Consider the following 288,358-nt stretch of genomic DNA (forward strand, 5'->3'; position numbering starts at 1 on the left):
TCAGATGTGTTTCATTGATTTTGTTTTCCTCACATGTAAGATTGGCTGGTTCTCTTAGCTCCAGTTTAAAAGTGATCAATTCCTTTGAAAATTTGGACTCTGTTGGCATAGATTTTAAGAAAAAGTTTATTTAATAGGGGTCCCACCCAGAAGTGTTCTGGCCTCACAGTGCTTGGAGGAGCTACCAGGCTACATCACGTGATGACCTGGTGGGTTCTGGGGTGGAGTGAGCATGCAGTACTAAGTATCAAACGTAAAAGCTCCTACATGTTATACTACTTGATCTATCTCCCTAGCCCAGATAACTTTTATTTTTCTAATTAACATTACCCATGCCTTTGTAAGGTGTTACTCTGTATGGCATAACTTGGTGGGGGGAGCCGTCACAAAAGATTGGATTTGTTCGGTCATATTCAAATATCTGTTCTCACTATATTTATACCTACTGAGATTCTTGGGAAAGAGAATGGACCAAATTTTTGTATAAAGTTGATGCCAAGGGAATAGGGGCAAAAGGAGGTTAGTACTGATTCATTATCACTCAAAACAAAACATCAGTGGTGCAAGAAAGATTAAGAGCTATAGCTCCACAAGTGAAAATGAACACTTTTAATTAGGGGGAGAAATGTGATTAAGGAAGGTAACAGGAAAAACAAAGAAAACTGAAATTTGAGAAAGGAGAGGAAAAGAAGCAGAGACCCAATCATTGATAAATAATCTGCTTTATAAGTGAATCAAATGCACTAATGAATTTTTAAAAAGCGTTAATCGACTGTAAGTGAACATTGCCCTTTACAGCAATAATTTTACAACTAAATCAGGTCATCCATAAAGATTTAATTTTTTTTTAACCACACTGTAAGCATATGTCACGAGAAAATCTCCAGAGAAACCTGACCTGATACTCCATATAATTCAGACATCCCTACTTCCTTCAGGGAGCAAATCCGTTGATTTTCAGCCCTTTTATTCACCTCTAATTTAAGTGTCCTCTTTCTAAATAGCAATTTGACCCAGTACATCTATGAAATGTCTGAGACATTTAGCATTCCTCCAGAGGCTGTTACACCTATGAGTCATGATGAATTCAGAAGGTAGAACAAGTTAATGATTTTTAGGGGGAAAAATGTATTTGATGTGGTAGAATTCACTTGCAGGAAATCACTTAGCATAAAATCTTAAGGTCAGGAGAATGGAAAGTAGCAACAGGATTTTATTTAGTGTAGAATAAAATTTTATTGTAAGAAATGTTTTTACAAAACTTTTAATAAGATATTTTTACAAAATAATAACAGAGAGGCACCTTAAGAGATAACTGGGATGGAAATCAAAGAACTAGAAATCATCTCTGGTTTTGACACAGATTTTCAGTATGACCCCGATTTGACTTCTTTTACTGGGTTTCTACGTCCTCTTGCATATATCCTCAAGTAGGATTAGAAAAGATCAATATTAAGGTCATTTTTATTTCTGACAGTATTATCAAGAATTTGATCTTTTCATGTTTTTTTTAAAGTGATGAATAGAGAGATGAGGTTCCTACGAATAAATCATAAAGATCCAGGTCATAATTAATTATACTAAAAATTAAGTTGAAAAGATAAGAATAGAGAATTTGGCACAAAACATTGTGTAAAACTCTATTGTTAAAAGAAACTGAATATTTCATTAAGAGACAGTTTATTTTAAAAGGGTTTTACATAAAATATGAGGTTTTGACAGATAGTCACGTAAAGTAATGAGTCATGTTTACATACCACAGGCTTAGAAATGAATTCTGAGAAATTAACTAGACAAAACTCTAGAAAGCTTAAAATAATAGATTACTAATTGTTTTTACTCTAATGATAAAAATTAAGTTGATTATATCTGAATTACAGTCTAGAAAACTGATACAAAAATTGAAAATACCATTGTTATACAAATATATTATACAAATATATATAATCTATTATACAAGTATATATAATATACACAAAGATATATAAATATATCTACACAAATTTTATTTTTCTAAATTTTTGCAAATAATAAATTAGATATTGTATTTTGTGACTTAAGTCACACAGCATAGCTATCACAGAGAATTACAATAGCATTGTTTATGACAGAGTACCTTCTCTAATAATTTCTTGAGCAGGTATCAGAACCTATGTGGCTTTCTACTTAAAAGAGCTGACCTTTGCCCTTTGCAATGTCACATTATGCTAGTTCTCTGTATTGGTATATTGATGGCTTTGGGCTCAAGGATCACTCCTGGTAGGACCTAGGGAACCAGAAGGGGGATGGAGAGAGAATCCACCTGTTCTGTTGTTGCTCCGACCCAGAGATTTATTAAGTACTCTTAAATTAATTTCGCTAAAATTTTATTGAAAGTCCTTTGATCTGTGTTCACTAAGGTATTCATCTATAGCTTTCTGTGTTTGCAATTTGTGTGTGTGTGTGTGTTGTTGTCAATGTAACATTAGTCTCAGACAGACTGTTCAGAAAAATTCTTATTTAAAAAATGTTGAAGACTTGGAGGATAGCAAATCATCATTGAAAGTTTGGCAACATAAGTAAAACTATACAGACCTGGGCTTTTGTTTTGAGAGAAATTGTTGATATATTTTAATTTTCCCTATTCTGATTGGTATGGTCACATTTTCTATTTTCTCTTGATTCATAATCTTGTGTGATACTGATATTTGTCCTCTCCCCTGTATTTTCCAATATAATGACATTGACTTGTTCATCGTAGTCTCCTATGATGCATTGTACTTTCTCGGTATACATTAAGCCTTTCTGCATTTCACTTATAACCCTATTTGTTAGGGTTTCTCTTATTCTTTTTGTGAACCTAGCTAAGATTTGTCCATCTTGTTTAACTCATACCCAAAGTTGGGTTTAGTTTCATTGATCTGTTATACTGTCTTTAAAACTTCCATTGGATTTTATATATGCTATAATTCTTATCATTTTCTTTTACAGATTTTGGATTTTATTTGTTTTTTTCTAGTTCCTTGGGGTGTGAGGTTACATTGTCCATCTGAACTCTCATTTCATAACACAGGGCTTTATTGCCATGAGCGCCACTCCTAGACCAGCTTCATCCGTGTCTCATATCTTCTGGTAGCTTTTGCCTCCATTCTCATATGTTTCCAGAAACTTTTGTATTTCTCTTTGATTTCCTCATTGACCCAATTCAACAGCAGGTTGTTACATCTTGAGATGTTTAAGTTTTTTCTCCGCTTTTTAAAAAGTTGATTTCTAGTGTTAACTATGTTGTTATCTAAAGTGATACTTGTTATAACTTCAATACTTATGACTTTATTGACATAAATTTTGTATCCTGGAATGTGCTATATTCTTGATATTGGACTTGATTGTATTCCATGTGCATTAAAGAAAAATGTGCAATCAGCTTTTATTATTTTTTTATTGGTGGAGAGTTGTCTAAATATCTGTTAATCCCAGTTCTATCAACTCCACATTCAATTGCAGTTATTTCCTTGTTGATTTTCTTCTCATTGATCTGTCCAGTGGTGAGAATGGGTGTTAAAATATACTATTATGTTGTTATCAGTGTCTCTCTTCAGGCCAGTTAGTAGTTGTTTACATAGTTTGATGCTTTTTTATTTGCTGCACATATATTGAGGGTAAATTCTCTTGAAGTATTTATACTTTAAGCACCAGACAACATATAGTCTTTTACTTACTCCTTTTCTGAAATTTAGAGTCAATTTTTATGTAAGTATAGCTATTTCTGGGTTTTCAAGGCTACATTTCTCTGTATGATTGTTTTCCAGACTTACTTCGAGTCTCTGTTTTTCATCAAAGTTCAAGTGGGTCTCCAGTAAACACTTGAAGTTTGGGCTTTATTTCCTAATCCACCTTGCCATTCTCTTTTGAGTGGTTGTTTCAGAACATTGACATTTATTTTAATATTAAAGAATGTATTTGCATTTCTCTCTATATGCATGTATATATATACTCTGGGTTTCTGATTGTTTTGTAGTTTGTCTTTATTCCTTTGCTCTGATTTCCTCCCTCATCCTTCATATGCAATGATCAGGCACCACTTGCCTTTAGTTTTTCTTTAACTGTATTATTATTATTTGGTAATGTTGGCTGCTATGTGTTTAAACTTAAGCTTAAATAGCATGTTAAATTTAAAGCAAGTTGTGAGTTCATTCTAAGAGACCCAATATAACTCTTTTTAATCCCTCCACATTTTACTTGTTTAAAATATCTCGCTTAAAAGTGTTTTGTAAAGTATTTTCCTGTAAATGAGGTTTATTTTCCTTTTAACTTGTTTCTTGTGGAGCTATTAATTCTTTAACCATTATTTGTTTGAAGATGCTTGTGTTGTCAAGAAAACTAATTTACTCTGCTAGTACTCTAGTTAATCTGAAGTCCCAGCTAGGCGAAGATTCTGTTCCTGTCACCATTTCTCATCCCAGTTAAAATCCCTCCACTTTCTCAAACACATACTCTTGAGTAACCAAATATCAGCTGCTGTTTCCTGTCTCTCCTTCAGGGGTAAGATGAAAATAATTGGAGACTTAATTATCTCTAGCACTCCTAAATGTTTTCACATGATTTGCTCCTCAAGGGTCTAAAATAAAGTCATGTCTCAATTATGAAGGTCGGTCATGAAAAAGAGACTGTTAAATCTTTGGGCTGTGATACCTGCTTTCCGAGGAACTCAGACAAAGAAGGGATGTATGTACATTCTCTTAGACTGTACATATTTAACAAACATTGAATTGGAACATTGTAGGGTTGTGAAAATAATATTCCAAAATTTCTATGACTCAATTCTAATTTTTTAAACAAAACAGATTTTTCTAAGCTGCTACTGAAAATCCTGTAAAACTACTTTAGACTTTTGACCCAAGCAACAATTAGAAACCATGTATGTTCTGGGTTAGATTCTACTTTTAAAAATATTCTCTTTTTGAAACTAAAACAGATTCATTTCTAGCAAGACTAAATCTTCCTCCTATTAGATTCCTGAATTTCTTCCCTTCTCCCAATTTATTTGGTATATTTTGTTTGGTGTTGCCTTGATATCACCTGCATGAATTAGTGACTGTTCTATTCTACACAAAATATCCTAAAAAATACGTAAGTAAAATAATCTTTAATTATGTGATAAGCCAAACACTTAGGAAAAGAAAAACACTTTCATAGGATAAATTATTTTAATGGATCATTTCTCTTGAAATAGGATGACAGCATTATCATAATTACTACAATATGTAATATGAGTAGTAACAATTCTAACTATATTATTTTTTTCACAAAATGAATACTTTTTGTTCAGGTGAATAATTCCTTCTTGCTAAGGCAAACCTTGGTTAAAGCTTCAACCTTAAAGAAAACTTCTTTAAATTTTGAAGCCATCATAACTCAGAAATGCTGCCATTTTATTCATAAAACTGGATCACATATTTAAAAGAGCTAAAGGATTGTTGTATCTTTCTCAGGAAGGTCAGTATTCTGCAGCAAAAGCATCTCCTGAATTTGAATATATATGGTGTGTATAGTATATCTTTTTGATAAATTTTCATTTAACATTTCGGAGAATTCTGGACAGATGCTATTATCTTTATTTTACAGATGGGAAACTAATGCTCAAAGATAACGTGTAGGCTTTCCAATGTAGCAGGGTAATGGACACTGGAAGCAGGACTCATACATTTAATATCTGATTTTATTGAAATTATTAGGAAGAATTTATTCAAAGAAAATAAGATTGTACAGTGGGGGGAAAAGGTAAATAATATCAGACAAAAATCACTCACTTGACCTACTTAAGTATCTCACACCTAAGCTGCCAACACCATTTATTGCAATGTCACTATATACCTCTTGAGTCTCTCCTGCTCTTTATACCACAAAAGGCTATTTCAACTGTAGATTGTTTCCTTGATGAACTTAGAGTTTTCATTCCAGTGTGAGGAACTCTTAGAGAGCTATGTAATAGCCAAGGGTGAAAAAAGAAATAGCAGGCTTGGGACTGAAGGTGGAAGAAAGAACACAAAATGTTTTCTGGAGGAATCACAATATGTTATTTTTGGAAGAGATTGTTATACACATATAATTTACCCAAGGTCACAAAGAAATCTGCCAAGTGTGTCAGGATTTCTAATCATATATCTAGATTAAGTATGGTGTTTTTTTACTGTGTGTATGTGTATATATAGTGTATATATATAGAGAGAGAGAGAAAGAGATTAAGTATATTGCTTTTTACTATAGATATGTATATATGTGTGTTTACTGTATATATGTATATATATACATATATATGACCAACTCTTTATACTAATTTATAAACCTCCAAGATTGTAGGTTAGATTCCTTCATTCAGGCATTTGACTCAGTAGGGACCATATCCTTCACCTACATTAGTCCCTTATTTCAATTTCTGCCACTGCATATTTTTAAAATGAAATTCTCCTGCATCATCACAATGAAAAACATCCTTGCTTGGTTCAAGCCAAAAATTTTGAAATTATAATTATAATTCATATGAATTTAGAGTGGAAATTTTTTAGAATCTATTTTGATGGAAAGACAGCCCAAACATTAGTTCCTCACCATATGATCTTTTTAAATGTAAAAACATCTTGTATTGAAAATTCCAAAGTTCAACACTGTTTTTAAGAGAAAGGACTACTTGTGATCTTGCAAAGAGTATGCTTGCGCTAGCTGGCAATCATTTCAGTAATTGTATCCCCCATCATATTTACACTTCTATAATTAGTTGAAGCTATTTGTGTGAAGTTAAGCTTCTAGTTTAATGCAGTTATTATAAGTCAGTAAATAATCAGCTTGAATTCCACTGATATGCCTCAGAAACATCAATTTTAAAAGAATACCTTTATAATGGACCCCTAATCTCAATCTATCAACGATTTTTCAACACTTTTGGCAAGGAAATGGGACAGTGAAGAGGAGAAATTCATTGGCCTCACCCTTAACTACTTACAATGAAGTTAAATAAAGTGACAGATGACATAGAGTCTAGTGCATAATAGTGCATGACAATATATGACAGTTCAGGTGAGAAGTATGAACTAAAGACATTTAGCAAATGAAAGAGTTATTGTTAACCAAAAACAGAAAAATTAAACATAAAACTGTATTTAATAAAAATAAAATTTATAATAGAGTAATATTTTATCTATAAAACTTTATAAGAATTTATCTATAAATTTTAAAATGTTAGTTAAGAGGAACTTAGGCACCTAATTAAGTTTCTCTAATTTTCCATCATATTTTGTAGCCATAAATTTAGCAAAACTTTTAATTATTTTGTCAAAACTCTTTCTATCTGCTTTTCTCTCAATATTACTTTAAGTATCTAAAAAGAAATCATATTTCCTCCAGTATGTTGCATTTGGTTAGCAAAGAACATTTTAAGACCACTAAATATTAAAGTTTGGATCTACTATTCATAATTCCATCATCTTTTTTCATCATCATTTTATTACTTTGTAAAACAAAGACCCACATACATTATAGCTGTTATTATTAAATTCCCATAGGAGGATTTTTGTTTCTCTTCGGTTCAACACACAGCTCTCTGTCATACCTCTTCTTAATGAAACCAGGAAATATTAAGAAGTAGTTCATATCTAATGTATGATATAAATTCTATTGGGAAAGAAATTTGTCACAAATTATAAAGGAGAACAGTTGACATATTCACTAGTCAAAACTGCTAGAGTCCTAATGCAGGGAATTTTGATGATCTTAAAATTGTGCTTAGTGGAAGTTTCTGATGGTGGTTGGATATGTAAGTCTTTTAAGAATAAGCAGATTCACTATTGAATAAGTAGAAATGTTATAGGCAAAGATAATATTTGTACCATTCTTTCATCAATACATGCAACAAAAGTCACAAGTCTTGGTACTAAGCACAACACCATGTTGTGCTTAATACTTGAGAAATAGAGTAACAATAAAAAGGAAATTAACAGTACAAAATTAAAATACACTGCCACTAACCAGCCCAAAATCACTGGTAACTAACTGCAGAGATGGGCAGTCCATAAAAAATGTTATCAAATTTCAGGCCCAATTCTGTCTCTTACTAGCTGAGACTTTCAGAAGTTACTTAACATCTTGTGCCTGTGCCTCTACATGTCTAAGAATAGGGCCTAATTAATTGGGTTTTATAATGGATAAATTGTTAATATGATTTGACTTTTTAATTACCTGACAAGTAAATAAACATTGGGGAGGTATTCATTATTACTACTTGATTTAACCAAAATCTCATATGTAAAGTAGAAATTAATAGAAAATAGATTATAAAATATAGAATACCATAAAGCTGGTGTTCTAATTAAATAAAATTATAAAATAGGATTCATAATACACTGCTAGTGTTTAGTGTTTCCACATGTTTTTATAGGGTCCACACGTAGCAGTAGCAGGTGCTCAGGATCAACTGGGGGTCACACCCAGCAATGCTCAGGAGTTACTCCTGGCTCTTCACTCAGGAATTACTCCTGGCGGTGCTGGGGGACTATGTGGGATGCTGGAGATCAATCCTGGGTTGGCTGCTTGCAAGGCAAACGCCCTACCTGCTGTGCTATCCCTCTGGCCCCAAGGGGCCATTCTTTTTCATACTCAGCCTAGTATCATTTCATCTAGCATCAGTGAGGCTAGACAGTTTAATGCTTGCTTGGTATTGCAACACTCAGAACTTGGTGGTGCTTGGGCCCTAGTGATAGTACAGTGGGCTAGAGCAATAGCACAGCGGGTAGGGCGTTTGCCTTGCACAAGGCCAACCTGAGTTTGATTCCTCTGCCCCTCTGGGAGAGCCCAGAAAGCTACCGAGAGTATCCTTCCCACATGGAAGTGCCAGTTAAGTTACCCATGGAGTATTTGATATGCCAAAAACAGTAACAAGTCTCACATGGAGACATTACTGGTGCCCACTTGAGCAAATCAGTGAGCAACGGGATGACAGTGACAGTGACAGTGATAGTATAGTGAGTAGAGTGTTTTCTTGGCAGGTGGCTGTCTTGGTTCCATCCTTAGCACTTCATATGGTCCTCCCAACCATGACAGGAATTATACCTAAGAGCAGAGTGCAGAGTAAGCCTTGAACACTGCCAAGTGTGTTGGAAAATTTAAAAAGGAAAAGAAGATCTTGGCAATACTGGGCATTATCAGAGCCACCACAGTAGTTTTAGGGCCACAAGAAATTCTGAGATGGGATATGAGATGTCAGGGATCATGGAGAATCTTAGAGTCTTAAATATGACAGGTATGCACTCTACCCCTTGGAGACAAAATGCCCTAAATTCAATATCTATAATATTAGATGTTAACTTTATTATAATATAATATTTTAAAATATGACTGATTTCCTGATGCATTTACCTGTCCCATTAGATAATGTGCATACTAGTGAGCTAATGATTTTCTAAAAATCCACTCTTTCTACAATTAATTTGGATTCTGCTTGTCAGAGCTACTTCTGGTTGTTCTCTTTTCTGACTAGCAAAGTAGGTTGAAGTGTTATTCATGAGAGTAAGTGTTCTTTAACAGTATACTTGAGTACAAAATTAGATGTTTATTAGTCTCAAAAGATTATTCTTATATATAAGAATATATATGTTACCTTTCTTTTTGAAAGAATGATGTTCTGCATGAAAAGGTACCAAGTGTAAAAGAAATTAATTATTTTGTATTGCAATTAGGTACAGGAAGTAGTCTAGTAAGAAGAAAAATGTACAACTTCTTTCATAAAAATACTGTTTGGATAAATTCTTGGAGAAAACCTTTTTCCTAAAAAAGTCTTTTGTTCTGGTAAAAGAAATATTTTAGAAGTAGTCTTGTTGAACTACTCCCTCCAACCCCTCATCCCCTGTCATTCTCAAATAATAGTCTTGATCTATACAGAAACAAATTGGATGGGAAGCAGAAAAACAGAATGGTATCCTGGATTTCTGCTAAAAAATGATCATATAAAATATGAATATGTCACGTTAGCTATAAAAGAATAAAATTGGCTTCAAAGAATAAGATACTACAAATGTGACTATCTTGTCCAAAGACATGACTCATGCATGAAACAGTAGATCAGATAAGAATAAATGGTTCCATATGTACTATTTTTTTTGGGGGGTGGCACCCAGAAATGCACAGGGGTTACCTCCTGGCTCTGTACTCAGGAATTACTCCTGGTGGTGCTCAGGGGACCATATGGGATGCTGGGAATCGAACCCGGGTCGGCTGCGTGCAAGGCAAACGCCCTACCCGCTGTGCTACTGCTCTAACCCCTAATTTTTTTTTATCACTTTCATTGCAATCGATATATTTGAAATCAGAGAGACACTAAAAGTCTATGACAAATGATGTCAGATAGACAAAAAAAAAGTGGTTTTAGATGTTCTAATAGGTCTTCCTCAACTCTTTCCCCTTCCCTTCCCTTCCCTTCCCTTCCCTTCCCTTCCCTGTGATTTTCCCCTTTTTTAATGGTTAAGTACCTTATTTAGTCCTAAAGTAGTAATCATCACAGATCTTTTTATTTTTATGGCAATATAAATGCACAATTCTAAATGAACAAATGCAATGTGGTTTCACAATCAGACGATTGATAAGACATTTTATTGGGAAAATGAGTCAGACTGAAGCTTCATAGAAACACATTCTCATATCTATTCCACCAGTGAGTAAAGTGACAAACTCTTGAGAAAGAGTAAATGTTCTCCAAATGAAGAGAAATTAGCTGATATCATTAGTGCAGCCGTCTGGTTTTAACTTATAAAAAGACATTTTCATGGGGCTGGAGCGATAGCACAGAGGTTAGGGCGTTTGCTTTGCACATGGCTGACCCAGGTTCGATTCCCAGCATCCCATATGGTCCCCCAAGCACTGCCAGGGGTAATTCCTGAGTGCAAAGCTAGGAGTAACCCCTGTGCACCCAAAAAAAGCAAAAAAAAGACATTTTCATGCATTAAATATTAAATGTGTCTATTCCAAGTTATATTTTAAAACCAGTGGACTGTTGATCTGCCATGCTACTGCAGAGCAGTAATAGAAGTAAAACTGGTGACCAGGGACATACATGTGTTAGAGTCTTAGTTTGAACCCTTGAAAATCATGGTAACACCAGGATAGTCCTTGGGGCCACCAAACACCTCTGGACTAGAACAGTAATCTCTCAGGTCGACCCACTAGGTCCTCAGATTAATAAGAGTGACCACAAACCACCTGAGTAACACTGGGTGTTGCTCCTTTAATCATAATATTAAAAACAATTATAAAATAGTTTAAATGCGCTGGAGAGAAAATATAGGAGTTAAGGCACTGGCCTTGGTTGACGCTGACCCTGGTTTGATTCCCAGCATTGCATTTGGTTCCACATGCACCACCGGGAGAAATTCCTAAGCACAGGGTAGCAATAAGCGCTGAGCACCTCCAGGTGTAGTGCAAAATAATAATTTTAATGATAATTGAAATAAATTAAATGCTGCAAATGTTAAATTTCATTTAATATAATCCATCAGTTTGGACAGAACAGATGTGTTAATCTTTCCACTTAATTTAACTGAGTCTATGAATGCAGTAGTTAATAAAACATAATGCAATCCAATTTCCTTTCTATTTCATAGTAAAGATCGGTAGGAGATAGGATTTTGTTTGCTGTTTGTTTTGGGGCTAAGCAGGGCAATGCTCAGACTTAATCCTGGCTCTGCACTCAGAAATCACACCCAGCATGCTTAGGAGACTATAAAGAGTGTCAGGGATTGAACCTGGGTGGGTAGCTTTTAAGACAAGCACCCTATCTGCTGTACTATCTCTAAATCCCCAGGATATATTATTAAATGAAGGATAGCATTCATTCAAAGGAGACTGAGTATTGAATACCTTTAGAGAAGAAAACATAGTTGCTATCATTTGGCAGTATAATCAATTGATACCTCAAAGAGAAAATGTGAAAAGGCATGCTTCAGATCACCGAGTCTTCTTACATAAAATACATCATGTAGATCTGAAGCCTGTTGTAAGTCTAAAATAACAAAAATATTACTAGAGTGAGTTAGTCATTGTTGTTTAGTAAACTACATTCCCTATGGTATTTCTTTATTATGAAAATAGAGAGAAATAAGTAGTCATACTAGAATTCACACAACCTTATTTGTAGAGAAACTGGAATGCCATTAGTGGTAGTCAATCTCTTCAATTAAATAATATTATTTATCTTGATATTCTTTCCCTTAATGTCCTTATGGTTCTATGTCAGATGCCTTATTGGTCGGCTTTTGGAGTGAAATTAAAAATTATTTTCAGTTTTATTTGTATACATTGCATAGTCTGTGATCAACACTATGATGATTTTTAAATATTAAGAGGCCAAATTAGCTGACCCTTCCAAGTAGAAAAAAAATTTCCTTGGCTGTCAAAGCTTGCTATGTAACTTGTTTCAATATGGGGCTTTTCCAGTCTTACATTTTTCCCCTCATTGACATATGACAGCAGAAGTACTTAGTGTCCATCATGAGCCTCAGTTATCAATGCCAACAATGCAGTATGTAATGGAAAGTAGTTCTACCATTCCATCTAAAGAAGTTTGGGTTTAAAAAGTTTAAAAACCCCATAAAGGGAGGATCAAGCATAAACATACTCTCTAAAGAAACATCACTCTTGACTCAAACTGGGAGGAGAACAAATACCAGAGGCTCATGCTTGGCTTCTCAAGCATAACGGAGTTTGCTTTCACTGCTTTGTTGCAAAAGTATAGTGCAAAAGAGCAGAAACTCCAGCGGATGACGTGACCTTTTTGCTCTAGGCCCCCTTTGGCAGAAGATTCTTCGCAAAAGGAAGCTCAGAGGCAGCTTTGGGAAAGACAGTTGCAGGCTTAACTTTTCCTCTTTATATAATAATGTCAGCTATGAGAATGTTTCATGAAGAAAAGAAATTGAGAATAATAGAAATAATTGCCTTTGCATATGAGAAACACTACATAGTTAATACATGTTTGGCAAGTATTATAATTGTCTTATAATTGTACCTAAAATCTTTCTCCTAATCTTAGCAGCAATTTTACAGGATATAGAAAACAACTTTGAAAGAAGGACCTTGTATCCAAGAAACAGTAGATAAGCTTTTCTTCTTAATTACCCTACTCTTCACTTCTAATTTAGTTCTTTCTTCCAACTCCTACCTTGGAGGAGTATTTTCCTGTATACTTTTGTTTTCATTACTGCCATAGCAATAGTAATAAAACAAAAATCTGTGTATGCCCTTCATCACAAAAAAAAAAAAAGAAGCCAGACTATGTTTAGAGTCCTACATAGCCACTTCACTGAGCATAAGAAGTACTCTATATAGCATACGAGACTCTTCAGAACTAGGCCCCAATCTTTATCACATATGAAATATTTGTTAGGGGAATAGGTTGGACTAATAGTCTTGACTAATATGTATCTTCCACACTTTATCTAATTTAACAGTTTATGTAATTCAACAGTCTAACAGTTTGACGAATAGTCTTGACTAATCTATATCTTCAATAGTTTATCATCGGAGCACTTTGCATAACTCAGTTTGGCTACTCCTTTACCTTTAGCCATTAACATCCAGAGTTAGTATTTATTAGTTATAGAAAACCCCACAGAGGACCTCAGCAGGATTAATGTCAAAGCCTCCTATTTTCTTGTCCCCCTGCATTGTCATTTAGGCTAAGACCTTGTGGGACACTGATTAGAGTTAATACTTTTTACAACTTAGATTAGACTTGTGTAGTTCCTCTCATCTAGCCCCTCAGGACTTTTTTTTCCTCTAAATTTTTTTTCTTATTCTAATGTATACTTCTTAGTAATTCTTTCTATGTGTGACTTTGATAACTCTTTTTGACTTTCATGATTTTATAAAATCACATATGTAGATAAATGGCATATTGTGATTGTCCATGTCAGAAAAACTCTCTAAATCCTTACTCTTTTCATTCGTTCTTTTCTTTGTCTCTTTTTTTAAGTTTTAAATTATTCATTGATTTATTTAGGTAAATAAGCATTTATTTACTTGTCATCCATACGTATACAGAAACTACTTCCTTATTTTCTCACCCAAAGATTATTTGATTAACTGTGAATGTTTTTCACATTTCTAGACATATTGGTTTCTTATAGCTAATTTATCATTACCACAAATTGGCACCTTAATTTAACTCAAATTTATTACCTGGCATTCTGTAGGTCAGAAGTCAAAATCCAAAAAAAAAAAAAAAAAAAAGAAGTCAAAATCCACCTCTCTTGGTCCGTCAAAATGTAAGCCAATCATGTTTCTTCCTATGGTTCTGAGACAGAATCTGTGTCCTTGAATTGGCAGATTTGGAGACACACCAGATTTCTCTTCTGGCATTTCTTTCCAGAATCAGCATTACAGGGACCATGAATAGCAGAGTGCTAGGCCACGTGCTCAAGGTAGGTTCTCAGCACTACAGGGTTCTCCGAGCATCATCTGGTACAGCCTTAGAGGCTCCCCAGTACTTCTGGTGTGTCTTAGGGAATGCCAAGCTCTGTAGGAATCAAGCAGCACAGCTTGATTGAACTCCTGAACCCATTGGCCAAGAACCATTCATAGGAGTATTGCCTAGAAGGTCCCTCTAAAAGAGCCAAAAAGTGCCCCCTTTCCTATATAGTCATGAGTTTAATGATGTTTTCTGACTATCCTGCCATTTGACTCCACGCAAATACTCCACACAAATACTCCACGCAAAAAGTAGGTATTTAGAAACTATTTTTTCTCTTCTAAGTTTTCAGATATGTTTATTGTTTTTTTTTTTAATTTGTTTTTGTTTGCCTGTTTTGGAGCCACACCTAGCAGTGTTCAGGCTTACTCCTAGCTCTGTGCTCAGGGATCACTCCTGCTGGGACCTGAGGGTTCCAACAGTCAAACTACAGTCAGCAGTGTGCAAGGAAATTGCCTTACATTCACAGTAGCTATTATGTGGCTTATAAATTTTATAAATTAACATTTAATTTTATAGTTTTAATTTATTTTCCTATTTGTTTTATATTTTATTTATTTATTTATTTATTTATTTATTTATTTATTTATTTGCTGTGGGACATGCATGACAGCATTCAGGGTTTACCACTGGCTCTGAGTTTGGGAATCATTCTTTATGGGGCTCAGAAGACCATATGTGGTGCCAGGCATTGAACCCAGATCAGCCACATGTGCGGCAAGCACCCTACCTGCTGTATTATTTCACCAGCCTCCTGTGGTGCGTTAAGATGATTACATCTATCATGGAAACTACTACGCATTCAGTTTAATTTTAGTTTGGGTTTAAATTAAAACAAAATATATCTGATGAGAGAAAGTCAAGCTTTCTCAAGAAAGTTTATCTTATCCAAAGTAAAAATCTAAAATCATATGTTACCATTTTACTTTAAATTATTTTTTTCTTGTTTTGAGCTATACTCCACTGTTTTCAGGGTGTACTCCTGGATCTGCATTCAGGAATCACTCTGGCAGTGCTCAAAGGACCATATAGGGTGCTGGGGATTCAACCCGGGTCCCCAGAATGCAACACAAGACCCCTACCACTGTACTTTCACTCCAGTGCCATCCTTTAAATTTTTGAGAAAAATTTAGCTCTGTAGCACTGTAGTCCCATTGTTCATTGATTTACTCGAGCGAGTACCAGTAACGTTTCCTTTGTGAGACTTGTTGTTACTGTTTTTGGCATACCAAGTACACCACAGGTAGCTTGCTAGGCTCTGCGTGCAGGCCGTGCAGTAGCTTGCCGGGCTCTCTGAGAGGAACGGAGGAATCAAACCTGAGTCTGCTGGGTGCAAGGCAAATGCCCTATCTGCTGTGCTATTGCTCCAGTCCAGAAAAATGTAAAGCTTTTGAAAATTATTTGAAATCACATTTTAGAGAATAGAATAGGAGCGTAGGATTTTTCTATTCTAATATCTCACCTCTAAGATACATAAAGACCACGGAAGCAATTTGATTTGACTATACAAACATATCATCTACAGTGTATCACATCACCTGGATTCTTAAAATTTTTGTCTGTGAGTTTTAAGAGCATGTTTTGATTTATAACTTCTAACAGTTGTGGTTTGAATAAGATGCAAATACAAGTGAAATGGAAAGATTACTTTGGATTTGATAGGTCCCTTCTCTTCTGACCTAGATACGCTTATGGAATATTTGAAACAGTATAGGAACAGAAAGGAACTAATTGGCATGTCAAATATATTAGTATTTTCTTAAGAAAATGATTCATAATAAATTCTGCTTAATATGAAGTAGCCAGATATTGGTGGTGAAGTGAAGGGCACTTTAGGCAGAGGGAATAGCATAAAAATAATTTACATTGTATTTTACAGTACTTAAAAAATAATACATTTAAAGTTTAATTTCTGTAGAGTTAAAGGATTTAGAATACATTTGAAAGCATAGGAAAATGTTCTGTTAATATTATGCAAGCATGTGATGTTTCTAATTTTGACGCATTTTTCTTATCAATTCCTTCTTCAACCACTTTGTAGGAAACAGAACCTTATAAACTACTAGAGAAGTATTCTAGACTTTTCCCAATCCTATGGCACACAAGTTATTTAAATGGATAGTTTGTGTACTCACTTTCCTCTGTGCTCCAGTCTTCATCTATGACCTATGAATTATTAAAATGGAGTACATACAAAACTCACTTTTAACATTAACTCTCCCCAATCACTAAGTCCTATTGTACTTTACTGTGAATCTTAATAAGATAATATATATGTCTTATATGTCTATCTTTTTTTTTGCTTTTTGGGTCATACGCGGCGATGCACAGGGGTTTACTCATGGCTCTGTGCTCAGGAATTACTACTGGCGGTGCTCAGGGGGCCATATGGGATGCTGGGAATCAAACCTGCATCAGCCGCGTGCAAGGCAAATGCCCTACCCAAGGAGTTATAACTCCAGCCCCTAGATGTTTATGTTTAAAAATAAAATTGATCTTTTAAAATTTTATATTTCGGGTTCAATTCCTCTGTCCCTCTCGGAGAGCCCAGCAAGCTACCGAGAGTATCCTGCCCGCACGGCAGAGCCTGGCAAGTTACCTGTAGCATATTTGATATGCCAAAAAACAGTAACAACAAGTCTCACAATGGAGATGTTACTGGTTCTTGCTAGAGGAAATGGATGAACAACGGGATGACAGTGCTACAAGTGCAGTCTTCCTCTTTCACCCCTGAGACAACTAAAACATGTTCAGGTTAAATAAGGCATTCAATACATAATGACAATATTTGAAGTGTTAAAATGACAATATTGAAAGAATCTTTCTACCGGCACACCGGTCTAGATAAATCCGGAGCTGCAGCGAGCGAAACGGACCCTCTGCTCCTAAAGACTTTGATTCCAGAGGCCTTCTAACCCATTTTGGCACCCAGAGCAGCTTCTTACAGCAATACACTGGGACTATGAGCTGGGCTATGCAATTTCTGGCAGAATTTTCCCTGAACTTTATATAGAAATCCAAAACTGCGCAGCCACGGCAGCGGCCACTCGACTTAACATCTCTTAATTGTCAGCAATGTGAAACGGTTCCGTTTTAGCAGGTCTGACTTTGGGGGGGAAACTCCAAATAATAACAGTGAGTTTTTTTGTTGAAATATTGAAGGTAATCAAAGTAGCAGCCATTTCTCTAGACTGTGAACTAAGCAATAGCCCCACACCGGCCGAGAAGAGGAAATATTCCTCTTTCCCGGTTGTTTCCCATTTTTGGGGAGAAACGCAGTGGGCGTCCACCATACTATGAGGTGCGAGAAGGGGGATGAGAAAAAAAAGGAAAAGGAAAAAGAAAAAAAAAGGATTTATGTACTTGGAGCAGTGGGGCTACATATCTCTTCATTCTAAGCAATGGAAAACTAATTATCAAATGCTTCCTTGGTAGTAGGGCTGTCTTTCTTGGGGGGAACTCCAACAACAATAGTGATTTTGTGTTGAAATATGGAATGTAATGAAGGTAAAGAGAAAATGAAGTGAAATTCATCAGTTATGCAGTTGGGGGTGGGGGGGGCGGGGGCGGGAGGTATACTGGGGTTTTTGACGGTAGAATATGGGCACTGGTGAAGGGATGGGTGTTTGAATATTGTATAACTGAGACATAAGCCTGAGAACTTTGTAACTTTCCACATGGTGATTCAATAAGAAAAATGGAAAAAAAAAAAAGAATATTTCTTTCTAATGTGAAAATCCTAATGACAACGTTAACTTCATGCCAAGAGTCCAAGGAAATCACTTTATAGGTAACAAATACTACCTAAGTCCCAAAAGAACCCAATCCACTATGAGATCCCTGACATCAAATATGGGCCACTGAGGAAAAATAAGTAACCTAAAAAAGTCTCGAGTACAAAGTTACAGAAACCAAACAAATGGAAGTTAAAACTCAGTGAATAGAGCCTATAAAGTGATAACTTGCTAAAGAGATGAGGGGAAAAAAACTTGAATTGGGTAGAATGACACCCAAGCAATGCATGGAGTATTTTTGGCCCATTCCCAGTGTATTAAGTTAACTAGTTGAGCCTGTTGTGAGAATCTAGAGATGTGGTGCTATTAGGGCCCTATAGTACTAGGAGACTTTACAGTAATAGGCAGATTGGCTTAAGGATAAACAGCACTAGACCTAGAGGCTCAAATGGGGACTGGGGAGAATTCATTGATAATGAATTCAAACTTTGGGGTCAAACTTTATTCCTTGTCTATGAAAGACATAGATATCTAACTCCTGAGCTATCTCCCTGATCTCCCAAATCATAATTTTAATATTTGGAGTTAAAATAATTATTTCAACCTTGAATCAAGAATAAGGTAGATAAAGCTTTAGAGAACCAATAATCAGAAACTTAGAAAAATATGAAATAGCAAAAGTGAAGGGTTGAAAAAGAAATTTGAAAAAATAGGTTTAGAAAATGGCTTGCAGAGGTAAACAAAGAGAGATAGAAATGGAAAATAAAAATAAGTAGTATTTAAAACTGAAAAGTGAGTTTAAGGATACCTGACATGCAAGTAGGAAGAGTTCAAAAAAAAAAAAGTAGGCAAAATAAATTAATAAATAAATAAGAAGATAGTATTTAGAAAATGTTAGTAAATAGTTCCAAAAATACTCATAAAGTTAAAAGATATAAGAAAATAAATCCAGGTTGAAAAAAGAGCTTACTATATTAAAAGCAAATTTTACAAAATTGTAGATGGAGGAAAAATAAAACTAGGTATTATGCAAACAAATAGGATTCAGAAATGACTTGGACTGCTTGACAAATGACTAGCAACACGTAGATTACTGAACAACTTTAAAATTCTTGGTTAAATAATGAAAAAGTGTAAGCTTTCCATATATCCCAACTAAAAATTAAATCTGAAGTAAAACATTTCAGTATAACAAGTATTTCCAAAAACTATTCTCAAAAAGCACAAGATTCTTCTTTTTCATTTCATTACAGGATTTAGGCTATCGAATACAGGAAGAAGATAAATACAATTCCGGGATGTCAGTTGTGCAAAAAAACATAAAAAATAAACAGGTTTAAGGCAATACAGGAAGAAGATAAATACAATTCCGGGATGTCAATTGTGCAAAAAAACATAAAAAATAAACAGGTTTAAGGCAATGTGACCCCAGAGACAGACATACTAACAGTCGTCATTGTTCAGATACATTTTGTACTGGTGAGCCTCGTTCATATTCTCCTCAACCTGATTTTTATGCTGTTGAAGTTTCACTTTATCTTTTGGGCACTGCTGTCAGTTGAGACATCCACCTCCATTGCACAGAAATGTGTTATTGTCTAAGTATTAGCTATCATGAGCAAGTGAAAAATCAAAGTATCAAATCAGCTCACTTCCTCAATATATCCAGCATTTTGCTGATTTTACAGAGATAACAGGTACCTTACTGTGGATCATGTTTACTGTCTTTCTCACTGAATTTCTCTAAAGGGAATGTTTGAAATTTCAAAAGCAAACTAGAAGCTAAACAATGACTCAGACTTCACCTAAATTACATTCTACTGGGGCCCTTGTTCATAAGACACTGTAGCTCTTATGAGTTGTGTGTCCATAAGTCAATTTCTTAGTCAATTTCTATACATATTAGTTTGTTTATGTATCTATATTTACTTCCACATGTGAACATATGAATAATTTTAAATGAATAAAAATAAGGACAATAAAAGGATATGAAGTACTTAGCATAGTGACTGTTACATATTATTAAGTTATTGATAGATTTGCATAATTTTAAATGTGTTACAGTATATATAATTATTTTTATTTATAATATATAAAATATAATCATAATTTTATATGGTCCTTTCATTTCCTGTTTTTTTCCAGGTTCTCTTTCAAAGTTTGAGTAAAAATCTTTGAAATAGTCATTTAATGACTTTTTTATTAACATATGTACACAAATGTCTTTCTATACAATTGAGGAACAAAAGCAAATTTAAAGTTCCTTTAATAAAAATATTTTAAGTTATGTTCATCCATTAATAGTTTATATATTAAGATATATATTGTATATTCTGATTAAATTTTTTTTCATCATTTTTATAAACATTTGAATCCATAAGTAATTGTATGCATGTGGCACTTGAGACTGCAGATATGAACTAAGCAAAAAAAAAATTACTAAGGAATAAAAGCTATGTTCGCAGTCAATTGTCGTTGAATCTAGTTCCAAATATGTCACTACATTACTGAACTTGGTGGTATCCCTTCCTTTACAGAAGCAGTTTCCCTCACATGCAAAATTAGAACTATTGGCTGGGGGCTGGAGCAATAGCACAGCGGGTAGGGCGATTGCCTTGCACGCAGCCGACTTGCACGCGGGCGACCCGGGTTTGATATCCAGCATCCCATATGGTCCCCTGAGCACCGCCAGGAGTGATCTCTGAGTGCAGAGCCAAGAGTAACCCCTGAGCATTGCCGGGTGTGACCCAAAAAGAAAAAAAAAATAGAACTATTGGATGCTGTTGGATTGTGAGTCATCAGAATGCTTTTGCCCAGAATGCTTTTCTCTGCAAGGATTTAGCATTCTGAAAAGTGGAACTTGCCTGATAATTGTCAAATAAAGAAACAATCTTTTTTTTTTTCTTTTTGGGTCACACTTGACGATAGACAGGGGTTACTCCTGGCTAAGAATTCAGGAATTACCCCTCGCGGGGCTCAGGGGACCATATGGGATCCTGGGAATCAAACCCGGGTCTGCCGCATGCAAGGCAAACGCCCTACCTGCTGTGCTATCGCTCCAGCCCCAAATAAAGAAAGAATCTTACTTAAAGACATTTATTTCAGTTAGGACTTCCCTGGAACAGATGCAGTTGATGTCCATGAGACACCAGCATGTAGATTTTTGTTCATACAAAACTGTAAGCTTGCACCTTAGTTCCCAAGTGCCATCTCTAATTCCCAAATCCACCAAAAGCTGCTTATTTAGACAGCAACCACTCTGAGCAATGGCTTTCCAGAGATGGAGATCTCCAGTGATCTACCCCGCCCTTCCTGCCATCCTAACTTACTGAGTAAACCTGTTTCATTTCCTGGGCTTTCCATGAAAGTTTCTGTTTATTCATTCAAAGCGGTGTTTTATATGGATTAGTCAGTGACTTTTTCTCATTTCTCCTTAGTTCTTCCCATATTTGTGTAGGGTCCAATTCTTATAATAATCTTGTATTCCCATAGTGTTTAGAGTGACCCAGTTTCCTGACTTGTAAATTATGTAATGTATTCAGAGGTCTCTTCGAAGCATGGTGTCCTAGAATTATCTGTGTGGTATGTGCAGCCTATGAATATTCAGTAAATACCAGGAGCATATTCAAGCCCACTTATCCATTTCTAGTAGATGAAAAGGAAGTTAAGCCATTATCTAAGTTTTTTATATGACTTCCCAGAACACCAACAAAGTATTGCATTCTCAGATTTCAAGACATAACCAAGAAAAGGATTTACAATGGCTGCATATGGATTAAGTAGGCACACAAGTTCACCTGCATAATCGTATATATTTAGAGCACAAGTCCTTAAAAAAGAAATTAAACAAGAAATAACAATACTTCTATTCATGTTTCTTAAGTATACAAAGATAAAATGGGGACTAAAGATTTGTTCAATGGCCAGGCCACAGCTTAACCACCACCCGCAGCTCCTTCCCATTAGTCCTCAATTGTTGCAAAAGTATTTTGCTTGTACCTAAAGGAGAACAATATCTCCGAAACTATTCCAAGACGATAAATCAAGAAAGCTGGTTTGTTCACATTTTTTTTCTTTTCTTTCTTGAGGTAAACCTCCCACAGAGAAAGTTATACCATGCAAGAGATTCAGTAAAATGAATGAAAATATATTTATGTCACTCATGGATTACTGTTCTGTGGCACAGTTCCAATCAACAACCTTGGAGGAAAAAAAAACAGAGAGAGAGAGAGAAAGAGAGAGAGAGAGAGCATATGTGTGAGCGCGTGCGTGCGCATTTTGTACTGCGTTATACAGTTCCTTAGCTTGATAATTGCAGCTGTACAAATACTTATCATTTCATGGTACAAAATAAAGAATTCGTAGAAGCACAGAGAAGTAGCATATTCTTCAATCAGCTTAGCATTTGTTCTGGTATTTAAACAAAATATATTCAGAATGCATGTGGTTTTCACATAAATTAGTTTGGTTCCTTCAAATCAATTCTAAAATTATTCTTTCTTTATAGTAGTTTTTTGTTGAAAGCGAATTCATTACATTTCAAATTCATCTTTGCATGTCACATTATTTATAAAAGTTAACATCATTCTATTGTATGGATTATAAAATATTTTCATGTGCATAAAATAGATCAGGAAGTCAAAGTAGGTAGACACTGGTTTTGGAACCCTAGGATCCTATTTGTGCCAGAGAATGAATTGGGCAGTGGGAGAGGATCACCACTATTCTGAATCATAAACACTCTGTAAAACTTTGATGAAATCATGCATGTGAAAGCAAGTTGTGAAAGGTCTGGAAAGGAATGAATAAAGGTCAGTGGATCAGTTGGTGTCTTTCAGCTGAAAAATGGCCAATTGACTATCCCCAAATTAGAAGTTTTGTAAATCCTAAAATTCACAGGCTTGACTACCTTTACAGCTACCTGTGTCTACTTCTTACTGCTCCTCATTTATTAATTTTGTTTGTATGGTTTTTGGGTGGGATGGGTTTTTTGTCTTGGCTTTCTGCATGACTACAGCAGCTCATATTAGAGATTAAGATCAGGTTTGGACTGAAACTCATTGAAATGTGACCTGTCTTTCCATATATATTTTGTGAGCACGTTCATTAACAACTTTGTGATTGATCATAAAAATGAAAAAAAAATTAGCATGAAAATTACAGGGCTGCTTTGAAGATTAGTTTAGCCAACACAAGTAAAAATTTGAGAATAGTGAATGGTACATGAGAAGCATTATAAAAATGTTAGTAATTATTATCCAAACAATTCTACAAATGAGTTGACCCCACATGATCTCTGCTGACCCCCAAGATATCCTAGAATGAACACAGGTAAAAATTTTATCAGGGGGTATGGCGCCGCCAACAGGTCAACCTGTACCTGTGGGACGAGTGCATCAGCAGCCTGATGGTGACTTCACGCTTCCTGATACCCCCAAATTTTTGCTGTGCCCTTGGTCAGACCTCAACAACTTGGGATCAAGTTTACCAAAAAATTAAATGGCCAAAAGTTAGGTATGTGTGAGCCACACCCACAAACCATCTCCGACTCAGCTATACAAGCTCATTTATTGGCCTTGTTTCAGAGACCCATAGATAAATCTCGAAAGAGATTAAAAACCACAGTTAATCTCAGACCCACGCATTGCTGAACAGACTGGGGTCAGTGAGAGAGGGACGAGTTGGCCTGCTGGTACGTTCAAGCAGAGCCCCGAGCAGCCACTTGCTTCCATAAACCAAAATCACTGCCATACCCCCGGCCATACCCCACCGTCTCAGGACAGACCTCATCAAGATATAATCTGCTAAAAATTTCGTAGTGTGGATTTTAGTACACCAACAGCCCTGGCCCAGAGACACAGCAGCAAATCCCGGAAGACACCACAGCACCAGAGATCTCTCTGGGCCCCATACTGAGCCAAGTGCACCAGGGCATCCCAGATGGAGTAGGTGCAGTCTCCCCACCTACTCCAGATGGAATCCCAGTGAGCAAGAGCTTCCACAAACAAGGCCCTCGGTATGCGGGTCCTAGGACTACATCTCCATGGTCACATGGCGGCAGAGGACACCCACAATTTGCCTCCAGGCACCGTCTTAGCACACCAACAGCCCTGGCCCAGAGACTCTTAATTGAATCCCAAAATGGATTAATGCCATGCATAGATGTCTCTGGAACCCAACCATTTACAATCTAGAAATTTACATTTACAATTGTGACTACATGAGCTCTCATGATATCCGAAATGAGCAATGGAAATGAAAATAACTAACATCTGCACCTGGCAGGTAGGCTTGAATGATGATGGGAAAATTTGAGCAAAACATAATGCCACAAGGGGCTGAAGCGATAGTACAGTGGGTAGGTCATTTACCTTGCACTTGAATGACCAGGGTTCGATTCTCAGCATCCCATATGGTCCCCTGAGCACCACAAGGAGTAATTCCTGGGTACAGAGCCAGGAGTAATCCCTGTGCATAGGCAGATATGATCCCAAAAGAAAAAAAAAAGCATAATGACCCAAAATAAAGAGAGAGTATTGGAGAAATTGTCTGTCATAGAGGGAGGGTAAGGACTGAGATGTGGCAGGGAGGGGATACTTGGGACATCGGTGGTGGAAAATGTGCATTAGTGGAGAGATAAGTGTTCCATCCTTGTATGGCTGAATCTCAAATGTGAAAGCTTTGTAACTATCTCATGGTGATACAATAAAATAAAAAAGTAATGTGGAGTTCACGCCCAATTCAATCAGCCTAATCAATGACTGAACAAATAGCAGTACTCCTACATTATTTAAAATTTTTTTATATCAATTATATCATTGCACAAGATTTAGGGGACAATCAGTTGAACAAGGGTTCACAGGGGAGAAAATGAGATTAAAAAGGGTAAAAATTTGAAAGTTTTTGAGAAATACTTCTCTTGAGTAAATCTGTTAAACTGATGCTTTTAACAGATTCAACTTCAATAGTCATAGCAAACTGGTACCCTTAAGAGAAAGCTGAGTTCCGAAAGTAGACTATAGACTGAACATGATGGCCACTCAATACCTCTATTGCAAACTACAACATCCAACAGGGGAGAGAACAAAATGCAGGGTGGGGTGGTGGGGGTTGGGGTGGGGGTGGTGGGAGGGATATTGGGAGCATTGGTGGAGGAGAATGGGCACTGGTGGAGGGATGTAAACGAAATGCAAACATGAAAGTTTATAAGTTTGTAACTGTACCTCACAAAGTACTGATGACTTTATCAACAAAGAATCATCAAACCTATAAGCAGCTCCTGTTTAAAATGAGTGATGTGTATGATTGCAGATAGTTACAAGCCAAAGGAACTCTTTATTTAAATAAATTATTGTAGCATTTTATACCATTTCCAGTAAAAATGCAGGATCCTTGAAAGTCTTAGCAAGAATTAAAAAATATGAAAATGTTAAAATCTGCTTTTTTTATACTCAGTTATTTAAAGTTTGATTAATAGAAAACCACCTTGATACAATGCATCCACAATAAATATACAAAAAGCAGACATTATAGAATGTTAGGTTGGGAAGGAAATTTGTACCCAGATAATAATACTCATGCCTATTCTATCCAAGCACTGTAGCACTGTCTTCCCGTTGTTCATCGATTTGCTCAAGCAGGCACCAGTAATGTCTCCATCGTGAGACTTATTGTTACTATTTTTGGTATATCAAATACATCATGGGTAGTTTTCGAGGCTCTGCCTTGCGGGCAGAATACTCTCGGTAGCTTGCCGGGCTCTCTGAGAGGGATGAAGAAATTGAACCCGTCAGCCTCATGCACGGCAAATACCCTACCTGCTGTGCTATCGCTCCAGCACATTCTATCCAATAAATACACTTTTCTCCAGAACCTTCTATAAGCACTATTTTGGACTCTATATATTATTTTGAAAGACTGGAAAATTTTTACTTCCTAAGAAGGATCTCCAACAATCCGATGTAATAGATTTTTTTCAGAAAAGTTTTTACTTTGAATAATCATTGTTTTGTTTGCTTCTTTTCAAAGTTTTGTTTGTTTGGGGACCAAGCTTGGCAGGGTCTAGGGGCTATTCCCTGATCCCTGGGGGTCACACCTGGAGACACTTGAGGGACCGTGCAGAGATAGGGATTAACTCTGGGGTTCCCCTGTATTCCCCCACTGGGATCTCTCTCCAGCTCTTGAGCACACCTTTGTTTCACACTAATAGTAATTTATAAACAATAATAAGTACATAAAAATACTATGAAATATTTAATAGTAAGCATTTAGAAATACTATTCAGTCAAGTTACCAAAATATAATTAAAAATAAATATTTAAAATATTTTAACTAAATATGGGAAGAAATAAATTTTATTTAGACTTTAGAGATGGTAAGTAGGTTAAAATGCTTGTCTTCTATGAAGCTGACTCTGTTTCAGTTCCCAGCAATGCATGGTCCCTCATGAGACCCTCAATTCGTGAGTACTCCCAGCTACCACTAGGGATGGCCCAAACATGCCCTCTGTCAACTAGCTGTGTTTCAGAGTCATCAGATGGTTCCGAGTAGGTTCTGAAAATCCAGAGCTTCATGTCATTTTCTTTTACTTTTAAAACTGAAGATGACTCATATATGTTCATATTTTTCACCAGATACCACATGAGCAATTTCATCTTTCATAAAGAAACATACAGTATACTCTGAGAAGACATTTATTTAACGCTACTTAATGCCTTTTGGATGATATATTTATTTATTTTTTATACCTGTCCCTGTTTATATTTCTGAATAGTACTAGTTGTCATTTTCAAAAATATATCTTCTATGATTTGGGCAGGCCTTTATACTGAGAGAAAGCTGGCTATAAGCTATTTTGTCTCTTACACATTGGTCCCATAACAGTTTTCCCACATAATTTAGTCAGCAACATTTCTTCTCTCTTTAAGTATTATATCTTCCTAGTCTTATGAATTTTAAAGTAGACATAATTCATATTTGATCATCTTTCTTTTCTCGGTAAAATACCAGGAAAAATACCTAGAAATAATCCTTTGACCTCATTCTTAATATATCACACTATCCTATGTTTAATTTTAAAAAGGGAAAGCAGATTTCAGAGAGGTGACTAGCCGAGGCATTTTTCCTGCCATTGCTTGCAATTTTAGTTGTGAATTACTTTTGAATTACTTCTGCTTTCTAATGGACTAATGGACTTTTTTTTTTTTACTTTCCAACAGGATAGTCTAACTATTCCTTTGCTTTAAAATAATGCCATCATCATATTGTGGTGAAAACATCTGGTCTATATTATTTTTCACTTTTTGAAATTTTACAAATGCTTTCTGGAGTTGAAAAAAATATTCACTCTTTTTTTGCAGAGCTCTATCCTAATTTTGAAATTCAGCCCTCAGTTGTATTCATTATGCTGTCTTAGCTCATCAATTTATTGTTTCTGCAATCATATTTTTATTTTTTAAGTCTGATTTTTCTTTTCAAAATGGCTTATTAATTTTTCAAATACAGAATCCTCCATTTTTATTCTGTATGACATTGATCTACCTCATTGATTCTGGTTTCTAAATTAAGGCTTTGGGTTTTGTTATTTCACTTTTGATCATCTTACTTATGATTGACAAATACTAGGAGAAGATGAATGCTTTTCCACTTCATTAGAAATATTCATTACCATGAAAGTGAAATGAGATTTTAGAGAAGGTCTACATGACGGATCATTCCTCTAGATTTAAGACCTAGAACCAGTGAAACAGTCTTGCAAACATGGGGAAAGAAGCTAAGGACACAGACCAACAAATCTGTGATGCCAGAACAAAGGAATTAAAGTCTCTAGTTCTTGATATCGTTGATGAATCACTAAAGAAACAATGCCAGATATATGTCTATGGGCTTTAAACTGCATGAGTAAATGTATTTTAAACATTTATATTAACTATGAGTTACAGCTTCTACAGTTAGCCTAAACTATCTAAATCAATGTCATCTCTTAACGTCCACTTTCCACAAATTAATTAGAGAAATTTTCTACAATTACACATGACATCATGTTACTCTCCTGTCTGTAACTCTCCAATAGCTTCCCAAGTGATTGAAAATAAAATTCCAGCTCCTATTTGTTTTTAAAAATTTACATAATCTGGTTTCAGCCTCCTATGGTGTACTCACTTATCAACACACCACATGTCTTAAAAAATTTCGAAACACATAAAGATCATTTGTTCTTAAAGTCCTTTGTACTAGCTCTTCTTTTCCCAGAATATTTTAGCCCACTTCTTTATGCAGTCTTTTTCTTTTATGTTCAATTATCAATGAAAATATCAACTTCTCAAGGATCTTTGCCATAGCAATCTAACTTAGAATAGGCACACATTAATTTTTCTATCAATTTGTTTTATCTGCATTGTATCTATCATTATCAAATATGTTTATTTTAAAAATATTGATTATACTATACATAAGGTAATATCATGAGGACAAAGATATGTAACATTTGTTCCCTGCAGCATTTGCATTAACTATAAGACTACCTGGTATATACTACATCCTTATTAAAGAGTTGTTTAAAAAAAAACTCAATGAATCTACTTTTTATTTTCCAAAAATTCTTTATTGCTCTGATTATTATATGTTACTTTCCGCAATCAGTCATCTATAATACATTTATTTTTACATGTTATGTCATTTCAATGCACTTTGATATGTGTTATGTGATTTAAGTAGATTTGGGGATGGCAAAGTAGATCAAGTTATGTATTCAGCAGCATTTTCAAAGGTATCAGAGACATTTTTCTTGGATGCAATCATTCTTGTCTTTGAAAATGTTAGTTATGACAATATCACAGTTCACTGTAGCAAAGTAATTTGAATTTTTCATATTTTCAGAATCTATTTCTAAATAGAAACAGTGAGCCCCCAAAAGCATCGTCATAAGCTTACACCAGAAAGAAGCCCATTTAATAGATACTACGTTGTATCATTAACTTGCTTCATATGAATATAAAATAGTCTCAAAATCCTAAAAAAATATTAAAAGAGAGTAATAAGTGAGAATGTCAAACTGAGGTCTCAGCATTCCCACGACTGTAGCAAGAGGGTAGAACTGAAACTGAACAGGTGCAATATATCATAAAGACACAGTTTCAATGCGTTCAAAGAAAGCATACATGGTTCATGAGTAAATATACTAAATGATTGATTTGAATTTTCAGGAATCAAAGTCTTGCTTTGGCAGTGTTCTTGCTGGGTAGCCTATCAGTCTAGTGAATAATATCTCAAGAAGCTTAATTTTGAATCAACATAATAAAGAATCTGCAGATGTGTTCAAATGCTAAAGCAATATTTTGTTCCCCAAAAGGTATACTTTCCTTCTAAAATACCTGTTTATGCCATCCTTTAATGGCGATATCACTCAACATCATCAAAATACGTTTTGTGTTTTCAGAAACGCAATTTGGATCCAACCGCTGAGTAATTGAGTAACATACTGATGACCCCCACACAGGCACTCAGACACACAGAGCCTTAAGCCTATTACAATATCTATGTTGACAGTATGGACTGGAGTGATAGCACAGCAAGTAGGCTGTTTCCTTCGCATGCAGCCAACCAGGATTCGATTCTACTCTCCCTCTCGGAGAGACTGAAAAGCTACCGAGAGTATCCTACCCGCACAGCAGAGCCTGGCAAGCTACCCGTGGCGTATTCGATATGCCAAAAAACAGTAACTACAAGTTTCACAATGGAGACATTACTGGTGCCCACTGAAGCAATGGATGAACAACATGAACAAGGTTACAACAGTGCTACAGTGCTATGTTGACAGTGAGAAGATGAAAAAAATAAGACATCTAGTTCAAAAAGTCCATCGCATTTGAACAACTCATTCTTAAACTTCAATCCTATTTTTTAATAACACCTAGCTTTGAGAAACTTAGCTATGTGTCAGTTTCCCCGGGTGCTATCTGACCTTCTTGCTGTAGGTCACCTTTAGTTCCAAACTTTCCTCAAGGTCCAGTTGCTCCCTGGCTCCCTCAACGCTGACAGGCTATGCCCTCCAGTGGCGGTTGGGGAAAAAGTGCCTGAAAATAATGGCCCAATTATCCCCAACCAATTGTGGGAGCTTCTGGCGCTCAATGGTACTGAGAAACTGTTGTTAGGCTATTTCTGCTGATACTAGTTCTCTTCTCTTCCTTTTCTCTCTCTTCTTTTTTTTTTTTAGTATTTTCTTTTTGTTCTGATAATATATCTTTCTTGTTACCAATTCCAAATATACTTCCTTTCTTGGCATTATATTGAAGCACATAAATCTGTAGCATATTAATGTGCCTTTGATAATAATGTATTACTTAGAAATAATTTATGGCCTAACAGACAGGCAACGGCAGATACTATGAATGTTATTTTAAATTTGCATGCAGCCTAGAGCGAAACAGAAGATTATAAGAGCAAATTTTTCTCCTGGAAAAGACATTCAAAAACTGTATTCACAACATTCTTTTCCTAAAATATGTTGCCTAGTGACCAACTTGAATCAATTGTCAATTGATCTGGTGGGAATCTCAATAGTTGGTCTGTTTGACTACTCTTTATGAGGAAGAATAAGGATGCGCTTGTGAAGCTCAATCCACCCAGGGGAAAGAATCCGTGGCAGGAAGAAATGAAAGAAAAAGGAAAATGTGGACCCGAAAGAGATATGTTATAATAAGAGAGAAACCTGAAGGTTTAATTTGATCCATTAAAAATGCAAGCATTCTAATTTAAAATATATGATGTGTGAATTTTTTAAAATGCGTAATAAAATGGCATATATATTTGCCAGATTTTGTATACACATTAATGAGTTTTATCTTCCTACTATCCCCTGAGTAAACAGCTATTAATATTTTCCTACATTTGAAAAACAGGAAAGCAAAAGTTATTAAGGGGTTAGACCAAAATAAAAGGTAGTCTGGGTGCAGAATTCACTCTACTAAGAAAGAAGGGTGTGAAACAAAGGAAAATAAATGAAGAAAAAAAGAATATGTCCATTTGGAAATAAACAGTAAGGCCATTTTAAGAAAAGATTTAATCATTTTATATGTATTAGTAGCCTCTGGCTGGTAAGATAAAATGCAATAAACTGGGCAGCTTAAAAAAAATTAAATGAATTTTCTCACAGTTCTGGATAGTACCAGTGTCAGGTCTATGTGGCCAAGCACGTGATTTCTAGTGAGATCCCTCTTCCTTGGTTACTGAATGCTATTTTCCATCTGTGCTCGCATGACTTTTGTCCTGTCACATCGGAGAAAGGGAGAAGCAATAGACAGGAGAGAGAGACAGAGACAGAGACAGACAGAGAAAAAGAAGCTGTGAGGGGCAGAGAAAAACACAGACAAGAAACAGAGGATAGAAACAGGGAGAGAGAGAGAAAGAAAGAGAGAGAGAAAGTGTGTGTGTGTGTGTGAGAGAGAGAGAGAGAGAGAGAGAGAGAGAGAGAGAGAGAGAGAGAGAGAGAGAGAGATCCAGTGCCTCTTTCTCATCTTCTAAGAATGCCAGTTCTACGGGATTAGAGTACTAGCCTCTGGCAGCATTTAGTCTTAATTATCTCTCCCTGAAGGTCCTAGCTCCAGACCCAGATGCAGTGGGCTTTTAGACTTTAGTGTATGAACTTGGGAGATTCAATGAAGTTCATAGAATCACATTTCATGCAAAGTGAAATGAAGTGTAAACAAGATGCAAAAATAATTCTTATAGGTTAGAGTTATCCAAATAAGTCAAGTAATTATTTCAGTATATTCAAATAATATTTGTCATTGTTAGTTATAGATATAGGCAAAGCAAGACAAAATTTGAAAAAAACAAGGAGGTTTTCTTAATGGCACAATGATGAAAAATTGGTGGTATATTTATGGTATAGCATATTATAAAATAATCTGAATTTATTAATCAAAACTAGATTATGTGATGGTTAAATTAAATAAGAGGAAGTATATATTAGGGTTAAATTTCTATATATAAAACAGTTATTACAGTTTTCCTATATATGTCACATTGTTTTGGTTATAATTGACATATAATATGTTGGGCATAAAAGTATGGATATACACAGCAATATGATTACATTAAGTCTAGTTAACACCCATTCACTAAAGAGAATAGTAAAACTTGTTCTTTGTATTTAAACTTATTCATTGTACATGACATAATTCAGAACATAGTCCACCTTTCAATGGAGAGAAGATTAGATTTAGAGAGAGAACAATTAATAAAGAAATGATGATCAGACTTTAGATCAAAGACCCAGAAACTGGGCTTCTCGAAGTAGGCTAGAATATGACCTAAGGAGGTCATAAGATTTAAAATTTAAAATTTAACTGGTATAGAATGACTTATATTTACAACTCCTCAATTGACATTCATCATTTCTCCATCAACGTCCATAACTTATTAACAAAAGAAGTTGTTTCATTTGTTTTTCCCACAGTAGAAGAGACAAATATTTAAGCAACTGGGAATAAAAGAAAGGTTTGAGAAGTAAAATATTAAAGAGAAGAATATCTACTGAGGACAAATGACAAACCACTTGTCAACTGGGGGAACACTAGAACACTAAGAAGAGTATAGATAAATTAATTCCTCCTTATCTGAGTGCTGCTTTGTGGAAAATTACTAGTATTTTCATTTTCTCTGAGCGTAGATCCAGTACAATCACAAAACAAGGAAAGAAAAATTTCTCAGGTCACCTGTAACTTAAGTGTGTTAGGGCGCGGCTCGAGATCTCCCTATAACAACAAAGAGACTCCAGAGACTGCAAACAGCAAGCAGGATTTATTGTAAGTCTGGCTAGCCAGGGTCCAGCCACCTATGAGGATACACAGGTCCAGCAGGTTGGGCAAAGACCCCGAGCTTCTCCAAAGGAGACCTTATATAGGCCTTCCCTGGCCATTACAGCAGAGCCCGGGCATTTCATAGCCAATAGATTTGTAATATTACAAACTTTCTTAACCAATCCATTTAAAAAGACATCACTCCTTAGCCTATGGTTTTAGAGATCAGTATTCACGACAATATTCAGGAATGTCCCGGTTGTGGGGGCAGTCCTGGGTCTTGTGATATGGGTCTTTTGATATGGGTCTTGTGATATGGGTCTGGTTATCTGGTTTGACCACCACCCTTCTTGCGACCCGGGGTGCCTGTATCCGAATTCCTTGCTCAGGGGCAGAAAATCAAGTTATTCTGCCATGCGGGCTCCTGTAAAAAGAGTATTGAGAAAGCTAAATTGATTCCTGTGGTATGTTCTGGGCCAGTTCCTTGTGCTTTTATGCATTTTGCATGTTGTTATTGTTCTCTGGACCCAGGGATCACTTCTGCAACTGCTCGGGGCACTATATGCTGTGTGTGGGATAAAACACAGGTCTGCTGCATCCAACGCAGATGAGTTAACTGCTTTATCATCTCTCTGGCCCAACATAGACTATTTTATGCAATTCCAACAGGACCTCTTCCCTTCCATATGCATTCCTCCAGCTTATTCTGCATATGGAAATTTGACTGGTATTTATGCAATATAAATATTGCCAACCCATCTCTTTACTTAAAATAATGTAAATTCACCTCAATGACATCGGAATCAATTCTGTAATGCTTCCATACTATGGATTTCTTATCATGATATAAAAGTGGTATTTAAAATACCTCCTCCCCAAACATGGCATCCTCTCCCAATTCTGCCAAAAAGTCCACCAAAAACTTGCTTTTGACCTAAGAAGTAAATCTCTCTACCCTTTCTTTTTCTTTCAGTTTCTCAGAAAAACAATCTAAAAAGAGAGAGGATGTACAGTTGCATTATTCTTGGAATAAAATAAATAACCTCAGCAAACAATCTCAGCCACAAGATCCCTTTGTATGAAATCAGTGTCATATTATTTCTTAGATCGTATATATGCTACTTATGTATTGCTGCTTAAATCTTAGATATGTTCATTATAGTGAGCTATCCCAATGATGTAGGCAGGCAGGCAGGCAGATGGGGAAGTCTCCTTCCAAGGCAATGCCATTAAGTTTCCTGGGAAGTAGTAGCCCTGACCTCACGGAGAATGGTCTGGAACAGACCCTGAGGAGGCTGACCAACCCCCTCCAACAGAAGCTCCTACAGAAACACAAGCCCAGGAAAGGAGTTTCAAAGAAGACCATCTACTACTCTCCACCCCCTTGGTAACTCCCCTAGCAACGACTGTTACCTAGGTGGAAGCCCCACATGCGGGCACGTTGGAGAAGTCCTATAAAGGCCACCTTGAACAAAGGAAGTACATGCATATGTTCCCCTAGCCCATGTGCTGCTTCTGCCTACGTGACCGAGCACCTGCAGTGGCTGAGCACATGTGTCGCCCGAATCTCCCCCTCTTGAGATGTGGACTTTCATGCTTTCATGCCTACTGCTAGGATGTGTATAGGGGCTCTCCCCGCCCTTGGAGAAGCTCTCGATCTCTCTTGAGCATGTTGTTCTTCACTCTCTCCCACTTTCTCTCTTTTCTTTCCTTCAAAACCTCTAAATAAAAGCTGTCTAACTTCACTTCTTGTCTACTCCTAAAATTCTTTTCTGCAAGGCAAGACCAGAACCCCGTAACCCTCGGTCCCAGGTGGCAGAGGTGGGTTGGGAAAAAGTGACCGTCTTTCTCCTCCACACTTCACTTGAGCCAACCCGTGCGGCCCACCGACATCAACACTATTTCTTTTCTCATTGAACTCCTGTTAAAAAATGATATTTTACTGTATCTCTATTAATCTGAGAGAAATTTCTGGCAGTTCCTTACCAGACAGCAAAATAAATAATTTGAGGAGTATATCTGATTTGCAAAAATATTTTAAATTAAATTATAGAGGACAAGTGAGTTTCAGTTGAGAAGGATGGGAAGGACTGTTCTTCCAAACCAAATATTCAAAATTCTTATTATCTTTTCCTATTGGACACTGGGACTTCTATAATTCCCTGAAGACTGAATATTGTAAAGGTAAGTATGTGGTTGACGCATTATGGTGCTGTTATAATCAAAATTATCCTCCTCAATGAGAGACAAATTTCTGAGCTTGAAGTGCTTGGTTTAAGAAATTCCAAAAGAAGAGCATTTACTCACATATGAAAATTTTTTAAAAATCACATTTTTAAGTGAAGACACCATATGCAATACTTAATGATCAGGCAGGATTTAGAAAGAGAGTAGTAATACATTTCATTTTTTATGAATTTTGACTTTTGAATTTTGAATTTATGAAATAGACCCTGTTTGTTTCTAAAATTTCATCTCTGACTATGCCCCTACTTCCCAATCTACTTTTTTCTCTCTTTCATTAATGTTTCAGGCTTATTGAGCTACTTGTATGTCTCTATTCTTTATTCTCTGCTACGAAGAACGATTACGACTCCCTGCTTCCACTACTGTGCTTTTCCATCTTTAATGTTTTACATTAACCAATGCTTACCGCACCTATCTCATTATAATAGAAATTCGATTCAATTTTAGTGTTCATCTTTATAATGCAAGGAGGTCCACAGTAATATGGGGAGTGGGGGGCAGAGATGTTTTCAAACTAGTAAGTGGTCTTATGTTTCAGTCACCTACCACCAGATGGCGCTAGATAAAACTTTTTTTCAAAGTTCTTTTCCACAATAGCCAGTATTTTTTTAAAAAAGTGGTAACATATATACAGTGCTACACTCATTCTTGGGTTATTTTCTTTGCTTGTTAATTTTGGGGGGGTCCTTGGAAATTTAAGCAACTCAATGTCCTTTAAAATGATAAGCTGACATATTTCTACGTTTACTTCAGTATTGTTTCCCTGAAAAAACTGTTACAATTCTGGAAAGTTAGAACTTTAGACTGTCTTTATAAGAAATTAAGCTAAGATTTTCTCGAAGTTGTCATGATTTTAAAAATCAGCACTTCTGAGAGAATTTAACTATTTTTGCATTATTTTACTCTATTCCTGCCCCCTCCCCCAACCCTCTTTCCCACCCCTGACAGGAAAGGTAGGGCAACTGGCATTCATTAATAATAGGCAGTTCACATTAGGGAATGAAATTGGGTCTCCAGAAAAAATTAATTAAAAGTAATAATAATATATTTTTTAAAGCTGGCAGTTTCCTAAACTTGCCTAGTATCCAGATTCAGAGGAACTAAAGGAAAGTTCTAAACCCAAGTCAAAGAAGAACTCTGTGCTCCAAGTTTATATGATGAAGACAAATTCTGCATGAGACAAGTGTACAGTTCACATACTTCAACAGAGGAAACTGGGGAATAATTAAAAAGGGTAGGACAGTGCACAGACAAAATTCTGGTGGATGAGAAAATGTGCCAGTAGATGGGTTATACCAAAGATTGTAAACCTAACTAAATAATAGTTGAGAAAGGCAGAGATAAGTATTAGTCTGAGACTCATGAATGCCAAACCTTGAGTGACCTAGAAATTCATATATAGTGATTTCAAATTACTTTTATATTTTGATTTACTATGAGATTATGACTTCATAGGGTTTACACAAAGAAGTAATAGCAGTGGAGTAAAAGTTGAGTGACAGGGTATATATACATAGCAGAGCCTGAATTGACTTCACTTGGTTCAATGTCCTTTTATTGTAACATTATGGGGAAAAAAATCAATTCAAGCCAAAGTTGAAGAGAATAATATAAGAGGATTTTTATATGGTATAGTTCTCAAGAACTTATAAGAAAAGTTCAAGTTCTCACTTACCCCTTTCTCTATGCATGTGTACATATGTATGTGTATATACTTTAAGTATATACTTAAAGAGATAGATACATAATGACAAACCCATTTCCAGAAGGATTGAGGATTTTGAAATTCAGCTTGTTAACTGGCCAAACTACTTCCTGAAATAGAGATTGATTTCCCCCAAGCCAAACAATTAGGCCACAGAAGTGAAGTGGACTTTGATAGTTCTTGGCAAAGTATTGCTTTTTCATTTTGAGGGCTCATTTTCTCTGTTAAAACTCTAGAGTTAAATGTAGTCACTTGCTTCTTTGTGTGTGTGCATTTATTTTTCAAAAGTATCATCACCAATATCAATAAACTTACTCCAGTTTTCTAGTAGAAATATTGTGATCTCAGGATTGTCATTTAAATTTTAATCAATTTTAAATTTGGTTTGTGTATGGTATAAGGCAAGGACCCAGTTTTACTTTCTCACATGTGTATATCCAATTTTTATAACCATTTACACATCCTTTTGATATACATATCCTTTCTCCATTGTATATTCTTGCTTCATTGTCAAATATCAATCAATCATATATCAAACAAAGACTTATCATTATGTGATCCCATTTTATTCTTTTGGTTTATGTAGCTTTGGGGGGGCAGAAAAATACTATTTTGCTTACTATAGTTTTGTACATAATTTAAAATCACAAAGCATAATGTTTTTGATATGACTGTAAATTTTTCAGATTTACTACAAAACTTTTGTGGCTTCATCTACCTTTCAGAAATGGCGGTAGCTCTAGAATTCAAGGTGGAGGCAGAGGAACTGTGAATTCAAGGTCTGGAACACAAGTTTGTATGGAGTGAACATGATTTCTAGAAAAAGGGTTTTGAGTGTGAGTATGCATGATGTGTCCTTGTCTCTTTTATCTGGAATCTGGGGTGTTAGGCTTACGGAAGCCCTGTCCAATGGCAGGCAACAGTGACTCCTGCACAGGACTCCTGTGTCAGTAATGTACTTTTTTTTTAACTCAATGGCTAAAATGTCTGGATATCTTAACAGAACAGATCACTGATGTCTATACAGATAACTGTGAAATGAGCAGGAAGTCAGTGAATGTCAATGGAGCTCTATATTCAGAAAGTGTGGATAGAGCAGGAAAATAAAATAAAATTTGAGGCAAAGACTCTTAGAGTCCTATGTTGAGAAGATCACTGGGGAGCTTGGTGGCAGCCACTGCGATCGATGACATCCTTCTTTGTCCTAACCATCTCCAGCTTGGCTGTGCTGGTTTGTCCAACATTTGTGTGTGTGTGTGTGTGTGTGTGTGTGTGTGTGTGTGTGTGATTCTTCTTTTCTTAACCACTTTGTTCTCTGATTTTGTTGTTTTATTTAAAGGACCAAAAACATGTTTATACACTTTGAAAGCACAATTGCGATTTACATATTACTTTCCAGTATAAGTTTTAGGTGTATGAATTCCCCAGTCACTATTCATCACTGAACAATTAATCCTCTTTTATATGTTCCACCGTCTTATTTTCTTTTTGGTAATCATCAATTTTTTTAATTGAAGATTTTGTTTGTTTGTTCATTTTCTTTGTTTCTTTATATTTCACAAATGAGAGAAATGAAACAGTAATTGTCTTTCTCTTTCTGACTTAATCTCATCATGATTCATCCATGTTTCTGAAAATGGCAAGCTTTCAGCTTTACTTTATTTGCATATTACATTGTCTATGTGTTTCACCTCTTTATATAATCATCTGACATCTAGCTCTTGGGCTTAATCCATAACCTGGATACTGAGGTGGATACATGATATACTGTAGCACTGTAGCACTGTCGTCCAGTTGCTCATCGATTTGCTCAAGCGGGCACCAGTAATGTCTTCATTGTGAGACTTGTTTTTACTGTTTTTGGCATATTGAATATGCCACGGGTAGCTTGCCAGGCTCTGCCGTTTGGTCAGGATATTCTTGGTAGCTTGCTAGGCTCTCTGAAAGGGACTGAAGATTCGAACCTGGGTCGGCTGTATGCAAAGCAAATGCCCTATCTGCTGTGCTATCACTCCAATGCATATTTTTAAATTTATGTTTCCTAATCGCCCGCTCGAGCAAATCAAAGATCAATGGGATGAAAAGTGATACAAGTGACAAGTGACTAACGAGCCTGGCAAGCTACCCGTGGCATATTCAATACGCCAAAAACAGTAACAAGTCTCACAATGGAGACGTTACTGGTGCCTGCTCAAGCAAATCAATGAACAATGGATTGACAGTGTTACAGTGCCTATTAGTTGGGTAAATATCCAAAAGTAACTTTAGTTGATCAGATGCTAGTTTTTTTTTTTGAGGAATATTCGTGCTGTTTTCTATAATGGTTGTATAATTTAGTCTTCTACCAAGTATTTGTATTTGTTTTTCTCTACATTATTTTCTACGCTCATATTTCCTTGTTTTATAATAGCTGTTCTAAACTATATTTTTTAAAAAGACAGTTTTGATTCACATTTCGCTAATGATAAACAATATAAAACATAATTTTATGTCTGTTGATCATTTGCAGCTTTGCTGCAGTTTCAATTATATTTTTTATTATTTACTTACTTGACTGGTTGGTTGTGGTGGGGGTTTGATCACCTGGCTAACTACTGGCTCTGTCCTCAGGGATCACTGCAGGCAACCCTGAGGGGACATGGAAAGGTAAAGACCCTATCTACTGTACTATCTCTCTGAACCCTAATTTTTTTTTTGTTTTTGGGTCACACCCGGCCATGCACAGGGGTTACTCCTGGCTCTTCACTCAGGAATTACTCCTGGCGGTGCTCAGGGGACCATATGTGATGCTGGGATTTGAACCCGGGTCGGCCGCATGCAAGGCAAACGCCCTACCTGCTGTGCTATTGCTCCAGCCTCTGAACCCTCAATTTTTAATTCTTAAAATATATTCTAAATTATTTTAATATCTCATTCCAAAGAACTTAGCAGGTGACACAAAAGACTTGAATTGTTCCATTAGAATTATCAAGCCAATATTTTAAGCTATTGGTCATCCTGGATTTAATTTTTGCTATAGTTCTTAGTTGGGCTCTTAAGCTTTCATGACTATTTTCTGTTGTCGATAGATGCATATTTTTTTGTGGGGAGCAAAGGTTGGCATCTCTAACTTTGTCACCCTATTCAGGTCAGGACTCCTTATTCTCTCTCAAGTTACTGAGATTATTGGCATTAGAATAACACTCTTATGAATTTACATGTTACTTTAAAAATGTCCTTGTGTTGGCTTCCTACTAGTCCCTGACTCACAGTAAATCTCATGATATTTGTAAATAAAAACAGAAGTTGGAAATTTCGGATATCAAACATACAGTAACACTCAAAATTTATTTACATATCAGTGGTCTCATTAAACACTATAATATAATAGCACAGTAAGTGTTCTAGCCTTCTGCAGAAAGAGGCAATTTTTTGTTTAATCTTCTAAAGCTGGTTTAGCTAATATACCTGCTCCAAATGTGCACTTGCATATAAGACTAAGGAATCTATTCCTGGAACAAACTAAATTCATAGTCTCTGTGAAGGCAATAGCTTTGCCTAGAGCACCTCACTGACATTTGTTCACTGAAGGAAACCACCCCAGCATCAGAATGAGCTGAGCAAGCTGTAGGTGTTGTAAATTAGGACTTCAGTTGGGAAACCCACACAGTACACACCACCCAAAAAATCCCACATCTACTCCGAAACTAAATGCACAGATGTGTGTGGGGGAATTCTTGAAATAGCAGGGTGGGTAATAATTTAGACTGTGATATCTCAGCCGTGTGCGCTGGGGTTGTGGAGAGAGAATGGGAAAATAAAGCAGAAGTGCAGGAGATTTAAGTTGGAGTATGATAGGAGGAGGAACTGGGTATACATCATTTTGAGAGTTACATACCTTTTGATGTAATAGTTCTGTGAAAAGACATATGTGAATGTTCATATATACAGTATCTATTTTATCATGTACTTCTATTTTCAGACAGAATTATTTAATGGGATTCTCATTTGAAGGAAAAATAAGAGAGCCATAAAAGTGCATGCAACTGATGGTCAAAATAATGTGTTTCTTTACTGAGGGAAAAATTTTATGCTCTGTCTAAAACTAAGAGAACATGAATCTGTAGTATTTATATGGAAAGACGTGTGAACGTACACATATGTATTATCTATTTAATCATACTCTTGCATTATCAGGCATAACCAATATTTTATTGGGTTCTCAGTTGAAGGAAAAATAGCCATAAAAGTACATATAATTGAATGTCAAAATAATGTGTGTTTTTTTAAATAAAAGCATAATGCTCATATCTAAATTAAGATTAATATGGATCTGGAACCATGCAAAAGAAAGAACATTCTTCTCTTTAGCACTATCTTGCCTTCACTTTTAAGTATCACTTGTATCACTTGTCATCCTGTTGCTCATTGATTTGCTCAAGAGGGCCCGGTAACATCTCCATTCATCCCTGTCATGTGCTAGTGTAGCCCAATGGCATCAGCTAGTTCCAGGAACATGAAGAACATCAAACCACATTTAAGTAACATAAAGAAACCACCATATAGGGGACTCATTACTTAAATAAAAAACTAAAAGTTAAGGCATATGAATTTTATAAAAATAACTGTCAATTGTCACTGTCATCCCATTGCTCATCGATTTGCTTAAGTGGGCACCAGTAACATCTCCATTGTGAGACTTATTGTTACTGTTTTTGGTGTATTGAATACACCACGGGTAGCTTGCCAGGCTCTGCTGTGCGGGCGAGATACGCTCGGCAGCTTGCTGGGCTCTCCGAGAGGGAGGTAGGAATTGAACCTGGGTCAACCCCATGCAAGGCACCCGCCCTCCCCGCTGCACTATTGCTCCAGCCCTTTTATAAAAATAGACTCAATATTTGGATGTGAGTCAGATATATTGCATTATGTGCAAGATCTCTATGCTTGTGTTTGTATAAAGGAGTTTCCATCTAATCTTATTTATGTACCACTTCAGAGTCTCTTCACCTCACTAATCTTTTGGCTCTAAATATTTACATATAAAAGATGACGCTAATTTGCTTAATATCCTCTCTAGACACTTTGTGATTTCACCTTGTATCACTCCTCTCTCCCTATCTAAGCCAATTTTTTTCAGCAGTCTCCACTGAAACTAGCTGGAAAATTTTTTCCTCTTACCCCATAGGCTTAGTAGAAAATCCTTCAAAAGTAAGTCTTTATGTTTTTTATAAAATATCTGGGCTAGAATCCAAAATCATTAAACAAAATAAGAATTAAGGTAATATTATCTTCTTGCAAAGGAAAATAAAATCAGTTTAGAACACTGATTTGAGCCAAATGTTTATCTGAGCAAAATAATGCCAAAATATATTATCATAATCAGTTTCATGAAGAAATGAAAATAGCCAATAAGTTAGAGCTTATTCATAAAGAATATATGAGCTATCAACAGAGAAATAAAATTTATTTTAAAAGAACCCATACTAGATATATATAAATTTACAAACTGAAAAATATAAAATTTAAAACTAATAAAACACATAAAGGTAACAGAATGGATATAAAAAATCAATTTAAAAAATCAATAAACCTGAACATAGACTATTATTACTTTTGTCTCATAAATTTGTGTATCTTTTCTTTTTATGAAGGTCCTTAAGTATTACTTGGAGTGATATTTAATGACAACGAAATCCTTTAACTGATATTTTTATTAAAATATACTTTAAAGATACACTTTGTTTTTCTATTATAATTTAGGAAATATAGTTACAACAGGGTTACCACTTGCAATTTTGGTATACAAATTTACCGAGCCACACCACCACAAAATTGTACAAGACTTCAGCACTATCCCAGGTCATCTCTGATCTACTTCTTTAGTCCCTTTCACTTATCCTCTTGCTGTCTGGAAGTCTGTTTTGTAACCCAGGGCCCAGGGTTTATTATCATTTGTCAAAATGTGTTTTTGTTGTGGTTGTTTTTTAAGTAAAAGCATAATGCTGCCGTATATGCCACTTATGAATCTGAAAAATCTCACAATCTTCCAAATCTGAGTGATAACCAAGATTCTCCGGGTATTTTTGGTCGGATGTCTTCTGTTTTACAATTTCTTGTACTATTTCATTTCCATCTAAAGCCTACAATATTGCTATTGATAACTTTGGCTTTTTTCTTTGTTTTGTTTTGTTTTGTTTTGTTTTTTTTGCTTTTGTGGGTTACACCCAGCAATGCACAGGAGTTACTCCTGGCTTTGCACTCAGGAATTGGTCCTGGCAGTGCTTGGGGGATCATATGGGATGCCGGGGATTGAACCCGGATCGGCCACATGCAAGGCAGATGCCCTATCTGCTTGCTATTGCTCTGGTCCCAAAACATTGATAACATATGGACTCCCTTACCAGTGACTCTTAGCTTATTTTTTGTAGTTTTTAAAAATATTTTCTAGTTTTATCATTTTAATTATGATGTATATTGGTGCACCTTATTTGGATTTATTTTGGTTTGGAACCTGTTAACCTTCCTAGATCTGAGTTTCTCAATTCCTTCCCAGATAGGAAAATTCTAGACTATTATTTCTTGAGGTAAGAATGCATTCTCATTATTTCTCTTCTGCTAGTAAGACTGTTGTAATATGAAAATTGTTCTTACCGCAGAGTCCAAGAATAGATGATTGAATACAGAAACTATGGTATATATGCAAATTATGGTATATATGTAGCACTGTCGTCCCATTGTCCATCAATTTGCTTGAGTGGACACCAGTAACGTCTCCACTGTGAGACTTGTTACTGTTTTCAGCATATCGAATATGCCACAGGTAGCTTGCCAGGTTCTGCCGTGCAGGCGGGATAATCTTGGTAGCTTGCCGGGCTCTCCAAGAGGGGCTGTGTGGTATATATGTATAATGGTATATTACTTAGCTATAAGAAAAGACAAAAGGCATACAATTTTCTACATGTAGATGGATCTGTAGAGTATCATGCTGAGATAAATTAGTCAGAAGTAGAGGAACATATGTATAATCTCACATATCTCTCTCTTAAGTGGGATATAAAGAATCATACTAAAGAAAATAACAAATGCCCCAAGATACCTGAGTACTGGTCTACAGAATGGAGCTTGTGGGTGGGAGAGCTTGGGTGATGATGGAGGAAGGAAGTAGAAATTCATGTAGATGGGATGGTGTTGTTAGTTGTACCCATGAAACCCTACATTTAATGGTAGGGTTTCAAGCATATTTGTATTCAAAATTGTCATGCTTAAAATAAAGTTTAAAGAATAAATGTTTTTCTTGAGTCTGTTTTATGCTATTCCTTTGTTATCCTTTTTATTGTTTATTTATTCATTTATTTATCCTCAGGTTTCCTTTGTACAGTTTCTATCTTGAAGTCACTAATTCCATTTTTACCTTATTGCATTTTATGTGTAGATTCTCTATGGCAGTGTTTCTTGATCTTTTTCAGCCTGTGTTCCCTCTCCAACTTTTTTCCCTATGGCCCATTGCCCCCTACCCATTGCTCCCCATTCTCATGTGTGACTCTCTTATTTATAAGATTTGAACCTACGGCCTTCTGTCCTGTGGTCCCACAGAAGTCATTTACTCCTGACTGCTCTATTCATATTTTTCAGCTCAGTTACTATATGTTTCAGCAGTATTATTTCTGCTTGGACTGGAGCAATAGCACAGCAGGTAGGGCATTTGCCTTGTATGCAGCCAACCTGGGTTCCATTCCTCTGTCCCTCTTGGAGAGCCAGCAAGCTACCAAGAGTATCTTGACTGCACAGTATATCCTGGCAAGCTACCCGTGGCATATTTAATATGCCCTAAACAGCAACAAGTCTCACAATGGAGACATTACTGGTGCCCGCTTGAGCAAATCGATGGTGAACAATGGGACAACAGTGCTACATTGCAATGTTATTTCTGCTTAAACTCATCTCACGCTTTCCTCTGTCTTTATTTTATGCTTTTCTATTTATCTTATTTTACTGACTATCTTTAGGATCGTCATTTTCAAGTTTTCATCAATTAGCTGACATCGCTCTGTTTTATTAGTTCTTCCAGACTATTGTCTATATTAACTAGTATGGTTGAGTGTATTTTTGTAGTTTTGGACTGAATGAGAGCACAGTATACAGTGGGTTCCCCTTATTAACTGATAAGACTTTGAGAGATTCACGTGGCCCTTTTGGCACAAAAATATGGGAGGAATTTAATTCTCAGGTCAACAATATTGTGTTTCTCAGGCCCACTAGTTTTGGGTGCTGCCAAGGCTATCCCAGTAGTGCTCGGGGTCCACGGGGTGCTGAGTGCACAGCTCAGAATCTTGCCCTTACAAGGCCTCTTCGTGCTGTCCCCCAAGAGCAACTCTGATCCTTTTAATCCCCTAAGGTTTTTTACCTTCTATTATAGTATTGAAAATATGAGAGCTTAGATTTATTGGGCTGTTCAGTGTTTGAAACATTAACTCACTTGTTTTCCAGACTAAAGCTTTGAGCCTCAGAAATCTCTTCTGATTATACTTTATGACTTATACTAGGGTGTGTCTCTGTATCCCATCGGCCTAAATGTGGAAATAGATCCTTGCTGTGGAAACGCTTTTGGGGGCTTGGGGTCAGTTTCACTGCAGATGAATCCCTGTTTGTGAGTAGCTCTGTCATGATCATGGGTGGAGTTCAACACGAGTTTCTCCTATTTGGCCCGCTGAGTCCTGCCATATGGGTCATTCTTTCTAAACTTTTCACACTGGGGTCTCTAACATCTACAACCACACTAACAATCGGAAAGATCCATTTTCAAGTCACTTAAGAAAAATTTCATTAAAATTGCACCTGATGGGGCTGAACTGATAGCACAGCGGGTAGGGTGATTGCCTTGCACGCAGTCAATCCAGGTTTGATTCCCAGCATCCCATATGGTCCTCCAAGCACCACCAGGAGTGATTCTTGAGTGCATGAGCCAGGAGTAACCCCTGTGCATCGCGGGTGAGAACCGAAAAGAAAAAAAATTGTACCTGCTGTGGTACCAAAAGGTGTTTTGTTAATCTGGCTATGCCATGTGTCCTCGTATTAAGCCTAGTTTGCCTTCTGTGTTGAAGAGAAAACGAGAGAGGAGCAAAAGTTTTAGAAGAAATAATCCAAGCAACAGTATGTATGCAGTACATTTTAAGAAGGGTTATTTCTTTCCACCAAGAGAGCACTTTAGATAACACATTTTCATCCTCACCACCACCACTACCCCGGTCATCATTATCGTCATCGATACAGTCAGAGCAACAATAAAAATCCAGCAGTTTAATGCAGGAAACACAGAGTCTATGAGGGAAGTAGCTTTACTTAATTTATTTATTTTTTGGCTTTTTGGGTAACACCTGGTGATGCTCAGGAATAACACCCTTGGCTCTGCACTCAGGAATCACTCCTGGCGGTGCTTGGGGGACCATATGAGATGCTGGGAATCGAACTCGGGTTGGCTGTGTGCAAGGCGAACACACTACCCACTGTGCTATCTCTCAAGCCCCGAGAAATATCTTTATAAGATATTTATAGCTCTACGCAGATAAAACTAAAATTATCCTAAGTCAAAAAGGCAATATGAGATTATTGAGTGGGCATAGGCTTGGGAGTAGTATGACTATCCTACCTCCACTGCTTTTTAATTTGTCTATACGCATGGTCTTTTATTCCTCAGAGGCTCAGAATCCTCATGAGTGAAAGGAAGATAATAATAAAGATTCCTGTAACATTCCCCACAGAGTCGGTGTGAAGATCAGTAAAACAATGTTTCTGAAAGCACTCTATTAGCTGCAAAGAGAAGAATAAATATTAGTTGCTATTAATATTCTTCCCCATCACTCTATTAATTCTCCTCCTTGGTTGAAGAAGTGATTTTTTTTCACATTATACTTGGCCAAGCAAATTAAAAATATATAATTGCCTCCATGAGCTATCAATAATTAGCTTAAAGTAAAAAAAACGTTCATCTTTTGCATGTTGGCAAACTAAATATTTGTCTGCATTACTTACTACTATGAAATCTTCAAGCAGAAAGATAATACAGGGATTAAGGCACTGACTGTTTTAACACACAGGTGACCCAGGTAGGTTTCTAAGTCTTGCCAAATATCCCTTAGCACAGAAATCAAAGTAAGCCCTGAGCACCATCAGGTGTGCCTCTAAAACAAAAGAAAACAAAATTTATCTCACACACACACACACACACACACACACACTTACACACACACACATACACACACACTTGCAGGCTATATAAACTGCAACATAGCATTAATTTGATTTTTTTTGCCCTCAAATAGTTCAGAATTTATGGAGATCTCTGACCCTTTAAAAAATAATAAGATCTATTGTGTTTTCAATTTGTTAAGATTTTCACTAAGATAAAATTGGTGTCTTCTAATTCCATGCATGTGACTCTATAAACTAATCATCATATGCTAAGATTTTGAGAAGTTGCTTAAACAAACAATTTAGATAAACATAAAGTTTTGCATATTTACCTGAGGAATGGTAGTTATTTAAAGTTTACTAAGGCATTGTCTTTCTGGGTTGATAAGGGCATGTATCACTGAGAGATTAACAATTTTTCTCCATTTATTTCACTCAGTTCCAACACAGTGTATTTCTTTCAATCCCCAACAAATAATTCCCTTCTGTATATTTCAAATTAATCAAGACTAAAACACAAAGCCTAAGACTATTCCTAAAATGTTACTCTCTGCAAATTTCTCAGCTGAACACTAACTATACAAGAACTAAGTTGGACTTTCTATTATGAATGTTTGAAGAAGTAATCCATATTAACTATGTCTATTCTCAGTGTACTCAGATATCCCACAGATATTGATAAACTTGACGTGGGACCACACCTGATGGTTGTCAGAGCTGACTTCTGGCTCTGTGCTAAGGGGTGTTTGGTAGGACTCAGAGACCTAACCTAACCAGGTCAGCTGCATGCAAGACCTTAATCCCTGTATTTCTCTCTGTCCCCCCAATAGATGTTCTTTTAAAGATATATTATAAGAGCTTTTCAGTACATTTATAAATTAAATTGTATAGGCTGGAGCGATAACACAGCAGGTAGAGTGTTTGGCTTGCACGTGACCGACCAGGGTTTGATTCCTCCACCCCTCTCGAGAGTCCGGCATGCTACCAAGAGTATCTTGCCCACATGGCAGAGCTTGGTAAGCTACCAGTGGTGTATTCTATATGCCAAAAACAGAAACAACAAGTCTCACAACAAAGAGGTTACCGGTGCCCACTCGAGCACATCGACGAGTATCGGGATGATGGTGATACAGTGATATTAGACTGAGGAAATTATTTTAAAATTTTATTGAGTTAACATTAGTTTGCACGGCAGAGCCTGGCAAACTCCCAGTGGCATATTCGATATGCCAAATACAGTAACAATAACGGGTCTTTTTCCCCTGACCCTGAAAGAGCCTCCAATATGGCATTGTTTGGAAGAACGAGTAAGGAGAGGGTGCTAAAATCTCAGGGCTGGGACGAATGGAGACGTTACATGCACCCACTCACACAAATTGATGAACAACAGGGATGACAGTAATGCAGTGAACATTAGTTTATGAGTTTAAATGTTTCTATGTTTCAGGGTTGCAATAATATCAAAACACACCTACGAACAAAGAAAGTTCTAATATCCCTCCACCACAGTTTATTAGTCAGTTTTAACCCATTTCCCATAACCCTTTGGTAACTTCAATTCTGTGTTCAGAATCTTAGAGTTTATTATTGAACATTTTCTATTCTCTTAATATTTTTATATACTGCATATGAGAAAGATGCTCCAGTATTTAAGACTAATAAACTTTAAGCAGACCTAAATAAAAAGAAAGATTTACCATAATGACAAACAAAAAGACTCAAGTTTATTTAAATATTGTCATAAACTTGTTTCTACTTTTAGACAGCCATCAAAACAGCAGTCTTTCTAACTTGAAATAACAAAGGATTCTAAAACTGTATATAAATCTCAAAGTTTTAAAATGACAAAATAACTGAAAAAAAGACCAAAACATATCTCTAACATACAAGCCTGATATCAACATTACCGTAAAGGTAGAGTAATTATGGAAAAAAAAATACAAATGGATCTGAAACAGGAGAGTAAGCAAGGAAATAGATCTGCAACTTCCCAATTGATTTTCAGTTAAAAAATTCTATAGAGAAAGATGGGCCTTTAAAGTATTTGGTATTGGAACTAGCAGAGAGTCCAAGAAGAAAAAAATGAACCGCAACCTCTACCTAGAACCCACAGAAGGGTCAAAAGGCTGACATGCAGGCCCTGAGTTTGATCCACAGCACTGCTTGCTTATCTTCACCCCATTCGAGCACGACTCACACTATGCTGTTATCTCTAGTACCTCTGACCAAAACTGCTTGCAGCTCAATAATTAAAATATAGAAAAAAATGCAAACAAGTGAATAGGAATCTGGATACTTGTACATAGATGCAATAAAGAGCTTATTAAAAATTCTCAAAAATGTTACTCATGAAAGAAACACAAATTAAATCATCAAATTGATAGTACTAGATACCCATTAGATTGGCTACAATTTAAACCCTGAGCATATCAATATAGTCAAGAATATGAAGAAATATAAACTCATTCATTGCTTGTGAAGATATAAATTACCACCGCCATTTTTGGAAAAACTTAGTCATTTCTTTAATGATTGCAAATATTTACTTACCTTCTTACCGAATAATTACATCAACTGGTAATTATGTAGTAGAAATAAAATAATATTTTATAAAAGAGTCTAATTTAGAATATTCATAAACAATTAACTACTAAATAGCAAAGTGTAAATAACCCAAAATTTCATGAAGACAACAGTTTGTTACAGTAATGTTTAAATTATGGTATAAACTCATATTTGGTTATAATTAAATTATTTTAAAGAAAAAAGAAACCTAAAAATGATTGTCACAGTATGAATGACTCTCCTGATTACTAGGTTAGGTGAACCAAAGATTCTGTGTGTTTCTGTTCACTTTCTAAACAAAAGTCCTATAGAAAGAAAATCATGTGTTGTAGTTTAAAAAAATGAATAAAAGGAAAGAAGTGGCCTATGTTGGCTGGGCATGTTCAAAATTAATTGAGTAGCACAGGAAATCGTTCTGAAATGACAGAAATATGCTATATTTTTATATATATATATTATATAAAATTTATCACTGTATACATATAATGTCTTTATTTTAATTTATGTAAATTTATGAGCACAATGTATTTAATACATACTGAGAGAAAAGACATTGATTGCATAGCAAAGGATACAAGCTATACAAAGGACTGCTGACTTATCATCAGAACTCTTTACCTTAAAATATTTATATCACTATATCACTGTATCACTGTCAACCCGTTGCTCATCTATTTGCTCAAGTGGGCACCAGGAATGTCTATACCAGAGGAATTGCACAGCATGTAGAATGCTTGTTATGCAACCAACCAACTCAAGTTCATTTCCCACATCATAGGTGGTCCCCCAAGCCCACCAGAAGGTATCTCTAAGTGGAGAGTTGAAGTAAGATCTGAGCACTTTCTGGTATGGTCCAAAAACAAAAATCAAAAACAAACAAACAAAAACAATTAAAAAATTGTATTCAAACAAAGAAATCTACACTGACTGTTAGACTCGGTAAAACATATTTCAAAATAAAAACATTTTCACACAGGCAAAATCGAAGCGTGTTTCTAAATGACTTCCATGTACCACTGAGACTTTTCAAATGATAACTGAGATTATTCAAATGCTGAGATCCTCAGACTAATGATACCAGATGGAACTCTGGATCAGAAGGAAGAAATGCAAACCATCATAATAGATGGCCATCTGGGTAAATATTAAGGTGGCTTATTTTAATAGGCAGCTTAAATTTAAAATGCTTTTAGCTAATGAAAACAAAACAACAATGACACAGTAAGAGGAAGAAAATATATTATAGTTCAATCATGGTGGGCAAGAGTATCTCGCCCCCCCTGGCAAGCTACCCGTGATGTATTCGATATGCCAAAAACAATAACAACAAGTCTCACAATGGAGACGTTACCAGTGCCTGCTTGAACAAATCGATGAGCAACGGGATGACAGTGATGACAGTGATGGTGGGCAAAAATGGAAAGATTCTGAGGCTGGAGAAATTGTCTAGCAGGTAAGGCTCTTGCCTTTGCTCAATGTTCAATGTAGTTCTTGCCCACCAATGTCGAGGAACAGTTTTCCCCCAATGGAAAATGTGTCCAGTTTTCCCGGACACGTTGCATACCAGGTCTAGGCAGACATGGGGCAAAGGGGAACAGGCCCACGGAGAAACACCTGCCAGTAGCAGCTGATGGCTGTTCACTTTATTGCCTAATACACATATATTTTATAGAGGGTCTTGGCTTACAAGGAAATCCAATCACATGAAGTTCAGCATTATTGGCTGTCACCACTTCTCTGCTATGCCCCTGTCAAATCCCAGTCAATGCTGAGATGCTGCAGTTAGGATAACTTTCTAAGCATAAGCAACAGTTTCGGTGTGTAGGGTTCTTGTGACTAGGAGGTCAAGTGAGGCTCAAGGCCAAACACCCAGTTTTGGCTGACACCCTGTTCTTGCCAACTTTGTGAGGCTTTGCTTCTGAGCTGCTTTGCAAGGTCATCTGCACCAGTGTCTGTCACCCTGCTCCACACACCAACATACGTTTCTTGAAGTCCACTGCAGTGATTCCTGAGTGCAGAGCCAGCAGTGAGTCCTGAGCACAGCCGCATGTGGTCCAAAACTACATTTATTTAATATAAATAGGGAATCATTGTAATATTTTATATGATCCTAGCAAAATTTGTAGTATTTAAAAATAAACTGAGTACTCTAAGTTGTTAGTTTCAGGACCTGAGAGATAGTATCATGTAGGATAACATAGCCTCAGGTAGTTTAGGTTTATTGGGTTACTCCTGTTACAGTGCTCCTATTCCTCTTTGTTTATTTGTAGCTTCTTTCTTAGTGTTCTGTTGACTTGTAAATAATGTTTTTCTCTTCTCCTTGAGTCTTTTGCATAGTTTATTCAGAGCAAGTCCTTTTTGTATGGACACAGGAAGACTTAACAAATGTTTTGCTTTTGTAACCTGGGAGACATTTGACTCTACATGATATTTTCCTCCAGGGCATCTGTTCTCTTGACCTAAGCCTCAGCTGCCCTTACTTCCTAGCATCCCCAAAGCAGGGTCCCTACGTGGGATGAGAAGGACCCAGAGCAAGTGGTGAGTTGTGTGCTACCCTGGCATCGAGATGGGCCTGGCCAAAGTGCCTAATGCTTAACTATAAGTTAAGAGCTTGATCATGGACAAATGCTGTCATGATCCAAACAGTGATGACTAGATTCGGACCCTGCTAGGGTGAGGAATGATTAATCTGGCCTGAGTGCTGTGGGCTGAGCCTGTGGCAAGATGTTGCCAGGAGAGCTACCTTGCAAACCTCAATGTATCTCTTGCTATGTCCATACAAAAATAACTAGTATTAAGATGTTAATAAGTGTCTGGACTAAGGAAAAGAAAAAACCTTAAGAGTCAGGAAGGGCTTTCTAAACCTTTAGAAAGCCCTTCCTGACTCTTTGGAATGAATGCCCTGCCCTCAGGAAGGGCTTTTTTATGTTGATTTTGCTACCTGGCTGGGTGTAGCCTAGAGGGCAAGGTGGGAGAGACAAGTAGGAGGAGAGATGAGAGAAGCCAGAAAGAGGCAGCAGTTGATCCAGAGAGAGGCCGGAGGTGGGAGTGCGGGAGATGAGAAAGATGGAAGATTGAATAAACAGTAACTAATCAGCAACCAGCTTGGTCCTCCTTCTTCCTTCGCCTGTCCTTGACCACCAGCTGTCCCGGTTGAACCACTCACTGCGGTTCCAGGGCCCAGAATGCGGGCGGTGAGACAGAGCCTCCCAGAGAGCCCAAGAGTGCACTCGCCCCTCCGCGAGCCTTAGTTTTTTACAGTATCAGAGCTAAGATACTTGCATTGCATGTGGCCTAACTCAGTTCAGGAGGTACTGTGTATGGTTGCCACAGCACCACCACGTGTGACCTAAAACCTTCCCCAAAGTGTTTATATTAATATCTAAAGCAGCAGCTGAAACAACATAAAATGCTTTTATTAATATTTTTTAATGCAGAGATGAAAAGAAATACTACAATATGTGACTCACACCTTCTTCCCCAAAAAGAAGACAGAAATGTATGGCTAAAGGAACAAGGAACAAATAGGTAGTGGGAGACTTTAATATTAGAATTAATTATATATAATAAAACTGATGAACTTCAATTGCAAAACAAATATTGTTAAAAACTTGATCGGAAGAACCAATTATAAGCTGTTTATAACAAGCATATTTTAAAAATAGAACACATCATACAGTTTTAAAAAATAATAGTTTAAAATTTATGTACATCATGCAGCACTAAACAAATATGAAATAACTCTATTAATATTAAGGTGTACTTGAAAGTGCAAGTTATTCCTAAGTATAATAAACAAAGGTATTTTAAAATAAGAAAGAACATCAGTTAAGAAGGCATAATGATGTCCAATATCTATACATCTAAGAAAAAAATAGGCAAAACCTTATTTTTTCTGGATTTTCTCCATTTGTGTTAAACTAATGTAACTAAAGATGATGTGTCCAGCAATAAATATTGAATTTTGTTAATCAAGGATTTTTTCTTTAACTGGAGCCAATATTTACGATGGTAGAGTGAAATGATGCTAAGAATACAAGTACCTGCCAACTTATTTGCACTAATTTAACAATTATTATCTCATAATATTCTGTCACACATCTGAACTTCCAGCTATAAGTACATCAATTTCTTTATTGTTTAAGCCAATTTTTTTTAAAAGTCTAGTATTTGTGTGGCAGGCAGGTAGGAGAGAGCTTATGGCAATGGAATTTCTGAGAAGCAATAAATCCAATAACACTGAAGGTGCAAGAATGAAGCTCTGGGCCTGATAAGATCTTCTCCACACCAGTGACAAACCTGAGGAAGTGGACAGCACAGAGACACAGGTTTCAGCAGAGACAGAGACTGCAATTAAGGACCTGAAGGAGATGCACACCTGAATGACCCCCCACCTCTGCCAGAGAGACTCCAGATCAAGGCAGCCTGAGAAATATCCATACAAAACCCCATCTGAACGGCCATTCAAAGCTCTCTCTGCTTTTGGAGAAGTCTGAGTTTTCTCTTGGATGTGTTACTCTCTCGTCTTTCTCTCCCTCCTCTTCTTCCTCAAAAACCCTCCAAATGAAGTCTGTTTTCACTTCACTGCTTCTCCACTCCTGAAATTCCTTTCTGAGAGCCAGGACAAGAACCTCAAAATCCTGGGTCAGGTCTAGGAGGGACTGATTTTTCTTTCCTGCAAAGATCACTTCCTTGCTCCAGCCTAAATTTGAGGCTCCCTGAGAGAAATCTCAGGGTGGTGGGAGATTAACTTCCATGCTGAAAAGACCGAACAGACATCATGTGGCTTGACGGTCACCTGGTGGAGCTGGTAGGGCTCTGACCTGTGCCTTGCAGGGGCTCATCCACAGACTCTGGGGTGGCAGAGGCTGATCCCTCCTCCTCGCCTCACACAAGCCATCCATGAAGTCCCACAGACTTCATTTGTATTCAGAAACATATTATATGAAACAATAAAAATGAACATAAAAGACTAAGTATAATAAATAAAATGAACAAACCTTGTAAACAGAATAAATTCCCCATCAACTGATTCTGAGGCATCTGAGTTTCTGAATCATTTACTATGACAAAGCAATTACTGGAAAAGCATTTAACTTTTCTAACATCCTCCGCATCACGCAGTACCACTGGGAAGAATACTGATTTCATGTTCATCAAGGTTCCCCTTTTAGATGTTTTCATTTGGATATTTAAAACACAGCTATGTAGAATATCAGGAACTTGAACAAGGTGAGTTTGTTAGAGACCCCTTCAGATGCACTTTCAAACAATATCTAGCAGAAGCAGAAGTTCATTGCTTCTCTTAAACCACCAGCCTGACCTGAAGAGTTTCCTATTCTGATTGAATAGAAACATTTGCTACAAGTTAGAGTCACTCATCTCTCAAAGCTGACAATGCATGACACTGTTATATTGGCTTCAAGTCTCTCTTACCCCTAAAAAAAATATTATAATGCCCTTCTATTCCTTCTCAATCTCCTCTTCTCCAGAAACAACCTCAATTTAGAAGTTCACTCAGTTACAACTACATATAACTGTGCTGTGATGTTACCTGTTTATAAATGTTATTTTCATTTCAGACATTCTGAACTCATTTTAAACCCCTAATAAGCTATCGTTCTCTTTGCCATCGTCCATACTATTTTGCATTTGCTAAATCTGTTGCCTTCCTTTCTACTTTTCATGTCTATTAGTGGATCTTTAGTGGTCAGCTTCCTAGGGAGTCTCATGAATTTGCTAAGTATTGAAATGTTCACTGTGGGGCAGTTTATAACAGGGAATTCTTCCCAATAATGCAGGCAGTCCAAACTGGGATTTAAACAGCAATAGAACTTAGCTCTTGATCACCTGTGTACCTTGGTTTTTTGCCTATGCCATTGTAATGGGAAGAGATATAAGAAATTTTAGCATTGCACATGTACATAAAAGCGTTAATTTGGCTTCTGGTTTATACTGAGTTCAGCTTCAGTCCTTGCTATATTTGGTAACTGAAGCACTGAGAAATGTTTGCAACTATCTCAGAGGACTGACACGTGGATGGCACTGAAAAGCATTGCTCTGAGAGAAGTCAGCCAGAATGTGGGGACAGATTCAGAATGAGCCTGGGGGAGTGGGGTGAGAAGAGGAAATATGATACAGAAGGAAAGTGGATTTTGGTGGAGGGTTTGGTACTTAGGACGTTGTGTCTGTAAATCTCTCCTAGTAGCGGTATTGTAAATATCAGAGTTTCGTTATTTTTTCTTAAAGGGCAGTGGGATTCGCATGTAGCATTAAAAAGTCGAGTGTCTTAGAGTGAATAAGACTTCAATGCCTGCTTCTTGCCATGACTCTGGAATAAATTTACACATATGATTTCTTTTTTTTTCTTTCTTTATTTTTTAATAAGTGAGTCACCATGAGGGTACAGTTAAAAATTTACCCATCTTCGTGCTTGTGTTTCCCTCATACAATGTTCGAGAGCCCATCCCTCCACCAGTGTCCATTCTCCACCACCAATGAACCCAGTATCCCTCCCACCCTCCAATCCCGTCCCCACCCCACCCCACCCCGCCTCTGTGGCAGGGCATTCCATTTTGTTCTTTCTCCTTTTTGGTGTTGTGGTTTGCAATAGGGGTATTGAGTGGCCATTGTGTTCAGTCTCTAGTCTACTTTCAGCACGCATCTCCATTCCCGCGCAGGATCCCCAACCACATTTTACTAGGTGTTCCCTTCTCTATCCGGGCTGTCTTTCCCCCAGCATGTGAGGTGACCTTCCAAGCCATGGAGCCAATCTCCTTGTATTATATACTACTATTCTTGGGTGTTACTCTCCTACTCTGTTATTTTATATTCCACAGATGAGTGCAATCTTTCTATGTCTGTCCCTCTCTTTCTGACTCATTTCACTTAGTATAATACTTTCCATTTTGATCCACTTATGTGAAAAGTTCATGACTTCATCTTTTCTAACAGCTGCATAGTATTCCATTGTATAGATGTACCAAAGTTTCTTTAACCAGTCATCTGTTCTTAGGCACTCGGGTTTTTTCCAGATTCTGCCTATTGTAAACAGTGCCGCGATGAACATATAAGTGCAGATGTCATTTCGACTATACCTTTATGTTTCTCTGGGATATATTCCCAGAAGTGGTATTGCTGGATCAAATGGAAGCTCAATTTCTAATTTTTTGAGAAGCATCCATATTGTTTTCCAAAAGAGCTGAACCAGTCAGCATTCCCACTAGCAATGTAGAAGGGTCCCTTTCTCCCCACATCCTCTCCAACAGCGGTTGCTTTTGTTCTTTTGGATGTGTGCCATTCTCTGTGGTGTGAGGTGGTATCTCATGTTTGTTTTGATCTGCATCTCCCTGATGATTAGTGATCCAGAGCATTTTTTCATGTGCCTTTCGGCCATTGTATCTCTTCCTTAGAAAAATTTCTGTTCATTTCTTCACCCCATTTTCTGATGGGGTTGGATGTTTTCTTCCTGTAGAGTTCAGCCAATGCTTTATATACCCTTGATATCAACCCCTTATCGGATGGGTATTGGGTGAATATCATTTCCCATTCTGTATATTGCCTTTGTATTTTGGTCACTGTATCTTTTGTGGTGCAGAAGCTTCTTAGTTTAATATAGTCCCATTTGTTTATCTCTGTTTCCACTTGGTTGGTCAGTTGCATGTCATCTTTGAAGATACCTGTAGCTTCAATATCATGGAGGGTTTTGCTGACCTTGTCTTCGATGTACCTTATGGATTGTGGTCTGATGTTGAGGTCTTTAATCCATTTTGATCTGATTTTTTTGCATGGTGTCAGGTCAAGGTCTAAGCCCATTCATTTGCATGTGGTTGTCCAGTTATGCCAGCACCATTTGTTAAAGGGACTTTCCTTGTTCCACTTCACATTTCGTGCCCCCTTATCAAAGATTAGATGATCATACATTTGAGGTTGTATGTATGGATATTCCACCTTGTTCCACTGGTCTGCAGGTCTATCTTTGTTTGCTTTTGGTATTAGGGATATACGTGCCTCATAGAAACTGTTTTGGGAGGGTTCCTGTTTTTTCAATTTCCTGGAAAAGCTTGAGGAGAACTGGCAACAGGTCCTCTCTAAATGTTTGGGAGAATTCGCCAGTGAATCTGTCTGGACCTGGGCTTTTGTGTTTGGGGAGACTTTTGATTACAGTTTCGATTTACTTGATATTAATGGGTCTATTCAGCTATTCCAGGTCTTCTTGGTTCAGTCTTGGGAGATTTTAGGAATCAAGGAATTCATCCATTTCTTTTAGGTTCTCTTGTTTTGTGGCATACAGACTTTCAAAGTAGTCTCTGATGATGTTTTGAATCTCCTTGGCTTCTGTCGTGATGTCCCCCCTTTTCATTTCTGATTCGGTTTATTAGGGTTCTCTCTCTCTTTCTTTGTGAGTCTTGCTAGTGGTTTATCAATCTTGTTTATTTTCTCAAAGAACCAGCTCTTGGTTTCATTGACCTTTCGGATTGTTTTCTGGGTTTCCATGTCATTAATTTCTGTTATAATTTTTATTTTTTCTTTCCTTCTGTCAGGTTTGGGCTCCTTTTTTTTGGTCCTTTTCTAAGATCTTGAGCTGTGAAGTGAAACTATTTACATAGGCCCTTTTCTTCCTTCCTAAGGAATGCTTGCAGAGCTATAAATTTTTCCCTTAACACAGCTTTAGCTGCGTCCCATAAGTGTTGTAGCTCGTGTCTTCATTCTCGTTTGTTTCGAGGTATCTCTTGATTTCTTCCTTGATTTCCTTCCTGACCCACTCTGTTTGCTTTGGTTCTCCGTGTCTGTGTGTGGTTAGCTTCTATCTTCAGCGCATCATGGTCTGAAAAGATAGTTGATACAATTTCTATTTTTCCAATACTATTGAGGTATGTTTTGTGGCCCAGTACATGGTCTATTTTGGAAAATGTTCCACGTGCACTGGAGAAGAATTACACATATCATTTCTATCATCTGATACTTTCCTTTCTTTCTAGACCACCATTTGTCGGGCGGGGGGTGGAGGGCGGTTCTTTTTAATTTGGTTTGTTTTTAGACTACACCCAGTTGTGCTCAGGACTTACTCCTTCTGAGGGTCCAGGATGATACATGGTGATGGGGTTCAAACCAGGTTGTCTGTGTGCAAGACAAATGTTCTAGCCACAGTACTATAGCTCCACCTCCTAGACTGTCATTTTTAACTTATTTAGAATATGTTTTCAATATTGCCATGTATCCAAATTAAGGAAGCGTATTTGTTCCATAAATTGACTCTTTAACTGAGTTTACTCTCCTATTTATTCAATAGCCTGTACTTCAAGTGGCTTCCTACTCAACACTGAGTACCCCTGAGAACAGGTATTTCACACTGGACTACATCACCTATTAGAGCTCAGGTTATGGGTTTGCTGCTATTGCATCAGCATAAATTAGTAAACTCACTCAAAGAACTTAGAGAGCTTGTGAACTGGGAGTTTAAACTGAAAGGAAAGTTAGCATTTAATATATTCGGTGATCTAAGCTTCAGATTTCATAAATGAATCATAACCAGCACTTTAAGAGTAAGTGTCAGATAAAATGCATGCAAAATTACTTCTTGAAAAGGTAAATGCATCTAGAAATAAATGTTCTCTATTTTCATATAAGGTCTTTCTTCATTTTATTTGAGTGAATCTTTTCTTCTCCGTTTATTCAGCTTTGAACTCTATACTCAGGTATCACTCTTGTGAGGATGGGGACCGTGTGATCAATGGGGGACCACTTGATCAATGATGATGATCAAATCCGATCACTCTGCTGCAAGGCAAATGCCCTACCCATTCACTATATTACCTTCCCGTATTTCCTCAAATTTAAAACAGTGAGAATAACATTGTCACTGTCACATTGTCACTGTCATCCCATTGTTCATCGACTTGTTCAAGCGGGCACCAGTAATGTCTCTCATTGAGAGACTTATTGTTACTCTTTTTGGCATATCCAATACCCACAGGTACCTTGCCAGGCTCTGCTGCGCGGGCTCGATACTCTTGGTAGCTTGCTGGGCTCTCCGAGAAGGGTGAAGGAATCAAACTCGGGCCAGCCGCCTGAAAGGCGAACACCCAACCGCTGTGCTATCACTCCCGTTATTCAGAGAATAACATTGAATCTAGCTATTTCATCTTTATTATAAAAAAAATAAGAGTATGAAAATTACCTGGAAACTGTAACATTTTTTATCAATATAATTAATTTTATTGATGTTGTTATGCAACAGAAATTAATATTTTGATACATAAAATCACCTTATGGTTATGGTATTTTATGTGATACAGAATGCCAAAATAATATAGTTCTTTAGTAATAAAATGATTTCTGATAAATTTTCATTGCATACTACATCAAGGGTCCCAAAATATAAAACTATTTAAGAATTACATTGATTCGATTTTTTTGTTTTTTGTTTTTTTTGTTTTGTTTTCGGGTCACATCTGGCATTACACAGGGGTTACTCCTGGCTCATGAGCTCAGAAATCACTCCTGGCGGTTCTTGGGAGACCATATGGGATGCTGGAAATCAAACCCAGGTCGGCCGCATGCAAGGCAAACACCCTACCTGCTGTGCTATTGCTCCAGCCCCAGAAATATCATAAGGCAGCCTGGTTTTTGAAGAAAGTCCATTAGGCACTAGATTTCCAAATGTTAGTTCTGCCACTTAATAGTCATTTAATTAAGTCATCTTTTCTGAATTCTGGTTTTCTCTGTTTTTAAATAAGGATGATTATACTGGGTTATAATCCTTAGGAAAATTGAATATCATCGGTGCAGGTGATGGCAGGAAAACCCTACTACCCTTTCCTCTTACCAATCAGCCAGCTACTGCCTCATAATATAATTCTAATGACAGATTTCAAAGTCATAGATTGACCTTGAAAATACTGTATAGTGGGAAGGATACTATATAAAAATACTACATAGTGGGAAGGATACATTTTACACTTTGGGAGAATATGGGACCCCACTTGTCAATGCTCAGGGGCTACTTCCAGCTCTCCTCTCCCGGATCATTCCCCGAGCTCCTGAGTATCAAACTTCAGTCTCCTGCATGCAACGTATATGATACATGTAGTGTACTGTCTCTCTGGCTCAATATTTTATACTTTTAGAGAAAAATATTATCCATGCTATACTCTTTTCTTTGGGTAGTATAAACACAAACCACCTGAAATGTGCTAAATGGGACAGTTTCTATCTATGGTTAATTAATTTGATTTCTAATTAGTGTGGCCTGTTTCATTATTAATTTCCCTTGATAATTTTGGGGTGTTTATATCAATCATAGGAAATTCCAGTGGTATGTTTTGTACTAAAAACTGCAGATTATAATTGTTACAGACAAGAGAAACGGTTTGCTTTATCTTCATTTTATTTCTTAGAACTTTCAAAAGACAATGAATTTTACACAGCAACTAATAAAGTGGAGGCACAGCTTGATGGAGGGTGTGGAGTTGGGACGTTGTATGCATAAAGTCCTATCATTAATACTGTTGTAAGTCAGGATGCCTCAAATAAAATTTAAGAACACTAATATTCTTTAAATCTACTTTTCAAAACTGAAAAGTAATTATACCATGTTATTTCTTTATTTTTTAGAATCTCTTTGCGTCTTTTGTGTAAAACATTTATCTTCTCTATCTAGATTGCGGCTAAGTTAGCAGTACTTGATTTATAGTTCTGAACAAAAATTTGAAATCTCTGAATAAACACATTGAAAGCTTTCCCTGAGAGTTAGCAGTTTGACAAAATATAACAGGAACCATATTTTCTTTGAAATAATTTGATTTAAAACATTTCTTAACTTCTTTCAAGGGCAGGTTTTGTTTTCAGACTGTGACTTATGTTGAATTGGGCACTGTCATAATTGAATGAACCTTTTAATGGTACATTTTGGGTGATTCTAAGAAGGAAGAAAAATTTCCCTTTAATTATCTTTGCCTAATTATTTCCACATTAATGGTCTAACTGCTATTATTCATCACATGGAAATCATATATAGATGCTTAGAGTTGAGAACAATATTAAACAAGATCTTTTTTTCCCTGTAGTCCATGAAAAGTAGTTATGGTTGCTTTATTGTAAATAAAATTTTCCCACTATAACTGTCTTAAGGTGAAAATTGAAAATGCATTGGTTCAAGTGATTGAGAAGTACAAAGAATGAAAAAGTTTTAAATTTATTTTTCTCAAACTTTGACGCCCCTCCCTAACTTAGATCTCTTTTCTTTCATGTGAACCCTGAATCTTGTGTTGCACCTCTCCATGATTTACGCAATTTTCACCTTTGGCCACCTTGGAATATCTGGGATTTTATAATCTTGTGATCATTTTCCACAAAGTAAGTGTGTTAGTACATCTAGTTCTTTCAGTAATCATCAAAAGATCACTTTCTTTTATGAAAGTTTCAATGGGAGCCTTAGTTCAATTTCTTTCTTTCTTTGTCTTTATTATTCTTATTTTGTTGTTTGGATGTTTGAGCTTCACCCAGCTGTGTTCAGGGTTTAATCCAGGATTTGAGCTCAGGGATCACTTTTGGCAGGACTTGAGAAACCATATGTGGTACCAGGAATCAAATCAGGGTAAGTCATATGCAAGATAGGTGCCCTACCTACCATACTATCACTCTGAACCTAGTTTAATTTCTTAAGACTAATTTGGAACATATTACTTATGTAAATAAAATAGGAATGTCAGGAAAATATTACTGATTGGGTGGACTTGAATCTTATACTCTGTTCTGGGTGTAATTCTATCTGTAGCACTGTAGCACTGTAGCAATGTCATCCCTTTGTTCATCAATTTGCTTGAGCAGTCACTAGTAACATCTCCATTGTGAGACTTGCTGTTACTGTTTTTGGCATATCGAATACGCCATGGGTAGCTGGCTAGGCTCTGTATTGCGGGTGGGATATTCTCGGTATCGAATACGCCATGGGTAGCTGGCCAGGCTCTGTATTGCGGGTGGGATATTCTCGGTATCTTGCCGGGCTCCCCAAGAGGAACAAAGGAATTGAACCTGGGTCAGCCGCGTGCAAAGCAAATGCCCTACCCGCTGTGCTATCACTCCAGTCTGTAATTCTATCTATGAAACAAAAATGGAGAATGGATGAGTTGTATAATCTAAAAATTTTTAAAAAACACTATTACTGTGAGAAGCAAAAATGGATATTATACTGCAAAAAATATGAAAATGTCTTGATCATATTCTTTTCAATCATATGTATTTGTATTGAGTCAAAGTAATGACCACAGGCCAGAAAGGTAGTACAGCAGGTAAGGCATTTGCTTTGTACACAGACAGCCCTATTTCAATCCCCTAGCATCTCATACGCTGCTCTAAACTCGCTGGGAGTGGTTTCTGAGTGCAGAGAAAGTAGTAATCCCTGAACACTGCCAGGTACGGTCCCAAAATCAAAATAAATAAATACTGACCATAAGTCCATTAGTACACAGTGACTGTAGGAAGTAGTGTAGTTTTTAAGCAAAATGATCAGCAAAGATACACAAATAAATATAATTGTTTGGAGAAATAGGAATGATTGATAATTATAGTGCTAATGTCCATGCAACATCACTGTGTCAGGGATAAGCACACTTAGCACAACAATAATTTCAAGGCCAAAAGGATCTGAGAGACAATACAGTGGGTAAGGAGCTTGCATTGTATTTGGGCCAGCCTACCTTAGGTTTCTATCACTAGCTATAATCCCCCATGCCTTGCCAGAAGTGATCTGTGAGCAGAGAGCCACAAGTAATCCAGCTGTGCCTCAAAAAACAAGCCTAGACAGGAGTGATCTCCAGAAATAGGACGAGGAGTAATCCAAGTGTGGCTCAAACACCAAGCAAATACAATATAAAAATGTAATGGGGGCAGAAATATAGTATAGCTGGTAAAGCCTTGCTAGATGCTGACCCAGGTTTGATATACATATGGTCACCTGCACTGTCAGGCATGATCCCTGAGCACAGAGCCAGAAGTCAACCCTGAGCTCAACTATATGTGTCCCTTTCCACCCCCGACACCAACTAAATTAAACACAATGTATTGTGCACATAAATTTAATGTGGCATAGGAATGAGAGGATGACTAGATCATTACTTCAAAATTGATTAGAAACTCTTTATGACGTGTGAGAATTGGTGAGTATGAGCTAAGCAAGTAGCACAATCATGTTTTGAAGGAATTCTTAGTGTCCTACAAAACTACTAAGCAGATCATCAAACAGGTGACACACACAAAAAAAATCTCTAATTTTTTTATTTCTCACACTCTCAATATTGGATAAGGGATTGACCCAGAAATGTTGGAAGTCCTGGAGAGATCTCGGAATGTTTTTCATGCCCAAAGTCAAAGCCACATCAATCATTTTTCCCTACAGAATTTGGAACCAGTCCCATTCTTTTAGGTTCTGTTTGAATTGTCTGTGACCACATGAAAATTAAGACTCTGGTCACTCTTAAACTATATAACTCCCAATAGGTCTCTTTTAATCCCCTGCCCCCTCAATCTGATCTAATACCCTACTTTCCCTTCACTGAGATTTTTTAGACTCTTGTACTTATTGGTTACACATGACTTCATGCCTTCCAGAACACTTCCCACCCTACATTATAATCACATTCTGCTCTTTCCCAGGTCTTTCTTTCTGTTTGTTTACTTTCTTTCTTATTTTCTTGCATCACACCTGCCTGTGTTCAGGGTCTACTCCTGGCTCTGAGCTCAGGATCACTCCTGTCAAGGCTCAGGGTACCATATGGGGTGCTTGGCACCTAATCAGGACCAGGTACCTCCATGGCAAGTGCCATACACACTGTTTTCTAATTTCTGACTGCATCTCCTTTTTTATCCAAGCATGAATCACTTTGACCAAGGGCTCTTCTGAAAGTCACGATCATCCTTTGGCGGGATTTGTTACCTAGGAATCAAATTATTCCCTCTCTTTTTTTAAACTATGAAAATTACCATCACTTCTTACTCAAGAGGAAGCTAGTTTGTCCTTGAAGATGTTTTGGCCTGGCAATAAAATAAGTGCTTCTTTGTAGTTTTCTGTTGCTTTTGGACCATTGCCTCTTCCTCTTTCTCTACCTTTAATTTTTGTACATCCTAGTTATATTATATTATATTATATTATGTTATTATATATATTGTGATATACTAAATTCTAATCCCTGTCATCACATTTTATGATTTTAACACCTTATAGTTACTTAATAATATTGCATTAATTCTTGATGATCAAACTGCCCTCGTGAAACTATCAGGACTCTAGTCCCTCAATATTTTTTGCTTTCCCTCACCTATAGTACTGTTATCATCATTCTATTTTACTGCCTCACTGCTACTGACTCACCTTTAATATTGTAAAGTAATATAATTTCAATTTTCCACAACTTAGTTTCAAGCATATACTTTGTCTGTTACTACCACTTTCCAGTTTATTACTTAATATAGTATTCTTTGTTTTCATCATAAGTATGGGCTGGAGCAATAGCACAGTGGGTAAGGGCATTTGCCTTGCACGCGGCTGACCCGGGTTCAATTTCTCCGTCCCTCTCGGAAAGCCCAGCAAGCTACAGAGAGTATCTCACCTGCATGAAAGAGCCTGGCAAGCTACCCGTGGCGTATTCGATATGCCAAAAACAGTAACAACAAGTCTCATTCATTTGGAGACCTTAGTGGTGCCTGCTTGAGCAAATTGATGAGCAACGGGATGACAGTGATACAGTATTATTATTCATCGTAAGTAATTCCCCCCCCCCCTTTTCAGAGTTGGAGATTGAACTCAGAATCTCACCTAAGCAGGGAAAGTGCTTCACTGGTGAGCCAAACCCTTAGTCCTGCAGCAATGTTTGAGCTTACTAAGACTCATTTCACAGTTTATCTTATCACTTTGTGTTACTCTAAGCTCCTTCATACTCACATTGTTTTATTGATGTGGCTTCCATACCAATCAGCATTATATTTTTGCAGGTATTTTGTACCTCTATTTTGTTTAATTATCTTTCTATTTGTCACCAAGATATATGTAGTCAGTTGTGTGGCATATAAAAATGTACAACACTGCTTACTGATCTATTACTAATTTTGTAACTGTGATCTTCAAGCTGACCATTTTTGACCTCTAGAAATAATGCCATGTTGGACTAGAGCAATAGCACAGAGGGTAGGGCATTTGCCTTGCATGCAGTCGGCCCGGATTCGATTCCCAGCATCCCATATTGTCCCCTGAGCCCTACCAGGAGTAATTCCTCAGTGCAGAGTCAGGAATAACCCGTGAGCATTGCTGGGTGTGACCCCAAAAAAGAAAAAAAAAGAAATATTGCCATATTTTCCAGGATTATTAAAGTTCCTAGGTTATTTTTTAATAACTTACACTTAGGTGACAGCCTAACACCTATCCTCCTAGTTTAAGGCAATACTAATGATAAAATTAGCATATCAATTATAAAACAACAAAAGTATAAAAAATACAATTATCAAATTTGAATCACTGTATCTCCTTGCCAAAATCATTCCAGTTGCTACCAGCACTGCATTATTGAAAAAATACCCTTCCACTTGTTACCTAGGTCACTTCACACAAGTCTATTACTCTTTCATCAACTTGTTGTTTCATTAATTGTGTCTAGAGAACAGACATGAAATGAATACAAAGAGTTTCATCACTGTATCACTGTCACTGTATCACTGTCATCCCATTGCTCATCGATTTGCTCGAGCGAGCACCAGTAACATCTTCATGTGAGACTTGTTGTTTCTGTTTTTGGCATATCGAATATGCCACAGGGAGTTTGCCAGGCTCTGCTGCGCAGGCGAGATACTCTCAGTAGCTTGCCAGGCTCTCTGAGAGGGGCAAAGGAATTGAACCCAGGTCCGACGCATGCAAGGCAAACGCCTTACCTGCTGTGCTATCGCTCCAGCCATAAGGAGTGTCATATACAAGACAATCAGAATCAAGACACGCTGATGGAAAAGTATTCAGGAATCAGTAAGTCTGAGTTGGATTCGAGTGCTAAGTGCTTATAGGAAATAGAATAAAGTGAGTTTCTGTAAATAGACTAAGAACATATAACAGAACAGTCCCCCAAACAGGATGAAACAAATACAAACATGTTATATCTTGTAGGAAATGAAGTACCACTAGACATTGAGACTCAAAGACTCAGAATCAAAGCTGTATCACTAAAAATTGAATTAGATGATTGTATTACTGTATCACTGTCATCCCATTGCTCAGTGATTTGCTGGAGCGGGCACCAATAACATTTCCATTGTTAGACTTCTTTTTACTATTTCTGGCATATTGAATATGCCATAGGTAGCTTGCCAGGCTTTGCTGTGCGGGTGGGTTACTCTCATTAGTTTGCTGGGCTCTCTGAGAGGGACGGAGGAATCGAACCCTGGTCGGCCGTGTTGCAAAGCAAACGCCCTACCCGCTGTAGAGAGATCAGAGTCATTAAGGATGTTATACAGCAATCATGAGAGGTGCTGAACCACCATAGTAGTAGTGAGAGCACAGAGAGAATAGCTGTAAAAGATATTGTGATATGTTTGTTAACTCCATCAGGGAAAAATATCATTCAGTGTATGTGAAAGTGTTACTGGTACAACTTAAAGAAAGAGTTGATCTTTTAATCATAACCTGACATTGACTCAACAGAGTACTTTATTCTATTTTTCTAATATCAAATAGATTTTAAAATCATGTGCAGATTTAGTATATTATTCTGCTTTTTAAAAATATGTGCTTGCCAGGAGCTGGAGAGATAATCACTGTGTCACTGTTATCCCGTTGCTCATCGATTTGTTCGAGCAGGCACCAGTAACATCTCTCATTGAGAGACTTATTGTTACTGTTTTTGGCATATCTAATACGTTCGGGTAGCTTGCCAGGCTCTGCCGTGCGGGCTCCATACTCTCGGTAGCTTGCCGGGCTCTCCAAGAGGGGTGGAGGAATCGAACATGGGTCGGCCTGTGAAAGGCGAACGCCCAACAGCTGTGCTATCGCTCCAGCCCGGAGAAATAGTACAGGTGGTAAAGAGCTGCCCTCCATGAGCCCAATCCTCAGCATCTTATATGGTCCCCAGAGCCCTGCCAAGAGTGATCCATGAGCATGGAGCCAGGAGTAAGCCCTGAGCACAGCGAGGTGTGGCCGCCAAACAACAACAAAACACATGCCAGAAGTTCTTTTTCTTTCTTCCCTGTCTCTCCTGTCTCTCCTTCCTTTGTTTCCATCTCTGTCTCTGAATCTTTCTCACTCAAGTTGGTTTTGGTCATACATGGCAGTTCTTGGGTGCTACTTCCTGCTCTGTGCTGATATTATTTGTGGTCTTTGGGTGATGTTCAAGGACCAGGCAGAACCTGAGCATTGAGCCCAGGCTTCCTGCATGCACAGCGTGTGCTCAGTCCTTTAAGCTCTCTCTCTGTCCTTTCTGTGATATTTCTGTACTGTATTCCTCACCATAGATAGGGAATATTTATCAGAGTTTAGTGCACTGTCATTTTGCGCCTGTTTAATAGCAAGTAACCAAACAGGACATCTGGCAGTGAACATGATGCTGATTTTAGTGAAACAGACTGGGAGTCCTTAATCTGAAGGCAGCAAGGTAGGCCCTACATAGCACAGCTGGGACACTTTCCATAGCTATTTGGTCATGGATCATTTGCCCTAGAGCAAAGTGAAAGGACAAATTTAATGGTGCTACCTATGGAGTTGGGAACCTAAGAATTCAACATTGGAATTCATTTTTCACAGTCACAAACAAAAGCCTAATAATAGTACCTTTTGTAAAATACTGCATCTACAATAAAGGAAAAATGACAGAAAAGACAAGACTATAGTACACTGTTCTCAGTGATAATGGTCAGAATAATTTATTTTCAAAAACATCCACGGAAAAACTGTTAACTGCTAGTCATCATGCTGAGTCCTCAAATTAGAGATTCACTATATATAGTGTCTTTCCTTGGGAGCTTACACCATAGCACATGAAACAGATACACAGAGATTTGTCATTCAATAACAGAAACAGTCTTTATAATACAAAGACAGAAAATAATCAACCGACTCTGCCTGAAAAAGTTTTGGAGGTTTAAGAACATTTGAATCTGAACATCAATAGATCTTTCCCACCACCAGGAAGGAGGCCTCAGGAAAATACTATTAGTGAAGGCACAGAGAACATAAAATTACATGGCATGTTCAAGAAGTTCAATGATTGGTTTACATATAGCCTAAACTTTTTTAAATATGAAAATGAAAGGAAGAGGTATTTTGAAATTTTTTTGAAACAGATGAACAAAATTGTCCAACTGGCTCAGGGTATGTAGAATATATTTCTGATATTAGTTTTAACTTTGTGCAAATCAGTGTTTTATGAGCATATGAAGATGTAAAATCCTTAGATTTTGGATTATTTGGAAGGAATCATTGACTGTACTTTGAAACTCACAGGAAAGTCTCATTTTACAACTTCAAAGGAATTCAAATAATATGAGAGGCTGGCAATGCATATATTGATCCTGGAATTGAACTAAAAGGGAAAATTGAGCATAGTAAATGATTTACTCAAGGCATCATAGAAAAATAATTTCAGTTTGTAGTAAAACTCAGATGGCTTAAGTATATTGCTGTTACACAATATGTAATTTCAAAGCCAAGTTCAATTTATTAAGCCACATAAATCTTAAGAAATCTTCCTATGTGATGTATTTCCATAAGTTTCATGATTCACGTGCCTTGTTTCTTTCGGAGCCACACCCTGTGTGCTCAGGGATCACTCCTAGTGGGGGTTGTGGATACCTGTAAGAGGTGGTGGCAAAAGATCCTGGGTTGGCTGCCTGTAAGGTAAGCACCCTTCTTACCTGCTGTAGTATCACTCCAATTCCAGGTATTCAATTCTTAAGAAGACAAAAGTAGTGCTGTTTTTTTTTCTAATTCAAAAAAGAAATGACCTTAGAATTTGAGGTTAAAATTGATTTCTAGAAATTGGATTCTAAAGCTGGGTTATAAACAGGCTCCATGTAAACTTAATATACTTTCTTATAGCCACTGGCTATAGAGAGTGACAGACAACAGATAAAGGAAGTGAATGAAAGCTAGTTTATGGGAAGAGAAGGGCTTTTGCAAAAGTTTTATTCTGCACATGAAAGATGTATGAAATTATAATATTCTGCAGAATAGATAGTCCAATTCCATTTATTTTATAGATCAAGCATGTGATGCAGAGAAGAAAATAGCGATTAATTTATGACTTGCTTTAAAGCTGATGACAATCTGAGATGTCCACAAAATTCCTATCTCATCCATTCTCTTGTAAGTTGTTGCTCTTTATAATCACTTTCAATCTCTTTACCGTTGGACACAAAATAAGTTATTTTTCAATATCAAAACCAAATCGAGAATATTCCATTCTTCTTATCTATCTACACTTTTCAGAGTCTGTGTCCTCTTTGCAGTAGACTAGAAAATGGGGATATGAAGGAGAGGAGAGAAATGGACTAGGAAATGAGAAAAAATAAGCAGAGAGGTTGAGAGCAGCAGGGAGGGAAGAGAGAAACAGGACTAAACAAAGATTTCCTCATCATTCTACACTCTTCCACCAGGCAGAATAAATATGCCAACTTAACTTAAAGAAGAGTGTTTACTGATTTTTTCACTTATTTTGTTTCTTTATTATTAATATTTTGGTGAGCTGTGGGACCACCACAGTTTACCAGATTAAGACTGAATTAAAGAAGACAGATGGCCTGTCATTTTTCCTTGTCTGGACTTAAAGTTATGTGACAAAAGAACAACATGTCTGTTTATGTTAGAGTGTGACTTTATCAAATAGAACCACACAGACTTTGATACGACCATGTCTAAGAGGTGGGATTGAGTCTCTCTAGAGTCAGACTATTCCAAAGAGCAAAGTATTTCAGAAATGTAATTTGAAGACAGGATCACACAGAGATTTCACCTTTCTTTCTAGCTCTCTTTCTCTCTCTCTCTTTCTCTCTTTCTCTCTTCCTCTCTCTCTTCCTCTTTTTCTCTCTCTTCTTCTTTCTCTGTCTCTCTTTCTCTCTCCCTCTCTCTCTGTATTACTTTGCTCAGAATACTTTTATTTATTTTGTGGATACTCAAGCAAGAACTACCTATATAAGCCCCATTCAAATATCTAAACTAATAAATGATAAAGTAATCAAAATGTATATTTGAAAACTGCATGAGATAAATTATTGTATGGCAATATAGAATATTTACTTTTGCAAATTTTTATAGACTGCTATTTCCTCCATAGTTCCCAATCTTTACATCATATGCAATTGTATTACCACATTTTAAATGATGAGCATGAAATTAGACCATGTGCTCTGGAATATATTCCAGTATTCAACAGGTTAAGAAATTTCTCTTGAGCCTCTTCTTACCCTAAATTATTTTTGTAAAATAATAATAATAGTAAAGTAACAATGACAATATCAGGCATGTAAATGTACATGTATTTTTGGTTTGCATTTTTTGTGTACTTTTATCTTTATAGCAATCCAGTGAGGTAGAGACTGTTTTATCCTATTATATAAATAAAACATATTTCAAGCAAAAGTGTACTACTGAAATTCATAGTTACTATAAGCATCGATGCTCCAATTCTGACTCCAATTTATTACTTGTCTTCTGTAGCAAGAACTCATATAATGTGAAAGGTTATTCACTTTATTCTCAAAACCCTGGTATCAACACCATACTTTAGTTGTGGCATATCTAAAGTTACAACTAAATTTTAGTGACAACAAAATTATTTGATAGTTTTTATCTATCTTTCTCTTGTTATTAATATTACTAAGGTTTGCAAGTCAGTGAGTCAATTTTTTTCTTGTTATTTTCTTGTGTTTCTAGCCTCCCAATAGGGATCAAGTCTTCTAAAGTCCTGATGTCCATAAATCCAAAGAAAACTTTTCCTCATGATCAATACTGAACAACATAAAGGTAGTAATATCTCAAATATTTAGTAGAAATAATTGAAATCACAGAGGAAACATATGTGTATATTGTCAAACTTTATAGTATTTAAATGAGCATTTGCCTTTTCTTTTATCTTAACATTAGCATGTTCAATTTAAATTCCCTACTTAGCTCCTCAAATAAATGGATCAAGTGATGCTTTCTAATGACCATGTTACATGGTCTGTTGTGTTCTAAATGTCTTCAATTCTTCAGAGGCTCCCTGGATATTTAAAAATGAAATGGCTCATTGGGAGACAGCTTGAGCATTACATTCTTGAAGAACTAACTAAAGCCACTGAATGGAAATTAACTAAATACTGAAACTTTCCCATTTTTAGGATGCTTCTTCTTAACCAGATGCTGTAATCAGTATTATGTATTTCTTCAATGGCTTTTCTTGGAGGAACTTTTATAAACATTGACTCTTTTATAAACATTTACTCTTTTCATTATTTTTTTAAGTGACTTAATACTTTGGCAAACTGAGATGGCAGCACAGATTCTCTATACCTTCATTGTTAAATTATGCAAGAAATTTGTTTCAAGGTTCTTGTTTCTTCAGGCAGTTTCAATACTTCATTCTTAAACCAAAAAAGAAATGTTCTAAGCTCACAAATTTTATTTCATTTTTTCCCCATCTGGGAACACAGAGAGATTGCTTTTCTAGCCTTCCCTATGACTACATATGTATTTATAGCTAGTTTGGTGTAGAAAATTGTAAATGAGAATAAGTGAAAGTGTCCAGTTTAGTAAAGTACAGAAACACAGAAAACCACTCATTTCAGAATGCAAAGATACAAGAAAAGTAAATTCCTGTGCTAGTTATGTGGTATCAACAAGAGCTAAATCTTGGTTTGTGAAATTATTGTAATTTGGGAGTGATCTGCTTGTACAGCATAGTTCTTATGATTCTGATTACCACATGTGTGGTCACTAAAGCCATACTACCAGGTGTATTTATTCCAAAGGTGGAGTTTGTTGGTTCACATATTGCAAGTGAACTCTAGTAATCACTCTTCTATTCAACTGTCTCCTTGTGCTGAGGCAACTCCAAGGGTTAAACACACCCTACACATTTATTTATTGTCTGTAAACACCGTGTAAAAGGATGATTCGTTGTCCTCCTTGGCTGAAGTAAATCAGAGCCTATAGGGGTAAAAGAGGAGTTAAAAGACAAATAAAAATTAATGTTTCTTCAACTTATCATGCTTCAGAATCACCTGGGGAATTGATTCCAATCATCCACAAACTAAAAGTTTTATCTAGCTAATCTTGCAGAGGGTCAAGAAATATCTTTGTTTGTTTGAATTTGGTTTTTTGGATAACACATGGCAGTACTCTGAGCTTACTTCAGGTTCCGTGCTCAAGGATCACTCCTGGTAGGGCTCAGGGGACTGTATAGGGTGTCAAGAAATCAAAACCAGACTTATCATGTGCAAGCAAAGCACCTTACCTACTGTGCATCTCTACAACTTCCAAGAAATATGAATTTTTATATGAACTTCAAATAGTTCTGATGTGGGTGCTTTAAGAAATACAGCTTAAGAATCCATGGACCAGACACTATTTTCAACTTTCTCCTTTTATAGAATATAAATACAAATGAAAGATCTGGAAAAGTGTTTGAATGAATTCTCATACATACTGGCTGGAACTATGGAAAACTTACCTGAACTATCAGGAACATGACTTTTAAATGCAGACTTATTTGGTACTGAGAGGTAGTACAATGAGTAAGGTGCTAGCCTTGCACACAGTCAACCTAAGTTTGATCCCCAGCATCTTATATGGTTCCTAAGCCCTGTCATGAGTGATCCTTGAGCACAGAGCCAGGAGTAAGCCCTAAGTACCACAGGTATGGGCCCCCCAAATGCAGATATCTATACAATGTATTGATGCCTAACAAGTAAAATTCTTTGAAGGGTGATATCTTCACTATAGGACATCAAAGAGATTTTAGACACACAAAAGTTTGAACCTTTCACCCCAGAATTGTTTGCCCTGTCCATATTTTTATGATTAGTTTATTTTTCATTATTTCCTAATAAATATTACTTCAGGAATATTTTATCAACACTTCAAATTTTCACATTAGAAATGAGTAAATTATTAATAGAACATAGACTAGTTATAATAGAAGGCAACTAAAACTTAACAGAGTGTGCTAAAAGCTACTGAAAGACTAAATTTGCTTTTCAAGGTTAATGGTGAATATATTTTTATTTTAGATTGATGCAAATAATTCATCTTTGGAGAAATTACAGTGATATCCTAAACTCTAGAGATACACAAAAATTATCCTGTTCTTTAAATTATTAAATGAATGTTATAATAGTTTGAAATAGGAGTGTAAAGTCATAACGTGACAATCATATGACACATAAGACATTTGACATGACATTTAATTGTGTGTGGGATTATATTAATTGTCTTCTTGATTTAAATGTATTACAACTCAGATCAAATCATTTCAGTTTAGGAGTTTATAATAAACATACTTCCACTTGAATTGTATAGGGAGAGGTCTAGATATTTTCACAGAGTCAGGTGTGAGAAGTATAGCTTAGAGGCTTAGAGGTCCAGTTGTATTTACTACATGGCTATCTTAATAGGAAAGCTGGGATATTAGGAAACGTGGGATAAGATGTTATCATTCTGCATTACTTTGTGCACTTCTTAGAGAAAAGAATGGTGGATATAGGGGCTGGAGCAATAGCACGGAGGGTAGGGCATTTGCCTTGCACGTGGCCAACTCGGGTTCGATTCCCAGCATCACATATGGTTCCCTGAGCACCACCAGGAGTAATTCCTGAGTGCATGAGCCAGGAGTAACCCCTGTGCATTGCTGGGTGTGACCCAAAAAAGAAAAAAAAGAATGGTGGATATAAAACCAGTTTTAAAGTCACCAGTTATGCAATTTTAAGTTTATTCTAACATGAGAATTATGAGTATAACAATGCCAATTTTATTGAATACTTACAAAGTTCCAGGTACTGTGCTACGCAATTACATAAATCATATTATTGAATAACCACAAAATCCAATTAATATAATCTCCATTATAGTTAGCAGGAGACTGAGGACCAGAGAGATCATAGTCAGATATTAAGGACTCATGTCTTTCGGTGATTTTCTCTACTTGAGTTAAAACTCAGGCTTTAAAATAGAATAGCATGTGTATTTAACCTAGAGGTATATAAATACACTTATGAGTAAGTGTGGATCATGAAGAAAATATTTTATTTCATATGCCTGACTGAAATACACACCACTGAATATTTTATTCTATTGTAGAATGCAGGGTCAGGAAAGAATAACATCCCAGTCTTTCTCAAATTCATGAAAGTATAATCCATCCATCATTTATCTGACCCCTCCACAGCTAATACCACAACTGTGATTTTATGTGACTTCTACTGTACTTATATTGTCATTGGAAATTGCGACTGACCAGAACTGGTTTTCAAGAACACATAATTATCCAGCTACTAGCTCATAGTAAGAAATCATGTTGTATTCCTTTGTCTGTCACAAGCCCTTTCAATTAATTTTCTACATTCAAGAACATACTTTGCAAATGAAAATAGTTTTTCCTAATTTTCCAAAATAATTTACCATGTTTATATATTTGAAACAAGTTTCTACTACTGAGAGATATGACTGATGAGGCTGGAGAGAAAGTGTGGAGGTAAGAGTCATGCCTCACAGTCAGCTGACCCTGATTTGATCCCTGTCATCATGTATTATCCTTCATACACTGCCAGTGTCAATCACTGTGCACCAAGTAAATAGTAATTGCTAAGTTGAGCTAGGTGTGGAGCCTGAAACTAAAAACAAAGAAACAAGAAGAAATACAACCAATGACAGGTGCAAGTATTCTTTCCCTTGGCAGTTGTTTTCCTGTATTTCTTGAACTTTGGGCCTATCTGCTTGTACTCAATACTTGCCCCTGTTTCCGCACTTAGGGAACCACTCCAGGCAGTGCTCAAGGGACTATATGGGGATCAAACCTGCATGCAGAGCAATCATCCTGCCCACTACACTGTCTTCCCAGCTCCACCTTCATATGATTTGAACTTACATTGCCCATGGCTACCAGATTTAGAAAGAAAATTTCTTACAAGTGAAGGTTCTTGAACATGCAGGGAGGATGTATTACTTTCAACCAGAAAAACATGTGTTGCGTTCAAAAACTTTCTGCTGGATATTCAGGGTAGAGAGTTTCTGGATATTCATGATACGTTCCATAATGAATTGCATTTCATTGGAAGGCCCTAATTTCTTTGCCACCTTATTATTTTTTATAAGAAAGACATAATAGTTTGTTTTCAACACAAATGGGCTTCCTGCTTGATTCTCCAAGGATAGCAGTGGGAGGAAACATCTGTCTCTGGTCTCCAGCTCTTATTCACTACAGAGCCTCAGAGGCTCATTAGTTCCCGGATCTGCTGCAAAAACAGTAACAATAGGTCTCATTCCCCTGACCCTGAAAGAGCCTCCAATTGTTGGGAAAGACGAGTAAGGAAAGTCTGCTAAAATCTCAGGGCTGAGAGGAACAGAGACATTACTGGTGCCCGCTCAAGTAAATCGACTAACAACGGGATGACAGTGATACAGTGATCTGCTGCACTGACAAACATGGCTATTTGCAATTCTTACTGTTCTGTTCAGGAGTACTTTCTTATAGTAAACGAATTAGGCCAGGAACCTCTACAGAACAGTTTGAGGGCACACTATTTAAAAAAATTATCTCTTCCATAGAATGTTAGGACACATCAGCCCAATTGTCAGAGTCCAAGATATCTTCAATTTGAAGAAGAAATAAATGTTTTCTGTTAAGTCTTTATGGTTATTCTATATTCTCCATTGATGGCAAGGACACTAGATTTCTCACTGAGTCTTATGTTTTTTTAAAGGGAATACTTTAGTTCTGAAATTACAAGCTCTTGTTTCAAGATCAAATGTGTATTCGTGTGTTTAGATTGATTCTTTTTGCCAGGCTCTCATTTTGTCAATTGTGAGCCATGCCACAATTGAGAGATAACAAAAAGTATGTGGACTTTGAGCTTCCCTTTTAATAATTATAGCAATAGCGGGGTTAAATTAGTCACAAAGATCAATATTCAGCTGAGGAGAATTTCCTTTTTTTCTACTAAAGAAATAATGCTTCTCAATGACCTTTAGGTCTGTCTTTATTTTTCTCCCTGCTTTTTTAGTGATAGTTTAAAAATATTTGGAGTAAAGACACACTTCTCCCTAGTATTCTCCCTGTACACACAGGTTGTAGGTAGAGAGCAGTCATATCAGGATCTTTCTTTGTTCTACCCTCTATTCTATATGGTGTATTGAGTGGGGCATCCCATTTCAAAATCCTGAATGGGAAGGAAGGATTCATGCAGGAAATTCTAACCTAGATCCCTAACAGTACAAAATTCTTTAAGCTCACAATTTTAAAATCAGTATGAGACTTCTGTGTCAATTCCATTTCACTTGAAACGTTTTACTCTCATCTGGTCTTTTCTCTGATCTCCCCTGATGCTCTTCACAAACAATTCAGAGAGATGCCTGGTATTGCTTATATCTAACCAAATCTTGAGTTCCTGAAATAGTATATTCCACATATGAATTCAAACTACATGAAAGGCAGAAAGGAAGAGGGAGATAAAAGTGTGTTAGCACAAATGAAATGACATAAAAATATAATTTTATTGATGCTGACAACTTTAGGCAGCTGAGAGAACACTAGTTACATTGCAACAAACAACACCTGTGTAGGCCTGTTGGTTTTTTCCCAGGGAAAATAAATGTGTGGTTGATTTTCTGTTCAGCTTAGTCCTACAACTTCCACCGGAATTAACTCCTTTCGATAATGCTCCGTTGGGAAATGCAGAATCTTAGATTGTCATAGCCCAAGTACACCTAGTTGACTTGGTTGACAAAAACTCCAAGGAAAACTCACATCTAAATTCTTTACTCAGATTTAAACCATTAGGCAAAAATAGAAGCTCAGACTTTAAGCAACTTTCACATACTGACCTTCTAGGGCCCGAGAAGAGAGTGCTCTTCTGAGGCCATTAGAGGCAATAATTCTGGATTCTGGTCCGCCTGGTCTTTGTCTCCTAGAAATAAATAGTTTTTAAAAAATATCAATAAAAGGGGACACATTCTCAAAGTCCATTAGGTGATAAAAATGTCAATTATTCCCACAAGAGGGCTTGGCAGAGTTAACAGACACCACCCACCACACAAAGTAATTAGAGGATATAAAAGTCATTGTTATTGGATAAATCCGTGAAATGGTGCAAAGCAAGGGCTGAGATTTGGGGAGCAGGGGTTTCAAATCTGGTGCCGTTTTGTCTCCACTGAGTTTCTGATTCTTGGGGTACAGGCTTACAGAGATGTGTCTCCCACTGGGGCTGGGTTTGCATCTCGGCCCGGTTCTTGCTCCTGAGCTGGCTCTCTCCTTCACAGTAGGTGACACAGCAGCGACAAGCTGCAGAGGGCTTGCCTCTGTGCTTGGACACCGTGCCCGGGGCTGGAGAGGCACCCGCGCCCCTTCCTGAGCTCTGCAGTTCAGTGGGCTCTTTCAAATGGCTTCTCCTCCTTTGCACATGGTCCAGGCTGATGTCAGACTGGGAAGAGCAGCTCTCGTTCCAGCCAGAGCTGGCACTCAGACTTCTCAGGGGAAGAGCCAGTCGCAACGCCTTCCAGAATTTAGAACCCGAGTGTTTGGACTTCTCTCCCTTCCAGCTCACAAACGACACCGACTCCTTTAGCTGCAAGATGCCGGGGTGTGGGTGCTCAAGGGGACGATACTCGACCACGATAAGTTTGGTAGCGATGGAGTTTTGGCACATGACACCCAGTTTAAACTCCAGCATGCTGATACTCTTTTCTGTCACATAGTCTGGGCTCAGGACAACAATCATCCGTCTGCTCCTCTGGATGAAGTCAAAAACTGCTTCCACTGTATCTATAGGAAAATGGAAAGATAGGACAATGCCTAGTGAAAACTTATAGAAGTTCTTGTCCATCTCGGTCCATTCTGCCAAGAATGGGCAATGGTGAAACGTCTGAGGATGTAGGATCTCAGTGTTACATAATATACCAAGTCAAGAAATCTCATTGCTACCACTTACCAATGATTGATAAGCACCGGCTACTTACAAAGGTGAGTTCACTACCACTGAAACTAGTTAATTTCAGCTTTGCTTGCAATTTTTTTGTTGCTTTTGTTTTGAAAGACTTTTTCCCATCGGAAGACTCAAAGTTGATATCTAGAAATATTTGTTATATTCCCTAACTACCATGATCTCACTGTATTTTTTTCTCAAAATGTACATTAAGTTACTGCTGTGTCTTATCCAATTCCTTGTATGGCATGCTATCACTTCTATTGTCCAATGTTACTCACTTTCTTTTGAATGCCATTCAGTTTATACATGTGTCTCCTATGAATATCATCCAGAACAAGACCAGACACGATGCTTCAGGAATAAACTCATCAGAAAAGAGCAGTAGAAATATACCACCGCCCAGTACCAAAATATAACTTGGTACTTAAAATTTTCAGATACATACCAATCATACCATTGATCTTCTCAATCAAAATTCCCTTTTATTGTTTTTGTGTTTGTGTGTGTGTTTGTGTGTGTGTTCATCAAGACCATGTCTAAAAAATCTGTTGTAGAAGCAACAGCAAAAACAATGACAAAGCACTCAATTTTAAGGCTTGGACTGATTCCAGGAAAAGTACTTAAGAAAAATGTGATACCTAACTCACTGTGAGATTGAAGAGTTTAAACAATAGGATTCCAGATACGTAGTTCACAGTCATTGACAAGTCTGAATACAAGTGCTGAGGGCAGACCATGAGGTCAAACTACCTAAACATTTTGAGCGGAGGTGTGACAGTGATGGAGACTCCTCAGTCTGTGAAAAAAATGGGAAGTTTGCAGGAGTTGGATTATTATAAAGTTGACATAAAATGAAGGTGCTCTGCTTCTCACAGGCTTTTTTCCAATTAGTGAATTTCACATGAATTTTAAGGGAATTGGAAGTGACATGTGCTCAATATTTTATGATCTTTTGACAGTTTTTAAAAAATGGTGTACTACAGAATTTTTTGTTTAAATGTTCAAAAATAAACTAAAATGTTCACCAATATGCAGAACACATGTGTATTTCACTTTAAAATAGTCACCTTAGGAAATATATGTTATGTCCAATGAGGATATCTCTGTTGAAAATACAACACCATCCCATATCCTTCGTAGAAAATTATTTTTAGGACCAGAGAAATAATATAGTGAGTAAGGAGCTTGCCTTGCATGTGACCTGCATGGGTTTGATCCTTGGCAATCACATATAGTTCCCAAAAAAATGAGTGTAGACAGAACAACAGGTAAGCCTGGAACACTGTCAGATATGGACTCACAACAAACAAACACAAATTAAAAGCCTTAGGGGATTTTTGCTTTTTAAAAATTACTACTACCCAGGCTAGAAGTGGAGATTTGGATTGAAAGAGGGTGATGTTAAAGAAATTGGGGTGAATTATGAAATTACAAACATTGGTAAATGAACGTGGGAAATGCTTCTTAGATGGAGATTGTGCTATATCTAAGAATCATCGTATAACCTTTTGAAGGAAACTGCTTCCTTTATTGAATACTTATTTTATCTTCTGTTCTCACAATTAATATTTGAGGGTATGAACTATTACCGTTCCTAATGTTGATTATTGTGTGGAAGGGGAATAGTAAATTAGGTTTGTCTGTCTCAAATATTGGAGCATGGTTCTGGTGATAAGTGTTCCTATGTATACAGAACAAATTTAACTTGAAGTCACAATTTCTGATATAGAATTTGTCAATACTATTCAGATTGGTCCTCCCTTGAATAGTCATAATCTCCCAAAAATTGGCTTAGAAAACTTGAATTGTAACTTCATTCTTCTCCTAGTTTACTGATATATGGAAGATCAGCAAGTATTTTTTCTTCTTTCTTTTCTCTCATTTTCTTAAAATTTGAAGTACCAATAAAAGAATTTGAGAGACGAGTTGCTGAATGTGGTTTTTCCAGTATGCTGTGAATTTGCTCTGTCAAAGGCCAGTGCGATTAATAGCTATTTGAAGAAAATGTCAAGTTTTAAGTAAGTTTAAATAATAAGAACCAGTAATAATCAGTTATCATATCAAACTACTTTTATTGAAATGGTTAATAATAAAACAAATAGTCACCTCTATGTATAAGAAACTCGTTTTGTTTTGTTGCTCAGAGTTCCAAGCAACTTCAGATTACTCACCACTAACTGATGCACAAAGTATAATTCAGAATCAGCAAGACTATCAAATTTCTGATTGCACATCTTTAGTAGTATGGGCCATTTAAGTTTCTTTCTTAAGAGATCTTTCTCATAGCTCTGACACACTAAGTCTACTCTAAGAAGACTGGTTTGAAAGAAAATTTCTGGGGCAGTGAGAGGGGCTGTGGAGGGATAGTGGATGGGGGAAACTTCTGGCTCTGTGCTTTGCAGTGACTCTCAGGGTGTTTGGGGAAACAGTAAACTGTGATAGGGATTTAAAAGGGGTCAGCCACATGCATAGTAAGTATCTTAAATTATGTAATCTGGTCTCTTTAATAAAATTCTTCAGTAGAAATTTTTTTAATTAACTAACCAGTTCTGTTATAGGGTTCTAATATATTTTCTTAGAATAAATAAATAAGGATTTTTTAAAAAACTAAGCTTCCCAGTTAAGATGGATTTGAAACAAACTCAAAAGCAAATGCATTTACAAATAATTGTCACTAACATATTTAAAACTTGTGGCAAAAATATTTTTTAATTGAAACTAACGCCTATCTAAAGGTGGAAAGTCTATAGAAAGGTGATTTCTAGAAGCAGTTCCAGTTCCCAGTTAAGTAAACAGGAGTTAGGTCTATGTGTTTGTTTTGAAATAATTTCTCTTTCACTCTCTCTTCCTCTTTCTTTTCACTATCTCTCCATTCACACACATACATCTATTACACTAAGTAAATGTACATTAATTAACTCTTTTACTCACATGGAAAAACATATTGATATGAAATCCCCATTTTTTGCAGATTTCTCACAAGAGAAATTAGTGTAACCTGTAACATTTCTTTCACAAGTGCGTAATTGTTTTTTATTCTCATTTCCTATACGCAAACATGACATAAAAGACAAAACACATGCACAAAATAAAATTCAAAGTTGAAAATAAATGGTTTATTTTTAAAATAAACAAATTTACAAATCAAATGCAAAATGAAAAATACAAAAGTTTATGAATAAAATAAAATCTTAAAATATTAGAACCAATGAAAAGAAAATGGAAAATTAACAAGTGGTGTGATGCTTTTGTTTTCAGTACAGTGAAGTGCTTGTTTATTAGACATCTTAGGAAATCATTTAAATTATAACACAGAAAATTAAATCAATCTTCTATGATCATTTAATTAGATACTATATATTATTTTTTGTTAAATTGGGTGCAAAGAGACTTTATATCATATATCTAAAATCTTTAAGGTTTTTTTTATAAACATTAGAGACTTTTAATATTAGAGAGCACTTTCTTCTTACTCAGGATATTGTGTTTTTATTCTCCCTCAATTATTCTTCTTCCTTAAATATTGGACATCTTTTTGGATATAAAAAATATCTTGACATAAAATTATAAGTTGAGGCATATCAGCTGGAGTTAAAATAAATTTTACTATTTTGAAAAGCTTACTACTAAAACAGAAACATGAAGAGTAAAAAAAAAATATCAAAAACACTTCTCGGGCCACCCAATAACATGTAGGAAAAATGTGGAATCCAAAAGTGGAAGAAGAATGAAGCATTGTATAGAGAATGTTTTTCCTGTGTTGCAATGGTCTCTATCTGAAACTCATTCAAAAATTGATATTCTAATTTAACTGGAGTCAACTCTCTTCTGATCTTGTCAGTGAAGGGTTAACAAATGAAGCAAACTATGACTTGTAATGAGAAAAAAAACATTCGGAAGGCTAGGAATAATAATTACATCCAAGAGTGACTCCATACCACAATTTTATAGTTAAGAATTCAAAAAGCTTTAATCAATAACTTCTCTATGGAAAAATGATACATTATCTAATACTGCTGAAGGTCACTTAAGTGTAGGAAATAATTTTAAAATTGGTTATCAACACTCATTCTGTTTAGATAAGGGTTTCTGAATTATGTCATAATTCATAATTAATGGATAATCACGGTCATTTTTCGGTACTTACTTTCATTACTCAACATTTTAAGTAAGATTCTCTCTCTCTAGTACCTGAGCATTGAGTTTAACTTAGCTTAGTTTTTAATTGTGTGTGCATGGCACATGTTAGATAATAAAGGCCAGAGAACTGGCTACAACTTAATGGCCATAGAGTTCTCTGCACACCAAATTCCACTGCAACCAGATCAACTGTAGCAGCAGTAAATAATGTATATGAATTTAAAAACAGTAACTAACAACTACCATTTTGTAGCTGTGAATTCAGAAGCATTACAGAAAACACACACAAGCATTATAGTGAAAACAGGACAAGAGTTACAGGCTCGTATGATATTGCAATTCTGTCATTCATAACATTGTGATAATGACCAAATTTAAATCATATGTATATATATATATGCATACACATATTTTATACTTGCATAACATGTGTACATACATATATAACATTGATAGCATATAATGCTTGAATTCTATATGTTTATGTATATATAAACACACACATATATATATTCACCTGTATATATGTATATGCTTACATATATAATTCATATATGAGCATATATATTAATATGCATGCAACATATATATTCACCAGTCTATAAATTCTGGGCGTTTCACTTTTCCAAGTCTTAAGAACAGTCAAATCTTTCTCATAACAAGTTTCTTTAAAAGTGACTCTTGAAAATGACTTGGAGTGAGTGTGTTACTTGTTCCAGTGAACAAAATATGAAAGAGACAGGTTTTCTAGCTAATTTTCACAGGATATTAATGCTGAAAGAAACTTGATGGTCATGTCTTTGTGGAAGAAGTTGAACTTCCATACATACAAGGGGGAACACAGAAACAGGTGAGGGGATACCACTTTCTTAAGAGCCACACAAGGAAGACTGATATTAAAACACGCATCGCCCAACCCTTCATTCTGTGCTCTTTTCACAAGCCAGAATTCAGAGGTCCTATTCTGTTAGCACCTTTAACAGAAGCTCCTGCTGGACTAAACTAAGTATGGAGCCACTTGCAAAATCTGAATAACTGTACAAGGTATATTATATAAAGAAATAGAATAAATATGAGCCAATATTCAGGAGTTTACTGTGATCAAAATTATGATCCAATTTTTTTTCAAGTTGACAAATATTGCATCAATTACCTGAGGTATAGGGCAGGAGAGATACAGTAGGAATGCACACAACCCCTTAAATCCATTAAAAGAAAAATTTTCGATATGTTACTGGTTGATGGAAATCTTAAGTAAATGTGAATCTTGCTGTGATCTTGGGCCATCAAACAGTAGGATGAGTAAAGGTTTCTTTCATATGCAGCTAAAAGAATTCTAGTCACTGGTTATGCTCATAACGGATGAGTAAAAATATAAGAAAAGAAACCCATACTTGAAAACATATAGTAACCTGTTAGCACACTGGTGGTTTTAAACACACAGTAAACTCTGTAACAATTCAATTTCTACCCCCATCCTGTCCCCCAAACAAAGAACAGAGGTGAACAAAGACACAGTGGCAATAGAAGATGCTTAAAAAAAAAATCACATTAACCAAGACTTTGCCTGCAAAGAAGCCAGTGACTTAAGAAATGGGTGCTAATTGTGGCACTACCCTTCTAAACCAGTTAGTATTGCCTGAAGAACAACTGGTTATACCACCACCCTGAATTTATCCCTACAAAGAGGCTTCACTGCCCACCCCCCCAAAATGAAGAAATTATTTGGGAATAAATAAGGGTGAATTCTTTCTTCCTGAAGTACCCCTGGTTGTTTTACTCCTTGCATTGTCCCTTTCATACATTTTTCAGGGATGAATACGACAGACCCTGCTCACCACCTCTAGACCACCTGGAACTTTTCTTCACTGGCATGGCCACCTGCAGCTGCTTCCAGAACCTGCCCTGTGGGTACTTGGATTTCTCCCCTCTCCATTTAATGACCGTGAGCACCTTCTTAGCCCTCTTCAGCTCTTTCACCTTCATTTCCTTCACAGCTTTGTACTGTACTAAAATGACGTTGATGTTGCCCCGAGAGGCCATGTTTTCTAGGCCGGCCTTGAGCTCCAGGAGGGCTTGGGTTCCCTGGAGCACGTAGTTGGGGCTTAGGACAACCAGGAGGCGTCTGCTTTTCTGAATGAAGCTCAAGGTCTCATCTGTGACAACTGGGAAAGAAAACACCAGGGGGGTTAGTGTTGGCTCAGACCTCCCCCAAAGCATGACGCCAAAGGACCCAGTGTATGCAACTTAGGGCTCCAGCCTGAAAATAGAGGTGACGCTTTACCAAGAATGTTTTGAACAATGTTTTCACCTTTAAACACAACCAGTCTGATGACTAAACTGCATTTCTTCAACAACAACAACAAAAAAGTTATCTGAGTTCACCCTAAAAATAACTCCAATGAGAAGGGGACAAATTCAATCTCTGGCACTGAGAAAAATTCCAAAGAAGCTTGAAGCTGAAACATACTTAAAAAAAATCTTTTTCTTTAAAAGCGTTATTGACAACATGAAGAAAGGTTGTGCTAAAGAGGTAGGCTGAGGGGTTAGGGGGTGGTGGGAGGGAAACTCGGGACTTGGTGGTGGAAAATATACACTGGTGGAGGGACAGGGGTTGGAACATTGTATGACTCAAATCAAAACATGAACAGCTTTGTAACTGTATCTCAGGGTGATTCAATAAAAAGAAATTAAAAAAAAAGAATTCTTTCAATAGTGTTGCATTTTGTAACCCAATCAAATCAGTGCCAGAGTTATTTCTTCCCAAATATACCTATACATCAATTCTCTAGTGCCAGTGGAAATTCAAAAAGATTCCTAAGTTTTAGAACACAGATTCACTATATCCTAGAGTCTTCTTGTGTGACCAGACATCTCCCAAACTCAGGCTATTATCACTATATCCTTGGAATAGGAACACAAAAACGCCAGTCAACTGATCAGAGTTTTGGCTGACATTATATTCTCCACTCAGCTCCTATTCTTCTTTCTGCTCTGGAGACTAAATTACTCTCCTTAAACTCCTATCATTCCTATGAAGCCATGTTTTTTGGCAGCTGCTAGCTAATATGTTTGCCTTCACTAACAGGAAAAGACTTTCTTCAGGTCACACTAGAAGAAAGGCAATGAAAATGGAAATAACAGTGTAATTTTATTCTGTCGTCAATTGTTCTGATTAGTTCCTGTCACTAAATTTTTGAGACTAATCCATCTCCAGCAGTTTGCTTCTGAGGACTGGATGATACTTTACCTGGGTTTCAGAAAGCAGCGAATTCTAGAAAAACATAATGTGAAAAGATTGTTCATGGTTTTCTATTCTTCTCAAGCAGCTTTTAATTGAGGGGGGGTGGAGGGAGAATTCTGGGATGGGTGGGTGGGCATTTTCTCCACAGGTACAGAGGGAGAGACAGTCGGGAGAGAAATACAAATCACATGTGAAATCCAGCTGGGAAAATAGCCTACTCCAAGCAGCAACCTATTTGGAAGCTGACTATACTTGAGCATAGAAAAAAAATCCAGAATGAAAGACCAGCAGGAAGAACTTCAGGGAGACACAAAGATCATAAGGACCAAACATCAAAATAATAATAGTAGTATCTACAACTTGGTTTTAAAAAAATGACTATTCACACCATTTGGAGGTTTTTATGTTGTTGTTGTTAGACTCTATACATGTATAATTTTCACGGAGGAGTAAATAGTTCTTGAATAAGTAAGTGAATAAATGATTTAGGATTTTAAGCTTTAAAAAGAGCTTTAAATTGATCTTCTTTCATGGTAAAATTATGTAATTTCTTCCTGGAAAAGCTATACTGAAGGAGCTATGTAGTGTAGAAGACCAGCATGAGGGGAAATGATGAAATGAAATGTACGCTAATTCAAAATGAGAATAAAATTTTCAGTTTAATTTTTATTTCAACTGCATGTGTTTTTAAAAGTGAGATAATTAGTGTAAAGGGAGTTCTACTTTATATTTTGTTAGTTCAGAGAGATTTTTAGATAAAAATGAGTTTGTCATGCTGAAAATTAGAGACATAACACGATTTGGGCAGATAAAGTTTAGCAGTAGGTTTAAGAATGCAATTATGTTTTAATTAAAATGAGTTCAAATGGTCAGTTACTTTTTGTGTTACTCTATGCACCTGAAAATTAGAGACTGAATTTTATTTTAAAGTATTAAAAATTATGTTTTTAAATATTCTATTATAAAATGCTACCCTCTATAAAAATTGTTTTTAATCTTAAATGCACTAAGTGGTGATAGAAAGAAACAGAAGCAAAGAAAGTGGTAGTTTGAGTATTAGTAGCTTGCTAGAAAACAAAAATAAAGAGAAAGAGAAATATTGTTTTGGTTGTGTGTGTGTGTATGTGTGTGTGTGTGTGTCTGTGTGTGTGTTGGGGACAAACATGGAACTGTTCAGAGTTCACTCCTGGCTCTGCCCTGAAGAGTCACTCTTGACAGTCTTTTAAAACCATACTGAGTGCTGGGAATTGAACTCCAGTTGGTCTCATGCAAGGTAATCGCCCTACTTATAATATCTTTCTCCCTCAGGGAAATATAATTTATTATCAGTGACTAAACACCCACTTTATGAGTCAACAAATGAGGTTTGGTAAAATCGAGTAAACCTTAGCCACTGTAAAACATTTTCTTTAAATTTAGTCTTTGTTAAACAATTTTAGGCAAATTAACTTTGAGTAAAACTAAAACACCTAAATTCAACAAGACATTTAAAGCTAAGCTATATCTAATACAGCATAATCCACTATGAATTGAAACTTTTCTGACATTCCGTTCTTAAGGCTTAAAGTGGAGAATATTTTAATATTACATACTGCAGTAGGATAGTAGATTTCTTAAAATGTTTTATTCCTAGAGAAGAGTCTGTCTACTGCATCAAACTGTTGGATAGTCAGTACCCAAAGATATCAACAGAAAGCAGTTCCATAATTCTCATACATGACACAAAGCTAAAGATCCCCCTGCCTTCAGCATAACATTATTTAGACTTAATTAAAATACCTACTTCCCCCAGGAAGACTGTCTCTGTCAAAGATGCACAATTTGTAGCCAAATTCATTCTCCAAAACTCCACGCAGAGTCAATAATACGAATTCTTCTTCTTCAGCATTTCTTGCATAGGATACATAAATATCGTATTCCTTTCCATCTAGCCAAAGAACACAGATTCAATATGAATTAGCAAAGTGTCTCAAAAGCATTATATATTTGTCCTTTAGTCAAGGCAAAAATCTTAAACCTAAAATTTGCATATTAGACTATTTCATTCTTTTATGTACATACTTTCTATAGGTAACTATGTGATTTGACACTTGTGCTCAGGCAAAATGGCTACTTTGAGGAGTAATTAAGATGTAATTGCAGGGGACTGGAGAGATGGTACAGCGGGTAGGGTGTTTGCCTTGCATGTGGCTTACATGGGATCTATCCCTGACATCCCACATAGTTTCATGAACCGCCAAAAGTAATTCTAAGTGTGCAAATAAACAGAAATAACTACAAGCATCATCAGGTGTGGCCCAAAAGCCAAAAAAAAAATAAAGAAACAAATAAAAAAGAGTATAATTGCAAATTTGACGTGTCTTCTACACATTTATTCAACATATATTTTTTAACGGAGATGAGTGAGCTTATTCAACTTTTAATGAACAATTCTAGAAGCAAAAAGTCAATCACAGCAGTTGACAACTAATACCATGCAAAGGGCCAGAGAAAGAGAGCTCAAGGGCCGAGTGTGTGTTTTGCGTGTTTTCATGTTTCATTTTTGTTACAAGGCAAATTCTCACTCGAGGAGCAGTGCTTCTTATACTTGATATGTATAAGAAATCACTAGAAAATATTGATAAAATATAGACTCTAGTACAGAGAAGCAGTGACTGACAGTACAGAGGATTTATGACTAAGATATTCTTTTCAAAGTTTCTAGATGATGCTAATGCTGATGGTATACAGATGACATTTGTATACACAAAATTTGCTGCTATACTGCAACTTGTACAGTGCAGTAAAGCAGTTTTAGTCACATACGACTATTGAATAACCAAACAGCACCAGGCCTGAGTTGAGGTGTACTCAAAACAAAAATAAAACACACCTGAATTTTGAAAGTTTTCATTAACAAAACAGCCAAAAACATTTCTACTAATTATTTCCTATGAATTACATGATCAAATAAAAATATGCAAATGTAACTAAATAAGATATTAAATTCTTTTCACTTTTTCCTTTTCTTAATATGACAACTCATAAATTTTAATTTGCATGGATAGGCCACCTTGCATTCATATTTTAGCATTCCTAATCTAAATTGCATATTGAATCATGAAATGGAATAATGCAAATTAAAAACGTTTTCTTTGTTCCCTGGAGGGGAGGGGCATAGCCCACACTATACAGTGCTCCATTTACTCCTGTCTGTGTTCTTCGAATGAGATGAGGTGTTGGGCATCAAATGCTCTCTGGGCACGAGCAAAGCAAGAGCCTTACCCCACTGTACTATTTATCTGGAGCCTAAAAAGATTCTTCAACAGTAAAGACTGAAATTAAAGTATTTGGATTGATCTTCTAACTAATCCAGGTTTGATCATATTTTCTAAAGATTGCAGAATATTACAGCATATTTCCACTACTCACCTAAAATAGTTTCATCTGTTCCAAAGTGAGCCCGATAAAATAGGACCATCTCCAGCCAATAAACATGGTAAATAACAATGAGAATCACTACCAGCAGGACTGTAGCCCCAAAACCACAGGCTAATTCCACTGTGTATCTTGGAGCTATGACTGGAATAAACAACAAAGAAACAAAATTGATTTCTACCACATGATCACAGTCAGTGATTAACTTGCATGTAGCTGGGTGAGTCAAGCAGATGAGCCACACATCTGACATTCATATGAACAAGCAAAGGTAACACGGTAAGGTATAAGTAAGTACTATATTTTACTGCCAATTGTGTCTCATTTACCTTGATATTTCTAGAAATGGCATTTTTAGATCTTTGATGATTAGAATATATTTTGTAAATCAAAAAAGAACCTTAGCTTTGGAAAAGATTTGGGTCACTTAATTCTATTCACAGTCTGATATTTGAACTGCCATAAAAGTACTTTTAAAAGTGTACATGGATTCTCAGTCAACTCTTGTGATTATTGGACTAGCAAAATAATAGAAATTTAATTGTTGGAATAATTAAATTTATCAAAAATTCCAATATATTTCTAGTAGCACCATAGCACTGTTGTTCCATTGTTCATCGATTTTGCTTGAGTGAGCGGGCATCAGTAATGTCTCCATTGTGAGAATTGTTACTGTTTTTGGCATATTGAATACACCATGGGTAGCTTGCCAGGCTCTGCTGTGCAGGCGGAATACTCTCGGTAGCTTGCCGGGCTCTCCGAGAGTGACGGAGGAATCAAACCCATTTGGATCGGTGGCATGCAAAGCAAACACCCTACCTGCTGTGCTATAGCTCTAGTCCATGTTAATTTTACCCTCTCATTTAATGACACATGTAAGAGACTTAATTCCTTTTCCTTTATATGTAGAAATGTATATTTATCTCGAAACTCAAACATCTTATTGTCTCTTGACAAAAACTCTTATTTTCACAAAACCTAGTCATCAAATGATGTGTGTGACTGAGCTCTGAAAGCATCTTCTAGGTTCAAAGGAGGAATCACGTTATAAAGACTGAATTGTATTATCCAGGTATGAATATTGTCTCACACTGTATATTTATTTTTATATGATAAGATCCTCTCCTGTGTTATAGGTGCTTAACTGTTAAAAGACATGGTCATGCATTTATAGATATGAAATAGAAGAAGGTTAAGCTATGTCTTCATTGATTTGCCAATTTCTTATATGGCCAGCAACATTCAGGGCACAGCATGAATAAGACAGAAGGGGTCTCTGCTCACTTAGTACACATATTCTAATGTGGGGAAATAAATAAAAGTAAAAGTCAATTTGTTTTGGATCTTGACAGTGTTATCAAGAATAGAAGCTTAAGAACTATGATGGCGGTTATAGGAAAATGTGTATTATGTGGAGAGAAAATATTTCTATGAATACTTAAACACTCTGTGCTAAGGGTTTCTGAAAAAAATGTATAGATGTATTGCCCGAAGACGGTGATCATCATTGAGGTGCTCAGACTTTGAATTGCACATCTTTCCACAATACTACATGAGGTTTAATTATTGATTGTGAACTCGAAAAAGACTCCCGAGTACCTATCCTAAAGGAGAAAAGGTAAGCAGCTTGGATCTGGGCCTGAAGTTCTCTAAAGTGCAAACTGAAAAGTTTTCATTTTATTACCCTAAATTGAAGATAACAGTCTGAGATAACTGATACAGATTTTGCAGCACATTATTAGTATCAGGTACCCTTGTATTTGTTCCACAAGCAACAATGCTTTAAAGTAGGAAAACTCAATCATACCAAGACAGAACCTATATCACCAGAAGTTACTGAGAGCAATTTAGGCAGCTGGTGTACAAATGGATGTGCCCATGGCTGGGAAAATACTACAGAAGGTAGGGAACTTGCCTTGTATGTGACTGACCTAGGTTCAATCCCAAGCCCTGCAAGGAGTGATCCCTGATTGTAGAGCTATGAGTAAGTCCTGAGCACCTCAAGGTGTGATCCGAACCCCAACAACAACAATGACAAAAATCTATGTGCCCTTATTTCTGTCATCATCATCACTGTCATTCCGTTGCTCATCGATTTGTTCGAGCGGACACCAGTAATGTCTCCATTGTGAGACTTGTTACTGTGCTTTGGCATATCGAATACACCACGGGTATCTTGCCAGGCTCATAAATACAGAATTTTCTTTCCCCACACAGCAAATTTGAGAGATGCCTGGGTTTGCACTGTCCCATCACCTTATTTCTGTATACATATTATATCAATATGCAAGTGCCCTTATTTCTATATACATATTATATCAATACACCAAGAAAATTCCCAGTAACATTCTTGTCATTTTTCTCAGTTATTTTGACATTCTCTAAGCAAACACAGGGACTTGGAGAAAAGTACTGACTCAACTAGTATGGGATTTTTTAAAAATATCAATACAGGTCTTTTTAATATTCATAATAATTCATCAACTCATCCTTAGTCCATTCACTGCATTATTATTTCTAGGGGGGGCTTTTAAAAATATTGTGTCACATAATTGCATGTATCATACTGACAAACTATATTTCCTGGAGCCAGGTTGATAAAAGTCTGTGATGATTCTTAATAACTGAATTCTTAAAAATCCCCTCCCTCCGTCTGAATTTTTAAATGGCCTGATTCCATATAGGTACTCTAAACATTTTTCACATAAAGTTTCACTGACTTGCAAGGAAAAATAACAGTTTAAGATCAGTACACATTTCAAATGTGCCAGCTGCAAGCTCTATAGTTTTGACACAAAATATTTACTCTAAAGCAATCCCAGGCCAAAGAGTTCCTAGTCAAGAAGTGGTTACAATTTGACCAAACTGGACTTCTGAACTTAGTTTTGCTTTGGTGATCTGATTTTGGATATAGAGTCATACACTCTGTTATTTCTTGAGTCAGAATTTCCTCTACACCTTGCATTTTTCAGGTGGAGGGAAATTACCAAGCAGTTCTCATAAGAGTTGGGGGCCACTCACTACAGTACTCAGCTGAGTCAAACATTCAAAGCTGAGCCAGCATTGCATTGCTTCTTGGACCTAGCAGTGCTGGGAGACAGGGAGACACAAGGGCTATCCACAGGGGTGATTTGTGGCTCAATGACTGCATACAAAGTCAAATTTTCAGCCAACCACCCATGGTTAAAAGAGAATAATATTTCATCTCTAGTCTCTTCCTCAGTATGAGCGCTTCTGCAATTTAGTTTCTCTGTGGAAACCTAAAGTCACTCTTTTCATTTTCATTATTGTAATAGGACCTTGGGGTTGTGGACATGACCAGTTTCCTGAGTGGCAAACAAAGAGAATACTTCGTCATAGTACCCCAGAGATATACGACTGAATTAACTGTGGAATTGGAATATATGGCTAGCACGTTGTGTTAAAACGTAAGCATTTTTTACTTCAGCTTCAGACCTTCTAAAAGCAATTGATACCGGAATGACCCTCTCTGATAATCTGAAACAGTTTTTCAAATTACGACAACTGATAGAATTGGAGTATGATCTTTGAGAGAAATGATACAATTGAGGTGGGTCACATGATCACTTTGATTTCTTCCTGAGGGCACTTTTGGGATGCCAGCACAGAGAGGACAAAACCCAAAGAAGTACAGTAGTTATATTGAGATTTGAAGAGAGAAAAACAGAGTTCAGACAGTTGGATTAAATCTACAGGCTTTAGTAATAGAATAAAAGAGCATAAGAAAAATTCAACTCTAGAAATCAGCAGTGGGTTCTATCATCTTGGGAAAATATGAAACCTTTATATATTTAGGGGGACGCTTCACAAGATGAGGCCACCTATAAAACTCTGTAAAAGAGAAGTTATCGGAGAATAAAGAACTGCTAGAGATCAGGCAAACACACAGTTCTAACGAGAACATACAGGGCTGAGAGACATGAGACTTGACTAGTCGGATGGGGGCTGGAAAGATGTCTCAGGGCTGCAGTTTGCTTCTCCAGCACCACCTGTGAGCCTCTGGACACTGCCAGAAGTGATCCCTGGGCACAGAGCCAGGAAAAAGCCCTCAGCACAGTCAAATATGACCCCCCCTCCCACCCACCTTCCAAAGTGATAAAACGTAGACAAAAGAGACTGGTTTAACTTCCGGTTATTAAATGGAAACCCCAAGTAGGCTATGTCCTAGAAATAATTCAACCTGGCTTCAGAAACACAATTCTACACCAAATCTAGGAATAGGAAATAGACATTTTTGTGTGTTTTGGAGCACACTTAGTGTTGCTCAGGTCTGGGCTCTGCACTCAAGCATCACTGCTGGCCGCACTTTGGGGACTATAAGGAGTGCCGGGGATTAACCCTGGGCCAGCCGTGTGTAAGGCAAGCAAGCATCTTACCTGCTCACCTCTCTCGCCCCAACAAAAATACACTTCAATGAAAACGGTTAATTTAGTAAAGTGATTGGAATAGCTTTAACTTTTGTGGTTTTGAGGAAAATGACTGCAACTTTACCACCAAACTGCCAAAGGCCTTTCACATTATTTCTGTCACCTCGAGTTTGCTGCTCCCTTCTTCCTTCCTTACACAGCTTAGACTTCAGTTTTGCAAAGGCTGAGTTGGTCCACATTCAATACTTTTTATGTCTTTCTTTCTCTGTCTAGCCCAGCTTAGTGAGATCATCCGGCCTGATCACCCAGTATCTGCTCTTCTTTGACTTTTAAACTTAACAACTCCAGGTCTCAGTTGCAGCAAAATAGCCAGATCTTATCTTTTCTTACAACTGCATACCATTTCATTGTGTGTATCTAGCACATTTTCTTTATATATTCACCTGTTATTATACATTTGTGTTGTTTCCCCATGCTGTCATGAATATAGGTATATATGTATGTATTATATATGTATATATATATTTTCTCAAATTATCAATTTTGTGCTCTTTGGATAGATGACAAGTGGTAGGATCACAGGGTCATAAGGAAGTTCTAATCTTAGCTGCTTTGTTTTGTTTTGGTTTTACCACACCTGGTGGTGCACAGGACACGTTCCTGGCACTGTGCTTAGGTACGACTCCTGGCAGGGCTCAGGAGAACATATATGAACTGCTGAAGACTGAACGCAGGCTGGTCACATGCAAGGCGAGCACCCTACCCTCTGTATTATTCCTCTCATCCATTCTTATTTTTCAAAGAAATACCCAAAATTTTATTAGAAAGGCTGAATCAGCAACACTCCCACTAATAGTGAAAAAAGGGTTCATTTTCATTCACACCCTTACCAACACTGTTCATCTTTTGGATACATGCCATCCTCATTGGTGTGAGCTGATAACAATATATACACATACCATACACACACATATATGTTTATGCATATATATAAAGCAGTTATGGAAGCATTTTAAATGTTAGAACAAAAATTGGTGCTCAAAAATTTATATACTCAATAATATAACTAACATACATAATGTCCAACATGATTAAAAATAAAACTGTAGCTATAGCACAGTGGATAGGGCATTTGCCTTGCAAGTGGCCGACCTGGGTTCAATTCCTTCATCCCTCTGGAGAGCCTGGCAAGCTACTGTGAGTATTATAATTATGCTCATAGCATTAAAAATAGAAAATAAATATTATGAAGAGCTAACAGGAAATCTTAATAGAGAGATTTTCATATAGGAATAGAAATTCAAAATACAAAAGTACAATTTTGAAATTAAATATCCTTTAAGTTTACATATCAGAAGAATAATGATTAGAAATGATCTAAAAAAGACAGGAAAAAAAATGTTTGAAATAATGAGACTCTCATGGATCTCTGACACATCAGGTATTTTCTCCTAAATTTGCCTGGAATTCTGAAAGAAAAAGAAAGCATAATAAACTAAAGAAAAGACAAGATATATCTGAAGAAAAGATGGTTGAATATTTTTCAATTAAATTAACATAATGTTCTCCCTCTTGGAGAACCTGGCAAGATACCGAGAGTTTACTGCCCACACAGGGGAGAGTCTGGCAAGCTCCCCGTTGCATATTCATATGCTAAATACAGTAACAATGATGGGTCTCCTTCTTCTGACCCTGAAGAGCCTCTAATGAGGCACCATTGGGAAGGATGAGTAAGGAGAGGCTGCTAAAATCTCAGGGCTAGGATGAATGGAGATATTACTGGGCCTGCTCAAGCAAATCAGTGATCAACAGGATGACAATGATACAGTGAATGTTATGTAACAAAGAAATTTATTCAGGTTTAAATAAAATACATACAAATCAAACTACACTGAAGGATATTCTAGTGCCAGTTTTTGAAAATAAAACAAAAAAATTGAGAGAAAAATTAGGAATACACATAAAAATTAGATTCATTAACAGCAGTAGCATTCATTTCTAATGAAGCACATTAGAAAAAGAATATGTCATAGAATAATGATATGATACTTTTAAGGACTGAAGAAAAAAAAAGGCCTAAACACAGTATAGCGAGTAGGGCATTTGCTTTGCACTTAGCCAACCTGGGGTTCAATCCCCAGCATCCCATATGGTTCCCTGACCACTGCCAGGAATAACTCTTGAGTGCAAAGCCAGGAGTATCCCCTAAGCATGGTCAGGTGTGGCCCAAACCTCACCCCCCAAAAAAAGTTTTTTATTCATTGAAAGAAAAGATTTAATATTTCACAAATTGAGAGAAAGTATCTCAAGACATAAATCAAAAAACTAAGATTCAGAAACTAAAATATAAAGAGTGTATCAATAAATGAACAAAAGATTTAAATACAGATCACAAAAAAAACAAAAAAGCACATTAAGTCATTCTCAACATTTTTTCAATCAGAAAAATAAAAAAATTAAACCCAATGAGGTATGACCATACATTCACCAACATGGCTAACACTATGAAGTCTAACGATAACAAATGGCAAAGATGTAGATATACTATTCGTTGAACTATACAGAATAATCATGCCACTTGGGACAAATATGGATAACACAGTCTGATAAAACTAGGCCAGTAATTCTCCCCCTACATATTCCTATAAGTAAAGCAAAACTCTGTAAGAAAGTTAAAGAAGAATGTTCAAAGAAACCTCATTAAGTGACTTCCAAACTGGAAACAAACCAATGTTTACTGCCAAATGAATAAGTGAACAAACACAAATGTCCTTTGCATCTCTACTACTTGGAAAATAAGAGAAGTAAACAATTTATACACATACTAACATGAATACACATCATGTGTTGAGCAAAGGAATCCCTATATAAGATGCATTCAGTATGAATATATGTATAAAATTTTGAAATGGGGAATATGTTTATTCTGCCAAGGAAAATCATTTAATTTGCCAGAGAAGGAAAAGACAAGGATTGACTGACAAGGATAAACATAAGGAAGTAATAGTAAAAAAAAAAAGCTAAAATGAAAAAGATTGGGTAGAATTGTTAGTCCAATGTGATATTGATATTCTATATATTCTATATCTCCTTATAGGTTATTATATTACAATTTACGTAAGTATCCACTTCTCAAAATAATTGAGTAATATGCTTGAGTTAAGCAACTTACCACTGTGTACGTTTTACCCCCCAAAAAAGAAAACTAACCACCCATTAAAATTTAGATCATATAGGGTGTTCCACATTTAGGCAAAAAATAATTTTGCAACTACATTAAAGACATCAAAAATAAGGTGGGCCCACTGCTGCCGAGATGTGACCCCAGGGGCCGCACACGTGTGCGGCTCCTCCGCAGCTGCACAGCGTGAATCCAGACCCAGCTGAACCAACTACAACATGGGCAGCTCCTTGCAGATTGTCTCCAGCCAGAGAACTAAGCCGCGACCCCATGCCCGCTGAGGAGGGGAAAGGTATTTCTCTCTCTTGCCTGTCCCTTCCCGGGGATGAAGGGCGTGGGGACCGCCATATTATGACGACCACAGATGGGGTTTACAAGCTAGCAATGATCGAATATCTGGAAGAAATCTCCCTGGACTTAGTTGTTAAAGTACAGAAATACAAAACCTCATTTCTCTTCACAACAGGTCTGACTCTAGTGGGGTGCTCCTAATAATAATGGTGAGGTTTGTGTTGAAATATTGAATGTAACCAAAGTAAATAGAAAGTAAAGTGAAATTTATCAGTTACAAGGCGGGGGGGGGGGTGCGTGGGTAGGCGGGATGGGAGGTGTACTGTGGTTTTTTTTTTTTTTTGTCTTCGGTGGTGGGATATGGGCACTGGTGGGGGGATGGTTGTTTCAGCATTGTATGACTAACAATTACCTGTGACAAGTGTGTAATGGAGTAGGAAAAATATGCATTTGGTTTCTAGACAAATCTGACTTCTAGTTCTATCTTTAGTACTCAGCATATTAACTGATCTATAATTTTTCCCCAATCCTTCTGAAACATAACTAAGAACTCAGAAAATAGGTATTATATTCTTAACATGACTCTACACAGCTGATTCTAATTTTAAATGATTTTCACTGGTGGCAAAAAATATATTTTGAATATTGAATCCATTTTAAGTTTATTGATTCCAATTTTTGAAGCGCACAGAATGTACATCTTGGTGAATGACTGAAGTACAGTTAAATTGTGGATTCTGCACTTTTGTTATTATATAAATGCTAATTAGTTTCACTTATTCCAGTAGCATGCAAATTTTCTATACCTTCACTGATTTTCATAATTTTCTCATTTTTGAGAAAGAAAAAGTGACTGAAGTCTTTACATATAACTGCATTTTTTCCTGATTTTCCTTCAGTTGTACCAGTAGTTTCTTTATCATTTTAAAAGCTGTGTTATTAGGTAAATGCATACTTGAGATTAATAGTATTTTAAATTATTATATGTTTTTCTTTTATACATCTGTGACTTATTTTAGCAATTTCAGGATATCTTTTCTTTTCCTTGTTTTTCTTTTTTTGGAAAGGAAGTGGGGTAAGCCAGTAGTACTTAGGGCTTACCCTGGCTCTGCACACAGGGATCCTTCTGGCAGTGCTCAGGGGAACATATGTGGTGCCAGAGATTGCCCATAGGTAAGGCCTGACCTGTTATACTGTCACTCGGCCCCAATTCCAATCCTGATTTTTAGACTTAATGTTTGCTTGTCATATCTCTCCCTTGTCATATCTCTCCCTCCCTCTGATTTTACTTATTCTGTCACTGTGTATATTTAATGTGCATGTATAACACAGCATATATAACATATATACACATATATAACACAGCATAAAATATGCCTTTATTTTTTATCTGATCTAATACTATCCATCTTTTCATTTGAATGTCTAATCCATTTAAGCTTAATTCAGTTATCACTTATTAGTTTTGTTGTCTATAAGTCTATTTCTGGCATTTGTGCCTACTAATTCTGTTCTTTATTTTTCTCTCCTGTCTTCTTTTGGAATAATTCCTAACTTACTATTTTTTTTATTTCATTACTCATTTTAGTGTTGATTTTACTTCTTTTTTTTCTTTTTCTCTTTGGGTCACACTCAATGCTGATGCACAGGGTTTAGTCCTGACTCTGCACTCAGGAATTACTCCTGGCGGTACTCAGGGGACCATATGGAATGCTGGGAATCAAACCCGGGTTGGCAAGGCAAACGTCCTACCTGCTATGCTATCGCTCCAGCCCCGATTTTACTTCTTTTTAAATAAAATTTTTCTAAAATTAAGAAATATTTTGAATTCCTCACAGCCTGTCTTGAATTAATCACTTTATATGTTTTGTGAAACACCTACAGTGGCATACTTTCATTTCTTTACTCCTATCTTTTGTCCTGTGGGTACAGTACAGTGTGGTGTTGTGCCTATGTGAGAAATGCAGATTTCACAATGCATTGTAATTATTTCTGTTTAAAATAATTATCATTTAAATAAATTTCTAAACATGGACAACTTTTTGTTTTCTATGCCGTGGATCAGTCCCAGGGCACACTCACACTAAAGAATGAGTTTTGCCACTGAGCACATCATGGCCAACAAAGGAAGTTTTAAAGCTTATTTGTATATTGTACATTTCTGGAGCTTTTTATTTCATATAGCACTAGTCTAAAGAATTGCTTAATATCTCTGGTAATGCTGGCGATGAATTTTCTCAGCAGTTTTAATCTAAACTGTATTATTTCATCTTAACTTTTGTACTTCAATCATTTATTAAAATCTTAGCAAACATATGGAGTGACTGTCACTGTCACTGTCATCCAGTTGCTCATCAATTTGCTCAAGCAGGCACCAGTAACGTCTCCATTGTGACATTTGTTAGTCATAAACCTTTCACTTAACTTTTAATCACTGCTGCTGTTGCTTAAAGATATCCACACCAAAATGACAATATGAAATAATAAAAAATTACTTAACAAGAAAAGATAAACTATGAATCAGTTCTAAATTTCAAATAGTTTTAAACACAATGTAATCTAGAAAATCTACCAATTATTAAATAGAAAGTAAAACTTTTCTAAATAAACCACAGAGTAAAAAAGAACAATAGAAAGTACCTTGAACTGAATAATAATGAAACAGCACCTTACATTTTAGCTAAAGAAGTTCTATGAGGAAAATGTATAGTTCTGTTTATATGAGGAAATAAAAATTGTTAAAAGTTAATGATGTGGGCCGGAGCAATGGCACAGAGGGTAGGGCGTTTGCCCTGCAACACAGTGCTGACCCGGGTTTGACCCCTGGCATCCCATATGGTCTCCCCAGCACTGTAAGGAGTAATTCTTGAGTGCCGAGCCAGGAGTAAACCCTGTGCATTGCTGGGTGTGACCCAAGAAGAAAAATAAAGTTAATGATGTAGGTTTCACATGAAATTGACATAACAAAAAAGTGCAAATTAAGTAAAAAAAAAAACCACCCCAAAATGAATGAGAACAACAACAACAACAAAAACTAATGGCTGTGGATATAACTCAGTGGTAGAATTTATGTTTTACTTGCATAAGACCTTGGGTTCAGTCCCCAACCATCCCATTCCCTCCTCCCCCAAGAGTTTAATGAGTGAAATATAAAGCAGATTTTTCATATACATAAAATTTAACAAAAATATTTCAGTAAGCTTGGGTAATGCCTATTTTTAATGACAAAGAAATTATCCTATAATGATAATGAGTAAATAATGTTTTTAAAAAATCCATAACAATGTTAAAACCTAGCTGAAGGTTTATTACTCAGCAAGAATAATAATCATTTTCATACAGAAATTTTCAGATAGAAAGAAGCGTAATCATCCATTGTACACGAGACCAGTGATAATAACCCATTGACACTAGTGAAAGGCAGCATAAAAATATTTCAGAAGATTTTCCTTATTAAAAACAACATGAATGGGGCCAGAGAGATAGTATAGTGGGTTAACACGCTTGCCTCACACATGCCCAATCTGCTTCTATTCCCGGCATCCCATATTGTCCACTGAGCACTGCCAGGAATGATTCCTGAGCACAGAGACAAGAGTAAGCGCTGAGCACAGTTAAGTGTGACTTAAAAACAAAGCTAAATACTTAACACATGTAAAAAATTCCTGAGAGCTCAGATTTGGTGATACGTATTTTAAAACCCAGGATTTATTAAGGTTTATATCAGAAATGTAATATTTCAAAATTCAGTCTGCATTTTGAATTTTAAGAGAGAATGAGACAGTGAGAGAATGAAAGAAAAAATTACATATGATTCTTTTCATGGATAAGTAAAATAATTTGATACATTTTGAAAGTCATCATTATCAAATAAAGATCTCGGCAAACCCAAACCAGGATATTGATTTTTGTGGAGATGATGGTCAGCTACAAAATATCTACAAATAACATCACAGTCAGTGTAGAACTGAATGCTTGCTTCCTAAGATAAGAAACAATGCAGTGATGTCTGCCTGCATAATTCTACTGATCATTGTTATGAGGAAACAAATGATTTGTGTCCCAATTTCAAACAATTAGTCATGACAGAATAGCTTTACACTAAAAACAACATGTTAATAGAATGGGTAATGGAAACATACACATGCACTTGGAGACTACTGTTTTTGTTGGCTACATGATAAACGCATTTCAATAAAAATGGACTTTTCAAAGATGCTAGAATTATTGTTTCAGATGTGGAAGAGAAAGATTCTCAATCTTAAATTATATCTTACATGATTGTAAAAAATTTGTAATGAATCAGAAACCTAAGTATTTTTAAAAATCTATAAAAGAAGATTGTTAAAAAAAGAATTTAGGAAGTACAAACTATAACAAAAATAATTGGTAAGATGAATTTCATTATGTTTATAATGATGCAACTCATCAACAGAAAATGAATTCACAGAGCAGGCTTATTATTTTTTTTTATTTTGCTTTTTTTTTGATGCACAGGGATTTTTCCTGGATCTGCACTCAGAAATTACTCTTGGCAGTGCTCGAAGGACTATATGGGATGCCGAGGATTGAACCCAGGATTCAACCCAACGAGGATTGGGCCACGTGCAAGGCAAATGCCCTACCCGCTGTACTATAGCTCCGACCCTGAGTAGGCTTATTCAAGTCATAGCTTGCTCTTCAAACCTGTGTCCTCCCTTGTACAATATCTTGCTTGTGTGGCTCTATGTTTCTCTGTTGCCCGAGTTCATTTTTGAACACAACTCCCCTCACCTCTTAGAGCATTGTCTTCCTCTCTCTTCACATCTTTCCAAATAAGTTTTAATCAGAACCATCTTGTTTCACTAAAATTCAGATTTATAAGTCGTATCTTTAACAAATGATATGACTTTAACAAATGATATGGCTTGTTCGGACGAACCTCACACATGATGGGCCCAGCTGATGAACGAGGTGTACGGGACCCGGGGCTGAGATCTCCAAGCCTGCTTGGATTGGGACTGGGCCTTCTCCACCCAGATCCCCCATTTTACAGTAGTTTGGCAGCCACACCCACAAACTGCCCCTGGCACCATGTAATCCCAACAACGGCCAACATCCAGAGACTATAAATCCAAGCTGCAGGAAGACAGTGACACAGAGTTTCTTGCCCCCTGCGCCTGGCTGTCTTCACTGGGGCCCCTCGGAGGGGATGGATTGCCTTTCCCTCCAATATCTAATAGCTTTGTTCTCCCTCTTAAAGAACATGACGAGCTACCAAGAGTCTACTGTCTCCACGGGAAAGCCTTGCAAGTCCCCCATGGCGTATTCATATCTCAAATACAGTAAAAGATATATACATACCTCTCAGATAGCCTGGCAAGCTACGGAGAGTATCCCGCCCACACGGCAGAGCCTGGCAAGCTACCCATGGTGTATTCGATATGCCAAAAATAGTAACGATGGGTCTCATTCCCCTGACCCTGAAAGAGCCTCCAATCATTAGGAAAGATGAGTAAAGAGAAGCTGCTAAAATCTCAGGGCTGAGTGAAACAGAGACATTACTGGTGCCCACTTGAGTAAATCGACAAACAACGGGATGACGGTGATACAGTGATCTTTAACAAATACTAAATGTATATTAATATATATTATTTAATTAAATAATATCAACATATGCTATGATCATATTAATTGATTATTAACTTTTAAACACTAATAATTTATCCTTAGTTAATCTTTTTTAGCTTAAAATATTTTATTTATTTCTGACTGAGTGAAATGAGTTGAGTTTCATGTTGAGTGAAATGAGTCAGAAAGAAATAGACATAGAAAGGTTGCACCCATATGTGGAATATAAAGTAGCTGAGAGGTACAAGCTTGCAATGATGCAATTTCTGGCAGATATTTCTCTGGAATTAGTTACTAAAATACTAAAATACAGAAATCCCAAACTGTGCGGCTGCTAGTGTGGCCGCTTGACCTCATATCTCTTCATTCTCAGCAATGGAAAACAAATTATCAAATGCTTCCTTTTCAGCAGGTCCAACTTTAGCGGGGAGAAACTCCAAATAATAATAGTGAGTTTTTTTGTTGTTGTTGTTGAAATATTGAATGCAATCAAAGTAAAGTGAAAGTAAAGTGAAATTTATCAGTTACACTGGCGGGATGGGGGGCTGGAGAGGTGGGGGTGCGGGGGGAGGTATACTGTGATTCTTGGTGGTGGAATATGTGCACTGGTGAAGGGATAGGTGTTTGAGCATTGTATAACTGGGACTTAAACCTGAAAGCTTTGTAACTTTCCACATGGTGATTCAATAAAAGAATAAATTACAAAAAATAAATAAAAAATAAAATATTTTATTTACATAGGGAAGATGTGTTTTAATCATCCTTTCATTCCTGCAAATGCTACACCAATCAAAAAAAAATATCTGAGTGAGGAAATGCAAATCCAAACAGCAATAAGACATTACTTCACACTTTTTAAACTGGCACTCATCAAAAAGAACAAAAACAAACAAATGGTGTTGGCATGGCTGTGGGGAAAAAGAAACTCCAATTTCTGGTGGAAATGTTGACTTGGAAAATAATATAAATAATATATATAATACAAACAATAAATGATAAATAAAAATAAAAATTATAAAAAATAAAATATGGACATTTCCACTTCTTAGCATCAGCTCAAATACACTACTCAGAAAAGATATTTACACTCCTATGTTTGTTATGGTGCTATTCACAGTAGCCCAAATCTGCAAGAAATCCAAGTGTCCAAAAACAGATGATATTATAAAAAACTATGGTACATATACACAAGACTGGAGCGATAGCACCGTGGGTAGGGTGTTTGCCTGGCATGTGGCTGACCCGGGTTCGATTCCTTCATCCCTCTCGGAGAGCCCAGCAAGCTACTGAGAGGATTCCACCTGCATGGCAGAGCCTGGCAAGCTCCCTGTGGCATATTCATATGCCAAAAACAGTAACAACAAGTCTCACAATGGAGACGTTACTGGTGCCTGCTCCAAGCAAATTGATGAACAGGATGACAGTGCTACAGTGCTACATATACACAGTGGAATACGACCTGGCTTTAAGAAAAGATAGAACCATGCAATTTTCTACCGTGTGGATCGATCTGGAGAGAATCTCTGAGTGGTGAGTCAAAAAAATAAGGATAGATACAGAGTGAATGGTCTCTCTCACACGTGCCACACAAAGAAACACAAGGGAAAAGCAAATGGCTAGAGACAACTCATTATCTGAATTGGTCTACAGAAATGAGCTTAGCAAGGATAGGGGATTGCTATATACTTCTCTGGTGGAGGGCGTGGTGATTGAGTGTTTTATTTATGAAACCCTATCCTGAATAGTATTGTAAATCATGATGCCTCATATAAAATACTCATCCCCTTTGAGTTCACATTTGACTGCAGGCCTCCTAACACCAATGTTAGGCAGACTTCATATAGCCAGTTAGCAAAGGTGTCTCCATAGCCTGATGTGCTACAGTTGGCATGTTGTGTAACTGAGGTTCAAGTCTCCTCCGAAGCCCCCCTTCCATCCCCTACACACAGATTGTCCAGTCATGTCCAGGCCTGGCTCTGGCAACCTTGAATCCTTGGTACTCAAGTACACAAGTACTTCTCACCACTGTCAACCTTGAACTCTTAATTGTCCTATAGGTGCAGTCAAACAAGATACACAGATGCCACCACGCACTCACAAGCTCCCATTCTGCCTCCATCACACAGGCCTTCTGAAACTTGGGAAACTGATGGCTTTAAAAGGTGTGATCAAGGGGCTGGAGCAATAGCATAACCGGTAAGGCATTTGCCTGGTACACAGCCAACCCAGATTCGATTCTCAGCATCCCAAATGGTCCCCTGAGCACTGCCTAGAGTAATTTCTGAGTGCATGTGCTAGGAGTAACCTCTGTGCATCGCCAGGTGTGACCCAAAAATAAAAAAAAAAAAAAGTATGATCAAATGTGGCAGAGCAGCATGGTCACAGAGAATCCAGTTCTCCAGTCAGTCCTACTCAAAATTGTTGTGTAAGGGAACGCAGGCATTAGCAATCCTGAACCTCAGCTTGCCTTGTTCAAATGTGACCCAGAGGGGCCCTCAGATGCTTGTGAGTTGAAACTCTGTCCAGATAAACTTGAACTGTTGCATGGATGTACGTAGACCTAATTCATAATTCTTAACACTTGGCTGTAAGGTAGGCCTGCTGAAATGAGGTGCCAGAGGCTTTGTAAAAACACTTTCAGTATCATATACCACAGGATGCTACTCTGCGTGATCTTGGAGCTACAGTTGCTGTCTGATGCTGGCAAGTGAAAACTCCCCCGAGCTACACAGGTTGATCATGCTATAAAGACTCTCGTGATCATGGGATCCCAGTTGCTGTCCTGACCTGCCCACTTCACTTCAACACCACAGCTGCTGCTGGGAAGCAACAGCTGTGAAACTTGGGTCACTGTCCAGACCCACTCAACTCCCGCACCATAACCGTTTCAGGGTATCCATAATCACAAACGCACAGTGGTTATCTAAGTACACAGAAACTGGGGATCACTGCCTGCATCTGTGATTGTGGTACCCCGCTCTTTAGCACAGGGCTTCTCAAACACAAATTTGCACCGTAGCTCTGGGTTAGTAACAGGCATGATTAAGAAACAAGATGAAATTGTGCTGTCAACAGACTTATCCCAATGAACTTCTCGAATTCTCCTTCCTAACTATGCCATCAATATATCAATGAAGGACACAGAATGCTTTGTCAATGACTACTACAGAAAAGCACCTATACATATAATAAATGATGCTGAAGACAGAACCCACCTTGATTTTCAGTATTAGTTTTCACAAAGTAGAAGACAAGGAAACAAACTTTAACATTTCTCGTATTATTGCAAAGACATAGGACTGCGTTAGGTTATTGCTCAGCACGGATTTATGGTCTAGTTGATGCCTTTCTTCTAGAACATTCCACAGGCATTCACTCTAAATTATTCACAATGGGAACTTCTGTGAAGAGAGCTACTAACGCAGAGTTGTAACACTACTAAATCATACATGTTCTGTTTTGTTTTATTTTGGGGGTCACAGTTAGTGTGGCTCAGGGGTTACTCCTGTCTCTGCATTCAAGAATTACTCCTGGTGGTGCTTGGGGGACCATATGGGAAGCTGAAAATCAAACCCATATGCAAGGCAAGCATCCTATCCACTATATTATCACTCCAGTACCTAAATCATGTATTTTCCTTCCATCCTCCATCCTTCCCTCCCTCCCTCCTTTCGTTTTATCCTCTTTACCTCCCTTCTTCCCTTCTTTTCTTCCTTTCTTTTCTCCCTCTCATCCTTCCACTCTCACTCTTTCTTTCTTAGCATTACTGGGGATCATAGAAAATAATTCTTGTTTTTTCTTTTTTTTTGCTTTTTGGGTCACACCTGTCGATGCACAGGGGTTACTCCTGGCTCTGCACTCAGGAATTACCCCCTGGTAACCCCCAGGAAACTATATGGGATACTGGGAATCGAACCTGGGTCGGTTGCATGCAAGGCAAACACCTATCGCGGTTGAAATAGCACAGCGGTTGGGCATTCGCCTTTCACGCAGCGGACCGGAGTTCGATTCCTCCGCCCCTCTCAGAGAGCCTGGCAAGCTACCCGTGCCTATTGGATATGCTAAAAACAGTAACAATAAGTCTCTCAATGAGAGACGTTACTGTTGCCCGCTCAAACAAATCGATGAGCAATGGGATGACAGTGACAGTGACTGGGGATCATATGGGATGCTGTTGATTCAACTAAAGCCAGCTGCATACAAAGCAAACACCTTATCCTCTGTACTATCTATATAACCAGTTGTTTTGTTTGTAATCATCTGAATAAGTCATTACTTTATGTCACCCTACATAATGATTTCCCGAACTATATGCCTCAGAAGATGAGGCTCCGCAAATGTCTAAGAATCTATAGTAAATAAATTTTACCAAATCTTGTATACAATATCCTAACCCTTGACTTATAAACTTATTGTCAGGTAACTATAAATACCTTGGGGACATAATAATAAATAAAGCTTACATTCATTCAGAATTTAGTATATGTATATAACCCAGTAATTGCAATGAATCACTCTCACTCTCCCCCCAGTTTATTTAAATGCCTTGGTTTGCAAAGATTTGTTACAGTCATTCAATATTCCAATACCAATCCCAACAACACTGACACCTTCCCTCCTCGCAATGAACACTTTTAAAGAAGTTAATGAGGACGCAGGATTATTTTGCTATGTTCAATATGAAGAATATGAAGCTCATAAAGCTTGTATCTGTTCCAAGGTCACAGAAAACAGTATTCCAACCTAAAATATTTGAGTCTAATTTACAAAAAAATAAACTTCAACACTGTAAAGGGCATCAGAAGTGTTCTTTGGAAATAGCATTAGGAAGCATTGCCTTCTACCATGTAATTTTAGCCTTCTCTGTCCAGAGTGATGGAGGAGCAGAAGAAATTAATTATCCAGAACTGATATGCAAATACCAGGCCTTTGCATTTACTTTTAAATTGTAATGAGATGTTAAGGTAATGTCTGTACTTTTATCAGGTTTTAAAATGTTTTAATTCCATTAGAAAATATAGTAGTCATAGGTTAGCATTTAATGTGTTTTACTATCGATTTAAATATTATGGCTGCATCTAACACTGGAATTCAGGATGATTCTAAATGGCTTGAGTGTATCAGTGATAAATCATCATTATCTCTCTCCGGATCATTAACAAGCATTCCTTAAGAGATTAATTGTCTGGCATTCTATATTACATTAGAAATCCCCACCGCTTAAAAATTTCAGAGTCTGTTTCAATGACTCAAGCAAGAAAGCTTTACAATTTTTATTCATGATAGAAATGTAGCAGTGTAAACATAGAAATAATGTTTATATCATTTAAGTCAGAAGTTACAAACTATTTATTTCAGAAATATGACAGAGGTTGATTATAAATTTTCCTCAATGCTGATAAGGAGTACTTAAACAATAATTTAAAATTCTAGTTTTTAAGACAGAATCTTAACCACAAATGCAAAATCTGTTGGCTGCTATTTATAGTGCTTCATTGTTATTGATAATGCTTCTAAGAATATCAATGGGTACTCAGTTCTCTTTCTGTTAAAGTTATTTATATTCAGGAAAAATTCCAAAAACATTAAGTCATGTGAATGATCATTTTTATGACTCAAACTTTGCCACAGATGATTTCTAAGAGTATCTTTACAACCACCAACAATACATTACTATATTAGATTTATTATATCCTTGGTGACTATGAATATTTTATTGTCTATGACTATTCAGAGTATTATGTGTCACTGTCATAATTAGATGGATTTTTAAGCAACAGTTGGGTAGTAAGTTGAAAGACATTATATGAAACAATATTTTGAGTGTCTTTATATGATGAAAAATTTAGTCCAGATTTTTTCATTTATTACTGTGATGTTAAAACTTGTTTCATACTGTGCTAGATGCTGGAGCTCTTCTGCTCAATTTCCCATTTCTCCCTGTCCACCACAAAGTTATATTTGGAATTTAGACATTTGCCTGACAGATGCATTCGTTACCTTTCTGTTTCACCTTGGCTGTTCTCTCAGCCTCCCCTATGGCATTCCTAGCATGACACACATAGTTGCGTTTGAGATCCTCAGCAGTAACTTTCTTGATGATTAAAATCTGAATTCTTGTTTCATCTTCTATTTTAGAATAACTTACACTAGAAAGAAGAGAGAAGAAAATCAAAGCAATGAGTAAGAGCCAATGATCTCGCTGGACAAGACCTGAGTGTTAAAAGTACGTAAAGGGATATTCATGATAACCTTTTAGCATCTGTGTTGCAAACCACAATATCCAAAGGGCGGGGACGATGGAAACTGGGGACACGGGTTCTGGGAAATATACACTGATGGAGGTATAGGTGTTGGAATGCTGTATGATTGTAATCTAATCATGAACAGCTTTGTAAGAGTCTATCTTAAAATGATTCAATAAATATTTCTCTTGTAAAATGTTTTCTTGATGAGAGACAAAACTAACAATCTCATGTTTTGGGGGGAGAGCACACTGGAGTGACAACTGTGTTGTCTGTGATCCAGCTCTTTAAAAAGAAGAGTTTCTAAATTCCAGTAGTATTCAATTACAATTTATACAATAAGCAATTCCAATTGCTTGGTCAAAGCATGGTATTATGCAGTAGATCACATACTCCGGATCACCTCCTCTGAGGCAGGATGTTTGCCTGGATTAGAAAGACGTTTCTGATACCAGATCTGTTGGGTTGGATCAAGGCTTTGTGGTTGATTAGCAACATATTTGGGGCAAAATACATAATCTTTTGAAGTCTCAAGTTCCTTATTTGAAAAAGGAGCGGGAAGAAATGCCTGCATAGTATTAGCTTAGCACAAGAATTCTGAAGACTTAATTAGTGTGTGTGTAATAAGCAGGCTAATAATATCACCCCACTGCAATAGTTGGTGCATTTCAATCATATCCAATGCTTGGATTTTGAACACAGGTCAAATATCTTAGAAAAGATACTGAAATCTCATGGCTATTTTCTAACATATAAAAGGGAAAAGAAGCTCAGAACAAGCAAAACATACGGAAATAAATATATCTGAATTTCAACCAGGCAAGGGCAAAAATTAAGTGCTTTGGATCTACTATCAAGATTTTTAAATCCCTTGTGTTTTTGTTTTTCTTTTTGAGTTATCTTTTTTATTGGTTTGTTTTTATTTTAACACAAAAGTGGAGAAAAATAAAACCAACAACAACCCTCTTTTCCACTGCTGAGAATTATCTTGCTTCTTCCTCAAAGGCATGAGAATCCGTGAAGGGCTGTGAAGAACTCAGCCTACAGTCATTTAGCACTACTCAAGGATGAACAGCGAGTCTGTATTTCCTTAGCAGCAGGGAGGAGCAACAGGAGTGCCATTATTCATCCACTATTCTTAGAGATTAGAAAGCACAATGTTCAGAATTTTTGAAATGATCGATAACTTTTCCCCCGTGCCTACAGTTACATCTTTCATCAATATTTTCTGCAAAAAAATGCTCCAATTAAAAAACTTCCATATATTCCTATTAATATCCACTGGTACTCTAACCTCCAAGCATCTGCTCATGATGTTCTTCTATGAGGAATATTATTTCCTTTATCCTCCAGGCATTTTTTATAAATCCTCAATACCCATGGAGGAACTATTTCAATGAGAACATGACCTGATATTCTAAAATGGACTAAGAACCTTGTACAGTACTTGATGAAAATTATTATTTTGTAATCTTTGCATAGACTGAGTAGACTACCAAAAAAAAAAGGTATATCTTTGTAATTCTAGATGTTTAGTTAGCTTAAAATATATTTGTCCATTGATGAGAAGGCATATGGTCTTGGTCTATTTTGTCATGTAGTTGATTGCTATTTTTTTCATTAATTATGAAAAATCAATTCTTTTAGATTGGTATGCTTCATTAGCAGAGAAGCTTTTTGCCTTGAAAAACCCTAAATTATTCCATTTTAAAATCAATCATTTTTACTTAGGAATAAAAATATTCAGCTTCCTATTTTAATATATTACTGCGAGTTATTACTAGTTATGTATTCTAGCATTTAACTAGCTTTTTGCATTTTAATTATATTGCTATATTATTGTCCCATCCACTTTAAAAGTAAAACTTAAAAGTCGTGATATATCTAGGAAAGATTCAGAAGCAATGATTTAACCAATGTGGCTCATTTGTTGTGTGAGGAAAGAAACATAAGAAACACAGGCTCACTGCAAGACAGGAGGGTACCGCGATTATCTGAGGCCTGGATTAAGACTTGAAAAAGAGACCAATGTTCCCTGACTGGCAATTCTGTGACAACATGGGATTATGACCCTTCATTTCACACAGGGACACAGGGTAATCATCCCATATACTTTCCTTCCAGAAGCAGCAGAAGTGTATGAGTCTTGCCGGGGTGAAGGCAATATGATGACATACCTTATGTTCTGTCTCTTAGAAAGAAGCTCAGTCTCAGGTCAAATTAATTAAACTCTGGGCCTTGGTTTGCAAGCAAGTAATTCTACTTAGGATGGACACTAAAGAAGTGAAAATCTTGCTGTTAGGCAAAATGTTAATTTTCCTTTGATTGATTCACATACACCCAAGGGTATTAGATGGGGGGACAAAGGTTAGTCACTCCCTGAACTGTGCCAGCATTACCTTTCATTAATAGTTATGTCAAAAGAGGTGTCCTCTGGCTTTTTTCCATCAATGGTCCACCAAATTTCATTGCGAGAGTTATTCAGGAAAGTGAAATAGACTTTACATGGAATGAGTAGCTCTTCTCCTAGACACAAACAAGCAAAATAAAAATGACTTAAGAAATCAGTTTGTAATCTTCAAGGAATTACATTCATTCTTCTCTGTGACAAATCAGAAATTAAAAGTTACAAGTTCTTTAAATTCTCCATCTGAATATTTTTAAGTGGATCATCATAAAGTAATCCATCATGGTTTGGTTCACTTGAGGTTGGCAGAGTCCTCAGCATGCTCATTCCAAAACAAAAGACTAAGAAAGGAGGTCAGTCACTTTTTAGAAGACTAGCAAAAAGATATAGCATCTTAATATGATCTATTTAAAAACATTTGCTCTAATTTATCTATAGTACAATCTAAAGTGACAGTTTTTTAAAAAATTTGATTGAATCACTATGAGACAGTTACAAGCTTTCATGTTTGGGTTACAATCACACAATGATCAAGCAATCATCCCTCCACCAGTGCACATTCCCCACCACTAATATCCCCGGTGTACTCCCCCCCTTCCCCACCCTCCCCCTGCCTCCATGGCAGATAATATTCCCCATACTCTCTCTCTACTTTGGGGCATTATGACTTGCAACACAGACACTGAGAGGTCGTCGTGTTTGGTCCATTATCTACTTTAAGCAAGTTTCTCCCATCCTGACTGATTCCTCCAGCCATCATTATTTTAGTGATCCCTTCTCTATTCCATCTGCCTTCTCCCCTCCGCTCATGAAGCAGGCTTCCAGCTATGGGGCAATCCTCCTGGCCCTTGTATCTACTGTCCTTGGGTGTCAGCCTGATGTGATGTTATTCTATATTCCACAAATGAGTGTAGTCCTTCTATATCTGTCCCTCTCTTTCTGAATCTTTTCACTTAGCATGATACTCTCCCTGTCTATCCATTTATAAGCAAATTTCATGACTTCATCTCTCCTAATAGCTGTATAGTATCTCACTGTGTAGATGTACCAAAGTTTCTTTAACCAGTCATCTGTTCTAGGGCACTTGGTTGTTTCTGGATTTTGGCTATTCTAAGCAGTTCTGCGTGACAGTGTTTTTTTTTAATGATATACTATTTGTTTAGCACTAAACTTCCATAATTGACCCTTCTTTTTTATTATTTCCATCAAAACCCAGAAGGATTAGAGAGGTCTTTAGGTCTTTGTTCTATGTCCCAGGAAGAAGCAGCCATGCCATCACTGAGAAAACCAGTAGAATCTGCCACTTCTTGAAACTTTCATGTCATCTGGATGCATTCAACAAGTTGAAAGACAAATTGCTCCAAAATTCTGCAATATCCTTCTGAGAGGGATGTTAGAATGGTTCCTTGCCATCACGTCATCACCACTATCAGCATCATCTTCACTTCAGGAGTACGTTCACTGATAGCTTTAAAATTCATTGCACTACATTTTTAAATATAATGGTGATATTTTTAGTTTTATTTAACAAAAGACATTTCGGTAAAATCTTTTTCATCATCACGTTTTGCTGATGCAAAAGCTGGGAGCTTAAAGATGTTAAGTGACATTTTTCGATCAGATAATTAAGTGGCAGTCCAGGGTTTGTCCTAGACTGACCTTCCAATGCAGGTTTCCTTGGAGAATTCCATCTTATGCTTTTTTCCTCATTAGTTATTAATATTGACTGTTTTCACACCAAAAAGTGGCTGGGTTAAGGTGACAAATTATACTGTCATCATAATTTGAGCTCGTTTTTCTAACTGAGGGACCAGACTCTCATTTTTCTCCACTACCTGCTTCTCATGTCTTTCTAGTTTTCTACGTAAATATGTAGTAGAATGTAAAATGAATGTGAGTTTGGGAATTTAAATAATAGGTAGATGAAGCACATTTAGATGATTTATAAGGTTTATATTGAAAACAGAAAAACATGCTCATATCATTAAAGAGAGATAACTAAGTCTAGAAAATTTGGTCCATTTAGAGTTGGAAGATCCATTACTCCTTTCTTTTTTTTTAAGGAAGCTCACACTGAAATTTTATTTTAATTTGGGCTATGGGGTGTATTATCCACCTACATTGATGATGCTTCTATTATCATTAATACATTTTAAACACATGTTCTTTAAAAATTCTCTTTTGGTTTAAAGTAAATTTGTTGTAAATTATACAACAGAGAACATGTTAAAATTTTTCTATAGGTTTTCACTTATCTGGGGGATATTTTGAGTCAAAAGAGTAACACATATCTTATTTTGTTTGTTACAAAAACGACTATATACAATAAAAATCAAAGAAAAAATACGACACACGAAGACATAGTAAAGATTTGATAGACTCTAATCTGAGTATTATTAGGTTCAGAGTTCTCCACGCAGATCTACTCACAGTTTATCTGTGGGGAAGCAGAGACTAAAGTATCAGCCTTGGAAAACCAAATCTCATGCAAATAAGTTTGACAGAAATCACTAGAACAACAATCTGCTAGCAGTTATAGAAGGGAGCAACTCCTAGATAGAGACCATCCCTGAGGGACTCACAGGTGGATGAACAAACTCATCCCAAAAGTTGTCCTGGTTTCATACATCGAAGTTTCAATTCATGCTTCCCAGTAATCCTCTCTAATTATGCATTAAGTGGCATCTAAGTTCTTAAAATTAAGACAATCTAACTGAAATTCAGAGGCATAGCTGTAATTACCAGGCTCTTTTTCATAGACCACACGATCATTAGGTGAGTAGAATTGAGGGGGCAATGCATCTTTTGGAGAACCTGTTAAAAAGGGAAAGGCAAAAGTAAATGATGTTGAATCACGTTGGCTTTATCTCACACGAACCATCTCAAAAACATGATCTTCTGTAGAGCCCTGCTCAACTTCCTGGCATACAGTGTCAACTGTTCTTGAGGGGACCCATGAGTTAAATATATGCTCAACTGTAACACTTTGTTATTGCAACATAGGCAAAGAAACAAGCATGATGTATTTATTATCCTTTAATGGATGTGTAGAGTATTTACTTTCTAAAATTGACATGGGTAGAAATCACATATAATCTAATAATGAATTGCTCACATGCCTAACTGAATTGTTTCTACATATCCATTCAACATACCTATAGTATTTAGTTCTAAACATTTAATTAATGAATAAACAAACTCAAAAATCACAAGGCCAACAATATAAGGCTGCCTGATGTTTAGATCCATGAAATGTTTATTTATAATACTACTTGTCCATATGGTAATCTATATCCTAAAATTAAATTTAAACACCCTTAAAGCGCCTCATAGTTTAGTATATGGGGGTATGGGCTTCAAACATTTACTGTTTAGGGTCTAAATCTTGACTTAGACACATACTAACCATGTGGCTCTGTTCTATACTGTCTCTGAAAAGCAAATTTTCCTCAACTCTAAGTGAGTATAATTAAAATTATCTCATGGGTTCACTGTAAGTGTCAAGTTAACTAATGCATTATAAAACATCCATTACTGATATATAATAGACATTAAATACTTCACAGCTTTAAAAAATAAAATAGGATTGCCTGAGGGTGGGTGGGGTAAGGGTTCCTTTTCCATCTGTCATCTGCTAAATCCATACATCAGGGTGACCAAGCTTGTCTGCTCCTAACTTATCAAAAACATAACCAAAGTATGTGTATATGTGTGTGTGAAAATGTCAAGATTTATGTAACTCATTTGACTTTAAAAATCCAGCTATGTTAGATTCTAAATTTGGTTTACTTCTGAATTGCTCACCAGCTCAGAATTACTCTGAGAGGAAGCAGAGAGCAGTGATGACAAAATTGATTTCTATTAGAAATAAACTGTTCTTTACGAAATTGATTCTTATGGACACCCAGTTAAAGCCTCCTCTTCTTAGTTTAGGTTGCGTCCAATTGCAGATTCCTATAAAGTGTCCCCAGCGACTAGTTAGAAACTTTTGATTTATAATTGCTTCTTTCACTAACTTATGGACTGTTTCAAGCAGCTATTGTTTCTCACTGAGACTTAATGTTTCCGTCTATTAAAAAAACAAGGTAGGATAAAAATCTTATTTTGATGTACTGTTATGTTTGAATTGTTTTGACTTTTTTTGGAGGGGAGGGGCGGGTGGCACAGCTGTGAGAGCTCAGGGCTTATTCCTGGATTTGCACTCAGGGGTCACTCCTGCTGGAGCTTGGGGGATCTTATAGGGTCATTCTAGGGACCTTGTAGGGGGCTGAGGATTGAATCTGGGTAAGCCACATGCAGGCCTGCTTGTACTATCCTTCAATCCATAGCATACTGCCATTTTCAATGAGGTAGATATGATACTCAGTGAGGTGCTGTTTAGGAATCTTCTCTGTCACCTACCTGACACCGTTCCTCTTTATTTCTGGCTCTGATAGGGCCCTGCTGACTCTTCCTAGATGTTACCTTTTCTACTTTCACATTACTCATTCCTTATTCTCAGTGAAAAGGAAAGGTTGAAATGCTGATAACACATATATATATCAGCAATTAACTACACTATTTCTGGATCGTGTATTTTGCTCCTGAATGACGTGTTTTGAAAGAGACAGTATTTTTTTTGAAAAAATATTAACAACTATGCACTGAGTCTATACTACTGGTCTGGAACTTGGGGATAGTATGTGTTTTATTTATATCTTCAACTATCTTGAATAGTACAGTCAACTCAGTCTAAGCAGAAGAATGCAACTTGATCAGACTTACATTGTTAATAGCTGCAGTGACACAACTTAAACACTGGTCTGACTAGCACTCCACTGCTCAGAGCATCTTTTTTTCATTCATTCACATATTCACCCGGTGGACCAATAGTTATGTCTACTCTATATTGAGAATTGATGGAAACTTGGGAGATCATAAAGTAAACAAAATGTCACAAACTTTTTTTCAGAATGCATACACTTGTTTGGAATAAAATATTGAGAATTGAAATAAGACTGCTGCATTTTGTGTGTCTGTGTGTGCTTATGCTTACCTACCACCTTTACAGTCATAGTTCTGGTGAGATGGAAAATACGCCCATTTTCTGGATATGTTATGACACATGTGTAATCTCCATTGTTTGAAACCAAGGGTATGAGAAAACTCAAGCTCATGCCTTTAGGTAATACATTAACAAAGTTATGTATTCTATGACAGCCCTAAAAGAAGTAAAAAAAAAAAAACACATTTACAATTTAGATACTTGCATTGCAAATACACAAACATATTCACACTCATACCGATTTTGCACAGAACATGCAGATATCTAACACAGCTCAACTTTTCACAAAACTTTTGGTGAGGTAGTTGGTAGTGTTCTGTAAAGAATGAATGTAGTACATTTCTTTATCCTTTCTAAACAGCAAGAAAAATGAATTTAAACACATTAGGAATTTCATGATTAAGCCTATACATATTAAAAATAACATAACGTATCAACAACATGCCGTGCTTAAAAAAAAGACAACAATTTTACCCTATTAATTCAGAAATCTTGTCACTATGTTTGATAAATTCTATTCCAATTTAAGTGTCTGGTTTTGTGTTTCTTGATAAACTTGTTGAGTCACTATATCAACAATGCCAAACATTTCTGTTATTCTACTTTCATATTTATAGTTGTCTGCTCAATATTTCAAAATATAAAATCTTTATTGATAATATATCACTGTCACTCTCATCCCGTTGCTCACCGATTTGTTCAAGCGGGCACCAGTAACGTCTCCCACTGTGAGACTTATTGTTACTGTTTTTGGCATATCCAATACGCATGGGTAGCTTGCCAGGCTCTGCCATGAGGGCACAGTACTCTCGGTAGCGTGCCAGGCTCTCCGAGAGGGGCGGAGGAATCGAACATGGGTCAGCTGTGTGAAAGGCAAATGCCCTACCGCTGTGCTATCGCTCCAGCCCTTATAATATATATAGCAATAAATCAGAATTCATTTCTTCTCCAATTTCTAGTTTCAAATAAATTGATTTTTTAATTTTTGGAAAAGGGTCCAGCCTAAGGGAAACTGGGAACCATTCCCAGAAATATTCAGCCTGGTGATTAGGTGGTTGCGTACTAAGGCCTGTTAGCGCTATATCCACCAAAAATGCAAGGGGTCCATGTTGTACTTTGGATTGTTCTACCCCTTTGAGCTATCTGTTGGCCTGATTTTTAATTTTTTTATTATGAAATATTCAACAAAACTTGTATCCTATTTAAAAACTTCTAGTTTCATTAATTATATTATTATATATATATTTCTCTGATGGAAAATATTTAAATAATCTGAAGTTAAACATTTATTTTCAGGCAAATGATATTTATTTTTTTCTTCAAAGTAAACAATGACAAGATCATTAGGTCATCTCTAAGAATATTAAGAAGCTAAAAATTCTTGGAGACTACTATTACCATGAACTGTTAATTTTCTGTATTCATGTATTTAACTTTAATTTTTATACACAGAACATTATTTTCACTTCAATTCCTGGAGAATGTCTTAAAGGGTGACAGTAAAACTAAAAGGAATGTTTTGTAATTCTTTGTCATAGGAAATATGTCATTTAATACTAAACTTAATTCGTGAAGATGCTCAAGAGGGAGCTGATATATGTTCAATTAAGTTATTTTCTGAATGCAATTTATCCTATTGTAATATGCAGAGCTTCTGAACATTTGTTACAACAACGTAAGAGTTTAGCATTCTTTAGGGCATTACAACATGTAAGTCTAAAAGGCTTGAATTCTTATCATAAATTTATGTCCGATTTGGTTTGCATTTAGAGTATATATTTTGATATTTTGATTTTTGACTATTTGATTTTTTTGTGTGGCCCCTTAAATTTAAACAGTTTAAATACATTATTTTATTTGTTAGCTCAGTGGTTCTTCAATCTCTTATGAAGTAGAAAGATCAGAATAAATGTGCTCTAATTAAAAGTAGAAAAAAGTGGGACAATGAAATATTTTAGATAACTGAACAGAGCTGAAGTAAGTTTTCCAGAGAGTCAAATAGAGAAAGAAATTTAAATGGTATTTTGACTAGGAGTGAACGCTCAGCCATGAGATGAGGTTAGAAAAATCATATAGAGACATGTGCTTGCAGGTAATTCTACCTTTACTTCAAACTTTGAAAAATTTAATGCTCTAATTCTCATTTTATCATTGAGGATACAAAGACTTGAAAAGGTTAAGAAATTTGCCAATGTCATTGAGTTAGGCAAAATCAGAATTATAAATGAAATTAGACCTACAATTTTGGATACTTTGCTTTTAATTTTTCCAGATCCTATACTATAATCCCCCACACAGACAATGCCTGAGTCAGCTTTTTATGATTATTATTTTGCTGCTGTTGTTTGGGACCCGCATCCAGCTATGCTCAGGGCTTACTTTTTTTTGGGGGGGTCACACCCAGCAATGCACATGGGTTACCTCCTGGCTTTGCACTCAGTAATTACTCCTGGCAGTACTCAAGGGATCAGATGGGATGCTGGGAATCGAACCCAGGTTGGCCTCGTGCAAGGCAAACGCCCTACCCGCTGTGCTATTGCTCGAGCCCCTCAGGGCTTTCTTTCGATTCTATGCTCAGTGAACACTCCTGTGGAGCTCAGGTGACCATATTTAGTGTTGGGGAGCAAGCTGGGTACAGCCTCAAGTCATGCAATTATCTCTCCTACTCCTCAACTTCAGTATTAAAAGTCAGATGCAACTTTATCACTGATCGGCAGTTAATCCCTACTATTTGGGATGCACTGGAAAACCATACTTTGCAGAAGGAGAAGTTTGTTCCTCAAACTGAATTTGTCAGCAGTCCTTCTTTGGCGGAAGAGATCTTCCCAAGCAGTGCTCAGAAGAACTGAAAGCTGCTCCAGGCGATATTTGGATCAATTTCTCAGTATTGGGACAGATAATGTTCTGTTTGGACAAGTGGTGTCGAGGTCACCAGAACCACAGTGGAGAACGTGCATTGTCAGATCTCAATTTGGGTCATCATGAATGCCAGGCTTGTGCTCCAACCCTTTGAGCTGTCTCACTGGCACCAAAAACACTTGAAATATAGAAAGTTCTTTTATCTTGTCACATGTGATAAGATTTTTCCATTTCTTTTAAGCAGCAACATTACAGACCCTTTGATACATACAGCTAAGACACACAGGACATTTAAAAATATATTATACATTTACTGGAAATGAATACTGTAGGTTTTATGATTTCAAGCAACTTATCTGGAATCCAGAAAAAAAAAGAAGAGTTCTAAACCATGTCCATATAGGAAAAAATGAGTGTTCAAGTGTTGAGGAAGCAAACACTTGTCTAAACTGGAAGATGAGTCATTCTTTCAGTTGACCCAGAAGTTCCTCATTCTGGTCTCCAAAGAGAGAAATTAAGCAGGAGAAAAACTGTTTTTTTGGTGGTGGGGCTGTTGCAGATAATGATCAGGTGCATTTAGGGCTAACTCTTGGCTCTGTGCTCAGGGGTCATGCCTGCCTGTCTTGGGAAGACCATATAAGATGCCAGGAATTGCACTAGGGTCAGTCATATGCAAAACAAGTGCCTTAATCACTACACTATTTCTCTGGCCCAGGAAAGTCACATTTTAGCCTCAAATTGATAGCCATAAAAACCTACTACAAAGCATGTATGTATTGCATAAAAAAAAAGCACAAGAAATAACTTTGATATCTTTGAGAGAAAATAAACAATGAATTGTCAGGTATGGATGGCGGGACATCATGAATAAGAAAGGGCAAATATTTTTTTCAGAATAAGTCTGCAATTTATAAATAACTTTGTGAGAACATTAAAAAATGGAATAGAAATAGTTTCTAATATAAAGATGTGAACAGTTTAGTGGAGGATTACAATAATATGTAAGGCATATTGTGACATGGAAGAAAAACAAAACATTCATAAAAATGTCTGTAGCACTGTCATCGCATTGTTCATCGATTTGCTCGAGCGGGCACCAGTAACAGCTCCATTGTGAGACTTGTTATTACTGTCTTTGGCATATCCAATATGCCACGGGTAGCTTGTCAGACTCTGCCATTCAGGCAGGATACACTCAGTAGCTTGCTGGGCTCTCCAAGAGGGACAGAGAAATTGAACCCGGGTTGGCCACATGCAAGGCAAATGCCCTACCTGCTATGCTATCACTCCAGTCCATAAAAATATCTATAAAAGGATAATCTGGATCAGACTTTAAAGGATAACTGGAATATTAAGAGATACTTGGGAGGAGGAGATATGGGAAAGTAACCCTCTAGACTCAAAAAAAAAAGTGTGAACAATTTCTTCATATTCCTAAACATTTGACCTCCATGGTAATTATATTATTTAATTTAGTATAATGGTTTCTTTTCATGTTGATATTTTCCTTAGAAAAATTGACTCCTGTTGGGGCAAGAGGAGAGTGGGATAGATGAATGCTGAACCTGTATGAACAGTAGTTTGCCCATTACTTGACATATGGTAAATAAAAATTACATTTTATTATGTAAGGTGAATGTTCACCTTACATAATAAAAATATGAAGAAAAACAAAGCAGGAGACATGAATTTGAAAGCTCATACATTTTCAAATTATTGTTAAAACATGGTTGGATGGAATATAAGACAGGGATGTGTGAGTTGTAGAATAGATACAAAAGTAGGAGTAAAACTTTTTAAAATTCAACAAAGATATCACATTAGAAAAGCAATATATTTTGAAATTTTTATGTACATATGTTAGTAGGCATAAGATGCATCCTAGCAAAGACTCATTAAAGTTCTACATAGCAAATACTTTGGGTGGGGGATTTGGGCCATATCTAGTGATTCTTGGTGGTTATTTCTAGCTCTGAACTCAGGAATTCCTCCTGGTGGTTATTGGGAGGATCATAGAGGATGATGCCAGGGATTAAACTGGGGTCAGCCACAAGCAAGGTAAATACTGCCCCCTGTACTATTTCTTCAGCCACTAAACCAGATACTTTAAATGAATCTAAGTCATTTGTCATTTAGGACCTAACTACTTACAAAAATCTTTGTGTCAGTTTTGGTGTTGGGAGCTGAACACAGAGTAAGTAAAAATAAATAAATAAATAAATAAAAATGCCCCTTACTACCATGCAATTTTTCCAATCCAATGTAATCCATCCAATTATTTTGTCAATTTTTAAAAATGTAGTATATTATCTCAGGTTTGTTGTGCCACTGGTAGTCAAGGAAAAGAAAAACGGAAGAGGCCACCATTTAACACAGACACAAGAAACGGCGTCAGGATAGTAACAAAGATGAGATCTAAACTAGATGCTATCAGAGTACAGGATTCTGCATAACTCAATATCAAGACCATAGTTTTCTGAACAGGCTTTAAGTTTAAAGAATACATTTTTCTTTCTAAGATGTCTTACAATTAAGTGTAAAATTGAGTGCATATATCTGAAATTTTAGTGGCATCTGTAGGGTTTTCTATGGACAAAATTAAAGTATGTAGAAATAAAACTGGACTGGAACAACAGCACAGTGGGTAGTGCGTTTGCCGTGCATGTGGCTGACCTGGGTTCAATTCCCTCTCAAACAGCCTGGCAAGCTACCGAGAGTATCCCGCCTGCACGGCAGCGCCTGGCAAGCTACCAGTGGCATATTCGATATGCCAAAAACAGTAACAATTCTCACAATGGAGACATTACTGGTGCCCACTCGAGCAAATCGATGAACAACGGGACGACAGTGCGACAGTGCTACAGAAATAAAACTGGATCCTTCGGCTTACTCTTCAAGCCTGCCCTCTTCCTTGCACGTGTATCTCGCTTGCTTATCTCTGTTTCTTTGCTTCCCCTTTTCCACTCTATGGAGCCTGTGTTTTCTCTTGAAAACATTCTTCTCTCTTTGATTCCCCTCACATCTTTCTAGATAAGTTCCAATAAAAAACTATCTTGCTTCAGGGGCTGGAGAGATAGTATAGTGGTTAGGGTGCTTGCCTGGCATATGACAGATCTGGGGTCTAAAAGCTCATAAGGTTCTCTGGGCACCATCACTATACTTTCTGAATACAGAGCCAGGAGTAAGCTTTGAGCAATGCCAGGAGTGACACAAAAAAACAGTAACAAATACAAAAACAATTACTTCACCATTTTGCCTTCTCCTGAAGTTACTTTCTGTGATGGAAAATAACTGCGAGGGAAAGGTGACAGGTCCACAGTACCTGGGCTGAGATTAAGACTGACCTGATCTAGACCAGGCACCTCTGAGTACTGGTGGCAAGAGGCAGGTCGAAAAGAAAGTGGAAAGACTATTTCCCTGGTTCTATCTCCTTTGCCCCAACATAACCAAAACCAGGGGTGTCACGCTCAGCCTTTGGCGGAGTCTGCTGGGTCTATACTGGTGCTGAATAAACTGGATTTTCTCTTCATTCTTCTGAGTATATGCCTTTGCCTTTGTCTCTTCCCTTTGCTGGGCTTTTCTGCAACACGTGCAAAAGCAATGTTTACCCTTTGAACTCTCTCTCCCTTGGCCTCTACATTTGAATTTCTGAACAACTGTAGCATTGTTGTCCTGTTGTTCATCAATTTGCTCAAGTGGGCACCAGTAACATCTCCATTGTGAGACTTGTTACTGTTTTTCACATATTGAGTACGCCACAGGTAGCTTGGCAGGCTCTGCCCTGCGGGAAAGATACTCTTGGTAGCTTGGGGGGGCTCTCCGAGAGGGACAGAGGAATCGAACCTGGGTCAGCTGCGTGCAAAGCGAATGCCTTACCCGCTGTGCTATTGCTCCAGTCCTTCCAACAGCAGAAGATAGTTAACTTCTGAGGAAAGTTGGCCCCAATAGGGGCTGGGGTGATAGCACAGCAGGAAGGGTGTTTTCCTTGCACGTGGCCGACCTGGGTTCGATTCTAAGCATCCCATACGGTCCCCTGAGCACCACCGGGAGTAATTCCTGAGTGCAGAGCCAGGAGTAACCCCTGTACATTGCCAAGTATGACTGGAAAAGAAAGAAAAAAGGCTGACCCCCAAAGAATTGAATATCCAGTGAAGAAATTTTAATTGCATGGGTAATCTAATTTTTAAATCAATTGATAGGTTTAAGGGTGACCCTCATTGGCATAAAAAGAATCAATACTGATCTTTAAAAAAAAACAAGAAATGAAACTATATTCTTCACACAAAGTGATTGTAGGAAAAGGAAAGAGATGAAGAGTCAACTGAGTTATAAAAAGAAATATTTTCTATTGCACAGATCTTTGATTAACTTCTGAACAATGCATGTTAAGCCAACGAGAAGGCCAACTTGGGAAAATTTTCATAAAATGTGATTTCCTGGTGGTATTTTGTCAGGAAAAGAGAAAGACTTTCATGTTTTATGAAAGACATAACTGTATCTAACCAATTTTGATTAAAGGTGGAAGTTTTTAAGGAAAACTATTTTAAGGACAACTAGCCTTTTGCAAATTGATATTCAGAATGATGTCCATTTTACAGAACACAAGCTGAGAAAAATTCAGCAGCTGCTACAAATATAATGGTCAAATAACCAATAATGTGACTTTCTTCTGATTGTCAATAAGATGGAAAACAATTCTTCCATTTTTATATTTCTGAAAGAAAATCAAATACCCAAGTATAGTGATGAGAAAGAACAATTCCAGTAATAGGAAAGTTGAGGTAGTTTGTTCTATTTTTAAACTCAAATCTCAAAATAAATTATATAATAATACAATAGCAACAGGATCTCTCTAACTTGGTCCTTACTGCCATATAATTGGAAATCCTTATGTGAATAAACAGGCAGGCTCTTATTTATATACATGCTGTGTTCCAAAAGCTTTTTTTTTTATTAACTGGCTTTTTGAAATTCTGTAAATCACTTACAAACATATTTTACTTTCTAGTCTAGTTACAAAATCTGACTTATTCAACAAACATTTACTGAACATAATTGAACTCATGGGACTATTGAATAAAAGAACTGTGAATCCAGGAGGAATGAAGAAACCTCTGCCATGCAAAAAAGCACTGGAAGGAAGAGAAGACATGCGGAGGAGGCAAATTCTGTCTTGCTGCATCCCTCTTGTTCTCGCCAGTCTCAATTTCCCGCATCCTTCCTTTCCCAAGGTCCTCTACCCACAGGTTGTAATATGTTTTTCTGTTCATTTCCCAATCAATCTATGTTTGAAGACTCCCCTAGCCTTCTGAATGACCTACATTTCAGAAGACTCAAGCACACCCTTGGTCAATTCAGGAGAGAATGAATCTGTAAATCACACATAAATGGCCTGGAATATCAGATTCTGTCATTATCAGCCATGTTGTTCTAAGTAGAATACAAAATCTAATGTAAAAGAATAAGATCCTGAGAGCAATTACATCCGTTGAAATTTTGCTCAGAGTTCTGTGACCTTTGAGAAATCACTTAGCTGGAAATATATCAGATATTTCTATACTATAAATGAAGAAAAAAAGACAGCCTAATTCATGTTGAGAAATTTTGTGAAATAATGTGTTTGAAAGCATTCCTGTGCTGAATAATTGTTGACTATTTGTTTACCACTCTAAGCATCTGCTTCCTAATCTGTAAAGGATGATTTCTATATTGAAGGATTATGATGAGTATTGAATTAATATGAAGTACCTAATGCAATGGGCTGAAGCAATAGCACAGAGGTAGGGCTTTTGCCTTGCACACTGCTGACCTGGGTACGATTCCTCTGCCCCTCTTGGGGAGCCCGGCAAGCTACTGAGAGGATCTCGATGGCACAGCAGAGCCTGGCAAGCTACCCGTGGCATATTCGGTATGCCAAAAACGGTAACAAGTCTCACAACGGGGACGTTACTGGTGCCTGCTCGAGCAAATTGATAAGAAACGGGATGACAGTGATACAGTGATACATAATGCAATAGTGTGTACCAGTAAAGTGCAACAAATATTAGTTTAGTTTTATTCTTTCAATTCATTAGCATTACTATCCTGGGAACAGGAAAGAAAGTTTGCTGAAACTGATCCATGTACCTACTAACTCTCAGAGAGTTTAAAAGAGACGATTTCTATATAATAAAGGAAGGAATTTAGCTGATAACTGCTAAAGAGAACTACTATAGGAGTTTTTTTTACTACTCTGTCTTCCTGTAACAAAATACAGGAAGACAGAGAAAGACTGCATAAGATAGACAATACAAAATAATGTCAGATTTATTAATCAGAAGTAAATTATTGCATTCTAATTGCATCTTTTTTCAAATTGTTATAGAAATATTTTGAAATACACTTTTCTATACTATTCAATTAGTTCATCTACATTTCTTGTTAAGTCGCAATACATATTTGAAATTTTATCTTTTACCAAATTATTTTTTACCCAATTTATTGTTTAAACTTAATTCCCAAGAGTCAACCTACTGCAATTAATATCCTCACTGTAGTCGAGTTTTACCATCTTTGATGACTAGAAGACTTTTAACATTGGCTTGTATGGCATTTCGTTAATGCTTAGAAAGAAATGCTAATAGTTTGGAATAGGATTATGAAATTGTATATTTCTTCCCTAATTTCTAGTAACTTGTGCTTCATATATTTGAAAGTACTATTAGTAGGTAAATATGCTTTCACTTATTTTATGCTTTCCTGACTGATTGATTATTTTGTTCATTTAAAGTGATTTCCATTTTTTAATAACTTATTTTGTCATAAAATCTGACTGATACTGATAAACCCATTGCCTTTGCTTAATATTTAAAATTTTTATTTTTATTTAAAAAATTTCTTCCTTTCACTTTTTACTATGTCACGGCATTACATATATTTCTTTGTTGTTATGTTCTGTTTTTTAGCTTCCTTTCTGAATGACATATCTTCCTGAGTTTTCACTATTCCTGCAGTTTTCTATTTCCTGTTTATTTATTATTTATTATTTATTTCCTATTTATTTGTTATTTGTTCTCTTCTTGCTATTCCTCATACTAGATCACTTTCATAACATATTTTAGCTACTTTTTCAAATATTATTTATCACCTATTTACTTGGTGTTTTTCCCGTCATGTTATTTTTACTCAAACTTACCTTATAGCTTGGATGGAATTGTATGTCGACTATTTACATCTTTGTGTCACTTGCTTTTATTTGAACATGTTTTTTCAGACCTTTAGAACATTAGAGAAAAACCTCACAGAGATGTTTTGAGATTGCCTCATTGTTCTGCTGACTCATTTTTTGCTGGGCCTTCTTTTCCTTCCTCTATATTGTCCTGATGCAACCTTTTTGCTTTGTTTTGTTTTCATCTTTTTTTTTTTAATACTCCCGGCAGTTTCTCCTCTGTGCGGTTAATCATTTGAAATTTCAAAACACTAGATATTCTAATGCCTTCAGCATCATTAAAGACAAGCATCTTGAACTGATCCTCAGTTCAAAACTGCTTCCACCACCAGGTGCCATTCTCCATTGGCCCAGCATATTCCTAGTGGTCATTCCTTTCTTATTTTTGTTTGTTTCTACAGTTTGCCAGAATCAACATTATAGCCATCTGCACTTTTCTTTTTTTTGCTTTTTTGGTCACACCCAGCCATGCACAGCTCTTCACTCAGGAATTACTCCTGGCGGTGCTCAGGAGACCATATGGGATGCTGGGATTCAAACCCGGGTCGGCCTCGTGCAAGGCAAACACCCTACACGCTGTGCTATTGCTCCAGCCCCATCTGCACTTTTCTATTAGGCAATATTTCTATGGGGACTATATGTTGATTTGCCTTGTTTAATTGAATGTGTTTTTGTTGTTGTTGTTGAGAACTTGTCAGTGAGTTTTGTTGCAAATATTGTCCAGGAGACATTACTTTATTTGTGTGTCTATCCAAAAATATTCAAAACTATGCTGCTGCCACAAATATAACATACCAATACTTTAATTTTGACTAGCACCATCTAATATCTCAGACATAGTAGGCTGTGCCTATAAATAAGGCCGAAAAACACAAGAGGAAAAAGAAACAGTACTGACTAATCAGAGTTAAGGTTCACTATATGAATTAACAAATTTTTATTTCATTTAGCTGTAGTAGAGGTAGGTCACATTTCTCAGATTGTGTAATAACTTCATAGAAAGCTAATAAGGAAATTAGCTCTAGTATGTCCGTATTATATATAGTTTAAGAAAAGAGGCTGAGGCCAAGCACTTTCCACCCTTCCTTGAAAATGATAAAAAAGTAATAGAGCAATGAGAGATACATATCAAATTATTAAGGAACACATAAAACTTAGAGGAGAAAAATCTCAGTTTATACACTAAGTCAAATAGTTTTCTGTCATCTTTAGAGATTTAAGTGTCATTTAAAACAGCTTTTAATTTGCTTACCATATACCAAGTGATATTTGGTTTCACAGTGGAAGGGAAAAATCCATCTACATTTGGACAAGTGATACTTTGAATACCATATTCCAGATACAGTCTGTGCACTGGAAGCCTCATGGGAGATCGATAACAGTTATCTTTTGGCACAACCTCCAGAGGAAATGCAACTTTGCTGCAGTATGTTGTATTCCTGAAAACAGAAATAGGTGATGAATAAGTCTGATTTGCATTTTATAGAATACAAACATATTAAAGCAAAATAATTTATTAAGAAGTTATTTATGTGTGTAAATTCATATATGGGTTAATAATGTTATGGGGCTATTTCCCATACCAAAGAACCTCATAGCACACAGATATATGAATTACAATTGAAGTAAAATTTTAAAATATTTTTTGGTATATATGTGCTTAAGTATGAATGTCATGTGTATAAATACATGTGTACAAGCACATATTCTGCACCATGATTGAGAATATGCTTTTACCTTCATATGGACATATGCAAATATAATCTGGTGTTCATAATGGAGATTATCCATTTGAATATATTCATGCATACATCTTATACATACCTAAATTATATGTGAAATAAAAAAATATATATAGACTTGTATACACTCAGTTCTAAGGAGTCAGATGTGAAAATAATAAATTAGTTCATAGGTAATATTAACAAGTTATAGGAAATACACATACTTCCAGAACTATTTATATGAGTCTTAATTTTTGACCTAGAAATCCTATTTCAAGAATAAAGTATAGAAATCTGGAAAAGGGAAGTAAATTACTGCGCATTTTTCAAAAGTGTATTTGGTGCTTAATCAACAAGGAAAACTTTGAAATCAATATAACAATCAGGCAAAGACTAAAAATAATCCTGATACAATCATTAAAAGTTGTTGCACATATTTACAAAACAATTAAGCATGAAGAATAAAAGGCAAACAAATAAGACCAAGAAGAACTCTAATTATATTTATATTTTTAACATATTTACAGCTTGTTTGGTCTCTCTCATCATCCCACCTTTCACACAGAGATATTTTACATTATTCTCTACCCACTATATATCTAAATCAGGTTTATTATTCTCTAAACATCTTAAAGAATTCCTTGATTCATTTTTTTACACTTCATTTAGAACATGACTATGTATATTTTCTTTTATTATTTGCATCTAGCACAATACCTGAACTTCCAGCAGGTACTAAATCAAAATTTATTAAATTAATTTGATGCATATAAAATCCACTGGAAGACAACAAATGGGATATAAATTATAAAAATAACTGATATTTTAAGTAGATGTTCGTGCACAGGTCATTCTTCAGTGATTTATAGTTCAGGAGTCAAACGTATATTAGATATTCAATGATTATGAACAAAGCTAACCATAGTGGAAGATGTGGGGGCATATATCCCGTCTCAGGACAGAGAGAGGAGGTGTAAGGGATGATGGATGACAATGTGAGGAAGGTGGTAAGTGAAGGTGGTAGAAATGGTCTCTACTTACAAATCACACAAGTTTTTCCAAATAGAAGCATATTTCATAGGTGGAATTAAAGAAAACAAATTGCTCTTCAAGAAAATTTACTTGATGATTAAGAAAAAATAATGATTAACAGTAGTGAGACTGAATTTACTGGTCCCACGCAAACATCATCCTAAGAAAGATAGTGAAGCAAGAATTCAGTCAAGGGGCTACGGTGAAATACAACAGATTGGATAACGGCCTTTTTTGAGGCCAACCCTTGCTTGGTTCCCGGAAATCTGACACACTGAGATCCTCCAGAATTTCAGAGCCAGAGAGAGGAGCAAGCTCTGAGTGACACTGGGTATGCCATGTTTGCAACAGCAACAACCAACAACAACAACAAGGAAAAAAAAGTTTTTATTTTTTTTTTTTTTTTTGCTTTCTTGGGTCACACCCCATGATGCTCAGGGGTTACTCCTGGCTTTGCACTCAGAAATTAGTCCTGAGGGTGCTCGGGGGATCATATGGGATGCTGGGAATCGAACCTGGGTCAGCCTCATGCAAGGCAAACGCCCTACCCGCTGTTCTAACGCTCCAGCCCCCAGAAGAAGTTTTTAAAAGGAAAAGAATGCAATTTAGTAAAACGTTAAAATTTTGGCTGATAGTTATCAAATCATACGATTTCAAATGATTCAAAAATCATTCTCCACTTAGAAATGATCTAAAGACATAAGAAGTTTTAGATAAGCTTACTTGATAAATTCTATTTTTTTCTCTTAAAAAATATTTTATTCACCACAGTGACCTGGTGAGCACAACAACCACAACTAAAGAAGTGCAGTCCTTGGTGAACTCCATGGCAGAATGTGAGAGCACCACAGACCACGGAGAACAAAAATAAGAACATAATCATTATCTCAACAATCACAAAAACTAAAGGAAGTGGGGGAGAGGGAGGGAATCAAAAATAATACTTTATAATTAAAATTATAAGTAAAATTATAAAACAAGCAAATAATATTTTATTTAAAAATTCAAATAAATCATATTTTATTTTCTAAAGTAAAACTATTTCTATTGTTTTATATATGCAGTGCTTCTATGCTATTCATAACACAATTATTTCTAGGTTTTCTTCTGAGACATAAGAAAAAACAAGTAAACAAGTGATCTGAAGTTAGAAATTGTTCAGTCACGAAAGTTACACTCAAACTTTAATCATAAAAATTATTTCCGTAAAGTCAAATATAGTTAGAAACATATAAGTAAGTGCTCTACATAAGTTGTGGGTTTCCAAGGAGGGGAAAAGAAATCAAGATACTAACATGCATAGAAGAGAACAAGATAATACAAAAATACTAATGACCCTTGACCAAATTTGATAGATATACAAGTAAAAAATCTATATGGATTAACAATTGTCAAGGATGATAAGAAACTCAAAAGACTATGTAGACCACTTTTGCTGTTGTGAAGCTATCAAAATTCTTAGTTATGGATAGAACTTACTTAAGGTTATCGGCAAAGAACTAACAGAGCTAGAATGGAGGCCTCATTTTTCTGTCTTTTCATTCAATGCTGTTTCCACTACACAACGATGTAGTCTGTCCTACAAAGCCATAGGAAGACATAAATAATAAGAACAAGAGTAAGTCAGGTGACTGTTAGTCCACATAGGGCTAGAGTTCATTCCAATAAAATACAAGTATCTGAAGAAACCTTCAGAGTGATTTTTAGAGGATAAAAAGGAATCCCAGAGTTTTAATGATCAAAATGCTTTTTTCGTGATTAAAAAATGTCCTTTTCAACTTAATCATCACAAAGTCTAAAAATATTAAAGCACAGTCACCATAAGAGAATACTTAGCATTCATAAAAGACCAGGGATTTATAAAAAAATGGTCTGAAGTTACCTATTCTCTTGTTATTCTATGCTGTTTCATGAGTACTACTTAGCTTATATTTATGCATTGAATAGTGCAGCCCTCCAAATTCATAAAGTGAATTCCCCTTGTGTTAGACTATAATTGCATTTGAAGTTAGATCTACTTAAAGAGGGGCTGGAGTGATAGTACAGTGGGTATGGTGCTTGCCTTGCACGCAGCCGACCTGGATTCGATTCCCAGCATCCCATATGGTCCTCCGAGCACCACCAGGAGTAATTCCTGAGTGCAAAGCCAGAAATAACCCCTTGCCAGGTGTGACCAAAAAAGGAAAAAAAAAAGATCTACTTAAAGAGGTAATAAAATTAAAAATAAGTCATAGATGTGTGTATGAATTTATTATGACTGAACTTCTTATGAGAACTGGAAAGTGGAACCCAGAAGACACAGTGGGTAGACAATGTAAAATCATTGTAGTTGGGCTTCCACCAGTCAAGAAGACATAAAGAAATACAATCCTACCTACACCTTGATCTTCTATTCTAGCCTCCAGAATAGCAAAAGAACAAATTTCTGTTGTTTAAGCTGCCCAGTTTGAGATGTTTCTTTATTGTGGCGCTGCAAGTCAATTAATATAAGCAATAGAAAACTATGGAGCAATAGCACAGTGGGTAGGACACTTTCCTTGCATGCACCAATGTGGATTTAGTCTCCAGGACCATGTGTGGTTCCCTGAACCTGCCAGGAGTGATTCCTGAGCACAAAGCCAGGAGCAAGTCCTGAGTACCACAGAGTAAATGCACAAAACAAAAACAAAAGAATAAAAAAAGTAACAATGCACAAGAAAAAAAAAAATCCCTAACCTCGATGGAAGTTCAAAAGACAAAGTAAAACCTAGAAGCTAAAAGGAGAGTTTGGGAAATGGCATCTCCAAAAACCAATTTGTAGCAAGAGAAAATGAGGTAGTACACTGTGGAAGAAAATGCAAACCTATATAAACTTCCAGGAACAAAATGGATTTGAAAGACATTTTGCAATAATAGTGTGGACTTTAGGGTTATACTCTTAGATTTTCATGGATTTGGTATCCATTTGCTTCACTGGGGCTTTTCTATTATTTTCTTTTCTTTAATTCCACCATTGTGATTGTCAATACTTTTAATGTCTATGTTTCACACACATAGCATCTCATCACCGTTCCCTTCACCAGAATGCCCCCATTTAACCCTTTCCGATTGCCTCGCCCCAAGCCCGCCACAGAAAGCTCAATTCTGTAGATCAATTTTCTGGTTCTGTTGCCTTTGATGTTTGCAACAAACAAATGGTCATAGGAGAATTTTCTTAGGAAAGTTTGTCAAAAGTTACTCTCAACAAATTTGATGCCTCCCAAAATATTTTTTCTATCAACATATATGAATTTTTTTTTATCTTATATCAGATATTTTCTTAGGAAAGTTTGTTCAAAAATTGCCCTCAACAAATTTGATGCCTCCCAAAATACTTTTTTCTATCAATGTATTTAGATAATTTAACTTATACCAGGTATTTCCAAGCGATTCCAAGAATAAAAGCTACAAATTGATTGAATTTGTGCCCATTCATTGTTTAGAGTAACAGATGCCTTTAGGTGGGCAAAGGTTTAGGGGGCAAGAAAAATGAGACAAATGAATTAGACTTCACAAGAGACAACCTTGAAATGTGCAAGGTTTGCAAAGAAACCACTTATGGAGGACATTTTCAAAGAACACAACCATTTTCTCTGCCCATTTCTCACAGTCAATCTTAGCATTACCATGAGGTGAAGTTTCACTCTTTCTAAATACTTCCTTCCTCTCTTTAGTGTCAGAGAACACACAGCATCTCTTAAGTGTTAGGACATAAGGGAAAAAGAGAAAGTCACTACCCGGAGGCAGGGTACCTTAACATGCAGGTATAGTTGCCTGTGTCATTGAGGAGGGTGGGCCGGAACCAGAGGACATCTTTCTCCTTACTAATGCGGTTCTCAGGGAGACGGAAGTTAATTGGCTCCTCCAGGTCCCGGTCTTGCCTTGTCCAGTACCAGATCAGAGTAAGACCAGCAGAATGGGCAGTGGTATAGTTATATTTCAAGAAGTGCTCAAAGAGTGGGCACTTGATTCGAGCTGGCTCATCTTCAAACACCTGGATCTGCCTCATGGTATCTAGTCCCCAATCATCACAGCGCTCTGGAACAATCAACAAGAAATTAAAGGCAGTTAAATCTCTCTGAGGTTAAGATCTCCATAGAATACACCTTTTCTCCCAATACCCATTCTCACCCTGCCCCCCAGCAGCCCTTGTTTTGAGAACTGCAACAGTCTCTCTAACTGTTTCACTGTCACTGTCATCCCATTGTTTCTCGATTTACTAGAGTGGGCACCACTAACATCTCTGTTCCTCCCAGCCCTGAGATTTTTTTTTTTTAATTAGTGAATCACCATGAGGGTACAGTTTCAGATTTACATATTTTCGTGCTTGTGTTTCAGTCATACAATGCTCGAGAATCCATCCCTCCACCAGTGCCCATTCTCCACCACCAATGATCCCAGTATCCCTCCCACCACCCAATCCTACCCCCCACCCCACCCTGCCTCTGTGGCAGGCCAGCCCTGAGATTTTAGCAGCCTCTCCTTAGTCTTTCCCAATGACTGGAGGCTCTTTCAGGGTCAGAAAAATGAGACCTATTGTTACAGATATAATAATTGTGCATTATAATAGACATGTCTGATGTGAATAAATGGCTTTCCTTTCATCAGTTCTCTCACTCTATCTTGGATAATGAGCATTTGATTTGATAGCTTAATACTGTTAATCTTATAAGGTGTGAGGTGAGATGTGTCTCACCTGAAAAATAGCTACTAACTCCTTCACTCTTTTAGCGACAGAGGAGTTATTGAGGAGGAAACTGCAACTGAAAATATGACAGTCTAAAATATCTAGTGTTCTGATTTGGGGCTAGAATTGCACTCCCCAACAGTCATAATTCACAGCTTCATATACAATTTAATGTGCCTCCTTGCCATGTTAAAAAAAAAGGGGGGCTGGATCTATAGCACAGAAGGTAGGGCATTTGCCTTGCACACAGCTGACCCGGGTTCAATTCCCAGCATCCTATATGGTCCCCCAAGTATTGCCAGGACTAATTCCTGAGTGCATGAGCCAGGAGTAACCCTATGCATCGCCGGGTGTGACCCGAAAAGAAAAAAAAAAGTAAAGAAATAATATAAAATGTCAATGTTACAAAGCTAGGCACATCCAAACATTCTGCAAACATTAAACTATTTCATATTTGCATTGTTTTCTGTATGAAATATTCAGTCCAGTACTGTCCGACTGAGTATTTCATACAGAAAACAATGGAGCAATAGCACAGCAGGTAGGGCATTTGCCTTGCATGTGGCCGACCCGGGTTCGATTCCTCCGTCCCTCTAGAAGAGACTAGCAAGCTACTGAGAGTATCCTGCCCACACAGCAGAGCCTGGCAAGCTACCTGTGGCGTATTCGATATGCCAAAAAACAGTAACAACAAGTATTACAATGGAAACATTACTGGTGCCCACCCGAGCAAATGAATGAACAATGGGACAACAGTGCTATAGTGCTATTAAGTATACAATATATTTTACACTTACAGCACTGTGATGAATTATGTAAAACTTATATGAGACTTATATAAAACATATATAAACCTTATGCCAGATAAGTTTTACATATCAACTTGTCACTGGTTGGAATCAACACAAGTGTTTGGGGGGCAGAGGGTAGGTAAGATAAAGAAAGGAACAGTATGACAATAAAGCTGAAAATGATCATGTTGGACAAGAACTGAGCATTAAAAGTATATAAAGGGATATACATGATAACCTTTCAGTATCTGTTCTGCAAACCACAATAGCCTAAAGGGGGGGGGGGCTGCACGGATGAGGTGTGTGTTTGTGTGTGTGTGTGTGTGTGTGAGAGAGAGAGAGAGAGAGAGAGAGAGAGAGAGAAGAAAAGCATCTGCCATAGAGGCAGGTTGGAGGGGAGTAATGAGAGGGAACCTGGGGACACTGGTGTTGGGAAACGTACACTGGTGGAGGGATGGGTGTTGGAAGTCTGTATGACTGTAACCTTTTTGTTCATGAACAGCTTTGAAACACTATCTCACAGTGATTCAATAAAAGAAAAAAAAATGTAATGCCAAATATAACAATTAGAAAGGATATACTTAATGTCACACTGTAAGAAAAATACATTTCTATAATTACTATACCACTCATAATTATATCAGCCAACTACAATGAAATAATGATTGATTGTATGTCATTATCATCCTAAAAACAAGAAATCTGGACTGAGAGACAGTTCAAAAGTTCTGTATTCTTGTCATGCCTAGTTTACAACCTGAGTTTGGGCACATGTACTGCATGCCTCCATGAGCAACACCACATATGCTCCTGCAAATGCCTAGGAGCACCAAGACTGGGCAGCAAAACATCACTGGACCCAAGATTTGAATGATCCAACCTGGTTGACCAAGTGTGCCAGGGTGGGGCCTGGGGCCCCAGAGAACATTGCTTGGGATGAGCCCCTAGTGCCAAGAAAATTTCCTTGTAACCATTGGCAATTCTATACATTCCCTTGTTCTTTTTGAAATTATATTATTTCTGCCTTCTTCTCCATACATGATTTCACTTGGATGAAATTCGCTTTTATATTTGACAGTTTTCATTGCTGTTATTATTCTTCATTCTGTTTTTTTAGGGGATCCTGAATAGAACTAAGGATTCCAGGACCACTTCTAGCCATATATGGTAACTGCAGCATGGAATCCATGGTTTGGTGCTTTACTGTTGCTTAGTTGTGGTAGTAGGATCAGCATGTCGACACCTGGTGGCGCTAGAAAAATCATGGGGCTGGTGACAAAACCCAAGGTCTAAGGATGGAAGAAAGCACTCTATCTCTTTGACCTACCTCCCCACCCTGATGGTGTTTGTGCTTTTTAATATTTTTCTCACATTTACTGTTTTGTACAATACATAATTTTCTAATTGGAAAAAAAGCCCTTTCTTCTAGAATACATTTTTATGATAATCTCTTCATAAATTAAATAAACTATATTTAACTTCACAAGTAAATATTAAATGTAAAATTGTACTGGAAATAATATCTTTGCTCTCATCTGGATGGACTACTTAAAAGATTTAAAGGAGGTAGCCATTATTTAATTTTTTATTTTATTTTTTTATTTAATTTTTTAAATGTGTATGTTAAGTACTAAGGAATTTGTCCATCATCAAGAACAAAATAAATTTAGTTCTAGTGAGATCAATCGATTCAAGAATATTGAAATACTATTACATCTCACTCAAATACCGAATTTGTTCAACCAAAATTCTGTCTAGTAGTTGGGACTTACTAAAAGATTGAATTTCTATTGATCAACTAACACCTAAATGGAAGGGACTTTAACAAGTTCTCTTAAGCACCCCACTGCTGTAAAACTTAATGGAATTTCTAGTTGGGTTCTATTTTTCCAGGATAAAATCAGCTCCATCTATGTCACCCAGCGATCAGAGTCCAACAGAAAACAAATCCGACTATTGCTATGAACCCAAAAAGGACTTAAAACTTCCTCTAAAGAAAAACAAGACTTCACCCTTCCCTTCCTAAAGCTAACTAATGAGGCTTTTTATCTAAAGATGTCTTTGTAGGAGGCCAACAGAGACAGGAGCTAACAAGTTCTTTTACAACAAATACACCAGAACACAAAAGAAAGGAACAAAAGCTTATCCTATGTCCGGTATTTTCTTGCCTCCCTGGATAAGAGAAAGTGGAAAATCTTTTATTATTCTTCCTCCAGAGACTAATTATATCTTTTTACGTTGTTGTCTAATATATCTGATTGCTTTTTTCAGAATGACACTGCCAAACTCAACAGCCTGGGCCGTATTAATACCAAGCAAAAAATTTCACTCTTTTACATGTTCATGCCTTTTGTTAGGAGGAAGATGAGGAGGAAGAAGCAGAGGAGGAAGAGGAGGAGAAGGAAGAAGATTCTTTTAAAAAATTTTTTTTTTTAATTTTATTGAATCACCGTGAGATAGTTACAAGCTTTCATGTTTGGGTTACAATCTCACAATGATCAAACACCCATCCCTCCACCAGTGCACATTCTCCACCACCTATATCCCGGGTATACCTCCCCCTTTCCCACCCTCCTCCTGCCTCCATGGCAGACAATATTCCCCATACTCTCTCTCTACTTTTGGGCATTCTGGCTTGCAAAACTGACACTGAGAAGTCATCATGTTTGGCCCATTATCTACTTTCGGCATGCATCTCCCATCCCAACTGGTTCCTCCAGCCATCATTTTCTTAGTGATCCCTTCTCTACTCCATCTGTCTTCTCCCCTCAGCTCATGAAGCAGTCTGAAGGAAGATTCTTACTGGGAGGTTCTGGTATTGAGTTTTCTGAAAATAATAAACTTTTATTTCCCAGCCCTGAGCAAGCCCAAAGGAAAGAGGAAAACATCTCTTTGAGATGCAAATACTGGGCTCTTTGCAGATGCAGAAATCTAGGCCACACCTTGACAAAGGAGAAGCTATAGGAGAATCTAAAGGATCACCCAGTGTCCAAAGCTTTCCTTCTGACAACACCCAGTTTAACTTTTTTGTTATGCAGAGAACCACAGGTGAACAAAATTGGAAAAACTGTAGATAGCCTTCTCCAAAAAGCCATTCTCTGCTTTTGTTTTTCCACTCTGGCGACGACGCCTGTGTTCACTTATGAAGAGGTATCTTTAGGTATCTCTTTTTTCTCTCCTTATATTTCTCTAAATAAAACTATTTAACTTGCTTTAAAAGTCAATCATTCTTTACGCTCCACACCTTCTTTATTTTACCAACAACATAGTAATTTAATGACTGTTCTGACAAATGAGAGCTTAAAAAGCATGTAATTCTCATCGCCTGCCTGAGAATATTGACCCCCTGCACCTTGATGCCACTTAGCCTTCCAAATGAAACTAGAGTCAATTTTCTCATTTCTTCAATTTAACCTGCCCTTGCCAGTTACATTGGCTAATAATGTGGCAAAACTAATGTGTGTTAACCCCAAACCTAGAGGCTAAAAGACTCTTCTCTGCCATCCCCGCACCCCCACCCCTGGAACCCAGACCCCACTAGAGTTCAAACCAAGTGCTAAATTCTGTATGTTTGGATTGCCTCCATTGGAGGTTTGCTTTTGTCATGAACCTCTAGGAACAATAAGGTCATGATCGGAAGAGCCTGTGTGGTTAAATGAGATGGTGTTAGTGGCACACTGCCTCTTATCTGTCAGTGTCTCTCTACCATGTGATAACATGGGGGGAGGGGAGGAGGTAACCCTCCGTAAAGCAAGCAAAACTCTTCTTCAGGTATGAATTCGCAGCTATCTTTATTTTGAACTTCTGGTCTCCTGAACTATAAGAAAATCATGTTGTTTAAGCCACCAAACCTGTACTATGGGAAAGCAGCCTGAGCGAGGAATACTGACTAGCAAAGAAGACAGTGGAGAGAATAACCTGCAGGCACCAAAACTGGAAAGCAAAGGCACCTGAGGAAGGAAGGCATCCCAAACCACTGTGTGAACATGACTGATGGCAAATTTAGCTTGGTGCCAATCATTCTTCTGGTATTTTCAGCATTTTTTTCATTGCCATCTGCAGTTTGGTTTCTGACTTTACTGTGCTAATCTGATTTGAATTGGGTTTTTGTAAATTGGATAATTGGGTATTATTTGTCCATTTTCATACTGCTACTGTTTTTTCTCTTATTCTTGCTATTTTTCAGGTTGAGTCTTAAAGCAATCGTCTGAGTTTTAGTGGGATTTCCAAAAGGAGTGGAATTGAATGAATTACACTGTGAATAAATTTCACTCACATATAGAATATAAATAACCAAAATAGACAAACTGATAATATTAATAAAGTAAACAAACTTGCAGTCTCACACAAAACCCTCAGACTCTATGAAAAATCTAATGTTTACCAGAAGGCAATGGGAAAAATAGTGAAAATAATTTTGATAGTGTAATGGGACTTTGGTGGTTGTTTAGTGATGGAAAGCTAAAGCATGGGTGCATGCATGCATGTGCGTGCACACACACAGACACACAAACACACACACACCCTTAAGTGCTACACTGAAATTTCAAAATTTTATCATAAAACAATGATAAATCAGTTACTCAGTGACGTTTAATTTTACATGCAATACTCACTTTGAGATAATTAACATAATTAGAAAAAGAAGAAAGGGAGGGAGGGAGGAAGTGAGGGAAGGAGAAAGGAATTAATAGTTGTGGACATTGCTTATTAGAAAACATGATATACAACCGATATTCTTTATAAAGCAGGGGGATGCTGATTATAAAGAAGAGATAGCAGATATGATAACATAACCACAGAGATTTTCAAAGAGAAAAATTTAGAAGGATGTATGGATACTTAGAAATTACTAGGAGAAAGAGTGACAGAAATTGACTAACTGCGGGGCTAGAGCGATAGCACAGCGGGTAGGGCGTTTGCCTTGCACGCAGCCGACCACGGTTCTAATCCCAGCAATCCCATATGGTCCCCTGAGCACCGCCAGGGGTAATTCCTGAGTGAAGAGCCAGGAGTAACCCCTGTGCATCTCCCGGTGTGACCCAAAAACCAAAAAAAAAAAAAAAGACTAACTGCTCATTAAACCTATTTTCTCTTCTCACATTATACAAAACCTATGTACCCTTCGAAACTGGGTTGGGATTATAGAGTTCTGACCAGTGGACCTTTGCCAGAGAGGGTACCATAGAATCAGAAATTCCTTTCTAATAGTCGTGAAAAGTTTTGTAAATCTTCCATAACAAAATGGAAGTTGTCTAGGTGCTAACTATAAAGAAGAGTTTCTCACAAAGATGTTACATATGTGAGAAGCTCAATTTTGGAGAAAAAAAAATTTATTTGTTAGCCACTGAAATTTAAGAATGTTTTTTATTTAATAACTAGTACTGCCTGTTACTAAGACTTTGTAAGCTTCCTTCGCTTCCCTAAGAAAATTGTATAGAACCTTGATTATACTGATATATGAAATAAGTATGCAAACGAACCTACTGATAATCGATCATAAAGAAATTTGCATTAACACAAAGTTTTAAGATTTCTGGAACCTTCACATTCAACTAAATGACCCAATGTGGGGTCCTGACATATCGTTTAAGAAGCTATGATATGGATTAATATGGAAGAGAAAGTTTTCCTTCTATAACATAATACATTAAGAGCAGACACTTTTTATACTTTTTATAAATGTCCTTTGTTAGTGATTCTGCACAATGAAATTTAAATACAGGTTCAATCACAAAAAATTTTGGCTGATTCTATAAACTATAATTATCCAATTAAATTAAATACAATAAAGCAAAACCATTACACATGCAATATGTCTTTAACAGAATAATTTCATGGACCAAATGAAAATCCTTTAAAGTGCAACAGGCTCCTTTACAATGCACTTACAAAACACATATTAGTATTCATAAACATTAGCAAAGAATGACCCAATATGAAATATTTTCTTGGAGGTACCAGTGCATTTAAATTCATTTCTGTCATAGTTTTAAGTTTCTCCATCCACCACCTGAGGGTATATTATCCGAGTTTCCTAAACTGTTCAATGAGCAAATAAAAATAAAATCTATGGCAACAGGCTGAGTGTCATGTAATACCAAATTAATTATATGATTCACTGCAGGCACCAGACTAAGAAAAGACTGGGGGAAAGGCTGTTATGCAAATAGATTTGTCTCTAATAGCAGCAAAGGGAATTTAGCAAATTACTAGCACAGCAAATTACTTTTTTGTTTAAAATGTCCCTTCTTATCCAGTTTACTCCACAGTGGCAGTCCCCTCAAAATTGGATCCTCAACATGGGGAAAACACAATGTCATCGCTTTTTCCCAGCCAAAGGTTTCCTTAAAGACTCGGGCTCAGTCATACAGAGGACTAATGGAAATGTTCAAAGCCTGGAAAAGCCAAGTCACTGGAAAATCCAGCCCACGCTCCTGACAGCAATTAGCATTTATATAGCAGGGTATACATTTTAACTAATTAATCTCACAACACCCTCTTGGGCTTTCATGCCCATTCCCACATTACATGCCAGGAAATGGAGACAGAGAGATTAATTGACTTACTTTTGCCTGAGTGGTAGCACAAATAAAAGCTGCCTGCACATAGATAGATCTAAGATGCTTGTCCAGAATCGACCCTCACAGGTTCAAAACAAGATATTTCTCATAGGAACGCTGTTTAGATATTTGTATTTATTAAATATTTACTGAGAACCTGCTGCGAGTAAGACACTGAGCTGGTGCTGCTCTAAAGGGATTGAAAAAAAAGGCAGAAATTCAAGAAGTTCAGGCACAGGAAGACAGAGAGGGAGAGATTTAAGTATTGGAAAGCAGAATAGGATAACTTTCTACCTATACTGATTTGTTGTAATTACGTGCCATTAACTGGAAAAACATTCTTCCTGCTTGATTCATATTTTGCATATGTAACATGCCTAGTTTATGTTATTGCATAAGAATTAAAAGCCCTGGAACAGTACATATTACATAAAGAAGCAGTATATTTTAATAGTTTCAGGATAATAAATGTGAGTGGAAACTGTCAAGAAGTTAACCACCAGACCTGAACAATCAATACAGCAAATAGGTCTACCTTGCGGTTTTGAACCCCTAACCCTCAAATGGTCCCTCATCACCACCAGATGTGATCCTTAAGCACAGGGCCAAGAATAATCTGGGTGTTACTCAGAGCCAAAAAATAGCACTGCACTATAGCACTGTCGACCCGTCGTTCTTCAATGATCTAAGACTAAGAGCAAAAGCTAAGTCTAACAGAAGGACTGATTTTACATTCATTCTTATAGCATTTTGATTTAATTTTATTTTTCTTGTGATATGGATAAATCCTCAAGAAAAATCTAAATTGGGTTTGTCATTCAAAATAATCCAAGGGAAAATCAATTAGGATGATAAGTAACACTAAAATAATAAATAACTAACTTAAGTACGGGCAAGTCACTGATCTCCTCATTAGTCTCTCTCTTCATTCCTCTCCACTCTCCCTGAACTGCTTACTGCTTGAAAATCTGAGTTCTGTAATCCAGGCCAAGAGTTTGTCATTGTTTGATACTCCCTATTTCCTTCTCAAGTCTCTTTCTACACCACATAGGAGCATATGTATCCTTTTTTTCACTTTGCTTAACACAGTAACACCAGTTCAATCCATATAACTGAGAACTAACTACATTTCAGCTTTTCTTAGACCTGCATAGTATTCCATTACATAAGCCACAGTTTCTTTCTTTTTTTTTTTTTTTTTTGCTTTTTGGGTCACGCCTGGCAACAATGCACAGGGGCTACTCCTGGCTTTGCACTCAGGAATTACCCCTGGAGGTGCTCAGGGAACCATATGGGGTGCTGGGAACCGAACCTAGGTCAGCCTCGTGCAAGGGAAACGCCCAACCTGCTGTGCTATTGCTCTGGCCCCCAGCCGCAGTTTCTTTATCCATTATATTTTCTGGATATTTGGGTTACTTTCATATCTCAGTCATTGTACTAAATACAATGGTGAAAAATAGGTACGGCTCTATCTTTCTGAATTGATGTTTTGTTTTGTCATTTTCTGTTTGGAACTAGAATCTAAGAAGTGAAATCAATGAGTCAAAGGGGAATTATAATCTTACTTTTTGGACCAAATTACATATTATTTATTTTAAAGAGAATATTTAGGGTATATTCCTCAAGCATTAGGAACAATTATTTTATATCCTCAAAAAATAAAGCTTACAATGTAAAAAACTGAATGCGTCTACAATGTAAACTATAATAAAAATGATGCAGTTCTATGCATGGAGTAGTTCTAATTTATCTCTGGACTACTATTTTCTATGACTTTTGGAAAATTATTTCCTTTCTCTAGATATATGGCAGAGACTAGAAGCACCTTAGCCTATTTAATCCCCCACATAATTCTCTATAGTACAAAGAGTTTTATTGTTTAGATAGCTAGCCAGAATAAGGTATATTCTTCCCAGTATTCCTCTCTTTTGGATGTAGTCAAATAAGTGGGCACTAGAATATCTTTGAAGTCATGATAAGATAGAGCGCAGAAACCATCACTGCCATTTCTACATGTCCATGTTTAATTTGTGGTATATTTATATGTTTCCAATATTCCTGAAACCACCACATGTTTTGCACTGTGCCACGGATGAGTGATGGCTGGGGTTACAGCATGAATTACACAACGAAGGCCACATCTTCGAGGTGCTAGAATACAAAAGTAAAAAGAAATAGAACCTTGAATAACATAAAGAGTTTCCTTACCAAGCCTGATCTTCAATTTCTAAGTTTCTTGTAGGTTTTAAATATTTCATTATACTTCAGAAAACAAAGTTTGAGTAATATTAATGTTTAAGCAATGATGTGCACCTGCTCTTTAACCATCACCAAAGTGTTGAAGACCTTCCACCATTGTCCTTACGTTATTTCAGATCCTCCTCCTTCTCCCTTACTCCCATCACTGCATCTCATTTTTTGTAATCCAAGGTCAAAGGTTTGTTACTATCTGATATACACTTTAAATAGCCTGACTAGTTGAAACTTGACCACAACCTTCTTGTCAATATTCCCAGTGAATATGTCAGAACTGCAGACATGCAGGCCCTATCTAGACTGACTCAGAATCTGCAGTTTATTCTCCACATTAATTCTTATGCACAGTAACACCAGAAAAGTGTTGGTCTGAATCCATGCTATTTTGATTCTCCTTATTCACAATAGCTAAGCACCCTAACTCTTAACAATATCCTATTTAACCTGCTTAATTAAGCACAACTTTTAAAATGTTTCTGACGCTTTGTGGACTTCATAAACATATGTTTCTTTGATTAATAATTACATTAACAAATTTATTACCATTTGCCCTAAAATAAAAAGAAAGCATATATCACCTCTGGATATTTTTATAAAAGCAATGTCCTCTAACAAAATTTCCAGTTTTCAAAAAGAAAAAAAAAACTATAGGGGCTGGAGCAATACCACAGTTGAGAGGGCATTTGTGTTGCATGCGGCTGACCTAGGTTCGATTCACAGCATCCCATATGGTCCCCTGAGTACTGCCAGGAGTAATTCCTGAGTGCATGAGGCAGGAGTGACCTCTGTGCATCTCTGGGTGTGATCAAAAAAGAAAACAAAAAAAAAGAAAAGAAAAAGTCTATAAACTATATTTCCTAAAGAATGACTTAAATGGAAACATATTATTAAACCAAATACTCCATATTCAGAGAAGAGTTACTATAACAAAGGCTTAGAAAATGTCTCTGAAACTTGGCACTTGTCAAGTAAATTATCAAAAGGAAAGAAAGAGAAGTTAAGGGTGGAGGCGGAACAGTTAAAAATGCTGTGAACATTTACCACACATCCTCAAGTTGTTTGTACTGTTCAACACTATTGTGCTAGTAACTGGGCAGATGGCATTCCTGGATCAAATTAGATATACCTTTTTCCCAACAACAATAATAATAAAGCAGAGAATGTGTTTTTGAATATTTTCTTGATGGAGTAACTTGAAAAAGTAGGGGGGAAAACAAGCAAATGATAGGGTTTACCACATAAAGAAACAATTCCAAATTCACAAAGGTTTTAGTTTTGCAAGGATTTATATTTTTTAGAACACACTTTATTCTCCATAATGTCTGTCCCCCTGCAGCCATGAACATTTACCTTTATATTATCCTAAAAATGCTACTGTATCAATTAGAAGTGGTAGATCTGGCTCTTTAAAAAATGCGGAGAAAGTTACTGACACACAAAATGTGAAAACAAAGAAGGACAATGGTGAGATGGGAAAGAAACTGAAACCTGGAGAGAAACAACCAAGACCCTGAAGTTTACAGTTAAATGAGAAATGCCACAGTTTACTTAAAGCCAGAAGTCAAATTGTCAAGGAGTCTAATTTTGGGGCACTTTGGAATCTAGTCATTGTTATAGGGCCAGCACCCTAGACACACTTTGACCAGTGAGGCTCCCATTCAACATCTGCTATGCGTATCCATGAGCACAGGCACCACTTTGAAAAGCCCTAGACTTGGTCGAAACACTTCCAGTTCTCAGGTACAGAGGCAACGTTCAGTCTCCATGCCTCTTTCTTAGTCTCCAATAAGCCCTTTCACAAGCAGCTTGTGGACAAAGGGACCTTTTCATCATCATGGGTGATCATCCAAGAAGGGCCCGATAGTCATGTTTCCCACTGCTGTGCATAATAGGAGGAATGTGGAATAGCATCATCTAATAGCCACCTAGAAAAGGCAGTGCAGCCCTCATTAAAGTGGCAGCAGGGGTTAGCAAGCTAAAGAATGGATGCTGGTGTGTTGCCTTTGCACCATAACACTGTTATTTTCTTTAAAAAAAATTACTGTAATGAGCATCTTCATGCAGCTGAAGGGAATGATTTTCTTTGCAGGGATGTTACGACAATAAATAAACAGACTTCTGTCAAGGGTGGCACAGTGCTGTGGCTTAGTCTCTAAGCCGTCATTAGCTGGTGGTTCTGAGCACTCCCCTCTTCCAGCCGATGTTTTCTGATCCATGATTAAGATGTAAAGGTCCAATCACTATTCTCATATAATAATCAAGCTATTCGTTCTCTTTATTTTGATTATTACATGGTGTTTCTTCAGGGTCTGATAAGAGTGATAGGTTACAAACAAAATGTAGGGGGCAGGGTGAATAGAGAATGCCTTCAAATTTCCATGAAAGAAAAATCTTTTATGTGCTGGAACTAAAGGTATTTTATTCATAATTATAGATTCCAGATAGGGTAAATATAGCTAAGAGAGGACAAAAGACATAACTGCGATGTGAGTCAACAATATTTAATAGAAGTAGGGGAGGAACCAAAGTCTCATATACTAAAACTGCTTCCTTTATGTCATGTATAAAAATGTCTCTGGAGTCTTAGTATCAAGGCAAGGTCATATCCTCACTTTGCCAATTTCTTCCATATATAAATAAATTTAGTTTTCCTGTGTTTCAGAGAAGTCTGGTCTACAGATTAAATGAGGTGCTATGTAGCAGAAAGCTGTTTGGTAATCCGTACTATCATAACTTTCATATTCCTCTCTTTTCTAATATCAAAAAAAGTGCAGGCAATATCAGCTCAAAAACACCCTAGTTGGTATTGAACATGTAACAGTAGCATGTAATAATATACTCTCCTTGCAAAACAGAGGGTGCAATGAGAAAGAAAGAATACGAAAGGATATTGGAATAAGTAATGTTAATAGTGGGACTTACAAGATAACTTTGTATGTTCTACATGATAAAGTTACACAATTTATCTCTGCATTTTCACTTATAGGTAATGAAGATAATAGATGGTTTTTTCAAGTTGTATGTTTGGAACTGTAGTATCTGGAGAGAAGGCTTCTGTAACTCAGTTTCCTCAAAAAGTACATGACGTAAAACATAAAATCAATTAAAAAATACCTATCTCAGAACTGCTGAAAGAGATTAAAAAAGATTATACACGGAAATACCAGATGGTCTCCAGTGCATAGCAGCAGCTTAATAAATGTGAGTTACCATTACAATGTTGATTTTATAAAGAAGAAAATTAAGATGTGCAATGTTATCAAGGGAAGTGAATCACTGTCACTATTTTTTTTTCAGTTTTATTGCATTCTTACCAGAGCTAGGGAGAGAAAATTCAGAATGAAGATTACAACACAGAAAATTAAATGATAGAAAGCAGGCTAAGCATAAACTGACTTCTTAATTAACAAAAGTAACTCAAGCAAGCACTTTCCCATTCAAAAGCAAAATAAATGAAAAGTTCTCCAGATGTTTGTTAGACCCCTACACCCTCCATCTCCCAACTCACTTCTCCGTGGGAGGATCGGAAAGCGTTATTAATGAAAGAACATCAAAGATCTTCAACTTTCAATTAGGAGATATATTTCCCTGCTTCGAGATTTATAGTTATATTCTAAATACAACTATAAAGTCAAAGGGAAAAAAAATGTATCTTGTAAGCTTTGCCAGCAACCTCCCAAGAAATTCTTGGGAAATTGCCTAGAGGAAAAGAACGTTTGAGATCTTCATCACCTGCCAAAGGAAGAGACAAAGGCAGCAATCCTGCCACTGAACTGAAGGGAGGTATTACCTGTGAAATGCCAGGGAAGTTTCATTCAATTTTAATAATGTGTCAAGCATGTATATTTTTCTTGAAGGCTACTAGTGACACACAGAAACAAAAGATTCCAAGAGAAAATTGTTTGTGCAAGCATCAAACGCTGGAGCATGAGACGCGGGGACTGGGGAAATGCCTAGCAGTGACTGATGATGGGTGGCAGGAAGAATTCATGAAGGAGAAGTTCTGAGTATCTGGGTTTTTAGGGCTCCTTCATTCAAAACACAAACACAAGATAAACTCTCAAGGGCAAGAGGAGGGTCTGCGGAAGATAAATGCCAGGATAAAATGGTCAGAATTTATGAATATTCAAGTCACCTAATATTCGCCATGCCTCTAAGTAAAGTACTATGCATACTTCTGTGGGAACTGGCATGAAAAATGATCCAATTCCATGACTTACCTAGTATATGAGATAACTGACTTGTTTGAAAAGAGTAGCAGAGGAAGGATCAAATTGTCTGAATTCTGTGTGGTTAATTATATCACCCATTACTTCTGCCTATAAAGTCAAGTTCTGAAATAGAGTTGATCCTACGCATGTATCATTCTTAGTTTTGCTTCTCTCTTGGTATGACTTGATACTGAAGTGTGAAGTGTGTGGAGTAGCCTGTGAACTGGTTACTTTAGTTGGTTACTTTAATCTCACAGACCAAAAATGTATCCAAATAATGAGATGGCTGCAGTGGAGATGACAACAGATCAAAGAAAGTCCTTGGCCAACGAAGCTCTCTCTCTCTCTCTCTCTCTCTTTCTCTCTCTCTCTCTCTCTCTCTCTCTCTCTCTCTCTGTATGTCTCTTTCTCTCTGTCTCCGTGTTTCTCTCTATCTTTCTCTCTCTTGTCTCTCTGTCTCTCTTTCTCTCTCCTCTTTTTCTTTCTTCACATAGTCACCTACATTTGGTCAGATAGTAGAATCAGGTAGGGTTCTTATGCCAGAAAGATGAGAGCAGAATCAGACAGAAGTCTTATGCACAGAGAGACAGCAGGACAGCAGGGATCTCACCCGGACTGAACCACAGCCAGGCAACTGAAGTTGTACAGTCTGAGAGAGGTTCAGCAACCAGTACAGAGATTTTGCACACGTGACCATTGACTGAGGCTCAGGAAAGCTGGCCCAACAATGACTTGTGGGGTAAAATCCTCAAGTGGCCCAGGGACAAGAGTTCAGACTAGGAAAGTGTGCATTGGATAGAGAACGGCGTAGGGAGCAGACCAGGGACCAGGCCAGTACTGGATGCAGAGTGGATGGCAAAGAATAGGACTTAGGACATCGTACAATGGGCCAGGCATCAAGAGACAGAACAAGTGATCTTGTCTGTCTATGGGCAAAAAGGAGAGGTCTGGACATTGGGAGGGACCCAGATGCACAATACTGGATCTGTATGATAAACTCTAAGTTCGCATGCTTTTAAGTTTTGTATGCAATTCTTTCATAAAATTCTCAAGAATCCATCAGTTTAGGAAAAAATCCACTTTCATGCTGACACGTTTATATGCATCTTCATGACTCATTACATACTTAATGTTGAGAATATTTCCTTATAATTATCACTAGAGAAAATGCAGGAATTTGGGACCAACTTTTCTGAATTATGTAAATAAAGAAATCAGAGTTGTTTAAAATAGAGGTAGCAAACCATAGTAATGAACTTTTCCTACAAGCAAAACGAAACACTCGTAAGAAATTACATATAAAATGTTTTCTATTGTATTCCTGCTATGGCAATTCTTTTGAACAAGGTACATGAATTTCCATTTCATTCACTCCATTAGGTACCATATACCAATGTTCTGTTACTGCTAAAAATGAAAGTAATTGGTTTGAAATGTGGTTCTGTTGTAGAGTATTTGACATGCAAATGTAAGAACTAAAGGTTCTCAAAAGGTTTTTGGTATAACTGTGATTGTCCAGGTATACATTCTGGTGTGTGTATGTGTGTGTGTGTGTGTGTGTGTGTTTGTGTGTGTGTGCCCAGGTGTATAACTTAAAGCTAAACACTCAATATAGGATATTTTCTTTCTGGATAGTTCCAGTCTCCCAATAGTATGATTCCCTGCCTCATGAAGAAATTGCGAACACACACTTGTGGATCGGAGCGATAGTACAGCAGGGCAGACATTGGCCTTGCACATGGCCAACTGGGGTGCAATCCTTAGTATCCCTTAGGGTCCCTAGAGCACCACCGGGAGTGATTCCTGAGTGCAGAGTCATCAGTAATCTTTGAGCATTGCTAGGTGTGACCAAAAAGAAAAAAAAAACAGTATTTGTTAACAAAATCCACAGTGATTTCTATATCCAGGTCATTTTCAGACACACAATATTGCCGGATCACAGAGGTTAGCATCATTGCCCAAATTGGGGTTTGAAAAGAGAGGCTCAGCGTATGAGCTGGGATCGTCATCCTGATATCACACAGCAAAGCTTTCAGATTCTACAAAGAATTTCCTCTCCCAGGATCCTCTCAGGGTCTCTGGCATCATTATCAAACCTTAAATATCTAATTTGAAAACCATATATGCAATTCCTTCTCCCAAATACCCCACTCACATAGGCTCTCTGTGTTAACAAATATTACACACCAAGTTATTTTATTCTCTAGCGATTGAGCTTTTTCTCTAAATATACCAGTAAAGTTTCAGATAGCTATCAATTCTTTTTAAACTTCATCACCACAAAATATAGCACCTGAAATATACCTGAAGTATATTTTCTATGGGAAATAACAATGTAGGATGAAAAGAGGGGTGTTTTCTTTAGCTGTAACTCTATCACTATGTTTACCGTTATTATATAAATTACCATCACCTAATAGTGAATATTTTTCTTATACCAGATACCAAGAGCTCTATACTTATTGTCTCTTTCAATTCCCTTGGCCAATCTTTCAGTTGATTTTATTATTGTCACCATTTAACAAATGAGGAACATAAACTTTAGATAAATTAAAGAATAATCACACAATTCTGCAGTGCTAAATTAATTCAACACAGAGGTCATTAGACAGGTCTTTAAATCTTTTGTTGTCTTCTTGAGCAAACCAAAGCCTATAGTATCTAAGATCTCAAGTTTATGAGTTTAAAGTCTAATAGCAATCACAGTCAACTAGATTTTGTTGGACAAATGCAACCACTTTGACTAACTAAAATAACGTCTTTGCTTTATTTCTGGCTCCTCTCTGAAAGTTGTGTCTCTAGCCTCGCTCTACAGAGAACACCTAAACACACTTGGTTTCATGCTATTCGATGTGCGCTGAAGTTTCCTTTTTTCAAATTAAATATTTAAAACGATTATATGCTGCACTTTATGTCAATAACAGCAAGTTTTTAAGAAAGAAGGATTGGGATACAGATCTGGCTTATTCCAGAAACTAAAATTGAATGGTGATTATAGTCAAGTAACTTCTCTTTTCTTTGAATCAGTTTCCTTATGGATAATATTAGATGACAAATCCCATATTGGTTCAGGCTCTTTATTCTCTATGACATAACTGGTTAAGGAAATCCATGTTGGGTTGTCTTTCAAGCCATGTTCTCTTTTGAACAGGAATCTTTCTCTTTCAGCTTGTTTCCACTCTTGAGAAGGCTGGGCTCATTCCTGCATATGTATACATTCCTCTTTCTTTCCCCTCGGGTCTTCTAAGAAGATTAAACTCAATAAAAAAACTATCTTGCTTCAAACACAAAATGTAAATAAAAATAAAATTCAGTGTTAACTCTGAATGCATTCTAATCTGACTTCTACAAAATGCAAAAGCAAGCAAGTTTTTCAGGGAGAAAAATTATTTGTGTGTGTGTGTGTGTGTGTTTGTGTGTGTGTGTGTAGGAGGGAATCTCAGCATAAATTAGTTAATAGGATATGTAAAAAACAGTGAATCTCTTTAAAATGGGTCACAAAATCCTTGATTAGAGGTTCCCTACATCATACGCTACATCACAACCAGAGGTAGCAGGGCAGGTAATGTGTCTTTGAATTAGATTAGCATCATATTGTCCTGTAAGGGTTCCAAAGCTACTGTCACGATCAACTTTCCCTCACAACACCCACTTTTAAAAAGCAGAGGAGTCAGAAATGTCAGCTTGTCCTCTAAGGCAAGTTCCCTCGGGCGTTAGCTGCCTCTCTCTTATTAAGTATAGTCAGGCATGACTCAGCTCCTCCATCAACTGTCTGGGAAGAAGAACATTTCATGCTGGTAGAAAATCACCTTAAGCAGAACAATGGAAGGCATTCAAGGTAGAGAGAGCGGGTTGCTTATTACTCAAAATCAAATCACCCATTTCCTACCCCAGATAGGAGAGCATAATCATAGCCAATAGGGAAACAAGACTGCATTTACTTAGAACACATCCAATCACCCTGTCACCCCCAGTCACAACTATCAGCTACTCAGACACCTCTTCTGTCTGGGTCAGGAAGCAAGGTGAGCCGTGGGTTATGTCATGTCCTTCCATCAATAAACCCTCACTGAGAATTTAGACATGTAACAGCTTATAATAGGCACTGATAAGGGGATAAGATCCAAGGGAGACAGGGTCTCCCAAAGATGTCTCTACCTAGACAGAATTGACAGAGAAACAACCACAATTCACAGCAAAATGAAGTAAAGGCTATTTTTTTAAAAATTACAAATGCATGTTATAAGAAGACAGTCTTAAATCTCACTGAAAGAAGTGGGAAATGTAATGAAGTCTTCATAGAAAGATGGCATCATATTTAAAGATGACAAAATAATACAGGCATCTGTGGATACAGGCTACTGTGATGGTGGTTGGCAACTTTGTACCTTGCTACATGAACATTAACACTATCGTCACCATGTTGCTTAACAAAGCTATAAAAGAATTTTAAAGCAATTAAAAATGCTGACAGAGGAATACACATGCAAAGGGAGAAATCCAGGCTGATGAAACTTTGTAAGTAAGGGTCATACTTATAAGTATAGGGATTGAGACACAGGCACTTCATGAGCCATCTGGAGCTGGATTATGTGTGCAGGAGGAGTGGTGACTTAGCAGGGTAGGAAAATGGGGACTAGGGCCTCCTTGGCTTGGGAACTCACACTTCATTCTGGCCACAATGAGAGCCACTATGAAATAACACATAATGGTATCTATGGCAGAGATAAAGACTAAAGTGGTCAATATATCTGTGCCCTCAAGACATCTAATAGGTTTATACATTTGCTATTCCATGTGTGCCAAGAAATGAAATTTATTCAATCATCTTTTGCCTTTCTTTCTACTTGTAGACATCACAAAGAAAGACAGAGGAGGCAATTAGAGAAATCTAGGTTGGAGGAGGGGCAAGACAGTGAAGTTAACGTCTTCTGAGATAGTACATGGCTCTACTAGTGTTGGAGTAAAGATTCATTTATCAAGTTGCAAAGAACATAATTTGGTGCCTACTGCCATTCTACAAGCTACATTAGCAACACTGTAGGTGGACAACCACTGTACCGCAGTCTCTGGAACCTAGTTATTCACAACCTTTATGGTTTTTCTACTGTAGATTCTGTCTTCAATGTATTCTGGTAACTGTAAATGTCAATGACTGCCAATGTTCTGCAGTACAGCAAATAATTTATATATCCTTAAGTTACTAAAATACTATTTCTTGGGTTAAAGATATATAGATATTTTCGATCCTCTCTACAATTACCTAAAAGGTCCTTCTTAATAGAGCAAGTGTCAGTGTTTTTTTTTATTTCATTTTTTGGTTTTTTGTTTCTGTGGCCCTCTTGTGTATGAAATGAGCCTACAAACTATAGACAAGTTGAATGGAGAGGAGAATCATGATAGATTTATGATCAGGTTAGGCAATAGGACTTGAAACTAATTTAAAAAACTGAAGGCTAAAAAGATAAGTAATACTTGAAAAGAAAATATTTTAAATTCATATATTTGATAAAGTGTTTATTATACCCAAGATAAACAATTCTGAAGCTTTTTATACACTGTTACTGTCATCCTGTTGCTCATCGATTTGCCTGAAACTTTATTAAGAAAATTAATAATCTAATTTTAAAATCCATAGATATTAAACAAACATTTTATTATATCATTTATACAGATCAATTAAATGTCATGATTACAATTTTTAAAGTAGAGAACATAAAGTGTGGGTGAAGATATGCAGCGGCTGGAACATCAGCTGCTAATGAGAATGCTAAAGGAGTATATTCATTCTAGAAAAAAAGCATGATATTTCTCTATTAAGCTGAACATACAATCACGATACAACCAATATTATTTCTAGTTATTTACTCAAGAAAAATTAAACATTTAGGACAAAAGCACATAGATATTTTATATCAGTCTAAATCATAATAGCCAAAACTAGAAGAGCCATTCAAGTAATTTTAATTAGTGAATGATTTTTTTGTTTTAATAATGTTGTCTAACAGGGGCTGGAGTGATAGCATAGTGGGTAGGGCGTTTGCCTTGACTCGGGTTCGAATCCCAGCATCCCATATGGTCCCTAGAGTACCGCCAGGAGTAAAGTAATTCCTGAGTGCAGAGCCAGGAATAACCCCTGTGCAATGCCGGGTGTTACCCAAAAAGAAAAAAAAAGAGAATGTTGTCTAACAATGAAATACTACTCAGCAATAATGAAGCTGTATCCAAATATGCTTCATTAAGTGAAAAAGGCCCAACCCCACATAATTCCATCTGTATGATTTGCTGAAAAGTATATAGGAACAGGAAGCAGATAATTTTGGTAGTAGCTTTAATATTGGGATGAGAGATGATCAAATGAAGAGTACTCACAGGAGAGAAATTTAGGAGGGTAATAAAAATTTTCTACATCTCAATTTCAGTGGTTGATCCATAACTACATGCATTTTCCAAAATTAGTAGACTTCGGAAACCAAAAATTGAATTTGACTACATGCAAGTAAGAGTAAATAAAAATGAATTTGAAGTTATCAAAAGTTCTGTAGAGTAAAACTGAATTCAAGCAATTTCAACCTCTTGATTGGAGATGTGACTTTATTTGTAACAATTAATATTAGGTGAACCATTCTGCTATAAACTCATTCAGCGAAATCTCTTCCCACCTATCTTCACGTAATAAAATTGCATGAATTCTTCAAGACCTAGCTTGCCATCAACCCTCTAAATAGCACCCACTTTTCTCAGGTCACAGTCATTTCTATCATTCCTAAATAGCAAGTTCTCTTCACTCTCTTGCCACAATAACTGCCTTTATCTTTGCATAATCATTACATATGGTGGGGCCAGAGAGATAGTGAAGTGAGTGATGTGCTTGTCTGGCATTCAATCAACCAGGCTTTGATCCTCGGCACCACATATGGTCCATCTGGTCTCCATTGGCCTGCCTGGAGTGATCACTCAGTTCAGAGCCAGGAATAATTCCTGAAGACCACTAAGCGTGGTCCTAAACTCAGCCTTCCATACCAAGCAAACAAACTGTTAAAGGACACTTATGGTGATAGACAATCCCTCTGTTAGACTATCAGCTAAAGATAGGTGTTTGGTCCAGTTCTCCCAACACAGAGCCCACCATAAAGTTTGCTTAATTTTCTAAAGAATGTAGTAAGGTGGAATGAGGAATTCTATACAAAAAGGAATTAACTGTTACACACAGTAAAATGACTATACTTAGATCTCCCTGATAAATACCAGGCCCTTCTATATAAACTATTTTAGCTGGTTTATTGACTGCAATTTTAGTATTTGTTATATTTTCATCCTGCTATCCACTATTTACTAAACATGTATTAAGAGTAAAACCTACTGCTATGCATTAACCATAGAGGTAGTTACATATGTATTATTCCACTACACTTTTATTCTAGAGAAGGTAATGGGGGTTTCAGAGAGATAGTACAGGGAGCAGTGCACACAGCTGACCTGAATTCAATTCCTGGAACCCCATGCAGTCCTTGGAGTCCTGCCAAAAGTGATTTATAAGTGCAGAGCCAGCGGTAAGCTGAGCACTGCCAGGTATGACCCCAAAACAAAACAAGAAAAGATAACATATTAGATAACTCATTGTGGAATTCAGTTATACATGTAATGACACTTGTTACTCATAATTTCAATAAAAATAAGTACAACCATTTGTAGAAAAGGAATATTACAATGCTTGAGTTACTGGAGGGATGGGTTATGTAAGGATGAGTGGTACAACCTGAAATACTTACTTTAGAATATTTTTATCTTAGAAAATGTACTTTAGAATATTATAATTTGAAAAGAAATAAATACTGTAAGTGAATAGTGAATGTCAGAAAGAATCCAAGGAATCTTCATTCCCAGATCAAGAAAGTGGGGAAAAAAAGGAGTTGAAGTGATAGACTCAAATGCTTAGAGTCATAGTGGTTACGGCAATAAAATGACACTTTATGCTAAGAATACTTGAAAACCCCTCTAAGATCAGCTACAGTAGGCAACCTACTCTCTTCACTATTATTTAATAGAGTACTGTAAGTCCACAGCAATGAGGCCAGAAAGAGATATCTGGTTTGGAAAAGAATTTAAACAATCACTATTTGTAGTTAACATGATATTATACTTCAAAAGCCCTAAAGGCTCTACAGAAAGTTTCTAGCTCATACAGTAAAGTGACAGGCTACAGGAACAATGCATCGATGACAAGTCAGTGCAAAAGAAGAATCACTAAAATTAAAGGTTTAAAGCTCCGACTTACAACTTCATTACAGAATCCTAGAGAACTAGACAATTTTATAACTGAGAAAAGGTTAAGTTGCTTGTTCAAGTTCATTCAACAAAGCAGAAACAGAGCTAAACCACAGTATTAAGATATTTTCTGTCCATTGCATTACTTCCTATTTATACTTTTTAAAGACTGAATCGAACCTCTCGTCTTCATTCTTAAAGCAAAGATAATAATGATGTCATTCATGGGTCAACAGAGACACCCTACACATTGAAGCAATAAGCAGATTAGTCTCAGATATTGTGGTATACTGGAAGGGTAGTGATTTTTTTACATCACAAGTATGACCATAAACAACATTATAACTGTGTTATCTCAACAACATAAGAAGGTTTTATTTGTAACTAACATAGAGATTAAAGTCATAACCCATTTTGTTGACCACCATATGTCGTTGGTTGGTTGGCCTATGGAAATGCCCAACTTATCAAAATCTCTCAATAAACCACTAACTAAAAAACAAATGCATTTACTTTAAAATTATATTGAAAATACAAATTAAAAATATAAAATATCTTAATTTATACCATTAAAGTAAATGGCAGACAATCAAGGAACCATGGATTATTTTTCAAGCATCTGGTTTTTGAAGAACATGTTAATAGTTGCCTTCAAATGAGTAGAAAGTTGATAAATAAAAACCTCTTCTGGGCAAGGGTTTAACTGAATTTTAAATTTGGATCCTTGAGTACAAGCACTCACTTTTGAACACAAAAATCTCAATCTGATAATACAGAGAATCAGTTGGTGCTTAGTCATGTGCCAAATGAGTTCTGTAGTTTGCATGCTTATTGGACTGAATTACTTTCTTACATGCTTTTGCTGGTTTTCAGAAAAAAAAAAAAACAGAAACACATTATCATATTGGGTCTCCATAACAGTTTTGCAATAAACCGGGCAGATAAAACTCTATTTTGTAGATAAGAAGAGTCACCTGGAGCTAGAATCTGATTTTAATCCAGACTTTTGTTTTTTAAACTCCATCTTATATAATGTGGAACATTCAGGGTATTTCCTGACCCAGGACTTTTCTGAGCTCCTGTACACTGAGATTGGAATATGTCCAAACGGTGCTCTCCTGAATCACAGAGTAAGTCACTTAGTCCTAGGAATACTTCTGAATGCAGCACAATCTCTTCTTGTTTAACTTGATGTGCTTTACCTTAAGCAAACTTTCCGAAAAGCAGCTATAGGACAACGTTCAACCTGATGCTGAACTGCTTTCCATTACTTAAATGAGCATTCACAAAGGTGCACTGCTTAGTAAAATAGACTGGCAGTTCTTCAAAATGTTTAACATGAAGTTACCATATGACCCAACAATTCTATTTCTAGGTATACACTCTAAAAAAAGAAGGCATATGTCCACATTAAAATGAAATAAAATAAAAATAAAAAGAATAAGAAAAAAACTGGGGCTGGAGTGATAATACAATGAGTAGGGTGTTATTAATATCTCCAGCATGTTATATCTCAAGTAGCGCCAAAAGTAATTCCTTAGTGCAGTTCTAGGGGACAGCCCTGATCATCGCTAGATATACTGCTCCTCGTGAAAAACAAAAAAAATCCCAAAACTTGCACCATGATACTACTGAAGCATTATTCATAATAAATGAAAGTAAAAGTGACCCAAATATCCACCAACGTGAATGGCCCAACAATGGAATGTTATTAACAGGACACAATGAAATACTGAAACAAGATACAATGTGGATGTACTGTGATAACATTATGGTAAGTCAGTTACCAAAAGGCACAAATAATACAATTCTATTCCTACGAAATTTACTGAATAGGCAAATCTCTTGAGATAGCTGATTAGAATTGCATAATATGCAGGGAGGGGAGAGAGGGGATACAAATTGGATAGAACTTTTCTCTATCCACAAATTACTATGTTCTTAACGTAGATGGTAGTGTTGGTTGCAAGGTTAACAAGATTGATTTTCACCGCATTCAACACAGGGGATCTTTAGAAAAAAATCAAATATATAATATTCTCAGTAATGGCTGGGATCCCCTGGGTCTGTGAGGAAAAAGAATAATGCACTTGGAAGTAAAAGATGAGATTCAGTTCTTTAGTTTATTATTTGTAAGGTGATGGCTAAGTCATCTGACCTCTACAAGTCTTTACTTCCATACCTGTAAAGTGGTAGAAATGATATACGTAGCTGTTATTCAGATCATCAAATAATGCAAGCAATTTAAAACTCTAAGCACTGTATAATGATGTTATTTACCACAGTAGATGGAAACTGTGGGTGGCACACAGTGAAAACCCATGCCTACAGATAGTGAAACACTGACAGCTTCTAAGCGTTCTCTGCAGTACTGGTATCTAAAGCAACAAAACAAAAATTTCTTTCAATAGCAAATAAGCTTAAATGAGAAAATAAAGTAAGCAAAAACAAGGTACATTGGTAATTTTTTTTGAGCTGAGCAACCAGTATCGGCAAACTCTGAATCAGAATAGTGAGGCCTCATATACTAACTTCCTCAACTTAGGTGTTCAGAGTTTATTTTACTTACATTATACATTTAACAAGTAGACAAGTACCACCCACAGTTGCAATGCAAGAAATTCTACAAAATATTTTTCCTCAAAGAAATAACCAAAGTTAGTAGTCTTCCAAGGTCATTTCATAAATACAGAAATTATCCCTCTGCTACTAGCATTATTAAAATCTCAATTTATAAAGTGAATAATTAAACATCAATATCTTTCATAATCATTCCCAGCTTATCATCCTAATAATTCAGGCCTTCATGCATTTCTATTTTCTTACTCTTTATTTATAATTACGAATACAATTATAATACAATATATATTTGATGTGCATGAAATGATTTTAAAAGAGGAAAGAAACTCAAACTTAATTCCACTGTCTAGCGACAATTACTGCTAGCCTCAGTTCTGTACTCAGAGTCTAAAGTTTATCTGACTTTTCACTTTGTTTCTTTGTATCTTACATATGTGTGAATCACTTGGAATATTATTATCTTCTAATTTATCTCATTTCATTTGATCCCTTCCATTTACCTCAGTTGTCTCAAATAGAAATACTTCAATTTTTCTTGTAATGTAGTAAGAATGTTCCACTGACTATGTGTACCACATTTTTAACCTTTAAATATAATATTGGAAACTAACAGTACTTCAATAAGAAACACAAATAAGTAAAAATTTAACCAAAAAATGAACTATTATGATTTCTGAAATACTACCAAAGGTTTTCTATAGTATATTCATATAGTATTGGCTTACACAGGCATGCATACACAGGGAAGTACAGTAAACCAGAATGAGGGGAGGGCAGTGATTTGTAGCATCTGATTATCAATTTCTTTGAAACAAATGCTATCCTCATGGTTGATTTGAAACTGCTAATGATATAAAAGCTGACTCTCAAAATCCCTGAAGTAATTTCGTAAGCTAGTGAGACCCAGCTTTGGCAAAAACCTCAGTTTTTAAAGACTACACACAAGTCCTAATGTATAGTACTTGTTTTTAATCAGAAATATCTACTATAAAGTCATTTCCACATTAACATACATAAATTAATATTTTACTTTTAGTTGATGTATAGTATTCCATTTATTGGTATAAATAATTATTTAAGTATCTGCTACCAATATGTATGTACATTGCTTCTATTGCTATCTAGCTTAAGAATTTTAAACTGTAAATATACCTTCCTGCATTCCTCTGATTAATCCCTTATAAACATGCATGGAAGGTTCATCCTCAAAGGGAGTCACTAGGGTGCACTGAATCAAACACAACTAACTCGGGTTCTATCTCTAGTACCCCATACAGTCCCCATCCCCTAAGCCCACCAGGAGTGATCCCTGAGTGCAGAGCCAAGAGAAAACCCTGAGCATAGCTAGATGTGACCCAAAAGAAAAAAAATAATTAATTAAATTAAAGTTAATAAATAATTTTTTGTATGGTTCTAAGGGTACAATATCACCTACCACATTATTCCTACCACCAAAATGCCAGTACAACATTTCTTGCTGTCTTCCATGAAAGGGGTTGTCCATGGGACTCTGTCCACCATGTTGGGAGGTACTACTGTCTTCTCAAATCTGTCTCAGCAGGGAGCATGAATATTTAATAACTATATGATGTCAGTCAGGGGGCCTGCTCAGATCCAACAAAGAGAAATTGGTGCTGTGCAGGTAAAAGTATTAGTATTCTTACTATGCACTGCACCCTCTACTTCTTCCACCTCATCTCACACCCTTGTCCTATATTCCTTAAAATTCTAGAAATGTTGATAGAGTTAACTTAATGACCGAGGGTCTTCCTGTATGCCATCCTACTGCTTCCTTTCTACTTCTCATGTAAGTTTTTTTGTCCTTCAATTCTCAATAGAATGTTATCTTCTCAAGTACAACAACCTGACAATAGGAACATGAAATGCATCCTCTCAACAAAATTCCCCAGAGAATATAATCATAGATTTAAAAATGAATTATTCACTCATTCTTCAACATTTCCCTAAGACTGAGTCCAACAGTCTCTCTAAGACCATAAGCTTTCTGATGGTAGAGATAACTTGTCTATTTAAACAATCTACTTATACAGTATGAATAGATGAAAGAATGAACCTCTTGCCTTCCCATTCCATGTGGTGTACTAGATATAACAATGCTCAGATAACATTAGCTGAGATGAATTTCACACATGATAATAAAGAGTAGTTGCCCTAAGTTTGGAGATTATACAGATCCTTGAAATTCTTCTATTAAATCATAAAGGTACATTATCAACATAGGAAAAAAATACTTTTCTCCTTCTGTGATAGAAGTATTGCATGTCTTAAAATTAATAGCTAGTCCTTGAAAATCCCAATTTCCTTGGGATTGAAGAAGATTTATGCATTAGGCAATAAAAACATGCTTAGATTTTTAGGTCTGGAAAGTTCTCAATAAGTTAAAAAGAAATCCAGGTGGCAGTTATTTCAGCTGTTCTGTTGGACCCTCCATACCTCCAAGTCCCATGCACACAGGTAACAGCTTCTGAGAAAGAGTAAACATTCTAGCTCCGTAAGGAATGAAATGGAACTTGGAGCACAATCACCATCAAAATTTGCCAACATTTGCAGGGAAAAATATTGTATTTTTAAACCAAAAAATAATTTTTAGACATATATACTACTGGGAACCAAAGAAATCCCTGAGCTACATGCATATATCATCTCCAAGTCCCTCAATACGTGTTGGGTGGGACAGAGCCTACAGAGCTGTGGAATTAGGAAGAGGAGAGTGATCGTTAGTTATCTCTGAGTTAGCCACATGGGAAGCAAAATGAATAATTCCAAAGCAACCTTGCAGTAAACTAAACTAACAACCTCCCATTCCATTCAAACTCAGTTATTCTAAATGGAGCCACTTTTCCTTCTATCATCTGTAATCTTATCGAAAACAATTTTCCTTTAAGAAAAATGTGTGTAACCTTGAAAAATGTACATAACCCGAATATCTGTAATTGGAGTGAACTATACAGGTTTCACAAAACTTGGAATAAATGAATTTGAAGTAGTATTTTCAACATGAAAAAATCACATCCAGTATTCTCTTTTACAATTTCTTGAATGATCATTTATAAACTTTCATAATTCATATAATCAATTAATCATAGATGTTTTGGTTGGCATATTTTTTAAAAGTAAATTTCTTACTTTAGTTACAATTATTTGAGGCAACATGCTTTACAATACTCTTAATGATAGGCCTGTGCATACAATGTTCCAACACCACACCTGTCTCCAGAATGTCCACTCCTCTCTACCATTATTTCAGAAAGTGAAGAGTATTAAAACCAATAACTTCCATCAAACAGTTGGGAGAAGTGAGCACACTTCCAGAAAGGCAACATCTGGATGGCCAATAAGCACAAGTTTTTATTTTCATTTAATATCAGGGAAACAAAGATAAAATAACAAATAAGGTATCAGTCACACCAGTGAGAACGGCACATATATATTTTTTAAAAATCTAGAAACAACCAGTGTTGGTGGGTTGAAAAGTGCTGAAAAAATGAACCTCCATTGAGGCAGTCTGGTGAGCAACGCGGCCGGAGAAATGCTCCGGACCAGAATCCGGGCCAACAACACCAGGGATCCAGACGGAGGAGGTACAGCTGGGACACCTTCTCCAAATGGAGCCCTGGCGACACTGAGCAGCAACTAACACGGCTCCGGGTTGCGGGACTGGAACACATCCAAACCGCGCGGCCGCGCTAGCTAAAAACTGAAAACATACAATCTTTTAATGGAAAACCAAATATCAAATGCTTCCTTAGTAAGGCTGTCTTTCTTGGGGGGAAACTCCAACAACAATGGTGAGTTTTGTTTTGCAATATGGAACGTAATCAAGGTAAAGAGAAAATGAAGTGAAATTCATCAGTTATACAGTGAGGGATGGGGGGCGGGAGGTATACAGGGGATTCTGGTGGTGGAATATGGGCACTGGTGAAGGGATGGTGTTTGAATATTGTATAACTGAGATATAAACCTGAAAACTATGTATCTTTCCACATGGTGATATAATAAAAATTTTTAAAAAAAATTAAAAAAAAAATGAACCTCCATTCACTATTTGTGGGAATGTCCTATGGGCCAAACTCTCTGGTAAACATATGGAAGATTTTTCAGAGGAAAATAAAGTAATGAATCTCCCATTTGGCCCACCTATCCTAATTTTAGACACCTACACAAAAATAAAAATATTAATTCAAAAAGACACATGCAGGCTCTCCGCCGAGAGAGATGACCATGATCCTGGAGGCCAGCTAAACTACTTTTGGTACCAGCAGCTTCTTGCAGAAATTTCTCTAGACTGTGAACTAAGCCATGGCCCCATGCTGTCCCAGGAGGGGAAAGGTTTTTCTCTCTCTGCTTTTTCCCTTTCCAGGCCGAGGTCGGCGGGGACGGGGGAGAGGAGTGGCAACTGCCATCTTATAAGGACCACTAAAGAGAGGCACAAGCTTGCAATGATCCAATTTTTGGCAGTAATTTCCCTGGACTTAGTTACTAAAATACTAAAATACAGAAATCCAAAACTATGCAGCCACTATTGCAGCCACAGGACCTCATATCTCTTCATTTTCAGCAATGGAAAACAAATTGTCAAGTGCTTCCTTTTCAGCAGGTCTTATTTTGAGGGGGGGGGGGAACTCCAAACAATAATAGTGAGTTTTTTGTGGAAATATTGAATATAATCAAAGTAAAGAGAAAGTAAAGTGAAAATTATCAGCTACACAGGCAGGGGGGCGGGGAAGGGAGGTATACTGGGGTTCTTGGTGGTGGAATATGTACACTGGTGAAGGGATGGGTGTTCAATCATTGTATAACTGAGACTTAAGTCTGAATGCTTTGTAACTTTCCACATGGTGATTCAATTAAAAAAAAAACATGCATACCTATGTTCATTATAACTCTTAGTACAATAGGCAACATACGGAAACAACCCGAATGTTCAACCACAAATGAATAGACAAAGAATTTGTAGCATATACATTCAAGGGGACACTACAGAGCCACATGAAAAACATAAGGTCATGCAGTTTGCAACAACTTAGAAGGACCTGGAGGGTTTCACGCTGAGCAAAATAGGCCAGATGCAGAAGGACAAATAAGATAATCAAATAAGGCAGTAAGATAATCTTACTCATCTGTAATATAGAAAGAAACAACTCAAGGTTGAGGACAGTATCCATTTATAATATGCCCTGGACTCTGGATTACAGACCTGAGAGCGTGAAGGTGAGTTAAAGGAGAGGGAATCATTAGGTTTAGTAGAAATGACACAGAAACATAGGTGGAGGGTCTGGAAAACATGGCTAGTGGCTAAGGGAGGTAACAGTCTGCACCAAAATCCTAACTTTCAAAAAATAAATAACAGAGGAGGATGGGCTAGGGAAGGTTAGACCAGAAGGGACATAGGGACAGGGGTGCAAGATCACAAGCTTTTGGTATTGATGGTGTGCAGTAACTTTGGTGTTGGTGGTGTGTAGCTGCACTATGATATAAGCACTGCATATGCATATTACCTAAACTACAATCATAAAGAAATAAATTTGAAGAGTTTTAATTGTGAACAACTCAGTGGTGGCCCAGCATTGTCAAATATTATGCATTTTATTTCATTTTCTTTGGGGCCACACCAGTAGTGCCCCTGGACCAACTGGCTCTGTGTTCAGGAATGACCATTAGGAATGCTCAGAGGACTATCTGTGATGCTGCAGATTCAAACCAGGACTGGAGTCACTGCAGCTGCATGCAAGCCAAGTGACTTACATCCTGCACTATCTATCCGTACCAAATAACATGTATTTTGAAATTAGCATGTAATTTTTATCTCTGAATAGCATTATAAAGTTATTAAGTTATACGTAGTAATGTAGCATGCATATGCTATATAGTTATTGCCTATTTACAGAGAATTAAAATAAAAGAGATCTAAAGACACGCTTTGCTTAACATGTTCTTCGTTTGGTGATTAAAAAATCAATACTGTGGAATGGTTCATGGCTATTATTGCAGTCATCAATTTTCACTGCTCTACAGATGAGAGAAATAATCATTCTGTTTCAATAAAAAGGTGATATAACAAAGAATTTGATCTAATAAAGAACAAGGAACAAAGACCTCATCTCAGTTTCTTCTAAAAATCTCCCTTAGTACTCACCAAGGGCATGGAATACACTTCCATTTACAAGTGCTATTATTTCCATATTTCTATGAAAGTTACACCCCCTCCTAGACTGGAATACAAGCTGGAGTTCCACTGAGCTTCAAGCAATACAGTGCTACTACTAAAAACATTTTATAAAGAAGTGCTAGTTACACACAACAGCAGATTATTCCTGCCTTACATCTTAGTAACATGAAGTGCAGAAAGTTCTAGGGTCCTACATTTTTATGTACTGTCTCGTATTTCTTATTTCAGATGCCACTTACAACACTTTAATTCCATCTCTGCTATAGCCTTTTTTAACCAATGTCTGGTTAACACAGCATATCCCTAGAAAATAGTAAGGGCTCTCATGATTGAAGATGCACTAAATGGAAGTAATCCCAGAGCACAGAACCAGAAATAAGTTGTGAGCAACACTGGGTAGTCCAAAGCCAAAATAAATAAATTATAAATAAATAAATTTGCTATAATATTTTAGGCTTCTATTTTCTCCCATGAGCTGGAGCAATTGCACAGTGGATAGGGCGTTTGCCTTGCATGCGGCCAACCCAGGTTTGATTCCTCTCGGAGAGCCCAGCAAGCTACCGAGACTATCCTGCCCACACAACAGAGCCTGGCAAGCTACCCGTGGTGTACTGGATATGCCACAAGCAGTAACAACAAGTCTCACAGTGGAGACATTACTGGTGCCTGCTCAAGCTAATTGATGAGCAACAGGATGACAGTGACACAGTATTTTCTCCCATAATTTTAATAGACTGAAAATGAAGCAAAGACTGTCAAAAATAGAATAATCTAAAGTTATCCAGAAAATTCCATCATCTATATTTTACACATTGAGTATCAGACACATGTAGTGATAGTATTATACATTTCAAACTCCATAATCTTAAAACAAGTTAAATATCAACCAGAAATTATATCATCAAATAAAAATAAAGTATTTGAAGCTTAAGAAAAAAAATATTTAAATATGGTCACAGAAAAAATGGGTTGGTGGTTGGGTTTTGTTTTGTTTTGCTTTTTGGGTCACACCCAGAGATGTTCACTGGTTACTCCTGGCTCTGCACTCAGAAATTACTCCTGGCGGTGTTTGGGGGACCTTATGGGATACCAGGGATTGAACCCGGGTCAGCCGTGTGCAAGGCAAACACCCACCTGCTGTACTATTGCTCTGGCCTCCAAGATGAGTTTTGTTTTGTTTTGTTTTGTTTTGCTTTTTTGGGTCACACCCGGCGATGCACAGGGAATACTCTTGGCTCATGCACTCAGGAAGTATTCCTGTCAGTGCTCAGGGGACCATACGGGATGCTGGAAATCGAACCCGGGTGGGCCGTGTGCAAGGCAAATGCCCTACCCGCTGTGCTATTGCTCCAGCCCAAAATGAGTTGATTATATACTATTTAATGATTATAATAGTATTTATCTGAGATTGCATCAAATGCAGTGAGGCTCCCATGTAGTGACTGCCTCTGCATATCTAGCTTCCGTTTTTCTCTTTTTACTTTCTTCTCAATGGGTAAGTAGATGGATGAAGGGATGGAGAGCAGACAGATGAAAGGAGAAATGACAAGATCTCTGATCTCCCTCTTCCTCTCGCCCTTTTTGTTTCCTCTCCTCACACCCACTTACTTTTTTCCTCTGGAGTCTACAGTTAAAAAACACTGAAGAGGAATTTAAAAAAAAAAAATAAGTCAGGAACGTAAAAAATTCTTCCATGAGAGAAACTCACTCTTGCCCTGGGGACCAAACAAACAAAATATTCCAATGCAAATTCGAAAATATGGGGATAAAATTAGGTGTTTTCTCTCTGCAAAGCAAGCTGGAGCAGTCTGACATTACAAAGGATTGAGAAAACAGTTAACTCAGGTGCAGCAGTTTTAGCTATTAGTGGTAATGTGTTTAAACAACAAACAAGTACAGTGACTGATTCAAGGTTTCTCCCAAAGGTAAAAAGGGGCAAACAAAAGCCAGAGTGAATACTAGTTAATTAAAACAGTTGACATCCACTGGGGTACAAAATTTTTTTATGTCTCTTTAATTTAAAAATAATAAAGCCCTTTATTTCCAATGCAACTGTAGTTGTATGTAAGTTCTAAGTAATTAGGGATAAAATTTAACCTATGACAGAATATTAATAAAGAATTACATTTGCAGAGGGTGGAGTGATAGCACAGTGGATAGGGCATTTGCCTTGCACGTGGTCAACCTGGGTTCTATTTCCAGCATCCCATATGGTCCTCTGAGCATGGCTGGGAGTAATTGCTGAGTGCATGAGCCAGGAGTAATCCCTGTGCATCACCAAGCATGACCCCCCACAAAAATTACATTTGCATATAAAAATATTAGACACATGTTCATGTATGTATGTGTGTGTTTCTTTAAGTGTATCTATATTTACAGAGTCAGCCCTGTAGGTTCCATTGCAAAAGAATAATTCACAAATGCTTTATACTCAGTTTATGTGGCATGACAAGCCCAAACTTTAATGAAATCACAATGCTCATTTATCTAAGTTAAGGAAAATATGCAAACTATGGTATCTTTGTGTACCTAACAAAGATGCACACTACTGACTAACCCCCCCAAGCACTTCAAAAGTATGAAAGTGCCTCAGATTAAGGGGGCCACCGTTATCTGAGGAAAGGCTGAGTGGCAAAGAGCCTTAAGCTACTAATTCAGAGCCTACAAACACCAAAGGAAAGTGATATTTATTTCTCGATAAAATGCAGCTATATCAAGAATTTTTACTCCTATGGCAGAATGAGACCTGGAACTCATGAAAACAACAGAATGCAGCCTTGTCTACATTACTGAGGGGAGATTTATCTCTTTTCTCTCACTTTCTCAGCCTTCTTGTACTCTCATTGAAAGGGAGCACTTATGCCCTCTCAAACAGAGAAAGACATAAGAAGGAGATTCTGTATATCAGTTTTATAGATTTGGGTGTCAGGTACTTGAAGATATTGACTTTGGTTACCAGATTCTTTGTAAAATGTATTTGTTTTCTCTCTGTCCCTCAAGAATAGTCAGAGCACCACATCCAGTGAACTTAAAAATAAAGCAGGCATCATTGTGTTATGTTTTTGAGGATGATCACACATTCTATTCTGTAAAGAAGTTAACCAGCTAAATAAAAGAGAAAATTTGAAAACAGTTTCAGACCCCAAAGTTGTGGTACTCATATTTTTTTTTCAATTGGGATACAGAATACTTGTCTCGAGGAATGAGGAAGCATAAATAACTTAGAAATAAACATCAGTGTGTTTCAAAACACAAATGTAGCTCAAAAAGAATGTTGTGAGGAAGATCTGGTCCCAAAAGACAGCCGTTAAAGGACAAACAGGGTGAAATGTTATAATTCTAATGACCTTTACGTCTAAGAATAAAATGAAGCTATATTCTTCAGACATTCTCTGAATGTTTGGATTGAATTGCATAGAAATGAATTGTGTTCAGGATGACCAGCCATGAGCAACAGAGACAGGACTGAATGTCACAAGTACATCTGAATATGGAGTTTTTCAAAAAGTGCATTCAAATAATGAGGCCACTGGGGCTGACAACAAATTGAATCCTGACCAAAAGCTGAAAGAACCTACATAGCATTAAAAATACTGTATGTTGAGGCCAAGGAGATAGCTCAAAGGGCTGGACCTCACAATTAGCATGCAGAAACACCGGGTCTCAGCCCTGCCACTACCCGGTCCTCTAAGCAGTGCTGGGAATAGCCCCAAAGCACTGTGCTTTGGTATGACTCAAATACCAAAATAAATAAACAAACAAACAAGACAGGAAGTCCTTCAAGGCCCCTTCTCTTTAAAAAGCAATGCAAACTAGCCAACTCTATCTGAAGTATATTGGTCACAAATATTTCCTTGATATGCAGCAAACTGATGCCCTGTGCAATCTTTTCCCCGTTTTGAATTTCTGTTTGACTTCTAAATCCTTTCATGCTATCCTTTACGTTATACTATACTATTTGGTTCCCAAATCACAAACACATCCTCCCAGGAAAAAAGCAGCAGTGCCTTGAGAAGTCTTCCCAACACCTCTGTAGATATGGGCTTAATAACATTTTCTATTTTCTGAGAACATTCTGTTTGTTACTTGTTTTCTCTACTTTGTCTCAGACTTTACAATATGATAACCATAATAAAACCACTTCTTACCCTGGACGCTGTAGCAAAAAAAATGATCGAGTACATCATCTTTTGAATAAAGAGAAGCCATTATAAGAGAAACACTTGCCAAGAGAAATGGTTTACCTAAATAACAGAACGTGTGCGTGTTCCTTGTGCCCATGCCATTTAATATTGTTCATTATACTTGGTAATTGAAAAAGCAAAAAAGGAAGCGCTTCAGTTGGTTGGTGGTTTAGGTGATTCACTGGTTGGGTGGTTTATAGGTAAGTGACAGAGTGGTTACATGACTCTGTAAATGACTCAGAATTGAGCAGAACTGAAACCATCATTTCTATTCTTTTCTTAAATTTGGGTCTCCCTTGGCTGGAACCCTCCAGGCCTCTTAAATCTGGGTGCAGTACAAGAAAGCATGAAAGCAGAAATGAGAAGATCATCCTTTCTTCATCCCTTGTAAACCACGGAGTATTCTTTTTTAACAATAAAAAGACATCAGGGATAATTACTTCCAGTAATAGAACAAAGCCCTAAAAGAAGGAAATGTGATATAAGGAAAAAAGAAAGCTTTAGAATACAAGGCAGTCTTCGAAATTTAGCTTGATCAAATATGCCAACTTGAGCACTCTAAAGTTATGTCACCTCAGTAGCTCTTCATTTGCTAAACTACAAAATGGAAATAAGAATCTCGGTTCCTCTACCAGACATTGCTTTCTTTCTTTTTTTTTTTCTTTTTGGGTCACATCCAGCAATGTTCAGGGGTTACTCCTGGCTTTGCACTCAGGAATTACTCCTGGCAGTGCTTTGGGGACCATATGGGATGCCGGGGATCGAACCCGGGTCGGCCGCATGCAAGGCAAACGCCCTACCCGCTGTGCTATCACTCCGGCCCCATAGACATTGCTTTCTGTGACATTAATGATAATGTGTGTGAAAGCTAACTCACATGTTTGTGAGTGCGTGGACCATAGTAAACTGCTTGTTTACTTTAAAATTAAAAATAAACAACCCCACTATATCCAGAGGGTTTGTGTGAGTATGTGTGTGTGTGTTTGTGTGTGTGTGTGTGTGTGTGTGTGAGAGAGAGAGAGAGAGAGAGAGAGAGAGAGAGAGAGAGAGAGAGAGAGAGAGAGAGAGAGAGAGCATACACACACAACCCATTTTGAGAAGAAAATACATTGCTGGCATTTGTATGTTGTCCATATAGCCAATAACTTTGATATGGCAATATTTAAAAAATTCACCATATCATATTATGGTGTCATTCTCACTATCTATGCAACTTGAAATCACAAGTTCCAAATATTTACTTCTACTCTAAAGACAGATTTAACAGTTTGATTTTCTAACATGTTGCCAGTGAAACAAACCCAAAAAGAAATGCATGATGAGTTCCAAGTTTTCTTTTGGAATCCTTGCAAAAAATTCTTAGTTTCGTATTGGAAATGTTTAATATTATAAAAAGCAAACATGGGAATATTAAACTTTCAATGTGGAGATATTTCCCACCTGCAGGCAATATCTTCTCTCTCTCTCTCTCTCTCTCTCTCTCTCTCTCTCTCTCTCTCTCTCTCTCTCTCTCTCTCTCTCTCTCTCTCTCTTTCTCTCTCTCTTTCTGATTTACTCATGGCTCTCCACTCAGGTTCTGGGGATCCCAGAGTCTGCATTCCTGAGATGTAGTGCCAGGGATCAAAGCTGGATTGTCCATGTGCAAGGGAAGCACCTTATCTTTGTACAATTGCTCTGTCCCTGCAGACAATATATCTTAAGAGGTACTAGGGAGGGGGGAAGAAAAGAGAAACTACATTTATAGATACTTCTTAGAGTTAGCAAAGACTGTGTCCCCGTGAACATTAATCTTCTTTCTAAATTATATCTGTGCTAGTAGAGTTCAAGAGGAGTAAATTCATAGAACCAAATAAAAAAATAAAGTCTTGGAATTCAGGGAGTTCTATGTAATGTTACACACAGCATATACTGTGTGACTTTGAGTCATTCATTTAACTGCTTTATTTGATTTGTTCTTCACTTAACTGCTTTGATTATTTGATTTGTTATTGGGAAAATTAATGTGCAACAATCTTCTACCTATCATGTGGTTAGGATTCAAAAATGAAATGTCATGGCTCACATAAAATTCAAAGAGCTTTGTAAGCAAAGGGAGCTATATTATTGCTGTATGGGCTGGAGCAATAGCACAGCGGGTAGGGCGTTTGCCTTGCACATAGCCAACCCAGGTTCGATTCCTCTGCCCCTCTCGAAGAGCCTGGTAAGCTACCAAGAGTATCTCACTCTCGCTCGCATGGAAGAGCCTGGTAAGGCACCCATGGCGTATTCGATATGCCAAAAACAGTAACAACAAGTCTCACAGTGGAGACATTACTGGTGCCCGCTGGAGCAAATCGATGAGCAACAGGATGACTGTGCTACAGTGATACATACAGCACTACAATATCACTTTGATATTTATCCAAGATAAATTCTTTTAAAAAAAATGCTTTTTGGCTTATTTACTTTTATCACTGCATAAGATGAATTTGTTACCCTCACACGCCTTAGCAAATAAGAGCATCTCAGTCCTGCTGCCAGAAAGACTTTCTGCATGAGTTGAAACTTTTTTGTTGCCATGATTCTGTTTTTAAATCAGGGACTTTCCTTAAAAGAAGGGTGCATCAGGGAGAATCAAGAGCCACAAGAGAAAACTTTAGTATCTTGAGTACGTGTAGTTCATTACGTATAGTTCATTAAGGTTTTAATGCTATTTCTCTGGTGTCCCTCACATCAGTTCCATAAAGACAGGTACCAGGAACACGGAAAGAGACTCGTGGAAGACCAACAGATAAGTCAGCATCTACATCACTGTAAGAGACAGCACCTTCATGCACAAGAGGTTGGGAGATCACTCAGGATGTGCAGTGATCATTTTCCCCTGTAGGAGCTCAGAGCCAATTGGTCCTTTTATTTTTGTCAACAACACTTCCTTTTTGTTCCTCTCCCACCAACTAGGAAGTGCCTCACTGACACAGACACAATATACCTTTTCATAAGGAAGGCAAATGAATATGTGCCAGATGGGCTGAGAGGATTACAACATGTTTCCTGCCCCCATGGTGACTCAATGGGGCTGGTATGAGAACTTATCTTATTCAAGAAGTCAGCTAACCCAGCAGAATCATGAGTCACAGCTCCTGAGTAAAAACTCAATTTCCAACAGCATTTGGGCTGGGGGCGGAGGGGCTTCTTGGATGGATTACACTACAGGCCATTCAGACAAACAATATTCCCAAGGCTGCTGGGGAGGCATCAGTGCCCACTGACTTGGCATATCTCTCAAAAAGATTAACCCAATCACCTCTCCATCTTCCCTCAAGGTGAGAGAAAGCATAAAGCAACACTGATAAATTACTGGTAAGAACCCAAGCAAGCAGAATGTCTTCTCATTCAACCTCTTTGGAAAACAATATGAACATTTTTCAAATGACTAAGAATTGAGTTTCCATATGACCCAGCAACGCCACTGTTTTGCAACTATCCGAAGGACTCAAAAACCCTATTCGGAAAAACAAACAAAAAAAAATTTGCGTTTCTATGTTCATTGCAGCCAAAATATAGTAAAAACCCAGGTGCTCAATAAAAAGATGACTGGATAAAGACATTATAATATAAATATATATTTATAAATATATATTTATAAAATCTCAGGGCTGGGACGAATGGAGACATTACTGGCACCGGCTCAAGTAAATCAATAAACATGGGCTGACAGTGATATATATATATATATATATATATATATACACATACATATATATATATATATAGGGATACTGCTCAGCTATTAAAAAAGATAAAATCATGCAATTTGCTGCTACATTAGTGGATTGGACAGAAATCATGCTGAGAGAAGTTAGTCAAAGGAAGGGCAGATATGGAACAACCTCTCATGTGTGGGATATAAAAAAAAAGTAATGGAATAACAAATTTCTAAAGGCAACAGAACATGAAAACTGGTCTACAGAACTGAGCTTCCCATGGCAGAAAAATGAGAGAAATGTAGTGGGGTGGGGCGGGACACTACGTGAAACCCTGCACTGAACAATCTTAAAAGCCACAGCGTCCCAAGCGCAATTATTTTTTTAATTTTTAAAATAAAGTTTATTTGTCATTAAAACAAAAAGAATCCAAACAAGTTCTATTATAAAACTTGATGGTTTAGAAATGGGAATTTTTATCTCAGTGTTTTTGCTTACTTGTTTGGGGGCCACTCCCAGCTGTGCTCAGGGCTTACTCCTGGTTGTGCTCCGTGGGCCACATAAAGTGCCCGGGATTGAACATGGGCTGGCGGCTTGAAAGACAAGCACCTTACCCACTGTACTATCTCTCCAGCCCTAAATATGAGTATTTTAAAATCCATTACACACACACACACACACACACACACACACAGTACACAAGTTCCTTGGAAAACTGCACTGTAGCACTGTCATGTGCCATTCATCGATATTCTTGAGCGGGCACCAGTAGCATCTCCATTGTGAGACTTGTTGTTACTGTTTTTGGCATATCGAATATGCCACGAGTAGCATGCCAAGATCCGCCATGAGGGCGGGATACTCTTGGTAGCTTGCCGGGCGCTCCGAGAGAGAGACGAAGGAATCAAACCTGGGTCGGCCGCGTGCAAGGCAAACGCCCTACCCGCTGAGCTATCACTCCAGTCTCAAGTTAACCTGCAGCAAACTTTGGATAACAAAGGAAAAAAATTCCTGCCATCAGGTAGCTTAAATAGAGAAATAGAGAGGGAGAGAGAAAAGGAGTCATGAATAGTTGTAGGAGAGGAGTACAGAGGGTAGAAGAGAGGAGAAAGAAACAGATAGGAGAAAAAGTTACTGTGGGGAGAAAATCCGTGTCATGAAGATAAGTAAAGTAGGATAAAGGGAGAGTGGCAGGGCTATTTTAGTTACCATTGCAGAGGAAGGCCTCTGTACGCAGATAACATTCAAACAGAATTAAATCCTAGAAGAACAAATTATAATGAGGAATTAAGTCCGACATATTCAAAAATCGAGGCATCATGGATGAGTTCAGTTAAGTAGAACACTCAATCACATAGGGGAGAAACTGCACTAAACTTAGAGTAAAGCCAAGTATCAGCTGTGTTCCTGCTGAATCATTCCAGGCTGTAATAGTCTTTTATCTGTGAAGATCCAAAGGCCAACAAGATGTGATGTTATGTTATCTCTGTCTCTAAACTTTGTGCTGTACACTGTTAGTTATACCCCCCATTTAAGTGCTATTTTTTATTTCAATAAAATGCTTTAAATGCCATAGAAAAACCTAAAACATGCTATAAAAATAACCAGAACTGTAAGAGTGATCAAATATAGGCCATATATTGAAGAACACTAATCATGCTGAAATTATCACTAACTGAAACATTTCTAAAAACCACTCACATATAAGAGGAATTAAAGCAATGATAGTGAAAGTATGGGTCCAGAGTCTTCAAGGAATGGAAATGTTTTTACCTGGAAAGTGTTTTCAAATGGAATTCCCTAGGATACCTGTATAAATCATCATTAAAAACTTGCTAAGAAGTTGTTCAGTCCAGGGCTGGAAAGGTAATACAGAGGGTAGGGACCTTGCTTTGCTTTTGGCAATGAAGTTCAATCTCTGACATCCAGATGGTCCCCTGAGACCCACCAGGAGGGATCCCTGAGGACAGAGCCAGGAATAAGCCCTCAGCATTTCCGGTGTTGCTCCCAACCTCCCCAGAAAGAATCTGATCAATACAAAAACATAATTGGTTGCATTTTGATGATCTCTAATGGTTTTAAACAGTAATTCTGGATATAAAAAGAGGTCTAAGTAAGACCAACTTTAGAGTCTCTCATAAACCTAGTTTTATATGATCAGAGTTGGCCATGTCTGAGTTGGGTTATTCTTACAATACAGTTTTGGCTGACTCCCTTTTTGAAAATAACATGTAAAGAAAGAATATATTTAATGAAAGACTCTTCCTTTTTTGTCTAGAAGCAGTATCACAAACTCATTATTATTTGTTTTAATAAGCACTCTAAGTATTGTGTGTGAGCTTAAACACACACACACACACACACACACACACACACAGCTTTTTCTACTTTTTGCTAAAGTTTGGGAGACAGAATCACTGTCATTTCTTTTCCCATGGGACCTGAGGTAAGAAAAATAAGTAGGACTCTGCTTGAGTTGGATGTGTAGGTGATGGAAAATTCCTTTACTTTTAAGCTCTAGAACAGGGCCTCAAGAGTGCTGTGTCCCATGAAGGTTACTGATGTCAATGTGTTCCTCTCTACTGTGGGCAGAATACAAAAGAACAAACAGCATTATATGCTTTTAACTCAGTTTCCAAAAGAGTTCATATATTATCCTATGATAGACGAACATTTTCATAGATTATCTAAAGGCGCTTACCTGAGGCATCACATTGCAGGATCCAATAGAAGCAGAGACTAATGAAACACCACAGAAGTCCCATCCTGTCAACATAAATACAAGAGAAAGTACTTATTACTAGAAGGTACTTAAATAATATTTACTATTCATCCATTCTTGTCATTGACTACTGTTTGAAGAATTTCATAGCATTGGAATTGAAATTGTTAGAACCAGTAAGTTTTAAAAAAAAGGAAATGGATATGGATGTAAATAATAAAACCAAATGTCTATACCCCAAAATTAGTAGAATACTAATTCTGACAAAACTCCAATAGTCTGGCTCTATACTGTTCTATTAATCATGGAGTAATAGTTTCCTACTTTAAATATTTATATAACATGCACAAATAGTATAAATGTATATTCTCTATATTTTTCTGCAGCAGTCCCATTTCGGACAAGTAAGTTTAATATGCTTAACTTGTGTTGTATTCTCTTGCTTTATTTCCAGTTGGAAGTATTAATGACCATGTACTTTACTTTCTTAGTGACAAACAGAAAGCCTACATTCCTAAAATCACACTGGTCTGTAGTCACCATAGTCTGAATTTATATTAATTTAGATATATAAGCATTGGCTTGCTGTGTGCATTGTACCTTGCTGGTCCACTCTCCTCACTACAGAAGTTTCATTAAAAAATAATAAAACTGGAGTCCAGTGTCTGTGATCTTTAGCCTTTCCATTGATAACCTGCTGAAACAGCCAACTAGCTAGAATCTCGCCCTTAACATTTGGTTGTGTGATCTTTAATGCAAAAGGTCTGGGGATTTAACAACTCTGTAGAATGTTTCTTTTCCTCTCACCCTTGAGATATCTTTTGGCTTCTGATGAAAGTTCCATAGGTCTATAAATACTGAACTTGGATAGACTGAGAAACTCTACACTCAAGACCTCTGCTTTGTGTTTTGAAAATACAAGGTTACGCTCAAAGGTCTTGGAAGTTTTCCAGATCAGATTTTCAGTAAAAGGCAGGGATGGGATTTTTATCTATATCTAGCTAACTAGAAGTCCATTTTCTAAAACCTTAGCCTATGCCAAAATTTTACAGCCAAAAGGACCCATCAATTTAAAAAGTGTGGAGGCAGTTGATAAATAGGGTTCCTATATAATTGCATTTAAGATGGAACACTTTGGGGTTGGAATAATAGTACAGTGGACAGGCACTGGCTTTGTATGCAAGCCCCACCTCCCCCACCCCCAGGGTTTGATATCTGGCATTCCATATGGTCTCTAGATTACCATCAGGAGTAATTCATGATGACAGAACCAGGAGTAATCCCTGTGCACTGCCAGTGTGGCCCCAGACTAAAATAAAAAAATAAGATGGAACACTTTTAGGAGAGCTACAATGAAATAAAATGTATAAACCAGTACTGTCCAGGCAATCCAGAGTTCATGGTCACTTAAAAGGAATATGCAAATTCCTTTCTAATGTGTTACCTCTCTTGACTATGGATCACCAAAAAAATGCTGCGTTTGAGTTATGTTTCATCATTAGCATAATTATACACAAATAATAGGTGGATTTATTAAACGCTGAGCAATCATTTTTATCTCATAGATTAAATACCTCACTTTTACTACCACTAAGTCCTTACTATTTTTATCCTGTTACCTTAAGGAATCTCATCTATCAGTCATTCAGTTGTTAGTAAAATATGAGTGGAGCAGTCATTCTATATACAACGCCCAAAAGGAGAGAGGGAGAGAAGAAGAAGGAGGAGGAGGAGGAGGAGGAAGGAAGAGGAGGAGGAGGAGGAGGAGGAGTGCCTGCCATAGAGACAAATAGGAGGAGAGGGATAGGGGATGATGGGAGGGAACCTGGGGACACTGGTGCTGGGAAATGTACACTGGTGGAGGGATGGGTGTTGGAACACTGTATGAGTGAAATCCAACCATGAACAGCTTTGTAAGGGTCTATCTCACAGTGATTCAATAAAAAAGTTAAAAAATATATGAGTTGAGCACTTTATGTTAATGAGTGAGTCTGATTTCAGAGATCTCTGATGAGCACAGTTCAGGGAGATGCCTGAGTAGAGAGGACACACCTCACTCAAACTACTTCATCAGCTGTGAGCATGACACATGCAGAGTCACCATAAAATATGTAAAGGTTTATCAGACTAGAAGGGCGAGCACTGAGTAGAGATTAGAAGAGATTTAAAGGACCAGAACAGGTAAAGTACTTGCCTTTCAAGCAGCCAAGCAAGGTTTGATCCCCGGTTATCTCATATCACTCCACAAACCCCACCAGAATGACTCATGAGCACATAGCCAGGCGTAAGTCCTGAGCACCACTGGGATTGACTCCCCCCCCCCCAAAAAAAATAGAAAAGACTTCAAAAGTATACAAAAATAATTGCAATACAAAGTAAACTGATAAATAAATACATACAAACAGGAAAACTGGTATTAAGACTAGCAAGAGGAAGATTACTCCACCCAACACAAAGCGGATTAACAAGAGGTAGATTTTGAGCCGAGTGAAACGTGTTTGGAAAATTTTGAACAGAGGCAGAAGGAAAGCAGAGGGCAAAGAAACCCAGTGGAGGAAAATGATGCTCAGAGATAGGGAAAACATAGAACATAAATAGGAAATAGTCTATAAATAATTCAGTTTGGCTCAAGCACGAGGTGTTACAAAAAGAACTACAGGAGATTTTGTTGGGAAGCAAGAGTGTGAGGCTCAGAATATGGTAAGGCCTTAAAATGCAGGCTAAGGTCTTTGAATGCAATTTAAATAGCAAATATGGAACAACTGAAGGTGTCTTATTATAGGAGTGATGTCCTCATCAAGTTGGCCTGATGGGGATCATTCTTCTAGGCACGAATTGGATAGATTGCCACTAATTTCTATCTTGAAATCATTTTGGCTCCTATGTCTGTCATCATAATTATTTTCCCTCTGGCTTTGTGTCATCTATAAACTTGATCGGCACTCCACCTATGACCTCATTTAAGTCATTACTAAAAAAAATTAATAATTCTGCACAAATCCTTGTCAAGGGAGAGCAGCCAGAGATTTCATTGTGAGCACGGTAATTTCAGCCCCAATACTCAGCCATGCTAAAGCTCTCTAGTCTCCCAAATTGCTTTAGACTCTTAAAAAAAAAAAATCACACCTCTAGATTTTCCCAATTTGTCCGTGTATAAACTGCTGAATTCTTGTAGCAGCACACAGAAGACATTCTAATTAGTATGATTGAGGGCCTTAATTGATATTCTCTTGAGTAACTGGATTATGCCAGAGGCAACGAGAGTCAGGTCACCAGGCTAAGGCTAATATAAAGGTAACTTGTATGCACACATAAATCCAGGGTCAGCTGTGCCCTGTAATGAATTGGGAATAAGACAGACTGGAAAGAAAATGTGATTGTCTAGGCTCCTTTTGACAGACTAAATGTACCAAGGTTAGAGGGAGGCAGCTGCTCTGAAACCTCTCAGAGAAGGCTGGTTCATTTAACACTGTCTTATAAAGTCGGCCTCAGAATTGCGTTATTGTGGTTAGTAACATACCTTTGCTTCTTTCTTCGGGGTGGGGACAATGGCAGTGATGGAGAAAATTTCAGAGAGCAAAGGAATCTGACTAATTACCCACGGTTTATTATGGTCTGTGTTGTAGCTAACTTTCGCCATGGTGCCAGGGAGATAGAACAAGGGTTATGGCATATGCCTATGTTTGATTCCTGACACCACAGGGTCTCCGGAGTAAAGCAGGGTACAATCCTGGAGGTATCCAGCACCTGAGGGATGACTTCAATGATTCTCATCGCAGCAAGACATGAGTAGCTCTGAAACCTTTCTTAGGCCCATGCATTAAACTCCTTCTCAAATGTGCCATTGGGAGTGATAGGGGGAGGGGAGCGGAGGACCTTGGAACCACTTGGAAATAGGAGGAGGAGGAGGAGGAGGAGGAGGAGGAGGAGGAGGAGGAGGAGGAGGAGGAGGAGGAAGAGGAGGAGGAAGAGAGGGAAGAAGAAGAGGAGGAAGAAGAGGAGAAAGAAGAAGAGGAAGAAGAAGAAGAAAAGGAAGAAGAGGAAGAGGAAGAGGAAGAGGAAGAGGAAGAGGAAGAGGAAGAGGAAGAGGAAGAGGGAGAGGGAGAGGGAGAGGGAGAGGGAGAGGAAGAGGAAGAGGAGTCGTTGAAGTTGGGGCCGGAGCTAGAGTACAGCAGTTAAGGTGTTTGCGTTGCAGGAGGCCAACCCTGGTTCGATTCCCTGGCATCCCATATGGTGCCCTGAGCATCACCAGGGAGTAATTCCTGAGTGCAGAGCCAGGAGTAACCCTGAGCATTTCCAGATATGACCTCAAAAATAAACAAATAAACAATTTTAATAAATAAATAAGAACAAAAGGAAGGAAGGAAGGAAGGAAGGAAGGAAGGAAGGAAGGAAGGAAGGAAGGAAGGAAGGAGGGAGGGAGGGAGGGAGGGAGGGAGGGAGGGAGGGAGGGAGGGAGGGAGAGAGGGAGGGAGGGAGGGAGGGAGGAAAATTCATGAATTAATGGATTCTACCTTGTTTAAATAATTAGAATATACCTGTAATAAATCTTCTGTCAGCCTTCTCTGCAAGAGTCATTAATAACTAATATTACATACAAATCTTTCTATGCACACATTCTATAGATTCTATAAACTTCAAGATTCCTTAGGTCTGAGTCAGCCCTGACGAGTGAATTCTTTCCCGGGCCAGCTGGGGAAAGTTAAAGCTCGGGTTGCTGCCGCAGACTGCTGCTATCTCTGAATCACCATTTGCTCAACCTTCTGCTCAGCAGCATTTCACCAGTCTAGAGGACAAGATTTCTCCTGCAATTTTTTGCTTAATTCCACATATAGCTCCATACTTAAACCGCAGTCAACTTATTAAGACCAAAAGGCCTGTCTGAGGCTTGGGTCCCCAACATGGTACTTGTCACTGCTTTTTTTTTTTCTGAAAACCAGAATTTTCTGCCCTGTAAGGTCTTGGTACCATAAAGTTAGTCATGAAGTTATCATCCTGTGCTTTAATCTTGCTTGACAGATGCCATTTTCTATGACCTCCCCACTTAAATCTTGGCTATTAACACCAAAGCACGAATTCTAAGTAGTCACTGATAGGCAGCCAAAATATTTCCTTGAGGATTGATCCCATCCGCATCCTTACTTACAGCTCCACTAACTTACAAATGAAGTTTAAACAAGTTTCAAATGAATTCCCCCAAAGCAAAATGCCTTTGATAAATGTTACCTGCTTTTTCAAAAACAGAAAATGAAATGGCATTTATTAAGAAATAAAAAACTCTAGAGGTTCTATTATTTGGAATTAGACAATAAGTGATTGCCCAATTAAATTACTGTCCCAGAAAGACAAAACTAGAGTGAAAGAGAACAGATGCAGAGCTACAGTTTATAGGAGGATGCAACTAAAAGTGAGTAGCATAGGGGAATTTTCCGAGATGCAATAACTAGTCACTATCCTAATCGAGGTACTTATCAAATGTGTCTATACAAGAGATAAGCTTCATTGGTCTTCAAAAAGACCTATTTGACTGTATATTAATTAAGACATTTTAAAATAACATGTTTTTTCCCTGTTAAATAGTTCAACAAGTGACTTTGTGAAACTTTTTTTTAGACAGTTTATATAAATGAAAGCTGTTTTAACCTACATCTTGCTTCTATTCTCAGCATTTACTTTGAAAATGAAACAGTCCTCTAGTTGATTCTAAATGTTCCAGAAAAGTCTAGTTTCTAGGCACAAAGAGAGATCAATGGACTGCCCCATCTTTCAAAATATCAAGACAGTGTCACTAACATCAATACGGCAGCAAGTGAAAGTTGACATCAGAAAACGTTATCACACTTCTCTTAGCGATTCCCTCCCCCCTTACTCAATAACCTCAATGTGTTTGAAACTGAATGGACATATATAACATAATATATATGTCATCTGTAGATGACATCTGGCATCTTTATTAAAAGCTTGATATAGAATGCAAACAGACTGATTTCCATTTGTCCTTTAACATTTTTGAATAGCAACATGCTGTAGAGAGATGAGGAACAAAATAAAATCATTAAGCCTCACCCTTTACAAGAGAGAATGAGAACTATTTTTTTAAAAAAATTGAGATGAAGGTTAAGGAGCATCTTCAAAGGAATCCTTAACTTGAATTTATAAGTGTGACTGCATGATCTCAGACTGCCTGAAAGAAGATGAGAGAAATAATCACAGAAACCACTTAGAACTATGACCGGGTCACTGCCTTGAAGTAATTAAAGACCACTTTGAGACTGAATATTTGTTAAATATTTGTGGACACTTCTTAATGAAGACAGAAGAGTGTTCCACTGTATCCTCTCCCTAGCAGATAGGCAACATCATGACTGAGTACTCTGTAAGAATACTAATGTCTTGAGTATTCTACAACAGAAGACTAGCATTTTGAGTGAGTGATAGAAAGGAATATCAGCCTTATCAGTTTATGGGAGGTAGTGCACATGATAAGTTCCATATGATAGCTCGCACTGTCCAGGAACACAAATAGCTCTCAACAAAAGCTGGTCATCATTAGTTCTCGCTCAATGACTATATCTGAAAGATTTGAGAAACTACAACAGCAGAAATAATTATGAGCTCCACTATCATCATTTACAAAGAAGAATCTTAGTTACTTGGTTCAGATTGGTCATTAATCATTTGGACAAAGTTTGCTATATACAACTCTTTGAGGGCTGTAGGTCCAAGTTTGTGCTTCCATTCATCAAATATTTCAGAGAAGATAACCATAAGTTCAGTTCTATACATGCAGAAAAGTTGAAAATTTTGTTAACACTTTACAATAAAACTTTAATTTTAATAAATAATGTTCTATAAAGTTTCACTTCTCTGGTCTAAGGCCCAGATTTTTTTTTAAAAAATGGAAGTAAAAGCCTCTAACCTGACAATTTCCTATGGAGGTCATAGAATTCAAATGATAATGACCCAAGAAAGGAAATTTTTTGTACTTTTAAAGTTCTCCACTAACATAAATTGTTGCGCATTGGTTTTATTATGAAATTAATAGGACTTGCCTCACTTAAATTTTTTTTAATTCTAGCTGTGGATATTATAAAGTCATAAAGGAAACTTCTTATAAACTGCTTATTCCAACTCGGAACCTAGAATAGTGTCAAGGATCTGACAGCTAGAGATGATGCACATACAAATATGATTCAGTGCATTATGCGTAGACTTTACAGATAACATGTTATGCTTGTCTTAAAAATTATTGAGGGGCTGGAGTGATAGCACAGCATGTAGGGCATTTACCTTGCACACAGCAATCCTGGGTTTTATTCCCGGAACCCCATATGGTCCCCTGAGCATCAACAGGGGTAATTCCTGAGTGCAGAGCCAGGAGTGACCCCTGTGCATTGCCAGATGTGATCCAAAAAGCAAAAAAAAAAAAAAATTATTGAGAATGCTGTCATTGGCAAAAAAGCTAAACAACAAGAAAAGTTAGAGAAAGATATAGAATGCCATGAAAAGCAACCTCTTTTTGGTTGTTTGCTTGTTTTTTCATTTGGGGGCTATATTTGGTGGTGCTCAGGGCATATTCCTGACCCTGTGCTCAGAGATCACTCCTGATAAGACTTAGGGATTATATGAGGTGACAGGGATCAAACCTAGGTCAGCTGCAGGCAAGGCAAGTATCCTATCTGCTGTACTATATCTTTTGTCCCACAAGGAAAAGCTTTTTAATGAAGAATGCAGTTTAAAATCACACACACACACACACACATGCACACAACACACACAACATACACACAAAGCTCAGCAACAACAACAAAAATCGGAGGTGAGAAGACTCAAGAAGAGGATATGCATCTGGTCAATAAGCAAGTGAAAAAATTCCCATTATCACTTAGTATCAAAGAAATACAATCAAAGTAACAGTGAGGTTTCATCTCACACCACTGGCAATGGCCTATGGGGGGGGGGAATGGAAATAATCATTGTTGGTAGGAGTATGTAAAAAAAGCAATTTTTATTCACTATTGGTAGGGATGTGTTGGCTCAGCCTCTATCTATGAAAATCAAAATGGAGCTTTCTCAAAAGGGTAGGAATGAACTATCCCACTTCTTGGCACTTATCGCTTAAAAACAAAATCAGGAATTCAACAAGATAACACGCACATATGTTTATTGCAGCATTTAGCATAATAACCAATATGTGAGAAGAACCCAAACATCCAACAGCAGAAGAATGGATTTAAAAACAAAAAGATAAATCCACAATACATGTGGGGCCGTAGCAGTAGTACAGCAAGTAGGACATTTGCCTTGCATGAAGCTGACCCATGTTCAATCCCCCAGGTACACCACTTGGTCCCTCAAGCACCAACAGAATATGCCTGAGAGCAGAGATAGAAATAAGCCCTGGGCACAGTTTTGTGTGGCTGAATCCACATGGCCCTCAAAAAGGGAAACTGTGTTTTTATATACAGAATGGAGTACTATGTATTCACAAAAAAATAAATAAAATTATACAGTTTACAGCAACTTCAATGGAACTTAAGAGTATTATGTTGAGTGAAATAAGCCGAAAGAAGGACAAGTACCAGATGATTTCATTCGTCCATGGTTTAGAGCAAATCAAGGATACAGAGAATATACATTGATAGCAAACTGGACTACAATACTGAGGATATCAAGTTGTAAGGTGCAGAGGGTAAAGAAACGATGGAATTAATACAAGAACATCAGCAGAGGGTCTCGTACATTTCGGTGGCAGTACAGCAAGATAACTGCAAACACCAAAGTCACAATTGTCAACACTAGTGTAAACATAAAACTTAAACTTTACTAATAAAAGGTGTCTGTGTGGTTTTTGTTTTGTTTTCATTTCAGTGGTGGTGGGATGTGGGCACTTTGGCTGTAACGCATTGTACATCAGAACTATAATCATTCCTACTATTGTAGTCATGATTCGAAACAATACAACTATTTTAAAGAGAGAGCAACTGAAAACACAACAAAGAATGTGATGAGGAATCATCACCTAGAGCTTTAAGTCTTTAAGGCAAGAAGGAGAAATATGAAAAATTTGAGTCAAACAATAAGACACTGTTTGAGAAGGGAAGGAGCGAGCAAATATCCCTATCTTCACGGAGCTCTAAGCCGGACCATAGAAACTGCCAGACCCCTTCAAGAACAATGCAGCAGTTGAGGCTCTACAGGTCCTGAGAGATTGCAGAGCAGGAAGCAATTCTTTGAGGGAATGTGATATGTAGAGAGCAAGTGAAAAAGTAACCACCACAGACACAAAACAGTCATATTGCCTTGCAGACTAAGAGCCAGTAGACGCAAGTTTAGGAAATCAATTGCTCTCCTGATAGAAAATCTTCCTAATCATCTAGGATTTTTCTTCCTTTAAATGGTATGTCACAGCACTGCCAATAACAAATACTTTAATTCAAAGAGAGGGTCTGATCATGATCCTGTCTTTGAGGGGTTTCAGATAGACCCAATTTACTCACTCTTAGAAAGGTCACAATAAGAAAACTGTGGCTAAGTTTTCATAGATTTCACCGTAAAGTTATTGTGACTCTTAGCTTCTGAATCAATAGAACTGACTTTTGTACATATCAAGAATTTTGTTCAAATTTATTGGATCCCTATCTCGTACACTTTAATAGAAACTTTAGAGTATACAGAAATAAACACAGCATTTTTATAATTATGGATGTCGAAGTCTGAGACCAAAGTCAAACTTTATTTTTTTTTTTGCCAAAAAAGCAGCAAAAAAACAAGTAAGTGGCCTTGTACAATCACAATAAAATGCATGATGAAAAATATGAGGGGGGGGCAGAGAGAGAGAAGAAAAGTGCCTGCCAGAGAGGCAGGTGGGGGGGGGGTTGAGAAGGATACTGGGGATATCGGTGGTGGGAAATGTACACTGGTGAAAAGATGAGTGTTAAAACATTGTATGACTGAAAACCAATCATAAACAACTTAGTAACTGCTTATCTCACTGTGATTCAATTCAAAAATAATCATAAAATAAAATTCTTGAGAGAGAGAGAAAGAGTGAGAGAAAAAGAAAGAGAACTATCATATTCCAGAGGGAACATTCTATCAAAGAACTATGTGGCCAAAAGCATTTGAAAAGTTATATGACATATCTCTTTTGTGTAGATTCACAAAAAGCACTTTTTGTTTTGCTTTGTTTTTGTTGCTGTTGTAGTTGTTGGGGGCCACACCCAGCAATGCTCAGGGCCCAGTCCTGGCTCTGTATTCAAGAATCAACCCTGATATCTCTGGGCACCATCTGGGGATCTGGGGATTGAAGCCAGGTCAGTTGTCTACACAACAAGCATTCTACCCACTCTACTATCTCTCCAGTCCCACAAGAGCAATTTAGGCCCTTGGATGAAATCTATCAAGTGAATACTATGGCTGGCTTGCTTTAGTATGGTATTAGCCAAGTCATTTGACCTAAAACCACTTTTTACTGCATTATATTCTTATGGTTCCTTTAAAATAGATAGTAAAGATTCCAATTAGGAAAAGAGGAGTGCAAATCCAAATTCACAGATAAATCCTTAATTTAAGAACTGTGGTTTCTTTCCAAAATCACCCTACTTCACCAGAAACTGCATTCAGTACCAGTGAAACATGATCCCTCACTTTTCCACACCATCGCCTTCCCTCTGCAGCCTTTCATGATTTGCTCTGATTTTGCTACTGACTCCCAAGTATGTGTTCTAGAACCCCTGGGCAGCAACCTATCTCGTCCTGAGAGCCCTAATAAAGTTTAGACCTGATCTGTTTTATTTAGGAAATTTGTTCACCTCCCTTTTGATGCGAAGGCTCCAAGTTAGTGCTCACAGTATTTAGACCAAAGCTGTTATACAATAAACCCGTAAAAATAAAGCACACTGTGCAGCGGTCAAAAGAATAGTGCCCTAGGACACTGCTGAGCTCTGTTCCAGTTTGACGCTGCCCATGCTTAACGGTGTGCCTTTGAATAACTTATTTAAGTTCAGCCAACCCCAGTATCCTTATTTTTTAAAAAATATATTTGGGGGAGGGGCTGGGTCTGGACCACACCCAGTGATGTTCCAGAGGCTACTCCTGACTCTTTTGCTCCAGCCTCTCTCCAGGTGTTGCACAGAGTCCAGAACCATCAATGCTGAATCGGGGTTCAAACCAACAACGACCTTAACTTTCCCAGTCTCTGGTCTGACCCCGGTATCCTTATCAATAGAACAGGGAGAACACCTACTTCCTTCATAGGATGCTGCAAGTATCAATAAGAAACTATGCAGGAAGAAGCTTCATAAATAGTGCAGTGTGATGCGAGCATGAAGTGCTGATGCTTTTATTTCAGTCACATATTTGCAAGCACATAGGCTTTGTTTTTTAAAAGGATTAGGGCAACCCGGAGAAATCCATCTTCTCCAGGGATGGATCTAAACAGATATCACTCTGAGTCCTGCGCAATTCAAGATCACTGCCTAGTCAGTAAATTTATTCTCAGAAACTAGACTTGAGCTTGATCTAAGCCACCTTTGGTCTTATAACCCAGGTTTTCTTTTCAAAAAGTGCTGTCTTGGGCTATCACTGGCCCATTCGCATTTCTGTCAGAAGAATGAATGATGGCTTGCTAGGGAATACCCATAATAGCATGTCACCAGCCTTCCTTTTGAGGGACATGAAATTTCCAAACAGGCTTCCCTTCTCAAGCAGTGCCTTCCCCACCCATAGGCTCCTGACTTTATAATTACACAGAGAAACTTTCCAGAGAGGGGGTGACTTAGGGTTCACCAAGAATTAGCTGTGTGTCTTTGCTCTTGCATTTTATTAGCCAGGTGCCTCAGCTTTCACAATTAATTTTGTTCAAAGGAGTGAAAGGTTCAACTGAAACTTTCACAGATGACGGGGTAACAAGTTAGCATGGTAATTGTGAGAGAAAGCAGAGGAGCTTCGAATTAGCCTCTCACTCAGGTATTTAATCCATTGGACAATATGGTCCATTAGATAGCTTCCCCATCCTTATCCCCAAAATGCAATGACAGTATTCTGAGTCTTCATATGAACCTACCTAAGCCAAAACTAGGGAGTTTGAAAGAAAATATAATTTCTCTCTCTCTAAAGTGTTAAAAAAAAAATCTCCTCATGAACTAACACTGAGGAGGTTTGTGTGAGTCTGTGTCCCCGTGGAGAAAATTCTATGGCTTCTTTCACTGATTTTTGGGCACCAGGATCATCCTGACAGATGGCAATGTGCACCCATCAATCCCCTAGTCTGAGAGGTGACCTCAGCCCACCAGATCACTCTAGATTAAAAAAAAAAAAAAGCGGTTCGGGATTCCAGTCCCAGTGTTCTATGTAGACATTTAGCATTTGCTGACCACTGCAAATAAAGCAAGACCAGGCAATCCCCCTTCCTTCCATCCAAATGAGAATAAACTAGGATTTTAGAGAACTATTATCTACTGATCCATAAACTAACAAAGACTCAAGTGACTCTAATTTCAACAAGTCCGCCTTATCTTCATCATACAGTTACCTGGAAAAAAAAAACAATAGTGATGTTACAAAGAAATATTAAAGCAGGGCTTGATATAAGATTTTTAAATGCTTTGACAAGATTAAGCAGAAAGGAAGAACATACACTGAAATAGATATAAATATAAAATATGTGTACGTATACATGCATATGTGCATATATATTTTTTGGTTTTTTTACAGAGTACAAGCAGGCATTTTGTTGCTAACCCCTATGCTTTTCAAGAGCAATCTTTTCTTCTAAGAAAATGTAATCCAATAATTAAAATCTACTATATGATCCCTCTATATTAAAAATAAAAGAATAGCTCCTATTTTTACACATGCCAAGCAATCAGAAACTCCAGCACATTAGTACTTCTGGCACATTGGACGAATTACTAAATCAGTTTGTATCTTAGTTACCTCAACCGTAAAATTGAGATAACTAGATGTTTGTTGAAAGAACTATATTATTTAACATACAATATATGTCAAATCATTTTTTAATTTGGTCTTTAATATGTTCTTTAAATAAAGTTCTTAAATTGTACAAAACAATGTAGCTGTGTCTTCTTATGCATTTTGAATTATAAAAATTGGTCCAAGAAGCCAAAAAAGATAGTTCATCAGATAAGGCTCTTGCCTTGAATGTCAGGTGACCTGGTTCAATCCCCAGCATCCCATATGGTTCCCTAGGTCCTGCCAGTAGTGATCCCTGCACACCCCTGGGTGTGGTCCCTAAACAACAAAAGTGACAACCACCAAATCAAATAACTTACTATGAAGAATGAATTACTTGCATTTTAATGGGGTAGTGAGAGCAAAAGTGAGAGAGGAGAAAAAATCCCTGCGTGTTGTATTAGCTGACAATACAGCTGGACTGTGGAGAGAGCTAGCACTCTGGACAGGAGTCATACATATAAAAGGAGCTTTGGGCAAAATCAAAACAAAACGAGTATTATTTTATAGGACTGAGTATAAAACAGGGAAGAAAAGTTGCTGAAAAATTTTAATGAAGTCAATATTATGTGAGTTATAAAGTTCCTACAACCATGGACCAGGAACAGTAATTAGGAACAGGAATTTTATTCTACACATTATTTCAAGGACATGGGGTCCTTGGAGATGCTAATCATATCAATGCATGGTTGCCATATTCTGCCCCAGGTAGCAGTGCCAGTGATTGTAGGATTTAATAGGACATTACCCATGCAATGAAGCCATAAAAGTATGTTCCATTATGCCAACAGTGCCAATTCAAGAATGGAAGGTTTTTCTCAAAATGACAAAAAATCATTTTGAAATACTTTACCATTCATAAAACTTCTTTCACACATACATATTTATTTCAACCTCTGCAGATTTCCAGGGTTTAATAACAGTCCCATTTTAGAGCAAAAGTGAGGATTTCTCCAAGTTCCACCGATAAACGCTAAATCCAGTAGTAAAACTCAGACCCTGAAACTAAATCTCATTATTTTTCCTCTGTTGACTTCCTCTTCCCTCTTGACTGTAAATGTGTTTATCCCAAGAACACATACACAAAACCTTAATTAGTAAGGCTATAGTCCTACACATATTCATTGCAGTAGCTTTTACCATACAAAGACCTGAAAATAACTAAAGTGCCCAATAACACATGGACAGATAAAGAAGACAGGGTGTGCATGCACAATGAAATACTACTCCACCCTAAGAAAAGGTGAAGTTGAAATCTTTCAGTTAGCTACAACTTGAATGGAACTAGAGGGCACCAGGCTAAGTGAAGTAGTCAGGAGAAAGATAAATAGCTCTCTCACATGGGGTATAAAGAAACAAGCCTAGAGAATAGACAATGGCAATAAAAACTAACACGTAACACTACACACAGAACTGAGAGAGCCAAAGGGGATGGGCTGCGGGAGGACATAGGTAGGATGGGGGAGGACACAGGGTGGAGTTTGGGGAGGGATATTGAAACTCTGGTAGTGGATGTGACAGAGTAGCTTTGTAAGCCCAGAACATGAATAACATTTTTTCTAAATCATAACACATCAATAAATGTTTTTAATTGAAAAGCTTGTGTTAGAGACTGGAGTTGAGAGAACCAGTATTTTCTACTAGAATTGGAATGTCTCTGTTTTCTTAACAAACTGTCTCCATCATTCATCATCTCCTGAACAAAGTCTCATGTTGCTTCATGCCATTGATCTGTAGCTGTCGCCAACAAAAGGACCTGAAAGTCTGCTGTGGCCCTGAGAATTTTAAATAAGAAGTCAATGAGAGATGCTGGTAAGTGGTTCCATAATTGTCTAGGAGCAGATAAAACCTTAGTGGAATAATAATCATATCAATATGCTGGATACATGAATGATCCTGCAGTGAATTACAACAGGGTACTTCAACTCCAAAGCCTAGAGTGGCACATCTGCATAATTAATCTCACTCTGCAATAACCCTGCAGGGTCAGCAATGAGAGCATTCTGCAGCAGATATTACTGTCTCAGTATTTCAGTCCCTGTTGCTGTTTCTTTAGATTCCAGAAAATATCAGATGTAGCAGTTCTGTTGACAGAGAAGGTTTTAAAGGATCGCCAAGTTACTAAAGAAGAATGCTCATACAAATTCTGATGGGTAGAAGTAGGATGAATTCGGTGCACAGATTGACAGACCTCCTAAAGTTAGATTCTTTATGTGTGTGTGTGTGTATATATATATATATATATATATATACATATATATATTAATTTCATTCAAAGGTAACTTAGACATCCTGGCTATTTACCATATTTTTGTCCGTAGTGTTCAACTTGGACATCTACATAAACATTTCAAGAAATTTTATCAAGAAATAGTTCATTTAAATAAACACTAGGTTAATGAAATTAGAAGGATGATTAGAGTAAAGATGATTCTCCTTTTCCACAGGTCTAAAAACTCAGGTTTTTCTTTTAACTTTTTATTAGTGAATAACCCTGAGGTACAGTCACAGACTTACAAACTTTCATGCGTGCGTTTCAGTCATACAATGGTCCAGTGCCCATCCCTCCACCAGTGCCCATTTTCCACCACCAATGGTCCCAGCATCCCTCCCACCACCCCCACCCCGTCCCCTCCACTCCACCCACCTCTGTGACAGGGCATTCCCTTTTGTTCTCTCTCTCCTTTTGGGTGTTTTGGTTTGCAGTAAAGGTATTAAGTAGCCAACATGTTCAGTCTATAGTCTATTTTCAGCTCGAATCTCCCATCCCGAAGGGGCCGTGCTAGCACCCTTTACTTGGTGGCCCCTTCTCTATCTGAGCTGCCTTTCCCTCAGCATGTGAGGCCTGCTTCTAAACTGTTGAATAATCCTCCTGGTACTTATATCTACTGTTCTTGGGTTAGTATAACACTATGTTAATTTATATTCCACAAATGAGGACTCAGAGTCTTTATGCCTATATACATTGTGAAATTAACTTACTAAGGAATCATTTGTAGTGTTGCTCAAACTTAACTGATCTTAGGCAGCCTTGATTAAAATATTTTTTCAATCTTAAGGATCCTTGGCTCAATTTTGAATGCTGATGGACATTCATTATTTCAAAAGGAGGTTTCACCTTAGGCAAGAAATAGAACAAGCTTTGAGAAATGGGTGTAAATTCTCTCAGGAGAGAGTATTAGAAAAAAATTCCAATAAGGTCAGGGTCATGAATTCTTGATTGTGGGGGGGAAAAAAAAGTGGGAAATACAAATCAATTTCCTATGATGTAAAGTTATCCATTTGGCAAGTTGATGGAAAAACAATTGTTTAATGACTAACTAAAATGAGACATAAGACATGCTGGTGAATATAAGTATGGTATCGCTCTGCTCCACCAGTTTAGCTAATTGGCAGTGATTCTGATTCCACTTCTAGTGCCTGAATGCCTAGAGCTGCCAAGTGAGAACATAAGATACCACAGAGAAAGAGTCAAAGAGAGAAGGCAGCTCACGGTCCTCAGTTCCAAAAGGAACCAGCATACATGAGAAGACTCGGAAAATAACCCATTCTCCTCTGTGAACCTCCAATATGCTTTACTATTATTTTAATTGATCTGTCCTTATTTTTAAGAGGAAAGAAAATTATGTGTGCATTTGGTTGATATAAAAAGTAATAATTTTGCATATAAATATTCTACCTATGGTGCTTGAAAAAAATATCAGGCTGATATCTTATTTTCTAAAACCAAAAGAAGAGATATTACTATACTTCTAGCAAGGTAGCTATGTATGTCCAAGTTAAATTTCAGGTGCCATGAAGACACCTGATGACTGATGATAAGAGTCAAATCCATTTTCCAGCATAGCACATCTTAATTCTATCTCCCTGATGTCCTTGATATGACATTCTGGATCCTCCAAGATTTGGCAGCAAACCTTTTCCACGACTTCCCTCACATAACCTGGACTCTGGTGTTGATAGACATACAGATGGTGTTATAAATCACCTCTTTCTCACTTTTAAACATCGCTTCTGCCTGAGATGCCTTGCATTTCCCTTTTCATGTGTACTAACACTGCCCATCCTTCAAAAGTCATTTCCAAAAGCACTTCATGAAACATCCTTCCTTCCCTAAGCCAGAGGTCATTTGTCCCATCTCTTTACAGCTTTCCCTTATAGTCATAACAATGCAATCTTTTCCTTGTAGTATAGTAAAATACACGTACCTTCTCTCTAGCTTGCTAGGCTAGCTCAAAGCCTGGCTCATGGAGAGTGCTCAGACTCTGGGTGGGATGTTTGCTGAATAGACCGAGTTCACTACCTGTTTTGCAGTCCTGGAAAATACCATAACTTAGTTTTCCATACCTTTCATCACCTTACACTCATTTCCTTCACTAGATCATTTTTAGGGAGATTTATTTTCACCAAACTCTGTAATCCTATTCCTAAAATTGCAGTAGACTCATCTTCTTTATCAGTGAAAGGTGTGTTTATGCCTCACAACACAGGCAATGTTTATCCCACACATGTAAATGGGAAAGAAGAGATGAAATGCCAAGGAGTGTCTTTCCAAGAGCCTGTATAAGGAACTCTTGAGGGGCTGGCACGATAGCACAGCGGGCAGGGCGTTTGCCTTGCACGCGGCCGACCCGGGTTCGATCCCCAGCATCCCATATGGTCCCCTGAGCACTGCCAGGGGTAATTGCTGAGTGCAGAACCAGGAGTAACCTCTGAGCATCGCCGGGTGTGACCCAAAAAAGCAAAAAAAAAAAAAAAAAAAAGGGAACTCTTGAGCCTGCCCCTGGAATACTGTTTAATTTGCAATTACGGATTTGACATTCTTGCAGATGATTATTTATGATCAGTATGAAACTGTTGGGAGAAAAGCCCCTTTTGGTCTGCTTTGAAGTGATGCCTGTCGCAATGTATATTTATGACCACAGGTCAATGCTGCCATGGGACAGGATCCTAGGACAGGATGCATCCGGCAGATGTGCAGGTGACAGCCTATCCATTATGATCAAAGGAAGAATATAACCCTATCTATAGAACTATAATGAAGCAATGTAGCCCTCTCTATAGAACTATAATAAAACAATGTAGCCCTATCTATAAAACTGAGATAAAATGCATATTTGGTTAGAAGCCAAAATTCTAACCACTGTAACTCCTTGACTAACTGCAAATATTCAAGCCTATATAAACTTTGTTGCTTGCTCAATAAATCAGAACCACCTGACGGGACCCCACCGTATCATGTGCTCATTTCTCATTTGTCAGTTGTGGAGGCGGTGATATAGGTTCCCTCTTTTCCTTCAGACCCCTCCCCTTAGCTAGAGGGAGGATAGGCCCTGTCCTCAGGACCCTGAGCAGCAGCCTCTTGCTGGACGAGGAAGCGAGCTGAACATGAAGACCCCAACATGAAAGTCCCTAAACAAAGTGTTCCTGGGTGAAATAATCCCTTCCTACCCATATATATAGTTCCAGAAAATGATTCCGTTTTTAATTGCCATTTCTAACCTTTCAGAAATTCGAAGGAAGGGTCAATCCAGAGTTAGAAAAGACAGCTTAAGGGGACTGAAGAAACCGTATACTGGGTAGGGAGTTTGCAATTGACCCGGTTTGCTTCCCATTCGGTCCCCCAAACCGACCAGAAGTGATCCCAGAGTGTAGAGCCAAGAGTAAGTCCTGAGCACCACCAGGTATGACCCAACCTCCCACCCCCACCCCTGGCCCCCACAAAAACAAAGAAGAGAAAAAGCAGCTGGTGGAAAATGCAACACACTTTTGTCTCTTTCCTATCACCCTCAACCTACAAAATCTGGAAGGTTTTATTTGTTTATTGAGGAGGGCTCCTGTGTCAGTCCTTAAGGGGATACTCCAAACTCTGGCTTAGGAGTCACTCTTGGAGGGTTTGGGGACCATGCAGAGGTGGGGATCAAACTGGGTGTAAGGCACATAATTTAACCACATACTCTGTCTCCATCACCAATGCTGGAGTTCCTAAGCATGATGTTTGATTGAAGTTAGAAGGAAAGAAAGAATGTATTCGGAAGGCACGGGTAAGCGGAAAGTGGAAGGGTTACATACCAAGCCAAGGATGTGTGGATACAGGAAGAATTAAAAATTGAGAATAATTATCTTTTCATCTGAACAAACATTCTCAAAATCTCTACCCTGTGCTATGTACATTACTCAGCTAAAATAATTTATTGGCAGTATGTAGTGCTTCTCTGCACATATTATTTTATTTGATATTCACAACATTTTGGAAAAGAAATATAATTTTTTCCGTTTTATAGATGAAGAAATTACGTACAAAAAGGTGAAATGTCTTACTCAAGATATCACAGCAATCAAAAGGCAGAACTTAGAAATAAATAGAATTCTGATTGCAGTAGACTGCTCTATATTTTACATCATTCTCAATACTCATGACAGACTCTTAAAAAATACATAAAGAAAGTTTCAATATTTAATTTTCATTATTTCACAAAATAAACCACATGATCAATTAAGAAAGATAAATATTCACTGGAGCAAAGGTCACGAAAAACGCCAAACTACATTAGTAAAATCACTGAAATTAATATAAGCAAAAAATATTTCTCTGGAAAAGTGGTTTTCATTACTTTGAAAGTAATGGAGTGGCACAAATTAGACATTTCTGGGAACTGCACAGGCTGAGATTATTTGTAATTAGTGCAGCTTCCCTTGTATAAATGAGGGATAAACATTCAAAAGTTTAAAGTTGTTTTACCCGGTTTCCCAAGAAAACACCTTTGTGTTTCAAATCGGGGCAAATAGAATTCTACTTTTTTCCTATAGGCAGGATATTGAAATTTCACGGATAGTTTTTAGTAGGTAAGTTAACATGCTAATGGAGGTGGCTGGCAGAGAGTTAGCCTTGGAGGAAAAGGGAGTTAGTGTTTAAAGGATATGGTTTCTATTGAGGAAATTGAAAAAGTCCCAAAGATAGATGGCAGTATGGTTGCCACAAGACTGGGAATGTATTCAATGCCACAGAATTGCATGTTCTTAAGTGACTAAAATGAAAACGTGTATGGATATTTGATCACATTAAGAAATAAAAAATTTTAAATGCTAATAAAGTTTCAAATCAGATGTCATTATGAAGGTACACAGGGATCAAACAAACCTCAGCTGAACTTCTGATAACTGTAAATAACTGTATAACACAAGAATAGAAACTGCGTCAGTTAAGCAAAGTTAAATATGCCATACCTTCAGTAAAAATAAATACAAAATGAAAATAAGAAACATATTGATATTTTATGTGATATTGGGCATACAATCTGAATACATAGAAATATGTGCACTCCTATAAACTAATTTTATCTAAAAAATAGAATATAGATAGATGCATGAAAATATAGACATATATACAAGAAAATTTAACCTCTGAATGTATATATATGCATATATGTACAAGAAAGCAAGAAAATTAAGTCTCTGAATGTATACACATATGTGTATATATATGTGCATGTATGTATATGTGCATATATACATATATGTGCACATACAAGTATATTTATATATACAAAATGTACATATGTATATCAAAATGTACATATGTGTGTATATATGTATATGTGTGTATATACATACAAATATACATATGTGTGTATACATATAGACATATTCAGAGACTTAATTTTCTTTTTGAAAATAAGGAAGGGATTCCCCACCCCTCCATCTTTTTTGTCAGAACATTTTTGAAAACTGGTAATTATGAGGTAATTGCTCCACTCTGAAGTATACATAAATATCTCTGAAGACTTTATCATCTCTGTGACCTAGAAATGTTGTACTTAAAAGACCCAGGGGGGACAAATATTTGAAATGCAAAATAAAGAAAATTACTACCTCTATAATCCAGTATTCATCAGAGGATTAGAGCCCAGCTTTGGGGGCACCTTGTTCCAAGTGACTAACTATCTTTGTTCACTTCCAACAATATCACTTCTAAATATTAATGCAAAAATGTTGAATTCAGCATTGTGAAGAGCTCTCTCCATTCCCATCTCTCCATTCCCATATTCATTGCCACTCTATCCCCATTAGTCTAAAATGGAACTAAGCTAAATATCTTTTTTAGAAATGCAAGGATTAGGGCTGGAGCAATGGCACAGGGCATTTGCTTGCATGCAGCCGACTCGGGTTTGATTCCCAGCATCCCATATGGTCCCCCGAGCACTGCCAGGAGTAATTCCTGAGTGCATGAGCCAGGAGTAATCCCTGTGAATTGCCAGGTGTCACACACACACATACACACACACACACACACAAATAAAATGCATGGACTAAGTGGATTGCAAAAATGTGGTATATACATCCTATCGAATACTATTCAGGTTAAAAAATGGCATTTATGAGACAAGTGGATGAGCTTGGAAGACATGCTATGTGAAATGAGCCAACTCCAGATAGGCATCTCTGTAACCCAGAAATGACTTGAAGGCGTGGAGGAACACATCTCTCAAATTCATAGTATCAAACTGTGGAAAGCGGGTCTCCAGGACCTGGGGGAGGAGAGGATGCTACCGAATTTTAGTCAAGAAGGAAGAATAAGGTAAAGAGATCTGCTGGGCAATACTGTGCCAACAAATAACAATGAAATTGGGTAAGGGGATAGAGCTCCCCACAATAAAATAACATTTTTAAAAATTAAGGTACAGAGACAGGAAAATTGTTCCCCAAAAAACCAGAGCAAGTGTGTTTATTCCCCTGCACCCCTGGGTCCAAGCTGTACTACATCACGGGCCAGAGCACTATACTGACGAGAACCACTGGCGAAGCCCCAAAAGAAAAAATATAAAGATATAAAAAGCCTGGGTTTTTTTTCTTTTGACAAAGCCAACACAGATGGCCATCTAAATTCAAATAAAATCAGAAGAAACTGTGTGCCAAATGACTCTAGCAAATCGTCTTGGGGTCAGATTATTGTTTCTCTTGAAAGCATGTGTGCATGCTTCTTGGCTACAGAAAAGGACTGATGTTTCTCTCCAATTTTGCAGTCTCCTAGTGACTTGCTACGATGTGCATCATATTCTGATTTAATCTTAAGTACTTTTTAAAAAACTGGTTACTTCCGCTCTTATTATCGTTTTTGTTTTTCTTTTGTTTGGGGACCATACCTGCGGATGCTCAGAAGTCCCTCCTGGCTTTGTAGTCAGGATTATTCCTGGCAGTGCTCAGGAGATGAATATGGGATGCTGGGAATTGAACCTAGTCAGCTGCAAGCAAGCAAGGAAAGCACCTTAGCTGCTATTCTGTTTCTCCAGTCCCCTCTTTTAATTTTGTGGAGAGGATTTCTTGGTTGAAACATTTGTTTTGCTTCTTTGACTTTTTTTTTGTTGATATTAATGCAGTAATGGTTTATGTTTGGGGATTTCTGGACCCCCATCTCTGATGTGAATGATGTGAAATCTTTGCTAAATAAACAAGGAATTATTGGACTCTAGAAGGATGTCTAAGAATAAAACTCAACTGACACTATCTACTAGTTAGCATTAGATTCTATGGGCTTGGTCTCCCAGGACAATCCTTCACAAAATGATGCCAATCAAAAGCTCATTTATCCCCTCTATTTTTAACTGATTGGCTCCAGACTGATGCTTCCATGAATGTCTTAAATTTCAGGTGGCAGCCATCAGTCTAAGTTCTCATCAGTACTTCTAACCAATTGACTATATAAATCAATTTTTCAGGAATCCCCCATGGTTTCAATTAATTTGCTAGTGTGGATTACAGAACTCAGAAAACGCCTTACTAGATCATCCCTTTAGTACGAAAAAGATAGTATTTAGGAACTGCCACTTGGAGAGATGCAAAGGGCAAGGTATAGAGAATGAACAAGGAGGTCCAAAACTCTCTCCAAGTATGTCATTCTCTCAAAATCTCAAACTCGCTAATCTGAAATCTCAAACACTTCCTTTTGGGTTTGTATTTAGGTTTCATTAGCTAACACAGCTGACTCTTTGGTTATTGATAATTAAGCTTAATCTTTAGGCTTCAACCCGTCCCACAGTTCTGAGGGTGGGACTAGAAGATCCAACCCTCAAATAATATAAGTGATTATTTAAACAACAAAGCTCCATTGTATGGAGCCTCACCCCTCACCACACACACACACACACACACACACACACACACACACCCCAAAATCCACCTCATTTAATATGCTTAGAGACAAATTTATTAATTAAGAAAAAAATTAAGAAATCCCAGCACTTTCGGAAACAGTGAACAAGGAACCACAGATGAAGACCAAACGTGCTTATTATAATCACTATATCAGAGCATTCAAAGAATTTTAAAAGCTTAAGAATCAACACGAAATGAATGCAGTATGCATTGCATAGTCAATTGTCTTTCATTTTAGCAATAAAAAGAATGTATAAAAGTAGCAAGTCTCTTTGTAAAATGCTCTTATATAAGGAAACAACAAGTCTTACAATGGAGATATCACTGGTGCTCACTCGAGCAAATCGATGAGCAACAGTATGACAGTGATACAGTGATATAAGGTAAATTATAATTTTTAATTATGCCTTTATTTTTAATTATATTTGTGCCTATAATTACCAGCTCCAAGGCTGCTCGGATCAGGACTAGGCCTCTTCCACCCAGATCCCCCATTTTCCAGTAGCTTGGCAGTCACACCCAGAGCCTGCCCCCAGTGCCATGTAATCCTATGAACAGCCAACATCCAGAGACTATAAAACCAAGCTCCTGGAAGCACATGGCTGCAATGAAGCCGCAGGACATAAAATAGCATAATTCTCCCCTTCAGAGTACCTGGCAAGCTACCAAGAGTAGGCAATAGCCTACTTGAGAGAACCTGGTAAGCTCCCCATGGCATTGTCATATCCAAAATACAGTAACAGATATATACATACCTCTCAGAGAGCCCAGCAAGCTACTGAAAGTAACCCACCTGCACAGCAGAACCTGGCAAGCTACCCATGGCATATTCGATATGCCAAAAACAGTAATGATAGGTCTCATTCCCCTGACCCTGAAAAAGCCTCCAATCCCTGGGAAAGACCAGTAAGGAGAGGCTGCTAAAATCTCAGGGCTAAGTGTAATAGAGACATTTCTGGTGCTCGCTCGAGTAAATCGATGAACAACGGGATGGCAGTAATACAGTGATGTGTACTTATTTAATCTTATTTGTTTGATTCTTTGGCTATTATTTATCTTTATGCTTGACATATTTATTGCCATTTACTAATTAAACTCAGAACTTTTGTGAGGCATTGGGAGAATTTATAATAATACAAAAGTTTTGAGTGTGAAAATAATAAGTGGAGTGAGTAAGAAAATCTTAAGAGAGAGAGATAGACCAGAGAGAGATGAAGAGAGATTTACAGGAAATCCTGAAGTGACAGGCTATGCACAACAGTGTCAGGGAAAGTGGGAAAAACAGAATCTGAAAGAAAGAATCTGGAGAGAATCTATTTTGAAAATGGGAAAAGGCTTTTGTTTGGTTTGGCTGGGGACGGCCACATGTGGCAGTGTCACTCCTAGCTCCCTGCTTGGGCGATGCTCCTCACAGTGCTCAGGGAGACACAAGTGCAGGGCATTCATCCTGGGCTCTGTTCACACAGTACATGCTCCAGCCTGCAGAGACGGCTCCTTGGCCCAGAAAAAAAAAAAGAAAGAAAGAAAAAGCCTAATTGAAATACTTAAAAGTTTTCCATTTCATTTTTTCCCAAAGCAAATATCATCACCTAAAGCGATGCTATTTCCCTGAGATCAGATGCACCAAAATCTATTTCTCACCTTGTGATCAGGCATCCCATTTATGAAACAAGTACACAATTATGCCTGTTGTACATACGGAACTCTATTAACAAAAATCTCAACGCATAATGCCTCCTGTTGCCTTAAGTGTAATCCCTTCGCTAGTGAATTCACTTGCATTACTGAGAGCTCTAAAAAAGCCTGTTTCACTGTGACATTTCTCGAAGAAATGACAGGAGGAAACATTTGATAGTGGGTTAAGCCCTATTGTACTAGGGTCTGTAATATCCAACCCTAACAATGACAGCAATGAGACAACTTGAAAGACGCCTCACTAACACGAAAACCCTGCACTCAGACGTTTCTCTCATGCAGCCCTCCTTGGCGAAGCCGACTTTCATTCAACAATGCACACTGAAGGGTCTCTGCTGTGCCCCGAGCATGAAAGATGAAGAAGCCACAATCCCTGATCACAAGACACAGTCTATCAGAGTCACTGGCACAAAAGCAATCAAGTGAAAGGCAAAGTTGGGTAGCAGGAAGACTGTGCTTCTCGAATAGTAATGTGAGCAAGGATGAGCGGGAGGTGTGGATAAATGGAGATTATCAGTCAGTAAGTCTAGGACAGGGCTCAAGATTCTGTGTTTTTAGTCGGTCCCCAGAGGATGCCGTTGCTGATACTCCACAGATGATTGAAAAGCAACAGACTTACTTTGTGATAAAGTATAAATAGAGGGCGATGGGAAGGCTGAGGCAGAAGAGATTCCGTGCAACTGATAGACTTAGAACTGGTACATTCAAAAAAAAAATAAAGAAATGGTACATTCAAGCAGATAGCTATAGATGTAAGATATGTGTCTTCGTAGGATGGGGGGGTTGGGTGGGGGTCAGAAAGACCACACAGAGAGTGAGGAAGTCCACAGGAAAAGGAGCAGAGCAAAGGAGAAAGGACAGTGCAAAATAATAGAGTAACTTGAGCAGAGGTTTGAAAACAGAGAAGTGCAGGAGGTATTCATTTAGAGAGAAACAAGAAATCTGCTAAGTCAAGAATGTAATCCACAGGGAGCAGACAAGGAATCTGGTACCAATAAGAGAGAAAAATTACAACTGTTAAAAAGAATTAAGTGGTACAAAATGTACTCTAACTTCAGTCTGGTCCAAAGTTATCCACATTCCACATTTGATTGTTTATTACTAAGTATCCCAAGCCATTATTGTCCAATACAACTGTCTCTCTGCCAATCAGAGTGCTCCATCAATGGAATAACCTTTCTTCAAAATAAACTGTGTGGGACAAAAACAGCACATGGTCTGTTCGAAGATCCACCCATTGTGTGCCACTCAGAACCCTAAAATCAAGTAACAGAATCACAAATTATTTATATTTATTCTAAAACGTGATATTTTCCAGAAATATTTCACAATGGTATATCCTAGTAAAGGAAAATAAATTGTGATATTAGAGAACATAGGTAAGAACCTTACCTTACATGAAAAAAACATAGCATAGAGTTGATTCACAGTGGTAAGGGGCCAGGTTGATGGGGGTCCAGGGAGAGGGATATGCACTATACATCTATAATATTCAAAGTGCTAAATCCAAGAATACAAGTTCAGACCCTCTTCAATATTATTAATAATAATAATAAAAGAAAATATGTAAAGTAACACTATTAAATAATGCCTCTAGCAAAACTTGTTTCCAGTTTCCCAAATCAGTAAAATTATATATATGTATATATATATATATATATATATCACTGTCACTGTCATCCTGTTGCTCATAGATTTGTTCGAGTGGGCACCAGTAACGTCCGTCTCTCATTGAGACTTATTCTTACTGTTTTTGGCATATCCAATACGCACGGGTAGCTTGCCAGGCTCTGCCACCCGGGCTCGATACTCTTAGTAGCTTGCCGGGCTCTCCAAGAGGGGCGGAAGCATCGAACATGGGTTGGCCACGTGAAAGTCGAAAGCCCAACCGCTGTGCTATAGCTCCAGCCCACGTTTATATTCATTTTATATATATATTTTTATAACTCCAGTCTAGTTAACATACATTTCAAAAATCTTCATCCAGACTGAAACTTATTTTTTGTTTTGTTTTAAAGACAAACCCATTGGTACTCAAGGGCTACTTCTGGCGCTCTGCAATCAGGAGTTACTCCTGGCAGTGCTCAGAGAACCATATGTGCTATCAGTGATCAGACCTGGGTCAAACCTGGTCACATGCTAGGTAAGTGCCCAATCATCTGTACTACCTCTCCAGCCCCACTGGGCTGAAACTTTATTTTACTTTGCTTTGTTCACAGAAGTAAATTTTAATATAATAAATTTCCCTCTAGCTGTTTGCTTCTATCTACTTTATGAAACAACCTCTGAGGTGATATATATTCTCCTATTGAGATGTATACTCAAGAATTAAGAGTCATGTTAACACCTCGTTTTCAGTGACTCAACCAAATGAAATATTTTTAAAGATAAAAAAATTAAAACTTTAGTCTAGTCTTGAAATCTCGATTCTTCTTGTAGATGTTTGTTATTTATATTGATTTCCTGTGTCTGCTTTCACCAAGTAAGCACTGTGTCTTTTGTTTCAGGGTCACATCCAGATCTGGCTCTGCACTCAGGAATTACTCCTGGCAGTGCTGGAGGACCATATGGAATGTCGGGCATTGAACCCAGGTCAGCTGTATCCAATGCAAACGCCCTACCCATTGTACTATCACTCCAGCCATACTAACTCATCTTAAAAAAGAAAATTATGGGACTGGAGCGATAGCACAGCGGTAGGACATTTGCCTTGCACACGGCAGACCCAGGTTCTATTCCCAGCATCCCATAGGGTCCCCTGAGCACCACCAGGAGTAATTTCTGAGTGCAAAGCCAGGTGCGTGTGTGTGTGTGTGTGTGTGTGTGTGTGTGTGTATAAACGTGGTATTATGGTTCTTTGGAGTAAATTATTTTTATAATTTAACAAGAGGTTCCAAGTTAATTCCATTACATTTTTTTAAAAAACCTTCTAAATATAAGATCCATTCAGAGTTACAGAAGTGAATATATATGTGATTAAGCAAATAGTACATATTCTAGTAGCAGAATTTAGGTGGAAGTCATATGTTTAGCTATTGCAAAATTTCAATTTTCTTGTATGATTTTAAATTTTCATGATGAAATGCTGGGATTGTCTATACTCTTATTAATCCATTAATATTTTTATGTAGCACTGTAGCACTGTCGTCCCATTGTTCATCGATTTGCTCGAGCGGGCACCAGTAACGTCTCCATTGTGAGACTTGTTACTGTTTTTGGCATATTGAATATGCCACAGGTAGCTTGCCAGGCTCTGCCGTTGGGGGTGGGATACTCTCGGTAGCTTGCCGGGCTCTTAGAGAGAGACGGATGAATCAAACCCAAGTTGGCCGAGTGCAAGGCAAACGCTCTACCTGCTGCAATAGCGATAGCACAATATTTTTATGTAGGGAATGAAAACACTACATTCCGTTTTTCTTTCTTTTTTGCCAACATTAGTTAATCCCATTTGCATCAAAATCATACATACCTACTAGCTCAAATTTTCCATATTTCTCATTATTTGTCTTTTTACAAAAGTGCAATTATTTATGGGTCACAAGCTGCTTCTTTTAATTGACAATGTTATTTAATTTCTTTATTTCTGTGCACACAGCAGTTTCTTCTTTTCAATGACTAAATAAAATTACATTGCCTAACTATACTATACTGTTTCTATTAATTTCCTAATTATGTCATTTTTTTGTATTTTAATTTTCCTCGTTTCATGCCATAATAGATTTCCTTTAGCATTAATTTAAAAAATCCATAGGGTTTTTGTAAACCTGAGCATCTACCCAGAAGACAAAATTAAATCTTGTTTCTAGTAACTATGACGCTTAACATCTATCAATAATAGAAGAAAAAAAAAGTAAAGCACAGAATCAAAGGATAAAATTATAATTCAACTTATAGTAACAATTACTAGATGAAAAATCATTGAGCTTTTTCACGTGCCAAGTACTGGGAAAACTAGTTTCCTAAATCACTGTCACTGTCATCCTATTGCTCATCGATTTGTTCGAGCGGGCACCAGTAACGTCTCTCATTGAGAGACTTATTGTTACTGTTTTTGGCATATCCAATATGCCACGGGTAGCTTGCCAGGCTCTGCCGTGCGGGCGGGATACTCTCAGTAGCTTGCCGGGCTCTCCGAGAGGAGCGAAGGAATCGAACTCGGGTCAGCCGCGTGAAAGGCAAACGCCCAAGTGCTGTGCTATCGCTCAAGCCCAGTTTCCTTAATAACAACAAGATTGAGTTCTGTATTAAATAGCAAACAACTGGAGCTACAGTATAGTAGGTAGAGCATCTCCTTGGCAGAGGCTGACCTGGGTTCACTCTGCCATCCTATATCCCATATGATTCCCCAAGCCCTCCAGGAGTGATCCCTGAGCACAGAACCAGGAGTAGGCCCTAAGCACTAACATTATGCTACAAAAAAAAAAAAAAAACCTTCACTTATAGTACAGTCCTTCAGAGTCTAACAATTTTGGTATCTGCATCCTTATATGAAAGTAGACAAAAAGTAACAAATTTAGATTTAAGGGAGCAAATCTCTTATGCACATGTTGATGACAATAACAAGGTTGAGCTACTGAAAACAAAGGGAGAATGAAATAAGTACAAACAAAATGTGAGAGGGGTGTTTGGGACTATTTGGTCTTAGGTTATTATATATCCCTGGAAATACTGGCAATATCAAGGCACACCATAAAAATAATCAACATTCAAAATTATATATTATTAATCACTGTATCACTGTCATCCTGTTGTTTGTTGATTTCCTCGAGCAGGCACCAGTGACATCTCTATTCTTCCCAGGCCTGAGATTTTAGCAGCCTCTCCTTATTCGTCTTTCCCAACAATTGGAGGCCTTTTCAGGTCAGGGGAATGAGATCTATCATTACTGTTTCTGGCATATTGAATATGCCAGGCTCTGCTCGTATGGGCAGGATACTCTCAGTAGCTTGCCGTGCTCACTGAGAGGCATATGTATAATATATATGCATATATATTATATATATTGCTCTCTATGATTTGTTGCCTACTGTCTGAACTCCATCAAATATGGTGTGGTAATTATGGAAAATTGGTAGGAAATGTCTTATAATGTGTTGCGTGGCCGTGAAGGCAGGGCCAGTTGGGTAGTGGAGGTCAGCTGCCTAGCTCAGAGTGAAAACAGCCTAGCGTGGAGTCCTAGAACTGCATCTCGGGAGTCAATAATCACTCCTGGGGTAGCCCCATCTGGACCCCTTAGCCACCCCCCAAGGGGGGACAAAACAGGATGGCTTTAGGGTCTTTGGGGCTGGGCAGTGACACGGGAAGAAACAATGATGCTATGGGGATACTCAGTGTCACGAAGGCCATCCTGCAGAGCAGCATTGGGACAGCTCTGCGTCCCTGGGAAGCACAGAGACCATGTCCCCTGGAGCACACACAGAGACCACGTCCCCTGGAACACACACAGTGACCGCGTCCACAGGAGCACACACATTGACTGTGTCCCCGGGGACACAAAGACCCCAAAGGGAGCACACACATGATTCTGGAAATAGATCTTAAGCATGCAAGCCAAAGAATCTTAAACCCTGTACTATCTTTCCAGCCCAAAGCAAGTGCTACCTTGAGGTACATCTTTGTCAGGAGGCTTTCTAAGCTTAATTTTCAGCTCTTCTGAATTTTTCTAGCTCTTATCAGCACCTGCAGAGTCTCATGTGATATGACCCTATTTCTACTCTTGCTTGTCCTTTCTGCTTAACTCACTGCACAAAGAACAGCAAAACATGCAGTGTTTTTTTCACTTGCTCATGCTTTGTCCAGATATTGAATCTCCAGTCATCTGTGGAGCTAGATTCTCTCTTTATATCACTACTTCTGCGTTTTTGCATGTGTGTGTGTTTGTGTGTACGTGTTTGTGTGTACGTGTGTGTGTGTGTGTGTGTGTAAGGAGGGTGCCACTGCTGGTAGTGTCCCTGGCAGCTCTTAGGGTATCATATGTGGTGTTAGGATCTGAACCAGAGTTGGCCACAGGCAATGTAAGTGCCATATTTCCTGTGCGATATATCTGTCTGCCCTCAGCACCCCACGACTTCTGTGTCATTTTATCCCTGAGGACTGTCCATATCTCTCTTCACCAGCACTATTACCAATGTTATTTTGGTTTTCTTCACAATATTGTCTTCACCCAACATTTGGCAGTTTCACTTTTTCTCTGGCTGTTTTCTGCCTCCCCAACCTGGAGTGCAGGCCCCTGGAGCCCAGGAATTATTCCAAACTCCCATCACTGGGTCGCACTCAGCATGAAGTGGGGCTCAACACAGGATTGGTGAATGAAGGAATAAATAACTTCCTGGAACTTCACACAATGGGATGATGTGATCAGTCTGCTAGTTATCCTTTCATGTTCTCCCTGGAAGCAGTGAAACAGTTTATAAACCAAGTATTTGACTTAAGTGTCATTATTAATGAAAGGTATAATTTCTGTGGATAGTCTCTATATGGTAAGTATTTTACTTTAGAAAGACATGTGCAATAGTTACAATGCAATCCTAGGTCATACAACACCTAGAAGTCTTTGGGTCAACTACCTCAAATGAAAGACAGAAAATACAAATTACCAAGATACTAGGATTGGTCCTAGGTCATCTGGATGTTGGAAATTATCAGAGAGCTATAGTTTGTGATTAGTTAGCAGCCGTCCCTCAATCATAAATTTGGTAATCAGAAGCTGAAACCTTAGCTTTTCCTGATTCTCTAGCACATGAAATGTACTTGAGTTTTTACCTTCAAAATACTATGATCAGATATGTGCTTGCTAGGGACCTAAAAGTTAGAAAGCATAGGTATCTAGGGAGAAACAGTCTTCCCAAGTCAAAGGGCACTGTTTATTGGTCAGCTTTGAGCTACATGTTGAACACATTTAACCTGGGGAAAAATATGAAATCAATAAAGTTTTCAGTTATCTCCTTGTCTGCCCACTGAGTTCTATTATTTTGATTCAGTAAACTTTGAGAATCCAGTCTGATCATCTTCTTTTCCTGTAAATAACAATCATTGCTAAATAAAATTCATAGGTAATACAGTGGCAAGTAAATTGCTCAACATGGCCGGACACTTAAGTTCAAGACTCTGTGTTAACTATGGACAAAACTGCTGAGTTTGTTACATTGTGAAATGAATGAACTGAACATGACGACCTCTCCACTTCCTCAAAGTTATGGCTCAGGTTCCTAGTCAGGTCTTAGCAAACAGAAATAAAATAGGTACGGAAAATCACAATACCCTGGAGTATACAAACTTCCCATATACTCACAACTTATTGAGTTTATTTTTTTTTGAGTTGCCATTTTAATTTTATGTTTTCTTTTTCCTTTTTTTTTCTTATCGAGTTTATTGAGACTTATTGAGTTGTGGTTAAAATTGAGAACTTACTCGTCTAATATCCCCCTCAACCTAGCCATTTTATAATTCTCTCTACCTTTCTGTTTTAACTAGGTGACTTCGAAAAAGAAAAAAAAAAACAGAAAGAATTTGGGAAGTCAAAAGATGTTATCTGGGATAGCATTCAGGAAACAGAAGCTTACACAGCAGGAGAGGGAACTTCCATTTAACCTGTCAGTGGAAAACTTGTTAAAACTTGTTAAAAAATTAGAAGATGGTCTTTGATTCAGAACTTGCTCCAAGGAAATCAGCTTCCCAACTCTGCCTCACAATTCTAAAAAAGTTTTTTAAAAAATAGAACTCCCGGAGAATTAACATTGTCAAAATGGCAATACTCCCTAAAGCATTGTACACATTCAATGCAATCCCTATAAGGATACCCATGACATTCTTCAAAGAAATGGAGCGAACAATCCTGAAATTCATATGGAACAATAAGTCCCCACGAATAGCTAAAGCAACTCTTAGGAAAAAGAATATGGGAGGAATCACCCTCCCCAACTTCAATCTATACTACAAAGCGGTAGTAATTAAAACAGCATGGTACTGGAACAAAGGCAGAGCCACAGACCAATGGAACAGGGTTGAATATCCTGACACACACCCTCAAATATATGATCATCTAATCTTTGATAAGGGAGCAAAAAATGTGAATTGGAACAAGGAAAGCCTATTCAACAAATGGTGCTGGCAAAACTGGACAGCAACATGCCAAAAAATGGGCTTAGATCTCTACTTAACGCCATGCACAAAAGTCAGGTCAAAGTGGATTAAAGATCTCAACATCAGACCAGAATCCATCATGGTACATGGAAAACAAGGTTGGCAAAACCCTCCACGACATTGAAGCTAAAGGTATTTTCAAAGATAACACACCACTGGTCAAGCAACTGAAAACAGAGATAAACAAATGGGACTACCTTAAACTAAGAAGCTTCTGCGTCTCAAAAGAAACAGTGACCAAATTACAAAGACAGTGTACAGAATGGGAAAGGATATTCACCCAATGCACACCTGATAAGGGGTTGATATCAAGGATATAGAAAGGCACTTTTTGAACTCTACAAGAAGAAAACTCCCAACCCCATCAAAAAATGGGGGATGGAAATGAACAGAAATTTTCTCAAAGAAGAAATCTGAATGGCTAAAAGACACATGAGAAAATGCTCTACGTCACTAATCATCAGGAAGATGCAGATTAAAACAACAATGAGATATCATTTCACACCACAGAGACTGGCCCACACCCATAAGAACAAAAGCAACCGCTGTTGGTGTGGATGCAGGGAGAAAGGGACTCTCCTTCACTGCTGGTGGGAATGCCAACTCGTTCAGCCCTTTTGGAAAGCAATATGGACGATTCTCAAAAAATTAGAAATTGAGCTCCCATTTGACCCAGCAATACCACTCCTGGGAATATATCCTGGAGAGGCAAAAAGGTATAGTAGAAATGGCATCTGCATTTCTATGTTCATTGCAGCACTGTTTACAATAGCCAAAATCTGAAACAAACCAGAGTGCCAAAAACAGATGACTGGTTAAAGAAACTCTGGTACATCTACACAATGGAATACTGTACAGCTGTTAGAAAATATGAAGTCATGAAATTTGTATAGAAGTGGTTCTACATGGAAAGTATCATGTTAAGTGAAATGAGTCAGAAAGAGAGGAACAGACATAGAGTGATTGCACTCATCTGTGGAATATAAAATAACATAGTGGGAGACTAACACCCAAGAGTTGTAGAGATAAGGATTAGGAGGTCTGCCCCACAGCTTGGAAACTGGCCTCACATGCTAGGGGAAACGGCAGCTCAGATAGAGAAGGGAACGTCACGTAGATGATGTCGGGAGGACCCCTTCAGGTTGGAAGATGCGAGCTGAAAGTAGACTATAGACTTGACTATAGACATGATGGCCACTCAATACCTCTATTGCAAACTACAACACCCAAAAGGAGAGAGAACAAAGGGGAATGCCCTGCCACAGAGGCAGCGTGCGGTGGTGGGGGTTGGGGTAGGGGTGGCAAGAGGGATACTGGGAACATTGGTGGAGGTGCATGGGCACTGGTGAAGGGATGGGATCACTGTATGAGTAAAATGCAAATACAAAAGTTCAGAAGTTTGTAATTGTACATCACAGTGATTCTCAAATAAAAAATTAAAAAAAAAATAGAACTCCCGGGGCTGGAGCGATAGCATAGCAGGTAGGGCATTTGCACGCGGCCGACCGGGTTCAATTCCCAGCATCCGGTACCACCAGAGGTAATTCCTGAGTACAGAGCCAGGAGTAACCCCTGTGCATCACTGGGTGTGACTCAAAAAGCAAAATAATAATAATAATAATAATAATAATAATAATAACACCCCCCAATAAAATCCCATTTAAATCTAGAGAAAATACCATGTTACCATGTTGAATAGGTAAGGGTCCTTGTGACAAAGGAAAACATCCCTCGCACCCAGAAACAAGGTATCAGCTTCACTACTAGCACTGAGGCTGCTGTTCCCTTCCTAGCACAGGGCGAAGATTTATGGGGTACGTGAGAAGTCAGGGTCCAATTGCCCCTAAGAAGTGTTGGACTAGATCTCTGAGGAGTCCCTGCAACTACAGCACTTTTATCATGTTTATTTCCAGCAGACAGTGGGGTGGAGGGACTGCAGAAAGTAGCAGAAAGTAGCGAGTTCCTGAAGTTTCCCCATAGGCTCATACTTCATACTTTGATCTTTCCCAAACACATAGACCTGGACAAAAAGCACACTTAGCTGTAACATTGCAGGGGGAAAAGAAATATATTGAACTTGCTTAGAGATTGGGAGAGTCTTTGTAAGTTCCTCGGGGGGAAAGGTCACTGTACTTAATTGAAAAGCATTGTCCGTTCTTGCTGAAGCCCTGGTGAATGTGACCCGCAGCCAGTTTTCATATCTCTCCTTTTCATTCTTTCAAATCAAAGCAGTTCGTCATCTGCCGGGTGCTTCCTATCATTGCACCCCTCCTTTCAAGAAGGAAGGAACTGTCTCCATTTTGACTTAAAGGATTAACATTTTAAAACTGCACATGGCATTCAGATTAGTAGCAAGGCAATTTACGGAGGGGGGAGGATGGGGGGAATAAAAAAAAGGAAAAAAAAGAAGAAGAAGCTTTGCACTTCTGGCCTGCAAGCAGCTCTCCTTTGAAATGGCAAGAAGAAATCGCTCTCAAAGACACTTTCTCTCCCAGGCTGCCAAACGGCAGAGGGAATGTTTTTCAGGGGATGCTTGTCTGGTTCGACTTGAACTTGTTTCAGGGCGTGTCTTCATTCCTCCCAGAGGTCTGCCTTGGGCAAGACTGCATTCATTAATGATGAGGGGTGGGGGAGGTCACCTCCAGAGTTGGCAGCCTATATGAGTTTTTTTTTTTTTTTTTTTTTTTTTGCCATGGATATGCACTTCCCACGTGCTAAGACCACAGACACCACTGGGCTGGTTAACAGGGCCCCCGGGGACGCGTGCCAGGCCCAGACACAAGTCTTCCATTCTGACCCGGAGCGCTGCCAAGAGGGAAGGAACAACCACATCCTTCCTCATCCTAAGGCCCCTTCTTAAATTGAGTAGTTGTTCGGGGCCGGGAAGCATCGGGGGAGGGAGGAGGCGACATCACTAGTCGGCGTTAATTATAACAAGGGGAAACCTTTATTCCCGATATAAAGTTTCTAAGTGAATTCAAGACTGAATTCCAAGGCCGGAAAGGCCCAAAGATGACATTTGGACTCAAACTTCTTTTTCCAATACTCAAATCTCCCTGCCGTGTCCTCACAAAGTAGATGTCTGGGCTGTCTTAAAATAAATCTATGAACTGGGAACTCATTACCACTTTAGTTTTCATGGGGTAGGAACTCGAACATGTGTTGCATTATGTTGAGCTGAATCCTGATTGCCTGGAATTTCTGCCTACTTGCCCTAATTGGTCTCTCTGAATCAGGCAAGGAAAGTGTCTTCCTCTTCCTCAGACACCTATAAACAACGAACCTAGGAGTTCCGTTTTTGAAAGCAGTATTTCCCCATCTTCATAAATCTTGTTTTCAAAGAGGAGATAGTAGGCATCAACTGCTTGTGGCTCCAAACCTCAGAAGCAGAATTTGAAAATCTCTCTCTTTTTTTTTTTTTTTGGCTTTTCATGTCACACCCAGCCATGCTCAGCGGTACTCCTGGCTCTGAACTCAGGAATTACTCCTGGAAGTTCTGGGGGGACCATAAGGGATGCTGGAGATCGAACCCAGGTTGGCTGCGTGCAAAGCAAATGCCCTATCTGCTGTACTATCCAGCCCCAGAATTTGAAAATCTTAATGAGGAAATGAAAATGTTATTAAAACTAAAAGAACTAGCATCAATTAACTAAGATAGCTCACATGTTGTCTGGCTTAAAAGAAAATTCAAAAGAGATTGGGGGGGGGGGGTAGCGGTGGGGGTGAGAGAGCAATAAAAAGAAATTCCAATGGCAAGTGGCTTAGGTCAGCCCAGGTTAGATGTTGAGGGAATTTCTGGGAAAAATCAGTATAGTGATTAGACATCTGTTAGAACATGCCCATGTATCAAATATGCAAAATGGATGAGCCTGTGGAATATGGGACACGCCTCAGTAATGAAAAAAGGGCAAAGTTTTGAGAGAGACTTAGAGTTATGCTGACCTGGACTCAAATCGTCCATGCTGTGCAAGTTTCATAACCACAGATTCTCAGATTCTTACTGGAGAATAGATTATTTAAACACTTCATACAATTAGATATAAGCATTGCACAAAATAATCCGTATAAAAGGGCTGGCAAGTAAAATAATTACTTGTTCTTAACCTTTGACGCTCTGAAACTTTTCTCTGCATAATGCAGCAAATATAAGAATGTAGAAAATACACATGTTTGCCAGGGAGAAATGAAGCCATTTCTCACTTAGGAAAATAAAAGCAGGAGAGACAGCATATCACCATAGGATGAGACCTTAGTAATCCAGTGACAAACAAGCTTGACTGGAAATAAGGCATCTTGCTCTGGCCTATTTCAAAGCCAATTTGGGTAGATTTTTTGACCCCTGCGATCCAGTTATATTTTTGTTTGTTTTTATTCTTGAGAACTGTTCTAGTACTCTGCTTAAGGGCAACTGGGAAAGCTTGATTTCTCTAGTTTCCTTCCTGCTATTAAAAGCCATGTTGCTACACCAATAACTAGAATAGCCCCAGGTGCCCCAAAGCAAAGGATGCTTTGTCACCCCAACCAAAATACCTGACAACTCCTCTATTTAAGGGTCCTGAAAGAACACAGGTGCTCACCGAGTAGAGTTTATAGGGGTTTTTTTGTTGTTGTTGTTCACTAGTTGTGGGTTGCTAAAATTTCAGGTGATAGAATTTGGGTTGTAAATTAGTACTCTAAATATGCCAAGACAGGTGAATGGTTTCTGCTGTTTTTTGACAAGGAGGAAGTTAAAAGATAGATATTCTAAACATCGAGGAGTAGGTACTTGGAGGAGTTTTCAGAGAAAACTTATAGAATGACCTAGTTCAGAGACATATGTGTATCTGGGAACAGTAAGGTCCCTGTTGTTCAGATACGCTTTTATTAAGGCTTTCCTCTTAATAGTTCAATCAACTATACTTAGATAGATGGTAGTGAAAATGCTACAAGAAGGGTAAAGAAACTGCACAGGTGGGGCCGGAGTGATAGCACAGTGGGTAGGGCGTTCGCCTTGCACACGGCCGACCCGGGTTCAATCCCCGGCATCCCAATATGGTCCCCCGAGCACCGCCAGGAGTAATTCCTGAGTACAAAGCCAGGTGTAACCCCTGAGCATCGCTGGGTGTGACCCAAAAAAAAAAGAAACTGCACAGGTAAAACTGCAATATCTGCATGGGAGGAAGAAGTAATGGGCATGTAGTTTCATAGCAAAGGACAGAGGGACAAGCTATAAAGAGGGGCCCACTAAGGGGGCAAGAGAGATAGTACAGCAGATATGGTACTTGCCTCACATGCAGCCAGCCTGGCTCAATCCCCCAGGTAACCCACATGGTACCCCAACCCAGAAGTGATTTCTGAGTGCGGACCCAGGAGTCAGCCCTGAGCTCTACCAGGTATGACCCTCCCAAAATAAAAAAGGTGATTGCCGCAGATGCTCTTGAATCATCAATGATCAAGTGGACACTTGATAGCAAGAAAGTGCTAACAAATCCTGATCTTAAGTTTTTGCATATATAATACAAATTCAAACAAAGTTGCTCTTGAAGAGTTCTTGTCAAATTTAATGAGATGATAATGGACATCTAAGTGGTTTACAATTGTTAAGTACTTGGACAGACATAAGAAAAGACTCAGTAAAGACCAAAGACACCTTAGTTTACTAAATGAAATAAATGATATTTACTTTACAGAATCTGCCCTCTCAAAATAATACTAACATTTTACATGTCAATTTTATTTTAAGTTAATGTTCTAATTACATGTATGGTTTCTCTTGCTCTAAACTTACTGGAGACAACCTTATGTGGGAGTTTTATAGGACATTTCTATCAAGGTACACCATAAGCACATTATAGTTAATATCAATCATAGGTCAAATTCTCATGATTTAAAATGTATACTAACACTTTTAATTCCCAGGATATCTCTGAACAACTTCTTATGAATGATTCTGAGCCAGAATAAAAGATTTTGTGTCCTTTCATCAGAAGGTAGTTCTCTCAAGACACAAACTGTGATATCCGAATTATTATAAAGAATCCCCATTAACTGTCCCATTTAATTCTTTCTGAGTTCCAGTGCTTTGTCACCCAATATAGACCTGTACAGTACAGAAATCCATGCTCCTCCCTTGCTCAAGAACACCGAGTGCTTCTCTGGGATAGAGGTTCCCAACACATTTTTATAGAGGTTCCCAGATTATTGGTCCATCATCCCCTTTTCAGAAAAAAAAATATTCAGATAGAAATCTATCACTTAATCAAACTAGCAAAATGCACCTCCAACTGCATCCAACACTTACACTCCAACCACGTCAGTGGGAGGTGCATCGCCCACTTTGGGAAGTAACTGCCTTCGAGGACGAAGAGCAAATTCCCTTCCCAAGTAGGATTTTTAAGATCCTCGATTAAAAAAGCAAACTGCGCACCTTTGTGAAGGCTAAACATCAATGAACCTGGGCTAATACACTGTCTCCCAATCAAATGAACTCTAACCAAGCAAGATATTCAACTTCCCTATCACTTAGACTGCCATCACTTTCCCTTTATTTAGAGTATCACGTGTGTCTTGCTTTGTGAACTATATCTATTTAGTTAAACTGTAATTATGATTTTTATACTGTTCTCTGTCTGGCTTGAGAGAGGACTGGCCATAGGGAAATGTGCATGAGATGTTGAAAGAAGAGAGGGAGAAGCTATATCTTTGAGAAAGTCCACTAGGTGCCTGGGAACCACTATGTCTTGAGCACCTCACTATTGCTTTGGTAGTTCACTCTCTCACCGGCAGGTTGCAAGCGCATCCATATGCCTCATCTACTTTTCTAAGTCCAAGGTGAGGCAAATGTGCAGTTCCATGATAAAGTGCAACAAGTCCTACTATAGACTACCACATTGCCAAGATAGATAAAATAAGAATTAGGTCATGGTTAAAGCTCCAGACTGCTCTCTTCTACTTCATATCTAGCTCTGCTTATCCTGTCTGCTTACTACAAACATAGGAATCATATTCTTATTCTTACCATATTCTAATTTTTGGGGGGTGAGGGATAATTTGGCCCACACCCCACAATGCTCAGAGGTTACTTCTGCCTCTGTGCTTAAGAGTCACTTCCAACGGTGCTTGGAGGACCATATGGGATGCCAGGAACTGAACCCAGCCATGTAAGGCAAGTGCCCAACCCGCTGTGCCATCTCTGTGGCCCTCTTACTATCTTCTTCATAGACTCTTCCCCAGGATTCTAGAATATCGGCTATGTTCTTATTTCCCTCTGGGTCTTTTCTTGTCCAATTTATCCAACTACTATAGTCTAATCTCTATAATAAATATCACTGTTCATTATATTCATGCATTTAATTTCTGCTCTCTTTATTAAACCCTATCTCTTGCCCCATCCTCTCCACCAGTCTCTGAATGATCAAAATGTGCAACACATCAAATACCTCTTCTTCATAACCTCCTAGTGAGTAATAATACTCTTCATCTAAATAATACTCTTCATCTAAAGAATACTCTTTACCTAAAACTCCAAAATACATTATCATATTGTAAATTATATTATAGGCTCTTACATTCTTCCGAACACCACACACAATGTATTACAAACACTTGTATACATATCCTACCTTTCACAATATTTATAAACTTATACTCTTCAGGAACTGTGTTTGCATGATTAAATTTTAATAGCTTTGCCAGTGTCTTGCCTAGAGTTCTCTGAAAATGCTTGTAGTACAATATGGTAAGTGAATTATCCATATCACTACTCCTTTTTAAAATACAGAGGTCACTGATGGGACCAGAGCAATAGCACAGAAGTTGGGGTGCAGCCAATGTTCAATTCCCATCACCCCTTATGGTCTTTGAGCCCTGCCAGAAGTGATCTCTGAGCTCACAGCCAGGAGTAAGTGAACACACTGGGTGTAGCCCTGAAAAAAATTAAAACTAAAGATAAAAACAAAGGTCATTGAAACTTAATGCTACTCTGCATGACATTGTCTCACAGGTATGGAGGCAATTCCTGTAGTCACTTTACCTTTCTATGCCTTATTCTTATCAAACATATAGTTTTAAACAATTTTTTTGTAGGTTTCCTTGCATATAGTAGAATACGAAATGCTAACAGTATAAGAAATAATGAGAAAATCATTATAGTAAGATGTGCCAAACACAAGCAGAGTGTCAAACAATGAAACGGGGAAAGGATAGAAAATTTATGACAATCAGATGACACAAATTTAAAAGGATATCAGATTGCACCATTTAGTATATGGATAAATGAGATCACCTCAATAAATTCAAAAGGATTTATAGTCCATTCCAATAAAGCGTCTTGAATCACCAAGACTAAGCACTGTTATGTATTTTAGAATATTATTCTGAAATTATTTTTACAACAAAATTTTAGAAGAATGAGCTTCATTGAAATTTCACCTTTTTTGGGGGGTGGGGGTAAGGGGTGGAGACCCACCCAGAAGTCCTGGGGACTTTCTCCTGGCTCTGACTCAGGGATCCCTCCTGGCAGGGCTTAGAGGAACCTTGTGGGGTACCAGGACAAAATCTGAGTTGGCCACATGCAAGGCAAGCACCCTGCCCCTACACTATCACTTTCGCCCCTGAAATTTTACCGTTTTTTAAAATCCCACAGTAGCTGATAGTTTCAGATAAAATAAAAAAAAAATATTGCTTACTTTATCAAGCATTCTTAAAATAACTATGCTGTGAGTATCAATGATTTTCGGAGGCTTCCTCATACACATATGTCTATGTAAACATATACAGGCTTACATACGTGTGTAGACCTTCCTTCAATGGTATCATCAAATGTAGATATAGGAGAATAAAAATTACACATTCCTAATATTTTGTAACGAAAAAAAGGTATTGTAGATCAGCACTGTATTTATTTCTTGTAAGAAATAAAAACAATCAAGCAAAACCAACCAACAAAATAGGGCTGGATTCATCATTACTAGGTTCTTCAAGGGCAAAACAAACTGTCAACTAGAATGCAGCTCCTTGCATTGCCCGTGCAACCTTTACCTTGTTTCTCTGCCAAGCATCTCTTCACTGCAGAGAATGTCCCTGGAGACTGTAAAGGTGCTGCAGCCCAGTACAATTTGCTTTGGGATGAAAATGTGGCAAATCACAAGGAAGCAATACTTGATTGGGTTATCCTGGTGTCCCCCGCATACAGGCACAGAAGCAATGATGGCCCACTTTAATGTTTCCTGGTTTACAACCAAAGTTTAAAACTCAAACAGGATTGCAATAAGAATTGAATTCATCACAATACACAGTTCCAGGCACACAAGAAGTACTGGATCAAAATTAATAATTATGATTAGCAAGAGGTCCTACACTTTCAGCTTTCATCAAACTCCATAAATTAGTTCCATTAATTGCTATCTGGGGTAAAATTTGAGTAGTATGCTGCTTTTGTTTTGTCACCCGGAATACCCTGGGACTATTGGTAGAATAGTTAAAAAAAAAAACAATACTTTCCAGCAAACCAGGTCTAAACTTAAAAGAGAGGAGAATAAGCAGAGTAAGAAATTTACATCTGATTATTTGGAGGCAAAACAAAGCCATCCTACACTTTTTACTGCTCTCATTTAATCCCCTATACTAAGACTTCTACCTATAATAGTATCCTATGGCAGGCAAGGTTTGCTAGGTCCTGGAAAAAAAATTTAAAGCACTGTTTATTAGATTTGATCTTTGATTTTTTTTCAAGAAGGGAAGCTAATTAAAGTACAACTGGAAAAAATGTGTGTATCGAATCAAGTGTAGAGAAGCTATTTTGTTGGGAAATAAAAACAGCTCAAATGGCCTGAGCACAAATTATGCTGCAGGCACTGTGCTAAGCACTTCATGTACATAGTTAATCCTAACAACAGTTCAAAGCCTGCGCCAACAACGCAGATGAACAAACACGTTTAGAGATATTAAATAGTTTCTCCATCTCCCAGAGGTAGAGAATAACAGGATCCTCGCATCTTAATCTAAAATCCATATTTTTCAGCACAATGCACTCATGCTCATATTTTACAATTTGAAAGAACCAGCTACACATTGCCTGACCAATTTGATGTGATTTTTTTAACTAACCTTCACATAAATACAATAAATAAAGTGGGTACAATATCCAGGGTTATATTGTAAAATCAAAGAACTAAAGGCTACAGTGATTCAGCTTGTCCAAATTCAAATACTAGTTCGACCACTAACTAACCCTCTGATTGTGGTCTTTACTTTTTGGTGAAACGGTGGTAATAACATTCCCTGCCAAATAAAGTGATTCTGAGGCTTCTACAAACTAATATAAAAGTACTCAAGGGATACCTAAAAAATTAGTCAAGATACTTTAATTCTTATTACTAAGAGTTCAAAGAAATCTACTTTCAGAACAGTTAAGTATGTTTAGATTTTTAAGAAGAGGCAGGGAGACACTGATTCCATATAGAACCTAAAATCTTTCAGATGCTCACTCTTGAGTACAATATTTTTCAGAGACTAGAGTCTTCAAGGAAATACTCCAAGTCCAGTGTTCTGAGGTACTTATTACACCAAAGACATACACAAGAACAATAGATTCTAGATGAAATTAATTGAACCACATTGCATATAAGAATTGTAAAGTTTCAACAACATTCCATGATGCATTCCTCCCATTACTTTGTGCATTCTGGAATAAAATTGGTATCAACTGAGAGATAGGAAAGAAATATGATTTTACCAAATGTATTATGTATCCTCATGGGAAAGAAAGGCGGTGACTAACCTATGGATGGTTCAGTTGTTTTTCCTGACTTCCAAAAAGCCTAAATATCAGAGCTGTTTATCATCTCATAAGCAAATTTTTCCACTTTCTTGTACTTGGTACTCATAATTCCTATATGCCAAATCTGGCCAAGTCCCTATTTTAGACTTTTCAGTCATTTTCTGCTGCATTTTGCAACAAGTTCAAAGTCGACCTGAGAAATCACTCTGATCGAGGCCTTGTTTACTCATAATCTTGTGCTCAGTCTCTGCCTCCCTCCTACCCGGCCCTCCCATAGTAACCATGGCCTTGATCCTATCTTCATTTCTCAGATGTGTTTTATTCCTAATATGACATTCTCAGGGGTATCATCCCTCCTACCTGTATCTTATTTAAATGTGTCCCTCTTCCACACCCAGGAATCATTGTTGTTATTGTTTAATCTGTTTCTAAATCCTTTAAAAGTGGGAGAAATTACCAAATTGTGCTCATGAGGCTCAGCGGTCACTGTTAGCTGGACTCGGCTAGCAGGGTCGGTGGTTCAGTGCTAGCCTGAGGATGATATGCTGCTTGCGACATGAAGGGCTACTCAGGGCCCTGACGGGCCAGCTACTAGCCAACCCACCCAAGATATGCCCAGGAACCTTCAGGTCCCCAGCTGGCAGTGCTCAGGGAACCAACCAGGGTCAACCAACCTTGATCCCTGTATTGTCTCTTGGCCTGAGATCCAAATCAAATTTCCTAGACTGAAATCATTTACATTTCTTTGGTTTGTTTGTAGTTTTGCTAATTATTATTATTATTATTATTATTATTATTATTATTATTATTATTATTATTATTATTTTGCATCTCCCAGGGCTGGAGCAATAGCACAGTGGGTAGGGTGTTTGCCTTGCACGCAGACCACCCAGGTTCGATTCCTCTGTCCATCTCGGAGAGCCCGGCAATTACCGAGAGTATCTTGCCCCCACAGCAGAGCCTGGCAAGCTACCCTTGGGTATTTGATATGCCAAAAACAGTAACAAGTCTCACAATGGAGACATTACCGGTGCCCGCTCGAGCAAATCGACAAGAAAAGGGATGACAGTGACAGTACATCTCTCCCAAACTATCCTAAATAAGATTAACCTAGACAGCTTTGCTTCCAGTGGCAATTTTGAACACTACACTATAGACCAATATCTTATAGATATAGCTCTACATAGGGTAGATCATAGAGAAACAGAAATACATGCATATACATGGGCACCTACATCTAATTTATTCTAATTCCAACATTCTAGATGCATATTCAGTGCTCTAAATATATATATATATGTATGCATGTGCATAAGACTTTTTTTCATTTCAAAATTTATGTATTCTTTGTGTTTTTCCCCAATTCTATCTACTTTTTTTCCTTCTCCTTGGGAACAATTAATTATACTAAAATCTATCTCCATGGTTATGTATTCATCATTTACTCATTTTTAGGCAGCTTTTTCTTACCAGCAATAATCTGAGCTGTAGTAGTGTGCAAAACAAAGGTCCCTGTCCTTGCAGAGTTTTATCTCCTAATGGGTATTATTAACCAGTGAGTAATACCAGTCACTGTCACTGTCATCCCGTTGCTCATCGATTTGCTCGAGCAGGCACCAGTAACATCTCCATTGTGAGACTTGTTGTTACTGTTTTTGGCATATCGAATACGCCACAGGTAGCTTGCCAGGCTCTGCCGTGGGGGCGAGATACTCTCAGTAGCTTGCCGGGCTCTCCGAGAGGGACAGAGAAATCAAATCCAGGTCGGCCACATGCAAGGCAAATGCCCTACCCACTGGGCTATCGCTCCAATCCAAATAGTGAATAATACACAGGCTAAATAGTTAAAAATCATGTAGATACATTTCGGGGCTCGAAAGATAACCCAAAAAGCTAGAACATACGCCACGAATACAGAAGCCTTGATCATAAATGTCAGAACCCTACGGTACCCCACAAGTCCACCAGAAGCAGGGTCTGCTTATTGGGGGAGCCCCAAATACTGCCAAGAATGGTCCCTTAAGCTATATGTAAATATAATTGTTAAAGTATGACTAAAAAGGAGTTTATTTGTTTACTCAAAATAGAGAGCACACACACACGATTGCACAGCTGAATTTTTTAAATTATACTACAAAGCTGCATTTTCTTTTTTTTTAATGAGTCACTGGGAGATACAGTTACAGACTTACAAACTTCCGTGAATACATTTTAGTCATATAATGATCGAGGACCCATCCCTCCACCAGTGCCCATTCTCCACAACTTGAATTTTTTTTAAGTGAGCAAAAGACATGAAAAATGTCTCAATAGATACTTCAAGGAAGATATACAGCACACAGATGGTTCACAGACACCCAATAACATGTTCCACATAACTTGTTATTAGGGAAATGGATATCAAAAAGACAATGAGAGATGACACCAGACCTGAGAAAATGGTCTGCATCAAAAGCTTGCATTCCATGGTTTGGAAGCCTGCCTCATGTGCTGAGGGAGAAGGCAGCTGGAATAGAGAAGGGACCACTAAGTCAATGACAGTTGAAGGGACTGCCCGGGATGCGTGCTGAAAGTAGACAAAGGGCCAAGCATGATGGCCTCTTAATATCTGTATTGCAAATCATGGTGCTGAAAAGTAGAGAGAGAGTACGAAGGAAGGTTCCTGCCACAGAGGCAGGGGGTGAGATGGAGTTGGGGTGGCAGGAGGGATACTGGAGACAGTTTTGGTGGAAAATGCGCACTGGAGGAGGGATGGGTGCTCAATCATTGTATGGCTGAAACTCAATCATGAAAGCTTTGTAACTGCATCTCACAGTGATTCAATTAAAATAAATTAATTAAAAAAATAAAAAGCTCCATGTTGGTAAGGTTGTAGTGAAAAAGCAACCCCCCTCCCCTGTTGGTGGGAATTAAAACTAGTGTAGCCTCGGGGCAGGAGTGATAGTACAGCAGGTTGGGCGTTTGCCTTGCACGCAGCGGACCCGGGTTCGATTCCCAGCATCCCATATGGTCCCCCAGCACCGCCATGAGTAATTCCTGAGTGCAGAGCCAGGAGTAACTCCTGCACACTGCTGGGTGTGACCCAAAAAGAAAAAAAAAAAAAAGCTAGTGTAGCCTCTCTTAAAACAGCATGAAGGGTCCTTTAAAACACGGAAATTTCCCAGCAACACTACTATAAAAATGAAAATAATCACTGAAAAGATATTTTCACACCTATGTGATATATATGTATATGTACACATACATTCTAAGAGCATATCCAAAATAGAATAGCTATCTGCTATTAAACATTAATAAAAGCCAAAAAGTGTACAGGGTCGTTAAGGCACTTGCCTTGCATGCATGTAGACCCAGCTTGAACCCTAACATTGCATATGCCTCCCTTAGCCCAGAGACAGAAGTAAGGCCTATGCATCACTAGTTGTGATCTAAAACAAAACGATTACATTGTACCTTTTGGGATAAAATTGATTGGACTTATGTTGACTCCGTTCCATGATATAAATGAGTGAAGGACAATTACCACTCAATTTCACTCACATATGGAATAGGAATAAGTAAAGCAAACAACTAGCCGGAAACACCATCAGTTCTTAGACTCAGTAAAAACCATGGTGGTTACCGAAGTAGGAAGGGGTGGGAGGAATGAGCAGATGGGTCCCTGTGCTGGTGAACGGCGCTGGGACTTTGGTGGTGGGAGTGGTGAGAGCTATACACATATTGAGACGCGGATTTACACCCTTTAAATGCATCATCATAAATCAATCTAGAAATTAAAATTAGGAAAAAAATGAGTTGAAATAAAAAATATATGTGGAAGTTGAAAAGAGAGCAAGTTCTTGGGGGCAAAAGAGTAAATCAGAGGAAGTGAATCAGAAATGACAGGGGTGGAGATGGAAAGCAGTGAAGAGGCGATTTTAGGTAGAGCATCACATCAGCATTAGCTGAGTAGACCTGAGCCAAGTATTAAGGGAAATGGAGGAGATGGTCATGAAGTGATCTGACAGATAGGGTGGATGAGGAAACAGAACAAAAATTATATGTAGTTTGGGGCCAGAGTGATAGTATGGCAGGTAGGGCATTTGCCCTGCATGTGACTGACCCAAGTTCAATCTCCGGCATCCCATATGGTCCCTCGAGCACCACCAGGAGTGATTCTTGAGTGCAGGGCCAGGAGTAATTCCTGAGCATCGTCAGCTGTGACCCAATAATATATATATATATATATATATATATATATATATATGGTTTGCAAGATGTTTTATACATTATCACTCAGTGGATAGATTTTACAGATTTAGCCACTGAGTGAAATGCTATGTAGTTGCTTGGGCTAGTCATTGACCCTTCATGTGTATTCAATATTTTTCTCAAAGTATTCCAATGAATGTATGAATTTTGTGTTTCTCTCTTTTTACAGGGATAAGCTCAATAATGTGTTCCACATCACATAAAAGAAGGCAAAATTTGAACCTACGTAATGAAACTATTATTTACAATACTCAACTTTCAGTTCGGTAAAGTCTAATGCATGAATTCTCAGAGCTCATTGCAAAGGCCCTAGATACTTGTTACCTTAACAAGTTATCGGGATTCTGAAATAGATGGACCATGCACCACCATTTGTTCCCGGTCTAATTCCTCCTCTGCGTGAAAAGCTTTCTAGATATTTTTAAGTAAATAGCATATTAATATCCTAGTCTTCCCTCTTGCATTGTTTATTAAACTGGTAAACATTGCCTTGGACCCCCTGCTTCCAACAAGTCCCTCTGCCAATTGAATCTCATCAAATGTCTGCACCTGGGAATGTAGGGGGAGCTGGAGAGATAGAATGACCAGTAGGACACTTGCCTTGCACGTGGCCAACCTGGATTTGATCCTTATTAAGTTCCTGAGCACTGCCAGAAGAGATCACTGAGCGCAGAGCTAAGAGTAATCTCTTAGCAATTAATATAGAGGAATGGATATTTATTGGCTGCCTTTTGGGTGTCAGATATTAAGTGCTATGGACTTGATATATTATACATATACATTATATATAAGATGTATATTGTATATATGCAATCTATAGCATAATTAGTACATCCTGGACGTGTAATATCTATCTAGCCATAGATGTAGAGAGAAATGTCTCTAGAGAGAGAGAGAGAGAATGTCTCAAAGAGAGAGTGTGCTTATAACCAAATATAGGAGTAAATAAGAGAGCTGGAGAGAGAACACAGCATGAAAGAAGCTATGCCTTGCAGGCAGCTCACCCAGGCTTGATTCCATTCCCCAAAAAGTACTCCAAGCACTGCCAGGAGTGATCCCCAAACAAAGAGCCAGAAGTCAGTCAGACACACAACTGCGGGTGCTCCAACCTACCCGTCCATCTCAAAAAAATAAATGAATAAATAAAAGGAAAAATAAATGAGTAAACTAAGTTTGAGAAAGCAGTATTCAAAATGTTAACCCAGTTCTGACTCCAAAGCCAGCTACTTTTTCCCTAGACAGGCACTAGCCAGTCAATCCCCCATGCCCATGCTTACCTTTCTCAGTAATTCGAAAACTGACACCTAATCTTCCATAAAAGTATGACTTAGTATTTATCACCACTCTTATGTGTATTCATTCCTGTAAGGTAAAAGAACTCCAATTTACTTCAACAAGAGCCACGCTTCTTGCATTAACACTAAGTGAGCTCAAAAGAAGCATCAAAGAAGGCTGAAGAGACAGTACAGAGTAACCGACGGAACATCGCGTGGTGCCAGCTGCCCACACAGCCCTTTACACCACCACAGGGCCTGAGAAGTATTGACTCGGGTCCCCCCATTGACCTGCTGGTCTGGTCATCTGAGAACCTCCAGAAGGGACCCTTCGGCCCTCTGAGAACCACCTAGGAGGAATTCCCCCAGCCCCCCGGAAATAAAGCAGAAAAATATATACACTCATAATTTTCCAACCCAAATTAAAAGCAAATATTATATCCCATTATTTCTGTGTAGAAAAATCATGGTGATGAATGGTATTAAGGAATGTTTTATATGCAAAGATTTTTATTTTATTTCCCAAACAATAAATCTTCATGTAATAACCCTCTATTTTTCTTTTTCCTTTTACCCCCAAGTCTGGATCTGAGAGGCGAAAACAGTTTGCAGGTCTGGGATCTATCACCTCCCTAAAGTCTTAAGAGATGTCTCTGTGGATCTGACCCAGCAGTGATTCTCACTGAGACCAAACAGGTTTTCTTATGTCAGTGGAACACAAGACGTGCCACATGCCATCCACATACCATGAATGTCTCCTTCTGTGGGAAGACCTGTGACCTGGCTCCATCCTCATTAGTGCTCAAACCCCTGGATGCTGGGAGTCACTTGAGGGACCCCAATGGTGGTAGGGATTGGTAACATGCCATGCAGGGGATAAAATTCAGGGCCTCACCATGTGCTAGGTTTACGCTCTCCCTCTTGGATTTCATCCCAGTGTCCCTGCTTTTAATTTGATGGCATCTCCCAAGTCATTCAATCAGCACAGAGTCATGGAATAGGGACCCTGCAGAAGACACCTTGTCTAAAGTCTTCATTTTAAAGATGAGGAAAAAAAAAGAATGCTTAGAAAAAGAAAAGTAGTTAACCAGTAGCAGGGCTGGTGTGCTGAATGATAGAGTTGGGGGAGCATAACCTTGAAGTAAGAAGAGAGATGTCAAGCCCGCCTCACTACTGGCTGGCTGTGTAGGCACAGGGAGTATTTATCCTGTAAGACTCAGGACGCAAAGAGTAGTTGGCAACTCTTTCAGAGTTACCGTAAACATATACACATACAAATTACATGTACACATATATAGCTATGTGTGTATGTGTGTGCAGGTGCTAGTATTACAAGCAATTTTTTAAGGGCAGGAGTCTACGTAAGTAAAAATTATTGTTTGAACCCGGGTCTTCTATTATCCAATGCAATATCCACTTAGATATGCAATACAATGGCTATCATTGTAGCTGTTAATTATTATACATGTTAACCCCATGTTTCATACTCTAAACAGATGTTGTGACTGGCACCTACTAAAGGTCTGATAAACTGAGTTCTATAATCCTCTTTTCCTAAGTGATGGCATAACAAACAGAGACACCAAATACCTTTGCCAAAATTAAACCCCGGGCGATCAGTTTGATGCCCAAGTCCATGATGTTTCAATTTTAGGTCACCCTAGCACCTAAGGTGCTTTAAAGGACTATGTTACATAACTGTGATACATTTTCAGATATCAGAGTTTATAAAGTGACTGTTTCTCTTTTCTCTTGCCTTTAGCCTTGACTCAGAAAGAGGAATTCATTGTAATCATAAGGACTTAGGTGCCAGACAGGTAGAAACCAGAGGATATAAACTGGATATAAACTAGATATGAAATGTCACCTGTTCTTTTGTCCTCTTACATTATATAATGGTTGGATTGATGTGCGTACTTTAATGCTTTTAGAAATCTTGAGGCTGAAGCTCATTGCAGCTGTCTACTTGTCTATAAACTTCCTACTTTCTTTCAGGTAATATATTGATAACACTTGAAACTGGTCTTGCTGTTGATATATGAAGCATGCACCTAGTGTCAACTTTCACTGTATTTACTTCAGAATGTTCTTCATTATTGGGGTGAAATTTAACTTTTCCATTGTTAATCCAGGCTGTCCAAACCTGTTAGCATCTGTGACTCCTTATATTTTCTGATGTAAGCACCACATTAAAGAAATTGAAGTTAACTTCTTTTTCTTTTTTTTACTTTTTTCTGAAATCACTGTGAGATAGACCCTTACCAAGCTGTTCATGATTAGATTTCAGTCATACAGTATTCTAACACCCGTTCCTCCGCCAGTGTTATATTTCCCAGCACCAATGTCCCCAGGTTCTCTCCACCCCCTGTCTGCCTGCATCTATGGCAGCTGCTTTCTCTCTCTCTCACCCTCTCTCTCTCCCTCTCTCTCTCCCTCGCTCTCTCCCTCTCTGCCTCTCTCTCCCTCCTCTCCCTCTCTCTTTCTCCCTCTCTCTCCCTCTCTCTCTGCCTCTCTCTTCCTCTCTCTGCCTCTCTCTCTCCCTCTCTCTGCCTCTCTCTCTCCCTCTCTCTCCCCCCCTCTCTCGCTCTCTCTTCCTCTCTCTCTCTCTCTATCTCTCTATCTCCTTTTGGGCATTGTGGTTTGCAATAGTGATACTGAAAAATTTTCAAGAATATCTCTTTACCTACTTTTAACACTCTGATCTTGTCCAGCGTGATCATTCCCAGCTAATATTGTCTGAAATTAATTTTTAAGAGATTAGCCTATATAGATAGGCTTTAAAATAATTAATGATATACTAATATATGAAAAAAACTGGAGTGTCAATGATAGACCTGACACAATAGTAATCCATCATCCAATTCTATACATTTTCTGCTTTCAGTACTCTGACAGGCATACGGCAGAATAAGCAATGTCTTTATCCTAAAGTAACCTAAAGGACTTGGACAAAGTCACAGAGGGGTAGATTACTAGTCCAGAGTAAAAATATCAATCAAGTAATTACAATAGAGAAGATGTTATAAGCATCCACAAGTATCCTGAAGCCTGGAAAGAATCAAGATAGAATTTGAGCCACATGTTTGAAAAAGGAACAAAAAGAGATAATAGCTGAGGTCATGGTGCAGTGTCAGAAATAGGTGGATGGGCTGGAGCAAGTACAGTGGGTTGGCATTTGCCTTGCACATGGCTGACCCAGGTTCGATTCCCAGCATCCCAATATGGTCCCCTGAGCACTGCCAGGGGTAATTCCTGAGTGCAGAGCCAGGAGTACCCCCTGCACATCGTCCAGTGTGACCCAAAAAGCAAAAAAAAAAAATAGGTGAAAACTTTTCTGACTATAGTTTTATATCCTCGAATTTTATGGTGCGTCCAGCAAACCCAAGTTCCGAAATCTTTGTACTCCAGCACACACTGGTTCTAACTCTAATTAGGTAACCTTGAGCAAGTCCCAAAAGTCCCCTTGAGCCTCAGTTCTTTCATCTGTAAAAGGCAGACAATAATATATATCTGAGAGTTCTCTTTATGCTTAAATGAAATGACAGAAGTACATGCACCAATGAATGCTGATTTCTCTTGCCCTCCTCTGTTTGACCGAAAGATAGATCTGCTGGCATAAAACAATAAGGATATTTTTTTCTTTATTCCCTTTTCCATGTTTTAGCCTTGACTTTTGCAAAGAAATATTATGACAGAATTTTAGAGCAGGAAGGAATTTTAAAGGAAAAGAACAATGCATTGTAACAGAAGAGACTGAGAGATCCTTTCGTCCAATCTCCCCCTCCCCCTGATTTGGGGCTCAAAGCAAAGTGATATTTTCATCATATTCAAGGCATAGAAGGATGAGAGTGGCAGATGGTGATGGCATTAACCACCGGTCCTACTTCTGGTCCTCAATCCTAGTCCAGGATGCCACACAATTTCAAGTTTTCTCCAGTTCTAAAATGAAATCCATAGATGAGTCTGAGCATTCGTACTTGCTTTTGCTGTGGCTCGGCTTAGGCTGCTTGTTCTATGCCTCAAATACTAAAAAGTAGTCACAGTTGTATTTGCCAAGGCTGAAGGAGGTTGTCTATGTAAACACCATTTTTTTAAAAATAAGCAAAATGGAGTTCAATAAGGGATACATGCATAATTGTGATTTTCAACAATTCATCTATAAATTCAAACCAAGGACCAAAGAAACCATTCTTCACGGCGATTAAGTGGCTGCTCTGATTGAGATTCTGAGACAAGGACTCAGAACTTAACTAAACTCCCATGTTCCTGTCTCCTAGCTAAAAGATCGATGCCCATCTCCGTACAGAGACTTGCCTCAGGTACCAGCCAGACTCAGAATCCACATGGACTCAGCTTCGGGAGCTCATCAGAATAAAGTTGATCTAGAAAATAGTGTCGTAAGAACCTATCAGTAGAAACCATCCTCATGGTCAGGGTGTGGAGGGGGCAGCTGAGCCAATGAAGAGCGAACTTGAATTAATCCCCAGAATTAACAGATACCAAATGTTGGTTTACCGTCTTCCCTGTTCTTCTGAGCATCTACTTCCCCCACAAAACAGCTCCCAAAATGGACAAAGAGCACAGCAGGTGGCTTTAATATTTCACCAGCAAGGCAATGGTGACTCACCAGACCCTACATCTGTGTCACCAGCAAAAGCCTGACAAAGTTGAGCAACAGATGAAACTGCATCTATATCGGAGATAACCTTTATTTCTCTCTTCTGTTCCTCCTCTGATTTCCTCCAGCCACATTTTGCTTTTCTAACTGAGCCAGGTGAGACAATGCTAACTGCCTACCTTTTTTTTGGCAAAAGCAAATACCTGCTTTCGAATGCCAAAAGCAAGGAGCAGAATGTGTCTTCCAGCACTGCATGTGCCAGCCTGCCTGCCTGCCGCAAAGCAGAGAGGCTTGGTGGCCTAGAGGGAGTCTCCACAGATAAATGGCCCCATTGCCTGGGCCTGAGTAGAACAGTCTGTTCTCCTACACAAGCCTGCAGCGATCAGTTTCCACCAAGCAGGCTGGAACTCTAGACCAGAGCAGTTCCTCCAGCAAACAGTGGTTATTTCCGAAATGCTGCCTCTTCCTAACATTCTATTTCATCCTTTAACCACAAAATTGGCAAAGGAAGTGGAAAAAATGCTACAGTCATTTATGGCGTGTCTTCCTCAATCTTCTTACTACCCTGAGAATGAATTCGAGGAAGGTAGAGGGAAGAAAGCACTCAAAACAGGAAGAAAAGTGTGACATAGTCTAAGCTTTGCCTCTTCAAAGAATCCTCCTCCTGGAAGCTTACTAGGAACTCAGAAGAGTAGGAAGGCTACCCTGAAAATCATTGCTTCGAAACTTTTTTGAGAGCTTACCCCACTAAACTTCCCCAAGTTTGTTTAAGGACTGCAGCTGCAGGCGGGAGTTATCCTCTTTGGGAGAGAAAGGATGCACAGTTATCACCAGCCAAATCTAATCAATCTAACAACCAAAATGAACTGCAAAAGATCTCTTTGGAGATCTTGTCATGGGGGAGGAAAAAAAAAAGCAGAAGACAAGAACCCTATTCCTAATCTGAAACTTACTAACCACACCATCATGGTAACCTCTCATTTTTCAGAATCTCATTCCATGTTATTCCCAGTACATGGACATCAGCAGAGGGGAGATGCCATTTAATGCACGCTCACTGAGTACAGGTGCACTGCATTATTCCTCTTAATCCAATACTCCCATTAATCACTGGGGTAAGCTCTGTCTCACCCCATTTCAGAACTGGATCAAACGGAAGCTCTAAAGGGTCAAAAAATAGAAAAAAAGCTGGATATTATCTAGCTACACAGGAACTGCGCTGGACTTTAAATTTGACCAAACTCCTGGGTTCCTTCCACTATCAATTTTTTGATCATGTTTCTTAGGGCTGTTCAAAGTGAGCCTGGAAGATAAAGTACGTGGAACAGTCTTTGAAAATTTCAAAGTTTATGCATATGTGTGTAAAGGGAATAACAATCTGGACAAGGAGAAACATACTAGCTAGGCAATATTTCCTTCAGACCTAGAACGGAGCGGCAGGAGCGCCAGTACAGCAGGTAGGGCATTTGTCTTGCACATGGCTGACCTGGGTTCGATCCCTCACATCCCATATCACTCCTGAGCTCGCCAGAAGTGATGCTTCCTGAGTGCAGAGCCAGGAGTAAAGCCTTGAGCACCGTCGGGAATGCCCCTGCCTCCAAAAAAAAAAAAAACTAGAACGAGATGATTAACTTTCAATTTCCCTTCCAACCCTTTCCCTTGTTCTGACCTATTTTGAACATTTCCCCTTTCTCCACAAGTCTCTAGTCTCTCAGGCGTGCGTTCAGATGTATTCTGGCCAGCTCATCGCAATGCGTGAACACGGAACAGGCTGACAGAAGCAAGGGAGTTCTTTCTCTGCCAATGCCCAGTGCACGAGCTACCTAGGGAGGCACCAACAAGCTCTTTCCTTCCTGCAAGATGTATCACACCCCTTCCATTCACTCGTCAGTACCGCAGGCAAATGCAATGGGCTGTGAAGGAGGCAGCCAACTACAAATGTCGGATGCTCAATTCAGGGACTCAGAACGCAACGTGGAGGTAATAGTAAATCACTATCAGAATAAAATCAACTGTCTGAAGCAAGGTGGGGGTGCAGGAGGGAGCTATTTCATCTTAAAATATCATTGTATAGGAAGACTAGTATGATCGTTTGGGGGATATTTGTGGTTAAATAAGAAAAGTTTGTGTTCAGAGAGGACTACCAAATCTAATACTATCACTGCATAGTACAAAAGAAATAAAGGAGATATTCGTTGTTCTCCTGTCTGAGCTGCACACTATAAAGCTGCTTGTCTGACCTACAATAGGAAATTAAGTCCCAGATCGGAGACTTACAGACCTAAGGCTGGGCCTAGAAAGAGTAAGGAAGATGCTCCCCTGAGTAACGTTCATTTGATATTGCAAGTCAGAAATCCATGATCAAATTCACAGGTAGGCAGCCTTTCCAAAGCATAATATAAAAGAATGGAAAGAAGGAAGGAAGAAAGAAAGAAAGAAAGAAAGAAAGAAAGAAAGAAAGAAAGAAAGAAAGAAAGAAAGAAAGAAAGAAAGAAAGAAAGAAAGAAAGAAGAAGGAAAGAAGGAAGGAAGGAGAGGGGAAAAGGAGGGAGAGAGTGGGAGAAAGAGGAAAGTAGGAAAGAAAGGGAGAAAGAAAGAAGAAAACACATTTCATGTATTTTTGGTGGATTTTGTGTATTTTTTCTTTAAGTCACTCTAAGGTGGTATGAAATCAGCTTCATGAAAACCCACTCTCCTCAGTTACTATATAACACTATTAATAATAGTTACTATCAATTTCAACCTGATCATGGCTCAGAAACGTTATCCATGTTATTGGAATTACTCTACCCAACCTTCCAGTTACCCTAAGGGGTCATTGTGACTATTCTAATCCCCATGCTGTGACTAATGAAAGATATATATATATACATATGTATATATATATAAATATATATATATCGGAAAGATGGAAGAACTTGCTTAAGTTCACACAGATAATAGGTGTCATGAATGGAATCAAAAGCAAGCAAATCCCCTTGCTCAGTCGGTAGTTCTCAGACCCGGAGATCTCAGAGTCAGGCAGAGCAGCAAAATGTTTTGAGAGGCACCGCGGTTCACAATTTCACAACCAGGGGGTGGAGGCAAGACATCCAGGGAATGGGTCTTAAAGGAAACGTACAAGTTCGCCTTAATGTTTGTGGTTTTATTTTCCTCTTTAAATGAGGTCCCCCCATTTCCCTCCCAGGACTCGAAGTGTGGGAGGCTCCGGTATCAGGAGCAAGTCAGTTATTCTGAAATAAGGACACATGCTAACCACCCCCCCCCACACACACACACACAGACACACACGCACACACACACGCACACCACCGCGTCCAAACACCGTTTCCTGCCAAGCTGGAGAGAGAACAGTGAACACCCGGAGGTCACCGACACCTGGGCGGTCCACACCTAGCCACCGATCGCCCCCAAATCCGACAGACAGCGGTGGCCAGGGGCTTCTCCGGGAGAAAGCAGGTCAGGAGAGAAGCGAGCCACGCCGCCAGGAGCCTGTCCCCGGGTGGAGGAGCGACGGCGGGTCCCGTGGGCACGCGGGGACACACCGCCCCCGGCCAGCCGCGCTCCAGCCGCGCTGGGGGGGAGGGGGGTCGCAGGGGGGTGGGGGGCGGGCAGCGCCTCCCAGCCAGGGCTGGGAGCCCGGGGCAGCACCGCGCCGCCTTCCCACGGGCTGCGCGACTTCCAACCCTGCCCAGCGAAGATGCGGCGCTGACACTTAAGTGGGTTAGCGCCGGGGCCATGGGACTCACGAGCGGGGTGACGGAGCACAAGCGCGCTCGGGCTCCGGGCCTCAGTTTACCCGCGCCGGGCACCAACTAGAAGTGAGACGATCCCGAAGCATCCTGCTACCCTAAGATTCCGTCCGTCGGCGACTTCCCCCGGACTCCCTGGCTGGCCAGCGTTTGCCTTACCTTTGCCGGGGAGGAGCTGAGCGGACGCAGGGAAGGGGCGACGACCGGTGGCAGGGGTCGGTGTGGGGGGGAGGTACCCCACACGGCTCCTCTGCGAGCCCGGGGTTCCAGAGCAGCCCGGGGTGCCCGGATCCGGCCGGTCTTCCCCCAATAAGCCTCTTACTTTGCGCCGCACTTTCTTTTTCCCCCTTTCGGGCTCCTCCCCCTGCGCCCCGCGATTGGTGGCAGCGCCGCCCGGGCTCCACCCGCCGCCGGGGCTCGGCCGCCACCGGTTCTCGGGGCTTCCTGGAGCCGTGGCCGCGGGGCGGCACCGCGGGGGGAGGAGCTGGGGGGGGCGGGACGGCCCTGAGGTTCCCCCCCCCCGCCAGCCTCCGGCCTCCGATTCCCGCCCCCCCCAACCACGAGAGGCGGCGCTGGGTGCTCCCGGCGCCCGTACATGGGGAGCGTGGGTCCTGCACCTTGGCACGAACCGTGAGCGTGGGAAGCTGGGCGCCCTCCCCACCCCCAGTGGACACCTCGGCACACACACGCGGGCATTAACGTGGCTTTGCACCCTGTCTTTTTTGCTTTTTTTTTTTTTTCCCGGTTCTGTATATTTGTTTAGAAATCAGTCTGCAAGACCGGGAAGGCTTGCAGGCGACAGGATTTGCGCGCTCAGCCTGTGCGCGACAGAAAGCACCGGACTCCATCTGGGTGGCCCAGCGCTCTTGCTCTTCCTAGAGGCCAGGGAAGAAAAGGACGGGTCTTCACCAGGACGTACATCTGTGTTTTCCAGTGGGGTAAGGCCACTGCCTCCCCCGTTGCCTGTCACAAAATAGGCGTGCCGCACGCGGTTAACCAAGAGAGCACAGGAAAGGTTGTCGGAGTAAATCATCTGGAAAGAATTGTTCCATTAACCCCCTTTTCTCCGGGTTTTTGCAAGCAGCCTCTGATGTCTTGTCCCAGTCTAGGTTCACAAAATCACCTGGAGAAGATTTATAGTGAGTTAGCTTTAGTCAAGTCCTTTTCCAAGAACCTTCTGTTGTTTGCTCTTGGTGGTCCTTCGTGATTTCTTACCTAACTGGCGAAGGTCCTTCATTACTTGTCCCAATTTCAGAGATTCCCCTGGCAAAAGTGATCTGCCAAGTGGACTTGTTCTTTGCGCATACGTTCCTTAACGCCAACTCCTTGCCTTTGACTGCATTCTCAGAGTTAATGAAATCTTAGTAATGTGTTTTTCAAACTGAAATCCAGGGGCCAGAGCGATAGTAGAGTGAGCAGGGCTTTTACCTTGCATGCGGCTGACCTGGGTTCCATCTGTGGCATCCTGTATGGTCCCTCCAGCACTGCCAGGAGTAATTTCTGAGTGTAGAGCCAGAGTAATCCAGGGAAAGGGAAGGAAGGAAGGAAGGAAGGAAGGAAGGAAGGAAGGGAGGGAGGGAGGGAGGGAGGGAGGGAGGGAGGGAGGGAGGGAGGGAGGGAGGGAGGGAGGGAGGGAGGGAGGGAGGAAGGAAGGAAGGAAGGAAGGAAGGAAGGAAGGAAGGAAGGAAGGAAGGAAGGAAGGAAGGAAGGAAGGAAGGAAGGAAGGACTCACCTGCCTTGAAAATTTAACCCTCCATGGCAAGATGACAGTGTAATTGACAGTTTGGATATATTCTTATAATTCAATTATGATCATGGAAATTAATTCCAGGAAATAATTATTCATCTATGGAGAATACCTGGCACATGCTACATGCTCACAATATGGATATTAAACACAAGAAAAGGAAATAATCTAAAAGAACTTTTAAAATTAACCTGCATGAAGAAAAAATAAGCTATTCTTTAATTTGTCATTCATTCATGAATCATACCCAGGACATGAACTGATGTTTGAAGTGAGCTTTATATAAATTGTACTTACAATATATCAGGCACTTTGTACATATTAGTCATATTAGTTCACTAATTTTCATAGCAACCCATACAGTGTTATTATCTCTAACTATGAATTAGATTAAAAAAAAAAAGGAAGCTGTATCTTTTGGGTGGGGTTGTCCCAAGTGATGCTCAGGGTGTCTATGGTCACCCCTGGTAATACCCAGAAAATGGGGCTTGTTTCCATGCAAAGACCAAATGAGACAGTGGTGCTACTTGGGTCCTGTAGTGCCAGGGACCAAAAGAGCCCTATTTGGTGGTTCTTGGGAACCGCCAGGATTGGGAATGCCCAGGGTCCCAGCTGTGTCGGGGAGGACACTTGATGCCAGGGATTCAACCTATGTCAAATGCATGTACACTAGTCCCTGAACTAGCTCCACCCCCTGGGGGGGATTGTCATATATTCCCTAAGGCTGAAGCCTATGTGAAGGTGGACACTGCAGGAGAGATGTGAGGAGTGAGTCTTCAAACTCAGAATCACTGAACTGTGCAGTCTCATGTATGAGACTGTAAAAGTGGTGACTGCATCAGACTCATGTTGTTGTTGAGAACAGAACCAGGGAGAGTCCGAGAAATGTGAGGGCCTGCACATAGCTCAATGATCATTGCAGAGTCCTAGATAAATAATAACAGTATTTCATCTGATTGGAAATTCAAATAATTCAATTATGAGTGCTGTGTGTTCATAAAGTATTTGATGTCCTAATTAGCACATTATATAAACATATCTGCAAAGGGAAAAGCTCACAATTTAATTAATAAGGTTATGTAAAAGTTATGAAAACATATGGGCAGCAATTAAAAGGAATGTGAAAATGTTACAGTAATAAATTATAGGAGTCTAGATAGTGTTTGTTTTCAAATGTTCTTGAATGTCAAGATGTTATTGGAACAATTCACAAATATACGTAGAAACTCACAGGCTAGTTACCCAATGAATGACTGTCCCATAAATGAGTGTATGAGTGAATGAATTTGATATGAATGAAGCTGCAAACTTATTGCAGCTTCAAACTTATTGTTTGAAACTGACACTGCGCTATGGGTAGTAAATAATAATAATGAGGTTTTGGGGATCAATCTGGCACTGGGGAAAAACCAAGGTTGCTACACGTGAGGATAAAGTATGATCCAGGCACTCTCTGTAGTCCAAAACTTGCATTTCTTTAACTCCCTTACTTTCCATCAGCTTCTCCTTTCCAGACTTTCATTAGATCATTTACCCCTTCACTATCTGTGTTCCATGCTCTCAGTCTAGGTTTATTATATTCCCTCTGTAGGGGAATTCATATAGACAGATCAATTCTCAAATATCTATATGATACAACCTGAATATTTATTTACTTATTTACTTATTTATTTTGCCTTTTAGGTCACACCCAGCAATGCTCAGGGGTTACTCCTAGTTCTGCACTCAGGAATTACTCCTCGTGATGCTTGGGGGACCACATGGGATGCTGGGGATCGAACCCAGGTCGGCCGCGTGCAAGGCAAACACCCTACCCACTGTACTATCACTCCAGCCCCAATCTGAATATTTAAATACAGAATCACCAGATTCTACTCACACTATTGCCTTCTTTATATTTCTTCCTAGATATTTCTTATGCAGTTCAAATCTCACATGCTCAAAATAAATTTTTTACTCCTTCACTAAACTAGCTTCACTCCTAGTTTCTCACTTATCTAAGAAATATATCATCCTCAGATGCTGGGGAGATTGTTCAGCAGGTATTTGCCTTGTATGCAGTAAACCAGGATTCAATCCTTGAAAATCCGTATGGTCCCCTGAATGAATACTGAGCCAGAAATAATCCCTGAGCACTGCTGGTTGTGGCTCAAATCCTCCTCATAAAAGGAAGAAAGAAAGAAAGAAAGAAAGAAAGAAAGAAAGAAAGAAAGAAAGAAAGAAAGAAAGAAAGAAAGAAAGAAAGAAAGAAAGAAAGAAAGAAAGAAAGGAAGAGAGAGAGAGAGAGAGAGAGAAAGGAAGGAAGGAAGGAAGGAAGGAAGGAAGGAAGGAAGGAAGAAAGGAAGGAAGGAAGGAAGGAAGGAAGGAAGGAAGGAAGGAAGGAAGGAAGGAAGGAAGGAAGGAAGGAAGGAAGGAAGGAAGGAAGGAAAGACACCTTATTTTTACCTAATTGCTCAGCCAAAGATAGTTAGATTTCAAAAGCAACCATTATTGGAGAGGATGTGGGGAGAAAGGAACCCTTCTACACTGCTGGTGGGAATGCCGACTGGTTCAGCTCTTTTGGAAAACAATATGGACGATTCTCAAAAAATTAGAAATTGAGCTCCCATTTGACCCAGCAATACCACTGCTGGGAATATATCCCAGAGAAGAAAAAAAAGTATAGTCGAAATGACATCTGCACTTATATGTTCATTGCAGCACTGTTTACAATAGCCAGAATCTGGAAAAAACCCGAGTGCCCTAGAACAGATGACTGGTTGAAGAAACTTTGGTACGTCTATACAATGGAATACTATGCAACTGTTAGAAAAAAGGAGGTCATGAATTTTGCATATAAGTGGATCGGCATGGAGAGTGTCATGCTAAGTGAAATGAGTCAGAAAGAGAGAGACAGGCATAGAAAGATTGCACTCATCTGTGGAATATAGAATAACAGAGTAGGAGACTAACACCCAAGAATAGTAGAAATAAGGACCAGGAGCTTGACTCCATGGCTTGGAGGCTGGCCTCACATTCTGGGGAGAGGGAAAATCAGAGAAGGGATCACCAAGTATAATGCGGTCGGAGGCCATGCAGGGGAAGGGTGATGCAGGCCAAATGTAGACTAGGGACTGAACACAGTGGCCATTCAACACCTTTATTGCAAACCATAACACCTAATTAGAGAGAGAGAACAAAAGGGAATACCCTGCCCCAGTGGCAGGGTGGGGTGGGGGGAGATGGGACTGGGGAGGGTAATAGGGATGCTGGGTTTACTGGTGGTAGAGAATGGGCACTGGTGAAGGGATGGGTTCTCGAACTTTGTATGAGAAAACATGAGCACAAAAATGTATAAATCTGTAACTGTACCCTCACGGTGATTCACTAATTAAAAATAAATAAATTTAAAGTAAATAATAAAAAAGATAGTTAGATTCATTATGGATCCCTCACATTCTACAAATCAGATGCAGTCCACTAAAAATTCCATTTTTCCTCCATTTTTAATACATATCTCAATATTCAGCACTATTTCTATCTTCCACCCTAGACACCAAGTCACTTCACTCACTAATCTTTCTGTTTACACTCATGCCCCCAGAATCTATTCCTCACACAGCAGACTGATCTTTCTAAGTAGGAATCAGGATAAACACAGGCAAGTTGCTGGGGTCAAGAACCTTGCTTGGAGTCAGACTGCCTGTCTTCTACAGTTCAAATTCTGTAACCTATTGACATAACTTGGTCAGTTTGTTTAGCTTGAGATGATATAAGTAAAATTCTTAATATGGGGATTGTGCACATATGTAATTATTGTTGTTACTAGCAATGATATGCCATGAACTGATCTCAAATAGTCAACGATTGATCATTATCACTCCTCCCATGGCCTCTATGATTGATACTGAATTTCTTTATATGCTCAAGATAAGCAGTTGCTGATGTCGAGTGTTTTCATGCTGATGATGCTTTTGCACTTTTCCCTCTATTTGGAATATGCCTCATTTCACTCATGTTTACAAGCAACTCCCTATTGAACTTCTTATAAAAGTCTTTCCTGTTCACAAGATCAAATACTACTTCTTTATTTTCTCAATTGTAAGTGTGCAATGCTTAAATTACGCATCTCTTTCACTAGAATGTAAAGGAAGATAATATAGTTCCTTAACAAATAGCACTTTGCATATGGTTTTAATTTAATAAAAAATGCTGAATTATTAATACAGTCCAAAGCTCGCTTTGCTAATTAAGAGACCCAGAAATATTAAATAACCAGTTTTTTTTGCCTTTCCTTCTTTGATTTATATTTTGGGAAAGACAGAATAATTGAAGAGAAGTAATACAATAAATAGCTTTACTTGGCTGTGAGCAGGGTAAAGAGAGTAGAGTACATAAACATTTTACTTTAAGCAATTGGAAGAAAGATGAGAAATAAGACTTTACCGAAAGAAAACATATGTAGAAACCGGAAAAATAATTAGTCACTTCCAATCCTTTTGTAACCCTCTATTTAATACTTTTCAGTCTCTTGCCCACACGCCTGGCTGTCTTCCCCAGGGCCCCTCGGAGGGGATGGGCTCCAGCTTCCCTCCCCGCCCTGAGCAGAGCTCCCAGTGGCCAAAGACCACTGGATCCTAGTCACAGCCATGCTCAAGGCCCCTCTCCACACGTTCGGACAAGCCTCACGCATGGAGGTACCGGCAGAGGAACCCAGGTGTGTGTAATCCCATCAACGGCCAACATCCAGAGACTTAAAAGCAAGCTCCCAGAAGCAATATCTTATAACCTACTTTTCCCTCTGGGAGAAACTAACAAGCTACTGAGAGCTTCCTGCCCACATGGGACAGCCTCGCAAGCTTCCCATGGTGTATTCATATGCCAATGCCAGTAACCAGCTGAATCTCATTCCCCTGACCCTGAAAGAGCCTCCAATGCAGCATCGTTGGGAAGGCCAAGTGGAGAGAGGCTTCTAAAATCTCAGGGATAGGACAAATGCAGAGGTTACTGAGACTGCTCGAGCAACTCTACGATCAACAGGATTTCGGGATCGTGATCGTGATCGTGAACAGGCCTTTTTTGACCCTCTCTTCAACCTCCACCCAATGCCCCATATCTGCTTTCTGTATGTCCGTAACACCTAATGGACATGTTCATGAAGTGCTCCGTTATGATTTACTCCCTTACAGTGCTCTCAAGTAGTTTCTCTCAAGTCATTTCTTCCTCCTTCTCTATTCTAGCCTCTGTCCTGGAAGTAATCACTTGTATCATTTGTCTTCCCCTTGATCTTCGATTTGCTCTAGCAGGCGCCAGTAACATCTCCATTTGTCCCTGTCACATGCTAGAGTAGCCCAATGATATCTGCTCGCTCCAGGAACAGGAAGAGCCTCAAATCATTCATTCACAGTTTTGATGAAGAAGTCTGACCATCTCTTTGGTGGGCGGCCAAACGTTATTTAGACGACTCGTGGAATTCAGTCGGTAACAATTTTAATCCAGTGGTCATCTCTGAATCACATTACATGTCTGGCCCATCTGATTTTTGATGTCTTGGCAAACAAGACAGCATCCCTGATTCTTGACCGTCGATGGAGATCAGAACTCCGTATTCCTTCTCTCACTTGAGTGAGACATGATACTCCTGGCACTGCTCTTTCGAGTCCTCTTTGGGATACCTGAATAGCGTTCTTATCCTGTTTGCATAGGGCCCAGGTCTCTGAGGCATATGTTAGTGCAGGAAGAATGGTAGAATCGAAAAGGTATGCCCAGAGTTGGAGGACCTTCGTCCTCGTAACCACTTCTTCGACGCTCTTGAAGGCGTTCCACGCTGCTCTCTTCCTCCTGTGCAGTTCTGGCGCCAAGTCGTTCCTCATGTTGAGTTCTCCACTCAGGTACACATAGCTGCTGCATTCAGAGATGTTCGTTCTATTGAGAGCAAACGGAGCGTCAGGGACTAGTTTCTGGGAGTAAAATGATAAAAAATTACGTCTCCCCCTTGGTTTGGTAAAAGGTGTAGAGGCACAATCTGATTAAACATAGTCATATTATGGGGGAGGTTACTAACGTACTCAGCTTTCTCTCATCTCAAATGTTCACTCATTCATCCAAACATATATCTAACTATCTTGAAAGAGGAAGTGAAGCTATTCAGCAAAAGGTTCTCTTCATTCCCCCCAGTCTAGCAAGTCAGGTTATGTTTCAACTTGAAAACAGAAAGGCACAAAGAAAGTCCCAGATCCTATCCAGAACTCTCCTTGCCCAGGCATGGAATTTAACCCCTTTAACGTTTCTCTCACATGGGACTGACAAAAATAAAGACAACTTCAACATTAGACCACAAACCATAAGGTACATTGAAGACAAGGTCGGCAAAACCCTCCACGATATTGAAGATAAAGGTATCTTCAAAGGTGACACAGAACTAAGCAATCTAGTAAAAACAGAGATCAACAAATGGGACTACATTAAACTAAAAAGCTTCTGCACCGCAAAAGATACAGTGACCCGAATACAAAGACTATCCACAGAATGGGAAAGGATATTTACACAATACCCATCAGATAAGGGGTTGATATCAATGGTATATCAAGCACTGGTTGAACTCTACAAGAAGAAAACATCCAACCCCATCAAAAAATGGGGTGAAGAAATGAACAGAAACTTTACCAAGGAAGAAATACGAATGGCCAAAAGGCACATGAAAAAGTGCTCTACATCACTAATCATCAGAGAGATGCAGATCAAAACAACCACGAGATACCACACCACAGAGACTAGCACACATCCAAAAGAACAAAAGCAACCACTGTTGGAGAGGATGTGGGGAGAAAGGGACCCTTCTATACTGCTGGTGGGAATGCCGACTGGTTCAGCCCTTCTGGAAAACAATATGGACGATTCTCAAAAAATTAGATATTGAGCTCCCATTTGACCCAGCAATACCACTGCTGGGAATATATCCCAGAGAGGCAAAAAAGTATAATTGAAACGACATCTGCACATGTATGTTCATCGCAGCACTGTTTACAATAGCCAGAATCTGGAAAAAAAACCCGAATGCCCTAGAACGGATGACTGGTTGAGGAAACTTTGGTACATATATACAATGGAATACTATGCAGCTGTTAGAAAAAAGGAGGTCATGAATTTTGTATTTAAGTGGATTGGCATGAAAAGTTTCATGCTGAGTGAAACAAGTCAGAAAGAGAGAGACAGACATAGAAAGATTGCACTCATCTATGGTATATAGAATAACAGAGTGGGAGACTAACACCCAAGAATTGTAGAAATAAGTACCAGGAGGTTGACTCCATGGCTTAGAGGCTGACCTCACATTCTGGGGAAAGGGCAACTCAGAGAAGGGATCACCAACTATAATGTAGTCGAAGGCCATGTGGGGGAAGGGAGTTGCGGGGTGAATGAGGGCTAGAGACTGAGCACAGTGGCCACTCAACACCTTTATTGCAAACCACAACAGCTAATTAGAGAGAGAGAGAACAGAAGGGAATGCCCTGCCACAGTGGCAGGGTGGGGTGGGGGGAGATGGGATTGGGGAGGGTGGGAGGTATGCTGGGTTTACTGGTGGTGGAGAATGGGCACTGGTGAAGGGATGGGTTCCCGAACTTTGTATGAGGGAAGCATAACCACAAAAGTGTATAAATCTGTAACTGTACCCTCATGGTGATTCACTAATTAAAAAAAATAAATAAATAAAGACAACTTGACATTACTTAAAGCAATGAAGTCAGGATTTATTTAGCAATGACTAATATTAGGGGTGAAATCCATGTTGCATTTGGATTTATGCAAAATAGATTTGGGCATTTGTAAGGGGGAATTAGAGGTGAGAGGGTGGGAGGAAATACAGGGGATCAGTAAAGTCAGAGAAGTGAAATTTTTACAAAAGGATGGACAAAGTAGATAGCTTGGCCATTCATATCACCTATGATATTGATAGCTATTGAAATTTGGTTTGTATCTTCTTAATGAGACTGTGTGAGAGAGACCTTATCCACCTGATCTTTATATTTCAAGGGGCTGTTTCTCAGGGTTTGTGAACAATACTCCATAATTCTCAGATGTACATATTCACAGCCGTGAAACCTTTTTTGGATAGCGCTATTAAGAAAAGCAGTCACAGTTCTGTCAGGAGATATTGGCTAGGACAAATAACAAAATTTCCTTGCAGCCTTGAATTTTCTCAGGTTAACCTTTTAGTGCAAGGCCAGGGCATTGCAAGAGCACAAGGTTATGCTGCTAGAAGGCAGGCTAGATTTTTCTTAAATCTCTTACAGGATGACTGGAATGAAACTGTTAGAACCTGAGAGTTCTGCAGTCCTCAGAGATCAGAAGATTGACCACGGAACACCCAAAGAAGAAAAAAATCAGTACCCAGTTGTTGTATTGCTTCTCCTTTAAAACTAGCATTCCCTCCTTGGAATGCTTGTCTTCATGGCGATACCTCTCCAGTATCACCATAGGAACCTTCCTGGATGAGTGACAGAGTGACAGGCAAAGACATGTTTTCAAAGACAGCCCGAGTCTTCTTGGCCTATGGACTAAAGCTCCTGTTAGACTGTTAGAAAATACCTAATTTTCTCGTCTTGCTTTTCTCCTTCCAAACAGAGGCTTTGAAGCAAAGGTCAGGATTTTAATAAAGTCTTGGAGGATGGTTATTATGCAATGTTGACACTTCACTACAGCAGGAAATTTAAGAATTTTGCATGCAAAAGGAAAACTTACCTTCAAGGTTCTAACTTGGCCTTGTAAGTATGTAACAATACATTTACCAGTTTCCACTCACCAAAGTCTAATTTAAGTTAAGACAAGGTCTTTGCATGTACCATCACCAGTATTATCTATATTCCAAACCATTCGAATTTTCTTGAAGGCTGGCACCCTAATTGGTGACCATCTGGTGAATAGCAACCAGTGAGTGCTAGTTAAAATCATAGAAATACTTGCTTGTCCAAACTTCAATATGAGTGGTTGTGCCATTCAGCAATTAATATTTATGTAGCAACAGGAAGGTTTAATGATTCCTTAGTTGGTAGTTACTTGTTATATTATTTATCTCCATAGAATTTTCAAGTGGTTATCTGGGATGCAGAAATTTTGCATGAGATTTTCTCGGTGTCACCAGCTTTAAGCAATGCGTTTTATCTTTCATTTTCTCAATCATTCAAACATTTATTGCACATTTGCTCTGTATGTGCACTGAGAGATGCTGAGAGAGTCTGTTCATGCTCTTTCATTATTTCATTGAAGACATGTTGTTTACAAGGATTATAAGATTGAAATAATTGCTCCGTTCTCATTGAGTAACTAGTAAGCAATATGTTTTTCAAACAGATAAAGTATTTTGATACCTTATAGTAGCATTAATAGATAAACAGAATTTTCACTTTTAATTGTTAAGGAAATAGAAAAAACTTACTTGCCAAAGGTCACACAGCCCATTAATGTCAAACCTGTGAGCGAGTCCCACATTTATCAGGCTCTAAAGTTCACATTTTCTGATGATAGACTAACATACATGAAAATGTTTAAATTAAGTATTCAGAGTATTATAAAATAAAGAAAAATAACTTCTATTTGGAGGATATAGAAAGGTGTTTTATATGTGTATATATAATGATTAAAGAAGAGTAAGAAAGTATAGTACATGAGAAAGGCATTACATCTTTTGTCCATGCAATGTATGATATACTTGTTAAGGAAACAGTTACCACATGAGATGGTGCGTGCTCTGGAAAGCATAATTCTCCATCGAAGTACACTCTAAGACGTCTGCATGTGGCATTGGATGGTAGGAAGGTGGTAGCGGGGTGAATGATCTGACTCCAGTTAGATAGACTGTAAGAGGTAGAGGAGAAAAGGCTAGACAATCATACTTTAATCATACTTTGAAAGGAAAAGGTGGCAATATTAAAATTGCCTGCTAGAAAGTCACAACAGTGATTTATTAGTCTTTTTATTCCAGGGCAAACCTGATGTCTCAGTGCTTGACATAAAAAAAAAAAAGTAAAGAGAAATGAGTTACTGACACCTGCTGAGGACCAGGTGCTCTCTAAGTCTGGAGCTTTTTAGAAATATTATATTGTTATCTTGATAGGAGCTCTCTGAGGTATGTTTCCCTGTTAAAAGATACAAAAATTTCTGAGGTATAAGAAGTACTTACAGCTTGTTCAGTATCACGAAGCTAGAAATATATGGACCTAGGTTTTAAAGTTTGATTTTAGAACTTGTAATTTACCTAATCTCTGTTGTGTTCTAAATGCCAAGTTAATGCAATGGCTTACTATTGGTATTTTTATTTTAGATAAACATTTTATGGAAGTATAAAATGGTTGCATACTATTATATCATATATATATATATATATCCTGATGAATTTTCAAAAGTAAATGCTGCCACATACATAACTGGAATTTACGTACTTTAAAGCATCATATTGTCACAGGCTACAGAGTTTGACTTTATAAAGTAGTCAGTCTTCATATCTCTAGCTGTAAAAATCTTCCCTGGTAGTTTTGATTCACCCATACACTATTCATGGGAAATCATAAGTTACTGAGTCATACCCTGCCTAGAAAATGAGTTAGTCGGTAAACAATAGCTTCTCCTTAAGCGGCATGTTTGCTACCGCAAGTCACAATTACCTCTATTCATTTGGGGATTTTTCTAGCCTGGGCAAACCCGATGTCTCAAGTAGCAAAAAAGTAAAGCTACCAGGGAGATTTTTCCAGCTCATTAAAATGTGTGTGTGTGTGTCCTGCAAATTTGGATGCATTTGAAAAAATATTACTTTAAAAATTATATTAATCAGTGTTAGTTCATATACAGAGATTCTGAAAAAGACAAAGATTGTATAGTTCTAGATGGTAGAGAGGCAGAAGGTTGCACTTAACTACACTTAACTAATGCTGAGGCTAGTAACTTACTTCTACTCTAACTCTTGGGGCTCAGTTTTAGTGTGATCTTCAGAATCATCTTAATGAATTTTGCTGCCACTTTTTAAATTTCTCACCTTTAAAGCAATCATCTAAGCATAGATGTCAACTATTAACTTTCAGTTAATTATCGTTGATTTGGTTTGTTTTGCATTAAATTATTAGAGATGCTAAGTCCTTATACTAACCTCTGGTTTGGAGGAATTTTGTGACATTATCTTACTTAAGAAGTTATTCTAAAATTTAAAGTGGGTTAGGCAAGAGAAATAGTAAAGCAGGTAGGACACTTGCCTTGCATGCAGCCAACCCAGTTGAATCCCTGGCATACTATATAGTACCCTGCGGACTGCCAGGAGTAATTCTCAAGTGCAGATCCAGAAGTAACCCATGAGCATTGCTAGGTGTGCCCCCAGCAAAAATTAAAAAATGAAAAAGAAATAGAGAGGTAGAAATAGAGAATGATGATTGGACTTGCTGGTTTTGAAATTACCTTCCAGAACTACTTTTCTAACATCCTTTATCAGCGCAAAAGTCAACTTACTAAGCTTCACAAATGGTCACATGATCAAACTCCAGAAAAATTGCATAGAAGTTATAACTTTAAATGCATTTTTGGAGTATGGTCATAGGTTTAATATCAAGATATTATTAAATTTAAAACATTGGGGCTAGACAGATAGCACAGTGGATAGGGTGCTTGCCTTGCATGTGGTGGTCCCCAGTTCAATTTCCGGCATCCCATATGGTTCCTCAAGCACTTCCAAGAGTAATTCCTAAGTGTAGAACCAGGGATAACCCTTGAGCATTGCAGGTTGTGGTCCAAAAACAAAAAATAAAATAAATAAAATATATTTTGTACAATTTTTACATTTGTAACATCTGAATATCACAGAAAGGAAAGCAATTAAAAGATTATTTGATTGCATTAATATATGCTATTGATCTGAAGTAAATGATAATATTATTTGCTAATTTAATATCTTCTTTGATATTTAGAACATTAGTGCATGAAATAAAGACTAAAGCAATTCATAAACCAAGTTACTGTCACTGTCATCCCGTTGCTCATCGATTTGTTTGAGCGGGCACCAGTAACATCTCTCATTGAGAGACTTATTGTTACTGTTTTTGGCATAACCAATACGCATGGGTAGCTTGCCAGGCTCTGCCATGCAGGCTCGATACTCTCGGTAGCTTGCCAGGCTCTCCGGAGGGTCAGAGGAATAGAACCCAGGTGGTCTGCGTGCAAGGCAAACACCCTACCGGCTGTGCTATCGCTCATAAACCAAAACAAATAAAAAATTTTAAATTCGCCATTGAATATTATTAGAGGAAATGCACAACAACCTTAAAGAGATCAATTTTCAGTTTAAAACATGCACTATTTTATATATTCACATTCATGCTACAGAATGGCAGGTAACTTCCAGCTGGAAATACAGGAAGTATTTTATAGATGAAAGTTAAGGTCAGTCTTGAAAGATAGATAATATTTACTGAGAAAAGACTGAAGAAGAGGCAAAGGCAGCAGAGACATCAACACGAGGTTTAGTGCCATGTATGACACGACAAGGAAACAAGAAATGATTATCTTTTCTTGGTGGTAATCTCTGACTCTGGAATTAGGTTTTTAGAGAGTTAAAGGCTTGGTAGCATCCAGTCCCAGCTGACCTGGCTTTATAAAGACATTGATTTTTTTTTAAAAGTCAAGAGAAGTCTTTGAAAGTTGATGATTAAGAGAACAAATTGTCTGTAGTCGAGTAGGTAATAAGAGTTAGAAGTGTTGGACTGTCATTCAGATGGCCTAATCTCTTATACTGTCCCCAGAAACTGAAATGGGTTGGGTGGTCATGGAAGAATATCCATGCCAATTTACACAATTAATGACTCCTGAACTTCTCTAACACAGAGCAGGTATTGAGAAGTGAGATTCTTTAGAAATGAAAGACGGGAAATGTGTAATAGATTTCCCCTGCTACCTCCCAGGCCTTCTCCAGAAATTGCGTGTGCATAGGCACTGGGTAAGTAATGCAGAACAGCAACATGCTGTAGGTTGGCATCAGGAAGCACAGAAAGATATTGCATTCAAAACTGCAGAGGAAATTTAATGACCTAATGCAATCACTCAAGTTGGGATTTGTCCAAGGTCTCAGAATATAATATCACCACCCTGACTGGGCCTCTGTGGTCAGAGGCCTTAATTTTATTGCTTCTGTAAAATTCATGGGACAACATTTCTGAGCTTTTTTCCTCCCAAACTGAGAAGTGTTTTTTTTAACCTGTTCTCTTGATTTTTTTGCCTCAAAAAAAAATTCCCCTTTTGGCCACAATGCTTCCAATATGGCTTTGATTGCCGCTGCTGACACCAGGACACTTTCATTGCCCCTGAAGGCCATTTTATTTATTGGCGCTATGTTTCCAAAAGATGCATTTCCTTCCACCAATATGTTCAGCTGGCCACGTAATAGCATAGGCTGACATTTTGGTCACCACTCAAGAGAGCAGCAGATTGTGTAAATTCCACAGCCTGGCATGTCAGTTGTGAAGTACCTTAAAAAAAAGATTGTCCAGGTTGACCTTGCTTTAAAATCAGAAAATAGACAATCATAGAAAATGAAGCAGAAAGTAGGATTAGTATCCTATTCCAAGTCAGAAAGATATAGTTCATCATTTTTCATGCATTCACATAACTTTTAGATAATAAAAACCAAAGTGTAACTGAAGTAAAAGATATATAGATATATAGATATATACAATACTGCAGAAACTCATGAGACAAACAACCAATTTCCAATTGTTAAATAGGCAAGTTTGTGATCAAACTACTAATAAGAAAGATATAGTTATGACGGACTGGAGCGATAGCACAGTGGTAGGACGTTCGCCTTTCACGCGGCCGACCCAGGTTCAATTCCTCCGCCCCTCTCAGAGAGCCTGGCAAGCTACTGAGAGTATCTTGCCTACACGGCAGAGCCTGGTACACTACCCGTGGCGTATTAGATATGCCAAACACAGTAACAATAAGTCTCACAATGAGAGACATTACTAGTGCCCACTCAAACAAATTGATGAGCAACGGGATGACAGTGACAGTGACAGTTATGATAAAAACCTAAGGAAGAAGAGTCAATTTTACTAGAAATCAATGAAATGCAAATGTAGACAAATGAAGGGAAATTTATACTACTTCTGGAAAAAAAAAAGCCTTAAAACTAATTTTGTTGATAAAATTTTGGTGTTATTGCTACACTGTTTCATTTTTGTGATCCTAAGGTTAATAAACATAACTGTTCGAAGAAACAATTTGGCAATAAAAGTCAAGACCATATTCTTCAGGCCAAATACTTCAATCCTAAAATTTTACATAAGGAAATCATTCAAAGAGCAGAACATGTCTCCAGAGATATTTATTGATACATAGTGGTAACAGGAAGTAACTATCCAGGATTTATAAAGAACAATTACAATATAATAATGACAACAAAATAATCATACTAAAAATGGGCAAATAACCAGACATTTCTTGACCAGACATGTAAAAAAAAAAAGAGGAACTACAAGTGACCAATAAACAAATAGATGTTTGGTATTTCTAACAGTTGGGGAAGTACAAATAAAAACACAATCACATACTATCTCACCCCATTTGGTGAAATATTTTTTAAAAGACAGAACTGAGAAATAGTACAGGGCTTAAGTTTCTTACTTATACATACAATCAACCCCAGTTTGATATCAGTACCTCATGGTCCAGAGCAGCACTGGTGCTGATCTCTGAGCATTGAGTGGAACATAGTACTGAGTACCAAGGGTGATTATACCTATCAAAAACAAAAAACAAACTCCTTAAGCAACAGAAGTCAGTAAAGATATAGAGAAGTAGCATCTCTTTGTGCTGTTGCCAAATATTGGTGAAAAGTAAAATTCCATGGAAAACAATATGTATGATGACTCTTCAAAAATAAATTAAAGTATATTTACTATAAGAAATGCCAGATTTGGGTATATAGTTTTCAACAATAGCAATTTTTCAATAGGCACTAACTTATATACCTAAGTTTATAGTAGGATTATCAAATAGTAAAATGATGGAAGCAATCTAAATATTAGACAAATTGGTAAACAAAAGGCAAGTATTACAAATATAGAACATACCACAAACATACACATATATATTACATATATATCACTCTGTACAGATATGTCACTGTCACTGTCATCCCGTTGCTCATCGATTTATTCGAGCGGGCACCAGTAACGTCTCTCATTGAGAGACTTATTCTTACTGTTCTTGGCATATCCAATACACACGGGTAGCTTGCCAGGCTCTGCCGTGTGGGCTCCATACTCTCGGTAGCTTGCCGGGCTCTCCAAGAGGGGCAGAGGAATCAAACTCTGGTCGGCCGCATGAAAGGCGAACGCCCAACCGCTGTGCTATCGCTCCAGCCTGCAAATGCATACACAGAATATAATATTATAGCCTTGAAAGAAACAAACATCCTGACATATGTTACAATGTAAATAATAATCCTTAAGGAAATCATGCTTAGTGAAATGTGCCAAGGAGAAAAAGATGATGAAGAACAGAGTATGTTTCTGCTTACATAAGATTTCTGAAGCAGCCAAATTTATAGAAACATGAAGTAGAAAAATTCTCTGTATTTTCTCAGCAAGAGAAAATACAGAAATGTTATTTAATGAGTGTAGTATTCCAGCTTTTACAGTAAAGAGAAAAATGATAGTAAATTTTCTAACAGTATGAATGTCCTGTATATAACAAAACTGCATACTTCAGTGGGCTGAGGAGAGAGTACATTGTATGAGCACTTGCCTTGCACCCCACATAGTGCTTGCTTGCTCCCCTGCACTTCAGAGGGTCCTCCAATCCCACCAGAAATGATCTGTGAGCACAGAGTCAGAAGTAAAACCTGAGCACCTCTGGGTGTGGCATAAAAGCAGCAGCAGCAACAACAACAACAGCAACAAAATTAAAAAGACGCTTTTTAAAACGTAGACCATTCCCAGGCCTGAGTAATAGACAGTACAGGGGTGAATGCTCTTGTCTTATATCCAGCCACTGGGTTTGATCCTCAGCACCATATATGGTCCCCGGAGAAGCTACAGGAATGATTCATGGGCTCAGAACTCCAGATATATGTCATAAGCACAGCTGGGTATGGCCCCCAAATAAAATAAAAGTAAATTAATGCTGTGTATTTTACTACATTTTAAAAAAATACAACCTTGGCTCTTCACCCAGAGGAGATCTGGAGCGGCCACACATGAAACGGCTCCTCTGCTCCCAAAAGACTATGATCCCGGAGGCCTACTAACCACTTTTGGCACCCAGCAGCTTCTTACAGAAATGCATTTAGACTGTGAACTAGGCTATGACCCCACACCGCCCTAAAAGGGAAAAGGTTTTTCTCTCTCGGCCTTTTCTTTCTAAGGCAGCTGCGGCAGCGGTGGCCACGTGGCTACCGCCATCTTATAGAGCCCACTAACCAGAGGTATGAGCTTGCAGTGACGCGACTTCTGGCAGAAATTTCTCTGGACTTAATTACTAAAATATCAGAAATCCAAAATCATATATTCTTCATTCTCAGCAATGGAAAACAAATTACCAAATGATGCCTTTTCAGTAGATTTGATTGTTGGGGGAAAATTCCAATTAATAATAGTGAGTTTTCTGTTGAAATATTGAATGTATTCAAAGTATAGAGAGAGTAAAGTGAAAATCATCAGCCACACAGGTGGGGGAGGTGGGATGGGAGGTATACTGGGGTTCTTGGTAGTGGAACATGTGCACTGGTGAAGGGATGGGAGTTTGATCATTGGATAACTGAGACTTAAACCTGAAAGCTTTGTAACTTTTTTCATGGTGATTCAATAAAAAAATAAAAATAAAAATTTTTTTATTACATGTAATGGAATTGAGAGTTTCCTTATAGCTATATAAAGAAATTTGTATTTGCAAAACAATGTATTTAATAGATATATATATATAAACAATTGTATATTCTATGTTTAACAGAAATGATGAGTAACTCACTGCAGCTTGATTAAAATATGTTGAAATGAAAAAATAAATAAATGAAAATAAAAAGAGCATAACCTTTGGGAAAAAATACAACCTTGTATTCTCTCATCTAGTTATTATAAATACCACATATACTTGATACCATGTTCTAAAGGTGTGGATGCTGGAGGGGGGAGTTATGGAAACATTGGTGAGGGAGGTTGACACTGGTGTTAGGATCAGTGCTGCAATATTGTATCTCTAAAACTCAACTGCAAATAACTCTGTATGTTACAGTAATTTAATCAAACAAAATTTTTAAATTAAAAATGGCACCCCGATTGTTGGAATGTAGAAAAATTAGCCAATTTTGAAAGAGTATGTGCTAAGGATGACTTAAACATTAGATAATAAGATTATACATAGTGTTAGATAACAAAAATTTTAAGCATTACAATTTTAAAGATATGATTGACTTTCATTGGACACTGCCAACTAAAATACAAAGAATTATTCATAGTGCAAGTCAGAAAGAGAACAAACGGGGTAAGAGTAGGAGTTGGGAGAAAGCACAGTGAGTTGAAGAGAATGCTTGCACTCAAGGTGGCAGAGCATGACCACATGATGCCCTGTGCACTCCAACTGCCAAGAGTGGCCCCTGATCACAAAGGAGCAGACCCAAACCCTATGGAATGTGGCTCAGAAGCAACAGTGACAAAAGGAGGATCCAATGAGAAAGAAAAAGAATATTTCAAGCAAAGTCATCATTCTATTTAGTAGAAAGGGGCTTGGGGACTAGTGCAGGTAGATTCAATCACCAGTGTTGACCGTATTGATCGGTTTATTAATTAGGTTGGATATTAAATCTAGACATAAAGAGTCCACTTTGCATCTATGATTTTTTTTTTCTTATTTTAAATCGTAGCATTGTCGCACTGTCATTCCATTGTTCATCGATTTGCTCGAGCAGGCACCGGTAACGTCTCCATTATGAGGCTTGTTGATACTGTTTTTGGCATATCGAATACACTACGGGTAGCTTGCCAGGCTCTGCCATGAGGGCGGGATACTCTCCGTAGCTTGCCGGGCTCTCTGAGAGGGATGGAGGAATCGAACCCAGGTCGGCCGCATGCAAGGCAAACACCATAGTATAAAAATTCTTATATTTAATTTTTATGAGGACTGTACCTTGGGGTAGTGGGGAGTCTGGGGCGACTCCTGGTGATCTTCAGTTCTCAGTTCAGTGGCAGAACCCAGCACTGCCTGGGGACCATTCAGGGCTTTATTACATGGAAGAATTGAAAATGGAAGTTCTTGCCCTTACATTGAAAGGGTGACTTGGACTTAAACTTCTAACTTGTCTCTGATGAAACACAGTACCCTAAAGCTGCATTTCCTAACTTCGAGACAGATGGCCCCTGTGGGCTCCCAGGATATTCCATGGGACTACAGGTGAAAATCTCATAAATTTGGTTTCTACTGCACAAGACTAGGGGACCACCAGGAAAAACAGGGAGAAAGAAACTGGTGAGAGTTGCCACACTCAGAAAAAGTTAAGAAACACTGCCCTAGAGGCTGGAGCAATAGCACAGTGGGTAGGGCATTGTCTTCACGCAGTCAACCCGGGTTCGATTCCCAGCATCCGATATGATTCCCTGAGCACTGCCAGGGGTAATTCCTGTGTGCAGAGCCAGGAGTAACCCCTGTGTATCACCGGGTGTGACCCCCCAAAAACATAAAGAAAGAAATACTGCCCTAAAAGCATAAGAGTAGATGGTGGTAAATTTTTCTCTCCAAAGTCTTAACATAATTTCTTACATATGATAGGTACTTGATAAATGTGTATTGATTAATACAGTCAATAAGCACCCTTTTCTCATCAACATTGCAGCAGAAGATATATAGTTTTAAAATGCTTATTTGATTTTTTTGTGAGAAGTCCCAGGTCCTGAAGGGAAAGGAAATGGTGAGTTAGATCCTTCATTACTACGTGAGAATTGAAAAAGATTTATTTTGTAATCATTATAGTAATTACAATCATTTATGCCTATGTTTCTCAATATTCCGTTCAAGTTATTTCTACCTACAAATTAATCCACGGGAGCTTGTTTGGAGATTCTAGCAGGGGAGCGCAACTACTCGTATATCGTCGGAACACTGGTCCGTGTCTACTCGAGGAAGGAAGTCCTCTTCGACTGATGGCACAGTTTCGGGGGGGACACATATGGAGCGCTGAGGCAGGAAGGGGACACCCACCTAGCCAGCCAGATCAGCCAAATCAACCTTGGAGATCAATGAGGTGACAGATATCACAGTCTGATTGCCCTTACATCCTCGAAGGGATGGAGGTGACAGGACGGCTACCACCGCCACGTGGAGGGACGGAAGGGCTGCACTGGGAGGAGGAACAACAAGCATTGTGTTTATGTCTCATCACTGGTAGTGACAGGAGACAGAAAAGGTAATGTATTTGCAGAACAGTCTGAGGATGTAGTTGAACAGAATCTCCCTAGACCCCTTCAGAGGGGGCAGGTTGAGTTTCCCTCCCCGCCACAAGCAGAGTCCTGGCAGCTGAAAACCTCCAGAACCCAGCCGCTGCCATGCTCAAGGCCATTCTCCACATGGTCGGCTGAGCCTCACCCATGAAGGAACCAATGGAGGAACCCAGGTATGCGGGATCTGAGCCTGAGATCTCTGAGTCTGCTCTCATCGGGACTGGTCCTCCTCCACCCAGATCCTCCGTTTTCCAGTATCTTGGCAGTCACACCCACAAACTGACCCCCAGCACCATGCAATCTCATCAACAGCCAAGATTCAGAGACTATAAAACAAAGCTTCCAGAAGAGAGTGATGCAGAATCTCGAAGGGCTGAGCCTGGCAAGTTACCCATGGTGTATTCAATATACCAAAAATAGCAACAATAATGGAACTCATTCCCCTGACCCTAAACACAACAGAGGCAAATGGAGACATTACTGGCACCCACTCGAGCAAATCAATGAACAATGGGATGACAGTGATACAGTGACAGTGAACTTCATCCATGAAAAAATGATATAAGAATGTTTTAAAAGCAGAAATTATTATTCCAAGTTTAATATGAAGCACAAATCATGTGCAATACTGGAAACATCAAGCAAGTGTTTACAAAGAGCAGAATCATGTCAGCAGCACCATCTTCCATTTATAATGCTGCTTTGGTATAATCTTGGTCTGTCATGAGGCTTCCAGTTCTGGCTTAATTATTTGCTTTTATATGTTGATGTTTTATTGCTTTTTATAATTTTGAAAGAACAAAGCCTTTGGCATACTAAGGTAAACAATTAAGGGAGATACTGTTTTCAAGAGCCACAATATAAACAGTAATCAAGAGTTCTGACACAGGAGAATAAGCTAGGTTTAAATACCAATACTGCCATTTACAACTGAGTAAAAATTTTATTTGAATCATTAAATAATTATTTAATATTTATCAAAATGCATTTCTTCCCGATACTTAATGACCTCAATAAAATATCCCTAAATTATTTTCTTTAACTTTTAGATTGGGGTGCCCCAGAGGGGGACGGGTAAGAACCCTCCCTGCCCCAAGGGACCCAGTCCCGACAGCTGACCTCCACTACCCAACCACCACCACACTCCAGGCCGCTTTCCAGACCACGACACATTATAAGACACTTTCTACCCATTTTCTATAATTACCACACCATATTTGATGAAGTTCATACAGTAGGCAACAAATCATAGAGTTTTATATATATTATATTTATAAATATATACATATACCTCTCAGAAAGCCCAGCAATCTTCTGAGAGTATCCTACCTGCACAGGCAGAGCGTGTCAAGCTATCTGTTGCATATTTGATATGCAAAAAACAGTAACAATAGGTCTCATTCCCCTGACCCTGAAAGAGCCTCCGTTTGGAAAGATGAGTAAGGAGAGGCAGTTAAAATCTCAGGGCTGGGAGGAATAGAGACATTACTGGTGCCCGCTCGAGTAAATCGATGAACAATGGGATGACAGTGATACAGTGATCCAAGCATTTTAGAGTTAGCTAATTTCTTAATCACTAGATTTCAGAATGTTTAACTCCAAGTTTCATTCTACTAACAGATTGAGGTCGAATGAGACAAATGTAACTTTCCCTTAAGAAACTCACAGAATGACAATCTCATTATAGAACTGCAATCTCAATTATTATTTCCTATGGATTTCTCTTTGCTACTTTATTAATAGTCAATATTTATCATTATTTTAAGTTATTCATCTTTGAAGACCCATAATTCAGAGCTAAGGTTTTGAAAAGAATTATGGAATGCAGTGTGTGCAAACAACTAGCCAGTCACCTCATTAAATAAAGGTGGCATTTCAAGAGGGAGATTGGCAGCATCTTTCTCAAGCACCCCGGATGGAAACTGTCTGAGAATGAGTGCCTGGTGACATGTTTTTGTCAGACCGGTAGTGCTGATATAAGATGATAGTTTGTCATCTAAGAAAACTGAGTGTATTAGAAAATGCTCAATCATGCAGCTGTCTACCTCATTCTATTGGCATGTCTTTCGGCAAAAATGATTATATATAACTGATTGACAATACATTGAAAAAAGAAAACATGCATTTTAATCCACATATCCTACTTAGTAGCCTTGCATTCCTTCTTAGGCCTATAGTCAATTACTGTTTATCATGCAACTACTATTTGCAAGCTATTCTATAAAGCATTATAAAGCATTATAAGAGTGATACTTCAAATCATATGCAGTATCACCCTCAGTGAGGTTTTCAAATATCAAATGGGAAAAAACACGAAATGTATGTCACAGAAGGAAAATGGAATAAGAGCTACACACAATTACAGAGGGTAAAAGAATTATATGGATTTTTTTTTTAACTCTAGTTGGATTACTTTGGAAAATTGTCTTCCACTCTCTTCCTTGGTTCTAAACAAGTCTGCTAAGACTTGCCCTACACCTTCACCCTCACACACTTGAATCAATCACTATTAACAACATAAAAGTCTTTTTTTGTTTTGTTTTGTTTTGTTCCGTTTTTGTGTTTCTATCCCTTCTTTAGCCCGTGGGGAAAAAGGAACTATTTTTAGCCATTAAGGACTTTTATATATCATGTTTTAATTTCTACAAATGAAGATCTTGTTTTAGACATCGTTTACTTTTCAAAGCAGTTTATTTTTAAGAGGGTAGAGAAATTGTCCAGTTGTCTGGGCTCAAGTTCATCACTTCTGACTTAGGACCATCTCCTACAGAGGTGAAAGTGGAGAGACAACATCTGATAGCAAAATGTGCAGCCTATTATTGAAAATCTTAAAGGTCAGACTGCCAGTGATCTGCTCTTCTATGTGAATTTCACGATAACTAAAGAACAAATGTTCTGAATGGATTAGTTGGATAAAATGACTATTATAAACTCACCGTTTATGTATGTCAGGACAAATGAAGCAGGATAAGAGCATTTTTTTCTGAATTTCTTTGAGGTATGACAGAGAAAATTAATTTGGGACTAGAGAATAGGAAAGAAGAGTTATAAATTTGGAATTTGACAAATAAGGCATGCTTATACAATGTGCCAAGTTTGAAATAATAAATGAACTGATTAGAAAATCCCAAATCCGCATAAGGAACAGTGTCTCATCTGAAAAGTTTTTTGTCACTCGGGTCTTTACATTTTTATGATATTATTATTGGTGTTACTTTATTATCAAAATCTTGAGCCATCGTCAAATCATCATTGTCATAGAGAAAATAATATGTAAAGTTAAGTGTAATTTTTTAATAATATACCTATAAGCACATAAATACCTGAAGATCCACTTTAAGTTGTTAGCAAGCTAGATTTAAGGAATCTACTGAAATTAAATATGATTTATATATGTGCCTGCATATATATGATATGTATATCACACAACTATAATTTAACTGATTTATCATATGCATATATACATGAATACATACATTTCAGAAGAGTCAGGCAGCACTCTTACTATATATGTTATTGTACACACAAAGATATATGCATGACACTACACATGTTCTTTGTCCATCTGTTGAAGAAGTTTCCTTATATTTCTTTAATTAAAATTAAACATAAGCATATGTTCCTCCTTAAGGTCTTGTGGATCTCTCTATATATCTATGCTTAGTACATGATATGTAGTGCTTTAAACACAGAGGAAATTTAGTAAATATTGTTCAAACTTCATTGGGTAGAATAGTGATAACTATAAAATTGAATTATATTATCACACTATCCGTATAATGTATAGCATAGGTATAAGATTTGCTGGTTTGCTTTATTTTAATTTTTTGCTTTCTGAACCACAGCTGGCTGTGCTTACTAATTCTAGAAATGTGCTCAAGGATTATTCCTGGCAGGACTTAGGGCACCACATATGGTGTTGGAGATTGAACCACACACACTCACACACACACACACATACACACAAACACACAGAGAAACACGCACACTGTGTATATACGTGCACCACATCTAGCTATGATCAGGGGGGTATTCCTAACTTTGTATTTGGTATTTTTCTTTCCTTTTGGGTCACACCTGAGCCAGGTGTTACTCCTGGCTTATGTAGTCAATGCATTTTATGAAAATATCTTAAGGTTGGTAGAACCCTGGCTGATCGATTACAGGGGTGGTAGTTAGGGGGCTACTATCCAGACATAAGGTCTATGTAATTAAGAAGAGCTGGAGCGATAGCACAGTGGTTGGGTTTTCGCCTTTCACGTGGCAGACCCGAGTTCGATTCCTCCCCCCCTCTCGGAGAGCCCGGCAAGCTACCGAGAGTATGGAGCCCAAGAGGCAGAGCCTGGCAAGCTACCCGTGCATATTGGATATGCCAAAAACAGTAACAATAAGTCTCTCAATGAGAGACGTTACTGGTGCCCGCTCGAACAAAGTGATGAGCAATGGGATGACAGTGACAGTGACAGTAATTAAGAAAATATTATTTCTCCACTTCCAAGTCTACAATTTCTATATCTTTAAATAATGGAGTTGCACCTTTTCTAAAGATCATCCTAAGTGGTTTATGATTCTGCATGAAAAAAAGAGAAATAATCTGGAACGTTTTGGAAACAAGAAGCACTATGGCTAGGAAGTAGAAACAGCAGTTATTTAACCTTGCGGGAAAATCGATTTAGTTCTTTGAATTTGCCTTAACCCATAAGTATTCCAAATTGAAGTGCACCCTTTTATAGACAGTTCAGATAGAGAACTTAGATATTTGATTATGCTTTCCTTATGATTTGAATTATTCTTGTTTCTAACAATGGCAGTTCATCTTCTTCTCATTTTCACTCTTTGTACAGCCCGTCCATTTTAACTACTTGCTGAGAGCTTCCGGTGTGTCAGCTTCCTTGGTGCTGTGGGCACAGCGCAAAATAAGACATGGTCCCTGATGTCAGGTGGTCCCTGATGTCAGGTGGTTCATAATCTGGTTTAGGACAGAAAGAGAGACAAGACAACTGAGGAAGAATAAAATAAGTTCTCTAATTAGGACAATTAGGGAGTAATGAAGGGAAAGTAATTAATTCTGACTGAAGGAAGCAATGCTTAGCAATTTAAAATAAATGAATTGTAAATTTCCATACACCTTTCTTAGGATGATTTTTTTAGCATTGGAGAATGAAGCAAATTTAGGTACTGCTATACTGCCAATAAAAGATTTTAGACAAAAGTATTTGATTCCACTTGTCTCATGAAAATCAAAAGAAGGATTGTAGGAAGAAAACTATACTCAAACTGCCCTATCTCTTAAACTTGCGTCTAACTCATTTGCTTATTTATTCATTCACTCACTCATTGAACAAATATTTATGATACATAATCTCATTTCCACCTCAACTCTGAAAAACAAAGCAAACAAACAAACAAACAAACACCAGAGTTCCCAGCCTGAGAGCCAGGTACCTGAAACTATTTGCAGATTGCCATCTCTGCAGAGACTATTCATGAAACAGGGGAGTTGAGGTGCTATGGCTGGTGGTTCTTCAGCCCACCTGACTCCTGAGTTTAGAGTTGTGAGGACCAGTAATTCCCTAAGTTTTAGTTGCTTGGGGTGTGTCTCCTAGGAGAATCAGTGGAGCAAAGCTGGTGAGTGTCAAACTTGATGCTTTTGAGAAACAGCCAGGGGAACAATGCTGCAAATCATCTGTCTTAACCATTCTGAGGAATTTCTGCTCAAAGTGGGTTCCGGACAAAAGATTATTAGTCTAATCTGATCTTTTGTTTTGGAGGCCCATGCTGCTGTATCAGGGCTTACTCCTGGCTCTATGCTCAGGGATCACTCCTGGCAGGGCCTGGGGAGCTGTATAATTGGTGGTGGGGACTAAACCCCAGTGGACCATGTACAAGGCAAACACTTTAGTTTCTATATTATCCTTCTATGGCTGGAGCGATAGCACAGTGGGTAAGGCATTTGCTTTGCACGCGGCTGACCCGTGTTCGACTCCTTTGTCCCTCTCGGAGAGCCCAGCAAGCTACCGTGAATATCCCGCCCGCATGGAAAAGCCTGGCAAGCTACCCATGGCATATTTGATATGCCAAAAACAAGTCTCACAATAGAGACGTTACTGGTGCCCGCTCGAGCAAATCGATAAGCAACGGTTTGACAGTGATACAGTGATCCTTCTGGCTCCTAGCTTTATTTTAAAGATCTCTGAGTGTTTTCATATGCTACTGGTTACAAACTATAAAAGGAAAAAGACTCAGGTTAAAACTTTGATAATAATAATGAAAAATGATGCTAGTTTGACTAGGCAGTTTGCAGTTTCATTGCTGAGGTGAGTGCTTAAATGAGGGGGATGAAGAAAAGTCTACAGGGAGCAAGAAGAAAGATAAAACAACCACAAAACTAAATATGAAAAGTTCATAAAAGGAGAATGTTTGTGGTAGAAAACCATTACTTTTTCATCAAATGTCTTTTCTTCTACTTCCCAAGTATATTTCAGATTCACTTTTTGCTGTATTATTCCTCATGAGGTTTCACATTCCTTCCCCTGAATCATAATCTGATGCCAGGTACACCTAATTCATTTTTTCCTACTTCCAGTTTTCTCCTATAACTAAATAAATGATCATGTATCACTGTATAATTGTCATCCCATTGTTCATGGATTTGCTTGAGTGGGCACCAGTAACATCTCCATTCATCCCTGCCACGTGCTAGTGTAGCCCAATGGCATATTGGGGGATCATTCAGGGTCAGAGAAATGAGGACTGTTGTTGTTACTGTTTTTTGGCATATTGAGTACACCACGGGTAGCTTGCCAGGCTCTGCTGTGCTGGCGGGATACTCTCGGTAGCTTGCCGGTCTCTCTGAGAGGGACAGAGGTTTTGGGGGCAGCCACTAATAGCCTTTACAGGTGTTCCCAGTCTACCAAATGTAAGCTTTTGGTCGACTGGCATGTTGTAACAATCTGCACACTGACAAACATGCACCTGCCTAAGTCTCTGGTCAGCATCTGGGACATCTGTGGCCTCAGGTTGATCTCCTTGAGGATGATGGAGTGCGCACAGAGGTTGTTGAGCAGCTGCCAGAGCAGGACCACTATAGCGGAGGGTCTGTGCCAGGTTGAACGCCTGCGCCGAACACTGGCTTTATGTCCAATGTCGCTGTGACTCCGCCCAGCTGGGGCAGGCAGCAACATTGTGGCCGCCACCATGGTTTCTCTATGCCCCGTCGATGCCATTTTGTCTTTATCTTGCAGAAACAGCCAGCAGTGTCCATCAGGAATCAGGTGTAGAGTTCCAGCAGGGATCACGTTTAGAGTCCCATGCCTGGCATGCTGAGCCGCATGCTCTCTAAGGAGAGATGGTGAGCTGGGTTCGGAAGCGCACGAGGGATTCAGGTGGTGTTGGCACCACCTTGCCTCCGTCAGAAGATAAATGATATCTTCTGAAAATACAAGTGAAATTTTTTCATTGCATAAAGTCTGAGGAAGAATTTCCATTCACTTTGAGTAACGAAAATCCAAATTTCTATCCATAAATTTCACCTTGACTCCTTACTAAACTACTGTTGCTTTGGTCTTATGGAAGTTGTTGATGGCAATTTCTCTTCTTCCTTGCCTCATGCTCTTCTTCTTAGTCAAATCTCACTCTGACCCTATATCTCTCAGGACATTTACTCAAGCTGTTCCTTCTATTTGGAATATCTTCTTTGGTCTCTGCACCTCTGCTTCAGAAATCTCCTCCTTTTTATTCCCTGTAGAAAACAAACTCCCTTTCTCATTAATGTGCCTCAGTAATATGCTTCTTTCTAATCACAATTTGTCATTGAGAGGCTCAGGGATAAGCTCAGTGGCTGAGCACATTTTTTGCATGTGTAAGATCCTGAGTTCGGTCCCGGAACTGCAACAATAACAAGATATTGTCATTTGAGTGACTTTGATGACCTCTCTTACTTTCCATCTAAGCTATAAGTAATATAAAGCAGTTGCCAAATTCTTTCATTCAATGATTTATTCCAATTGCCCTATACAGAACCATAAACTACAGTACGAACTCAATACTTAATTGATAAATTAATATATTTTAAGTTTTTCACATTGTTTTATTAAGACATTTCTTGGGCAGGTTCTTGGTCTCAGTTTTACACCCTCATCCTGAATGCCACATTATGGACTCTATAGATTTCCTACAGAACTACTGATGGATGTTTAACCTGCAGAGCCTGCAAAATAACGAGCTTCGGTGATACATTCTCATTGAGTGGGTCTCCGTTCAAGTGGGGTAAAAATAGGCACTGCTTAGCAACCAGCATTTTGTACTAAGTGCTCTCTCAGAAAGGCAAACTGATGTTGGGAGTAAAACTGTGAGGGGCTTTAGGTACTGGTAAGTATATTAAACAATTAGGGGATAGTGCTTTTGAGAAAAGGTTCCAAACAGTTGGTCCAGAAAGGACATGAACAAGACATGTCAATAATGAAATGAACCTATTTACAGGAAACATTTGCATCTCCTAAATTAGGGAGTACACTTAGATCCCATCACAAAAGGTTCTCCACAGAAACCAAAATAGACTAATTGCAAACAAACTTTTCCATTCTTCTTGTTTAATTTGATGCATTGCTAATATTTCCACATTCACTGACTGTGGAAATCAAGTTAACACCCAAGTGCAAACAGGGTTTTGATTGTTAGTTTGGGACTTTGGCTTTAGGGTTGATTTTTAATTCTAATCCAGATGGACATTCAATTTTTCTTTCTTTCTTTCTATATTTTATTATAGCTTTGATAAATATTTATAATTGTAACATTAACATTTGTGCTATGAATATAAAAAGTTTCACACCCCACCACATCCTATGTACCTGACACCTCTACCACTGTCCCTATGCCACCTCCAATTAACCTCTTCACCCCCATTTTACCCTGTAGCCACATTCTGCCACCCTTCCCTACAATTCTCAGTTTTATAATCCAAACCCAAGGGCTTGTTGTTATTGATATTCTCTCTCTTTTTTATATTCTCTTGTTTTCTTGCTCTCTATTGCACAGATGAGTGAGATTTTCTACCCATGTTGCAGCAAATTTCAAACTCCATCTTTCCTTGAGTTACACAGTACTCCTTTATGTATATATACCACATCCTAATCAATTCCATTTGTTATTGGACATTTGGGTTGATTCCACAGTCTGACACATGTATCAAGCACTGCCATGAACATAAGTGTGCTCACCCTCTTTAATATCAGTGATTTTATATTGGGTGGGTCTGGAGTAACAAGAAGTGGAATCACTGGGTCATATGAGAATTCTATTCCTAAAAAAAATCTTTTTGAAGAACATCTTTAGTGGCTGAACAGAAAGCTTTCCCTCTATACCACATTTCCACCAACATTAGTTTTGCAGTCTTTTTGTTATATGTTGTTATAACTGATATGAAATTAGAGCTCCTGGTGTTTTTGATTTGTGTTTCCCTGAGAAATGAGATGTGCTAGTCATTATATGCCACTGGCCATTTGTATGTCTACTTTAAAGAAGTGTCTGTTCATTTCTCTATTTTGTTATAAGATTATTAGTTATTTTATACTAAACTTTGTGAGTGCTTTATATATCTTGATTTATATAGCTTTATATATCACCCCTCTACAAGATATATGTCATTTGTGAAAATGACAAAGAAACTGGGTATATAAAATGAAGCAAGAAGAGTCTATTCAATGAATGATGATGGGAAATCTGGATGGCCATGTTTTGCAAAAACATGCAAAAAAATGAAACTGGATCTGTATTTTATACCTTTCAAAGTATTTAATTCAAATTGGATTAAAAAATTAAGCTTAAACCAGAGTACATCAAATACGTTGAAGAAAAAAATAAGTAAAAGTCTTCAGAATATGGACCTCAGAGACCAATAGTGACCTGACCTCACTGGCAAAAAACAAAAACAAAAACCACAAATCTACAAATGAGACTGTAGCAAATCACAAGAACATGGCAAAAGAAACTTGGACTAAAATAAAAAGAAATACGCTCAATGGGAGAAATATTTTTACACAACACACCAAATTTCAATTTTCTTTTCTGTTAGTCTAACTTCATACAAATGTGAACAAATCACTTTTGGTCTCTGAGAATCATTTTGCAGACTGAAATGCAGCGATGCATTGACCTTCAAATCCTGCTTACTTTATTAATTTTTTTCTTTTTGCCTTTTTAAAGTCCTTTTTAGACCTAAGAGTGTTAGAACCATTTCATTTTGTCAAAAATTCACCTTTCGAAGCAACAATTACCACCCAACTGTAATTAAAATGTAGTAATTATAAAGAAAGAATATACAAGATATATTTATAATTTGCTGTACAAGGCTCACCAACTACATATTTCTATTAATTGTCTGAACTAATTTTAAAGAAGATGGCATGCATATTTTGCAAATAAGAAAACTATATCTGAAGAAAATTAAGTATACAGTCCAAATCTTAGTTACGTGCATATAACTATGTACCAATAATGTTATAATCCTGATTGACTGCACGAAAATTTCCCCATATCAAATCTGTTAGCATAAATTACAAAAGTAGGTTAGTAATGTATTGCCTTTCAACTCATATGCGTCTTTAAGTAGCATTCTGTGATTAATGAATTCCTATAATATTTTCCCTTAAAATTTAGCACTGGCCGGGCTGGAGCGATAGCACAGCGAGTAGGGCATTTGCCTTGCACGCAGCCAACCCGGGTTCAATTCCCAGCATCCCATATGATCCCCTGAGCACCGCCAGGAGTTAATTCCTGAGTGCATGAGCCAGGAGTATCCCCTGTGCATCGCCGGGTGTGACCCAAAAAGCAAAAAAAAAAAAAAAAAATTAGCACCGAACTTTCTCAGTATATGATTTTGGGGGTCGACTGGAGGCATTGAAGAAACAAGAGGCTCACTCTGCGGACATGCAAATTAGCAATGTGGGTGTAAGAATGGGTGGAGGCTGCCTGAGCCAAAGGTTCCGAAAACCGTCATTCTGGAATCTAAGACTGTGTCTACTGATGATCATGCAGCCACAACTAGACTCTCTGACACCTGTGACCCAGAAGATCACACACCCCAAAGAGGTTTCATCTGCGAAATTCTCAAAAGCGCTATTTCATTCTGTAACCCTTCTCACCCAGGAATGCCAAGGATCTTGCTGCACGCCTGACACCACAGCTTGCCGACACCCGGCAGTTCCTTTGCATTTCACAGTGTTAGCTATTACTTGCCTTACAGCTCCAGACCACTGGGGCCATTTCTTCTATTCAGTAGCTGAAACACACCTTGGATACTGAGGTCTGAATTTTTCATCAATGAAGTCTGATGAATCTTTTTAGAATTTTTATTTTCTTGGAATTCCACCGTATAAGTACCGCGCGCTAACGATTGCGCCACTGGAGCCACCGTGGGCTGGAGCGATAGCACAGTGGTTGGGGGTTCGCCTTTCACGCGGCCGACCCGAGTTTGATTCCTCCGCCCCTCTCGGAGAGCCTGGCAAACTACTGAGAGTATGGAGCCCTCACGGCAGAGCCTGGCAAGCTACCGGTTCGTATTGGATATGCCAAAAACAGTAACAATAAGTCTCACAATGAAGAGACGTTACTGGTGCCCGCTTGAACAAAGCGATGAGCAACAGGATGACAGTGACCTGACAGTGGAATTCCACCAACCAAAGGGTCCTGAAAGAAGTTTTCCTATCTCTTCCAGTTATCCTTGTATTGTAATTAATAATTATTTATATTTAGATTCCCCTGTTTAATCTAAGTGATTTCTATTTCATTCTTGTGGGGTCCAGACTGTCACATCTGTGAAATTAAATCTGTGATACGTGTCAACAGGGTATTAAGATTATTACTAGAAGGGTGAAACTTCAATTATTTGCAATAAAATGTATCATCTTAGGGGACATATTTAGAAGATAACTTAAAGAAACATTTTTTTTCCCAAGCCTAGTGGACTTAATGAGCAGGGAAGGAATATTGTTCAAGGTAGGCCTAGTAAACAATTGATAAACCATTTGGGCCATTGAGAAATGTACATTCAATTTTGTTTCCAAATATATGCCACTTTTCTCTCTGATTTTAATATTATGAAATCATTTTAGAATTTAAAAATAACAGTAATGCATAGCAATATAATTGAAAGGGACTGATTATGATTTTAAGAGACATCTTTTAAAAGTTATATATCTCTTAGAAACTTGTAGAATATCCATCTCAACTTGAAAAGAAATCTCTAGTGCAGTGACACAGGAATCCATCTTGTGTCTAATTTGGAATAATGTTTCTGCTACTGGATAAAAACAAAAGCAGAAGAATCATTAACCTTTTAAATAACAGACACTGGGAGAAATAACAAAAGTATAGATATAAAATAAAGAACTACGAAGAGCTGTATAATATTAATGCTTAACACTCTGTAATTTGGGGGCTGCGAGATAGCACAACATTGTAGGGCGTTTGCCTTGCACACAGCTGACCTGAATTCGATTCCTCGCCCCCACTCGGAGAGCCCAGCAAGCTACCTAGTGTATCCCTCCCACACTGCAGAGCCTGGCAAGCTCCCTGTGGTGTATTCGATATGCCAAAAAAAGTAACAACAAGTCTCACAATGGAGACATTACTGGTGTCCACTCGAGCAAATCCATGAGCAACGGATGACAGTGACAGTGACTCTGTAATTTAACATTGCTAAATGAAAGCTGAGTCTTCAGTATATTTATGTTTTAAGTCAAGTCCCTAAAATGTTCTAGCTCTCCACAATGGAGAAAAAGTTTACTATTTTCTCAGTATGAAATTATGTGCATTGCTTCTCTATGCTTATTTCTCTTGGTAAAAGTGTTACCCATAATGAATTTTCAGAAAGCTTCATAAATTTAAAGAATTCACTCTCCTGATAAAGTTTCAATAGTGCCTAAGATTCAGACATAGGCTTCACTGTACAATCATAAATCTGATCAATTTAAGTTGCACGGGAAAGCAAGTTAAATGAGTGAGAAATAAATCAAGATGTCAGATACAAAACAACTCCTTGCATGATTCAGTCTCTCAGTTACCATATGAGTGTCTTAGGAAGTACTTAAAACAACAAATAATTTAAGGTAGATCTATTAAAGCCACTAGCAGATATTATCAGCCCACAGTTGAAAATGAGCTATTATCATAGAGATGTGCTTTAAATAAAGTCAACTCACATCAACTTACATGACTAATAATAATCAGGAATTTTAAAAAAAATCAGGAAAAGTATAGCACTGTAGCACTGGCCTCCCGTTGTTCATCGATTTGCTTGAGTGGGCACCAATAAGGTCTCTGATGTGAGACTTGTTGTTACTGTATTTGGCACATTGAATACACCACAGGTAGCTTGCCAGCCTCTGCCCTGTGGGTGGGATACTCTAGGTAGCTTGCTGGGCTCTCCGAGAGGGATGGAGGAATCTAACCTGGGTCAGTCGAGTGCAACGCAAATGCCCTACCTGCTGTGCTACTGCTCCAGTCCAGGAAAAGTGTAACAATAAAACTCTAACAGTTGTTGAAAACATCCTATTTTTAAGTACTGTGGTAATATTTTACCTCTCTTGAAATAAAGTAACTTGCTCAGCTCATGCAGCTAATGATATTAGTTTCGAATCCTAAAATGTCTAATTCTGCCACCTTTCCACTCAACCAGATTTACAGGGAGGTTGAACACCATTTATTTTATACCTTGCTTTTTGGAAAAAGCTGTCTGAGAGGAGAAGTTATGTCTATAAAATAGACTTGTAAAAGGTGGAGAGAAGCAACAAAAGACTGAGCACTTTTTACCCGTGGGAGACCTAGAATCTATCCAAGGTGCTGCCTGGTTTCTGACCCCTAGGAGATTTTCTGAAGCACATAGAGCTCATCCCCTAAGCACCACTGGAGTAGATGCAACAAAACTTTCTGAATTAGAACCTATGACTTTTGACACCTTATTTTCCATCATACAGAGTTCATACAGAATATTGTATTCTCCCTGTCTTTGGTGATTGGATGTTTCTTTTTGTAATTTTTTTAATTTTATTGAATCACCATGAGATAGTTACAAGCTTTCATGTTTGGGTTACAATCACACAATGATAAAACACCCATCCCTCCACCAGTGCACATTCCCCACCACCAATATCCAGGGTATACACCCCCTTTCCCACCCTCCCCCTGCTTCTGTGACAGACAATATTCCCCATACTCTCTCTATACTTTTGGGCATTATGAATTGCAACACAGACACTGAGAGGTCATCATGTTTGGTCCATTATCTACTTTTAGCACGCATCTCCCATCCTGACTGATTCCTCCAGCCATCCTTTTCTTAGTGATCCCTTCTCTATTCCATCTGCCTTCTCTCATAGCTCATAAAGTAGTCTTCCAGCTATGGGGCAATCCTCCTGGCCCTTCTATCTACTATCCTTGGGTGTCAGCCTCCTTGGGTGTGATCTTATTCTATACTCCACATATGAGTGCAGCCCTTTTATGTCTGTCCCTCTCTTTCTGACTCATTTCACTTAGCATGATACTCTCTGTGTCTATCCATTTAGAAGCAAATTTCATGACTTCACCTCTAAGTGATTGGATGTTTCTAAGACTCACTGTCAGATGTGTGGAAGGTGGTGGAGAAAGAAATACAGCTAGTAGAATAAATTTAAATCAGAGTATTTGTCAATTCAGTATACATTTTTTCATGCTTACTTCAAGCGGTTATCTTGGCTGGTGCAATGAGAGCAAAAAATCCTATCAGGCATAAATTTATTCTTTTCACAATTATTTTAGTATAGAAGTGGAAAAGTATAAGGAAAGTATAACTAATTTCATAGATGGCTTCACTGTTCAAATTCATAAGAGACTTATTTTGTAAAAATTCTGGCTTGGATAACTAATGTTTCTACCACTTTTAAAGTTCCATGGTACAGTGGTTAAGAACTTAGACTTTGAATTAAACTTCCATCTTAGTTTGAATCCAAGCATTAAACTAGACAAGAAAGTAAAAAGGAAAATACGTGAGAGCTGAGATGCAAACACTGTTAGTTATAGAGCATGTACCAACACACTTCATATATCAAGTAGTATTTGTCTCCAGGAAACTTATAAAAGATATTTGATTAACTTCGGAAGACTTTAAGGAGTTTCAATATGCAGGGAGTAAAATAATCTATTCTGCTAAACATTCTATTTTAAGTGTTGTGAGACATATAAAGATGAAAATGACCTTCTCTACTTCTTTTTAACCAATTTTGGTAGACCAGCAAGACTTCCTATACTAAAATATAGGAGAAAGTCATGACTTGCAATCAGAGGGCCAAAATAATGCATGCATTATTATCTTTGAATAGTCTATAGAAGTTTTTTGAGACATTTAGCATTATTTGACCACTTGGAAAAAACTTAATACAGTTTTTTTGGGGGGTCACACCTGGCGATGCACAGGGGTTACTCCTGGCTCTCCACTCAGGAATTACCCCTGGCGGTATTCAGGGAACCATATGGAATTCTGGGAATCGAATCCGGGTCGACTGGGTACAAGGCAAATGCCCTACCCACTGTGCTATTGCTCCAGCCCCCAAGTCAATACAATTTAAATGAGGACTTTTTTCTGTGTCTTTGGTCTTGGTAGAAAAAATTGTCTTGAATGATTAAGTCTTGGAAAGTATTTTCTATGTTCTGCATTAGCCTTTTAGATTCCTGTACAAGCCTATAAAGGGAGAAGTCTGTTCCTCTACCTTTCAAAAACAATTACTGAGATTAAAAGTGTTGTCTATTCTTCTGGGTAGAGACAAAGTTATGTATATTTGATTCAGAATAATAATGGTGATTTTTTTTCTCCATACATATCATTCTAGGTTGAAAGAAAAAGCAACAGAAGTGTGTTCAAGCATGGTAGACATAAATGATTTGGTGAGGTGGAGAACAAGATGGTAAACTGAGTAATTAGGCTGGAAATGAAGAAAGATTAAGTATATTGTAGCCATGTCATATATTTTTTCTTTTTTTCACGTCATTGACATTTTTGAATGCCAATGTAAGCAGTATCTTTCTCCACTTAATTATTTATGCTATTGTCAATAAAACATTTAAAATATGAGTTATGATATATGCAAAATTAAAAGAAAAGGCATTCATAAATTCCATTTAGTGGGGCTGGAGCGATAGTGCAGGGGGTAGGGCATTTGCCTTGAACACGGCCGACATGAGTTTGATCCCCAGCATCCCATATGGTCCTCCAGGCACCACCAGGAGTAATTCCTGAGTGCAAAGCCAGGAGTAACCCCTGAGAATCACTGGGGTGTGACCCAAGGAAAAAGAAAAAAAAATTATTTAGTGAGACTAACAGTTATTTTTTTTATTTTTCCCTTAAGCGCTCATTCATTTTTTATTATAGTGTCTAAATATTTTTCAAAATATATCTGTCAGAGGAATGGAATGTGAATAAATCATTTGGTCTCATAATCGCCTCTCAGTCAAATGATATTTTACTGCTTGGTTTTACCAAATGTTTCCAAAACACATCACTCTTCAAATTCTGCAACAACCACAAATGTAGGTAAAATTATATTTACTACCAGATGGAGCTAATTTCCATGTTTTGTATCTCCAGGTTCAGGATCTTTACAATATTATCCAGTCATTGCTATGATTCATCTAGTCTTGCTCCTCTGCATCCTATGGTGACATAACATATACTCACCAGTTCATGACAAATGAAGGCATCCTGACCTAGGACCAGGTGAACTAAGCAAGATGAAAAATCTCTTTTTTTTTTTAACTGAATCACCATGAGATTAAACTAGGTCTTGGGTAGAATAATCAGACGGAGTCGAGAACAACTTAAAACCACAAGATTTGTACTCTAAGGAGGAGGAAGTGAGAGATGTTTTCTGTGTCAGCAAGACTGACAAAGTCAATTTGCTGATAGGTACAGGGTTACAGAACAAAGCTACAGTCCTTGTAGTAACTTTCTAGATACTAGTTTACTGAACAGAGCTCTAGTCCTTGTCTGAAAGAGAGGAAAGGCCTTTTTTCACTCTATTAGGCACATTAGGATGACAAAGATGAGAAATTACAATGAAGATTCCAGGAAAAAATCAGGAATTGAGATTATTATAGAAATCAGTGATTCTCAAACTTTAAGATACATTTGAATAATCTTGCCTGAGATATGGGGTTTCTATTTAAAAAATGCTAATTCTGGGGGTATGGTCTCGAGTAGGTTAACCTGTACCTATGGGGCAAGTGTATCAGCAGCTTGATGATGGCTTCAGACTTCCGGATACCCCAAAATTGTTGCTATGCCTTTGGCCAGACCCTAACAACTTGGGGCCAAGTTTACTAAGAATTAAACTGGCAAAAGTTAGGTATATGGGAGACATACCCACAAACCACCTCAGCTCAGCTATATAAGCTCATTTATTGGCCTTATTTCAGAGACCCATAAATCTCAAAAGATATCAAAAGATGCAGTTAGGGCTTGTAGCGCAGAGGTAGGTGGGAACCATGACTGAGAGCTCTAGGCTCGCTTGGATTACGACTTGGCCTCAGCCCCACAGGTCCCCAGTTTCCCAGTAGCTTGGCAGTCACATCCTCAAACTGCCCCTGGCACCATGTAATCTCATCAATGGCTAAGGCCCAGAAACTATAAAGCTCTCAGAAGCGAGCGCCAGGCTGTCTTCACCCGGGGGAACCTGGAGGGGGGAGGGTGGGTTGAGTTCCCCTCCCTGCCCCAAGCAGAACCCTGGCAGCCGAAAACCTCCAGAACCCAACCACTGCCATGCCCAAGGCCACTCTTCACATGCTCGGATGAGCCTCACCCAAAACGGGATGAACCTCACCAGAGAGCGGACTGGCAGGAAAACTCAGATATGTGGGAACCTGTGATTGAGATCTCTAAGCCCGCTTGGGTCGGGACTGGGCCTCCTCTCCCTAGGTCCCCAGTTTTCCAGAAGCTTGGTGATCACACCCACAAACTGTCCCAGCACCATGTAATCTCATCAATGTTCTAAGACTCAGAGACTACAAACTAAAGCTCCCGGAAGAGAATCACACAAATTTTCCTGGACATTATATTCTAACCATATCTAGCAATAAAAAATAAATTATTTAGCATTGCCTTTTTGGCAGGTTTGAGTGGTGGTGAGACTGGTGTCGAAATATCATATATAACCAAAGTAGAGAGAGAGTATGGGGGAAATTTTCACCACACAAGCAGGGGAAGGGTTGGAACGGGGAGAAGGATGGGAATACTGGGAATTTTGGTGGTGGAAAGTGTGCACTGGTGAAGGATGGGTGTTTGATGATCATATGGCTGAAGCTCAAACATGAAAGCTTTGTAGCTATATCTCATGGTGAATCAAAAAAAAAGGGAAAATAATAATAAAATAATAAACTAAAGTTAACATTCAGAATAGAATTTAAAAAAAAAAGTAATATGGAGTTCATGCCCAATTCAATCAGCTTAATCAATGGCTAAATAAATAGCAGTACTCCTACATTATTAAAAAATGTTAATTATTATTAAGTAGGTCTGGGGTAGGATTCTGTTATCTCTAACTAGGTCTCAGGTTTTACAGACAATCAGGGTCCTCTGCCTAATAGCAAAGTTTTAAACCAAAACATGGAGTATAGACAGATTAGCTACCAGGTTTCCTAGAACTTCTTTAGCTGAGGGTCGAAACTTATAGCACCAGATCAAAAATAGCAGCTAAAGATGTCTCAACCTGTGTAATGTATAATGGGCAGGGTGAAAGTACTTAGCACAAAGTTCAAGTTGAATCCACTTCCAAAGAAGAGTTGGCCGTTACTGCTGATTGTGAAGAAGACTCTGATTTAGTTCGCAAGAACTCCTTAGAGACCCACAAACCATGCAGGGCTATTTTAAGTAGTGATTTGATATATTAGTGTTTTTTAATAGAGCCTTCGAAATCTTTGCAGAAATATTGGAGTTGGTCATTTTAGACGCTGCCCTCGGTCAGGGGAAAATAATACGTTCTAGATTTTTATTGTCTTTAAACACAGTAAATTTGGGAGCATGGCTCTGTTTTAGTAGTTTGCCCAAGAGAGCTGAAAATAGGACTCTCTGGTAGAGATGTCATCTGCTGTGTTCAAGATTAAAACAAAAGCCAGATGGGCCCCAAAGACAGGAAGAGGTGGGGCAGATGGGAAAGGCCCACCATGGGCTATATAAAAAACAGGATGAGAAATTTGCTTTTATTTTACCCAAGAGGTTATCAGGAAAGTGTTAACTATGAAATGGCGTGGGCGGCTGCCTAATGAAGTGGTCTAGCAAAAGCCCCCTAAAAAGATGCCCAGTTTAAGTCCTATTTCAAAAGCCTGCTAGCACAATCAGCTTTGTTTTCCCTGCTCATATAATCCGCTGTGCCCAGCAAACTCTCGAGTCCCACGGGAGCTCAACGCTCCTGCTCAATTCCTAGAACTGTCTCCACGTTTCCTGCTCACCCACCTCCTAAAATTTACTAATCCATAGAAAGCCTAAGTGTCCTGTCTGAGCAGCGCAGAGACACAAGGTAAAAGACTCCCAAGTATGTGCTAAGCAGGTTTCTCTTTGAAGGCCTTCACTGTCAGTCTGACCAGTATACTGTATTTCAACAAATGCACTTTTCTCTGCCTACACTGTCTCCCTATCTCAATCATTTTTTCCGTTACCCTATGCCTCAGACCCAGCTGGATTCGAGCACCTCCCTCCATCTCTCTCTTCATCTAATGTCCGAAGTAAAACTGGGCACTAGCTAAAGTGATAGAGGACAGATTCTGTGCAGTAATACACTGTTGCAATAGGGCTACCAGTCCAGCTTACAATAAATTCAACTTTGATTTGTACAGAGATGACTGGGCACTTAAAGGGGAAAATGAGGGTATACAGTAGGGAGAAAGGCAGTTCAGGAGAGTCGGGGAAGTGAAAAATTACAAAAGAAGAAAGAGGAAATTGGTTTTTGTGAAACTCACCCAGGATTTTTACCTGGCGCTTATCAAAGTTAGGTTCTTGTCTCCCACACACACTCATACATAGGGACCCCATCATCAGATATTTGCTGGAACAAACTGCAAATTCTTTTGATAACCTTGAACTTTTTTCAAGACTTTCAAACTCTGAGAGGGAATAGAGTCCTCCTAGTGATGCAATCCCTTTTTTGGGGGGCCATACTGGTATACTCAGGGGTTACTCTAGGTTCTGCATACAGGAATTGCTCCTGTGGGGCTCAGGAAACCATCTGGGGTACCGGGGATCAAATTTGGGTCAGCTGCATACAAGGTAAGCACACTACTCAAAGTACCTATCTTTATAGCCCCTGCAATTTTCAACTACAAACTTTGTTAGTGTTTTTTTTTTTTTCACATCTTCTAGGCCAAGGATAAGGCATAATCAAAACGATGGTTCAAGGGAGCCTGACTAGAGTTTGATCACGAATCATGAATCACAAAATCCTGTTAATCACTGATTTCTTGGGTGGGCTCAGTAACCTCTCATTTGGTCCTTTCCCTGAGATCTTAGGAGTCTATCTCGCCTGGGCCCTCCCAACAATGTCGCACTGGGGGCTCTTTCAGGGGTCAGAGGAATGAAATCCAGCTTGTTACTGGATTTAGCATATGAATACACCATGAGAAGCTTGCAAGGCTGTCCCATGTGGGCAGGAAACTCTCAGAAGCTTGCCAGTTTCTCCCAGAGGGAGAAGTAGGCTACAAGCTTCTGAGAGCTTGCTTTAAAGTCTCTCTCTGGATGTTGTGATGGGATTACACACACCTGGCTGTCTTCCCCGGGGCCCCTTGGAGGTGATGGGCTCCAGCTTCCCTCCCTACCCCAAGCAGAGCTCCGGGGGCCGAAGACCACCGGAACCTAGCTATAGCCATGCTGGAGGCCCCTCTCCACATGTTCGGACAGGCCTCATGCATGAAGGTACTGGCAGAGGAACCCAGGTGTGTGTAATCCCATCAATGGCCAACATCCAGAGAGAGACTTAAAAGCGAGCTCTCAGAAGAGAGTGATGCAGAGAGTCTCTTGCCCGCATGCCTGGCTGTCTTCCCCGGGGCCACTCAGAGGGGATGGGCTCCAGCTTCACTCCCCACTCCGAGCAGAGCTCCCGGCGGCCGAAGACCATCGGAACTTAGCTACAGCCATGCTGAAGGCCCCTCTCCACACGTTCGGACAGGCCTCATGCATGAAGGTACTGGCAGAGAGTTTGATAAGGAGAAAAATTCTGCCACTGAGAGTGACATTAGGAGTGCTGAGAAGTTCCCAAATAGCTTCCTCTTGCAGTGCACTTATGGACAGCATGATAAAAATAATTGATAGATTTCATCGTAGTAGTAGCAAAGCTAGTCCATAAATGATTTGTGCTAGAAGAACCCATCAGATTTCATGTAGAGAGCCCCTTTTCTCCACCTCTGACTCATCCACTTCATAATGTGAAAAACGTGATTCAAGAACGGGTAACACTCTTTTCCATGACCAGGCAGTAGACTCGGATATCAGTCAGGTATGTTTCAGGCAGGCAAAAGCAAAATATAGGTGTGACAGTGATAGCACAGCACTTGCCTTGTACACAGTCAGCCTGATCCCTGATATTCCAAATAGTTCCCAAGCCCTGCCAAGAGGGATCCCTGAGCACTGAGTCAGAAGTGAGCCCTGAGCAAAGCCAGGGGTGCTCACCACCCCGCCCCCTCAAAAAGCCTATATCTCAAATAATGTATGCAGTTTATTTCACTGGGACTTTTCCTCTCCAAAAAGGAGCTTTCAGTGACTTTTTCCTCTCCCCACACCCATGTCCAATCTCCTGAAGCATGCATAGCTGCAGGTATAGTGGGAGGTAATGAGTCCCAAAGCCATCTGTGCTGCTAGGATGCCCTGATATTTCCACCCTCCACCCTACGAGTCATCTCCACCCCTACATTTTTTTCTTTAGAAAAATCTGTAATAGGAGCAAAGAACTGATCTCATCCTTCTCCCCCTTACCACTCCCCCCCTAACATAAATACACATTTCTCCCTTGAGTCAGTTTGTCAAACCTTTTGTTATTTACCCTTTAGCATCACAAATACGTCTGGTCTTGCCAACATTAACCACGTTGTGGTATTATTTATATAGCAGCAATTGCTTCCTGCATCTGTGGTTATAACCTAGGGGAAAGAACTAGAGCACCGCTGCTCTTTCAAGGGCTTCCTTTTTTTGCTTAAGTCATTAATGTTTCAACATTCAGTGCAGGTTTTCTGCCATGGCTTTTAGCTGCTAAACTAATGTTACATTAAAGTGATAAATGATGCTATAAAAATGAGGAACCCCAGCTGAAGGATTAATGCGGGGTGCCCTTTAAAAAGGATTTAAATTGTGTATTTTGAATGTATTTGTTATGAGATTCCTTCAGCATTTTAGCAATACACCAGCTTTAAGCCCGTGCATTTTGATGTTGTCTGTTCAAACAATGTCAGATCAACTCTCACTTGGTAGACACTAAAGATAAATCTTCTCATTAAGTGAAGCCCTTTTGGTCCTATCCAGATAGAAGCCTGTGGTAGGGAAATGATTAAGCAGCGACTCGGAACTTATTTGCCATTCATTGGCTCTACTGCCTTCCTCTTCCTGATCTCTTTCTCAGCCCTTTACCAGAGATACTCTCTCTTTTTTACACCAAATGGGTGAAGTTTCCCTCTGACATCCTACCATAGAAAGGAAATTTGACAAAAGAGGGAAAAAAATCATTTCTAAGAAGAATCCTGCTAGCTAATATTTTCTCTGAAATAAGGGCCATTAATGTTATCCTAATTAGTCTGCTCTCCAGTTCACTTAGCGATTAAAGTAAAGGTCATTTGCCCAGTTTTATCACAATTCGATTTATTTTATTTTACATTTTATATTTGTGGGAAGCTTTTAAACTAAAACTTTTTCTTCATGAGTCTCCAAGTGCCAGCTCTAAAGTCATTGCATCATAAGATATATGTGCTAATATTTGTTATGAAGATAATTATGTTTCCATTAACTAGAATACTGACATTCAATTATTCCTTAATGTCACCTTTTACAGGTGGATATTTTTTCCCTCATGCCTTTAATGTTATGTCAGTAGCCTTTCTTCTACTAACACTTAAAACACTTATGATGAAGGATGACATAGTAAAGAGGTATCATCACAGCAACCAGAAGAAGCTGTAATTACCCTGCAGTACAATCAGTTTGAGTTGCAGAGACCTATGTTCTTTAAAAAAAAAAAAAGTGTACTTCCTTTCAAATTAAGTCAATTACTCTCATGCACATCTGAGCATAGTAACTTGCTTCTTATTTGCAAAACAGATCATTTAGACTTGTGGAAAAGAATGTGGGAAGCAGGGAATTACATGCAAATTCAAACCAAAACTCTTTGGGGGATTCCTCTGTGTCTGTATCTTCATTTTTAATTAATATTCTTACTGAAGGATTCAAAGTCTTCTCAAACTTATCAAATGTTTTAACTTTTCTAGTTTCTTTTATTCTCCTTGATTAGAATTTAAAACCTGGTAGGTTATGTGTTGTGGCAATTTTCAGAGACACTGGAATACCTGAATCTTTAAAATTAAAATATCAAACTAAATAATAATGATAACTTAAATATTGCCTTCTATAGATGATTAATCAGCAAGGCCAGTTTTTGAATTAAAGATTCAACTGAAAAAGTCATTTAAGAAGAAGGACTATAGCTGTAATACTGCAGTTTAAACTTTGCTTTTTGTGGATTACCATTTCAATCCCCATGACTCATCAGTGATCCAAATAAGAATTTTTAGCTCATTAATCTCTAAAACAAACAGGATTTTAAAGTAAAACTTCTGTAGTGTTACTTATGTGTGCTATAGCTAGCACTTCCATTTTTTCCTTTCCTTTTCTGCTTCCTAACATAAAGCTTTTATTTGTTTGTTGTTTCTTGTTTGTTGGTTTTGGGTCACACCCATTGGTGCTTGGGGGTTGCTACTGGTTCTACACTCAAAGGATCACCTGGGGTTCTGGGGACTGAACAGAGGTTGGCTTTGTCTAAGGCAAGTACCCTACCCTCTGTGCCATCCCTCCAGCTCCAACAGAAGACATTTTTAAGAGAACAAGGGATGTGACTCAAAGAGGTAGACCCTGTTTCTTGCAGGTGAAAGACCATGACTCAATCCCAGACATGGTATGGCACCTAAACTCCTCCCAGGATCAACCAGGTTCTATGGTTTGAAACAGAAACTACCTGCAGGTCAATCAAGGAGAGATTTGTGAGGAGGATCCATAAATAACTGAGTTAATTGGTACAAACAATTCTGACTTCCCTACAAATTCCATGAGTTTGTTCATGAGGCAGGGGATGGAAAGAGGCTAGAAGGTGGGGAAGAACGGAGTTTATGAGAAGGAATCTAGGAGCAGTAGTGGAGGAATATTGATATCTGGTGGTGGAATAATAATATAAATTTATGCATAAGGCATAGGTATTAATATTATATAAATCATGTTACCTCAGTATAACAAAACCCACAAATAAGAATCCAAAAATTCATATACTTGTCTATGTGGTATTTACAATGACCAATATACAAAAACTACCCAAGTGCCCAAGAGTAGATAAGTAGATAAAAAAGTTGTAGTATAGATGCCTAGTGGGCTAGTTCTCGTATAAAATTAAAAAAATAAAGACCCACCTTTTGCTACAAAACTGGACTCTATCATGCTAAGTAAAATAAGTTAGAAATAGAAAGACTAATGTTCCTTAACTTATAGGTGACATATAAAGAAATAAGAGATAGTATGGAGGTAAGGCACTTCCCTTGCAAATATACAGCTCTTTCCTTGCAAATTATACAGATCCCCACATATACTGTTCACCAAGCACCACCAGAAGTGATGCCTGAACACCAAGCCAGGAGTAAGTTCTGAGCTTTACCAGATGTCACTCAACCCTCACCCCACCCCCCCACCAAAAGAGACAAAACATGGGAATAGACTATTTACAATAAAAACAAATCCTTAGATCCAGATAACAGGCTGGATATTACCCCATGGGAAGGAGAGTGTAAAAGTGCCCCATGCATAGTACAGGAGGATAATTAGCCCTTTAATGATACCTTTGGTGTGGCAATATCCTACCTCTAAAACCTAAATATTTTAGGGGCCAGTGCGACAGTACAGTGGGTAGGGTGATTGCCTTGCATGCTACTGACCCAGGATGCCCCCCTCCCCAGCATCCCATCGGGCCCTTAAGCCCACCAGGAGAGATTCCTGAACACAGAGCAGGAACAACTCCTGAGCCAGGTGTGGCCAATACATAAATTAATATTTTCCATCACAGGGGCTGGAGCAATAGCGCAGTGGGTAGGGCATTTGCCTTGCACGCGGCCGACCCAGGTTCGATCCCTGGCATCCCATATGGTCCCTCAAGCACTGCCAGGAGCAATTCCTGAGTGCAAAGCCAGGAGTAACCCCTGAGCATTGCTGGGTGTGACCCAAAAAACAAAAAAATAAAATAAAAATAAAAAATTTTCATTATAATCATTGTCACAAGATTGTTGAATTAAAATTATAAAATATTAATCAATTAACTAATTAATTAATTAAAGCTACTTGGATGGGGGATAGGAGTGTCTATTTTGCCTAAGACTATCTATAGTAAAGTGACTGGAGATTCCTACTGGCAACGTCAACCAGGATACTCGATGATTAGCTGAACAGGCAAGAAAGGGATTGTTAAAGCAATTTGGTTCAAAATAGTAAGTTTTTATTGGCTTAAAATTTGGGCAAGATGAATATGCTACTATTTGTGTATGTGTACTTCTATATGTGAGGATTTACTCTGGGGTTCTATGCATTGGAATATATAAATTGGAATGTATAAATGTGTCACATAGTAACTGGGAGACTTGTATAAATTGTATTTACTTATTTTTAAGGCATTAAAAGAAATAAATTCAAAACAAAAATAACTCAACAGTTTTTCTCATGAAATGTTTTGTTCTTCACAATTTCGTTTATCTGTAGCATAGAATTGCCGAGTTGAATCTTTCTATATCATCTCTTTTAGCTTTTCGCTCAGTGAAACTTTGTGTTTATAAGTTCAAATCATTTAGAAAAAAATATGAAATTGGCCTTATTCATCGTTTAGGCAAAGGTATTGTATGCTCAAAATTTTTGATGGGCTTATGAAGTAACTGAACTTTAATCCAGTAAGGGACACTTGGAGACAAAATCACATACTAATGATCAGAGGTACCTAAGAGAAGAAGTAGACAGTCAGTAAAATTGTCTTTGCAAAACAGCAAGCAAGCTTTTCCCACCTCTCTGTCTTTGTGTATATAGTCCTTTTGATGTGAAATGACCTACTTTCTCATTTTAAATCCAGTGAATTCTTATTTTCCTTTAAGTTCTTTCTTAATTTATTTTCACAAAGGTTTTCCAAACTTTCTAAACTGAATTAGACTTTTCATGACCTATTCTTTCAATGTTTATTTAAAATACCCCCTTTTAGACTTATTGTTAAAAGACTACAATTTTTTGCTTATAATTAATCTCTTATGAATGACTGTGAACAACTGGAGGTCAGGAACCTTGTGGAATTCATTTTTGGCTGCTTTGCAGAGTTAGGCACAAAACTTATAAGCATTAAGCATTAAAACAGTACTTATGAATTTCATTTAATAATATGACTAAGACCATATTGTTATGCTTGAGTCATCATGTTCATCTTTGTAACTTAGAACTGTACCAGATCCACTATCTTATTGCTATATATGAAGTTAAAATATTTAAAAATTGTTCCATAAAAAGAAAGAATGACAAAACCAATACCAAAACCCCCCACCAAATGAGGGATATTTCTACATAAATAATTTTGACTTCAGAACTGCTGACATAATACAACAAACAAGACCCTTGTTTTTCCAAAATCTTTTTTTAAAAAGCCATGATTTACAAAGTTACCGAGAGTTGCATTTTTAGGCATACAATAATTCAACACTAATCCCTCCACCACTGTCAACTTCCCTCCACCAGTGTTCCCAGATTTCCTCCCCATCCCAACCCCCACTCATTCCTGCCTGTCAACGTGACAGGCACATGACAAAGCTTCAGTGGTTGCCAATAAGGCACTCACTTTGGGCACCCCTGAACCAGGTTTGATCCCCAGAGCCCTAAGCCCCACCAGGAATTATCCCTGAGCTCAGCTGGGCGTGGCTTCCAAACAAACAAAAATATTGACCTCTGGAGGTGTTGTATAATTTCTATGATGGCAAATAAACAACATTACAAACTTAAAGCATTATTTTGACTACTGTGGGACTACTTTCATAATTGATTGAATAAAAAAGATTGGTATGGGTGGTCTGGGCAGTCTCAATATAACTTCCATTTCCTTTCTATAATCTCAGGGATTTCCTGTATCATTACCAATTTTTAGTATAGTTTCTACCATTTTTTCCTCCTTATATTCACCTATCCATTAAAAGATGTACTGTTTCGTCTTCCTCTTAGCTAGCAATATAATTTAGGCTTTCTGCATTTGCATTAGCCAGATGCTTCTCGCACTCCCCCTTCACTGAGTGTATTATGGTGTTCTTACACTGTGTTACCTCTCATTGCAAGAAATGCTCCATACCACAGATGGTTTTAGCTTAATATCCTTCAGACAAACTTAAGTGAGGTGCTTATAATTTTTTTTCTGGGTTCTACAATCTAGTTGCTATGACAAAATGCATGAAGAATTCTAAGTTTATTGGATCGCATTCAGTAAGATCCTCTTCCTCCCGCCTCTCCTCAAAAAATCCCTAGCTGGTGAGTCAGGATTGTGCTGGAAGAACCCTTGGAAGATCCTGGAAAATAGAATTCTGGAAAAGGACTTCTAGATAGACAATGCTAGGTTGTAAAAGCAGAAGCTGCATAACTGAATTCACAATAGTGGTTATCTCAGAATGATAAATAAAGTATTTTCTTCAAGGTTTGAAAGATTTAATGCATCTACTTTGTTCTAATTGTATTTGTTTTACTATGAGTATGTAGGTCCTCTGTGTGGATAACATAAAAATAATTGAAGACATTTTTTTTCCTAGAATTTTCAGCTTTCATTCCCCAATTGGCGTTTTAACTTAGAGTAGAAAATTCTATGATGTAGCTGGTTTCATTCTGTTTGGTTTTTCCAGTTTGAATGACCATTGGGAAATATATAAATTATAAAAATGTAATGTGAACGTAATTTTTCAGTTATGGCCACGGCCAAGATGTTAAGTTTTGGTGTCAGATAAATGTCAGTCTACTTTGGTCTATGATGGATGGTAGCATGTGAATGTTGAGTGGTAGAAATAGCTAACTAAAGGAAATGCAGTTGAGAAATTTTAAACAATATGAACACCAACTCTTATTAACTGACTTTTAGTATCACCATGTGTAGGTTCTTTAGAAAAGGTCAGTACTAAAATTGACTTATTGTTAGGACCAGAGAGATAGAACAGTGGGCAGGGTGCTTGTCTTGCATGTGGTTGACCCAGGTTTGATCGTTAAACCATCTGGTCCCCTGAGCACTATAGGGAGTGTCCCTGAGTACAAAACCAGAAGGGTATATTCCTCAAGAATACCCAGATGTGGCCCCAAAACAAAACAAAAAAACAGTCTTCTTCTTGGAAAAAAAATAGAGGGTAATCCAAATTGGAAACCAATAGTCTCAAGGTTAAACTTTGACCTAAGGTCATGAGGAATGAATACTAAACATCTTTATGAAGGATAAGAAACATGTCTGTGGTTTATTATTTTTATAATAAAATAAATGTGATGGTTCTTGTTATTTCACATTATCCTCTGCGAATAGTGAAGTTTCCAGAAACTTTAATGTGCTCATATAAAATTTTGAAACCAATAGTAGTGTTTTATATTATCTAAAATATAAAGCAGTGTACTTGGATGATAATATAATGTAGATTTTATTAAAATATATTAGAATATAAAATGTTATTACGTTAAATGAGTTATAAATATATATCACTGTCACTGTCATCCCGTTGTTCATCAATTTGCTCGAGCGGGCACCAGTAATGTCTCCATTGTGAGACTTGTTGTTACTGTTTTTGGCATATTGAATATGCCATGGTTAGCTTGCCAGACTCTGCCATGCGGGCGGGATACTCGCAGTAGTTTGCCAGGCTCTCCAAGAGGGGCGGAGGAATCGAACCCAGGCCAGCTGTGTGCAAACACTCTACCCGCTGTGCTATCGCTCCCGCCTGTAAATATATGCATATATATTTAAATTATAATTTCTAGTATGGTATCATTAGCCATAATCTTCAAATATGAAAGATGTTTGAGATTTTCAATATATCTGAAAAGTGTAAGGGATTCTGAATCTAAGAAGCTTTTTATCTAACAATGGTTTTCAATCAGTGTTGTTGATGCTATCTTTCTTTAGAGGGCAACGGAGGTTAGTAGAAACTTCTTAAGTGGGACTAATGACCTTGGGGACACGCTCAGCTATATTTGATTAAGAAGGCATGAAGTTAATCAGGATTACACACACAGTACTCGGGAGAGAGGGGTGTAAGATCTGGGGATCTAACCAGGAGCAGACACATCTCTCAGACCTGAGCAATCTTTCTTTTCGACAGCTTCAGAGTGTTTCCCTTACAAAGATGGATTAAATCGAAGGGATTCAAATTGATGACCAATTATTAACAGATAACATGATATTGTACATAGAAATATCTAGACACTTCATCAACAAACTCCTCAAAATTATCTACCTATACATTAAAGAAGACCACAAAATCAAGGCTCAGAAAACTGTTGCATTCTTATATGTAAATAAGGATATGAAAGAGGGAAAATAGCTACCCTATATATGGCAGTGTAAAAGAGACCCCAAAACACAGGTGGGCCAGAGAGCCAGAGCAACAGTTAGGGTGCTGGCCTTGCACACAGTAGTCCATGCACCTGGTATATGTTTGATTCCAGCACTCCATGGAACCCCACCAGAAGTGAACCTTGAGGGTAGCACCAGAAGTAAGTCCTTTAAACTGCCAGGTGTGACCGAAAGAACAAATAAAAACAAAACAAACCATTTTAATGAACTTGGATCAGAAATACAAACCTCTTGACTTTACTTCTAGGATATTCCTATATACAATACAATCTCAAAGAGCTAAAATTAAAATTCATATTGGAATGATGCAATAAATCATGCATTGTGGTTAGCAAGATGTCACTAATAAAATAATCATGTGAGAAATAAAATGATAGGATTATGCAACTGACAGACTTCATGTAAAATGCTAGCTATTAACATATTAATTCAAAATCCAGTCTAAAAATACCAACATTTCAAGAAAAAATTTAGACCTTTTTGTCATCATTATCATCATCATCATCATCCCGTTGATTGTCAAATTTCTCGAGTGGTCTCAGTAACTTCTCCATTCATCCTAGCTCTGAGATTTTAGAAGTATTTCTTTACTTGTCCTTCCCAACGATGCCACATTGGGGGTTCTTAGAGGGTCAAAGGAATGAGACCCATCATTGTTACTGGTTTTGGCATATGAATACACTCTTGGGTGTTTGCGAGGCTCTCCCACATGCGCAGGAAACTCTGGATAGTTTGCCAGGTTCTACTAGAGGGAGAAGTAGGTTATAAGTTTCCGAAAGCTTGGTTTTAAGTCTCTGGATGTTGACCGTTGATGGGTTTACACGGCGCCAAGGGCAGTCCCTGGGTCTGACCGCCTAGCTACTGGAAAATGAGAAAATTTTTTTCTATCTAAAAAAAATTTTAGAGCCATACCTGGCTGTGCTCAGGGCCTAGCTCTAGCTTTGTGCTCAGCGATCACTGCTGACTGGGCTTGAGGGATCAGATGCAGTTCCCAGGATGGACCCGGGGACAGACCAGCACTAGCATCTTAATCCCTAAACTGCCTCTCGGGCTCAACTTTTATACTTTTGCAAGTCAGAATTTTTTGCCCTTATTTTCCCAGTTTAAGTGAAATTCAAGACTTGCAATCTCAAGTAAAACCTTTTCATAGCTTTTTACTTACAGGCTAGTTATAAACTATATCCAGATACAAGCTCTAATGAACGAATGGATGTTCTGAAGAGAGTAACTACATGAAGGACTGAATGTAATTTAAAATTTGTTTCTCACTTATTCACTGAAGAGCAGAAAAGTTTATTAAAATTTAAAAAAATTATAGTCAGTGGTTTCAGTGTTAATCCATCAATTTAAGACATATTTTATTACACAGTTATTTTTCTAAGTGATGAGTAGCAAAAGTAGTTTTCTCAGACATCTTATCTTACTGTGCACTCATCATATTCTTAATCATATTTCTTAAAAGTTGAGGTCAATTTATGTATTAATAAGCAGATAAGGTATCTCTAATTTAGATCCTGAATCCCCAAAATCTGCCTCCAAGCTGAACAAAAAATATATGCTTAGAGAACATGATGGATCAGCAGATGTTAATTATTTTATCTCATTTGATGGGATAGCAATAAAGTACGTTATCAGATATCAAAATTTCTAGATATTTCTTAAGTTTATGCTAAAATGTTTTATAATAACCAAAGAAAGTAAACAAAAATCAGGTATGAAAATAGTTGTGCCAGGAAACCATCAATAACAATATAAATCAAGAACCTCAATCAAATACCAATAAAATTAATTTCAAAAGCACATAAAATAATCATGTCAGAATTCCTAGTCTCACAAACTTTTATCTGCTTTAAGAAATATGGAATTTCTGGGGCTCGAGCAATATCAGAGCGGGTAGGACATTTGCCTTGCACACGGCCAACCCAGGTTCGATTCCCAGCACCCCATATGGTACTCCGAGCACCTCCAAGGAGTAATTTCTGAGTGAATGAGCCAGGAGTAACCCCTGTGCATTGCTGGGTGTGATCCAAAAAAGAAAAAAAGAATAAAATGGAGTTTCCATTTGTGGAATATAAAGTAACAGAATGGGAGACTAACACCCAAGAATAGTAGAGATAAGCACCAAAAGGAGTGCTCCATGGCTTGGAAGCCGGCCTCACATGCTGGGGGAAAAGACAGCTCAGATAAATAAGGGACCACCAAATAAAGGGTGCTGGGAGGGCCTGCTTGGGATGGGAGATGCGTTCTGAAAATAGACTATAACCTGAACATGATGGCCACTCAATACCTCTATTGCAAACCACAACAGCCAAAATGAGAGAGAGAGCAAAAAGGGAATGCCCTGCCACAGAAGTGGGGCATGGTGGGGGGGGGTGGGGTGGGGATGGAGGGAGGCACACTGGGACCTTTGGTAGTGGAGAATGGGCACTGATGGAGGGATGGGTACTCGAACATTTTATGACTGAAACGTAGCCACGAAAGCTTGTAAGTCTGTAACTGTACCTTACAGGGATCCATTACAATAAATAAATTAAATAATTTTTAAAAAATAAATTAATTAATTTTAAAAAAAGAAATATGGAGTTTCTAAGATATTTCTTCTAACATGATCCTTATCCCACACTGGAGATGTAAAATAAACATCTGGATACTGCTTCTTTTATCAAACTCTTCTCTCATTATAATCTAAAGTATTATTTCCTCAGGAAGTTGGGGGGGGGAATATAGAATAGCACTCTGTAGTTAAAAAAATAGTGTGAACTCAAGATTTGGTATGGTTAAGGAATCCTCAATAACCCAACTCTCCTGCTAATAACTATAAACTCTAAATTAAAAAAAAATACAGGAAGAGTAGGAAAAAGCAACTAATTAGATTATAGTGAGAAGTTTAAATATGGGCAGCAAATACATGGGGAGTGATCTTTTAATCCATCCCCATGCCTTGATAATATTAAAAGGTGAAACACAAGTACAGTATCTCACAGTATGAACAGTTAAAATTCTAACAATATAACTTTTATTTTTCTGGTATCAAAACACACACAAAAAGAATACAGGTGGACTGGGAGTGTGGGCAGATGGAAGAGAGCTAGGGAGAAAAATCTTAATTCTGGGAATGAATACACACAACTCTAAATGTATATACAGTACAGGACTGACTCAAGCAATGAAGAAAATTAAGAAACTGAAATGAGAGTTGAATCACCCTCCTCAGAAGGTGAGAACAAACATACACTAGTATATGTGTGGTATATATATATATATATATATATATATATATATATGTGTGTGTGTGTGTGTGTGTGTGTATACATATATGTATATATATATGTGTGTTTATATATATCACCAGACTCAACACTACTGAAGCCATGGAAACCAAGCTACAATAGTACAATTTTAAAATATAGCTGTCAAACATTTAGATTTGAGATTGGAAAGGAAACTGGAGTCAAGTGAAGAAATAGGGTCATGGGGAGGTCAGATAGGATGTAGAAACATTGCATGCCAGAAACCCTTTTATAAGGAACTATTCAAATCATGGAGTGTAAATAAAAGTCAATTTGAAAAAAGAGGGTTATAAGAACAGCTCACTTTTATGGTGTCACCCTTCAAGGCAACGTAATAACCAAAGAATGTAATAATCAAAGAGTGAAAGTTCTTGCATGAAAGAATAGTGAATGCAAAACAAGACCAAAATAATGTTCATTGAAGGGATCCAGTTTTGAACCAGTGCAAATAGGAGTGAATATTTTGAGTGCATTTGGGATTTACAAGTGGAAATGATTGTGCTCATGTACAGTGTGTGTGTGTGTGTGTGTGTGTGTGTGTTTGGGGTAAGCAATAGAATGATGGATATTAACGGAAAATACTTGTTTCTGTATTGTGTAATGAGGT

The 288,358-nt window shown here is 38.0% G+C and overlaps 1 protein-coding gene across 2 annotated transcripts; it reads right to left on the bottom strand.

Moving 5' to 3' along the window:
• Positions 1-77,398: 77,398 nt before the first annotated feature.
• Positions 77,399-233,756, bottom strand: IL1RAP (interleukin 1 receptor accessory protein). Of its 2 annotated transcripts, XM_055126563.1 has the most exons (12): positions 233,568-233,756; positions 175,771-175,835; positions 133,409-133,694; positions 128,135-128,321; positions 116,808-116,973; positions 114,515-114,586; positions 111,765-111,891; positions 109,121-109,269; positions 89,645-89,794; positions 88,017-88,160; positions 84,828-85,154; positions 77,399-78,686 (listed from the first exon to the last, which is right to left on the bottom strand). In XM_055126563.1, exons 2-12 carry the CDS (start codon positions 175,832-175,834, stop codon positions 77,968-77,970), a joined length of 2,391 nt encoding a protein of 796 aa, XP_054982538.1. In that variant the 5' UTR covers position 175,835; positions 233,568-233,756; the 3' UTR covers positions 77,399-77,967. The 2 variants fall into 2 exon arrangements, with proteins under 2 accessions (XP_054982538.1, XP_004603061.2); XM_004603004.2 differs by lacking the exon at positions 84,828-85,154.
• Positions 233,757-288,358: the final 54,602 nt, after the last annotated feature.

Source organism: Sorex araneus, chromosome 2 (genome assembly GCF_027595985.1).
Source record: "Sorex araneus isolate mSorAra2 chromosome 2, mSorAra2.pri, whole genome shotgun sequence".
Lineage (NCBI taxonomy): Eukaryota > Metazoa > Chordata > Mammalia > Eulipotyphla > Soricidae > Sorex > Sorex araneus.

Bases quoted from the DNA above. Each gene is read 5' to 3' on its own strand.
- IL1RAP (XM_055126563.1), bottom strand. From the start codon at position 175,834: ATGGGACTTCTGTGGTGTTTCATTAGTCTCTGCTTCTATTGGATCCTG. The intron at 116,974-128,134 runs GTAAGCAAATTA...TACTTCTTTTAG, and splicing joins CAAATATCACTTGGTATATG to GGCTGTCATAGAATACATAA. The intron at 114,587-116,807 runs GTAAGCATAAGC...CCTTTTTAACAG, and splicing joins TATGACTGTAAAGGTGGTAG to GTTCTCCAAAAGATGCATTG.